Source organism: Podarcis melisellensis (assembly GCF_964234715.1).
Source record: "Podarcis melisellensis genome assembly, chromosome: 8".
Taxonomy (NCBI): Eukaryota; Metazoa; Chordata; class Lepidosauria; order Squamata; family Lacertidae; genus Podarcis; species Podarcis melisellensis.
Window position 1 is genome coordinate 34,974,225 of NC_138540.1, and position 235,054 is coordinate 35,209,278.

A 235,054-nucleotide genomic window follows, 5' to 3' on the forward strand; every position below is an offset into this window, starting at 1 on the left:
GAACGAGACTCGGCTGGCCTGTCTAGCTCAGCGTTGCCTACAGTGACTAGAAGCCCTACCTGGAGATGGCACCTTCTGTATGCAGAGCAGATGCACCGCCACTGAGCTATGGGCCTTGCCCTAAAGACTACACAATAGTGGTGGTAAAGTTGGGGCTGAGGGATGGCATGGAACAATCCCAGGAGTTGAGTGGCAGCCGATCCCCTGGGCGTGAGTCCTGAGACTGTGCAACACGGCACATACCTGCATTTACCCGTTCACTCCTCTGCTTGCATGAACGGCAAAACAATTGCAGCTTCCAGGTTTAACACAAGCCTTCCATTATGTACAAACTGGAAGATAACAGTTAATGGCTTCCAAAGGAGCCAGGGTTTGGAAGCAAGCTTTAAACCAGGGTGGGATCCTGGGTTTTTTGTCTCCCAAAATAGTTCTTCTCACATGGAACAGGAAGCTTGTTCGTGTGATTGCTTTGGTGCTCGTGAAAGGGGAAGAGTGAAGGAGCTAATGCTCCTGGGCTGATTGAGCCAGGATTTGATCTCTGAAACATGGCTGCTGTGCAAATCATCTACTGTAGCGTATGTGATGTTTCGTTTTGAATTTACTGAGACTGGCAACAGCACAGTACAAGAATGGCAGGTAGGTGTGTAGATCTTTTTATTATAGGGAAGCCCACATGCTTTTGAATTATCTGTATCCGCAAATGCTACAGCAACCCCATGGCCTTCAGGTTGCCTGCTTATTGTATAGTACATTTTATTTCCCACTCCATCTCCTACAAGGGCCTTTATATCCGTTGACAACCTACTTTGAGTGCAGTAACTGCAGAAAAGGGTCTATAAATAGACCTGATTTTATTTGTGCCTGAATCCAAGAGGCCAGGAAACATTTCATAGCCAAAGTGTCTCCTTCAGCCTTGCAGTTAATGGGTTGGCAAGGAAAGCAATTTTTGTGCATGTGTCACGCATGTGGCCCTGGTACAGCAGTTCCTTGTTGAACTCTATTGTGTGCAAAGGGCCACCTATTAAGTGTATTTTTGTTTTTGTTTTGTTTGTTTTTTGACGAAAGATGCATCTCTCTGTATGCAAGGAGAAGCCCCACCATAGGCAAGGAGGACTCTGTAAGCAGTGATATGTATATGGAGCAATAGATTGCAGTTGGGGTGGGGGCACTGTGTGTGATCACAGAATCACCTGCAGAAACAAGTAAGTCGCATTATAGTTTATGCTATTTCAGTTTTTATCAATGGGTTATGCAAGGAAACAATTCTCTCTAGCCCAAGATTGAATGCACACTATGTCTTTAAAGCACATTCAAAGCACATTTTCCCCCTCTAAAGAATTCTGGGTGCACTAGTTTTAAGGTGAGTGGGAGTTGTAGCACTGTCAAGGGGAAACGACAGTGCCCAGAATTCTTTGAAGGGGGGAAATGTGCTTAAAATGTGTTTTAAAGGTGTAGTGTGTACAGAGCCCAAATAGTTCATTAGGATTCCACAGAAGGAAAGTGATTTGTCTTTTACATGGAAGATGAGAGCTTGTTTTCTCTCTTCATTGTCTCTTGTAAAATGCTAAAACAGTAAGAGAGAAATAAAAAACATGTAAGCGACAAGAGCTAAACAACATGTGCATTAAAAATAGTCTCCTCTGGTCGACAGTGGCTTGTGGGCAGACTTAAAGTAAGGTAAAGGTACCCCTGCCCGTACGGGCCAGTCTTGACAGACTCTGGGGTTGTGCGCCCATCTCACTCAAGAGGCCAGGGGCCAGCGCTGTCCGAAGACACTTCCGGGTCACGTGGCCAGCGTGACATCACTGCTCTGGCGAGCCAGAGCTGCACACGGAAACGCCGTTTACCTTCCCGCTGGTAAGCGGTCCCTATTTATCTACTTGCACCCGGAGGTGCTTTCGAACTGCTAGGTTGGCAGGCGCTGGGACCGAGCAGCGGGAGCGCACCCCGCCGCAGGGATTCGAACCGCCGACCTTTCGATCAGCAAGTCCTAGGCACTGAGGCTTTAACCCACAGCGCCACCTGCGTCACTGTGGGCAGACTTACAGCTTGTTAAATCCTGGAAGAAAGTTGACGAAAACATTACATGAGGAGGTTGAGAGAGTGCATGAATCCCATGTTTGTTTTCCTACACTACAACGTAATACCAGAGCATGGTTTGGAATCATCTGAATCGTACCACAGACAAGTAGAGGCACAAAGCTTGCGGGTATAGGTTTGTGGTGTATTATAGAGCTTATAATAGATTTATAGGAGTTGGGAGGCACTCCAAGGGTCATCTAGTCCAACCCTCTGTAATGCAGGAATCACAGTTAAGTAATTCTTGACAGATGACTATCCAACCTCTGTTAAATCTCCAGTGGAGAGGCCACCACCCTGGAGGTAGTCTGTTCCACCGTTGAACAGTTTTTGATGTCAGAAAGTCATTCTTAATGTTTAATCATAATCTCCTATCTTGTAATCTGAACCCATTGGTTCAGGTCCTACCCTCTGGAGCAGTAAAAAATAGGCTGCAACAGCCCTTTAAATATTTGAAGATGGCTATCGTGCCCCCTCTTAACCTTCTCCAGGCTGCACATACCCAGTTCCCTCAACCAGTGTTCAGAACTCGCATTGTTCTAGGCACATTTTGTGAAAGGGAATTTCATTAGCGGGAGCAGCTTCTGAGCTCTGGGCGCAGTTCTGCACCTAAGATTTCAGATTAAAACTGCAGAGTGGAAGGAAAGAAGGAAAGTGCCTCCCCACTTCCAGCTACACTCTGAAGACTGGAGAAGAGACCCTCTGAAGAATATCAGGGGGCTGAGCAGGGGAAGGATTAGACATGTGAAAAATGAATAGAAGATTTTAGCTGCAGTTCATTCATTTTCAGCCTTGCATTCTTGTTATTAAAAAAGTGTGCCTAGACATTCCGTTGCTGCGCCCATAACCTAGGTTTAAGGTGCCATTTAGCTCCTAGCTTTCATATCTCAGTTTCTAACACTGCCCTCAACCCATCCTTCATAAGCCTTAGTTTCTAGACCCTTGATCATCTTGGTTCCCAACCCCCCTGCACACGTTCCAGTTTCCCAAAATCATGAAACAGGAGGCGGGGTGGGGAGAACTGGGCACATTACTCCAGGTGGAAATATTCTCTGAGGGTTGTCATTCACAAGGAACTGAGACAGTATATAGGGATGGTAACAGTCTCAAAACATGGTTATGTAAATGTTCATATCTAAGTGACTGCAGTGAGCCATGGAGGTGTTTCTGGTTAAAGAGATAAGTCCCTCTTTCTAGGAGCAGATCCCCTGCTTTACACTCATCTGAGTGTGCATACCATGATTAACAGAAGTTTTGGGAAATTCGTTTGACCTGGCATGAACAGAAGGTAGCTGTTTTGCCTCTGCTGAGGGCACTTCGCCTGCTGCTACTTAGATTAAGAAAGGAGGGAGGGAGTCTGTGTGTGTAAGCAGAACAAGTGCAAATGGCAACATCACTTCATGCTTTTTGTTTAGTCACTTGCACTGGCTCAGGATGCTGCGCTGTATACAGTGGTACCTCGGGTTACATACGCTTCAGGTTACAGACTCCGCTAACCCAGAAATAGTACCTCGGGTTAAGAACTTTGCTTCAGGATGAGAACAGAAATTGTGCTCCGACGGCGCGGCGGCAGCAGGAGGCCCCATTAGCTAAAGTGGTGCTTCAGGTTAAGAACAGTTTCAGGTTAAGAACGGACCTCCGGAACGAATTAAGTGCTTAACCCGAGGTACCACTGTATTGCCTTCTGAATCAAGTATTTATTTTATGTTCCCTGTAGTGGGGAGCCTGTGGCCCTCCATCTGCTGCTGGACTTTGACTCCCATCGGCGCCAGCACTTACAGCTAATGCCCACAGATGATGGAAGCTGTAGTCCAGCAACATCTGGAGGGCTGCAAGTTCCCTGCCCCTGTTTTACACATCACATTCATCCTAGATTAGCCTCCAAAACAGCTTGCAATTAAAATCCATACAAAAGAATCATCAAAATATGCATACATGGTAGCATTTTTTGCTATCATCTGTGGAAGATTGGCAAGTAAAGATGGTCGAATACATGGAGCTGGCGAAGCTGACGGGGAAGATTCGGAATCGCTGTGATGATTTGTTCCAAAAGGACTGGGGCAAATTTATACTTTATATGAAAGAAAATTGCAAACAGTTGAATACATTTGTAGGTTTAAGTTGAAATGTTTGGTAATGGGAAATTAAGGAGCTGATTTACTTATAAGTAGGTGATTGTTAAAAGATTGATTTAAAGTAAAAAAAGTGAATTTAGGAATGTGGAGAAATTGGTAATGAGATATGGAAGTCTGTTAGAGGGAAGAAAGGAGGTTGATGCTTTATTTAAGCAATGTCTTAAGTTATTTTTTGATACTGAAATGTTATAAAATATGGAAAACTTAATAAAAACTATATTAAAAAAAGAAAACAAAGTACGAAGGCATTTGCAAAAATGCAAGCAGACAATAAGGGATGTAAAAGAGAGAATCTGAGACATGTAGTAAGTTTTTAGCTTAGTATAAAATGGTGTGCTGTTCTGGTGACCTTGCCCCAAAAGAATATTGTACAGCTGGAAAAGGTTCAGAAAAGAGCATCCAAAAGGATCAAGGGGGTGGAGCAATTCACCTATAAGGAAAGGTTCCAACATGTTGGCAGAGACCCTGAGGGTCACCTAGTCCAACCCCTTGCAATGCAGGAATCTCAACTAATGCGTCCAAGACAGATTATCATCCAAGCTCTGTTTAAAAATCTCCAAACAAGGAGAGTCTACCACCTCTCATGGGAGTCCATTCTACTGTTGAATAGCTCTTACTGTCTGAAAGTTCTTCAGAACGTTTAGTCAGAATTTCCTTTCTTGCAACTTGAATCCATTGGTTTGGGTTTCAGCCGCTGGAGGAGAATACAAGCTTACTCCATGTGACAGCCCTTTAGATATTTGAAGGTGGCTATCCTATCTCCTCTCAGTCTCTGCTTTACTAGGCTAAACATACCCAAACGTTCCTCATAAAGCTCAGTTTCCAGACCCTCGATCGTTGCCCTCCTCTGTAGACATTGCAGATTGTCAATATCGTCCTTAAATTGTGATGCCCAGAACTGGACAGAGTATTCCAGGAGTGGTCTGACCGGGGCAGAGTAGAGCAGGACTATTACTTGCCTTGATTGAGACACTATACTTCTGTGGCTGCAGCCTAGAATAGCATTAGCTCCCCCCCCCCAACCCCCAGCATCACACTGTTGACTCATGTTAAGGTGTGGATCCTTTTCACTTGCACTATGGGCAGTCCAGGTGTCCCCCATCTTATATTTGCGCAGCTGGTTCTTTCTGCCTAAGTGCAGAACCTTAGATTTGTCCCTACTGAAATTCATTTTCTTCGTTTCTGCCTAGCTCTCCAATCTGTTAAGGTCATCTTGAATCCCAAATCCAGAAGTGGCTTTTACATCATGTGAAAGCTCAAATATAATGTGGAAATTAACCGTTCGGAAAATAAAATTAACTCCTTTGTGAATGCAGCTTTCGTTATTTGGGTAGAAAACATAAGTTTCTAAAAAAAAACCCTCCCACTCAGTGTCCTTTGGTTCTAAGAATTTTATTTGTGGTAAATGTAGTCTACCTATTCTGCATGAACTCCACTTGCGACCCTAACAGCCTCTCAGTATTCACCACCCCACCCCAATTTCCTGTGCTTTGTAATCTAATTTAGCCTAGTTTAAGTTTCTTGTGGGGGGGACTTCTAAAGGTTTTGGGGGGCAGAGGTAACTTCCTGGATTTCTTCCTTCCTTCCTCCCTTGCAGTCAGAATATAAGCAGGTGGTTTTTGTTCTTAGTAAAAGAGTGACACTTTGTGCTTAAATTGCTTTTTTCTTTTTCACTAATCTAAACAAGCTTCATATGAATAAGTGCTTTGTTGCTACACAGCCATGTCTTTATCACGGTAATTGCACTGGGAAACTGCAGCTGAGCTGGCACCAGAAAAACTCAGTGTGAAGATAAGAACCATAGTTTCTCGTGTCTCTGTCATTTTCTTGTTTTTGCATGCATGCATGCCCTCCGTGAACACTATATATCGCAACCCTCTCAGTGCTTTGTGTTACTTTGTCATTGTTTCACCCAATGAATCCTGGGAACTGTAGTTTGAGAAGTGCGTGGAAGCACAGAATTACAGAGCTGTATGGTTCAAGACCACTGGAGCAGGAGTGGCAAATGGCTGACCTGTGAGTGAAGTTTGGTCCGCAAAGCATTTTTATTTTTATTTTGCCCCCAGCAGTTTCTGCCTCTGTGCTGGTGATTTTAAAAACAACAAAAAAAAAAGCACCAGTTGTATGTATGCAGCACTCTTGCCGAAAGCTTACTGGTTGCTGTGGCTGCGCAGATGGAGAAGCCAGATAGCTTAGTGGTACAGCATCTGCTCTGAATGTGAAAGGTCCTAGATTCAATTATTGGCATGTTCAGATAGGTTACATTTCTTGCCCTATGAGAAACCTTGACGATCTACTGCCGAAGGTCATCAGATCCAGAATTTATTGGAGAAAAGAAGTACACCTAACCATAGGGGTTTTTTTTTAAAATACTGCTCTTATAACACTCAAATATACTTATTAATATTTGCATTTAAATAAACTAAAAAGGCCCAAATGCTGTGACCTTTCTTCACTGGGGGGGGGGGGTTTGCTCCATCCCCCTGATCATTTTGGTTGCCCTAAACTGGATAACATCATCCCCAGCAAAGGGAGAGGAGAAGGTAAGCAACTTTTCAGGAGTACTTTATTACAATAGCGCTTTACACTTAGCTGTGATTCTCAACAGCTGGTGTTCAGAGGCATACTGTCTCCAACAGGGTGGACATTACTAAGCTTAATGGACCAACGGTCTGACTCAGAAGAAAGCAGCTCCCAGTGTTCCTACAGATTTCTTAGCTAGATCACCAGAAGGGGGATGCTCTCCAAGCACTCTGGAAGCAGGAATTAGTGCTTTGATCTGCTCTCCGCCAGCACTTGGGAAACAGTGGAGCAGTTTCATGAGCACTCCAATTTGCTCTGATTTCGCATGTCTGATCCGCTCTGCTCTGTTAAATGGTTAGACTTGGGAATACAGCAGCGAGCTGGTCTCCTGAAATTGAAAAGCATGGTCTGGAAGTGGAGGCTGTATGTAGTCAAAGACTGTCAGAAGTTGCTGCTGCTAATCTTATCTGGGAAAGGAGGGAGGGGGTTTGATCCAATTTTTATTGGTATCTCTTGCCTTCCTAATGTAGAACTGCTGTCTCTTGCTTGATTGTTTTTTAAGAACCATGCCTGTTTGTGCATGCACATACACTGCCAGAACATGGGTGATCATGCCCAGTTTTTGGACATCAGAGCATCCTGTCCACCCTTCACAAAACTACAATAGCTTCCTAGGGTTGTCTGGGCAAAAGAAATGGCCGCTAAGCTACCTATGCCTTGCCCAAACACAGTCGGAAGTTGGCAAAAGTTCAGAGTGACAAGAGGGGGTGACGATGGTCACTAGCTTAGTTGGCATTATAGGGGGAAACAGACAAATCCATGAAGGATAGATCTATCAAAACTATTGCCCGTGAAAAGTTGAACATAACAGTTCCAGAGGCACTGTAACTCTGAACACCAGTTGCCAGGGAGTGACAACACAGGCTCTGCTGTTACCTTCAAACTGCTTGTGCGTTTCTGGAGGAATCTGGTTAGGCACTGTGGGAAGCTGCAGGCCAGACTAAACAGACCTTTGGTCTGACACAGCAGGACTTGTCTTATGTGTGGCTATCAATACCACCTGCCTTCTTACTAAAGGGCACCTCAGGCAGGAGCAGTAGGGCTCAAAGGCAGTTTTTGTCTTTTTGCTTGGAGAACAGCTGATGAATGTTCTTTGTATTCCTGCTTGTATTAATGAAATTCAGAAGGCACTCTAGAGAAGATGATGTGTCACCGGTATCCAGCAACCCAGCTGACTGCCACATGTCCAGTGGGTGTCATTCTAAGGTCACGATCACACCAAACATTTAGCGCAGCAGTATGATATCTCTTTGAACAGTCATGGCTTCTGTCAAATTATCCTGGTGCTAAAGTTTGTTATGGATGCTGAGAATTGGTAAGAGACCCTATTCCCAGCCCCCAGAGCTACCAGTTCCAGAGTTCCCTGGGAAGAGGGACTGATTATTAAACTACTCTGTGGATTGAACTCTTTGAGGGGAAAAGGGGGTCTCCAAGCAGCCCTCAGCATTCTTAATAAACTACAGCTCCCAGAATTCTTTGGGGGAAGCCACGAGCATTTAAAGTGGTATCACTGTACAGTGATACTTCAGGTTACATACGCTTCAGGTTACAGACTCCTAACCCAGAAATATTACCTCGGGTTAATAACTTTGCTTCAGGATGAGAACAGAAATTGCCCGGTGGCAGCACGGCAGCAGTGGGAGGTCCCATTAGCTAAAGTGGTGCTTCGGGTTAAGAACAGATTCAGGTTAAGAACGGACCTCCAGAATGAATTAAGTTCTTAACCCGAGGTACCACTGTACTTTAAATATATGGTGTGGATGTGGCCTAATCTAGGAGACCAGGGTCAGGGTTGGCTCGAGATGTTTTGCCACTGTAGGCAAAATGCCCCAATGCCGCCCCCACCGCCGCCACATATCAGTGTCCTTGCCCCCTCCCTGCCCATTCTGTTGTGCCTGTGCTGCTGCCAACCCTGTCACAGCAACTGTATCCTCACCTGTGGTTGTGCCTGCACTGCTGCCACAATAGTGGAGAGGGTAACTGTATCGGTGGTGTGGGAAGCCTCGGGGGAGGGGCTGGGGGCTGGCAGTGGTTCAACAGAAGGGGCCTAAAGCCATCTCCCCTGCCTGAAGCAAATGGCTTCACCTTGCCACCCCTCCTTGAAATAGGACACTCAATAAGTCATCGCTGCCTACCTCTCCTGCCACACATAAGAGTTCTGGCTTGAGAGATAAGGAAGGCATATGACCAGGCTCTCCAGAGAGCTGGGCTCTATTGATATCTAGAGCAAGAAAATTTCAGAGCAAGGTATTGGTTGGGTGTTTTTCTGTTTGTTTTGGGGTTTTTTGTTTTTTTAAAATGAAGCTGATCATGACTGGTTATCCTTTTCTGGGCATGGGAATGAATGTCTGCTACAGATATAAGAGCTCAATCAGGTTGTGAAGGCCAGCAGATAAAAGGATTCTTTGTTAAATAGACAGCAGCATTCAGGGGGACAAGGTTAACCTGGGGATGATATGAGCAGCTGGGTGGATGCATTTTCAGAGGAAACGAAACCAAGTCACAAAAGGCCTGTAAGGCCTGGACTTAAATAAGTAATAATTATATGTTTTGCAGGGTTGGACAACATTATTTAGAGGTGGTTTCACCAACTGGGTGCCCTTCAGATGTTTTGGACTACAATTTCATATAAATTGGCCAGAGATGGTCTTAGGCAACGCACTGCAGGTGCTGAGTACCAGTATGATCTAGGCTTAACCTCAAATGACATGCTAGGGCAGATGCAGAGGAGGGTGACTAAGATGATCAAAGGTCTGGAAACCAAGCCTTGTGAGGAAAGGTTGAGGAAGCTGGGTATGTTTAGCCTGGAGAAGGCAGTGAAGTGATAGGATAGGATACCTGTCTTGAAATACCTGAAGGGCTGTCACATGGAAGATGGAGCAAGCTTGTTTTCTGCTGCTCAAACCAATGCATTCTGGTTACAATAAAGGATATTCCAAATAAACATGAGGAGGAACTTTCTGAAGGCAAGAGCTGTTGGACAATGTAATGGACTACCTCAGAAAGTGGTGGACTATCCTTCATGGGAGGTTTTTTTAAAAACAGAGGTTGGGTGGCCATCGATCAGGGATTCTTTCCTTGTGATTTCTCTGCTGTAGGGGTTTGGAGTAGAGGTGCCTTGGGGTCCCTTCCAACCATGGGCGTAGCCAGGATTTTTGTTAGGTGGGGGTCAGAACCTCAGTTTGCTATGTATTTTTATTGGTTTTTTAACTGGGGGACAGCTGCCCCCTCCCTGGCTACGCCCACGCCTTCAACTCTACATTTCCAAGCTCTCTATAGCCCCGCTGCGCCCCGACCCTTGTGCTCCCACCTTATTCTGCAGCTCCACGTGGGCTTATAGAAAGGGGAAGGAACGGGCTGCCAATCGCCAGGCGCGCAAGGCGCAACTAGAGGCGGGCTTTCCCCAGGCCCCGCCCCTGAAGCACCTGCCTCGGTTCCCACCGCGGAGGCAGGCGAAGTGCGCCTTCCCTCGGCTCTGGCCCCGCTGCAGTCGTGCTTGGCGAGGCGGGAGAGTGGCCGCGCCGCCGGGGGAGCCGACGCCGCTAGAGGGCAGGGGCGGCACCCGCACGTCGGGCAGGCAGCGCCTTTCCGCTTTTGACTCACCCCTTCGGCTTGGGCTCTCCTCTCTTTCTCGCACACCCACCTACGCACGCAGGCAAAACCCCGAGCCGAGGACAGCGACGAAGCCTTGGCCGGAGAAGCGGCGGCAGAGGTGAGTTATGGGGCTGTTGGCTCCGTGCGCCCTGGGCGCGGCGGGCCCGGTACCTCAGACGCTTCGGACAAGTGCCCTTAACTCTCACAGCGCCAAAAAGGCGGGGGGGGGCGTGAGGGCTTTGCGCACGCGCCGACGCCCCCTCCCAACTTTTACGCGCGGACCTTTCTCCGCCGCAGGACCCCCCAGATATCTGGCCAGGTCGCTTGTTTGGTGGGTGTTCTTGCGCTCGGGGAAGAAAAAGAGGTTGCGCTGCGCTAGTTGGCTGGTTGGGGCTTCCAGGGCAAAAGAATAAGGGGCTTAGGGAAAGGTAGCGTTGTCCCTTCCTCTTCCCCCATCTCCTTTTTTTAAGTCAAGGATCTGAAGACAGAAAACAAGTGTGCCTCTGAGCATGCACGGTCTGCAGACACCTCTAGCCCTCGCTTTGTCCACGGCTCCTCAGAAAACTCTGCAGAGTAGGAGAGGAAGGCTTTGATCCTTGCATCTTTTAGTAGCCCAGGTGGATCTGCTTGGCAGCTGATGGAATGTAGCTGGGGAGATTTTTCTTTTTCTTTTCTTTTGTGAACTGTGGAAAACGTTTCGGACGTGTTGAGATTGTTTGTGTTATGAAATACACACAGAGACATATATGCATGTCTATGTGTTTATATATCTTTACACACACACACACACACAAATGTATAACACCCAGTAGAGTCCTACTCAGGAGAAAGGATCCCTGTGTCTTCAATGGAGCTTACAGCCAGCAAGCTGAGCATTAAGATTGCGATGAAATTTGTCTCCATACTAAATTCAGAATCTTGGCCATTATCTGATGCTATTATGGTAATTGCTCAAATCAAAGAAACATTAAGGTTGTTGGTTGAGTTTAAGAACTTGTTTGATGAAATCTGCATGCTCTTGCATAGGAGCAGAAGAACGGCCCTGGTCCTTCCGTAAGGGGGAAAAATGAACATTCTTGGTTGGTTCTTCCGTGGTGCATTTGAGGCATTCTCTCCTGCGTGAGAATGAAAGCAGAACCACCTTTCCTAAGATGGCACTGACTCTTCTTATAATTCACATTGAAAAATAATGTCTCTTTAAATAATGTGTTAACAAAGTCTCTCTTTAATTGACTTTAAAAAGAAGTTTTCAGTCAAACCAACTGATTAAAAATTTATAGCGCTTATGATGTTTCTTTGCCTCTGAGCATATCCAGAGTGTTCTTCCTCTCTAATGAGCAACCACCAAAGAATTCTGGGAACTGTAGTTTAATCATTACAGAGCTACAAAAGTCAGGACCCTTAACAAACTACAGTTCCCAGGGTGTGGGTGTGCACTTTAAATGTATGGTGGGTACAGCAGAAGCTCTGTTGGGAAGATATAGGGTAGGTTTCAGGCAGTCTTCAATCCTGGCATCTCCCTGTTCAATCTCTCCTCTGGGTCAATTGTATATGTAAACGTCCCTTATTTCAGAGTGCTTTATTTAAACAAAGATTTAGTCGATTGATCAAATGTTTGCATAAATAACTTTGAAGAAAAAAGCATGAAGTCTTTTTTTTAGATTTATGCCTTCAAATTTTTGCATGGCAGCACTTCTTTTTAACTGGTCAAAACTTAACACTACAGTCGTATGCAGTAGGGATAGGGAACCTGTGGCCCACCAGATGATGTTGGACTCCAGCTCCCATCAGCCCCAGCCAGTGGCAGGGATGATGGGAGTTGTAGTGCAGCAACATCTTGAAAGCTGCAACTTCCCCATCCGTGCTTTACAGCATATTCAGAAATCCCAGTAAGGAAGGGTGCTAGGGTTATAGCCTAAATCGACTGGGCATGTAACAGGTATCAAACATTGCAGGCATCCTACTCTGATATTAGGACAGACATTAATCGTATAGAGAGGGGGAGGGCTGAATCCAACTAAATTCTGCTTGACCTATTGAAATTAATAGATCTGTGGTTGAATTAGGTCTTCACCAAGTACATATAATGTTGAATACAACTCAGAGATGTCATAGCTGAAAACCCTTTATCTCAGTGGTGCAGAGATATGAACTCTGCACACCCTCAGAGGCACAGCTCAGCATTGTTTCATATGGCTAAATCATTTCCTGGACTGTCAATAAATCATGAGTGAGGGGAGGGACACTATGACTTAGTGGTAGAGCACTTCCTTTGCTTGCACTTGGTCCCAGGTTCAATCATTGGCATGGCCAGTTTTTTAAAAGGGCCTAGTGGCAAATGATAGGAAAGTCGTCTGCCTCAGATGAGATTAGACTAGAGAGTTTCTGGCAATACTGTATTAGGAAGAAAGGCAACCAGCCTTGCCTGCATTAAGGCAGCATCCTACATTATGCTATATCCATGAAAATCCTGGGATTACTTTTGGGTGTTAGTGAATCGCTTCTTCTTGCCTCTGGGTTGATGTCCAGAACTTTCAGGAAACTGTCGTTTATTAAGCAATGGGGCTTTGCAAATGCATTAACAGATGCATTAACAGATGAGCAGCTCATCGTTACCATTTCAGCGGCAACCCTGAGGTACAGGTGCTTCCCATTATTGGCAGCAGGGGAGGGCGGGAAAACCCCGAATGGTCACCGTGAAGCATATTCCATAATTCACAATTGATATGCCCTCTTGCTCTCTGTTTACATTTGGTTTTTCTAGGAGTGAAAGGGAGTGACTGTTCTGACGGGCTGCATCTGTTGACCAATCTGTGCTGTAATCTGTTCAATATGGCACTGTTCATTTCCCTTTTTAAACTTCATTTCCTTTCGGTGTTGCAGTCTCTGCCTTTCGTAAGCCTACAGATATTGAGCATGTCTCTAAACTACAGCGGAGAAAGGGTTTTTAATTTTTTTTTTGTAATGCTTTTGTTAAGAGAAGGTGGGAAATTAGCCAACTGCAGCCAAAGTGTTCATTTTCAGAATAAAGAACAGCGTTTCATGGAGGCTGCTGATTGTCTGAACAAAATGTGCTCCTAGCCTTTCAAGACCATAGTTCTTATTGCTGAAAACAAGTCTTTCTTTCCTGAATGGAAATGATTTCCAAGAGCTATTTCAAGTTTGACCATTTTTCTCTCTACACTGCTGGCATTGATTTATAAGGCTGTCACCCACTGGAAACAACAAGAATCAAAGAATCATAGAATTGGAAGGGACTACCAGGGTCATCTAGTCCAACCCCTTGCAAGGCAGAAATGCATGATTAAGAGTCTCATGCTTTTACCGACTAAGAGTCTTCTAGCACCTTTAAAGACTAACAGACTTACTATGCCATAAGCATTGGAGGACTACAGTCCACTTCATCAGATGCATGAAGTGGCAACCTTAGTTCCATTCAGATTTATATTTGTGCTTGTCCCCATTCAACAAGCCTTCTAGAACAGTGGTTCCCAATTAGCTAAGTACTGCTGGGGGGGTTTTGGAGTTCATCATTTACTCCGTTCCAAGAAATCTTCGTTATGAGCCTGTTTGGATCATAGAATTGTAGAGTTAGAAGAGGCCGCAAGGGTCCTCTAGTCAAATCCCTTGAAATGCAGGAATCTCAACTAAAACATGCATGACAGATGGCTATCCAACCTTTGCTTAAAACCCTCCAAGGAAGGAGAGTCCACAACCTCCCGGGGGAGTCTGTTGCACTGTCAAACAGCTCTTGCTGTCAGAAAGTTCTTCCTGATGTTTAGTGGGAATCTCCTTTCTTGTAACTTGAAGCCATTGGTTCGAGTCCTACCCTACCTTTCATGTGACAGCCCTTGAGCTATTTGAAGATGGCTACCATATCTCCTCTCAGTCTCCTCTTTTCTAGGCTTAACATATGGTTTCATCAGTCCATGCAACCTGTACAGTCAATAAAAGTGGTGCAGGTTCTCAGTGTTCTGCGATGAACTGCCTCATTTGAGTTTGTGCAGGCAAACCACATCTTTGCATATGTAGATTACACATGTGTTCATTTTGGAATTGTAGTTGTACAAACTTCATGTGATTCACAATCTATTTCGTACACATTTCATCTATGCAGGAAGAACTAGGTTTAAGCTTCCTCTTATAGCAATTGCTTTCTCCGAGGGTACTAACAAGAACCCTTCAGTGTGAAATGTGTCCTTTTAAAGAATTTGTAGCTTTTACAGTAAACCAGATGGACAGGTGGTGAGTGATTCACGATGATGTGATAAGCTTGTGAGAGTTCATGACAAATAACAGAACGAACTTCACCCAGGAAATCAGCATGGAGAGGATGTAATACTTGCTAGAACCTGTTTCCAAACGCAAGACTTGACCTCATGTTAGCCAATGTTAACGCAGTGGTTTGCGACTGGGGGCAAAAACTGGCCAAAGCTGTCTTGAGTTCATTGTGGTTCTGATGGTGATATGTTGCTCCCAAGGAACCTGAGATAGAGAATAAGATAGAGATGATAACTGGTTGAGGCAATTCCAGGTTGGTTTGCAAGGTGTTTACAGCAGCCATTGTGAGACTGGTAGATGAAACCCACCCACCCACAGCTACCTTCACCACCATAGTCTACAAAAAGGATCACATTCTACATCCCTCAGGTCATAGCAGCAGCTTCTGCTACTTCCCAATACCTTTTAAAGGTGGGTTAAGTTGCAAGACATGTGCTGAAGGATGAGGATGTACCAGGAGACCCTAGGGATTGAACCCATGACCTTCTGCAAGGAAAGCAGATGACCCGACCATTGAGCTTGTACTATAAAGTGGCTCTTCCCACCAAGCTGAAGGACCGGCGCCTACAGCTGTTAGAAGACCAGGCCAACACTAAGTTTCTCTAATTAAAACCAACCCTTTGATTGTGGTTAAGTTGCATCAGTTAAAGGATGGAGGATGTCAAAGGATGGAAGTGGTTTATCATTGGGTGTGCAGTATCTAGGCAAAGTAGAAACCTATCAGTATCTATGGGGGTGGGGGGAGGCCCCCCACCCATGTGCTTAAACACATCTTGCTGGAGTCTGCAGAGTTCTGAAGTGCACAGTTGTTGGCCTTTCTTCATGCCCACTTCAATATAAGATGATCCAAATTCTTGGGAAAACGTTGCAGGCAAAAAAGGACATGCCCTCTCCTTGCAGCAAGAACTCGCTTGTGGTTCAATATGGCCTTGTTGTCATTGTGCTGTGCAGTATAGTTTAGGGTTAAAGATGCACTCCAGTTGTGTAAAGGTTGACTGTGACGGTACTACATGTTATTGAGGAAATGTAGGCTGGTGCTAGCCATCCATGCTTGTAATGTCTGGTTGGACACAATGAGATGAGACTAGTCCATAACTAGTCACTAGATTCTAGTGTGAAATATCCTATTGGAGTGTGTTTGGTGTGCACAATGTAGGGATAATTGGGCAAAACGGCTTCTTCCCTGTTTTAGTATCCCTCCTTCAAATTTTAAATACCTCCCTTTTTAAAAAGCTGTAGTGTAATACGCAAGGTGATTAGAAATCCTTTTATAAAAGCTGAAGCAGGATTAATCATTAAACCACCTTTTTTTTAAAGTGGGATTTTTTTTTAAAAGAAAAGCAATTGCACAGCACAGTGTCACCTTGACAGCATCCTATTCAGTGTAGGATGGAGAATATGCAGATCTGGTTACAAAACTGCGTGCTTCATACTTGTGGGATAAGTTCCATAATTACTGGTACTTTTTTTTAAAAAAAAAGCAGAATAATATAAATCGGTGTTGGAATGTGATAGGGAGTATGTTTTCTTCCATCATGCTCTAGTTCATAAGCCTTTTTCTGTTATGCGAAGGTGGCTCTTCAGTTTTACTGAGTTAGGTTTGCAGTGGTAATATTGTGGTTAACAGCCTCTGCTTCAAGACAGGAAATTCTAAATAGAAATTTGCTGCCACTGTGAACCATTGCAGTGGTTAGAGTGTCAGCCTGGGACATGAGAGATCAGGGTTCAGATACCCACTTGGCCATGAAGCTCACTGAGTGACCTTAGGCCAGCCACTGCCTCTTAGCCTAACCTACCTCACAGGGTTGTTGTGGTGATTAGATGAGGAGGGGGAGAATACTGCCTTGAGCTCCTTGGAGACAAAAGTGGGATACAAATGAAATAAGTAACTAGCTAGTAAGGGGAGGTTTGGGAGAGGCCATGGGACCAAAAGTAAATGTTAAGTAATTAAATTCACGTTCCGCCTTATTCCAAGAGCTTAAGATGGCATAAATGGTTAAGTCTCTCCCCCCCCCACCAATTTATTGTAATAGCCCTTAAAGTGGGTTTGCCTGAGGCAGAGTAACTGGCTCAATGTCACTGGGGTGGCTTCAAGGCTGAGTGGGGATATGAACTTAGGTTTCTATAGTGAGATACTGATTCCCCAGTCTGCAGAAGAATTGTGTAAGGTCCCAAGATGGTAATCCTTAGTCAGTAAATAGCACCACCCCCAGCAGCCCCTCTCCACAAAAATTCCCAGTTTGCAGGTTATAATTCTACAGTGAAGAACCTCTGAGTGCAGCAATAGGAGGGAGAAGAGGAGACACATTTTTTGAGTTAAAGGATTGTGTCTCCCCTTCCAAAGTTTCCTGCCGCTGTCTGCCTCCAGCTCTTCTCCCTCTGATGGAGGTGGTGAAACATGAGCTACCACTAGCGTGGAATTTCTGAGAAGAATCTGTGAGTAATGTGTTTTGTGTTGCTGTGTGTGTGTGGTTGTGTTTTCCCACCCCCCAAGAGCCAGGATGCAATTCTGCAATTACATGGTTTTGAGGGTGTGTATGGGACCAGGGTCAACTGAAGTTGAGTGGATCCTCAAGCTGATAATGTTCAGGAATTCAGTTTAAAATGCTATAGCGTCATTGCTCCTCTCTTACCCTAAATGAGGGCCAGTTCTCACACAGCAGTGTTTGTGATGCAATAAGTTGCTTTATTCGAAAAAGGCTCTTGCAGATCAGATAAGCCCATCAGTGGGAGCACTGTAGCAATATCTGAAAGGAGGTGCCTGTGTCCCATCAATCTATTTGGGACTATAATCCAATGTGTCCTTTTCTGGGTTAGGCTATTTTGCAACCTTTCTCTCTCTCTCAATTGACATGTTAATCAGCTTTGACTCTGATATGACATCTTGAATCTTCAGATTGATGATGACAACATTTGCCATTGTTTCTGTGTTCCTAGTTGGGTTTCCACCTCCCCCCCCTTTTTTAAAGTAATGCTTTACCTCGCTCCCTGATTACTTGGTTTCTTCAGTAGCTAATTGTGAAGAGTTTGTCAAAGGCCCATTGAAAGCCTGAATAAATTACTCCAGCTGGTTCTCCTTTATCCTCTACTTCAACTGGCATTTTAGCAGCCTGAGATACTGTTTATCCTTTGTGCAAGACTCACAATGGGGACCTTAAGGGGATTTTTCATCTGTGCATGTTCACACAGAAGTGAGTCCCTCTGAATTCAGTGTGTTTTGCTCCCAAAAGAGCGTCCATAGGGTTGCAGCCGGACCAATTTAATGTGTGACTTTTTCCTCTCTCCTTTGAGAGAGTGTTATGGCCTTAATCCAGGTGGGGATGGGCGAAGGCCAAAATACCCCTTTCTCTTCCAAATTCTGCCATGTACTGATCACGAACAAGTAGGACAGCTTTGTTGAAGGCCTTGTTCAATTAACCCACTGTTGAGGATTCAAAGATGGCGAGGAAGAAGGAAGAGTTGGGGCAGGTAGAACTTCGTTGATCCTCGTGGGAAGAAGCAGAAATGTTTAAATAATGTCGTCTAAGGCTGTGTACTCACTATACCTTTCGAGTGCATTCGAAGCACGTTCTTTCCCTCAAAGAATTATGGGCTCCGTACTCTGCCTCTGACAGAGTTACTCTTCCCAGCAACCCATTAGAAACTACACTACCCATAATCCTTTGAGGGAACGAAGGTGCTTCAGATGTGCTTTGAAAGGATAGTGTGTGTGCAGCCATAGCGGAGTCACTGTCTGCTGCCTTTTCCATAGATGCTGAGCCTTTCATGGAATGTGCCCTTCCATTGTTAGCTCTGACAGTTCCAGACAGATGGGTTTGAATCCTTTTCTTTTTTTTTTAAAAAAAACCATCTTAAAGAGCTTCCAGAAAGGTAAGCATGTTTACAACACCAGAGAGCCTCATGGCACATTAATACTACTGTTTACTATAGCCTGAGCGTGCAAACGGATGGGGAGGCTAAGGCTGCTTCCCATCACCTTGCCAGAAATATTGGTCCTTGCTCATCAGTGAGCTGCCGTTTTAGTTCATCTACTGATTTGGAGCTTGCTTTTTCTTTCTTTCTTTCCATTTCAAAGTCTTCCAAAACTTGAAGGAACCAATTGATTAGATATTTCCTTTCCAGCTAGGTTGTGGTGGTCAGAGTACAGTATAATTTGTTACTTGCACAGTGCTTTTTTCATTGATGGGTAATATGGTGGAGAGAATAAGGCAGGGCACACTGTAATAAAGTGGCCTGACTAATGGTCAGGAATTGGATTTTCTGGAGGAAAAACCTGAGCAAGTGGTGGTGGGTGGGCTTCAGGTTCAACTTTCTTGTTGCCTCTCATGGCTCTGACTTGGAAACTAACAAGGACAGAATCCCACAGGTTAAATTTGCCCCAGAGGTTTCCACTTCCCAATTCCTACAATAATGCACTCATGACACCAAAGATACCCGCTTCCAGCATTTTTCACATACTAACTATGCCACAGTTATTTCAACAATGTCTAGACACTTAAAACCATCAACATGCCTTATAACCAGGAGAAGATTTGGTGAACTTCAGCAGTTGATTCCCCCCCCCCACCACCTTGGTTTGCATAGATTTCTGAGTACGCCAGGGAAGAAAAGAGTAATGGAGTACCTAGCACATTTTGCATGGATTCCAAAGAAACGTCTGAACCACAATGTCATGTTTTCAGAACCATTCATTGAGTTTTCCCATTACTGCAGACTCAAATCATTGAAAGAATTGCTAGGAAATTGGTGGGCGTTATAACCGTGGTTTTGTGTCTGTTAAATGTGGCGTATGGAAGCCTTATGGCATTGAGTCATTCATGATATGTTGGCTTATTTTGACATCCTGGAAAATTATATCTGATTTTTGGCCTTATTAGAATAAACCTAAAAGCATGAACTGTCTTATAAACTTGTTTTTCTTAGGGAGGTAAAACGTTTTACAGTGGTACCTCAGGTTAAGAACTTAATTCATTCTGGAGGTCTGTTCTTAACCTGAAACTGTTCTTAACCTGAGGTACCACTTGGCTATTGGGGCCTTCTGCTGCAGCCATGCCACTGCTGCATGATTTCTGTTCTCATCCTGAAGCAAAGTTCTTAATCCGAGGTACTATTTCTGTGTTAGCAGAGTCTGTAACCTGAAGTGTCTGTAACCCAAGGTACCACTGTAGTAGCAGCTCACTAAAATCAGTGGAAATGTTGCTGCAGATTAAATGCACTGCAGGTTGTAACCATGCAGTCCCAAACTTTGCATACTTATTGAGTTCAGTTGTGTTTAATCTCAAGTAAGAGTGTCTAACATTGTAGCCGTTTCCCTTCCAGTTTTGATTATGGAGAATGCATTGTGTACAAGGTCAACTTCTTCTAAAGGAGATGTATAACTGCAATGTTTAAGTGTTCCTTAGAAAAAACAGAACAATTAATTATGGAGGATCAAGGCAACAGGAAATATGGAAAATGTGTTTGTTCTTGTAATACACACCCAAACACCCACACACACTTCTTTGTTACTCACCTTGGGTTTATTTCTAAACAAGGAGAAATGGAAACAAAAATATCAATTACAAAAAAATACAGTAAAACAACCAAAGCAAAACAGTGGTCATGTTTGCCCATCATGGTAAATCATAGTTAATGGTTTACTATGAATGTGGAGATAGTTTCTACTTTGTTTCTCCCCTAGCATAAGGGGGAAACCCCATGACCCCCAGCTTAATGTTTTGTCCACGCCCTGGTATCATGGTTTGTTTCACTCCAAACAAACCACAGTTGGTAAGCCAATAGCAAAACGTGGCTTAACAATGTGGTTTGTTTGGAGTGAAACAAATCACACTGCCATCACAATGTTGGAAACAGATGGGAAATAACAGTCACCCAGCATCACAGAACGGCAACAGATGTCTCATAACAATCACAGCTAGTTCCTAAAAGCATAGGCCCCAAATATCTGAAATATAGCCTCCTTCCCTACAGACCCTCTTGGGTGTTAAGATCAATTGAAGGAGGATTGATGTAGTAGTTCTACCCTAGGATATTTGTGTGTGCGCGCCCCCCTGAATAATCCTGGCCCCATAGGGCACACCATGGTTTTTTTCCTCAGAGGGGTAGCCATGTTAATCTCTTGCAGCAAAAATAACCAAAGGTGCCTTGTGGCACCTGAAGGACTAGCAAGCTTATTTCATGTGCTGTAGGGCAGACTTCCTTTTTGTTTGCCTTGAATCTTCCAACATTCAGTTTCACTGGACGTCCTTGAGTTCCAGTGTTGCAAGAGAGGGAGGAAAAACTCCTCTGTTCACTTCACAATTTTATAAACTTCCATCCTGTCACTTCTTACTCTCCTTTTCTTTAAATAAACAGTCTCAAATGCTGCAACTGTTTTTCATAGTGCTGCACAGTTTTCAAACCATCTCCAGCCTGTCTCCCAGCTTTGGAGCTGGATTAATGGCAGGGGTTGCCATGAAGGAGCTGGGATAATGGTTGCTCTCAGCAGCTTCAAAGTTGGGGCGAAGGCTAGTTTGCTCATCATCCTTACCAGAGGTCAGCGTCATAATGAAGTATAATTTATACTTAGGAAGACTAAGAAAACATCAAAATGCATGTGCAGTGAAATGTGGATCGTTTAATTTATTTTCCCCAACAATTAGGCTCTTTAAGCTTAAAGCCCCAAAGAGTCTAAAGCATTAAAAATTAAGAAGAAGAAGAGAATGATCTTGAAGAACTAGAAAACATTCAGAGTTCTACCCCAAAACAAACTGAATTCACGTTCAGTTCAGCCAGCCGATATGCCTGGGAACCACTTACAGGAGTTGTTTGAACTAATTTGGTGAATTTTGTTAAACTGAACTAGTTTGTTCCAAGCACTGTATCTGCACAGCAACCCTGTGAGGCTGGTTAGGAGGAGAGTGACTGGCCCAAGGTCATGGCTGAGTGGGGATTTGAACCCTGGTCTCTCAGGTCCTAGCCCAGCACTCTAGCCACTACACCACACTGGCTGATTGGTAGAAAGAAAAGCTTCTTTTCCCTCTAGTGCCAGTTTTTCAAGCTTTTGGGAGTAATGGAAGGAAGAGAAAACAAAAGACCGTATCAAATTCCAGGCAGGTCAACTTTATGCTAACCTTGCCTTCATTTGCCACAGATTGTGCCTATAAACCAAATTTAAACAAAGTCCAAAGGTGGTTGAAGCTAAACAGCTTTATCTAACGAGCACCAAGCATTTCTTTTTAAACATAGGATTAAACCTATCTTGGCTGCCATCCATGTAGGTTAGGCAAACGTATTTTATAAGACGATTCTGCTGTTTGGCAACAAAAGATAAAAGCTTTTGCCAAGGTTACAGAACAGATAAAAGATTTGCCAAGACCTATCGGCAAGAGGAGAAAACGGAAACTACATTGCTTTTTATTTATTTAGCTGTTAACTACATTTCTTCACCGCTCACTCAGAGTGTTGTATGATCCAAAATAATTAGCTTAACAGTCCTGTTGACATGGTGCAAAAGGGAAAAGACAGGAGGAAGGCAGAGGAAAACTGACAAATGCAGGTACCAGCCCTGACAATTTAAAAATCAAAATGAAATCCGACAGGGTTGGGCATAATATTAGCCATGCTTGGGCTGGCATCTGTTCTGCATGCAGAAGGGCCCAGGGACAATCCCCAGGATCTCCATGTAGCATTGGGAAAGATCATGCCCAACATCATGAAGAGCTGCTGCCAGTCAGTGTTTATAATACTGATCTAGATGGACCAAGGGTCTGACTCAGTACAGGGCAAGTTTCTTCGCAGTATGCAACCTTTTCATTGATTTTATTGGGCCTGTTTCAAGTATGACTTAATCGGATGCCACCCTTACACCTCTATTTTGCAAAGAAGGCTTAATTTGTGTGCTATTGGCAGTCATGTCTTCCTTTTGATCAATTTGATTTCTCCCATCACCATGCTCTTGAGAGTCTAGATGGGGTGGCCACAAACCTCCTATTTAGTGGCAAACTCTTGTGTTGCTTCTTAAACATTTTCATAACTGCACACAATATAAACAGCAATAAAAACACTAATCTCTTATGTGCAAACATATAGCTTTCCCCATGAGCAAACAGGAAATAAATGACATGTCCATACTGAGGCAGAGCCCATTTCTCCCAATTGGCTTCACATGCAGAGTGAAGGCACAGAACAGGTGTGGGGAACCTGTGGCCCTCCAGAAGTTCCCAAACTACAACTCCCATCAGCCATGCTTTCTAAGGCTGATGGGAGTTGTAGTTCAGGGAGATCTGGAGGGCCACAAATTCCCCACACCTGGCATAAACCACAAGAGGAGCCTGCTAGATCAGTTCAAAGGCCCATCTAGTCCAGCATCCTGTTCTCGCAGTGGCCAACCAGATGCCTGCAGGAAAAATGCAAGCAGGATACAAGAGCAAGAGCACTTTTGCCTCCTATGGTTTCCAGCAACTGGCTTTTTGGGACTGCAGGTGAGGTGGAAAGAAAAAGAGACAGGGCACGCTGAGACACAATTCTTGATGCTTTGCTGTGGAGTGTGTGTTCCAGTTCGGGTCTGAGTGAGACCACCCCTGCCTCTCTTTCGGCTAAGAACCTGCTGTCTGGGACTGTGCTGGGTAGTTAAGTCCCTTTCCCAAAGACTCTATGTCGGCTGATGTCTGGCTGGTAGTCAGCAGCTGTTTCTGATACATTGCTTTCAAACTATTATGTGTTTGCCTTGAACAGTATGGATTGTTCATTGAGTTGTTTGGCTTTGCCTTACTTATATGCTGTTGTATGTTTCGATGTGGTTATATTGATTTATAGGCTATTTGCTAATTTTTGATGCTTTTGTGATCAGTGTGAGTCGCTTTGAGGTCAATGTTGTTGTAAAAGCATCACACGCAAGGCCAGACCGCACATTAGCCTCAGTGAGGCAGTTGCCTAAAGCGGCAGGCTGGGCACAGCTAGGAGGGGTAGCAGATCGAGGGCCCTGAGGAGCATGCCTGCCACTGCTTGCTCCTCTCTGGCCACCTTTTTCTTTTCCACCACCTTCAGCATACCCCCGGGGCTTCCTTGGGCCACATCCAGTCACCTCAGGTGGTGGCAAAGGAGAAGTTGAAGGGCAAAAGTGCACCATTTTGTTTTGCCTCGAGTGGCAATGTCTTGGGCCGAATGTGGCCATATGCATAGCAAATCAGATTTAGATATGCCAAATCACAAAACACCCCCTTTGATCCTCTTTCATCGTGTCAGAACGACGCCACCCCATGGAGTCTTTCCTTCACTGCCTGGGTCTGGATTAGGCCATCATGGCTGACACAGAGATGTCAGGACCCAAGGCCTACAAAAGATGCCTTATGCAGGCCCTGAGAGAACATGTTATCTCTGGTACGTGCTAGTTTGCATCTTAACAATGGCAGTTGAACTGTGTTGACAACATGCGTTGTATCATGCATGGAGATCTCTGGATGGCGGGGGTGGAATAATTATCTTCCATGCCTTGTGACAGATGGTGACAAAAGGTGGTTTTGCTTCTTCGCTCACTTAAGAAGGACCGCTCAGATCTATTTTTGGTATGCAATATCTGGCTGATCTTTTGAGATTTAATTTATAGGAACATGTAAGTTGCTGCCTCATACTGAGTCAGGTAAAGGTAAAGGGACCCCTGACTGTTAAGTCCAGTCACGAACGACTCTTGGGTTGCAGCACTCATCTCGCTTTACTGGCTGAGGGAGCCGGCGTTTGTCCGCAGACAGCTTCCGGGTCATGTGGCCAGCATGACTAAGCTGCTTCTGGCGAACCAGAGCAGCGCACGGAAACACCCTTTACCTTCCTGCCGCAGTGGTACCTGTTTATCTACTTGCACTTTGATGTGCTTTCGAACTGCTAGGTTGTCAGGAGCTGGGACCAAACAACGGGAGCTTACCCCATCACAGGTATTCGAACCGCCAACCTTCTGATCGGCAAGCCCTAGGCTCTGTGGTTTAGACCACAGCACCACCCATTGCAGACCACTAGTCTATCTAGCTTAGTATTGTCTACACTGACCGGTAGTGGCTCCTCAAGCTTTTAGATGAGAATCTTTCCTAGCACTGCCATCTTAACCAGTGAGCTATGATTTCTATTTGCTCGCCTTACCAGAATTGCAAACCAGGATCCAATTCTGGCCAGGGTCATGGCAAAACGAAATGCAAACCTCTGTGACTTCTTGTTATCTCTCCCCCTCCCTTTAAAAGCAACTTGAGTGTGTACATAAGCAGTCCAATATGCACTGCCTGGACTGTAATGATCAAACGTTAAAAGCCTGGGTGTTCAATTGTTAACCCCCCCCCCCCCGCCATTCATTCTTTCTAAGCATGACAACAGATATTCAATAGTAAGTCTAGCTAGGAATGTGGCTGTACTTGTTTCTGTGCAATGAGTTAAACAAATTTGAGTTGTTGCATGTTGCAGATGCAGGGTTCTTCTGCCCTTCCTCAGGAGGAATAGCTCCAAATTACTGTATTTTTCGCTCCATAGGGCGCACCTAGTTTTTAGGGGGGGAAATCAAGGAAACAAATCTTGGCTAAAGAAGCCATAGCCCCGTGCAGCCTCGCTGTTTTGCCTTCCTCTTTGGCCCCGCGCAGCCTCTCCCTGCCGGGAGAGGCTGCACAGGGCCAAAGAGGAAGCCATAGCCACGTGCAGCCTCCCCCTGCTGGAGGGGCTGCGCGCGGCTATTCCTGAAGCCTGGAGAGCAAGAGGGGTTGGTGCACACCGATCCCTCTCGCTCTCCAGGCTTCAGTGAAAGCAAAGCATAGCCTCTGGAGCATGGAGGGAGCTTTCCCTTTGTGCTTCAGAGGCTTTGCGTTGCTATCGCTGAAGCCAAGGAGCCTGCATTCGCTCCATAGGACGCACAATTTTTGGAGGGGGAAAAGTGCATCCTATAGAGTGAAAAATACAGTAGTTTTAAGGGAAGTAGGATGGGTAATGATTGTCACCATGTTAATTTTACCTGCTTCTCTGGAATGGGCTAGAGCAGAGGTAGACAACCTAAGGCCCGGGGGCCAGATGCGGCCCAATCGCCTTCTCAATCCGGTCTGCAGACGGTCTGGGAATCAGCATGTTTTTACATGAGTAGAATTTGTCCTTTTTATTTAAAATGCATCTCTGGGCTATTTGTGGGGCCTGTCTGCTGTTCTTACATGAGTAGAATATGTTGATTTTCTTTTCTTCCAAAATATAGTCCGGCCCACCACATGGTCTGAGGGAGAGTGGACCGGCCCATGGCTGAAAAAAGGTTGCTGACCCCTGGGTTAGAGAGACCTTCATAGTCAGAAGAACCACTTGATTGCAGAAGAGGACTCCTTCAGGAGTAGGGCCCTCTTCTGTCAAAACTTTTAGCAGAATACAGGTGAGTCTGTGTTAGGGGGAGGGCAGACGGCTGTTGCTTATGAGCTACGAGAGCTGCTGGAACAACATCTTATTAATTTATTTTTAAAAATTCTAGTTCATAAAGAAATATCAAAATGGTTCACAACAACTGTGCATAAAACTGTACAATTAAAAAATATATATAAAGAGTTGAAACTAGAAATCATGATAACCAAAGATGTATTATTGATTGCCTGCATAAGCCTGGCGAAACAGAAAAGTTTTCAGCAGGTGTTTAAAAAGTTGGCACTGAAGATGCCCATTGCTTCTCTATTTGCCCATCGTTACAGGGCTGAGCCAGTGACAGTAAAGGCTTGGTTTCTTGTTGTCAAATGAGCCTCGGTAAGGACCAAAGATGCTCCTGCAGATGATCTCAGTGATAGAGCTGGGATCTGAGGTTTCAGGTGGTCCCTGCGGTACCCTGGATGTAAGTTGTTCAGGGCTTTGTAAATTAATACAAGGAGCTTGAACCTGGCTGCCAGCTATTACGTTTTGTACCTGATCTTGGTTGTCTGCTGACCTGGACCTCAGACTGCCCCTTGCTTGAGCCTTTGTTGGGACCTCTGCTTGCGTGGAATTGAACCTTGGACTGGCTTTGGATGTTCCTGCTGTCTATGTCCACAATATCTTTCATTAAGTGAAAGATCTGCTGCAACATCTAGGACAAGACAGTGCATTTCTTACTCTCTGCAGACAAACTGCAGCTTGGAAACCTGCCTTAATGTTAAGTTTGGATCTCCTTGGTGCAACCTGGCCATTGTGCCCCCATCTCCATGGAAGCAGACAAATTGCCCTCTGCAATATTCATTTCAGCCCAAGAGTATATTATTTTCTTGCAACAGGAAGCAGCCCTGAGCAACTTCCTTGTAATGGTTCCTCTTTTCTTAACATGTGCCTCTCTTAATTCAGACCAAGCAGTTTGGTAGCTATGGTTCTTTGGAGAAAATTATGTCTAGATGCCCGTGGGCTCTTGGGTGTTTCCTCTTTCGATGTGTGCTGAATGGAAAGTTTGTCCTTAATTTCCTACCTTATCACTGAATCAACATCCATTTGTAACAGCTGGCACGGCTTCTGCCAATATGTCATAGTTAACGGAGGGGACAAGAAGAAAAGAAATAACCTCCTTTCCACATTTGCTTAAGCGACCTAATTGCTCTTTAGAAAAGCAATGAATTAGTGTTGCAATTCACAAGGAGGTGTGGTGAGAGAGAGCAGATCTCTACATAGATCTAGTAGCGGCTTCTGTTTTGAAAGGAAGCACTTTGAATTACACTTCCTCCTGTAACTTGGATGCAACCTCTCCTGCACTTTCCGCTAAGCAACATTTGTCTGTGTTTGCAATTGCGTGGCGAGTTCCCGCCCCCCACCAGATAAATAAACACACGAGACACCATAATTAAGGTTAAATGGGCGAATTAGGCCACAACTTTATTGAATTCAGGAATGAGAGGCATTGGCTTAGGCATTGGTCCTATCGACTACCCGGCTCCAGCCCATTTGCTGGAGACACGGGGAAGGGTTAACACTAATCGGGGGAGTCTCCCGCCGAGGCACGTCGGCTAAGAGCTCCCCCGGGTCACCGCTCTGGGGCGTGCCTTTGGCCCTCACCTCCATAGGCTTCGGACAGGGCCACGCCCCCCCGGAATCCTTTAACGGACCACCCTTCGTTCATTGGGGGGAGGTGATGGCGTTCCTCCCCCCCCACACATCCTCTTAACCCCATCTTACCAATGCCTACCGCCAATGCCGAAAGTTGTGACGAGTTGCTACGAGGTAGGCGAAAAACCAAAAGGCTGCAAATGGCCAATTGGGAAAAATTCCTACCATGCCCCTTGCGGCGACAGACCGAAGTCCATAGCAAAGTCAGACCTACCTAAAACCCCAACTAAAGGGCGGGAGGGTGGGAAAAAACCGGGTGGCTAGCCGGAGAAGAGAGGGCGAGCCCTCTCCGCTCCGGCCCTAAATAGGTCAGGCCACGCCCCCCCGGCCAGCCGATTGGCTGGCCGGGAGGCGTGGACGGCCGGGATTCCCCTGCTCTCGCGGGGGCTGGACGCAGCCCCCGCGCACGTGGGGAGGGCGTGATGCCCGCAACCCCACCTCCTGGGGCATGCCCGGAAGTGGCTTTGCGTGGCGAGTTCCCGCCCCCCACCAGATAAATAAACACACGAGACACCATAATTAAGGTTAAATGGGCGAATTAGGCCACAACTTTATTGAATTCAGGAATGAGAGGCATTGGCTTAGGCATTGGTCCTATCGACTACCCGGCTCCAGCCCATTTGCTGGAGACACGGGGAAGGGTTAACACTAATCGGGGGAGTCTCCCGCCGAGGCACGTCGGCTAAGAGCTCCCCCGGGTCACCGCTCTGGGGCGTGCCTTTGGCCCTCACCTCCATAGGCTTCGGACAGGGCCACGCCCCCCCGGAATCCTTTAACGGACCACCCTTCGTTCATTGGGGGGAGGTGATGGCGTTCCTCCCCCCCCACACATCCTCTTAACCCCATCTTACCAATGCCTACCGCCACCGAGCCGCAGCTCGCCGCCAATACTCTCATGCCTGAATCCACTCCATTATCTCTTTTGTAATATCCCTAATCCAAACATCATTACCAGCATCCGAAAGATGCACGCCATCATACCGGTAGAGGGCCTCAAGGTTGAACCGAATGCCCGGGTGGCCGATGACCTTCCCCCCCAGGCCTGCCACTCTACGCACCACCGCCCGATCCAAGGCTTTTCTAGCCCTATTCAAAGCTATCGGGCACCTGCCATCCCTCCAAGTCCGCCTCTCCATTAGCGAGGCCCAAATAATTGTGACATTCGGGAAAGCTGCCTTCAGCTCATCGAAGTCACCAAAAATGTGCCACTGCAGGTCCACTGCCTTCCTGTATGCAAGGTCGTTTTCACCCAATTGTATTAATAGAGCATCTGGGGGGCCCTCCACTGCCGCTCTGGCCTTAACTGCGGGCAGCAACTCGGCCCAGCGCATTCCCCTCCGGGAAACCCAGGAAATCGTGACATCAGATAGGCCCAAGTGCGGCCCGAGACCGGTAGTGATGGCACGGACCCTGGCCCAATGCACAATACTGTGCCCGATAATCCAGACGCGCACACCCATATCACCTGTAGGAGAGTGGAAAAACAGACCACGGTCAGTCACCGTCACAAGTTCTTTCTCAAGTAGCGTTTGTACGCGTCCGATTTCCAGCGCCCCAAGTCCCTGATCCTCTCAGCCGTTAGCCCCAGGTGCATTGCCGTGGTGGCTGCCCCTATCCTGAAAGAGTGTGAAGCAAAATCTGCTGCGGGGATGCCACATGCTGCCAGTGCTAGACGCATGACCCGAGTGAACTGGTGACGCGTCAAAGGTAAACCATCTGCGTGTATCAACAAAGGCCCTGCCGAATTGACCCTCATGGCTAAGAAGCGCCTCGTGTCTTTAACTGGACATGGACCGGGGCTATCGGTGGCCATAAGCTGAACCAGGGCCCCCCTCCCATATTGGTCTGTTTTAGAGCTGCGTATCCGTACCACCAGGTCCTCCCGTGACAGGGTAACATCACTTAACAGCAAGCCCCGGGAGAAACCGTGCTGACCAGCTTCGTAAACTAATTCCCCCACACGCAGGGCTCCAAAGAAGGCAATGGAGTAGGCTGCTGAAAATAATCTTGCCTCATATCTAGACCAGCATACTGTCCGCAATTTTTTATGGATCTGAGCGAGGATGTCGAATGTTATCGGCCTCCTCATATCGTGGCTTGGGGGCTGTAGCCTACGCCAACCCTCTAGCGTCCTTCGTATAACAAAATCGTCGCAAGGATCGGTGGAAAATACCGCCTTGCAAAAGAACGAAATTGCCGAGGCTTGAAGGTTGAGGGTTCTAGGGGCGCGGCCCAAGCGTCTCAGGTAAACTAGGTAAGCTAGCACCTCAGGTTTGACGGGAGGGGCATTGTTTCTGATGGCGTAAGTTTTGCTACGGAATTTTAAAAATTCGGACCAGGCCTTCTTATATGATCTCAAAGTGGAAGGTGCCACCGAGGCCATTACTCCCTGAATGACTTCTGGCTCCCAGGACTCGGGTCCCAACGCCTCTGGTCCCCGAGCTTCCACAGATGTTCCGGGAATGGCTGAGGCAGCAGCTCTGCATCCGGTGCCAACGAGCGGAAGCGGTCCATCTGAAAGCGAGATAAAGCATCCGCAATGTCGTTATTTACACCAGGGACAAATTTTGCTGAGAAGTGTATGTTGAGCTCTAAGCACCTGAGAACGAAAGAACGCAGGAGGCCCCCTACCCTTGGTGACCGTGCGACCTGCCTGGAAAGTACCGCCACCACAGCCTGGTTGTCGGTGTGGAAGCACACCCTATGATTACTAAATGTTTCAGGCCACAAGTGCACTGCCACTACAATCGGGAAGAATTCAAGGAAGGTTAAGTCTCTCGTGATGGGACCCCCTTGCCAGGCGGCGGGCCAGCGCTGGGCACACCATTGGCCCCGAAAGTAAACACCAAACCCCAGGGAGCCGGAAGCATCCGAATGGACCTGGAAGTCGACCTGCAGCGCAAGGCTGTCCTGCCACAGGGAAATACCATTATAGTTCTGCAGGAACTCCAACCAGACTTCCAGGTCTGCCTTCACTTCCTTGGATAACCGAACCCTATGATGAGGGGAACGCAGTCCTGCTGACAACTTTGCAAGGCGGCCGCAGAAAGGGCGGCCAGGGGAAACAACACGGCAAGCAAAATTTAAGTGTCCCAATAGTGACTGGATTTGCCTGAGTGTAACTTTCTTTAGGGGGAGTAGTTGCCTAATAAGATCACCCAGCGCAGTGAGTTTTTCCCTGGGAAGTTTTGAGGTTTGAGCGACAGTGTCCAGCTCAATCCCTAAGTACACCATTGTCGTTGCCGGGCCCTCCGTTTTATCGGCGGCTAGCGGCACCCCCAATTCTCCCGCTAACGATATGAATGCTTCAAGGAGCTCTGCGCATTTTGACCTGTTATCCCCCACGAGGATAAAGTCATCCAGGTAATGCGACACGCCCTCCGCGCCGGTTTTGAAGCGGAGTGCCCAGTCCAGGAAGGTGCTAAATGCCTCAAAGGCTGCGCAGGCCACCGAGCAGCCCATGGGCATTGCCTTGTCTACAAAATACGCCCCGTCAAATTTGAAGCCTAGCCACCGGAAATCCTCAGGATGAACTGGCAAGAGTCTAAAGGCTGACTCAATGTCACATTTAGCCAGCAGCGCCCCCTTACCGAACTTGCGTATGAGCTGTACGGCTTGATCGAAGGTGGCATATCTCACTGTGCAGAGCTCCTGCGGTATCGCATCATTGACCGACCCGCCCTTAGGGTAGGAAAGGTTGTGAATCATGCGATACTCACCGGGCGCTTTTTTAGGGACTATGCCTAGCGGGGATATATGGAGGCCTTCTATTGGAGGGACTAGGAAAGGGCCGGCCACCCTTCCCGCTTTGATTTCCTTACTAATTTTCTTTTGGGCAACCTCGGGCATCTCCCTCACCGATTTTTGATTTGGAGGATCTCCTGAATTAGGGGGAAAGGCAACTGGGATTCTAAAGCCGGTACTGAAACCCTCCCATAAGTACACTGCTGCATTCCTGTTGGGGTAATGGTCCAAAAGGTTTTTTAAGGGGGTCAATTTGATGGGGGACCAGGCCAGACCCAGACTAAGATTACTGCCTGCTTCCCTGGGGTCCAAATGGTGCTCCGTGGCCACCCCTAGGTCCTTGGTTGTATGCACCTCTCCCCCCTCGAAAGGGCTGCCTCCCTTTAACGCAGGCAGTGGCTGGATGGTTACCAAGACACTTATCGCATTCGTGGCTGTACTTACAAACAGCCCGTGCACAAACCCCCTTGTTGTACTCCCAGCACAGTCGCCTCTGCTTCGCAGCGGTCTTCCAAGGTTTTGAGGACTCCTGAGGCTTCTTCTCAACGAAGGGACCCACATGCTCTGACCAATAGTTTTGGTCCCTTATATCCCAGCGGGTGGATGACAACTGCGACGCATTTCTACGGAAGTCTTCATCATAATTAATGGCAGCAATATCTCCCGCTAAATCCCGCGCCCTCCTAACATGAGCCTGGTGCGCAATCAAATGCATCGCGCGCTTCGGATAAGCCGCGCTGACGACGCCCATGAACACCTGGAAGCCGTCCATCCAGTTGTCAAAAGTGCGTTCCGCCCTAGGTGTCCTGTACTTGCGTCTACCATGCTGGCGCCTCTTTTCCCCCCTACCCATAATCTTTGCTGGAGGTAGCAATCTGAATATATCTATATACTCCCCGTTGAGGATCTTATTCCTCTTTTTTTGAGATAAGTGAGCGCCTACGATAAAGTCCGTAGACAGATTGGTGGACGTTTTAACATCCTGTACCAAGGCGCCGTTTTTCCACTCAAGGGTCCCATTAAATGTCTTTCTATAGGAATTGGCCCTTCTCTCATGTACCCATAAAGGAAGGCCCACACAATCCTCTCCGTGACCCCAGTACTCCTCCCTGGGGACATCACTATCTGAATCGGAAGAAGAAGAGGTACCTGAGTCCTCCTCTGAGTCCGAATGCTTACTCTTCTTACTCTTCTTTGAGGTGTGTTTTCTCTTCTCCTTCCTCTTCCCCGGCTGGGCCTCGGGTATGGCTGGATCTGGCACGGTGGTCGCCTGCGCTGCTTGCGGCTCTGGGGCTTCTTCGTCGGTAGACGAACTTGATGCGTCTTCGACTGCTGCCGCCTGCGGTGGCGGGTTCTGAAAAAGACTTGGAACACCTGGATCCTTTTGCGGATTAGCCGCCCCTGGACAATGCACACAAGCCTTACCCTTTTTGCCCCCCTTCGGGGCCCCTTTTGCCTTGGACGGGGCGGCCGACTGTGCCCGGGTCTTCCTCTTGGGCCGAGGTGTTGTCTCCTTGGCCGCCTTCAGAGCTGCCACCGCGACCGCAGAGGTACCGGGAAGCTGCACCTCGTTGAGCTGTGTATCAGGAATGAAATCCTGTGTGAACACTCGCGATACTCCTGGCGCCGATACTGCCACCGCTGGAACCGCTGCCATTGGTGCTGCTGGCGGTAGCACTGGTGCCACTGGTGCACCTGCCACTGGTGCTGGCGGTGCTGCTGCCCCTTGTCCCGAAGACCTGTTCCTATAGAAATCCTGGAAAGCGGAGAAAAACTCTGCCAAGGCTTGAGGGTTGCTTGGGATTATAAAGGGTTGTGGTTCCTCCTGATTCCCATTCCCATTAGGACCCTGATTCCCATTAGGACCCCCAGATACAGTGGGATTTACTTGGTTTCCTTGGCCAGACATGATGTGAACTAGGCTGTAGCTTACCTTGGTCAATGAAGCGCCGGCCCCTTAGCTCAGCTAATGCGCGTAGTTCAGCACTGTCTGCACTGGCGAAACTTCAAGGGAAGACAATTAACTACACCCGAACCAATTCAGTATTACGTGCACCGGCACAACCCTGTAATTCTAGTATTAATTATCTCTACTGCGTTGCAGTGCTTTCTAAAAGGCAAGGGGGTCGCTGCAGTCAGGTAGCAGGAACTGTCCCAATGTGCCCTAAAGCCCCAAAGGAAACAAAGCAGTCCTGCTTTAAGGGCAGGAAGTAAATCAAACTAAGGTCTTAGGCCAGAATCAGCAGTAAGCAGAGTGTTCCCTGTTACGTGTGATTGTTTACTTAACAAATTATTTATTATTTATTTATTTATTATTTATTTATTTTATATATATTATTAAAATGTAATTATTTATTTAATTATATTTTTATTTATTTATTTATTTATTATCCCTATTGTTCCCTAATTACCCTATCCCCATACACCTCTAAACCAATTATAATATATTTAAGATGCAGCAGCCGCAAAGTAAAATAAAGTGAGGAAAAGAATATCAACAAGTAATACAAAGTAATGATGCAGAGGCAGCACTAGAACTGCGACCAGACGCTTTTGTTAAATTAATTAGAGCACCCTAACTTACTCAATTAGATTCAGCCCCTAATTAAATGCCAGCCCAAATGAGTTAACTAAATCCAGCACTTTGCTTAAAACAGTCAGTCAACTATATCCAATGAGTAAACACCAAAGAACGCTTAAGCCTTTATAAAACCAGGATCACAGTTGTCCCACGGGTGACTGCCTATCTTAAGATGGCGGCAGTAACAGAAGCCACGTGGCCAAACAAAATGGCGACCGGGACTAGCTGGTCACTAGGCGACCGTGCCGACCACTGTTGAACAAAAACCAGGCAACACCCACACAAAGAAAGCGCAGTTATTCAAATTCTAACTAACTGGTGGAGGGCTATTGAGGCTGTAAATTGAAACAATGAAGCCCTTAAATTAACTCCTTATGCTCGTTTAAATAGCGTGGTGAATTATAAGCGCAGCAGGCAATTTACCGAAGGATAACACAGGAAGCGTTCCCAGCGGTGGCTGCCTATCCTAAGATGGCGGCCGCGACGGAAGCCACGTGGCCCAATTAAAATGGCGTCCGGGACCAGCTGGTTGCTAGGCAACGGAGCCGCTGCTGAACAGAAATCTCGGAAAGTCCAGGCAAGCGCTGTTACCCAAGCCGCAACTGAGAAAGGGGGGCACTGAGAGCCGGAATATCTGGCTGAGACCGTGAGCTAAACTGACCCCCTCCCCCCACCGGCGTTTCAAGCCGCCCCGGAAGCAGCCGCAACGGTTTAATACTTTACCAACAAGAAGGGGGGGGCGCTGAACGTCGAGACACGCAGAAACCTGTCCCTCTCAGTCGCGCTGGCGGTCAGTCCTGCCGTCCGGAATGGTAATCACCGCCGAGCAGCGTGGCCGGGGAGAAGGAGAAGGTTGGAGGAAGGGAGCCCCTCAGGTAACCGTGCTGCAGCAATGCGTGATCCTTCCTCCAACTGCCGGCGACCTACGAGCATAAGCCCCCCCAAAGAACTCCTGGAGATTTCAGCTCTCTTTTAGGCTTGCGATGCAACGGAGCACGCAAGCGGGAAGGGGAAAAGAGTTCCCCCGGCGGTGATTTCAGCTCAAAAAGGCAAGCGGCAGTCACCGCTTCGCGGAGCACGCAAGCGGAAGGGGAAAAGAATTCCCCGGCGGTGATTTCAGCTCAAAAAGGCAAGCAGCTCAAGAAATAAGCGGCAGTAACCGCTTTGCGGAGGCTTGATTGCCGAGGTGGTTCTCCAAAAGGTGAACAACAGGCGCTCTGGATGATCCTGCGACGCTCCACGCGGCAACAAGAGCACTCCGAAGGCTTCCTGAGGCGATCGCAGGTAGGCAAAACCGGGTGGCTAGCCGGAGAAGAGAGGGCGAGCCCTCTCCGCTCCGGCCCTAAATAGGTCAGGCCACGCCCCCCCGGCCAGCCGATTGGCTGGCCGGGAGGCGTGGACGGCCGGGATTCCCCTGCTCTCGCGGGGGCTGGACGCAGCCCCCGCGCACGTGGGGAGGGCGTGATGCCCGCAACCCCACCTCCTGGGGCATGCCCGGAAGTGGCTTTGCAGAAAGGAAGGAAATGCTGCTATCTTTTTAATATGCAAAATGAACTTTGACAGAATGCTGGTTACTCTCTCCCGTCTCTTTGTGTCAAGTATTATTTCTTTGGATATTTGTATGCCAACTTTCAGGGTTATACAAACCCACCCCTTGGTTTGTATAATGAATTTTGCTTCAGTTCTAGATTTGTCAGATTTTAAAAAGGGTCTTGCAGCACTACTCGTGTGTGTGTTTCGAATGACATTGTGTTGTCACGTCAGGCCAATCCAAAAGGTTCCTTCCTTCCACCAGAGGAAGAAGTCTTCTGTTGGAGGACGGGAACTTTTAGACTAATATACTGCTTTGAAGATCTGCAAGAGCTGGTATAAAAACTTCAAGTTGTAGCCAACTAAGGTATACTCAGAGGAGTTGTTGCTGCTGGCATTTGTCTTTTTTGAAAGACAATGGAGTGCACCTTTGAGGGTGAAGTCAAACAACAGAGTGCACCTTCGGGGGTGAAGTCAAATTGCTGGAGAACCACGGCACCTTCTGTGGCTGTGGAGACCATTAACTTGTAACTGCTGCCTCCCATGTTGTTTTTGCTGTGTTAGCAGCACCAAAGTGTCCTGTCTGGGGTGCAAGCTTGGGCAGGACGTATGGAGGTCCTGGGCTGCCCAGACAACAATGCCCCCCTGTCTGCCTCACTTATGTGGTCCAAAGCAGAACAATACGTTTGGCACCAGCTTGGCTGCAGAAGTTTCCTGAAGGAGGGGTACAACACTCTCAGGGACTCTGGATTTGTGCAGGATTTACTCCTTAGCCCTTTCTTCTTCTGAAGATGTCTTGCAAGCCAGCAGGTATGGATTTTTCCTTGAGTTTTACTCCCCAAATCTATCTCATGAATATGCATAGCCTCAAGGCATCCAAGTTTTAGCACCAGAGTTTTCCTTCTCTTAGACAGGATACCTTCCCAGGTTGAGGAGCCACACCTGCCCCTCATTTCCCTGTGCAGCACATTCAAAAACCACCTTCTTGACCATTGGATCTACTCTTGGTACAGCCCATTGAAATTGGTAGACCTCGGGGAAAAATGTCTACACATTTCAGTGGGTTTTACTCTGAGTAGAATTAACGCTGGATACAGCCCCTTGTAAATAAATCCCAGTGGACCCAGCAAAAAAAGATAGAAGTCCACAGACACTGAAATAGGTCTATTCTCCTTCTCCCCTTCTTCCAACTTCTTCTGTGATGCTAGCACAGCAACAAAGAGACATGTGCCAGTAGCCTGGGGGCAGGATTGAGCTACTCATGTGTGGTCATGGAAGTATGCAAAGTGCTATTGTGTTTAGTTTGCCCTTGAAATGCAACCATTAAAAACATTTTTTAAAGTGAATGTGTGTGTGTGTGTGTGTGTGTGTGTGTGTATATATATATATATGCAGGTTTTGGTGTCCTCGGGTGTCTTCCCGTGTAAAAGTTGGGGTGTCTAGGCGACGTTTCGACGAGGTCTCACTCGTCATCTTCAGGCTTAGTTGCTAAAGTCTTTGTGTCTTGACCTCTTGAACTTTGTGAAGAGTTTTTCTGAGAAGATGGCTGTACTGCACTTAGTTGTGCTCTGGCTTGGCTTCGTGTATAGGGGCGAGCTGTGGTTTTGTGGCCTGTGTCAGCCAGATCTGTGTAGGGATTGCAGGGGGTGCAGCATCCGGAGGTGCCACCATGGTTTGGCTACTGGATGGTGTCTGTAATTTATCTGTGGAGAGGGTCTGGGTTTGGGTCTGGTGTGGTTGATTGGTGATGGCGTTCTGTGTGCCTCTGGATCTGGTGTCCGTTTTTGTGGGGAGGGCTAATTTCCAGATGTCTGGCAAGCGGGATGTGTCGTCACGCTTGTTCATATACACGAAGCCAAGCCAGAGCACAACTAAGTGCAGTACAGCCATCTTCTCAGAAAAACTCTTCACAAAGTTCAAGAGGTCAAGACACAAAGACTTTAGCAACTAATCCACACCTAATGACCCACCTAAGTGGTACTCAGGATATCACTCAAGAAATCACTCAAGATATCCCTCAAGTAATTAAGGAACAAAAGAAGAAAAGGCACACTAGCCTGGGAACTTCCTCTCTGCCCAGAACATTGGAGGCTATACACCACACCCCCTCAACAGTATTTATAGGAACTCAAACACTGAGATCCTGCTCTGTTCCAGTAACAAGAAGCCGAAAGCACCAGCCTGAAGATGACGAGTGAGACCTCGTCGAAACGTCGCCTAGACACCCCAACTTTTACACGGGAAGACACCCGAGGACACCAAAACCTGCATTCCTGTACCCGTGAAAATCTACGAAAGCAAATATATATATATATATATATATATATATATATATATATATATATATATATATATATATATGGGGAGAGAGTCCTAGTCCAATTCTTTGGATAGTTTCTCAAGCTCCTTAGTAACTAATTTATGTTGGCTATCCTTTGGCAGGTTTGTATTAATCTGTTGATAAAGCTTACCATCAGGGCATGACACTTGAGTAGGAAGCAAGAGGAACCTGAGACTGTGAAGGAGGGAATGCTGGTTGAAATAAGAGAAATTCCTACTAGTGCTGGTTCAAATAATACATAAGAACTTAAGAGGAGTTGGCTGGATCAGGCCAATGGCCCATTTGCAGACTTCAGGATTTGCTCTCAACATCTACAGCTGAGCATTTGCCACAGAACCTCCATGCTTTACATGTGTTCCTGGGTATATCTTCCACTGGCTAGACATACACTTGTTTACTCAGAGCACTAGACAAGTTTATTTAGGCTTCAGTAGGTAAACGGAAACCTTGTCATAAAACACTCCCAACACTACTCCGCAGCTAGCTGCTCATTGGAGGAGCAGGCATTAGCTCTGTGGGTGGAGCATATGTCTGGGATGCAGAAGGCCCCAGTTTTAATCCCTGGCATCTCTAGGTAGTGATGGGGAAGACTCTTGGCTCTGAAACCTGGGACAGCTGCTGCCAATCAGTGTAGGGAATATTAAGCTAGATCAGAGTTTCCCAGACTTGGGTCTCCAGCTGTTTTTGAACTCCAGTTCCCATCATACCTGACCACTGGCCTTGCTAGCTGGGGATGATGGGAGTTGTAGTCCAAAAACAGCTGGAGACCCAAGTTTGGGAAACCCTGAGCTAGATCAATAAATAGCTGCCTTATACAAGTATACAAGGCCAATATTCCTGTTGTTAGGTGCTCAAAAATAGCACTTTCTTGCTTTCTCCATCCTTCCAGTTGCTGTCCTGCACTCTGCTTGTGTTACTTTTGGTTGTTTGTTTCTTTAGCTTGCGTCATCCACAGGGGGCATATCTTCGTCTCAGCTGCCTCAGTTCAGAAAACACAAGGAGCTTTATTTTCAGCTATTTCCTGGCTTTTTTGAGCAATTTGCCATCAATTTTCCTAATGGAAGAGTTAAATTAACTTTTATCACATTATTGCTTAGACCACAGCAGCACAAAGCAAAGTTACGAAATTTAAACCAGATGGCAGCAATTACAAGGATTTACCTTAAAAAACAGAACAATACTCGCTATTTAAAATTGATAATTAGCGAAACGGTTCATTGGATTAAATAAAATTAAAAGCATATATTAAAGCATTTTAAAACACATTCTTAAAATAACAGGCATTACTTATGCAGTGCAAAACATTATAAACTTGTATCAAGGTGCATTTCTCAGGTTTGCAAATTCCCAGCAGTAGTACCGTACAGCAGTAGTACCGTACGGTACAGCAGTAGTACCGTAGCCACATACTTTCCTCTGCATATAGCAGGCTTCCTGCAAAGATTGCAACTGTTTGTTCCACATACCGATTAGTCGCTTTTAGCAAGAAACACAGCTTCCTTTTAGCTGACTACAACCAGCTGGCTGGCTTGACCAATAAGGAACTTTGAGCAATTCTTCCCTTAATTCCTTTCTACCGAAGCACCAAACTCCTTTGTTGCAGTCAGATAACAAGCATATAACACTTAATGCTCCTAATGTAAAGGTAAAGGTACCTCTGCCCGTACGGCCAAATCGTGACCGACTCTAGGGTTGCGCGCTCATCTCGCTCAAGAGGCCGGGAGCCGGCGCCGTCCGAAGACACTTCCGGGTCAGCGTGACAAAGCTGCAACTGGTGAGCCAGCACCAGTGCCGCACATGGAAACGCCGTTTACCTTCCCGCTGTAAAGCGGTACCTATTTATCTACTTGCACTTAGGGGTGCTTTCGAACTGCTAAGTGGGCAGGAGCTGGGACCGAACGGCGGGAGCTCACCCTGCCGCGGGGATTCGAACCGCCAATCTTACGATCAGCAAGTCCTAGGCACTGAGGTTTTACCCACAGCACCACCCACGTCCCTGCATGCTCCTAATGACAAGGAAGTTAATATCAAGCAAGCTTGGCAATGCCTACTTTCCAAGGAAACCTCATTCAGCTTCCAAGGGATCCAGGTGATTCCAGGAACACCTGTTTGAAAGCCACAGGACGGTAGATTCATTACAGTTTAATTTTACGTAGACAACCAGAGGAGTGGGTAAAAAAATCTTCATTTTATCGAAAGCTGTATTAAATGGACATATGGAAAGGTGAAAGGTAAATCAGGGGCTTATTATAAACTCCTAACGCCCACCACTTACTCGGCCAAGTTTTAATGTGAAATCTCATCTTATGCATATTTACCTGGAGGTTAGTTCCATTATGTTTAATGGAATGTACTTTCAGGTAATTCTGCACAGGATTGCAGCATTAATAAAAATGAATGCATTTTTGTGCCTGGCTGTTCCTACTGTACATATACCCATTATCTAATTTTGGCAGAATGTGAGTGCCATCAGGTCTCTATAAATGGTTTTGGTGAGTATGGAAAAAACCAACCTCTGGCTGTAGCAGCTAGTGGGTGTGGGCCTTTGTCGTGAGACTTGTCAACTGTTCTCCAGTCAGAATGAAATTGGCTGGGTAAACTGTTGCCACGGAAATAGATGCCTGTGGTTATTGCTGTGTGCAGGAGGGGTTGGTGTGCTTTTTAAAGTCGGAAAGTTGCTTTGAAAGCATGGGCCCTTTTTATATTGCTTCCCCACCCCTAACTCCTTTACAGTACTTGCAATCAGCAAGGGGCAGAGCATTAGCAAATTGGCTTTTCCTGCAAATGACACTTTGCTGTTACGGAACGCAGCTTCTACCACAGTGCGTTGGTACCATTTATAGCTGCTACCTTTTTCAGCTGCACAAGATTTCGATTCTGCAAAACACTTTGGATCCTTATCATTTGAGGGGAGGGGGATTAAAGCAATCTGGTAAAAGAGATTACTGTTGTCTCCATTTTACAGCTAGGGAAAGAAGGCTAAAGGCGACAGTGCCTTTCCCTAACACATAGTGGGGCTGTGGCAGGGACTGTCAGGAGTGTTATCATTTATGTTGCATTCATACTCCATCCAAGGAGCTCAGAGTGGTGTACATGGTCATGCCCTGCCTTATTTAATCCCCACAGCAACCCCGTGAGGTTGGCTGAGAGGCAGTTACTAGTCAGCAAGTGAGCTTCATGGCTGAGTGGAGATTTGAACTCTGGAATCCCAGGTCCTAGTCCAACCACTCTTAACCACTACACTAAACTGTGTGGGGTGGGGCAACACAGGCTCAAATGCCCACAGCCATGATATTCACTGGGTGATGTGTCTCTTGGCCTGACCTCGTTGTGAGGGGCGGGGTGGGAGAGCAACTGTGTTCGCTGCCCTGATGGAGTAAGGGTGGAATAAACAATGTCATAAATATAATATGCGGGATAGTGGAATTTAACTTGCAGGGCGAGTGTTGGGCATACAGATTTGCTGGCGATAGTACTTTCAGGGAGAAATGTTTCTTGTGAGGGTGGGGTAATGGGACAGAGGAGCACCCTGTCAGCAAGCATCAAACTGCTTGCTGTTTCTGTTTTGCTTGAGTTCACAGAAACTTCCACATCTCTTTCAGCTATGTCTAAAAAGGGGAGGCTTTCTAAACTTCTGTTCCGTAAAAGGAGTCCTCAGATCTCTTATCCGTCATCCATATTAAGGTAGATCTACTATAAATGCCCCCAGATGCTAGTGTTTAAAGCAAATAAGCCAGTGTTTGCTGAACATTCAGCAAGTATTGACCTGGTGTCAGCTAACAGATATAATCTTATAGGAAGGTGGCAATCTTAAGTCATTTTAGCACCCGGGGCAGAATGTGCAAAAGGTTACTCCTCACAATAGCATGCTGGTTAAAGTCAGGAACCTCAGAGGCAGTGTCGGGAGGGTGTTTATGTGCTGTGGAAGCCTGGCCCCTTTCAGACCCCCCCCCCGAGTTAAAATCCTCTTTCTCATAGATGGGCAAGGAAAAGCATGTAAGCAATTCTCTTCTTTCAGGGGGTGCCAGTTGTTGTTATTATTATTATTACACTTTATTAATTTATATGCTTCTTAACTGGCTTGACACCAGTTTATGTAATTTCCTTAAGTTATATTTCTCTGTGTTGCAGATTACTGGGGAAAAATTGCATCCCTCAGGATTGGCAGTCCCTAATGTAGCTCCATGCAACTGCCTGACATGTCACTTGCCTGTGTTGTTAAACATCTTGATTCAGGGGCTAATTTTCAGGGGGCAACTTTTCTTCTTCATCGTACAATAAGCTTTTTGGTATCCTTATATGCTTCCTGTATTCTAGAATATGAGAGGTAATGAAAGGCTACCTCACTTTTGAGGACACTGTTTGCAAAGAAGTATAATTTTAAAATAGGTCACTGGAAACTTAAAAAGGATAATTGGGGTTATTGATTTAAACAGTTGTTAAGATCAGTTGCAAGTTAGCTTTGGCTGGAGAAAAAAAAAATCTATCCATGGGGCATAATGAGGAACCTGGTGATCATGAACAAATTGTGTATCTTAAGCTTGGAAAGGCACAAATTATATTTGACTCCCACACTGGTCCGATAGCCTTCAGTGCACCCTGGGGCTAGCTTGCTTATGAAAATCGTTGTTATGAAAGTAATGTTCTTGCCTGGAACAAATTGTGAAGTTAGTAGGTTGAACAGTTTTTCCGTTTGAGGTGCGAAGCTTACGTCCAACAACCTTGGCTGCGTGTTGATCGATAGAACCTTGATAGTTTGGTTTTTGATGGGGTACTCCCCGGGTCATTGCAGGCCAACAATGGCCAGTGATCACAAGAATCATGAGAAGAGCCCTGCTGGATCAGGCCAAAGGCTCATCTAGTCTAGCATCCTGTTCTCACAGTGGCCAAGCAAGCCTACAAGCAGGACATGAGTGCAACAGTGCTCTCCCTACCTGCAATGCCCAGCAATGGGTGTTCAGGAACATGCTGCTTTGGAGATAGAATGGTTCCTGGGCCATTTGAACCTGGAGCATGCTGCTGTGAGCTGCACTCTGCCACAACACTGATGGATACTGCCTACTCCTGCTTCCTCCATGCTTGGGTGTCTTGACAGCAATAAGCTGTATGAGTTAAATCCAATCAAAAAGCCAGGATGATGGCTGCTTATGAAATATACAACACATTTAGTTGTGTGCTCTCTAATTTTTTGTTGTTGTTCTTTGTGCTTGCTTTTTTGTGTGGAAATATATCTCTAATTTGTAATGTATCTCTAATGGACCATAAAGAAGGCTGATCGCCGAAGAATTGATGCTTTTGAATTATGGTGCTGGAGGAGACTCTTGAGAGTCCCATGGACTGCAAGAAGATCAAACCACTCCATTCTGAAGGAAATCAGCCCTGAGTGCTCACTGGAAGGACAGATCCTGAAGCTGAGACTCCAATACTTTGGCCAGACCCTAATGTTGGGAAAGATGGAGGGCACAAGGAGAAGGGGACGACAGAGGACGAGATGGTTGGATAGTGTTCTCGAAGCTACCAGCATGAGTTTGACGAAACTGCGGGAGGCAGTGGAAGACAGAAGTGCCTGGCGTACTCTCGTACTCTGGTCCATGGGGTCACGATGAGTCAGACACGACTAAACGACTAAACAACAACAACAACAACAACATCTCTCTAATTTGTAGTTAGGTGTGTGATTATGGATTCCCAAAGTTACTGGTTACCAATAAAGTGGCAGACAATGTGAAATGTTGCATGGAGAATCATCATCTCGGGTTAATTTTTCTGTAGTAGTTACACATCTTTTCCTCCCCCTTTCCCACCTGGGAATGCGGGTGGGGATCCCCAATCCATTAAAACAAAACAAAACCCTTTATGATGATATAATGCTGAGGTTCATGCACAAAACAAATCCATGGTTTTAAACCATGGCTTGGTGTTATTTGTGAATCCTGCCCATCAGTTTAACTATGGGTTGTTTACTGCTTACAAACCTTGGTTTTCTTTAGCTATGGTTTTTCATTACATACAAACCCAGCACCTATCTTCAACCATGGCTTGCTTAGCGATCCCACACCAGACATTCACAGAGCTGAAAAGGTTTGAGGTAACCAGTAGTTGAAAAATTAAATAGAAATTTTGGAGAAACAAGCCATGGTTTGTTTGTGGGGTAACCCATGGTTTTTTAACAAACCATGGATTAGCTTTAGAGTGAACCCAACCAGTATTTAATTTCTGAGATTTTCAGCTGACGGAACAAAAAGGATATTTTATATAAATACATACATACATTCTTTACAGTAAATTTAATGGCTAGCCAAAAAAACTGAAGGAAGACCATGTATTTGTGGACATCTCTTCATTTGACTGATGTGTTTCCTTTTGATCTCCTCTTATGAGAATTTTATGGTCCGCATTAACCTTTGCCTATAAACAAGTAGAACCACTGCTTTGCCAGTCCTGTGAAAACCTACAGTGCATTTGAAGAATACAAAAAGGCATAAAGTGTGATGACCTGCTGTCTACTCCACAGACTGCAAAGATGAGCTGTTAGCTTCTGCTTTTCTGAGAATGATTAAGCTTAGCAAAGTACAATTCCTTTTCTTTGTTTTACTTTCAGTTAAATTTGGATTGGCTTTTCTCTGCTACTGTGTCTGCACTAACACTTCATTTATTTATTTTTAGTCCTCAACATCCCATAGCAATCTTTGCATATTTCCTGTATGTGCCCATTGTGTAAACGAAAATCTGTTTCTTCATTCAGTCCTTCCTTATTGGATCAGGAGAGATTCTGTGTTTTTTGTGGGTTCCAGAGACTTGCAGTCAAAAGCCAGCTGTGCCTAAAGCAATCATTGGGCACTTGCAAAGGGAAAAGTTATTGCCCAAGACACTGATGAGGTTCCACAGTTAAACTGTGGAACTCACTCTCACAAGAGTAGCGATGGCCACCAACTTGGATGGAGGATAAAGCTCACAGTGGCTTCTAGCCACAATAGCTGTGTTCAACCTCCACTATCGGAAGCATTGTGCCTCTGAATACCAGTTGCAGGGAATCACAGTGGGGAGAGCATTGTTTCTTGTGACCTTCCCATTGGGGCATCTGCTTGGCCTCTGTGAGAATAGAATGCTGGACTAGATGGGCCTTTGGCCTGATGCTACAGAGCTCATCTTGTGTCCTTATGTGCCTTGTATTTTAAACTGAGTCAAAGTTTTCCCCCCCTGGTGTTGAAGATACAGGTTCTGTGTGTGACAAACAGGTGATTCCGCAAGGGGGCACTCTGCAAGGGTTATGTAAGAGGGCCACAGAGGGTCAAATTCAGCGTGAGTCATGTAGAAGCTGGTTATGTCGATCGGGGAAAATATTTGGTGTGATAAATGGATTCAAATGTGGGCTGGAAATCAAATTAAAACTTGTGGAGTATTGTATTTTGTCTGACAAATATACGAGGCATGTGGGGGCGAATTGTCTTGAGAAGGCCAGTGGCATACTGAAATATGACAGCTCCCTGTGGTGCAAGAATAGCTGTATATTTAATTGCAAGAAAATCGATTGATTGGTTTTACTGAGGGTTTTGTCCCCTGGGTTAAGAAAAAGTACAACCCCGAGTCCAAGGTTTGTTCTTTCTTTCTGGTCATGGCTCATTAGGGAGAAACTCAAAGCCACAGCCTTGGTTCAGGTGTTACACTAAGCCAAGCTTCATGGCAGCCTGTTCCTTCTTCACTTTATTTATTATTTGTTTACTGCGTTTACATCTCACGTCTTCTCCAGTAAGCTCAAGGTAGTGCATGTGCTCTTCCGTTTCCCATCTTACCCTCACACAGCTGCCTTGTGATGCAGCTTAGGCTGAGAGATGAACAGCCCCAGGTTACTCAGTGGGCTTCATGGCTGAGTGGGGACTTGAACCCTGGGCTCCCAGGTCCTGGTCCAGTGCTCCCAACCGCTACACCCACCTCAGTGGTTCTCATGGTCAGCTGCTAATCATGGTTTACTGTAATGTGTGAACTCCACCTCTGAGACTTCCCTTGAGAAGCTCAGCTGATGGGTAGGAGTTCAATCCTGCTTGGCCACTGTCTCCCCCTGCACCCAACTGGCCAACTGTGAGGTGGGACCACCCACTTGTCATTTGCCTGATGGGAAGAAGATAAAGATCTCTCCCACCAGGGCCCAAAAAGGTTCCCCACCCCTGTTTTCAAGTTTGAAACCAGTCTGCTTAATTATCTGTCCTTGCCTATTGTAGGACTGCTTATTTGAGTGCCCAGGTGCACGAGTCAAGAGTGAAGGGGGTCGGAGGAGGCTTTTCCCAGAGACAGAGGCAAAGGAGGCCTCTTACTTTCATCTTTTCAATTTAGTGTTGATAAATGAGCCTTTGGGTAACTAAAAACAAGGCATTGTAAGAAGATCAAGGCTTTTTTTTTATTGCTGAAGGTCAGTAAGGCTTTGCTTTAATCAAATGTCAAAACATTTCACCAAGTCGGGTGACTCCCTCCCTGTACAGTCTGCTTCATCCTTGCTTCGTTATAAATAGCTGTTGTGTGGGCTCCTATAGTCTGAGGTCAAGAAGCTCCGAACGGCAGGAAGTGCTTCTGCCTGCAACAGCTTCATTTGTCTCAGAGGAGGAAGTAGACACATGCATGTGTGGGACTCCTCTCTCCAGACATGCCAGGATTAATGCCGAGACCACACACACATCCCGGGTGTATGGCCACATCCACACCATCCCACTTTGAAAAGCGCTATGATACCGCTTTAGGCAGTCATGGCTTCCCCCAAAGAAGCTGTAGTCTACTAAGGGTGCTGAGAGTTTTTAAGGGACCCTTATTGCCTTCACAGATCTACAGTTCTCAGAGTTCCCTGTGAAGGAAGGATGGATTGTTAAACCATTCTGGGAGGGGGAACAGGGCTCCCATCACACACCATTGACCATTCTAGGTAGGGCCGATGAGAGTTGAAATCCAGCCACATCTGAAGGGCACTCCTGGATGAGAGTTCATTATTCAGAGAGGAAGAGGGAGCCAAAACCCCCACTCTCCAAATCTTTGTGTGCACATAGACTAGGTTTCTGGGTCCTGACCAAGATCTTTTGTTTTCAGTTAAACCTCAAAACAATTGGTTCATCATTTAGGACTTTCCCTGTTGGGTACCATTGCTAACATCAGCAGGACTCATTGTGTACTCCTGTATATTTTAAGTAACCATTTTATCACTGGCAGATAACTGGCCTACATCTGGTTTTGCTTACCCATTTTCTTCTGGGGCTCTCTTCCTATTGAATTGGAGCCAAGGGATGCCATGGAGATGGAGGCTTTGTACCAAAGCAGCTGCAGTTACAATACCAAGTCCTCAAGTTCTTCCCAAGCCGTGCTTAGCCCTCTTTTTTCCCTTGCCCCCTCCCTATAGTTCACTTACTTCCTATAGGAAGTCTTTCCTGATACTGGATTTCATATATTGACCCACTTTTGAAAGCCATTGGTTATTACTAGATAACCGTAATTTGTTCATTGTCCATTGTTCATGTAATGCTGCTGTTGCCATGGAAGTAATTTTGCTCCCAGTGTTTGCATCCGTCAGCTTCAGGTTTTATATTTTGGGTTTTTTTAAGTCTGGCTATTCATGTCTGGTACAGCTGTGTTGGGGGGGAAACCCCACCCATCCTGGTTTTAGGCTTGTGAGTCAACTGCACATGTATGTTAATTCTGGAGAGAATTACAATCAGAATAGAATACTGTTAGTGGACTAGGAACTGGGTTCAATATTTTAATGTGCTGTAGGCTACATGCACATGTGTATGCTTTCTTGGGAGTAAGACCCAGTGGACCAGCCTCTCTCTTTTGTGTACAGGAATGGTTTGTTACAAACTGCGGGGTAACTTTAGGAAAACCTCAGTTCGCTCACTATGTAAATGGAAATAATACTAGAAATATCCTCTCAGATGTCTCATTATTATTACTATTAATTACCCAGGCTTTACTCTAAGGTTCCAGGGTTGATTACACCAATTAAAACACAATGTTAGAAACTGTTTAAATCAACCTGCAATCACATAAATGAGGTGGGTCCTAAATATCTCGGATGTGTCCCTGTATTGGGAAGTTTTTAATGTTTGATGTTTTATTATGTTTTTATATGTGTTGGAAGCCACCCAGAGTAGCTGGGGCAGCTCAGCCAGATGGACGGGGGTATAAATAATAAAATTATTACTATTATTTATTTCAAAAGAAGTGTGTTTTCTGTATTCGCTGAAATTTGTATAATGAAGGTACCAGACCAACCTTTGTGAGGAGAGAATTCCACAACTTTGGGGCCACCAGAGAATTCCCCCTCCCAGGCTGCCATCATCTGACCTCTGAGGGTAGAGGAACTAGCAAGGGGGCTCCCTCTACCAGTCTTAGCACCTGAGGACATCTGTAGGGAAGGAGGTGGTTTTTCAAGTATTTGCAGTCTGATTCATTTAGGGCTATAAACACTAACATGGATACTTTGAATTGGGCCCTAGAACTAAATGCTAATCCCATAGAAGAGAGTCCGTCCATCCCCTAAATTTCTAGTACAGAACTAGATGGTTAAAGTATGAAATTGTGAACTGTTGTGAGGACACAGTTGGCTGGACAGTATAGAAATGTCAGAACAAAATAAATGTACTTTCTAGGGCTTCAACGATTATTTAAGTTTAGTTAAAATGCATATTAGTTTTCTCTATCAAATACTAATACCTAAAAACAGCACACTAGAAAAACTGCAGATGGAAAGCCCCTTCTCAGAAGAGGCATCCTCCCCTCTCTTGAACACAGGATAAATGCCTTTTTGTTGATTATGTCTGCTATGACACACCATCCAAAATAATTATTTCATTGATTCGAAACTATTGTTTCAACACACAAAGAGACATTAATGGATAGACTTAAAACCACATGATTCATCAGCCAAAATTTCTTTAACCAGGTGACATCTCTAATGCAGCCTTGGAACTCACCACAAAGTTTTCCCCCTTCTTCATTTTGGCTTCTGAGGAAGAAAAGAAGCATGTTCCACAGCTAGCATGGGCATGTAGGCTACAAGCTTCTTAAGTTGGCTAGTGAAAACATTTCCCTTCAGTCAAGCAAATTGGTGGAGGGCATTCCTCTTCCACCAATTTGCTTGTCATGGTTGATCCTTCTCCTTGGCCAGCAGTCACCAAGTGGAGGAGGGATGGAATGATCAGTTTCTTCCTCCACTTACCTACTTGCTTACCTACTTACCTACTTGCCTTGGTCCAACTTTCCTCTGACTACCAGTTGCTGGAAACCACAGGAGGGGAGAGAGCTCTTGTGCTTGGGTCCTGCTTATGGGTTTCCCATGGGCATCTGGTTGGCCACTGTGAGAACAGGATGCTGGACTAGATGGGCCACTGGCCTGATCCAGTTGGGCTCTTCTTGTGTCCTTAATCCCTTGCCTGCATGGAATTGCTGGTTGCCTGTGACTACTGGGTGACTTGTTAAATACAAGGCTGCTCTAATATTTCCCACGAACCTTTTAACAATGTTCTTGGAGCGGGTGGGGGTGGATAATGGCAGGATGAATGAAAAGGACTACAACACTGAATATTGCAGGAGAAAAACGGTTGAGTAATAATCATTCGCTGACAACAATGTTACAGTATTTTGTTACCATAAGACGAGCATCATGTTTAAAGGGATCATTGTTGTGACTCATTCATCCTGAGAGGAGGAAAGGTGTGTGTATTTTGCCCTTGTTGTTAAATAATATTTACTTTATTGGGGCTGAGGAACATGCACTCTTCTTAGACAAAGACGCACCTGCTCTACTTGAAACATTTTTTAAAATGCACAAAACCCTATCTCTCTCTGTCTTTCCTCTGCAGTTTGCCCCACAAAGCAGTAATCTGAGGGAATAACTGACAGCTTGTGCAAGATGTTTGAATGAACACGGCGAAATAGAAGAAGCCTCCCATCCGCAGCACAAATAGCAATCAAGTCTGGAAGAAGAAGGGGGGGGTGGACACCATGTGTGGAACTGTTGATGAGTAGCACATGGCTTGGGAGCGGAGGAGGAGGAGGGTGCTTCTCTTCCAATTTATGCTGAGATCTGGAGGACTTAATGCTTATAAGAAGAGATGCGAGCACAGAGCGCGAGTCTGCTGATGTGGCCAAACAAGGCAGACCCAGCAGCTACTTGACCGGAGGTGGCTACTTGGAGCAGTGCAGACCTGCCTTGCCTATCGCGAGGGGGAGAGGCACCACCGTGGCCCAGCCAGAATTAAGATGCCAGCGAAAGGCAAATACTTCTTCAACGAGAATGAAGGCTGCAAGATAACAGACCCTTTGTACGAGAAGTACCGCTACTCAAGCCAACAGCATCCCCTCCTCTTCTTCCTGCTCTTCATCGTCATTGCCTATTGTGCGACCCTCATCGTCGTTCTCCTCACCCAGCATGTGAGTAGATATAGATGCCTCTGTTCTTGCTCTTCGGGCTCTGGAATGAAGTCCCGAAGTAATTTGCTCTAGGTTATAAAAGGGATCTGTAGCAAGAGGGGCACCAGATGCTTCATTTTCCAGTTGTGCTGGTTCAGGTCAGTGTGCATTCATTCGTAGCAGCCAAAAACACCTATAAAAACTGAGATCAGTACACAGGGGGAGAGGGAGGATTGGCTAAGGTGCTGCACATTTCTAAGGAGCTTTAGAGTCCAATACCGGGCTTAAATCTAATTGTTACCAGAATACAATACTATCAGCAGGGATTGCTTCTGAATACCAAGTTATGAATACTTGAAGTATTTATACAATGTGAGGTTTTGTTGCTGTAGTAGGAGTTATACTTTTATCCTGGCAGTGGGGGATAGGTTCTGAGCTGCACTAACAGAACCAGTGGGATTTCCAGTTTAAAAGTTGCAAAGCAGAAATGGAAGGATCTCCCAGTTTCTCATTTTTTCAATAGTCAATTCAGTTCTCCACATTTTGAAGCAATTTGCAATTTTTCTATTAAAAAAAAAATCCATATGAAAATTCAACAGCCGTTAAATGTGTACTATTCCCTAATAGACACATTTTTATATGCAATTTTGACTAAAGTGCAAATTTTTGAAAGCAATTTTCTATAAAATAGTGCAGTTTTGTACATTATTTGCACTGATACCTTCATTTTCTCATGCTTTCCCATTATATATGCATATATTTGTAAACACTGGTTGGCTGGATAACAGCATCACAGAATTTGGATAGGTATGGATTTCAGAGGATAACTATGTTTTGATTCACATATTTTTTTGAAAAGTTCAAATTTCATAGTCTCGAACTGAAACAAATTCCTTCCCTTGTGACCAGGAATGATGGGAATTGTAGTCCCAACAACATACAGAGAGGGTTCTCTGCTTCTAGGGTAGATGATCAAATATACCAGGTCACACAAAGGGAGCTTCTTGTGTTGCTAGTGTGCTTTAGTTTATGAAGTTCTGATGCCTTTAAAAGTTTAGATTGTTGGGAGATTGTGCTATGGAAGAATGAGAACACGCATACAGTCTGTGGTGTGTGTTTTGGTGACTTTTGTTTTATTTTTTAGCCACCGGGAGATCATCTTGCCTACCTTATTACAGTCGGCACAGCACTCATAATTTTCATAGTCATGTATGTTCTGGTTTACTTCGAATACTTCTTTTGGTGTCGGCTGAAATTGTTTGCCGTTGTGATTTGGATCTGCTTGCTGGCCATAGGATATGTCTCCATTTTTGCCGCAGGGAAGACTCCTCAACTTGCTGCATGGGAACAGGTATTTTAATTTTTATCTATTGATCTGTCACCTGCTCCTTCCTCCAAGCTGCTCACGGCATTGAATAGGGTCAGGCTTCCTCCAAAATCTTGGGCTGCATGCACCCCATATCTTTAAAGAACATTCCCCCCCCAAAGAGTCCTGGAAACTGTAGTTCGTTAAGGGTGCTGAGAAATGTAACTCTCTGAAGGGGGTACATTACAGTCTCCAGGATTCTGCTTGGGGTGGGGACTGTATTTAGAATGTGCTTTTTAAAGATATGGCATGTCTTCATATAACCTCTCCCATGAGCCATTGATGAAAGGTCACCCAGTGAGCCTCATGGGTGAGCAAGGATTGCAACCTGGGTTTCTCTAGTCTTAAGTCCAAATATTCTGCCCACTGGCTCTGGGAAGGGATGTGTTTCTGCTGTGTTTATATACACTCATTTAAAAATGCATGCTTTTAAACAAAACACAACTGCCTTCAAATCTGGGGCTGTCTGAATATCCCCAGACACTGCTCATTATGCAAATGGGCATGGCTAATCACCTGCAGTGGGGGGGGGGAATCATTTAATTATGACATCAATTTGCAAAATTAATGCTGCTTTGATTATGAGCAATTAGGGGCACCATTGAGAGTTACAGATGTGGGTGTGCCTTGGAGAAATGTTTCATCAAACTGGAGATAGAAAGGGAGGGGAAAGAGCAGGCAGGAAGATTTGATTGGTTGACTGAAATGGACATATACAAAACATTCCTGTATATGCCTGGGTGTGGTAAAAGTAGACATCTATCTGGATCTTTGGAGAGCAGATGGGAGGGTGGGGTAAGAGGGGAGGCAAGCCCCCCCCCATGCAGTGAGATACTTTGGCCTCTAATACACTGCCCATTAGATCAGAAGAATAACTGGATGGAATGCAAACCCTATCCAGAATGCTAACTCCTCAGATAGATGAAGTACCCTTCATCTGTACCTCTGTCTTGCTGGGGCTTTGTCCCAGTTTATTGATTGTTGCCCTGTATGTGGGTGGCGCTGTGGTCTAAACCACTGAGCCTAGGGCTTGCTGGTCAGAAGATTGCAGTTTGAATTCCCACAACTGAGTGAGCTCCTGTTGCTCGGTCCCTGCTCCTGCCAACCTAGCAGTTCGAAAGAACGTCAAAGTGCAAGTAGATAAATAGGTACCACTGGTGGGAAGGTAAACGGCGTTTTCGTGCGCTGCTCTGGTTCGCCAAAAGCAGCTTAGTCATGCTGGCCACATGCCCCTTATGTTGTACGCCGGCTCCCTCGGCCGATAAAGCGAGATGAGCGCCGCAACCCCAGAGTCGGCCACAACTGGACCTATTGGTCAGGGGTCCCTTTACCTTTTTTACCAGCCCTTTACCTATGTTTCTGATTAATACAGTGGTTTCCCTAACCCATTTATAGAAGTGGAAGTTGTGCTGTTCTTACCCAGTTCCCTGAAAGTGTTTTTGAGTACTGGTTCCTTCACAGCTTCCGTCATTCTCTTGAAACCTATCATTTGTTCCGTAAATTTTGACAGGTGCTTGGAAAACATCAAGGATCTCATTTCTTTTTAACAGGTGCCATTCTTTCTGTTCATCATCTTCACGGCTTATACCATGTTTCCCTTGGGAATGAGAGATGCTGTGATTGTCAGCAGTGTTTCAGCGCTCTCCCATATTGTAGTCCTGAGCATCGCTGTAGCGCAAAACAAGCAGGACCACCCGACTCTTCCACATCAGGTAAGGCAAAGGTTTGTATATGTGATTGCAACACGTGCATTTTGATCAGGCAGACGCCGTGGACACCCAGTGGAGCTCAACACTGGAAGATTCAAGACAGGGAAACTGAAGTATACTTATCTATGCAGCACATAGTTAAACTATGGAACTCATTCCTGTGTGCGGCAGTGATGGCCACTGTTATGTACTGAAGTTCTCACCCTGGGCCAGCAGGGGGATACTGTAGATAGTTCAGGTCCACATATCAAAAGTGACATTCAGTGATTGGATAGTTATAGAAAATGGTTACTGTTGCGTTCTAGTGGAGCTCTGTATAAGCAGGCTGGCTGAACCCTTCAGTTCTGTTCTGTTCTGGCCTGTGAATAAACAAGAGCTGTTTGAAGAATCGCTGTGTTGTCTGATATGTTCACCCACAACTTAACAGCCACCAACCTTGATGACTTTAAAAGAGGATTAGAGAAATTCATGGAGAGGTCTCTTGATTCCCTTAATGGCTACTAGTCATGATGGCTATGCTTTGCCTCCACAGTTGGGAGGCAGCAATACTGCTGAATGTCAATTGCTGGAAGCCACAGGAAGGGAGAGTGCTGTGTTGCTAATTCCCTGCTTGTCCTTTTCCCACTGGCATCTAGTGGTGCACCGTGAGAACAGGACGCTGGATTAGAAGTTAACAAATGCTGCAGCTGGCTGAAAAGTCATTGTGGCCCATTACCCGTGTGGTGGAATGATTAGAATGCTGGACTAGGACCTGCGAGACCAGGCTTCAAATTCCCACTCAGCCTTGAAGCTCACTGGGTGACCTTGGGCCAGTCGCTCCCTCTCAACCTAACCTACCTCAAAGTGTTTCTTTGAGGATTAAATGAGAAGGGAGAGAGAACCATTGAGCTCCTTGAAGGATGTAGATAAATACAGTTGCTGAGGCTCTCAGCAATTTTCATGTGTGCCGTAGGGGTTAAAACTTGGATTTAGCTAAACATATGGACAAAAAAGAAAATTTCAGAAGCTAGAAGAATACTTTGTTATTAATGCACATGTGTGTCATAGCCCATATAATCTTAGAAGAGGTTTCATAAGGACTTTCCCAGTTTAACCGGGCTGCCTTTTAAGTCGATCAAAATGTTTTTAGTCAGTTTAGTTAAGCAGTTAAAATGCAACTTTATATTCACATTTGGTCTTGTATGTTAGAAGAATAAGTGGTAGTTAGAAATAGCTGTGTTGTGCTTTTCTGTTGTCTTGGGATATAGTGTGTTGTTTTCTGGGTGTATATTTATTCTTTGTTGTTCTTCCATGTGGATATTGGCTGTTTCCCATTTGTTGGCTTCATAAAGCTGGTGGCATTCTTTCCAGGAGCCAGAAAGAATCTTGGACAAATTTATCAAGCAGTAAAACCAATATCAGTCTAGGAAGTCAGGCTGTAAAACTCTTTTTTCTTTCTTTCTTCTGGTGTGTGTGTGTCTGTCAGAGTTATAGAATTAGGACACAGAGTACAGAAAGTTTAATCATGCACCTGCTGAATTGAATCGCACCCAGTGAATTTTTTTACCTGAAGTGACAGTAAAATTGTTTTGGGAAGCAGATTGTGAAGTGTAGAAAGTGTTCACAAGTCCTGCATTTGTATCTCATTTTTTTTAATTATTATTTTTCAGCTAAAGCAAAATGTTTCCTGCTGGGCAATCCAGAATCCTCTTCACAATGTTATAATTCATGATAAATACCAAGAGGGAATGTTTGGCTTTTCATGAAGAGGGTTGGGTGTGTTCCTAAATTACTTGGAAAAGGGAAAGAGAAATTCTCATGGCTTTGTAACACTGGTCTGTGCGCCAGTTGCACCCTGCCAGTGAATTTTCACAATTGCTTGGCAAGCACCAGGGGTCTAGTCATGAAGCTTTTGAAATCTGATAAACAGCTTGGTGTAAAGGGGCAAAGCCTCTCTGATTCAGGATCCACATAGTTGAGGTGTGTGCGTCATGTCTCGAAGGGTGAGGTAACCCATTTCCTTCCCCAAATGATTGCTACTTAGTGGAATGATGCAAGCCCTTCTTTTTAACACTTTGCTCTCCTTTCTTCTCTTTAACAAATCTCTTAACAATTTTTTTGGGAATAATTTTCCTTTGAATTTTGATTACTTGCACATTTTGAGGCGTCTCCTTTATATTAAATGCTCATTTGACACCCTGAATCACACTTGATTGACTTCAGTCTTTCCAAGAAATGGGTTCTAACAACAATTTCTTCCTCATTTCAAGATATTTGTTCCTCAGAGATCCATTCAGCGGGGGGGGGGGGTATGTGTATGTATGTGTGTGTGTCAGAATTCCAGGAAGATACATTGGGGGCTGATATTTGGAGAATGTTGGGGCTAAGTTGCACATTATGTAAGAGTTCTAAGATGGGATCTCCTGCCATATTCTGTTTTCCTTTCCTTATTTAATTTTCATTTCAGTGCATGTGTACAGTGTTTGACCTCCAAATTTGGCCAGGAGTGTGAGGAGGAGGCTGAGGGTGTGTACAGTTCATTTAAGCATCCTGTCTTGTTCTGAAACTTGTAGCAGATCCAAACCATACATTTAAAGCAGATGGCTTCCTCCAGAGAATTGTGGAAACTGGAGTTTGCTAAGGTTGCTGGGAATTGTAGCTCTGGGGGGAGGTAAACTACAGTTCCCATGATTATTGGAGGGAAGCTATGTGCTTTAAATGTATAACATGGACCAAAAGTTCTTGATTAAGATGCCATGAGAAGCTATGGTACATTGAATTCTTCTGCATTGTATTCAGGCACATCATGTAGGGCAGGTATGGGGAACATTTGGCCCATGAGGTGTTGCTGAACAATAACTTCCACCACCCCTGGTCATCAGCCATGTCTACTAGCACTGATGGAGAGTTTTAGTTCAGCATAGTCTGGAGGGCCAAAGGTTCCCCACTCCTAATGTAGGGAGAAAGTGCTTGCATGTGACCAAAAAGCTCATTCATACCTCTTCTTGCTTGCTTGTCTTAACTGGGCCAGTGCATGGTTATTTATAAGCCTGGGGTGGTTTTATTTGTGTTGAATGTCTGTATATATTCCACTAGAGAGTGGAATGTGGTAGGAAGAACTGGTTACTGCTACATGTATTCATACAGAGTTCATATGTGAGAAATTCACATATTGCTTAATGTGGCCTGGATCGGCAACTGTGGACTAGTTGAGCTTTGAATGCTTTCTATAAGCTTTCTTTAAGTTCCCTGGTCATAATTTTGGCTGGATTTCAAACCTGGAGAATGATGTGATTTTTCTTCTAAAACCAAATACATCACCGAACCACTAAATGCATGTACTCATTTGTTTAAAAGTTTTCTCCAGCCCATTCATTGTATAGTCATTCTGGGATTTAGAGGAAACATAACATCAAATAAAATAAAACATTTTCCTTTATAGTTGTTAGTAACCACAAATTGACTCAGTCTTAAGTCTACCAACATCACCCCTGCAGAGTTAAAGGGGCAGAAAGCACTTAGAATAAGCCGACATCTGAATGGCTGTAAGAATTGTTTAACTGTTAAAATGTTGTGGTTACAAAGTGGAGTGGGATTTTTGCTTGACTACACTAATATATTGATCCTTCTTGTTTTGCTGTCAGAGTTGCCTCTTTGATTTGCTAACAACAGGCCAGAGCCAGTCATGCTGGTTTTCCAGGGGTGGGGGGAAAGGAAAACATTCCTTTGAAAATTTGGGTAATTTGCACAGAGCAATTCACAACATAGGGTGATCTAATTCAACATGTTTATTTTAGTAAGCAAAGTAACAACATTTTGAAATTGACAAGCTTACCAAATTTTGTATTTGCCATTGACATCCATTCATTGTTACTGTTAATCTTAAGCAATGGAACACTTTCCATGGTAAAAAGAAAGCACTGGGGGGAAATTCCACCCCACACCAATGGCCAGATCTTGCATAGTCTTATGCTCAGGATTGGTTCAGAAATCATTACAAGCCATAGTTAATGACATTAAACTATGGATTACAGTGATGTCAGAATTGCCAAACCATGCTCTTCAGTTGGCTAACAAGAATTGGAATCCATGGCTGACTAACCAACAAAGTTTTGGCATGATGTGTGGATTGACAAACCATGGTTGTGACCACCACTCTGCCTTCAGAGGCTACAGAAGGCACAGTGAACTTGTGAAGAGTAAACAAGTGAAGTAGAGTGCTGAGAGAGAGACAAAACAAAGCAAGCAGTTTTAAATGTATTTATCCACTGAAGATTTCTCACTAGACCTTCATCACAAGTGATCCCAGTGACAACAGGGTACAATCAACGTAATCACAGTAAAACAATGGGCAGGTAAAGCAAGCCAATTGATCAACACTGCCAAACTACAACTTAGCACTCAGTCTAGATGCTAACATCCTGTAAATGCCTATGTAAACAACCATGTTTTCAGCTCCTGTTGAAAAGCAAAAAGAGATGGCACCACAGATGAGCTTCCAAAAGCATAATTTCCAAAGGTTTAAGGGGAAAAAACCCACAGGGGAAGCTATACATTGCTACTCATCATGATGGCTATATGCCTCCTTCAGCATCAGAGGCAGCATGTATCTGAACCTCATTTGCTGGGGAACACCAGTGGGAGAGAGTTATTCCCCTCATTGTCTGGTACTTGGCTTTTCAAAGGCACCTGACTTGTTGCTGTCAAAAGCAGGATGCTGGACTAAATTAGCCTTTGGCTTGATCCAGAAGGGTTATTTTTAAACCATGTTTTGAACTTCGCAGCACTATTCGTGCAAACCATGGTTGGACATGATGTTTGAACTGAGCCAAAGTGACAGTGATGGAAATGCTTGGGTTTTTAAAAATGCTTTTAGGGGATTTAAAATTAGCCCCATCATAGTTCTGTAAACTGGAGAGGAAGAGGAGAATTAAAACCTGTAGCATGTTCTCCCTACGAAACTGTAAATCACAAATGATGAATGTTATTTGACAACTTAATCTATTATCTAGATTAATAACAATTGGCACATGTTGCTAATTCCTGCCTGCTTGAGTGCTACAAAGTCAACTCCCTCTTGCCAACTCTTTGACTGAAGGCAGGAACTGTCCGTTTCACAGCCCCTCCAGTCAACCTACGTGAATTAGGCAACGTGTACCACCAGCAAAGAAGGCAGGTTCAAACCAGAAAGCTTAGCATGACTTGTGAAAGAGAGCCAAGACTCACATGCATGCACACACACACACACACTTAAAACAACAACAAAACCAACCCTCCACTTGAGTTGCTAGCCAGTTTGACTTGCCTGGAGGAAAATTCATTCCTGGTCTTGTAATTAGTTACTGGGTGCTAGCAAAACCCATAAATGAGAAATCCTATGTGTAACTCCATCATCCTCCCCCCCCTAGCTATTCTAGGGGGTATTCTGAAGCCTTCACATTCAAAATTCTGTAGCTACCATTGCTGAGCAACCTGCAGTCTGGATATGCAAAATAGACCCAGCTATTAGTAGCCTGCCCTCCTCCTTTATGCCAAGGGCGCTTTTACAGTTTATGGTTTCTTCTGGGTTGCAAAAAGAGAAAAAGTTGTTCAAAAGATGGAAGAAGGAGGCAATGGTGGCCACCAGCTTGGATGACTTTGAAAAGAGGATTATACAGATTGGAGGATAAGGCTATTGATGGCTACTGGCCACAATGACTCTGCTTTGCTCACGCAGTTGGAGGCAGCAATGCTACCAGCTGCTGGAAACTGCAGGAGGGGAGAGGGCTGTTGTGTTCTGCTTCTGCTTGTGGATTTCCTACATGCATCTGGTTGGCCAATGCAAGAACAAGATGCTGGACTAGATGCGCCATTGGCCAAATCCAGCAGGCTCTTCTTAGGTTATTAAACCTTCCTTTGTAACATTTGCTATGTCTTTTGTTTCTTTGTTGGTTAATTTCCCCCTTTGCTAACAGCATAAAAAGAGGGTGGGGAGAGAACCTGCCTAAGTTATTAAAATATGCAATTTCCTTTTTGTCTCAGTTACAGTGTATATATTGGAGCTTCATCAGAATACCGTAGTAGATGATTTAATTTCCTTAGGCTTGGATGTTGCTTCAGTTTGCTAATATTGGCTATTAAATCATGGTCCTTCTCAAAGCAATGTTCTTGCTGCCTGACTGTTCACCATCACAAGTGCTTGCCTTTATACACTCATTAATTTTCTCCCCAATTACCTTTCAACTGAACAAGTACAATCTCTTTCACAATTTCTAAATGAGTGTTGCGTTCGTACCTGAGTTCAAGAGGAAGCACACCTTTTCTACAAAGGGCTTATTAAAAGGAAATAAACTTTGCCTATTATAGCCAGTCAACGAAGAGAGTAGAAGTTTTTTTTGTTTCAGGTTCAAATGGGGTGAAAAAATTACGTCACCCTACAGATATTGAAAGATTAAAGTTTGGCACATGGAGCAGATAGTTCTGATTGCAATATATCACAGAAGTAAGACAGAAAAACCCTAAAATGCAAAATTGTGGAGAGACAGTCCTGATTTTTTTTTTTTTTTTGCAAGCCTACCTGTTGGAATACTATATGTCACTATCCACACTCAAAACTTTTCAGGATCTTTGTTTGATGGGTAGCAGCATTATTGAGTCCATTGATCTTCCCTGATTCCTTCATATTCCAAGATCAACGCCTCTCCTGTGTGTGTGTGTGTGTGTGTGTGTGTGTGTGTTTGTGTGTGTTTGTAGCGGGGGAGACTTATCTAGGAAGCAACTCATGAAGTTTCTTTATATCAGATCAGACTGTGTGTCTACCTAGCCAGTATTGTCTACTTTGCTTGGCTGCAGCTCTCCAGGGTCTTAGGCAAATGGTCTTTTTTCTCCATCACATGCTACCTCTTCTTCCTCTCAGCACTGCTCCTTGAACCTGTGAAAACTAGAGGCTTCAAAGAGCAGTGCAGGAATGTTTGCAAAAGGGTTTTCAAACAGTTCATGCTACACTTTGAAGTCCCAGCAATGGGACTTCAAAGTGCAGCATCGCCTGATTCCACAGTGATATCAGATGAGGGACGGCTCCACCCACCTGTTAGATTTGGCCCAGCTGGGATGGGGATGTAAGGATCTGGCTTGCTAGCAAGAGAAGGGTCCCCACCCCTGATTTTGAAGGATCACTTCCTTTATGAACTAGCTTTTCATATGGTACCAGATTATCTGAATAACGGACTGTACCAGTATTAGCCTGCTCGAACATTGAGATCAGCATTTGAGGCCATGTTCTCTGGTCCACTGAAGCAAACCATGACTGGTAAACCGAGATCAAACCTTGACTTTACATCATAGTTTGTTTGGAGCAAAACGAATCATGACTCCTCCTGGTTAGGACATACCACTAAGCCAGGAACCATGGTTTGTTGCTCCTCCTTGTGCTAGGGAAGGAGCAAAGCTAGAGCCCTTAAGGATATTCACAGTTCACTATTAGCACCACGTAGCACCACGTAGATGCATCCAAGTAAAACAAAATAACCCCATGATATCTAGCTAACTTTGGGGGAAACAGCAGCTGGTGCAGGAATATGGAAACTTACATATAATGTGCAGTTGTATTGACTGGGTAATGAAACTTGGGCCAGGAGTCTCTTGTCAAGTGCTGGGCAAGAGAACAGAAAACGAGCTGATTTAGCCTTAATAAACTTCGCAGATTATTTCGCTTATAAAATTTTGAGTTTGTGATGTTGGGGCATTTATTTATTTCCTCAGGTGCTTGCCAATGCTTTCATTTTTCTCTGTGGTAACCTGATGGGTGCGTTCCACAAGCATCAGATGCAGGATGCCTCGTGGGATCTGTACAGATATACTTTAAAGTGCATCCAAGTCCAAATGAAGCTGAAGATTGAAAAGAGGCAGCAAGTGAGTGAATCAGTGCTTTAAATATGTACACACTTTCTAGCTCTTTTAACATCATCATTCAGCCATACCAGGAGATCATCGCTTTGTCAGCAAGTTCTGTAATGGGTCATACTTAGAGGTATTCGGTTGTTCACGCTCACCAAAGGACACCCATACATGTGCAAAAGGAGTCGGCAAAACAGCTGGAGTAAAACCACCGTAATTGAACACATTCCAAAATTTCCATTGTAAGAGAACATTGGACCATGTTTTTGGCTGAATTAATGAGCACCTTTCCGGCACATCAATTTATTCTTTCCATTTCTATGACCCTCACCACCACTAACGCTGATGTTTTTAGTTTTTAGTTTTTTAAAAAATATTAGTGTTACTTTGCATTTCTCAGAACTTTATGAGGTAGGCAATGTTTTTGTGGCTTTTGACTGCGGACATTGACTCTTTGTCATTCTGATTCCTCCTTTTGTTAATGGAATTGTAAGGTGGACATATTGTAAGGAGCCCCTTAAGTGGGCATAACATTTATAAACCACTTGATTCTTAAAAAGCAACAATCCTGTAAGCAGTTTACAATAATAATAATAATAATAAAACAATGAAATTATCAGTAAAAACAACTATTTGAAACATTTTTTAAAAAAATTAAATAAAAAATAAGCTAAAACCAGATTAAAACTCGTGCCACCATTCTGCACGTGACTTTAAGAAAAAGTTTTTTTTAGCAGGCGCCTGATATCAATAGGCAAGGAGTTCCAAAGTGTGGGTGCAGCCACACTAAGATACCATTTTCTTACAAGTACTTGTAACACTGCTAGCTGCACAGATTGAAGTGCTTTAGAGGATGTATTTGAGGCACGGCGCTCTTGCAGGTATTTACTCTTAAAAGGTGTGGCATAAGTGCTAATAAAGCAAAATGAATAAGACCTGCTCTTCCCTCTTAGGAAAGCTTGCTTTTATCGATACTGCCGGCTCATATCTCTATGGGAATGAAACTAGCCATCATAGAACGCCTGAAGGAAACCAATGACAGGAAGAAGCACGACAACAACTTCCACAGCCTGTATGTGAAACGGCACCAGAATGTTAGGTGAGCGGTGTAAATAAATCGTTCTGGTTCTGTTAATAGTTCTTTCTGTTGCCCCAGTATACTAGAAACACAATGCAGTTCTTGCCATTTATTTGTTTTGCAACAAATTCTGTGCCACTAGCATTAAGCAAAACATGGCAGAGAACAGGATAAAATCGATAAAATTTCATGCATAAAACAAATGGAAAATATAATACCAAAGTTATATTTGGGCCAAAAAACAAACCAACCACCACTTCCGATATGGGCTGCCATATACCAGGTTTTCCCAGACATTTTTGCCGCTTTCCAAAAAATCCATCCGGATGCTATTTTTGACAGACGAATCCTGGCTGTGTCCAGGATATTCCAGACATATGGCAGCCCTATATTGGATCAACACACTTGGATCACACCTCAAGGGAAAGCCTGGGTGAACAGGTCAGCGTCAGTACCGTAGGTGCCTGCCTGATGTCTATTAGAGGAACATTCCAGTGGGCAGATGCTGCCACACTAAAAGCCCTAGTCTTAGTGGAATATGTGAAACTTCAGAGCATATATCACTTTTAAAGGCTGTATATCCCAACGATCAAAATGATGGACAGTTGATCTTGCAGGGGGGGGGGGGAGCAAATGAGTTTTGCATGTGAATCAATTGCTGTCAGAAACCAGGGAGTCATTTCAGTGAGGAGTAGAGTAGATGATTAAAGGGTCAATGTTAGTTTTGCCTAAGTTGGTCATCTATTAATTTCAGTGGGCTTGCTCTTGAGTGGAACTAACATTGGATGTAACCCATAGTTTGGTGCATATGTGTGCAGTTCTTAGCTAATGTCCACGAAGTTTAAATATCTACATCGCTGATGTAGAAAATGAAAAACAATTTAATTGTTTTTGGCTTCCTTGCATAGCATCTTGTATGCAGACATTGTAGGATTCACTCGTCTGGCAAGTGATTGCTCTCCCAAAGAGCTTGTGGTGATGTTGAATGAACTCTTTGGGAAATTCGATCAAATAGCAAAGGTAAGCAACTTCTTGATAGATAGAGAAGCCTCTTGTCATTTTAAATATTATTATGTTTTGAACACCATCTTTACTTGAATCTTAGTGTGCCATCGAATCTAATGTGCACTTTAATTTTTGCAACATAATTTGGCCGAAAAAGGTGAGCATTAGATTTGAGTAAGTACAGTAATTATAGATAAATCCTTCCAACTATTATTACACCAAGACTAATAAGGTGTGGTAACGGTCACTGGTGAAGGAAGAGGAGTCCGGGGGGAGTGCACTGCCCCCGGCAGCGTGATCCCCAGGGTGCCATCGCGGCTGCCCCCCCGCACCTGGTGCCCCACCCCCGCAGGCGACCCCCTGCGGGCGACACTCCATGCCCCCACCTGCTCTCTGCACCCCAGTGCCAGAGCGTGAAGCTCCACCACTGGTAACGGTGTGGTGGTCTGGTTCACATGTAAGCTAAATTGTGGTTTAGCACCATGGGAACAAGCTATAGCGAGCCTTGAGCTTGCATGCTCCTCCTCCTCTCCTTCTCCTGTATGGCCAAGAGGACTTCATAAGATTCTCTTTCATGTTAACAGCAGCTTCCTGCATTATCCAAACCAGGAACTTTAGCTAACCATTGCTAATGTTATTTTCAACTAGCCAGCTTCAAAAGTTGAAGTTGACATGTATGAAAATAACCTCCGTTAAGGTAATGCATTAACCCCAGTTTGTTAGTCTGGATAAAGTACAAGCTGTAGTTAAAAGTGAAAGCGAAAGTTCCCAAACCCAACTTTCCTTGCTGCACAGGCAGAGGGAGGGGGCATACAAGCTCATTCCTGCGTGTCCTGAAACATGGTTTAACAGAATGTGTAAGCACAGCCATTATTTACTATTTGCACCCAGATTCGCAAACTATGGTTTTCTCCAAATCTGACTGGTAAACTGATTTCATGCATTGGTTCCAGTTCTGGTTCGGAGGACAAAGGCAGAACCTAAGCTTGACAATTTTGATGCCATGACAATGATGCAACCTTGGTTTGGCTGTTTCATCTGAACCTTGTGTAAATTACTACAGTACTTACTCTGTTCTGTATTTTGCAAATGAAGAGAAGTTAAATTTAACAAGTTTTAAATCTCCCAAACTCTTACATTTATAAGAGTTAATAGCAGTTGATAGGTTGAACATGCCATTTTAGCACAAAGGAGTTTTCTGTGTCTGCAGAATCTCTGGCCTCAATCTTTATTATATTATATTCTTATTATATTATATTACTTAGTAATGTTCACTGTACTGAGCATGTGGGATTTATGGGTATGAGCATCTGTCTCTATTTATGGAAGGTTCTATTTCCAACCATTTCCAATCTATTAATATTATAAATGCTCATGATTAGGGAGTTATGGTCTAAAAGTGTTCTGTCGCTGAACTATCTCTCATTAAAGGCAAAGAAGCAATTGGGATGTTAACTTAATTAAGCCTTAATGGATGTGGTAGAATTGAATCACTAAACGTACTGAAACAACTTGTGTGCTAAAATGGCATAAATGCATAATTACGATGTTTAAAGTTCTGTCTTCCTTTTTCAATTTTTTCTTGTTTCTCATACAATTCCTTGCATGTTAGTTGTTAAACGTTTGCGGAGACTGGAGAAGGATGAGGAGGTGGCCTTGCTAAACTTCTGAAAAGATTTATATTGAGGCTAACCAACTATCCAGACCGTTATGGGGAGGGATGTAAGGAGTCCTCATTTTCCATTCTGCCCTGCGTGTTCATCACACACAGCATTGCTTACGTTATCAGTATTTGTGGTTGCTGCTGCTTTCAGTTTGCGAACAATACAGGTGTCTTCCCATGTACACACGTGATCAACTTGTGCACAACCATGTATATGTGTGGTGCCTGGAAATAAATAAATCAATTATAAACTGTGAAAGACGCGAAAACTGCAAATATAACTTTTTAAAAAGCAAGAAAACGACTAGTGCAACCCCAGGATCCTTTGCAACTGCAATCTCATGGGGTTTTCAAGGGTTTAGAGGGTGTTTATAGGCTTTTTAGGTGGTGTTTTCCTCAATACGTGATTTCACGTATACGTGCTACGCAGGAACATAACCCCCATGTAAGTGGGGAGATGCCTGTAATTAAGTGATGGTGTTTTCCCACCTGATCTGTGGGTAGGGGTAAATAACAAGGTGACAACATAATTTATATAATTTGTTCGTTGCAGCAGCTAGCGAGACGGATAATGTTAGTTTTGGCAGAAGACGAACTGCAGCAGAATATTCAGATTTGTTTCCCTTCCAGACATGGGCCTAATAAGCACACATTGGCAATTTCCACTGTCATTTCTGTTTTTGCTGGAATTCTCCAACATCCCTAATTATGTGTTGATTTTCAAGACCCATTTCCGTATGCACAACAGGACTTCCTTCTGGCTGAGCTTCGTAGGGGAAAACTGGTGATGGTTGACAACTTATATTTCAAAGAAGCTTGTCCACCATTACTGATTAGCTGTGATTCCTGCATTGCTGAGGGTTAGACTACATGGGCATTTGGGACCCTTCCAACTCTGTAATTTTATGATTTCTCATAGTCCCTGAAAAAAAACAACTCCTGAGGAGCCCCAGAGTTCCTCAGAACAGATATAGTAAAACAGCAGCTCCAGATAAGGTCAGATTTGTTTGTTCTGCAAAGTAAAGCCTATAATTTGTGTTCCTTAAGATAGATACTTGCTAATTCATATTTGCAGTGTTTCTGATGACTCACATGTTGTTATTGTTTTGCAGGAAAATGAATGCATGAGGATAAAAATTCTGGGAGACTGTTATTACTGTGTCTCGGGATTACCTGTTTCCTTGCCAGTACATGCCAAGAACTGTGTGAAAATGGGCCTCGACATGTGCGAAGCTATAAAGTATGTACTTTAAAAAAATGAGTTTAAATAATATTACGTCCCCAACATGGGGACAGAAAAAAGTGTTCCAGTCAACCACCTGGTTTGTACATCGCACTAAGCCAAACCATGGCTTAGCATTAATGGACAAGTGTGGACTCTGGGAGAGGAGATTGTGGCCTCTTTACTCCTCTCCAGTAGTTTTGCTGCTGCATCGTAGTTTAGTTAAGCATAGCATCCAAACCTGGGCTCATGGTTTACCTATGCTGACAAAGCACAAGCTGTAAACCACAGGACAAACCTAGGTTACAGCTCATAGCTAGTCTGTAGAGAATGAGGCCATAGTAATTGGCCCAAAGTTGGGAAGGATCCATAGCTTAGTGGTGAAGCATACGGTTTGAATGGAGAACGTATTGAGTTCATTCTCCATACATAGCTGGTAAATGCTTTTGCCTGAAACTCTGAAAAGCCTTAACAGTGAATGTAGACAGCACCAAGCTAGATGGATCAATGGTCTGGCAGTTCCCTGCATTCCTAAAATGACAGTAGGCATTCCCTGCATTCCTAAAATGACAGTAGGCAAGCAGTTCTAAAGCATTATTTGAGTCTGTGTTTGGAAGTTCAGGCTATGGCTTTGGTTCTAAATGATGGTTACTGCAAACCATTGAGCCACTGCATTTAATGTGTATGATAAAACAAGGGCAAGTATTTAAAGAAACATGTGAAAGCATCAGAGGTGATGGTTCGTTTCTCTCTGTATTCCATGCTCCTTTGCTCATGAGCATAGACTAAATTGGCTGATGGTCTGGCTCAGTATAAGTCATTTTCCTATATTCCACTGTCCTCCAGTGCTTGTATAGATGAAGGTTACTCCAATTTGTTTAAAATACTCAATCCATCCCACTTCTTCTCTCATTCTGGATGTTGACTTGAGCACAGGGTGGACCACATCCCTAAATTTCACATTGGTGTTTGCAGTAATTAAGAGAGAATTAAAGCACCAGCATAAATTTGTAGGCATTAAGATGGGGGAAGAGTAGGCACCTCTTCCAATCCTCTTCTGATCTGTTTTGCAGACAAGTGAGAGAAGCCACAGGAGTGGACATCAATATGCGAGTCGGCATTCACTCTGGGAACGTGCTCTGCGGTGTAATAGGGCTTCGGAAATGGCAGTACGACGTTTGGTCTCACGATGTCTCCTTAGCTAACCGAATGGAATCTGCGGGAGTTCCTGGGTAAGGATTCCCCAACCTTAAGGTGTAATTCACTTGGGAAAGAAGCCTGGTGAAATTATGCCCTTTTTGTTGTGGTGCTGGAGACGTGTGGAATCTTCACAACGCTATGAGCAAAACTTGAGTAATGTGCATTGTACCACGCTATTCAGAGGAAGAGCTGTTTATTGCCTCTGAAGTCTATGGATGTTCTTTGCTGGTTGATTTTCTTCCTTTCATGCATTTATCATTTGATGTCTTGTCGTGGTTGCTCGCCATATAAGCCACAAAGGCCACATCCAGACCATACATGTAAAGCACATGGCATGGATTTGACCATGGTTTTGATAGTTTGCATGGTTCCATATCATGCCTACCCAACCCATCATTGAAATGGCTCAGAACCATCAGGTTAATTCTCTTTTATATATGAGCATAGAGGCTCTTCTGTCATTGGATAATCCCCTGCCCCTCCCCCCAGATCCTGAGTTTTGGCATTGCTGAAGCTTTTCCCAGTGCATAAATAATAACAATTAACTGGCTGGAAGCTAGCAAGCAACAAATGAAACAGTTTAAGTAAACAAATGATCACATTAAGCAGTATAAGATGTTGATTTACATAATTAAAACAGTGTTGGCAACTCCCCCCGCACTGAAGCTCAACTCTGCCCATGGACAAATTTATTAAAGAGTTTTATCAATCGCTTGATCAAAGAGCTCTCCAAGTGGTGTCCAAATAAGACCTGTAGGTAAATCCACCAACCAATTAAAAAAAAACACACAAATGCATATAAAACTTTTGTAATTAAAACACAGATAAAAATCAATACAGCTTTTAAAAACAAATATAGCATGCTGATTATATATCTGGGTAGCTGGTTCCCTTTTGGAGAACAACCCCAACGATAGGAATGTGCAGGGAAGAAACTATTTAACCGAAAGAAGGTGTGTGTATATGTATTTGGAGCTTAGTGCATTACAGCTTGGATTGTTTCAGAACGCTGCCTGAGAAACTGTGACGCTAGCCAGCTGAGTAAACTCTTGGATGTTTCTGCGTTGTGTAATATATCTAGATGTTGCCCTCGAGAGCTTCCAGCCCTTTTTGAGAGCCATTCAGCAACTTGTTCAGAGAGGGGTGGTGGAGGGAAGAGTGTTTTTTGGTATAAATTTGAATTAATGTTGATGGCCTCCCCAAGCACACGCAAGCTGTCCTTGAAAATGAGATTAGCAGTTTGCACAAGTATTGAGAGTGTGTATGTTTTATAATGATCCCTAGGGCTACAGCTAATCCATGTGTGAGTCACTGTGCATATAATTAACGTTTGCTTGCATTAAATTCATGTGCGGTGCTGAATGCTGCTGCATGATGGCATCTATCAATAATAATAGTAATCATATCGCCATGAATATGCATAGTGCTTTGCAGACAAACACAAGGGAGGGGGAGACAGATCGGTGCCTTAACAGGTTTACAGCCTAAATTTTGCTTGCCTCATCTCCCACACTGCTGAAAGAAAGGGTGCTACGTAACGTTTGTTCCACACTTGCAAGGAATCATTCCTGCAGCAAGGCAACATCTGCACTTTGGTACTCCCTGCCCACTGATACTAGGCAGGTGCTTTCTCTGTACAGTACTATACTGCTGAAACCTTTTTGTTGTCATTGCTGAAGGAAGCCTATCCAGACATGCAAACTGGGACATGCATTTTAATGTGCAACTTTTATTTTATAATGTGCGCTTTGAAAACTGCTCGTTCATTTTGAAAATTTTAGGTTAACTTGCTTTTAATGTCTGATATTATTGGTGTTTTTAATGCGTAATTTATTTAAACCACTTGGAGGTTTTGAAAATTAAGCAGTAGATAAATCCTACATACCTTCCTTAATAAAAGAAAATAAAACTGAAGGCCCAGTGAGAAATGCATGAACAATTGTGCTATGATGGATTGCAAATAAGCAAAGCTGTTAAACAGCAATGCTGCCAGGATCCTGGATTTGGCTTCCAAGGCGTGAAGCTGTTGAGAAGCACAGGCTTGTCAACAGCAGCCATTGATATGGAAATGAATAACTTACAGTGACCTTTCTGCAAATGTTTCAAGTCTTTTGTGCTCCTGTCTCTTTCCTCTCTCCAGCCGTGTACACATCACAGAAGCAACCCTCAGTCACCTAGGCAAAGCTTATGAAGTGGAAGATGGGAATGGACACCTCAGAGACCCTTACCTTGAAGCCATGAATATCAAAACTTATTTGGTGATAGACCCGAGGGTAGGTGTGCTTTTACCCTAAGATACACGTGCATATCGCTTACAAATGTGTGCACACATTTGTCTTCCTGGCTTATTATTATTTTTAGCAAGTTATAAATGGAATGTTGCCTGGGATCTCCCTCCCCATTGGCTGAAGTGCTGTGATGTCATCACGTTCTCTGATTGTTTGGGAAGTAGATGCCCATGCTAAAATGTTTGCAAATGATGTTGCATCTGTGAATGAAGTGGAATTTATTTATTTATTTATTTATTTAAAAAGTTTGGCTATGAAGAATTTCATACTGGAATTGAGGGTGTGATAACTGTGAGCTGTCCCCCCCCCCCCCAGGAAGGAAGGAGGGGCAGAGTTAGAAATTCTGGGCAGACAAGGATAGCAAATGGAATGCAGGTGGTGGCAAAGCTAGATTGGGCAACCCGGAAGCAGAGTGGTTGAGTAAGCCCATGGGTGTGGGAGACAAAAGGACAGAGTAGTGGTGGGGGAGGGGAGAGGGGCTAGGGAGAACCTTGCATAGGGTAGGAATAGCCAATGTGGAGGCTTCTAGATGGTCTTGGCTACAACTCCCACTTAATAGGGTTAATGGGAGCTCCCAGGGTTAATGGGAGCTGTTGCCCATGAACATGGTTGGCTTATCTCTGGGGAGAAAAGGGATGGAAAATAAGAGCGAAACTCAGAACTGGGGACCAGTGAACCGTGCACAGTGTTGATATGAGTGAGCCTGTATTTTCACATTGATTTGAACAAGCCTAATCTGCCTGCAGGTTTCTGGGGCACATTTGGGTTTCTGTGTGCATGTGAGCCTGCGCATAATATACATCTGACAAAAATTTTGTTGTGTGTGAGGGGGAGTCAAATAATTCGCTTTTTTAGTTCTGCGGTCTGCAAAAAACAAAACCCCACACCTTGTATTTTGTATCTGAAATAAGTTGAGCAAGTCTGCATGCTTAATCTTGCTCAAGCAACCCCTCAATTTATTTTGCATGGCTGTGCTTATGTTTGTTAGTTGTTGTTGTTTTGCTTTGAGTTTCTCAAGCTAGGGAAAGGAGTTGCGGGGTGTGTAGGGGGGTGGGAATTGGGACACCGAAGGCAATAAACCACAAAGAAAGATAGCGACCGTGGACTGAGAACTGGGAGCACAGACGGTGGGGAGGCAGGGCTGCAATTGCATAACGAGGCTGAAATAAGTATTAGACATTCAGTTGCCAGGGTCCATGGATCCATGAAACAATGGCTTATAGAGTTCGGTCTCCAAGGAACACTTCAAGTATCCAGAAAAGGCTGCTCTTTAACTGTGTGTAATTAAAAGAATACGCTTCAAGCCTCCCACGTTCTGCCTTTAAGTGCAGCTCCACTGGCATTCTGAGAAAAAGCGATGAGAAAATAAAAGGTACTCCAGGGTGATCCAGTTTGTTCTGCTCAGCTCACAAATGAAACTGTGTGCTGCAGTGGAGGCCAGCATCCTCTTAAGCTGGTTCCCAAGATTAAACGTGTGTTGAGTATATAGCGTGGATGTGGCATGAGACCTGTTGGACACACTCATCAGCTACCTCTGGATTGGGAGGAAAGGTGTGTAGATCAACGGTCTCCAGAGTGGGACGTCCTGTCCCCTAGGGGGCACTGGGGTTACCTAGGGTGGCTCTAAGAGGCAAGCGGCTGATGGGGAGGGGGGGCACTGGAGGTGTAAATGAGTATCAGTGGCATCAATGGCTCAGGTTAATCAAATCAGTTGAATCAGTTAAACTAAACAGTTTAAATTGGATTTTGAATAAACGTGCAATTAATTGTTGCTGTTCAGAATTTCATTGTGTTGGTAGCTCAATTGTCGTATTGTGGAGTTGGAAGGAACCACATTTAGTCCCACCTCCTTCAATGCAGGAATCCTGTGATTTAAGAGCTTCATGCTCTACCAACTGCGCTATCCCTCAGTGGATTGTGCAAACCACTATTCTGAAGAATGCTTTCCATGGGGTGAGGCACAGGGCACTGGGGTGAAGTTAATGGAACTGAGGGGGAGATGGCTCGAAAATGTTTGGGAACCACGGGTGTAGAGCATACGCTTTGACTGCAGAAGTTTCCCTTATTCATTCACCTACATCTCCAGATGAAAGAGTCAAGTGATAAATGATGGGACAGTCCCCTGCCTGCCATAAGGCACTAGAGAAGCCTTGCAGGTCAGAGCAGGCAAAAGCGGTCTGAAGTCAGTGTTGGCTAACCTGTTGCCCTCCCAGATGTTCACGGACTCTGGCTCCCTTCAGCCTCCGCGTCAGCCAACATGGCCAGTAGCCAGGGTTGACAGGAGTTGCAGTCATAGGAAGAGCCCAGCTGGGCTGAAGGCTGACCTAGTCCAGCGTCCTCCTGCTTTCTCAGTGGCCAAGCTGACCCTTGAGCAAGATCTGAGTCCAGCAACATATGGAGGGACCACAGGCTCCACATCTCTGGGCTGGGTAGTCATAGCTTATAAGGCTTCCTGTATCATTTCCTGTACAATTTTGTTTCACCATGTTTATTGTACCTGGCACCTGTTAAGATTTTTCTGTAAGACTGTTCAGATGTGTAATCTTAGCATATAAGTTTGTTTTAATGTGTATATTTCTTCAATAACTTTTACTGATAAATTACACTGTTCGCTTGCTTTTAATGTTCAGTTTTTAACCAGTATTTTTTAACAAATGTCTCATGTTTTATGGTCGCCGCTTAGAACAGCCTTCACCAACTTGGCACCCTCCAGATGTTTCAAAACTCATTTTGGCTGAAGCTGGTGGAAGTTGTAGCTTCGAACATCTTAAGTATCATAGAATCCCTCTACTGCAATGCAGGAATATTCATTCAGCTGTCCTTTACGGGCATCAAACCGGCATCCTTGGCGTTATCGGCAGCACGCTCGAACCAACTGAGCCATCTAGCTATCCAAACTGGAGAGTGCCAGTTTGGCTTAGAGGTTACCGATGAGTCAGCAGTACAGTGGTACCTCAGGTTAAGAACTTAATTCGATCTGGAGGTCTGTTCTTAACCTGAAGCACCACTTTAGCTAATGGGGCCTCCCGCTGCCGCTGCACCACCGCTGCACAATTTATATTCTCATCCTGAAGCAAAGTTCTTAACCCGAGGTAATATTTCTTGGTTAGCGGAGTCTGTAACCTGAAGCATATGTAACCCGAGGTACCACTGCATATAAATTCTGCCAAATAATTTCATTTGTTCATTATATCCAGTTTTCCAAAATGTACACTTGGCTGTCTTGTTTCTCCCCTGGTTCAGTCTAAGCAGCGCACATCCAACAACCACCTCCCACAAACCACCAGAGTGCACGATGGCTTGAAGATGAGGGCCTCTGTCCGGATGTCGAGGTTCTTGGAGACCTGGGGGGCCGCCCGGCCTTTTGCTCACCTAAACCACAGAGAGAGTGTGAGCAGCGAGACAACTGCACCAAACAGAAGGCATAGGAGGGTGAGGCTCCATTGCTCTTTCTTTCCAAAACCCTCAGTTTGGACTTGGTTGGCTTTTGGTTGCTGTTGCTGCTGCAAGGAGTCAGAAGTAAATATTGGAAACAAAGGGTAGAAAAAGGGAGAGAAGTCCTGTCCTGTCCCATTCCCCCCCCTTTACTTATGGGAAGTGGAGTTTGTGGCCCAGTGTGGCTATGGAGTGGGCAGGTACAGCCATTTCCCAGCTTCAGCACGGCAGTGGAAGGTGTTTTCCTGCATGGCTAGCTGGGAAATCCCATGAGACATTGGGGGCCAACTTGATGGGCGGGATGTCAGAACGGACCTGGGGAAGACTTCACCCACCCAGGTTCTCTCTGAGGTGATTTAAAGGGCTGGGGTCGTATGTATTACATACATATCAGTTCTTCTTTTGACACCAGTCTCAGTCATAGGGTGTACAGATGGTCAACAAAAAGTAAAAAATAAATAAATCCAGAAACACAGTCCTTTTTTAAACACCTTTCCACTTGTGGCTTATTTATTTTATTTTTTTACGTTTTATTTTATTTATTTTATTGCAACAAAATCCTGTGTTAAGATGTTAAGGATGTTAAGAGAAAATATCACAGTGAAGAGCAGCATAAGAGCAACCATAAAATTACATTTAGAAAGCAAATATAAAATAGATATTTTCATAGCAAAAGTGAATAAAGCTATAAATGTCAGGTTACGTAGGGCATCTGCTTCCCTACCTAGGCAGTCTTGCAAATGACACGAATCTTAGGCTTGTTCCCTCTTCATGCCACTTCCTGAGAGGAAGCCAGCCCCTTACGTTACAGATGCAGAAACTCAGCCAGCCGTTTAATAGACTTTCTATGTTATGGGAAACTCACAGGCCAGGGGCTCCTCTGTGCAGCACTGAACATATTTCACTTGTTGAATTCATTAAATTATATTTACATGCTTTAAGAGGGAGGGTTGGGAATGCATTAATCCCCTACCTTTTCTCTCTTGCTTAGGAGATAGCTCTGCAGTTGGTGAGCCGCCAGAGGACTACAGAGAGGCAAGTCATGCATGGTTATAACACATGCTAGATCCTGCTGTGTTGTGGTGTTTTGTGTGTGTGTGTGTGTGTGTGTGTGTGTGTGTGTGTACACACACACACACACACACACACACACACCACCTTCCAGAACTGTGATTAACAAGGCAGCTAGAAAGTTACTATTACTACTACTAAGCCAGCACAACCGACATAATATAAGATGTTTACAGTAATAAAAAGCTCTGGGAGCTCCCTGGAAGAGAAGGCCTTTTGCTAAGCATCTGAAAGGTCAGTGACGATGGAGTTGTACAACTTGGGTGCCCCTGTCAAGAAGGCCCTGTCTTGTGTAGCACATAAATTGGTTTGCAGATCTTACTGAAGGCTCAGTAACTCCACTGCATATGGTCTCTGAATCATTTTCTTTGGGATGTTCTTCTTATTCTGCGCAATATTCCTCTGTGACTTTAGCAGAAGTAGGCTGCATATGATTGTCTTGATTTTTGCATTAGATTTGGCTGATTCTTCTCTCTGAACTGTTTGACTTCAGATTTACTATTTTTAGCAGAGGACTGCCCTCGTGAAGGTTTTCATGCGAGAAATGTTTTGGTGTTGTTGTTTTTTAAATCACCCAATACTAGGGTTGCCACCTTTAGAATTTCCTCCCTAGACATTATCCTGCAAAATAAAACAAAGTTGTCAGGCGGACAGTGAGCGGCTTAGAGGGAAAGGAGTTACAGTGAGTTGTGGAGGGGTTAAGCACACCTCTCCTTAGCTGATTCTCCACTGAAAATCCACCCCGCTCCTAAAATAGCAAGCAATCAGTGTTTACTTCCATTACATTGCATAGTTAGGCTCAGAGATGGCTTTTAAAATGGTTAGAAAAATTCCTGGAAGATGAGGTCTATCCAATTTAGCTCTAATAGCTAAATGGAACCAAGCCCAAAGGCAGTATAACCCTGAAAATCCGGTGCTGTTAACAGGCAACAGGGGAGCGCACACAAGTCTGCATTTACCTGGCAAACTGTGGCAAACAAACTGCTGGACTAAATGTTATGTTATGTGCAGCTAGCTCTGGCAGAAGCAGACAAATGTGTCTGAGGAAGTGACTTGGGCGGTGTTTTCCTCCTGTGCTCTTTCTTTTGTCACTTTATTTACCCAGTGTTCAGGCAGCTGTGGTTCTTCTCACTTTCTCACCCCCAACTCCACATACAGTCCCTGAATTTAGTCTCTCAAGCAGAGCGGTATCACTTTGAGGTCTGGGTGAGCCAAGGCAAGTGAAGAGAAGAAATCCACAACACTTAGCAAGCTGCTCCCTTCTTTTCCATCTGTATCTGTATCTCTCTATCTATCTCTATCTCTATCTCTATCATCTCTATCTCTATCTCTATCTCTATCTCTATCTCTATCTCTATCTCTATCTCTATCTCTATCTCTATCTCATACTCTAGACTCCTCAGCAGAGCCAGGCAGCAGAAGCATGAGTAAGGATGGAATTTTCTGAAAATCTCAATATCTAGCTTATCTGCACAGATTTTTTCTAATCACATACTGCTCATTAATTTTGATTGGAAGCCTTCCCCCCCCAACCGAACGTCAGCTATAAATCTTAACAGTGCTCTCATAACCATTATTGTATATATACTATTATATGTGCATGTACTCCAGGTTTCCTGAAGTAACTGGCACATAGACAAGTACATGCAAAAATGTGTATGTATTAGGTAATATATTTGTAAAATTATGCATGAGCCTTGACTTTTATGTAATAGTTGTATTTTGTTTATATAGTGTCACATATATTTAGGGTTTGGGGGAGCAATGCCCCCAAGATTGCAGAAATGGCTCTGATATAACCACAGGCTCAATACAAGAGGCAATTTGATGTGAGCAAAGCTCAATCAGGCTGGAACCACCAAGTTCTGTGTATAAATTGGTTTAAAATGCATTCCTCCTTCATCCCTTAGCATGAAATTATCTGTGAACGAATCAAGTGACATCAGACAAGGGCTGGGCAAAGAGGGGGAAACAGTGTCCTAGATCCTTCAGCTCTTTCTCCCAGCCATTCCTAGATCATGCACCACCTCTGGGTCAAAGGTTGCTCTGCAACATCAGATGTAGGTAGAGCTTCCAACTGCTGTATCATCTCAGGTGAGAAACAGGCAGGTTTACTCCATGCACATTAGTTATTTTGTTCACAACAAACAAATCAAATTTTCGCTTTAAAAACACGCTCTTGCACATTACTTTAGGATTCCACACTTTTTCAAGACGCAACACAGAGATTTCCCCTCCAAAAAACAAACTTGAGATGTTTGCTTTTATTTTGTCCACCTTATGAAGACAGGCTGCTATAACATTAATCTTTTCACAGGTGATTAATCTGATCATTTCTAATCAATGCATGACATCAAAGTTCTCTCTCCTTTCTCTTTCCCTGTGTGTGTGTTAGTCTGGATAGGTCTAGACAAGAACCGTTGTGTCCTCCTTCGGTTGTAAGCTATAAGTGAGTTTCTCTTTCTTCTGCTTTCTGTGTATGCCTTGTGCCATAGAACAACTGGATTCTCCCTTGCTACTTTCTCCTCTCTCTGCACTATATTTATATCTAAGCAATACTTGAGATACCTTGGGCCCCCTTTATTTAAAATTGGCCAGCTTGCATTTTCAGCTTTTGCTTCTGCAAAATGTAATTAAAAGGTACGTAATGATTACTCAGTGCACCTGTTCTCCTGCATTTTGGGAAAACATTTCATCTGGATGATGTTTCTCTGCCTGTCCTTAGGAATACCTCTCAGAAAGGAAGGATGGAAGAAGAAATTAATGACAAAATGATGTCAACCATCGAGGGCCTCAGTTCAGCCAAGTAAAGGCACCACTCTTTTCTTCCTGTCCTTGAGAGAATTGCCTCATCTGCAGAAGGGGAGCGGCAGAGAAGACCGGGGATTTTCCCCATGCTTATTTTCTATAGTATGGGAGTGCAGGCCTACTTAGAAATATCGCCCCTTCATCATAAATGCGTGTGGAGAAAACAGATTGTGTTTTCTTCAGTGATAAGCAAACACACTCCTCTGCTGCTGCCTTTTCAGTGAACTGTAACATGGAAAACAGGTTATGGGGTTAAGCGTAAAGAACGCTGCACTTCTGCATAGGTTTCAGGTTCCCAGAATTGTAGTCCAAAAACACTGGTTTAAATAATCAGAATTACCCTGTGTTGAAAACACAGCTCACAGCTGTCTGACTGCTACAAAACCCTCGGTTGGCTCAGTTTTGAGAAGAACAAAAAAGTAGAAAACCAGAAGTGGGCTTGACAAAACAGGAAATTGAGAAATGTCCTCTTATGACATGACTATTAATTAGGAGGTTTATTACTCCGGCTCCTTAAGAGCACTTGTGAAATCAGGAAGCTTTTTGAGTTCAGAGTAAGAGTCTTCAGGTTAACACAATACAGATGTCAAGGGATTCACATGACACCCTGCTGCTTATTGTCTCTGGCAATACTAGATAATCCTAAGAAATGCAGCTTTTTGAAAAATTGTACAGTACAAACTTCAGATCAGAAGTACACAAATGGAATTCCAGAGTTCTCTGCAAATTTCTGCAAGGTCTCCTCCCACCTCTGCAGGCCTGGCCTGAATTCAGGGTTCTTCTGTGAGTTCAAGGGGGTGGGGTGCAAAGAACCCCACTTTCAAGCAGGGATTGGCTCCAGTCGAAAACTCCTGAGTAGAGCCAATCCCAGCAGGGCTTGCTTTTGGTGCCAAATTAAGTACATGCTGAAGGCAAACTCCACTTGCAGAGGAACAACCAGCAGCCCTTTCTAGGGCTCTCGATTGCTTCTCCACAGATGTGTGTGGCCAGGGGTAGCGATGCAGAAAATCACATTGAGGGCCAAATTAGGAGGCTGGAGGTTCCCCATCCCTGACTTAGAATAACAGTGGTCTTGGTGCCTTAGAGCGCTGGTCTTCCACTGAAGAATTGAGGCCCACTACTGGGTAACAGCCACACAGATGCATGCCAGGAGATTAAGAAATGGTCCCCGGGTGCATGTTTGGCTTAAAAGTGGGTCCTGGGTTTGTAAAGCTGGGAGATACCTACTCTAGGGTATTCATAGTGCTTTAGTTATCTTAGTTATTTTCACAACAACCATCTTGTAAGATAGTCCGTATAGCATAGATGTGGGGTGAGTCTTAGTCTGGAGTGAGGACCACATCCCTAAGCCTGCCTCCTGAGTTGATGGCAGTGGTGAGGTCTTATTTATGGGTCTTCTCAGTCGGTTGTGCTTTGGGGAGTCCAAGTTCCCTCCCCACACATACCTATTTGTGGTTCCATCTTGCTCTGCATCGTTTTATCCTGCTCCCATGCATATGTTTTCAACAAGCATTTCTTCTTCAATGCAGGCCGTGGTGTGGTAAAAAAGACGACTTCCGTGGGCTGTGTGGCTTCTTGTTATGTTTCGTAGAAATGGAGCTTGAGAAAGAGGTTAGTAAACGAAGCTTTGTGGCCTTCCTGTTTGTAGAATCTCGGGGGTGGAAGGTGGTCCAGCCCCCCTGAGGCAGGAATTTCCATGTATCCATCCTCCATTGGCACCACAGAGAAGCAACCTAATTCTTCCTTGGGGCATCACCTTGTTACTTGAGTCGTTGGGTCCTCCTCATCGTACCCTTTGAAAGGTTGAGCACCACCAGAAACTCCTTTTGGGAAAATCTGAAGAACTACTTTTCTGATAAGGCTGCTCAGAGGATATGATTGCTAATTTTAAATATCTGAAGGTCTGTCAAATGGAAGAGGGAGCAAGCTTGTTTTCTGTTGCTCCAGAGGGTAGTGCCAGAACAAATGGACTCAAATTACAAGAAAGGAGATTCCAGCTAAACATTAGGAAGACCTTACTAACAGTAAGAACTGTTTATTGGTGGAACGAACTCCCTCAGAAGGTGGTGGACTTCCTTCATTGGAGGTTTATAAACAGAGCTTGGATGGCCCAGGGATCCTTTAGCTGTGGTTTTTGCATTGCAAGCAGTTGGACTAGAATGGTGATCCCAAGGGATCCCTTCCAGCTCTTCAGTTCTTTGATTCTGGATTGAGGAAAAACTACATTTTTTGTGTGCTATAAACAGGCTAGTGTGTACACTCCCAGCCTTGACCTAGGGAGGACTTAATTCATCAAAGTATTCACAATGCCTACTCTCCGGCTCAATAAATCTGTCCTTTCTTTCGCTCTGTAATCTCCCCAGAAAGCAAAGCTCACTTAGGTCTTCATCATTTCTTGCAACTTCCACTCTTCACTGCCTCTGCCCCACTCCCACACTTGTTTGACTTTCCCGCCTTTCTTGTTCAAGTACCCGTTGTGTCTTGGGTGCGCTGCTTGTCCACAGGGATAGTACAACAAACTGGGAGACAACATAGATTTTATTTTTGATCTTCCTCCTTTCTCTTCCTCATCATGCCCTTAGAGAGGAGGAATAAGAACTATTCATTTAATTTGCCTTTTTTAAGTTGTCAGGTTCTAACATTCGTGTCTTCTTGTGGCTGTGGCAACGAACTTGTTTGATATAAGGCTCTTTTTTGTCTAGAAGTTGCATGTAGCCCCCAAGAAAGCTAGTCCTTATGAGCTGAGCAAAATTATGTAAATCCGAGCTAACGTCTTTGTTTTGTTTCCCCATCTCCAGTATCGCACAATCCCGATCCCCAAACTGAGGGGTTATTTTGCCTGTGCCAGCATTGTGTTGCTGTCTATGTTCCTTGTACAGATTTCCATAATGCAAGGGTAAGTCATCCCCCCCCCTTTCCTTTTTAAATACGTTGCATACAAATCTGCTATAGGGGCAGTTTAATGTAATCCAAAGATTGAAGTAGTTAATGCTGCCCCCTGGCCCCAGATTGCAGAATTGGCACTGTTACGGCTGCTACGTAATAGATGTCCTCCATTTGTAAGAACTTGGATCATATATTGAGGCATCACCCACAACTTTGGAACTCCCTGCCTATTGATATCAGCCAGGCTCCTCCACTGTATTCTTTTCAGCCCCTGCTAAAAACATTTACGCAAGCCAAGGCAGTTGTTCCATATGCTCCAAAGCTAAGCACGCAGGAACACCGAAGATGCCAGGTGCTTCGGTTTCAAGAGACTGGTGTGCAAGTTCTGTTCCATACAGCGGAACTTCAAGGAAAACACAACTAAAATTCACTCCGACAGAAGGTACTCCAGATGGTTTGCTCATGTACGTGCACAGAAAATAGATCTAGCTGAAAGGAGATTTACATTGATCGCTGCAATGCATCCCTATTGATTGTTATTGCATTTTTAAACCATATCTTATTGATTTTCAGATATACCAGGACCAAGGAAACAACAATAATATTATTATTGTATAAGCTTGGAAGGTTGCATGATCTTAGAAGGGTGTGTGGCTGTGGGGGGGGCATGGCTGTGAGAATCATGAAGAGACCCTGCGCTTGTGATTATTTTTATTTTTATTTAATGAAAATTGCACACTGCTTCATTGTTTAAAAAAAACCCCACACCCTCAAAGCAGTTTACAAAAAGATAAAAACCCTACCTTTAAAAGATAACAAAAGTTAAAATACTAAAACGAATTAAAATCACCTCAACTTTTAAAACAGCTAAACAGTAATGTGTTTAGCAGGCACTGAAAAGGGTATAGCAAAAGTGCTTGCTTGATCTCAACAGGCAGAGAGTTCCACAGTGCAAATCCTGCTTCACTATATGATCGAGTTCTTACAAAGGTGGGACAGGTAATGGGGGGCCTCCTGCAGTAGTTCCACTTCCACCAACTGAAGTGGTCGAGTGAGCCCAGGCCACTGCATTACACTACTGTTTGCCACTGCACTACTGTTACTGATTCAGTGCTGCCTCCTCTGGCCAGCAGTTAGCTCTTGAAGGTTTCAGACAGAGGTCCTTTATATCACTTCCACCTGAGAGATCCTTTTAACAGCAGCCGCAAGGGATTGAACCTGGCATCGTCTGCTTGCAAAGCATGTACTGTTCCACCAGATTATGGTTCTGTGCCTAAGATGGGAGTCCAGATGGCCCCGATTAGCAGCCCATGTTCCCGCTCTAGATGACAGGAATGAATAGAGAGATGGTATGTAATTGGAGATGCGGAACCAAGGAAATTTGCCTCCTTATCTTTTTGGTGCTAGGGTGTTATTGCCTTGGGTAATATCCTGAACCAACAGCCTTGCTAATTGCAGGCAAATGTAATGCTTTAAACAGAGAGTGTTGGAGAGATTCTAACATTTCAGATTTGGGGGGGAAGTGCTGCTCAGTTAGCTTTGAAAGTCAGAAACAAAACCTGCAAGCAACTTGGCTATCAAAGGGATTATATATTCCCCCAGGAACTCACGACTATCGAAGCATGAATAACGTTTTTCTTTAGCTCTGCATCATCTGTTTCCACCCACCCCTTCCTCTCTTTCAGAACGTCAAAATTAGGGATTCCATTTGGGGTCGTAGCTATCATAATGGGGCTAATTTTGTGTGTGTGCTTTGCTGATGACTGTTGGGTAAGTAAAAAAGAAAAAGAAAATAAAATGTCCAAAGCATTAAAAAAAAGAAAAAGAAAATTGTACTGCCAGATAGTATGTGTTTGCCTTAAATGCATTTGCATTGAAATTTGTTTATATCACTGGGGTAAATGTAATACCAGCTGTGCTTGTAAAAATCTCCACATATTATTTCTACCCGGGGCTGTTGATCCTAAGAACTGCTTAGTCCATGGTTGTGGAACTCGCTTTTTTTAACATAAGGGCCACATTTACAGTTACTAATTTCAAGGTTGCCATGGCCAATATCTATCAGCCATTGTCTGCCCGGCTTAAGTGGGAATGAGTTTAGATTTCTCCTGAACATCAGTAGTGGGGAAGGCAGGCACACCTCACCAGGTGAGGCGTTCCACAAACAGGGAGGCACCACCGAGAAGGCCCTGCAGTTGGGCAGTGCAGTTGGGCAGCTGCTGGAGGAGACACCACCACCAAGAGGGCATGCCCTGCCTGCCAATCACAGGGCCCATTGTGGTTGGTATTGGGGAAGTCGCTCCTTCCCCAGGATCTGCCTTCCCATTCATCTTGCAGTGGAAAGCCACACGACCCCCTTCTGCTGTACAAAACCACGTTGCTAGTAAACAATGGCCTTGCGGCATTGGCAGCTGCTGGAGGGAGAGAAGTATGGTCAAAGCTCTTCTATTTTAATAACTATGTAAGGAATCGCCTCCTGTAAACAGCAGAAAATGTCAAACATTTGTTGCTGTAGCATGATTGTGGGGAAGGAGGTAAGAGCTGGTATGTTTATGTGTCATCCTGTGCCTCTGTCGTCTGTTTGCAGAGACCCTGTTCAAAGCAGTGGCCCCCAGCTCGTTATCTCCGCACGCTTTCAGAGAAAATGGAGACGATGCCAGCCGTGAGGCTCCCGCTGGCCACTATTGCAATCGGCTCTCTGTTAATCCTAGCTGTTTCTAACTTGGTAATTCCTTTCACTAGTCTTTTTTTTCTTTATTATTTCATAAAATTTACACACCGCTTGACTCTAAAGCAAACCCCCCCCCAAAAAAGCAGTTTGCAAAGAGAATAAAAAAATGAATAGACTTCCTCAGCATTCTCTGCCTGCTAGCAGAAGGTCTCTTGCACTAGCAGACAGGTGAGTTTTAATATTATGCAACAGAGGAATTGCACAATCTGTTGTGCAGCAGAACTACCAGCAACCTGCCTATGCATTCTCTTGCACAACAATGTTCTGCTTCTGCAGAATTTTAAACTATGCAGCACATACTTAAACTGTGGAACTCACTCCCACAGAAGGCAGCGATGATCATCAACCTAGAAGGCTTAAAAGAGCCTTAGACAAATTCATGGAGGAAAGGGCTCTCAACAGCTACCAACCATGATGGCTATTCTCTGCTTCCACGGTTGGAGGCAGTAATGCTCTTGAAAAGCAGTTTCTGGAAAGGGAGAGGGGAGAGTGATCTTGTGCTCCAATCCTGCTTGCTGGTTTCCCACCTGCCTCTGGCTGGCCACTGATTCAGCAAGCTCTTACGTTCTTAATGTTTCAAGTAAGACTAAGGGACTAAGTGATTTCAAGAGCTTAATTCATTGCCACAAGCTGTGATAATGACTAGTAGCTTCAACAACCTTAAATATGGATTGTACAAAAGGTGGGTAGATCTATCAACTGGCATCAGCCAGTTCATTTGTTCACCATAAAGGGCAGGATTGCAGATTGTTTTAGCTAAGACTCTTATCCATTGGATTGTGTCCTACGTAGCACTAACCTGTCCCATCAGTGCAAGGATTTACAGTAGTGCAATATAATTCCCCCCTTCCTCTCCCAACCTGCCACCTAAATCTTTATAGGCATTTTCACAGTTCTCCGAAGCAGATTTGGGGAAGGATGTGGGGCACACATGACAGGAGGAGAGGGGGGAGGAGAAGTCCCACGGCACAAGTGGAAATCCTTTCACTGACTGGCCACGTTGGTGATAACTGCCATTGTATTGTAATAAAGCTATGTATTTTAATTCCTAACTAGTTTCTAATTTTTTAATCAGCACACAGACCAGACTATTGGAAACTGTACTACACCAAACCTGGTGAGTTTTAAAAAGCAAGTTTTGTTTGCTATATTAATAACCTTTGGTTTAGTAGTCCAAGATTGGAGATCTGTTTCTTATTTAAAATGCAAAGTTTTAAAAAATTATTGGTGCTCTAAAGCTTTTCTATTACCTTTCTCTTTGCATTTCACTGTTACATTTTAATTCTCCTTTCATGTTACAATAAAACAAAACAAGAGGGGTTTTTTTATTTAAAAAATTACCCTAATGATCTATTCAGCTTCTCAGTCTTGGAATCCTTTGGTTGTATTTTAAATTACTCATGGCAGAACCCTTGGCCAAAAAAAAGTGTGGTGGTGGCAGCGGTCAAAAATAAATGAATGAAATTGACACTTGAGAGATAGAGAGAGCCCGCCTCACAATCAAGGCATGGAGAAGGGCCATTGCTTAGCAGTGTTTCCCAACCTTGTGCCTCCAGCTGTTTTTGAACTACAACTCCCATCATCCCTGACTAGCAAGACCAGTGGCAAGGGATGATGGGAATTGTAGTCCAAAAACAGCTGGAGGCACAAGGTTGGGAAACACTGGCTTAGTGAGCGGTTCTCAACCTGTGGGTCCCCAGATGTTGTTGGACTACAACTCCTATCATCCCTGAGCTCTGGCCTTTCTAGCTAGGGATGATGGGAGTTGTAGTCCAACAACATCTGGAGACCCACAGGTTGAGAAAGGCTGGCTTAGATGGAAAGCATCTGCTTTGCATGCAGAAGGGCCCAGGTTCAATCCCTGGCATCTCCAGGTAGGGAGAGACCCCAGCCTGAAACCATGGAGAGCTGCTGCTCATCAGTGTAGGCACTACTGAGCAAGACAGATCAATGGTTTGACTCAGTATAAGGTAGCTTCTCGTATCCCTATGTTCATCCCTGAGCTGCTCCATTCTGAAATATTCATTATGGTTCAAGTCACAACAGCTCCATGTTTTCTTTAGCCAACCACCAGACAGTCCTGTCGATTAATCATTTTGCTCTGCATGTTAATGGAGCCTGGCCTGACATAGACAACAAACAATAGTTTTTTTCTCTCTCTCTTTCTCTTTCTCTCCTGCTCTAACAAAGCAGCAGGTGGGCAACAGTTCTTCTGAAAACAACAACATGCTGAGAATTGAAGCTGAGACCTACTCAGTGAGTAAATTTGAACTTAAAATATGGGTTTAGATACATGCTGGAGAGAATTGCTCAAAAAAAATACCAACACTTGTTCAAAAGCTATTGGCTTCTGGCCATAACAGAAAAGTGAGATTGCCTTGCTTTTCCAATGCCAACATTCCATTGTGCTCCAGCACGATCAAGAAACAACTCAAGTTAGGGCAATGCAGAGAATGGGCTGGCTTGATTTCTAATGGATGTAGCCACTGGGTAGGGGTGGGGTGGGGGATAAAATTTCATGTAAATATGTATGAATTTTCATGAGGACTTTGCAATTAAAAAAAAACAGATATGAAAATGTGGAGAACAGAATTTAGGATTGGAGAAATGAGAAACTGAGAGAAGCCAAAATTGACAAATTTGCCCTTACCTAGGACATGACTACACAGGCAATCAGTGTGCCATGATATTATTTACACACACACACACACACACACACACACATATATATATATATTTAAATATATACATATTTTTTTTAAGCCGCTCCTCTTCTGTTCCAGTATTATACCTACTGCTGCCTTCTGGGTTTCATCGCCTGCTCTGTGTTCCTTCGAATGAGCTTTGAACTGAAGCTTATCCTTTTGTCAGGAGCTGTCGTTGGGTATTTCATTGTATTTAATAGCAACCTGCTTTTGTGCTCCAGCCGCAGCAACGTCAGTGACTCCACCACAAGGTACGGTATCTTGCTTCTCAATGGTAACAACACTCTGTAAGCTGATGGTGAGCTTAGTGGAATTGCAAACTGCTGCTCCAGGAAGTGATCTCGTAGATTACAGTTTCTTAAGAAGCTAGGAACCGACCCAAAGTATGCTGCAGCATGGTGACATTAGCTGCATTAGGAACCCTTTTCCACCAGTGAAAAAGTTGAGTTATTGGGTATTGTGTGGATAATGATTACGCTAGTGTCACAGTGCGTTTGCTGTCACTGCAACATGTCGCACAAGACCTTCTTCCTCCTACCTGAAGCATTTTCAGATGTTTAAACCACTCTGCCATTTTCATGCAAACACAGGAAATTGCCTTGTGCCAAATCAGACTAGAGAAGACCCTAAATGGCCTCCTTACATTGTGTTAATCGGTGATGAACTTGGGAGGTCACCTCGTTGCTTTTCTCTCTTGGCCCACCTGCATCATACAGTTAAAGTGCTACAATATGACTTTAAATAGCCATGGCTTCCTGCAAGGAATCCTGGGTGCTTAGAGCATTAGGAGACCCCTATTTTCTCTCACAGAGCTACAATTTACAGAGTGGTTTAACAACCAATTCCTCTTTACAGGGAGCTCTGGGAATTGTAGTGCTATGAGGGTAATGGGGGATCCACTATTTTATGTTTACAAACTTATTCTCTCTCCGACACCCGTTCAAGATGGTGCATAATGTGGAATTTGCCCAATCAAATCTCAAACTGGAAAAAAGCCCCATCAAATAATTTTTGTTTCATAAGCTGGAAATACTGCAAGCCTGTCTTCCATTTTGACCTCTTGCCCTTGAGAGTAGTATTTATCCGAGTATCAAACTCAGAAGTGGATGGCAGTGGCGTTTACTTAACCCTACAAACCCAGGGGTGTTCCTCCCCTTGCAGGAGACAATATTTGACAGTAATTTAATTTCTTATCTACTGTGGATGGGTGTCTTGTGAATGGCAAACTCTTGTTTGTAGACCTCTGTATCGCTTGAAACTTTGAACGTTTTAGAGATGCATTTCCAAACATTTAAGCATGGGTGTTTCACACACAGTTCCAAACGCTTTTAAAATGAATGTTTTTGTTTTGTTTGCTTTTTGTTTTAGGTTTTTTATGAAAGAACCAAGAATAATGACAAATTTATACCTGGCTCTGTTTTACATAACCTTGGTTCTACTGTCAAAACAGGTAGGCAACTCAGTCCTCATAGGTGTGTGATTTGCCCAGAGCTTTCTGTCTTCAGTTTATTTGCGATGTGACATTCCGAAATTTTTCTTCTTCTTACTGTGGTATGTGGGAAGATTGATTAAATAAATAAGAATAAGATTGAATAAATAAATAGTTCTCAAGTGGTAGAATGGATGGTACCATTTTAGTCTGCAGCTGGGGAGAGTTTGTGGGGTTTTTTATAAAAAAAATACTCCACTATGGGTATCCCTGCAAAATTATTTTGCGGTGTTTTCCAGATCTGCTGCATTTTGTAACAAATCAGACACTATAGGATTTGTTCTGAAGTCTCTTTATGCCTGTGAGTTGTGCTTACTCAGTTTGGCAGTTGGTTTTGAACGGTGGAAAGTCCCACTTGCACAGAGATCAAATCTGTGAGGCTATTACTAGTGATGATGATGTCTTAATGACAGCTGAGGCAGGTCTGGGAAACACAGCGCAATGATTTGGGATAAATAATTAGTTACGATTTAAAATAGAAATGTGGCTTGTGGGAGCATGTTAGACAGTTAATGAATGCTGCACGTGTACAGGAGTATGGGCATTTGTTTGTGGCTTAGTACACTTGGCTTGCATGGGGAAGAAAATGTGTGGGGTGCAATTTGGGGCATCAGGGGTTAAATACTTGGCTTATTGGTCAAGTCTCTCATTTTAAAAGATTTCAAGCTTTTGAAGGAGGAACAGCTGATTTCATGGACATTAAAAATGTCATGGAGCCCCTGAACCCACAAGGCATTAAATAAGTTTTCTGCAAATACACAAAGCTGTTTCTAGTATTTTCAGCTTGCTGATATTAAGGCTGGGTTTCATAATTCCTTGGTTTATTTGTTTTTTGCAGATAGACTATTACTGTCGTCTGGACTGCCTACAAAAGAATAAATTTAAACAGGAACACGAGTCGTTTGAAACTATGGAAAACGTGAACCGGCTGCTGCTGGAGAATGTGCTCCCAGCTCACGTTGCTGCCCATTTTATTGGGGACAAATTAAATGAGGTATAGAACAATAAGATTTACATTGCTCCATTGTGCTTTCATTCACTCCTCTGCTAATCTTTAAGAGATCGCATGCTGAAAACAGCACGAGGACAAAGCAGTAGAAGCCCCATGGTCTAAAGAGCAAAATGAATCTTAAGTCTCATTCACAATATACGCCTGAAGTGCTCAACCACTTTAAAGTCATGGCTTACCCCAAAGACTTCTGGGAGCTGTCGTTTGTTAAGAGTGTCGTTAAGAGCGACAAATTTCCGTCAAAATCTACAATTCTTAAAATTCCCTGGGAAGAAGGAGTGGTTGCTAAACCACTCTGGAAATTGTAGATCTGAGATTTCTGACACCTAGCGTGCATTTACGTCTTTGAATTTACATGTGCTTAGACTGTGTTGCTTTAGTTGTATGGGGAGATGGAAGTGACTGGTAGCGAACAATGATATTGTTGAAACTGTTGTTGCATTTCCTGCAGGATTGGTACCATCAATCCTATGACTGTGTCTGTGTCATGTTTGCCTCAGTACCCGACTTCAAGGTGTTCTACACAGAATGTGATGTCAACAAGGAAGGGCTGGAGTGCCTTCGACTCCTCAATGAAATAATTGCCGATTTTGACGAGGTACCTCTTGCAGCTTGTGTGGACCTCTTGGTGTTGGGAATGGTTTTCTCTCTGCCCGCCCCGCCCCCCTGCCCGATGTTAAATAGCCAGAAATGAGTATTCTCCCCTCAAGACTTCAGTGTAGTAAAGAGAGATTTTCTTCTCCACAGAGGAGAGAATTAGCTTCTTGAGTCATGTTAGGAAGGTCCTTGGAGCCTGCTTGGCAGCACTTAAAAAAATGTGACTGGTTGGATATGCAGCAGAAAGGTGTATCATAATTCAGTGGGAGAACACATGCTTTGAATGCAGAAGGTTCCTGGTTCAGGCCCTGAAATCTCCAGGTACGGATGGGAATCCCTTCTGAAACCCTGGAGAGCCACTGCCTGTCAGCATTGAGCAAAATGGACCCAATGTTCTGCCTCGGTAGGAAACGGCTTCCTATGTTTCAAGGATGGGGGAAACTGTGGTCCTCCCATCTCCCATCAGCTCCACCATGTTCAGTGGACAGAGAGGATGGGATTTGTGGTCCAGCAGCAATTGTAGAAGGCCACAAGTTCCTGACCCCTGAGTAAGAAGGATCTACGGGGGACCTCTGCCTTGCAACCTTGGAGAGTCATTGCCAGTCAGAGAACTTAATGGAGCCTGAGAGTTCTTACATACTGAGAGCCCTGCTGGATCAGACCATCAGTCCAACTAGCCCCGCATTGCCTTCCCCACAGGGGCCAATCAGGGAAGCTTACATTCAGGACAGGAGGACAGTAGCCCTCCCTCACTCTTGTTCCCCATCAAGAGGCATGCTGGTTCTGATCCTGGATCTGATACTTCATAGTCAACCTGACTAGCAGCTATTGAGAGCCTTGTTTTCCTTCCAATTGACCTGGGTATAAGGCAGCTTCCTATGTTCCAGGGGGTTGGGTGGAGTGTGTCATATGAAGAAAAGTATCCTTGAACCAGAGAACCATGGTTTGATTTGCATGCTTGAGCAGGATGGTGCACCTACTTCTACAACCTTATCTTGAAAGGGTTGCCATCAAGGGTCAAAACACGATGAAAGGGGTGTGGGTGGGTGTCTTCATGCAGGCATATTAATCAACCTATTGGGGAAGTCAGAAACACACAACCAAATCTTAAAACCCACACATCCTTCCCATGTATTTTGTACTTGGTGATCGGTATGAAGTAAAAAAAAAAATAGCAGGAAAACCAGCCCTATCTTGAGCAGTATAGCCTCTTCCCCTTTTCTAGCTTATTCCACTGGAAACTCTGGCCTGTGAGAAGACTGTAACAGGACAAAGAATCATCCAGGTCCTGGATTTTAATCGTTTTCTCATTTTTTCTCCAAACAGCTGTTGCTGAAACCTAAATTCAGTGGTGTTGAAAAAATCAAAACTATTGGGAGTACATACATGGCAGCATCAGGACTCTGTGTTACCCCAGGCCAAGAGAATAATGTGGTAAGTCACCTGCTGAAATACAAGCCACTTTGATAGTGTGTGTGTGTGTGTGTGTGTGTGTGTGTGAGAGAGAGAGAGAGAGAGAGAGAGAGAGAGAGAGAGATGCAGGGTTCTAAGCCCCACTCAATCATGAAGCTCCCTGGGTGACCTTGAGCCAGTCACTGCCTCCCAGCTTGGCCTACCTCACAGGGCTGTTGTGGGGATTAAAGAAGGAGGGAGAGAACCATGTGTTCCTTGAACCATGTGAACCTTGAACCATATGAACCTTGAATTCCTTGGAGAAAAATGTGGGATATAAATGCAATAAAGAAAATGAAATAAATAAATGTGGGTCTTGTTACCAGCTACTTTAAGCAGAAAAGGGACGCAGGTGGTGCTGTGGTCTAAACCACAGAGCCTAGGGCTTGCTGATCAGAAGATCAGTGGTTCGAATCCCCGTGATGGGGTGAGCTCCCGTTGCTCGGTCCCTGCTCCTGCCAACCTAGCAGTTTGATAGCACAAAGTGCAATTAGATAAACAGGTACCGCTCTGGCGGGAAGGTAAACAGCGTTTACGTGCACTGCTCTGGTTCACCAGAAGGGGCTTAGTCTTGCTGGCCACATGACCTGGAAGCTGTATGCCAGCTCTCTCGGCCAGTAAAACGAGATGAGAGTTGCAGCCCCAGAGTCATCCGTGACTGGACCTAACGGTCAGGGTCCCTTTACCTTACTTTCAGCAGAGAGAGGGATGTAGGTGTCCACTGGCTTTACCTGCAGTTCTAGGATACGCCTATAATATATCTGCACTCCATTAGTGGAGGGGTAGCTACCTCTAGCCATCAAGATGTCATTGGATTAAAAAACTCATTCTGGCTGGGGCTGATGGGAGTTGTGAGTCCCGAAACAACCTGGAGGGCCACAGGTTCCCTACCCCTGCACTAATAACATAAAGCAAAGATCCTCTTAACACTCTCCCCCCTGCCCCAAAATATTGCTTAGGACCAGGAAAGACAGCATGCTCAAATTGGCATCATGGTGGAATTTGCGATGGCTTTGATGACTAAGCTGGATGGCATCAACAGGCACTCATTCAACAATTTCCGTCTCAGAGTTGGTAAGTTCAATCCACTGCCCCCACCATAAAGCGGTGGGGCAGGCTGAATTATCTTGGGGACACCACTGTATTTCTTCCATATTCATTGATTTTTTAAATCACTACATCTTAGAAGAACATCTAATCCAGCATTCCGTTCTGATAGCAGCAAACCAAATATCTTTGGGAAGCCCACAAGAAAGATCTGAGCACAAGGGTGCTCACCTTTACGTTGTTTTCCAGCAAGTGGTATTTAGAAACATTACTACCTCCAGAGCTAGCGTGATTTACACTATTGCTTAAGAACCACAACCAAAGAACATAAAAAGAGAATTACTGGATCAGACCCAAGGGTCCATCTGGTCCAGAATCCTCTTTAATAATAATAATAATAATAATAATAATAATAATAATAATAATAATAATAATTTATTATTTATACCCCGCCCATCTGGCTGGGCTTCCCCAGCCACTCTAGTTGATCAAATGCTTGTAGGAGGCCCGCAAGCAGAGTACAGAAACACGAGGCGCTGTGTTGTTCTCACTCAGACCACTGGTCCACCTAGCTGATCCACCTAGCCTCAACTGACCAGCTGGGTTTCAGGCAGGAGTCTCTCCCAGCTGGGAGTGGTTGGACTCCAGTTTCTTACAGCCCCAACCAGCATGACCATTGCTCTGAGTATTCACTACTGAATGGCTCTCCAGGGTTTCAGACAAGAGTCTTTCCCAATTTTACCTGGAGATTCCAGGGACTGAACCTGGGACCTCCTCCACTGTCCGGTTAGCTAATGGAACCCAGATAGTGTTGCCATGACCAGTTATTGATCAGCTTACAATAACATAGAGGTGGACTTCTTCACGGGGTAGTAGCAGTGTTCCATGCTGAGATACAAGAAGCCCCATCAGTGTTGGCATCCCACTGGATTCTGAAGACATGCCTTTGTTTAGGCACACATTCCATTGAATAGAACTTGTGATTAAATTTTCCCGTGCTGGCATACAGCAAGAAGCCACAGGGGCAGAAAGCAAAATTTCATCTTAACCTTCCCTTTCCTGTTCTTGTAGGCATAAACCATGGTCCTGTGGTAGCTGGTGTGATTGGTGCTCGCAAACCGCAGTATGACATCTGGGGAAACACAGTCAACGTTGCCAGTAGAATGGAGAGTACAGGAGAACTTGGGAAAATCCAGGTAAAAAAAAAAAAGTGGGCAGAGGGGTGAAGGAAACCTGTACAATGATTAGAACATAAGAAGAGTCCCTCTCCAAACCCAGAACTAAGGAGGTCATTGTGACTGTTTCCATTGCCTTTTAATCTCATCTCACCTACCCTGCCTGCTTCTTGAGTCCCTTCACCCCAGGAGCAGCCCAGATCTTTCACTGTCCAGCAAGAAAGAGGTTGGGGGAAAGCTGTATAGTTTATTCCTGTTGTGGAGGTTTCCTTGTTTCTCTTTCTGATGTTTGTGGTTATTTGTTTATTTTGCATGCTCAGGAGTAGTAGCTGGGCCTGAAAGGGATGAAATGCTCACTTTGAATTGTGAATGGACTCATGTGTTTTCTGTGCACAGGTTACAGAAGAGACTTGCAAAATACTGGAGAACCTGGGATATGCCTGCGAGTGCCGAGGACTTATTAACGTCAAGGGGAAAGGAGAACTGGTGACTTACTTTGTGTGCACGGATACAGCCAAATCCCAAGCGCTTTGATTCGAGCAAGAAACTGCTGAGAAGTTCGGTCAAAATTTGTGTCTTGCTGGGCTTGGTTGTTTTTAAAATAACTTCCCTTCCGGAAAGCCTGGAAACTCCGCCTCCTTATGGAAAGGAGCTTATGACAAAAACGAGTGCGGACTAGAAGTGTTAGTACTTGTATCTCAAGAGGAAAAGATTGTGGAAAAGCTCTTTACAGCTGTGCCTGTCAAAAGAGTTTGCAGGTGTCCATGTTGCAGATTATTCTCTCGTTTCCCTGCCATGCAGCCACAGGACAGAGCTCCACTTCTGCACCTTTTTCATGGATTCGCAGTTGAACGAATTGCCTCGTTAAAACATTCCACTGCCTCATCCTTTCAGACCCGGTTTAACAGTATTGCACTTGTCTATGGACACAGCACCGCCTTGAGTTTGCAGCAGTCTTATTACATAAGGCAATGGGACCGAAGACTCCTCTGCCTGAGAACTTTTTAACTGGAGATGTCAGGGGTTGACTCTGGGATCAGCTGTACACAAAGCCTGTGCTCATATCATTTGGTTGTGCTTCCCCCACCCTCCCACCTGACTTTGAGCTGCAGCTCTGCTCTAGAACTGGATTTCAGTACCAGGAACTGTTGCACTGCCAGTATTCTTCTCTACAACCACAACCCGGTCCTTATAAACATTTCTGTGGTGGTAGTCCTGTTCTGCTGCTAAACCATACCCGGATATATCATACACACGTTTTGCTTATGCCTGTGCTATTCTCTACTGGAGCAGAAGACAAGTGATGTGAGGAACTTGCTTATGTTTTGCTCACATGGCTTATTTTTTCTGGATTCTATTACCTGGGTCTGGAAACATTCTTGGCCTTGGTTCTTGAATGTGCTTTCCACTCTGGGTGGAAACGTGTGGGAGGCTTCTCCTCATACACCTTTTGCTTGTGCTGTAATGTCTTTTGCACTTCACTAGGTGCTTTTTATTTCAGCAGCTATTAGTGCCCTACAGCAACATGCTTAACATCAGCAGTGTGAGTGTGTGTGTGTGTGTGTAAAAATCCAGATTCTTGCACTTGGTAACCCTGCTCATATAATTGTGAGTAGCTTCAAATAGTTTTCACTGCTGGCATGGCAGTGCTGTATGGCAGGCAGAATTGGGTGATACCCACTCTTAAAATATGGCACAGAGAAACTTCCAGTGTCTTCCTTAATTCGTCTGATAAAAAGAAGTATAGTTTCTGGGGATACAGATCTCTTTCTTGTGGGTGTAACAAACCATGGGGCAGCCACAGTGCAAATTTTGTACAGTTAGTGAACCCCTCCCTCCCTCCCAAACTATTGTATTGCTAGATTTCATCATTGGCAAGAGGCTTCCATCTGTTTTCACATTTTTATGATAAAAATGAACAGAGAGGGCACAACCAAATATAATGTCCACCCTGAGCCGGACTTGAACTTTGTATATCTACCACCTTTTGCTATGCCATGAGTTTTGCTCCAGTCCCATTAGACAATTTGAGAGGGGGGGATCTATTTGTTAATTATTATCCTTTCTCCAGTTGTCTGTAGAGTATTCATTTCTTTCTAGCTTCAGTGACATTTAGCACAAACTAAGTCAGTATAAGGTAACTCCAAAATTGACTAGCTGAATACCAACCTATATAACTAACTAGGTGAAGGAGAAATACTATGGGTTTCAGAACTCATTCTGGAAACACCTCACAGTGTTGTTACCAGCCATCATGCAAGATCTGTGTGAGGCATGCTAATTGGGAGTAGGGAAAGCACAGAAAGCTGGCTTCTGAACAAAATAATTTTTCAGGTAGAACTCATTTAGTTTGCTTAAATGATATGGGATTGAATCAAAAGATGCAGAAGGTACAGGTTGCAGTAGAGCCTTGTACAAGAAGAAACTAAATTGCAAAAGATGGAGATCTGCTTTTCCAGCTTGTTGCAGGAGCTTAAGAACGGCTCTAGAATCTACCTGTTTTATTAATGGGTAAACTCCTGAGTTGTTTGCAAATCAGGGCCATCGGCTTATGCTCAATATTTTTGGGGATCCAATCCACTGTACCTGCCATTAGCTGTATTCACAGGGGCTAACCTTGAAACTTTTTAATTTTATAAAAATTACTTCTGTCTGACAGGCTTTTCACACGAGAACCAGAAACAAACCACTAAGTCTTACGGGCAAGGGGAAAATGGGTAAATTGTTTACAATGTGAAAAGAAGAGTTGTTTATGTGCCCCATGGGGGGGGGGAATGCTTAGCAGCGCAGTGCTATGCATGTGTACTCAGAAATAAGTCATACTGGGGCAGTGGTTTTACTCTCAGGTAAGTGCACATAGGATTGCAGTCTGACTTTATGTGGAGCACAACTGAACTGTGTTGACTAGTACCTGGGCATATCCTAGGAAAGCAAAATGAATGGCTTTGCATTGAAGGGTTCTATAAATTTAAATGTGAATACCATGAAACATTTTGAAATTGTATGTTTTTCCCTGTGATTGAGATTTTGTAGAATGCCTTTGGCTCTGCTCCAATTTGCAAGTCACTCTCTGGAGTAACTTAACTGAAATCCGACTGAAGTTTATGGAAATCATTCCAAGACTTGAGGACTGTGACTCTAGTATTTTTTAAAAGGTTTTCAGAGTAGAATGTGACTAACTGTGCAAAGATTTCTGGCATTCTTTGCCCTGGATGCAGCCCTGTTGTGTTCATTATAATTACTGTGTAATTAACTTATGCGGAGGTTGAAGTGCCTATGTTTCATGACAGGAACAAAACTCTTCTAGTCAAGTCCTACTGTGGCTTTTAGGACTTTTGGAAAGTCTTAGCTGTCTAGAGTAGGTCACACTGGAAAGTAGCAAGATAGGGTAGTCCTAGGTAGGATAAAAAGGAAACTTACGCGATTGTATTTTGTTATAGCAGCAAGTTAATGTGAAATATGATAACACTGCTTTCAGTTCTTACTTTATTGTGCATTTGTTAGAATGCTTGAGTTCAAAAGATCCACCTTTAATCTTTGCAACTATTTGTCATTGTTTGGCATCAGTTATCAAACGTCATATGCCAACAGCAGAAACTCAAGTGTGAAATGCAAGTATTAATGTTTAATTGTTTCTGTTCACATTCTACTGCAAGTCAAGGTAACTTGTCTACCTTCTGTTTTAATTCTAAATTTCCCAGATTAAAAATTTAGGATGCGTTTGTTGCCTAATTGCTCTTCTTTTGTATCATTTCAAATTCTTTAAGAAATGCGTTTCATAAAAGTAAATATTTCATTCTTGCTTTGCGTGATCACTTTCCCCAGGCTGTTATAATGAAAGAGCAACGTTACATGAAGCACCTCTTGCCCTCCATTTGACTATCGTCAAAGGAAAGACACTGTGCTGCCTGAGGGGGAAAAAACAAACCCCAAAGCAGGCCTCTTTGCTAGTTTCTTTTCTTATGTTGCCAGTTTGCTTTTGGAGTATGTTCAAGGGAAAGCAGTCAGCTGTTCAAGTCTAAGGCTGCTGCCCTGTGTACATCTCTAGATGGATTCTGCTGAATGTGAGTAAACTCAATAAGGCACCGTTATATCTGATGTGAAAACTTGTCTAGGGCGACTCAATTTAAATTGAACATTGTTGCCCACAGCAGCCATTTCCAGTGGCCATGATAAGCTTTCCTTTTGCTTCGTCATGTGACTTCCTGTAATAATAAATGCACCATTTTAAATGTCAAATTTAAGGCTTTCTAGCCCATTGTCACCTCGGTCCTGTATGACTCAAGTAATGCCTGCAGAATAGAGGCAGCATCTAACGTAAAAATATTTGTGTGAATGTAAAACTCTGCAACTTGCTTCATTCTGCACTGCATTCAAGAAGCATCTCTTAGATCTGTCAGGAAAATAGAACTGGTTTGGTTTTAAAGTTTTTATTAAGAATTCAAATATAACACAAGTATACAAAGTGCCCATGCATGCACTGGGACAAATCTTTAAAAAAGGAAAGACTTAAAACCATTTAAATATGAAGCATCATGTACCACCAACTGGTTCACATCCATTTCCAATGAGAACAGGAGCTTTTGGAGGTTCCTCTGCTTCTGGAGGGAAAAAAAGCATTAACAGCCTATTACTTGGCTTGTTTTGGCTAAGGAAACAGGTGGAGGTATATTAGCTTCTCTTTATTTAGACAGACAACGGTGTGAATATGCTTCAGAATTAACAAGCAGCTCACTGCAGGGAAGGGGAAATGTCAAGCCAAAAATGTGCCAAAGTCAGATTTAGGCACATCTTCCAGCACTAACTAGTCCAACGTGATAGGGTCAACACAGAAGTCAGGCTTTCTCACTGTTTATTTCTTCTGTGGGTTAAGTACCTCTTAAGTGCTAGTTTACAGAATATGGTTACTGTAGTTACTCCATGTGGTGAGCAACTCATGAACCACATCCAGGACAACCGATCTATGGGGACCTGCTGAAATGCACTGTGGTTACTCACCATCTGTTAAGTCAACAAAGCTGTCCATGGCATCTGGTAAAGGAACTGAAATCCCCATCGCTTTACGGATGCCATATGTGCTCACAATATCTCCCGGAGCCACTTGTTGTGCAAGCTCTTTTAGATTACTTGTCACTCTCTCCGCTGGAAAAGTTAACAGTAAAACATTGATATGACTTTATAAGGTTTATCTAAAGTCTGTTAATTGCCCCCCAACAGCCTAAAAATGCAGGGTTTTGTCATATAAAACTAGTTTGCACACATTGGTTTTCCATGACATGTAAAGCGGGGCAGAGTTAATGATTTACGATGAATCACTCACCTATCTGGGCCATTTTCTCTACTGGTGCATGGGAACAAACCATGGTCACTGGCTTAGTACTATATCCTAGTCAAAGGTCATCATCATAATTTTTTATATGCCACTCATATGACTAGGTTGCCCCAGCCACTCTGGGTGGCTCCCAACAAAATATTAAAAACACAATAAAACATCAACCATTAAAAGTTTCCCTGAACAGGGTTGGCATCAGATGGGAGAGCGTTCTACTGAGAAGGTCCTAATTTGCTTCACTCCATACAAACCACAATCCCTGGTTTTGACATATCACTAAGCCCCCAGGAATTGTGGTTAGGGGGCCAGTGCTCTAGCACAGCAAAGCAGGCACAATCACCTCATGCACAGTAACCCATGCAGCCCTCCAGACAGTATAACAATAAGGAAGTGAAATGCACTACCTTGTTTCCCATTGCTGCATTTCTAAGAACGCAATACAAGATGTATTCTACTTATGTTGTGGCTACTGTATCTAACCTGCTCTGTGCACTAGCTGCAGTCTTTGCTGGCCCTGCCCTGTCCATCATGACTTCAGATAGTGGGGGAAGGGGAAGATTACATTCATCTAGCTTTCCAGGCTGCCTGCAGCAGCCAGCCAGGCACAAAGGAATCCCCTTCAGCTTGCAGTAACTAGCATTTCAATCCCCGCCAGCAACCACACATCTTCCACTCTTCTATGACATCCAGGAAGGTGATGTCCCTATATTGTTGTGGCAATGCTGCTCCATTTGATAAATGTGGTTGCAAAGACAACCAGCATCCATTTTAAAGAAGTTACTAGCAGGGCAGAGGTTAGACTAAAGAACCAGGACATGCCTAAAATTTAAAGGTTTCATGTGCCAGGAGCACCACACTCACCCAAGTGCATCTCTTTGTAAGATGGGCCCAAAAGGCAGATCATGTTCGGAGGTGGCTTCGTACTTAGTCGTTCATTCTGAGCGTCTTGAAGCTCCCGAAGCAATTTTGTGGTTTCGTCAAGTTTTTTCTGGAAGACCTCTGCTTCTGTTCAATTGAAAGTGAAGTTTTGGGCAGATGTCAGCTGGGCTGGCATGTGCCAAGAGGCCTTGCACAGGAACAACTGCACAGCTCATGCCACTCACCTTCTGAGTCAAACTCCTCCACAGGCATTCCAAAATTGGTTACTGCTCTCAGTGCTGTCAGCCTCTCCTTACTAAGAGAGGAGTCAAACCTACTGGGTAGAGCTGTTTCCAGAATCTGTAGATGGCAAACAAATGCAGGTTCTTAAAAATCAAGCAAAACCCAAATTTATATAAAATATTCGAACCAAACAGTGCATTTCTGGTGACTCTCAGCCTTTTCTTCAGATCAAAAATAGGCATCAGGAATGGGGAATGTGTGGCACTCCAGATGTCCATTGGGCATGCTGGCTGGGGCTGTTGTGGCCCAACAGCTGGAGGGCCACATATTCCCCATCCCTGCTATATACTAAATGGGATGGTTTAAACCACTATAATTGGTACTCTATTCCCTCAAGCACAGAGTTAGAACTACTGCAATATCAGCTGGTCAAGTATAATATCTGGGACTATGTTCCATCTTCAACATTTACAACAAAAGAGAGGCAATTAAACCATTCTGCAGAATCTCATCCATTTGCCAATGAGTCAGATGAGAATACCTTAGTAATACATTTATACCTGAACACCTCCTTCATCAAACAGTTATGTTGAACAGGCAGCAGCAACTATCTTGCACAACAGCATGAAGTTGTGAGGGCTTAGCTTTCAAAGTAATAAGGAGTTAAAACAGGTTTCTTTATATTGTACAAGCTGTGGCTGGAGAATACAGATGACTGCAATTAAAATCTGACCATGGCACAACAATAAGGTGAACTTTACATAACTTTTTAATGCTATGAATGAAAGGTCACAACACAGAGTTGGAAGTTTATCTCCAATGCTGCACAGTAAAGAGCAACTCAGCTGTTCCGGTTTTATGTAGAAGTACATAAAATTTGGTACTTGAAACAAACTATTCTAACTGGCTTGTATGAGAACCTTTCACTGCCTAGAGGCTCAATCAAATTCAGAAGAGTATCACCTCCACATCCTTGCTTGTAGCAGACTTTTCACACAGACATTCAACTGCTTCTGCTGGCTGCGACTGGAAAAGAAGGATAAAGTTTTCAAGCTGCTCAACCCCTTCAACTGGTTGCCTCTAATTTAAAACACTCCATGGTGGGTGCCTTCCAGATGTTGTTATATTTGCTTGAGGTGGACAGTGAGGGCTTCTCCTGTAATCCCAGGCTTTTAATATTACCACAGTGATACAGGAAGGAGTAACACTGCTGTGGGTCCCATGTCACTGAAGGGACGTAAGAATCTGACCTAAAGCTGATGGGTTTTAAGCAGCCTGTGCACATGATTGCAGGCTTAGCTTATAACACACACACATCTTATCAAGCTAGTTTTCTGCTAATTAACCCCATTACAGGGAATGAATTTCTCAATGAAAACTTCACAGTGGGATCCAGGTGAATTAAATGCTCTTATATAAAAACATAGTTTGAAATATTTCTAAAGGTATGCCTTTCCTCCAACATGCTTTCTCAAGGAGAACTAGTACCTGGTCTCATAAGTAATATCTGTCATGTAGATTCTTTTTGCAGTCCAGGGCAATTGTCCCCATGTCTATGGACTCCTTAATGCCATGATTTCCACTCTACCATTTACACTTTGGGAGTAGCCAAAGTGTAGTTCAACAACATTGGGAGGGCAACTCCCATCAGCCTCAGCTTGTAGGGTGAACAGTTAAGGATAATGAGAGTTGTAGTGTGGAGGACACTACATATTGCTTCTCCCTGATACACACAAGCAGTCTCACCTTTTCAAGTTCTCTGAGTGAGAGAGAATGCCTTCCTTGGGTCAAAACATCCAACAAACTGTCTGCCATTACATATGGGTAGTCTTGAGATTTAGCCAGGAACTCATTTATGCTGAAGATAAAAGCAACAAAATTGCATTGCCAATTAGTTTACAAGAAACAATCTTACAAATAAAAATAAAATCACTACTTACCTTTGAGGTTTTGTTTTGTTGTCTCTTTTTAAAAAAGTTTTATAATATCAGAACCACTAGGGATGTTAACTGGTGATTTCTCTTAAGTTTATAGATTTTCCCTTTCTTGGATATGTTTTTAAATTCACATCTGTACTGGGATGCAGACATGCATTATTATCCACAGGCTCTTAACTCGTGTAAATTTGCAGTGCTAGTTATCACTGACATTTCCTAGAAATTGTAAAAACTGGAGCTATGTATGTTCAGTGCAAAAGGTGGTATTCTAATCAGTCTGTGTAACCTGCGCTTCATTTGGTGGGTGCAGGAGGGAGGCACATTATAACCTAATGTATGCCAACTTGAATTTGTCTTGGAAAAGCCAAGGTGCAACCAGGATAACTTAACACTGAGCAAGCTTTCTACAAATATGGGGTTCAGGGGTGCCAACTTGAATAAAATATTGAGGGAGAGCCAGGTAAGTGCAGCCCCACATAATTGATCACATGTTGTTGTGCAGACACACAAGTTGAATGGCAATGCCCATCAACTTTGGGGGAACCCAGCCGCCTCAAATATTTCATTGAGGGGGGAGCAAAGCCCCTTTGGTCCTTAGGAGTTGGTTCCTATGACGTGGTTACACCTAACATGCCAAATACCACTCCAGCAGGTGCCCAACCCCAGTGCTCATTCCTCCATCTCTCACAAAAAACCTGGGGAACTCAGTTGGTTAGAGAATGACAGTGATGATGCCATGCTTGCAGGTTTGATTCCTGTATGGGACAGCTGCATATTCCTGCATTGCATGGGGTTGGACTAGATGATCCTCAGGGTCCCTTCCAACTCTATGAATCTATGAACCAGTCAGGAAAGCTGAGACACAAGAAGAGATCCATCCAACTGAGACCCCCAAGGGAAACTTATGTGCGTAGAAAAAGCATCTCTCAGAATCATACAATTTAGATTTTTATTTGTATTAGGACAAAGGTTGTAATGGATGGGATGTAAAAATCGAAATACTAAGAACTCATTAGCTTCCCTTTTGAGTTAGTGTTATTCCAGGAAAACCCGCACATCAACTAGTCAAAAATAAAGAATACAAAAGCTGCAGTCAAGTTCCATTCTCTTGCTAGTGCCAATGCCAGGAGAAGGAAAAGAAGCACTCCCCCCCACCTGCCAATATGTGAACATTCCTAAAAGAGGTTTTTAATTCAAAGTCATCAGGATAAAGACAAAAATAAGCCTACTTACTTAAAATTCCCTTGATTAGAATCTTCCCCATAGGTGGAATAGATTAAATCAGAATCATCCTTGCTGATATTTGCAAATGTGGAGTCATAAGCTGGAGCATAAGAGCTAAAGGGCCCATAGTTCAAGTACATCACTAATGAAAAATAAGATCCGGAATTAATATTCTCACATGTGTTAGGCTGAATGTCCCTTTTAACAACAGATTTGCTCTTCACAGGTGTTTACTGTTTGTTGGAAGAAGAGGTACAGCTTCTCGATTTAAAGCTAACAGCACTTTAAATCTATTGCACCTGGTCTGGCCAGAGTAAAGAAAGCCTCTTTGGGCTCTGAGAACCCAGTTCCACGAGTGCCAAGAAATTACTGTTGCTTCAATTACACCTGTCCTAGTGCCAGGCAACCAGAGATGTTAATACTTGGGCTGGGGGTGCCTCCTCTCCCCACTGCCAGTCACCATTTCTTCCAACAGAAAATTGTAAATGCTGGGGAAACACTGAAAGAACTAAATATTTCTTTCAGAATGAATGAAATGCTTTTTCAGAGGTGGTTTTATTCATTCAAAGGTCATGTTCACAAGGATTTTGACTTAATAAACTATACTGTGCAAGAGCTGGAGGCTGGCAGAATTGCTGCTTCATTCCCACCTTTACACAAGTTGCTAATCAAACCAGGAAGGGGATAGTTTCACACGGCATCTGAATCCGAGACTATGCTTTGATTCTCCCTAGCAACCCAGGCTCACTAGCCAGCCTTAAGCTAGAGTTTGCTGTTTGCTTATTAAACCTGGCTTGTTAGGGAGAAGCAAAGCCCTAACAAACACAACAAACTAAGAGCACAGAATGCATAATTCAGGGGTAGCCAATGAGGTGTCCTCCAGATACTACAACTCCTACCAGCCCCAGTCAACATGTTCAGAGATGATGGGATCTGTAGTCCAACAGTATCCTGACATGGGTAAAGAATATGCCTAGTATTGCCATAATTCTGACCAATCCCCTCCAACTAGGTTGTGCAAGTCTTGTGTCTGAACCTATCCACTTTTACCTTGCACAACTAGGTTGCTGAATTCATACCACACCAGAGCTACATTCCATAACCACTGGTTTATTAAAATTGGCATTTCTATTAATTGCTTGTCAACCCAGATTCAGCCAGCATGCATGCCCAAAGAAACCTGCTTTTGCAAATCCAAATTGGTTTAACGGGTACATATGTGGCTATATGCAGTGCCCCAATATTGAAATAAGAGTCTGAAAATATTATTATGCCACACAGTGTAGATATCTTAAAAGCCTCAAGTCATATGTTTCAACTCTTGAATGAATCAAGTGGTGTGAATTTCTGGGATTCAGTTTGTGTTTTGTCTCAAGAATGAATACATCAGCAAAGAGAAAAGACTGTGGATACAGAGTGAGATCCAACATTGCATCAGCAGATGTGAGGGGACTTCCCCTTCTTCTTCCCCCCATGAAGCTCCCCATCTTGCTCCAGAGGGTCCCCCAACATCCTGCAAATCCCTGATTTGCAGGGAGTTGCAAAGGGGAGGAGAGAGAGCTGCATTTGGACAAGTGGGATACCGCAACTGGGTATCACCCAGATTCAGCTTTGATCTATGTTAGCTGATCAGATTAGCTGAGTTTTAAGGACTAAACTAATAATGTGAAAAGCTTTTAATTGTTCTGATGATGGATACAAATCCCATATATTTTCAGGGATCAAACAGTCTAGTGCATATACTGTTAAAAGCTTTTGAGCTTTTCTAGCAGCTGCCAAAGCATATGATGTGATCGTTCAACAAAACTTCTGTTTCGGCAAGCTAGCAACAATTCGGTTTTCTGCTGACTGGACCGACAACTCTTGCCAAGTAGTAAATGAGCAAAATATTTAGCTCTAATCTCTTTTGTTTTTTATAGCCCAAATCATACAATAGATTCTCCTCTACTTATGCAAAATCTCCTTTTTATATGGGGTTTTTAGTACATCAACCACAAACAACTGCAGAAGGCACTAGGTGATATAAAGAGATCTGATATATAGCCTTCAATATTTATGAGAGGAAAAACCACCTAGAAGCTAAGTTCAGATTGGTTGTCTCTTACACAAATCATGTTGCACAATTACGCCGTTCACGCTGTTTAAACAGCTCAACAACTTTGACCTGAACCCCTAAAAATGGGGCTTTCCTCTTCCCTAAAAAAAGCTGAACAACTTTGACCTGAACCCTCCAAAAGGGGGTAGATCACTGCAGTACAGGAACGAAACTGCTAAAATTGCTCAGGCTGCCAACGCCATAAATTCTGCTTCGAATCTCTTAGGCAGGCTGGTATCCTCTACAGACCAAATTACAACAACAAAAACTAATAATTGTTAAAAGCATAAACCTGTTCTTAGTTGCCCCATAGAATTGAAACAATCTGTAGCTTAAACGAGGGCCTGCTATTTTAGGACTAGGTTGTACTATATGTGACTATACTTGCAAACATGTTGGTATGTAATATTATTTATTCATTTCATAAAATTTATACACTGCCTGATTTTAAAAGAAACCTTGAAGCAGTTTGCAAAAAGATAAAATAAAATTAAGAAAACCACAGCCATACTTAAAAACATCCAAAAGCTAAAACGCTAAAACAGATTAAATTTACCTCAACTTTCGAAGCATCTAGGTAGGCTTGTCTGAACAATAACGTTTTAAGCAGGCGCAAAAAGAGAGCATAGTAAAGGCGCCTGCTTGATTTCAAGAGGCAGGGAGTTCCAAAGTGCAGGTGCAGTCACACTAAATATAAGAGTTCTTACAAATGTGGAACGGGTATTATGTGTCACCTATAGTAATTGGGCCACCTTTTAGAAAAATTCTCAAAAGGCTGTTTACAATAGTGCACAGTTAAGCAAACCTCTAACTTTCATACTTTATTTCAGCTTTAATTCCCAGTGCTCATTTCCTCTAGGAAAGAAGAAGGGTGTGCCTGGGTAGAGGCAGCTGCAGCCTGTTGAGGAGAGTGCTGGCTGTTTCCACCTGTGGCTACTCAAAGAGGTTATCTGTCTGCTCCACCCTTCCAGATAACATATAAGTATGCCTAGACATAGTTAAAAGTGGCAAGGGCTACAGGGCACTCAGTCAGTGGTTCATAGCTGACCGGAGTAATTTCTGCCAGCCTTGTTGCATTCAAGGGCACCACTAAGCATAAATTAGAAGTCAAACTTACCAGGAGTAACTTTGTTTCTTTTGTCTTCTTTGAACCCTTGTAACGTATTTACGCCTGACTGCAGTCTTCCAGCTGTGACACCCAACTTTGCAGAGCCATGTCCGATTTCTACCACTCAAGAGACGAACAAAAAGAAAGTTATAGGACTTAAGTTAGCCACATGCACACAACATCTCCCTTCTGAGTATTTACTAGGTTTTTCTAAAGCCTTTGAGCATAAACACTGAAAAATAGTCCCTTGAAAACACCTTTGTCCTGGATTCAACTATATGTCATAAAAATGCACTAAGAAAAAGGTAGTTGTAATAACGACCCTAAAACAGAAATGTCCATGCTAATCTATTTTTATTTACTTAATTGAGCAGGTGAAGGCAGGGAACTGAATTTGGGACCTTATACATAGAAATTATTAAGCTATATTGCAAGGATGGGAAACCTGAGACCCTCCAGATGGCTCAAGACTACAATTCCATTCATCCCTGAGCTCTGGACATACTGGATGGGAACTAAAACAACATCTGGGCAGGCACAGGTCCCCCATCTTTGCTAGATAAGGAATCATGGTTCTGGAAGGCATTCGTTTAAAAGTGCCATGGAATATTGCAAGATGTTAGGTCATTATTCCCTAAATCAAACAGCATTCTCATGAGGTTCATCCCATTCTGACTGTCTCTGGGCTAACTGTTCAAACAGGGACCATTTAAGCAGGGACCAGAAGCAGCCAGATGCTCAGTGGGAATTCTAAGGAAAGCTAGCACGGGAGGAATGTGGGACAGCCTCAAGAGACTTCCTCTGCACCTCTACTAAATGTAGAAATCCATCAGTAATACACACCACCAAGGGGAAAGGTTGTTAAAATTACTCAGTGCAAGCATTACCCCCTGTGTTATTTTCTGCTGGATTAAGAAGTCCCAGGGTGGTTGTGCCATCAGGTTTTCTTCTTTCAAACTCACACTGAAATAAAGATCAAGCCATTAAAATGTGTCTTTTGTGCACAGCCTACAAAGCTAGGATGACAGAGTCAAACATAATTTAGCAGGCTGTTTTGTTTATTGCTTCAATGATTGGATATTATGAGACTTTAGATTTGTAATCACATCAATCATTGAAACATCAAATGAAAGGGACTGAAACGTATTTAACTTATGTTATGGTGTTCTAGATAATGAGCATCATCCATATCCTTTTCTCCGTTTACCTGAGCATTAGCAGGTCTTTTTGTTAACTTTCCTCCTGATTCTCTGATGATATGTTCAATCAGTTCCTGTTCCCTCTCTAAATTACTATTCCTTATTTTTTCTTCAAGTAGCTCTTTCTCTTTCCTAGAAAACAAACATACATTAAAAAGAGACAAAAAACCCCAAAACTATATACATTACCGTACCCCGTCATAGTATATGATAGCAAAAAAAAAGGGTTTAATACCACCAAGTCTAAAACTTTGTTTTAGAATGTGTGCAGTAAATTCCAAGAAGTTCTTTATCAGTTTAAAATAAAGTGGCACATTTGGCAGTGAAGGTGGAGTTCATTTGCCAGTAACTTGCTTCCTTCGTTGTGCATGTCATCATTATTGAGTCTGAAAGTATGATTTCAAGCAGAAGGGACTGTATCCAATGTTGTTTGTTTTCTAAATAGTCCCACTGAACTTACAGGACATGACTAATATAGGTCCATTAATTTCAATGGCTTTGTTTTGAGTAAAACTTAGCTGGATACAACCCAATGTTTCTGAAATTTGTCTTATACAACAGGACAACGTAATCTGAACCTGAGGTTTTACCGGAGTGCAAATAAGTACCAAAAAAGAAGAAGAAACAAGTCAATTCTGTAATAGGATAGTTTTCATTATATTAAATTGCATCTCGCTATTGTGTTTACTATTGTAATTTCTACTATAAATGTTGCCCACTGGCAGTTCTAGCAAACACTTGCTGCCTCTCCAGCTCCAGGATTGGCTGAGGATTGATTGGCAGTTGTGTGGTAAAGGCACCCAAACATGGTCAATCTAGCAACTCCTACCAACTGGCCTTTTCCCTGCTCTGAAGCTGGAAAAGCAAGTGGGTGAGTGCCACTGCCAGAAGATTCTGTGCACCTTTTCCTTCAGAAAAAAAATGCGGGTGGTGGTGGAATAGGACTGGTGACTATGATCTTTGGCTAAGGCTACCCAAAAATGGGAGATCCCTATAGATGCCTCTGTACAGAGGTGTTCCATGTAACCATCATGCCTAAGTGCTACTGACAGACCAGTCTTCTTCCATGTATTTGTTTAATCCCTATTCAGAGCTACTGGAGATAGTTGCTTTCAATGCAGCCTGGGGCTGCCTGCTCCTAATTTTGCTGAAATGAAAGAAATATGTAAGCCCTTTGCAGAGTAATTACTTCTTGAGTTCTTTGCTAGGTGTTTTAAAGGCTCTGAGATCTATGTCCATGGAGTCTGCATCTTTCCCAAAGCCATCATCATCTTCACCTGACTGGAGACCTGTTTTATCTTTATGCTTCCTGCTCTTCTGAAGGTCTGCCATGAAGTCAATGCTTTGTTTCAAGCTCTGGATTCTTTCCTAGGGAAACAAACCATGCAGGTTTAAAACTTCATACTGTATGTGAGTCCCCCATTTTAAAACTGCCTAATCATTAAGTGCTTTTCTTTCAGTTACAAGGGGTCTTCAAAGGGGGAAAGAGGGCTGCAAAGCTGTCATAGAACCCTTGCAGAGTCTGCAGTCTTTTTCCTCAAACTGAAGGTCCACGTTCTGCGCTAATAAAATATTGTAAAAGCAGTTGTACTAGCAGTGCTTTTCCCCCAGGAAGAACTCACAGGAACTCAGTTCCAGCACCTCTCAGGTGGGCACCATTGCCATTATAAAAGAATGAAGGGGGTGTTCATGGTGAGTTCTGGCATCTCTTTTTCTAGAATAGCAGCACTGTGTGGAAGCAGATCGGGAGAAAAGCCTACCACAAGCTATCAGTTCAGATTCCTGTTGAGTGTGCTCCTTTCTTCCCCCATCTGCCTACTGGGTAGGTAAGAGGTGAGGAGAAAAAATGGGGTGTAGGGAAGTAAGTCCCACTGAGTTCAAAAGACTTAGTCCCTAATACATGTGTTTAAGATTGCAGCCGTAGTGATTCTTGGAAAAAAGATCAAGCAAGTAGGTAGGGTTCCAATACATATAAATTACAAACAATCTAATTTTAAGTTATAACTATTATTGGAGAGATAAAGAAGAAAGAACTACTTACTGAATTAACCCAATGACAGCCTTTAGCTAGAAAAGAATGACCTCTTCTCTATTAAACACAAATGGAAATATGATGAAACCGTACACAAGCCAACAAAACTCCAATACCTCTTGAATTATTTCCTTAATTCAGTTACCTGGCTGAGTATTTTCATTCCTGAATGCAAGAGTTTTTTAGCAGCCTTGTAATAAATGGTCTCTGGTTTGTTATAGACCATGGCGTTAGTACACATCAGTTTGAAGTTCTCCTGTATCAACAGAAGAAGTAAGACACATAAGTAGGAACTTACAGGAATGTTTCCTAGAAAATATATCTGCCCCTTTATGTATGGAAATTTGTACTGTGGACAAGATGGCAGGTGCTAGTAATTGAGAACATAAGCACTGTTTGTTCTGCCTGGCTAAAAAAAGTATCCTCATAATATGGAGGATAAAGGAATAATGCATCATAATACAGGTGCAAGTTAGTCTATACAGTTTATTAGTAGGCTTTCCAAGTTCCAACCTAGCAACAACGCTTGTGTGTACACACATGCGTAGACAGCACTGCTGTGTGCACACATGCAGATAGGAAGCATTGCTACTCCATGGTTCTATCTTACTCCACTGTTGTAATAGTCTCTCTCCTGACCCACCTCTAACTACAGTACTACTGCAGATAGAAGAAAAGGACAGGCTAAGAAATCATTGCACTAGCTGGCAGAAAAGGCACCAGGCCTGCATTCTCTGCCACCTCGAAGCTCTTAAGAGTGACAGGCTGAGTCTCTGGTTGGGATTTGTTATCCTTTTACTTAGATATTAGTTTGCAAAACACTAGGCCAGCAGTTGATGTGTGTTAAAGATGACAGATTTGATCTGAGACCAAAGATGCTTATGACAGACATCTGACTTTACACTTTTCATATTAATGTGCTGATAAAGGCAATGCTCAATGCAGACAGTACTCCCAAGAGATCAGAGGGCTCTTTTTGTCAGGATGACAACAGTAATAAGGGAATCACACGTGTTTTTCTTTAAAATGTGCAAATAAAAGGATAAAAGGTTGGGGCAGGCATTTTAAAATATAGTGCTATATAAGGCAGGAAAGAGGCAAGTTGCATTTTTTAAAACTTTTTTTTGGGGGGGGTGAGAGTCAATATACACAATATTTCTTTCAGTAATGCAATTGTATTACATTCTGGAAGAATGCAAGGGATTCTTACTACTGTCCTGTGTGCTAAAGCTTCTTTCCTACATTTCTCAAGAAAACAACAACACAAACATATTTACATGCTTCTGTGATTTAAGTAGTTCTCTTAAACACAGAAAAACCTCAACCTTATTAGTACAATGGTGAAGAGTCACTTAATTATGGCTATAAGTATTTATTACTCTGATGCACTAATGACCAGGTTCATTTCACATCCTTGTTTTAAAAGATCAAGTACTTCTGCTGGTCAGTCTTTTCTCCTTCACACACACACACAAAATTTCCAACACCCTGGAACATGAAAAATGTCTCTTGAAAACATTCACAAAGACTTTCTCTAAAGAAAGCAAATGAACAACTCTGAAAGCCAGATGCGCCAATTTTTTATTCTATGTGTTCATAAACTATGAAAGTGCAGCCCCAAAATGAATAAAATATTGAAAAAACCTGCACAATGCAATTGCTAGTACCAGCAAGTGTCAACGTCTAATCCCCCCTCTGCAGTTAAAATATAAATTAAAAGCACCTTTAGTTCTTCTATGGACTGGTAACCATTGTTCTTGATCTTCTCTTTCATGGTACTAAAATCCATTGGGCGTTTAATGATCATGGAGTAGCCAGGAGCAATAAAGTCAGTCACAGGAAATGAAAAGAAAGCATTTGGATCCTTTCTGTTAAGAAATGAAAAGAAGAGCCCTTTATGTTTCATTTCTATAACAAAGAACAGACAGAGCTTAGTATTAAATAGGAGAGAAGACTCCAACTTGAAAGAAACCACAGAACTGAACTGAAACAAGAGAGCTTTTGCCCTAATAATACAATCTTGCATTTCTTTAAAGTTGTAGAGGTGCTGCCTGGAAGCAGTCTCACCCTCCCTTTTTATTTTATTTTATTTTTTTACAATTGATGGGATTTTATTTTTAAAGCATGTTTGACATTTCTAAACCAAACCACAGGTGCCACATTCTGTCTCTCCTTAGAACACCAAAATGGATTATAATATCAATGGCAGGGAAAGCAATTCTATTTTACAAGGCCGTTGAATGCTTGCAAAATCTTACTCTCACCTTCAATTGAAGGGTCCTGTTTAAGACTGGCAGCATTCCCAAAACCCCAAGCAGTGTTAATACATAGAGCAAAGCCTTCAAACATCAATAGTCCAAGCCTCACCAAGTGTAAGTTAAAACTAAGAGAGAAATCATCAAATCCTCATTCTGGTTCACATGGGTATGCAAAATACCTAAAAGCTACAAAAGATGAGTTGTCCAAGCCAGTCACGAATCATACATATAACAACTGCACTGACTGAGAAGACTGCCACTAGCTTTTGGCTAAATCCACAAGCAAGAATAGGCCTGGAATCGTCAAAATTAATTTGACCTTCCTCGAGTAACTACTGCTTACTTCCACCCTTTCCCTGATAAACTCCTGTTTAAAAAAATGTTTTTGCCCTCATGGAGCAATGCTTCATATAATCTGTAGTCAAGTTACATGAACAATTCCCTAAGTTCAGATGGGTTAAGCAACAGTATACTTCAGACAGATTTCTCCTATTAGGAGAACCTAATGCCCTCTGAAGAAAGAAAAACTTAGACCACAAACCAAGATCCTAAAAAAGCTAGAGGATATTCCATGACTACTCCAGAGTAAGCAATTTTTGAAACACAACCCATTTATCAGTAACTTTCTACAACCACTTCAATAAAGATTTAACGATTAAAAGTGAAAACCATTATTAAAGGAAGATGATGCAGGAACTATGCATTATCAACACTAAAAGAACTTGGGTTCAACATGCATTAGCTTGGCAGATTTTACAGTTGTTGACAGCAATAGCAACACAAATGCATGTAGAAAGAAAGAAAGAAAGATCCAGCTCAGAAAAATTAACACATTGGTTAGACAGCATTTTCTAATCTTTAGCAATTTCTCCTAGCAGTATCAGAAATGCTCAGAGTCTTGACAAGAACTTACCTTTGCAGTTGCCTCACAAGTTGGTTCAATGCTTCTTGAAGTGGCGTCTGTTCTACTTCTAGGAGAAAAAGATAAAAAAAAAATATTACCTAGAGTGCATGCGTGCACACACACAACACCTAAGAAATGCTAAATAGAAAATGCTATATTTTCAAATGAAGTACTGCTGTGCAAGGTAATAAACACATCAAGAGTTGCTTTCTCCTGTTAACAACACTTTTTCTGTGCATGAGGTTCCATAAGCTGGTTAGCTCTCTCAATTGCTCTGACAGGAAGGACTATGCACACTACAAAGAAATTAGACCTTTTCCATAGGTGGTGGTGCGCTCCCCAATTCTAGTTCTGCCTATGCCATAGCAAGGGGGTTGTTTCAGAGCTGCTGCTTCAATCACCTTTGGAACTTCTGCCTTTCTCCCTTCTTCAGCTTAGCTAGCTGAGGTGGAAAGTGAGCCAGTCTTTTTAACTCTGGCCATACCTGCTCAGCAGGGAGGCTCAATGGCCAAAGACAGGTGTGTGCCTCACTATCACCCTGTCATCAAGAGAATAAGGCCACAGAAGTGTCCCATCCAGCCATGGGATGCACTTGCCATAACTCTTTGGACCATGTTTGTGGGGCATTCCTGACTGTTTCAAGTTTTACATCTCATAGTTTCAAACATACATTTATTTTAATTTTAGAAACAGTGGTGCATGAAGCATTTCAGCCTATTAAGAAACCTCCCACAATTTGAAAGCAAACTTCAGTTTTGCAGATTTTGACCAATTACATGTTAGTAATGGAGAGAACTAATAGCTACAGTGTTGCTGCTATTTCAGATTTATTTTGAGACTGATCTTAATTTTTTAAAAACTTTCAGGATTCATATTGCAGCTTTTCTCTTCAACAACAAAGCACTTAAGGTGGCCAACGTCATAAATTGAGAAGCAAGGCAGAACAAATCAACTTACCTAACAGCGTAAAAAGAAACAACAAAACAGCTTTTTCTTACCTTCTTGTTTTGCCAAACTGCTTGCCAATGGTTTTTCAGGTGGCAAGTCTAGCCTTAGAGGAGTCTGACATTTCAGTTCTCTTTCTCCTTCACTTTCACCCCGGTCCCTATCTCGCTTCTTTTTATCATCCTGTGGACATAAAATATAAGCAAAACTGTTGAGAAGAAGTATCCATACCAGTGGCTGGAAATCTGATTACAATTTGTTTACTCAGTGAGGAAATTCATTGTAAGTATACTAAAGGTACACAACGAACATTACAAATATGTTCTTTATGTGCTGTCTCCACCTACTGGAAGACACACTAAGTCAGGACAAGCTTATTAACATTTAAAGGATGTGTTCCATAGGAAGCTGCCTTATACCACATCACCCTGTTGCCCATCTAGCCCAGTATTGTCTAGCTTGACCAGCAGTGGTTCTCCAGGGTCTTGGGCATACAGTCTTTCCCATTACCTGGTCCTTTTAAAATTGAATACTGAACAGGGGGCCTTCTGCATGCAAAGGAGGTGATTTATCTTTGAGGTATGGGCTACATTTGCACAAGTGGAAAGCTGCACATGCAATTCTGCTTGTGCAAGGTGCCTTTACCCATTGTTTTAATTCCACAGTCCCAACTCAGCCCTTTATGCCGCATCCCAAGTCTTTCCAAAGGATTGAGGAGGACTATCCTGAAGACCAACCTTCACCAACCTGGTGCCCACCATAGGTTTTGGACTACAACTCGCATCAGCTCCAGCCCAAACATTTGGAGGACACCAGGTTGGAGAAGCCTGCCAAAGACAATCTATCACAAGGAAAAGATTCAAGTTAAAAAACAAAACAACTGCTCTGAAAGCTACCTTTCCTTTTCTCTTTCTTTTTTCCTTTTCTTCTCCAGGAACTTGCTTTTCTGCTTTTTTCCTCTTCTTCCTTTTCTTGTCTTTGTGTTTTTCATGGTCATTTTTGTCTTCGTATAGGGCTGAATCATGTACTGAGCTCTGAGTGGAAAGTTCCGTGACTTCATTTCCTCCCACCTTTAAAACCAGCTTTAAGGGCTTTTCTACATATTCTAGGAAAAGCACAGGAAATAGACATGGTTTAAGTATTACAAATAAACTTGCACTACATACCCTAATAGGCTAGCCAACTTCAGGTTACAAAAGTTTTTAACAATTAAACTGATGAATATGTAGCCAAGAATATATAGCTAAGATATATATAGAACCCAAAATATTGACCTAAGGGTTATTTTAATGGTGTCAGTTAGTAACTAGAAAAAATGTATCTTTCTTTGTATAGCCAGCCAATTTACATGAAACCACTGAGCTTCATGTAGACCTTAGCTCCATTAATATCTGAATGCCACGGAGCAGCTTTGTACTTGGTTTTTGCAATGCTACAATGAACAAAGTAGTCAGAGACAGAAAGGATATAACATAGCATTTAAGAAGATACTGTAGTGCTAAGTCTTGAAGCTTTTGTTCAGCATTCATACAGAACATGGATGAGAGCCTTTGGGCCCCCCAATGTTATTCGGACTCCAAGCGCCCATCAGCTCTAGATGATGGGAGATTTAATCTAGAAAAATTTGGAAGGCTGTAGGTTCCTCATCCCTGATACAAAGTATTTCAAGTGCTCAAATCACTTCACAAAACAATGGTCCAGTTCACATATAAAAAGATAAAGGTACTCTTAACCGTTGGGTCCAGTTGTGGACGACTCTCGGGTTGCGCGCTCATCTCGCTCTATAGGTCAAGGGAGCCGGCGTTTGTCCACAGACAGCTTCCAGGTCATGTGGCCAGCATGACTAAGCCGCTTCTGGTGAACCAGAGCAGCGCATGGAAACGTCATTTACCTTCCCGTCGGAGCAGTACCTATTTATCTACTTGCACTGGCATGCTTTCGAACTGCTAGGTTGGCAGGAGCAGGGACCGAGCAATGGGAGCTCACCCTGTCGCAGGCATTCGAACCGCCAACCTTCTGATCGGCAAGCCCTAGGCTCTGTGGTGGTCTAGTTCACATATAGCAACAAGCTAAACCATGGCTTTGTATGAATGAGCAATTGTGCGAGTTCCTTGAGAGATTGCTGAGGTTCCTTTGCAGCTCCTCTGGTCCTGTGCTGCTGCACTGCTGTGAGCTAAGTCATGATATGACTTTGTGTTATGCCAGAACCCAGGCTTGTGGTTGTGTGCCCCAGGCATACCACAGATATTAAGCCACAGGAAAAACTTCAGCCACAACTCGTGGTTTTCTCTGAGGTGAAATAAATCTTGAACACAGTTCAGACACACAAAATCAAACCACCGCTGACCTTACAGCAGCAGGTGGACCAGAGAAGGAGCAAAATGGCTGCAATCCTTTCTCTGTGAAACAGGGTATTTGCTTGTTTGTATTAAACCATGGTTAGCCCTGATGTTTTACATGCAACCAAGGTCATTATCTCAGCAACTTAAAAAAAGGATAAAATATTAATATTCCCACACCACAGAACTGCCACCCTAGCCAAGAAAAACATTTTGGAGTGATCAACATTTCCCTCCATGCCAAGATTTTTTCCTAGAAAGTGAAGATAGAAATTGTCTTTAAAATTAGGGAAATTTCATAGGAAAGAAGAAGTACTGGTAGGTTGTAGCCTAGTTCATGGTTCTGCCTATTCTTACAGTGACATAATGGCATTCCCAGCAAATTTGGGAATGAACTGAGATCATTTCATGCATTGGCTGTGTTCACATATCACACTAAACTATGGTCCAGCATGATGCATGTGAGAAGGAACAAGTCACAATCAGTCTCTCTCTTCATCCCATGTGGCCAAAGGGAATTAAAACTTTTTTTCTTTATCTGAACCACGGCTTGTCACTGTGTCTGTAATGACAATCTGCAGTAATATTTTTAAAATTATTTTTGATACAATCAGCAAAATTTAAAATCAAATACTAAATTATACATTTGGGTAGGCTTGTTGCAACAACATTTTTAGTAGGCATCAAGGAGGGTAGCAAGGGTGCCTGCTTAATGTTAATAGGCAATACATTTCAAAGCATAGATGCTGTTGTGCTGAAAGACAAACTCCTAACAGATGGAGAACAATTATTATATGGCACTTGTAGAAGTGCAAGCTCTGCAGATTGAAGCAGTCAAGTAAGCACATATGGGGCAAGGTGATCCTTCAAGTTAAATGGCCCCTTAACTATAGCTAGTTTAAAACAAGACAACTTCAAAAGGTTTCTGGAGCTGGCTTAAAATATATATATATATCCATAGTTAATTGTAAGTGCAGTTCCCAGTTCAACTGACAGATGAGCTAGGACAGTCTGTCATTTTCTATGGGTGGCCAGGAATAACAGCTATCTTTGAGAGAAGGTATTGCACTTTTTCACTGTCTTTGTATTTTAGATATCCTGCTGGTTGCTCCTCCCTTTTTATGCTGTCACTGTTATGAGAATCTGTATTTTATTATGTAATTCTAAAGTTTTATAACTGTATTTATAGAATCACTTCAATTTTAATATTGCATAAATATCATATTATGTACTGTGTCATAAGCTCAAAACCAGATCAAAATACATGGTCAACATTCTACATATCCAGGTAGGCCGAATGTTTCTTCCTTTTATAAAAATTATGCACCCCTTGATTGCAAAAACAAGCCAATCCTCAAAGCTGTTTACAAAGAAAGGTGCGCCGCTTGATGTCAACAGGCAGGGAGTTCCAATGGGCAGGGCACCACCCACACTTGAAAATAATGATTTCCTACAAGTGGGACATTATGTGGCACCGGCAGTGGCGCCAGACCCACAGATTGAAACGGTGGGAGTGGGCATATATTGGGGCAAAATTAATTCAATTAATTAACTGTTTGATTAATTAATACTTGCAGGAACAGGTACAGGGTGCGGGGGACCCTCAGTTGCCCATGAGAGTCTCCACAGCACATACCTTTCTTCTACCTGACCTACCTCACAGGGTTGTTGTGTGGCTTTAATGAGGAAGGCGAGAGAACCATGTATACGCCACCTTGAGCTCATGGGAAGGGGGGATACAAATGCAATAAAATAGATATAGATATCCCACACCAACCCACAGGAGGAAGCCCCTTCCCCCTAAAAATCCCCCTCAGAATCCGGTTCCCTCACAGAACGACTCCCGCCCCGATCTATGGCTTCGAAGTGGACGGTGGAGGACCATATATATACACACCACACAACAGCACCACACAACCCACCGCCCCCTCATTATCAACCTATTTAGCAGCCCCGGGAGGAAGGAGGGGCGGCACCTTCATACGGGTACTTCTCCCCCCTGTGCTTCTTGTGCTTCTTGCCCATGGCCCGAACGCAGACGCCGCCGCCGCAGAGACGCTCCTTCCCTCTTTCCGCCAAGTCTCGCCCTCCTCCCGCCGCGCTTCGTTTATTCTCGTGAGAGGAAGGAAGGCCGAGCACAAAGCGGAGGGAGAGGGGAGCACAGATATAGAAATAAATGGGAGAGCGGCCTAACGCCTTGTCCGGGTGAGCAGCTTCCGCGCTCGCTTTGGCAGCCGTCTCTCTTCTCCCCGCATCCCGACCCCTGCGGAGGAAGAGATAGGAAGCGAGGCTTTGGGCGGAGCTCCGTTTAAAAAGCCGCGTGTCCCTGCCTCGCTCTTCCTTTTATCCGCCACCCCAGCTCCCCCGCGCAACGGTAGCAGTAGCCAGCTCTCGCCCTACTCACAGTAGATCCGCTGAAGTTAAGGGGCATGACTTAGTTCATTAATTTCAGTGGGTCTGCTCAAAGTAGCCACAGAGACCAGTTGTGCTTTGACAACGTGACATATAACAGTTCAGATAAAGCCAAAGGGGAAAAAATGGTAACAGAACTCGGAAGCCGAAGTTGTGCGCCCTTCTAATACTCTATCTCATGGGCCCGAATCGAAGGGGAGGGGGGAGAGGAGGAAGAAAAAGGACAAGGAAGAGACTGGGGCAGAGAGCGGCACTAGTAAGGTGCCTGAGAAGATGAATGGTGACCCCTGGCGGCTCCAGGGCGCTACTACAGCGGCGCAGTCGCCGGTTGAGCCTTGTTCTTCCCCGCTTCCCTGTTCTAAGGTGAGACTCAATTATATATAAAATAGACGGCTAAAATTATATTTATATAACATATAAAATTATATCTAATCAGTTGTCTTGCATGGATATGTGCCTGTCCATATTGATAAGAGCTTTAATTTGTAGGGTTGCCATACTTCAAGGAGGTTCTTTAATGGTATATTAAGATCTTATTTTCTGAATGCTAGGTTATGATCATATCAGACTGCAACTGAGAGGGAGCTTGATTTGGGGATAGGAGTTAAGCTCTAGGGTTTCCAAAAGGGGGTGTGGGGATTTATATGGTGCATTCATGCTTTCATATATTTACTTCAAATTTATATACAGTACTTAATTTTATGCCATTTGATTGTAATAAAACTTCTAAGTGCCTTACAGTGGCGTAGCGTGGGTTGTCAGCACCCGGGGCAAGGCAAGTAATTTGCGCCCCCTAACCCGTGAGAGAGAGTGAGTGAGCCAGGAGGGGCAGAGAGCTGCGAGTGCGAGCGCGCCCCCAGATGTTGCGCCCGGTGCGGCCGGCCCCCCCTGCACCCCCCACGCTACGCCACTGGTGCCTTATGAGCAGTTTTCTTGAATTAAGTGCATTGTAAATTTCTTTGAGAATTCTTTTTTAAGTGTAAAGCAATATACAAATCTTACCAAATCAATTCTGTGGGAAATAGATAAGATTTCAGGGTGGGTTTTTGCTTGCTTGCTTGCTCTTTTGTCTGGATAAGAACAGATTATTTTAAAGTTTTTAGGTTAAAGTCTTTAAATCATAAGTCGCCTTGGAGGCTCTTTTTGAGCTGATAGGCAACTCATAAATACTTTTATAAATTGACCCTAGTGTACAGTTCACTTTTCATGAACTTTCTGCATCCCACCCCCCTTTAAGCCCATTCATCCTTGCTCACCTGTGTGCCTTCGTTACATATCTTTAGGCACCTGGCAAAAGCATTCCTCTTCTCCCAGGCCTTTGGCTAATTGAGCAATTTATGTCCTTTTAAACTGTGGGGAGCAGGTTATTTTTGTTTGTTTGTTAGTATGTCGTGTATTTTTATATTGTAAACCACTCTATGATCTTGGGGTGAAGGGTGGTATAGAAATTTAATTAATATTAATCATACCACATTGCCCCAGAATTTTGGTGACTATCATACTGAGTGCCTTGGCGCATACCCCGAAGTGCCTTGTGATGAAAAGGCCTATGTCTCAGGGGTAGTGCACGTAGTCTGCATGCAGAGGACTCAAGGCAGCAGTGCCAACTTGAATAAAATATTGGGGGGGGGCTCTCCTGCATAATCGATCACATGACATGGTGCATGCCGACCATTTGAATGGCAATGCAGTATTTTATTGGGGGAAGGCGAAGCCCCCTCGGCCCTTAGGAATTGGCTCCTATGCCCTAGGCTCAGTCTCTGGCAACTCCACATAAAATGTTCCAAGCTAGTAGGGCAGGTGGGAGACCCCATATCTGCTCAAAGCAGGGGTAGAGAACCTTTGGACTTCCAATGGGTTTTATTCAGTGTAAGGCAGTTTCCTATGTTCCCCGTTGCATGTTATAGAGAAGGGCTGTAACTCAGAGGCAGAGCATCTGCCTTGCATGCAAAAAGTCTCTAGTTCAATCCCGGCATCTTCTGGTAAGGCTGGGAAAGGCTCCCTCTATGAAACCCTGGAGAACCTTTCCTGGGCCGTGTAGGCAATGCTGAGCTAGATGGATCAGTGGTCTGACTCACTATCAGGCAGCTTCCTATTTTCCCAGGAGGGCACTGTTGCTGGATGTGCTCAGCTGGTTGAAACCTTAAGCAGAAGCTCTTCACGCAGCAACATTGCAGATCCAACCTGTAGTAGTAAATGCGGGTTGCTTGGCAGCAGCAGAAAAAGAGGAATATTGCCTCCACGATCTGCTTCTAGACTTCCTGAAGGCATCTGATTGGCCACTGTAGGAAACAAAATACACTGGGCTAGATGGACTTTTGGTTTGATCCACCAGGGCCCCACTTCTTCCCCGCCATCTTCACTGGTCTACTTGAACATAATGTACATAATGTATTAAGTAATGCCACAAATGTAAACATGAGAATGCTGGAATACTTATCCAGACCGAAATCCCCTTTCCCCTCCTTTTTGTATACGGTGGTTTCCTTTCAACAGCAACAAAACCTGAATCCACTGTAGCAGAAATCTATACATTTTAAATATCTGTAGGTGACAACTAGCATAATGCCTTCCAGGTTTTGGATTTCATCGGACAGCAGCATAACAAGAAATTGTGTGCTGAAAAGCAGGAGCGCTTTCTCTCTCTCTCTCATCCCTCCCCCTTTTGTCAAACTTAGCTTTACGCGAGAGGTAGCTAAGATCACACATTGATTTTTATTTAGAACAAGGACTTACTGATCTGTACAGGACTTGTAATGAAACTGGCAAATCTCTGAGCAACTAAAGGTTCTTCAAGGCACACGATAAACGCTTGGTGGTCCTGTTTTGTCGCAGATGTGACATGCATTTGATGAAGACTGTCGTTGCCTGTGACAGCTTATGCCACAATGAACTGGATAGACACTTGCAAAGTGATGTGTTCAGGAGGCAGGAAGGAACAGACTGCACACACATCTAGAGGTTTGTGACATTTCTATAGGAGATGCCTACGTAGCTAAGCAGGCAAGTTGCTTTTCAGCTCTGCAGGCCTGGGTGGGTGCACTGTGTAATGTACAGTTACGACCTGAATCAGGGATGGCGGAGAAATTAGTTTAAGTTTGCGTTTAAAGGAGAAGCTACCTGTTTCACATTTCTCAACACAATGCATGAACTGAAAAGTAGCTGTCCTTCAACATTTGCACCTCTCCAAATTTTGCAATGCTTTTCTCCATTCAAGTGATGTGTACAAAAAATGTATATACCAGGGTAAAGTGTTCATAAAGATGTATATATTAGTGAAAATATCAAAGAAAAGTGCATTGTTTTTGGAGATACTGCTTTGCCAAAAAAAAAAAAAAGAGTGTATATTAGGCAACATTACACACAAAAAATGTGTTTATTAGGATAAATTCACACTGAAATAGTGCTGAGGGTTTTTCCCCCAAGTGAAAACTGATATGGGAATGTGGAGAACTGGAGACTGGAATAATGAGAAACTGAGTGAAACCAAAGTTGACACGTTGTTCTTCCACCCGTAGGCCTGATACATTCCTACATCATGCAGATGACCTGTAAAGAGTGAGTGAACATAGTGTGGCTGTTGGACAATAAATGCCCAGTGCTGAAGCACCTGTAGCATTTGGAAATGTATTCTTAGCCATTCATTCTGAAGGTGTTCTGCAGGTGCGCATTTTTAACTACGAATGTTGGGGAAACTCTTTTCTAATAATAGCATTAAGCGTACCTAGCAAAGCACAGGCTGGTTTGTTTCCACCAGTGGCTGCTGTGAGAGAGAGCGAGAGGCTTCCTTTTTCCATACACTTCTTCTCCAGCGTTTCCCCCCATCCTCATTGTTCGCATTTTAGGTTGGAGTACCATGGAGTTTCAAATCCCATTTGCAAACAAACGGCGAGTCATTAGCCATGAAGAAACGGAGATTATTGTGAAGGGTGGGAGAGGTGGGGTGCGTGGAATGTAATCCTGCTTCATTCTCTCGCAGCCATGAATAACCGATACACATGTCTTTCCACCGTGGAAGTTATGCGATTAACGGAAGCCATTCTGTCGGTTGAGTTGCCACTTTCAGGGGATGCTTACCATCAATCTGCATCTTGTATAATCGACTTCCTCTTTTTTCTTTTTTTGCAAAAAAAAAAAAGAGAATCAAAATCAGAGCTTGCCTTAGGAATTAGGGTCTCCTGAATTGGGCCCATAGAGTCACAATGTTAGTAGGACCTCGAAGATCGGCTAATTCAGTAACCCAACCAGTACAAGATCTAGCACACCTCCCCTCAGCCCTAGCAAGCATGGCCAGTGGCGATGGGAGTTGTAGTTCAGCAAACTCTGGAAGGCCAAAGATCCCCCAATCCCTGCTTTATGATATTAAGCACCTGTTTGGAAACAGTCTAAAATACACTTGCAAAACAAATGGAGGAAGGAAACCCATATGAAGCATTATATTCATGACTGGTGAGATGTTATGAGATGGCCGACCAAACATATGTTGTGCCTCAGTGGGAGTCTTGTTTATCTTTATTTTTTAAGAACCCACTTTCTTCACTGTACAGCTCCTCTGTCTCATTCGTGTCTCTAGAGGATGCCGGTGAATGGCCTATCTCCTTAATTCTTCCATCCACTTGGTGGTGTAATATGCAAAGGAAAAATGGACCCGTCGCATTCAGCATTTCCGCATTAATGAAATGTGGATTTCTATTTCAGATAATGTAACTTGCTGGATTATTTAATAACCCTGGAACTTGTTAAGAGCTCGGCTAAGCTGCTGAGTTATTAAAGTGGGAAGAAATAGTCTTTCAAACAGTTGTTTTATGAGGAGTCTCTGTAGTCGTTGGCTTTGAGTTTATCCAATGATAAAGCTATTTGCTAAGGTTGCCATTTTACTTCATTATGGCAAAATCACTTATTTGGGAAATAATGGAGAAATCAAAACTTTTTATATTTAAAAAGTTAGAGGAGATTAAAACCCCCCCCCACATTTTGCCTATTTATTTCTCAGCGTTCATAAGCTGTGCTAAGAGGAGAGGGTTTGAGATTCAAAGGTGGAAGCCACACCTTCTGCTCAGGAAACACTAAACCAGTTCAGAGGTGCACCTAGGCTCCCTGGGACCCCTGGCAAGGAGCAGTATCTGCATCCCAATCCCTTGCACCCATGGCAATCGCCAGCTTGTCCTTCACAATTTTTGTGCCTGCTTGGACCTGCATCCTTGGCAGGGGCCAACCTGACCAACCCCCAGGTACATCCCTGCCAGTTTGACAGGTAGTTCAGGTGTTCAGGGCATGATGCTAATAACATCAACGTGGCAGGCTCAATCTCCAAGTGGGTGGGGATATGCAGGCTCTCCTTCCAAGGGAGACAAAGGAGACTACAGGCTACATAACGCCATCAAACCATTGCTCCATCTTGCTTAGTATTGTCTCCATCAGGGGTAGCCAACATTGCACCCTCCAGATGTTGTTGGACACCAACACCCAGCATCTCCAATTGATATTACCAAGGGTCAGGGATGGTGGTAGTTGGAGTCCAACAGCAACTGGAGGGCACCCTGGTCTACACCTACAGGCAATGGCTTTCCAGGGTCTCAGACAGGTGTCTTTCCCGGTCCCACCTGGGGAGGACAGAGATTAAACTTAGAACCTTCTTCACAGAAAGAATGTGCTATGAACTGTGAGTCTTCTCCAGAGAGGCATAGTTCAGTGGTGGATAACACTGCCAGATTCAAAAGCAGAACAGCTTTACACCTTTTACTCTCTAGGTCAGTGGAATATTTTTTCATGCCCAGGGCAGTTTTCTTTTTTTTAATTCTAATATGGGGAAGCTTTCAGACATGTGGTCTCTCAACTGCAGTCTCAAATGTAAAACTCAGAAAAAGCTAAACCATATGACTCTCTTGATCACCAGCAACACAACCTCTTCCGTTCACTCTCAGAAACAATGACCTGTCACGTGCAGCTGCTCTACATTTTGTGCAAATTAATTTATTGAGTTATTTGATAGCTATTTGAAATCTTTCCTGGAAATTGGACTACACATTTACCCCATTTAACAACAACAGCAACAGCATATTAGACACTGGTATGGTTATCATCTCTCTCTCTCTCTCTCTCTCTCACACACACACACACACACACACACACTCATGGCAAAGCTGCTTGGCACCCCTAAAAAACCCCACACCTGTGTGCCTGGTAAACACATAATGCTAAACCATTGTTTATGGGTTATTAAACCATGGCTTAGCATTCTGTGTGAACCTTGCAGCTTAACTATGGTTTGTTTGCTGGTGACAATGTATTGTTGTTGGTTTGTGAACTTTGGTTTGTTTTAACTATAGCTTGATGTTATGTGTGAACCCAGCATGCTTCCTTAACCATGGTTTGTTTGACCACCCTCTCCCAGACTCTCATCAAATCACAGTCTTCATAAGGCAAGAACAGCTGCAAAACAAGACAAACTTTGGAGAAACAAGCCATAGTCTTAAACAAACCATAGCTTACATGACAGCTAAGCCTCGTGGTCTGGATATTGTACACATTTTCAGGGCACTTGTTATGTGAAATTTCAGTTATCCAAGCACAAATAATTATTCCCAAACCTTTCTACACAAATGGCTGATTCAGATATCCAAACAGCTGGAGTTTGCCCATTTCCTTACTTGCTGTGCTGGTCAATGGCAGCCATTTCAGGCAGAAACCAGGGAGGGAGGGAAATCAGCCAAATCAGGGAATAGGAGAAATAGGGCAAATTGGTTTTTCCTTTGTTTGTCTTTTGCCTGTTGGCTGCAGCAGTTTGGGACAGAAACCATGCAGACAGGGAGTGAAAAATCAGGCAGATCACGGATTAGAAATGTTTCCATAGGAAATAATAGAAATTGTCAGCTCACCTAATGAATGATTTTCTGGGAACACATTGTATTGAGAAAGCAGGACCTGCATTTACTATAGATTTTCAATGGGGGCCTGGCAGACTTTTGCATGCAGGCTAAAATAGGGTTAAACATACATTCACTAATGGTATGTAGAAGCCCAAAGAGATAATCTGTCAAAAACTTAGACGCATCATCATTGCACTGGTGTGGAAGACAGTCATGCAGTCTTTGGTTGGTTTACATACCAGAAAGCAGCAAAGAATCTGAGCTTTGGGAATTCATAGTTGACATTGTAACATGTGTAAGACTTCACCGCAGTGTGAATTCCTTTGAGCGTCAGTTTCTTTTAGAGGGGATTAATTGCCACAGATGCTCCAGGCCCTGGAAATAGCTCTGAACACACCACACAGATTAATTTCAACTGTTGACTCTGTGTGTGTGTGTGTGTGTGTGTGTGTGTGTGTGTGTGTGGAGACCCATGCAGTTTTATGGAGGGCGTTGTTTTGTCTGTAATGCCTTCTTTGCTGTACAGTAATTTCTTTCGTTTATGCAGCATGATGAAATTGCATGGCACTCTTCCAAAGTAAAGGAAAATAGGTCTCTGCCCCAAAGGACTTACAATCTGGGATGGGACACATGTTGGGAAAGGTTGTGGGTCAGTGGTAGAGCACACACTTTGCATGCAGAAGGTTCAATCCCCAGCATCCCCAGGAAGGGGTGGGAGAGATGGGTGCTGAAATCCCGGAGAGCTGCTGCCAGTCAGTGTAGACTATACTGAGCTAGATGGTGCCGTGGTCTCAGTGGGTGTTCTTGGGCCCATGTCTTGCATGCAACTCTGCCCCCCATTTCAGCCATTTGGTTGGCATGTTTGGGGCGTTCTGCAGCATATTCCCCACTGCACGGGTGTATCTGCTCTTCTGCCTATGCAATGGGGCAGAATCCTAAAGCCCCTCAGCTGTCAGGTCTTCATTCCAGGATTACATAGGAAGCTGCCTTGCACCAATTCAGAGCGTCGGTCCATCTAAGCCCAGTACTATTTGCGCTGACTAGCAGTGGCTCTCTAAAGCAGGGGTAGGCAACCTAAGACCTGGGGGCCGGATGCGGCCCAATCGCCTTCTAAATCTGGCCCACGGACGGTCCGGGAATCAGCGTGTTTTTACATGAGTAGAATGTGTCCTTTTATTTAAAATGCATCTCTGGGTTATTTGTGGGGCCTGCCTGGTGTTTTTACATGAGCAGAATGTGTGCTTTTATTTAAAATGCATCTATGGGTTATTTGTGGGGCATAGGAATTCATTCATACTTTTTTTCAAAATATAGTCCAGCCCACCATGGCTGCAAAAGATTGCTGACCCCTGCTCTAGAGTTTGAGACGGAGGTCTCTCAGAGCCCAGCCTGAAGATGGAAATTGGGACCTTCTGCTTGCAAAGCAGATATAGTGGAACCTCGGGTTACATACACTTCAAGTTACATACCCTTCAGGTTACAGACTCCGCTAACCCAGAAATAGTGCTTCAGGTTAAGAACTTTGCTTCAGGATGAGAACAGAAATCGTCCTCCCACGGCGCAGCAGCAACAGGAGGCCCCATTAACTAAAGTGGTGCTTCAGGTTAAGAACAGTTTCAGGTTAAGTACAGACCTCCAGAACGAATTAAGTACTTAACCCGAGATTCCCAATGACACCTTGGATCCTCTATAAATTCTACAAGCAATCTCTGCAGTCCGCCCAGAAATCTCTTCTTCTCTGTTCCTAATTGTTACCCCTCCTCATTGTTTGTAGATCCTCAAATAATTGTTAACCTTTGGGGGCTTTAAGTTTGTTACTTATCATGACCCTTAAGCCATTTCTGAAATAATTATTTTCAGGGATGAAGCTCCTCCCCACTGTAGGAATGGCATGCATCTGTTTACCTCCTGACACATACTACCTGGAACCGAGCTTTTAAAATGTCTCGCAGAGTGATTTCACCTTCTTAATCATCTCAGATAGCACTCTGTCACCATGCCGCTTCCCATCTTGGTATAGAGTTTATTTTATATACAGCTGATGGCCATTTTGAGTGGGGCTTCCGTTTCCAGCCCCTGTATGTGTTGGTGGAGCGCTTATAAGTGTTCCCCACGCTGTTACGCCCTTTTAGTGATGTGTTGTTTTATCGTTTCAGGTCACTTCTGAGTTCGCGCCATGTGTGCGCGCGCAGTCTCACACCTTACAGGCACACATTAATCGGTTGTTGCCTGTAATACCAATATACAATGCACAACTGCAAATAATTGCAATGCATATTTAGAACAGAGGTGCCCTGTTTTCCATTCACCGGAAGCTTTCTGATACCTGGATCTTTCTGACCTCACATCAGGGAGTTCCCTGTAAAGAGGGATTAACCATTAAACCTCTCTGGGAATTGTAGCTCTGTGAGAGAAGGGTCTTAACAAACTACAGCTCCCAGGATTCTTTGCGGGGAGCCATGACTGCTTAAGGTGGCATAATGCTGCTTTAAGCATGTGGTGTGAATGTGGCCTTACTCTGACTCTTGACTTGACTCTTCAGCATTGCTCCCTAGAGCAACTTGTGGATCCCGGCGGTCCCCCAGCAGCTGCAGTTGGCAGGCATATTAGCCCAAGTTGCCCAGCATGGAACTGGGCACACATAACACAGCACAGCACAGTAAGCTGTGATAAACAGACTGTGCATTGCAGCTATTTTGCAAGAAGGAAGTACGGGGCAATGGCTGTTGTTGTTTTTAAGAAGAATTTGCTTTCCTCCCTCAAGTTGCCTCTTTTGATCAGCTTCTGCTGTGCCTATTTCCATGCCCACCAGAGAGACAGAAGGCAGTTTCTCCAGTTTTCATGACAAAGGTCTTGCTATAACAAGGTATTTTGCAGGCTGGGGAGGGCGGGTGGCGGAGGTGGAGGAAGGATGGGTAAGAGCACTGCTCTCTAGCAAAGGACTCTCTGACAATCTCTCAGCTTAGTTGTGTTGATTTGCAGGACTAGGAGGGCAGTCCAGAGCAGGAAAGGGCAGGGAGAGAGGCGGCTTTGCTAGTGATATCAAGATCAGAGGAGTGCAAGGAATGAAAGCAACGGGGAGAGAGGAAATGAGAGAGGAAACCTCTCCAGCACCTCATCATAATGATCGCAACTCCACGCTTAATATTTCTCCCCTCGCTTTGACACGGAAAGCGACAGAACATTTTCTCCCCTCCTCCCTTAGCGCATTGCAACTGTGTTCTGTTGTAGGAGGGGAAAGGTTCAAACTAAAGATTTCTCACCCACAGAATTATATTATCGCCGTTACGTGGCAAGTCCTAACCGTGTCCTTTATTATTTATTTGAAAGTATTTCTGGACTTCTTTATATTTCAAAAATCTCAGAGTGGCGTACACAATGTACAATATGAAAACAAGCTGCAGTGAAGCAACCCACAGCATTCGCAACACACGTCTGCGCACGCACGGGTTGCAATTTGGCACTTCTGTGCATGCGCAAAGCATGATTTAGTGCTTCTGCGCATGCGCGACTGCCGAAACCCGGAAGTAACCCGTTCCAGTAACTCCGGGTTTTGGTGGCCTGTAACCCGAAAAAACGCAACCTGAAGCGTCTGTAACCCGAGGTATGACTGTAATAAACAGTATAAAACAACAGTATAAAAGCATATATAAGCATGGAAAGGCAAATAAAAGAGATCAAGGGGATTCAGACACCAAAAAAAGGGTCTGATCTCTTGGGTCAAAACAACAACAACAACAACAAAACAAGTCTTCACAAGATGTCTGAAGCAACAGATGTCTGTGATTGTACAGGTTTATTGCCTTTTACTAGGTGCAGTCCCATGAAATTTCATACATCAGTGTAGCTATTTGTCATGAGCCCCATGGAAACCTCTTGGCAAGATTGGTCGGAGGAGGTGGAGAATTGGGATGAGACTACTGAGACTGTCAAGCGACATCCTTACCACAACACAGCCTGACGTCCCAATGGTGGAGAGAATTGATGGAGTTAGCCCCAGCTCTGCCCTCTGAGGGTGTGGTAGACCTGACAACTGAGGAGGCATGCAAGCTTGAGTTGGCCAGTGAATCGGCCTGGCAGGCGTAATTCCCAAGGATGCTCCAGCAGACCTGCCGGTGTGAGTAACCTCAGTCTATTCGCAGGAGTGCCTCTTTCTTGCCCAGTACCGTTGCTTTGGACTAGAACTGCACCAATAATTTTGTCCACCATGCCTTCCGAACAGAGAGCCAAGAGGGCACGTTAGGCGTTGAGGCAATTACCACATTCACACCATACATTTAAAGCACTATGATACCATTTGAAACAGGCATGGCTTCCCCCAAAGAATTCTGGGAGCTGAAATTTATTAAAGGAGCTGAGAGTTGTTAGGAGACCCCCCCATTCGCCTCACAGAGCTACCATTGCCAGAGTTCCCTGGGAAGAGGGATTGATTGCTAAACCCAGGTGCTTAGAGAGAGTCTTCACACTGAAGATGAGCTGTTTCTTTTCACAAGCTTTGAGGCTTTATTGGGGGTGGGGGTGGCACCACTGGTCTAGAAAGACCTCAGCATAATGCAGCTCCCTATCTTCCTATCTGGCCAGAGTGGTCTGTCTCTCTCCTGGCAGGTTTCTGGGTGGGAAAGAAGAGGACCACAGAGATAAAAAGGGAGTGGCAGAATATGCAAACCAAAACACAGAAATCCTTTGAAATTTGCACTTCTCTAGATTTTGCAATGCAGTTCTGCGGCCGAAACTATACGAAAGGACACCGGGTGGTATGCAGCTAAGTTTTACTCAGAGTAGACCCACTGAGATTAACAGATTTAACTTTCTCATGTTCATTATTTTAAAGGGGACTACTCTGAGTAAATCTTAACTGCACACCGCCCAATATACTAAAGCATGCGGATAAATCCAGATGCTAGTGAAAATAACATACACGACTTAGGGGGTTTGCTTTGCAAAAATGTGCATGTTGGGAGAAATTCGCACTAAAATACTGACGAATTTTCATTTTTTAAAAAAGCAAACCGATGTGGAAATGTGGAGACATGAGTTTAAGACTGGAGAAATAAGAAACTGAAATGGACAGATTCAACCATCCCTGGGCTTCACCTGCCACTCCAAAAGGTGACCTCAGGAGCACAGCAAAATGGTTACACCTGCTATAAACTGTTCATCGTATAGATTACTATAGCAGCCGTGGCCAGGATTACTGGGGTAGTTGGGTGAATGGGTTGACGTTTGTTTTTCCTGGCTTCATAAGACTGCAGTTTTGGAGATTTGCAAGAGTTCAGGGAAGCTTCCACTGCAAGCCACATCTGATCGGGTGGAAATCTGGCTGAGTTCAACTGTCCTCCCAAATCTGCCATCTCTGTGGTGCTTCCCCAGTGGCATAGACACGTCTCGTTTACATCTCTCACTCCCTGTTACTAGCGCATTAGAGCCCAGTAACAAAGATTGACAGTATCAATAATATGTAAATTCGTCTTTTTAATATCTTTTCTCTCCCTAGGAATGTTTGACATCACCCAGGGAAAAACAACAAACGCGTTTCATGTAGTCACAGATCAGAGCATCTCTCCCTCTCTCCCCCTCTCCCTCCTTTCTTCTCCTTCTTCTTTAAACGTATCAATCATTGTATTCTGACATTGCGAGGAAATGTTCTGATTGGAGATATTTATGTCGCCAGTTATTAAAACGAGACAATTGCAATTAGGCGCACAGTGACGGCTTCTTATCTTCCAAATCATTTTGTCCTTAGATGAAACAACTTCCCTTTCTGCCCCCCCTGTACATGTCCCCCCTTCCTCTGTGTGTGTGTGTGTGTGTGCGTGCCAGCTTAAGCTGTCAAAACCAGATTCGGTAAATAGGAAGTGCTGTTCTTCCCTGCAAAAGCTTTAGAAATTCCAAATGAAGTGTTTAATTATATAATTACCAAACAGACCGCCTCAGGTTAAATTCATTAGTGTTTCACCGGATTGCTTTCAGTGACTTCCCCGAGTACCCTCTTTTGCTTCTGGTAATAGAAACTTGTGGAAGCAGATTGCGCCAATCGTTTCTCTCTCTCTCTCTCTCTCTCTCTCTCTCTCTCTCTCTCTCCGATTGCCTAGGTGTTCTTGCAACTTTTTTATTTTTTGAGGGTGACACATAAAAGACAAAAAAAACCCCAAATCAACAAACCTGCCAGCCGGCCATTGTCGCTTTGAAGAAACTGTTTCAATCACTTTGCGTCGTCTTTATGTCAGTTTGCCAGATGGCTTGGGTCTTTCTGAGGTCCTGTACCAACGGGGCTTACAGAGTGCTGTTAAAGCTTCAAAGCCGCTTTTTAATCTTCCCGAACATCACAGGGGCTGCGAAAGTGACTTGGGCTCCCTGAAGTCTCTCCTACAAAAGAGGCCAAGCGAGCCTGGAAATGAAAGCCAGATAAAGGGATTGCGGGAATAAGAAACAGAGGGAAAAGAGCAGTGGTTAGTCTTTCTTGTAGCGTTTCAAAAGGAATTCTAAGACAAATTATGGCTCTGGGTGTTTCCAGCCCCCACTCTTCCCCAACATCCCCACCCCACCCCGGAAAGAAAAAGGACTGATGCAGCGAAGAGATGCTGAGGCAGAATATTTTGACCCAAAGAACCCTTAACCTTGTATGAAGCGAAAAACAATGAAAGCACCTCTTTTTAAAATCATCTTAAGACAGTGTCCCTTGCATAATTACCAGTGTGCATGTAAAGGAAAGAAGGAAGAGGTTGTGTTCTCCACTCACCTTGCCAGCGGCAATGTTAATAATGAGGTCTTGGTTTTTATTTTAGGGGTTGTTATGGGCTGTTTTGGGTTGTTGTTGTTTTTGTTTTTTTAAGAACCTCTTTCCTTAGTCTGTCTGCATTGCCACACTGAATGATGTTGTCCTCAGATGTTCATGACATTTGACGGCAGTTGTGTTTATTCGATGTGGCACTCGATCTGAAGAAGTACACCTTTCTTCTACAGATAAAGGGCTGGCTGATATTGCGGTTGTTTGGGGGGTTTTGCCTCCTTAAAATGCTTAAGTTCATCCTCCTTGCACAAATAAATACCGTACTTGCAATGTGTTTTGAGCAGTGAACACGAGCTGAAATGAGAAACTGGAGACTGGTTGACCTTTAGAACCGCATTTAATGGCACACTAAATACTGGTTGCCCCCATGTGAGCTTAACATTTTGGTTGTGTCTGGTTGAGCTAAGAGCTTGATGGCTGTTTGGAAGCTTCCGGAACCCAGCAGCCCATTGTAGGCATTCAGGAGTACAAGATACCAGTTGTCTTGGTGCCTGCAATGGTCCTCTTCACTTGACTTAGGGTTGGCAGAGGAAGCTGTCATCTCTTCAAGGGGTGCAGAGTTGGAAGGGACCCTAAGGGGCATTTGGTCCAACTCCCCACCATGCAGTAATCACAGCTAAATAATCCCTGACAGATGGCCACCCAAACTCCAACGAAGGATAGAACACCACCTTCTGAGGGAGTCTGTTTCACTGCCAAACAGCTCTTACCATCAGATAGTTCTTCCTCATGTTAAGTTGGAATATCCTTCCTTGTTCCATTAGTTCAGCTCCTACCTCTGGTGCAGCAGAATACAAGCTTGCTCCATCTTCAATAGGCCAGCCCTTTAGATATTTGAAGTCAGCCAAGATCCAGGGTCAGGAATGTGCTGAGGGGGCCACAACCCTCCAGGGGGGCTGTTGACAAGAGCCCCTGCTCTTCAATGTTGCACCCTGCTTGCTTGACTCTCATTCTGGTCCAGGGCAACAGTTCCGGAGAGATGGAGGAGGCACAATAGATGCCACTGCTTGCTTGTTCATTGAGTGCCTGCCTGGCAAGGGAGCAGGTGGAAATAGTGAGAAAAATGAAGATGGTAATTATGGTGGTGAGGAAGCAAATTCCTCAAGAGAGCGGGATCAGGCCATGGGTAGGCAAACTAAGGCCCGGGGGCCGGATCCAGCCCAATCACCTTCTAAATCTGGCCTGTGGACGTTCCAGGAATCAGCATGTTTTTACAAGAGTAGAATGTATCCTTTTATTTAAAATGCACCTCTGGGTTATTTGTGGGGCATAGGAATTTGTTCATGTCCCCCCCCCCCCCAATATAGTCCGACCCACCACAAGATCTGAGGGACAGTAGACCAGCCCCCTGCTGAAAAAGTTTGCTGACCCCTGGGTCAGGCTGTGTGACTTCCCTGGAGGCCCCCCCCCAAAAAAAAAACCCTGGTTCTGGCACTGTATGGCTATTAAGATGCTTTGCTCTGGTGATAACAAGAGGCCATGATAAATAATCTTTGGAATGTTCATCTTATATTTTGAATCCTTTTCATATCACTTGAGGGAGGGAGAATGTATCTTTTCGCAAATGTCTTTGGCTGCAGGAGATAAAAAAGTGGCTGACTGACTATAGCAGGAGCCGTAGTGATTCCATCACAACCTGCAAGATTGGTTTGGGGTATGGGGCAGCCCCTCTGATTGGTGCTGAATGGCTGGCATTTTAAATTTCCCACAATGCCCTGGAGCAGCTGACATAGCGTTGCTCCAGGGCAAAGGGGATAATTTAAACTGCTTTCCACACCTCAGCCTGGGGTAGGCATCAGCATCGTTGGGCTCTGTCGGACTGCGCAGGTCCTGTCGCCTTCCCTGCTGCCTGCTCTTCAGGATCTGAAGGGGAGGCTATCCTTCACTTCCTGATAGAAACACAATTGGGGAAAGGTTGTGTCTCAGTGGTAGAGCATCTCAGGTTCAATCCCTGGCGTCTCCATATAAGAGACCTTATGGGGTGGCACAAAGCACGGCCGGTGAGGGGCATGGCCTGGGAAATAGGAATGTGAAACAAGGAGATTCCCTAGGATCAAATAGAAAGGTTTGTAAGGCCCCATTTGACCCTCAGGCCTGAGGTTCCCAACCTTTGTAGTATGGGATAGCATAGTAGGTATCTTTCTGGAGCTGCTTTTAAAATTTGCTCTGTTCCTAGGTGTAACACATGGATAAGTGAGCTGGATCTTGGAATGGGTAGGGTGTTCTGTCCTTCCAGTTGTGCAGGATGAGGTGACTGGCAGCCAGTTTTGCACAAAGAAGCCATTTTCCACACCCCAGGGCTATATCCTGGATGTGGCTAGCACATTGCCAAGGTTCAGCCAGAGGCCCTGAGTTGAGCCAGGGGCGTTGGAGCTGACAAAATATAGCCAGATTCTGGTTTTAAAGCCCCCCCCCCCGAGTCTTCCGAGACAAAGGATGACAATGGAACATCCTTGATCCAGAGGAGCACTCATCTTGCAGACATACCTCTGGGGCTGGTCCTGGATTCAGCTCTTCTCCTGACTCCTCAGTCTCATCCCCTGGAGAAGACAAATATGAGCCCAGGGTCATGGCTGGTCTGAGCCACCACCGGCAGTCACTCCAGCACTGTGGCGACAAGTTAATCTTGTTGTATATAAAAATGAAGTGTTTTCTGCATTTTAATTCATAGGTGTGCTTCAGCTACCAAGAAGTTGGAACAAAAACATGTACTGGCACTGTCTTTGGGCAAGGACCACATAAACCAATGTCACTGGTTCCTGGAACCAATCAATTAAGCCCTCATTGGTAAATTCACCTGGAAACTCTGTTATCTTTCATCTCAAGTATCTCCTTGAAGATAAAAAATAATAATAACCCTAGCCATGGCAAAATTTTCTCTTGGAGGTAGTAAGAATTAAAAATCCACATGTCTTGCATAAAACACAGTGACTGCCTAGTAATGTCTTTTCCGTATTCTGTACTTTGCTTTCGAAATTGTTTTTTCGGGTCTTGGGGCCTTAATAAAGAATGTGTGTGGTGTCACTGGAGCTCACTTAAAAATAATGATTAACATCCAAACTGGGCCATTATGGATAAATCACCAAACCATGGTTTGACCAAAAGGAGCAGGTCTTGGGCTCACACAGTCTCCTTCCCTTGCATGCTACAACAGCCTATCTATCAGACCTGGTTCACAGCAAACCATAGGGTTTTCTAACACTTAGTTTGGGGGGAAATATTGTTTGCTACAAAGTAGAATTGGTCTGTACTTCACAGTTCTTCAAACAAACAGTAGCTTGCCTGAGAAACAGAGCATTCTCAGCTGAGATGTAATGCCAAACTATTGCTGAGATGTAATGCCAAACTCAGCTGAGATGTAATGCCAAACTATTGCTCTACCCAGGCACTTGTCTTTTGTGTCAAATCAACATGCTGGGAGAGAGAGAATATGGACAAACCTGCTTCCTCAAGCTGGGACAGTTGACTTTCATGAACTGGAGGTCAACTTTCTACAACTCTCTGTATTTGTGTTGACCAGCCTTCCTCAAACTGGAGCCCTCCATCTGTCTTGGACGATACAACTCCCATCATCCCTGACCAGTGGCCAGGCTACCTGATACTGCTATGAGCTTGCTTCTTGAGAGCCAGTGTGGTGTAGTGGTTAAGAGCGGTAGACTCATAATCTGGGGAACCGGGTTCATGTCTCCGCTCCTCCACATTCAGCTGCTGGGTGACCTTGGGCCAGTCACACTTCTCTGAAGTTTCTCAGCCTCACTCACCTCACGGAGTGTTTGTTGTGGGGGAGGAAGGGAAAGGAGAATGTTAGACGCTTTGAGACTCCTTAGGGTAGTGATAAAGTGGGATATCAAATCCAAATCCAAACTCTTCTCTGAGGCAAAACATCTGTCACAGCAGCTTACAAAATCAGTTGTAGGCCAAAACATCTGCAGGGCAACATTGAGAAAAGCCGGTGTAGGCTCTCTGTTCCAATATAAGGATGTCCATGGCTGCTAGCCACAATGACAATGTTCTACCTGCATCTTTGGAGGCGGCATGCTTCTGAATACCAGTTGCTGGAAACCACAGGAGAGGAGAGGGCTCTTGGGCTTGGGTCCTGCTTTCTCCCTACTGTGTTGGCAACTGTGGGAACAGGACGCTGGGCTAGATGGGCCTTTGGTGTGGCCCAGCAGGGCTCTTCATAAGTTCCACAGGGCTCCAAGATGGTTGATGGGTGGGAGCTAACATGCTCCTCTCCCCTGCCTCAAGCGTTAGCACAGAGGAGAAATGCCTGAAGAGGGCTTATGGTTTGTTGCAAACCAGGGTGTCAGGAGCAGGTCAGCAATAAAACACCCATTGTGTCTGTGAAGTCAACTCTTTATTCAAAGAAAACAAAATAATGCAGGCTTAGCGATCACAGTAATTCTTCCCAATAGATCTTGCATCAGTGAAGGAGTTTCAAGGACTGGAGGTCCCTGCCCTCCTCACTGCTCTCTAAGGTTCCTTCTGCGGTTGCTTTCCCAGCAGCCTAAGGCTGCTTTGTTTTGTCTCTCTCTGCTCCGCCCTCTTCATTTCTCTGTGTGTTCTGGGAGACCAAGGGGTAGGGGAGCTAGTCACAGCAAGAGGTTCCCCAGCCTCCCACCAGTCTTCTACATCCAGGCAACCCATGACACAGGAAGTCCAGGGAACAGTCAGAACACTCTTGGAAGGAGAGGGAGGTTTGAGAATGGGAGCATGAGGAAAGGGCCCAGGTGGTCAAACAATGGTTTGGCTTCCCATTGCTTCAGCAGTATGTTTCAGGGGAAAGGGATGGGCTATGGACTTCTACATTTCAGAACGTATACTCCCCTGTTCTCTTTTTCCTCTCTCTTTTTTAATCATCTCATTCTTCATAAGGATGTAATTTGCAGTCCTCTTTTTTTCTTTTTAACAATTAACACCTTCCCAGCCTGCCCCCAGCCCCCCCCCCAGTTATTATACCCACAAAAGAAGCCAGCGTCTCTTTGCTTCCATGCACAGATCCCAAATGTAGGTCATACAATCTAATAACTTTCAGCCCCTCACTGACAAAGTTTCATGCGAAAGAAAAGAGAGGAGAAGAAGAAGAAGTAGGGGGAAAAACCTGGAAAAAGAAACACACAATAACTTGGCTTTGACCTTGCACTCTTCAAAAAGGAAGTTACTTCTGAGCCACAAACATCAAAAAGAATAAATAATTGTTTTTCTTTTTTGTTGTTATGATATGGATCATCTGAGCAGTTAGTGGTAAGCAAGCCGCCTTTGATATGGTTTAGATGCCCTGGTGCTCGGCCCTCTATTTATGTCAGCGTGTTCCTGTTCCCACACCAGGAACGTAGAATCCCTTGATTAAATTCATATTTGTTTTAATCTTTCCCTGTGTCTGATCTCAAGCTCAAAGATTCTAATGAAAAAGTAACACGTCCTGCTGGGTTTAGTGCTGATGTCAGGCATTCATGTGTTTGTCCTGTTCTAACCTGATAATGCCAGAAAAAGCTCAGAACCCCAAACGGCTCAAAACTCCAGCCGGTTCGAAAGACAAAAGGTATTTGGGTATTTCATGCGGGGTATTTCCCCCACCTCCATACAAGCCACAGGCCTCTTTTTGGTGGTGGTCTCTCTTTTTATAGATATAAAAAAATGTTTTGTTTGTAGAAGTAGCAAGAAAGGAGGAAGAAAGAGAACCCCGATAAACAACAATTTATAAAATATCAACTGGCCACAACAGGGAGTTTAATTAATCTGACCCAGGATGTAATTTTGTATGCAGGGGACATTCATGTGTAATCTGTAGGAGTAAGAAGAAAAGAAAATCGATGGGCATAAGAAGGAATGATAAGGAAGAGAGAGGTTGTTTAATTAGGCTGGCCCTCTTTTGGAATATTTATGTAAATGTTTGAGACTTTTCCAGGAGCGTTTGAGCTGCTTGAGTACTCAGTTTTGTTGCTCTTTGCAATTACCAAACCAACTTACACAACTTAGGCCACATTCACACCATCGATTTAAAGTACTTTAATACTACTTTGAACAGTCATGGCTTCCCCCAAAGGATTCTGGGAGATGTCATTCATCAAAGGTACTGAGAGTTGCTAGGTGTCTTTGAGCAACCCTCAGAACCCTTAAAAAACTACAGCTCCCAGAATTCTTTGGAGGATGCCACAACTGTTCAAAGTGGTATCATAGCGCTTTAAATAGATGGTGTGAATGTGGCTGGGGTCTCTCCAACCCCTCCTGAAGACATTGAGAAATTGAAACTGGGACTTTTGGCATGCAAAGCGGATTCTCTACCGATGAGCTACAGCCCTTCCTCTCTCATACTGAACCAAAACATGCACAGGAAGCTTTACCATCTTATTAATTCTGCAGACTATAATAACGTGCTGCCTGTCTCCTTTTTATAACCTTTTTGTTTACTCTTTCTTCTTTTGATTCCTTTTACTCTGTTGTTGCTTTTGTTCTGGGACCCACAAGATCCAAGGGTGGGTTATGGATATATTAAAAGTGCAATATTCACATCATTTTTAAACAAATGCAATCAAAGGAATGGGGTGAGCTGCTTACAGCTGTTCATTTAACTATTATGAGATCCTGTAAAGATTTAAAGGGCGCAGCATTCAGCTACAGCTATGAGAGAGTTTGGAGGGTACCTTGAGTGGAAAAAACTTAAATATAAATTGAAAGTAATTAGGGAGCAAGCAAAGAATGATTACTTTGTAGTAGAGTGGGATGATTTTATCTCCTTTGTTAATGATAAAACTAATGACCTATCTCCACATTATATGAGGCCTTGGACGTTTTAAAGTAAACGACTCTTTTGGCAGACTTAATATATTTTCGTATGTATTATGTTTTGCATTTAAGCTGCTCTTGCTTTGCTACAGTTACCTGCTGAGGCGTAATGGGACATTCTCATTCTTAACGACACTTGGAACCAAAAAGTCATTTGGTTGAGGGGGGAGGATTTAGTTTTGCTTGAATTAAATTATTTGTCACGGTGGTTCTGCCTATGATGTTTCTTTGCTGAGTGAGGGAAGTGTAATGCAATTGTTTCGACATACGCTATTGAAGAGATAACTTCCTTGGCTAATGTGTTTACTTATTGAAAGCACAATAAAATAATTTCAAAAGAAATGGGGGGGGGTGAGTGAGCTCTAATGTAGAGAGAGCGGGAGAGAGTCAAAGGCCAGGGTAAAGAGGTGTGTCTTCAGCATGCAACAGATACTTCATAATAAAGGTTTCACGGGCACCTCTGTGTGCGGAGGGAAAAACCACCACTTAGGGTTTGCCACAAAGAAAATGCTCTCCAGCATGGCCACTCCTCAAACTTCTGAGGCCAGTGAAGCTACCAAGAAAGGACTCTCTGCTGGTCTTAACACCTGTAGGGAAGGAGGCACTATTTCAGATAATTGGGTCCCAAATCTTAAATGCTGATGTGAGCACCTTGAGTTGGGACTGAGGGGAGGGGGGACGACTGGCAACTAACCCAGCTGCTTTTAAAACAAGGGTGACACAAGTTCTAAATGGAACACCATCCAGTAATCTGGCTGCTGCATTGGTTGTTCCTGCCACTGTCCTTGGGGAGGTGACCATTTTGAGAGCAGCGAGAAAGAACTGCAGCTATTAAAGAAGTTTCCTTAAACGATTTTCCAGACGTCCTCGTCGTTATCCTTGCACGGAGACACACATTCGCTTTAGAAATCAGACCGGGATATGTAGGAGTAGCTCGTCTCTTGACAAGCAGAACTACCCAGCAGACCCAAACATAATCCTGCCAGGGAAGAGAGGAGGAGAAAGCAGTGGCAGGGAAACTGAAACACAGGCCTCTAATGTTTTTGGCAGACGTGTCTGCTCCTACAAGTGGGCGCGTAGGCAAGTTGAGATTACGGCCTGTGTTTCCAAAGGCGTGTGCAGTGGGGGTGATGTTGAGCACGCCTGATAGCAAATAATAGGATTTATACTTGTATCTCTTACTCGCCGCTTTGAAAATGCATCTCTGCAAGCGGGAAAATGCTGAGCTGTACAGAATTTAATCGGATGATGCCAACATAAACGGCTTCTCCTCATCCCCCACATTAAGCTGGAGGTCAGAGCAGTCATTTCTGCTACTTTGACACCACCCAAAAAAATCGTACACAAGGTGTTTTCCTTTCCGAACAGGCCAGTACAGTCATACCTCGGGTTACAGCCACTTCAGGTTGTGTTTTTTTGGGTTATGGACCACCGAAACCCGGAAGTACCGGAACGGGTTACTTCTGGGTTTCAGCGCTCACGCATGCGCAGAAGCGCCGAATCACAACTCGCGCATGCGCAGACGCGAGTTGCGAACGTGCATCCAACACAGATCACGTTCGCAGCCCGAGCGTCCACTGTACTCAATAGGGCTAGGGACAGAGGGTAAGAATTTGATTCAGTTCATACTAAAAGGTGAACCAACCCAGTTGACATTACGTTTGGATGAATATGTCAATTTTGGGTTCTCATTTTTTCAGTCGTAAGTTCAGTGTTGTATGTTTCCACATCAGCTTGAGATTTATTTATTTTTAGTATTCATAAGCATTTTTGTGTGAATTTCTTCTACTACACACATTTTTATTGCAGGTTTGTCCAGTGCATACATTTTTGCAAAGCAATTTTCCCTAATGTAATGCATTTCTGTATGTTATTTTCACCAATAAATGCATTTATGTGCACATTTTATCCTATTACATAGATGTTTAAGGGGAGCCACATTGAAAAGTACATTTGATGTTTTGTGGAACTTATATGGCCCATATGTTCAGATTCAGGGTCAGATTCTTCTACCTGCTTCTCAACAACCAGTGTTGATCCTGCCTCCATCTCCTAGGACTCGGAAACACCAGCACAAACCCACCTTGCAAGCTCAACCCACCCTGAGGATTGCCCAGTCTCATGACTACAGCCATTTGCTATGCTAAGTGTTGTGCCTGTCCTGTCCTTTGAAGCAAGGTGCAAGGGACATGTTGCTTGTTGGACTAGCTCCTTAGCTTGCACCTAGCTATGTATCTCATCCTTTTGCACACCTGCTGTACCTTGTAACTGTGCCTTGCCTATGTACCACTCTTATTTAAGCATTAAAGTCTTTGGCAGAAGCCGAGCTGGGAGCTGGAGTTCCTCTTCTGGCAGTGAAGGCCAGGATACTTGGAAACCTGTTTGCTCACATGTACTAAGCACGGCAGAAGAAATTAGTATGCGCACCAATTTCAGCAAGTGATTATGTGTACCATATCTCCATAGATCTCAAAAATCTTTGCCAGTCTCCTGCCTGTTATTGGTGCAATCCTACTGAAACTACCATCATCATTTGGAGCTGTTTATCTGTCTCATGGATGAAAGCCAGTGTTGAAAGTTTGCTTCAAGCAAGGATTTTACAATGCTCCATCGCCAATGGGCATCACCAGCAGTAAACCTGAAAGCTTGAAAGGAAACCACACTGTCCTTCTTAGCAAAGCTTGTTAGTTACAAAGCATGCAGGGCAAAGGGATGGAGCGTTATTGCATATGAGTGACTACAGGCTACATCTCTCTATCTCTCTCCTGATACTTTCTCCAGATGAGCAGCTTGGGATAACATCACTAGAGTTATAAGATCATAGGAACGCTGCTGGATCATGCCAAAGGACTGACTAATCATAAGAACATAGGAAGTTGCATTATACAAATTCAGACCATTGGCCCATCTAGCGCAGTATTGTCTCCTCTGACAGTGGGGGACATACACCCTTGCGCAAATTAATTGAAACAAAGCATGTTTTCTATCTTACTCGTAATCCTGTACTCAAAACAAACACGAAAAGTCAGTTGATCATTATGGTGTCGGAAGCCTGCAGCCAATAGAAATAATGATGCGCTCGCCACAATATATTGAGGTTCTACGAAAGAGAGTTATTCCAGAGTTGGAAAAGAGGTATTCTGATGGTACTGGGATATTGACCTAGCCCTCTGTCACACATTGAAAGTGGTAAAGAAATTCATGACAGAGCAGCAAATACAGGTACTTGATTGGCCAGGGAATTCCCCGGACGTAAATCCCATTGAGAATTTGTGGGCTATATTCAATACTCACCTCTGTGCTGTAGACTGTATGACTATGGAGAAGCTCATTCAGGCACCAATTCAAGTGTGGTACAGGGATCCAAAAATCAACAGTGACTGTTCAAAACTACTAGACTTCATGCCAAACCGTGTTCAAATGCTGCTTAAAAATAGCGGAGGTCATATACGTTACTAATGTATATATATGTGAGTTTTGTACATGTATATGTGAGTTTTGTACAATAAACTACATTGTTTGTTTCAGTTAATTTGCACAAGGGTGTAGTCATCTTGGCTAGTAATCACTGATATCCTGATCCTCTATGGGTGGCATCGTGGCAACAGACTTTGTCTCCTATCTATGCACATTCCTTAAAATATTTGTAGAGAGTCCCTGCACTTATAGCTGGAGGGCCTTCTCCATATGATTGGGAACCAAACCTGTATAGTTTGGTGGTAGAGCCTTCTACTGCAGTGCCATGCTTATGGTACCCTGTTGAATGTCTATAAGAGGATAATAGTCATTCAGTGCGCATATACATATATATATATATGTATGTGTGTGTGTGTGTGTGTGTGTGTGTGTGAGAGAGAGAGAGAGAGAGAGAGAGAGAGAGAGAGAGAGAGAGAGAGAGAGAGATCTGGCCAGACTGTGTGTGTGTCCCTGAGAAATAAACATACAATTTCTGAAACTCAGAAAATGGGTATGGAGACAAACGCAACCATATTCCTCGAAACTGGATTAATAAGAATTGAGGCAAGAGTGTGGCTCGCCACTCTTAATTACTGGCTGAGACTAGCCTTCCTTCTGAGCAGCCTTGCTTCCCTGACTATTATAGACAAATTTCAGTCCACATGGAAAGAAGCAGTGGAAAATATAATAGCAACTTTAGGATTCAATCCACAAATCCAACTCAACATGGGGCACGAACAAGCAAAAAACAATATTTAACAGCGTGTGGTAGATATAGAACAACAGGTAGACCTAGCCAGGTCCACCAAATTTTTAATTAGCGAAACTATAAGATATTTGACTTCCCAAATGCCATACATAGCTAATCTCGAAATACCAAAATAATGAAGGGCTTTCACTTTGGCCCGTTGTCAGGCCCTCCCTTCAGCAATGTAGAAAGGCCATTATAGGAGATGCCTTACGAGGAGAGGAAATGCCCGTGTGGCTCTGGGCAGCAGGAAACGAACGAGCATGCCCTTCTTCATTGCCAGTAGACATCTGAACTAGGCTTATCCAGCCCATTTTATATATGTTTCCTGGGCGTTCAGAAGAACATACATCTCCCTATTACTACAGGACGAGAGCCCAGAAGTCACATATTCAGTCACCAGATTTTGTGCTGCCATGATAGATATTCAACGAAGAATGGCCTATGCTACAATTCAGTCCTAAACTGTTAGATCCACACTTCTGAAACCCACCCCATATAGCTGTGTTAACCGATCTTTTAATTTTTCTTATAAACTTTTACTCACCCATTGTCTATGCTTAATTAAGTATTCTAGGTATATGTTTAAATCTATGTTTGGTTCTTTCTCCTATTTATTTAATAATTATTAGCTTAGATTTATACTGTTATGCTATTTATTAAGATGTTTTGCTTATGCTGGTCTATGACCGTAATAAAGTACTTGACTTGACTTGACTGGGTATGGAGACTATTCCCCTTCCGAAACAGTGCCCTGGCCCTATATATTGCCAAGGCTTCTGACTCAGTCCCGATTCTAAGAACGCAACCCTTTTGATCCTAATTTGGCCAATCCTGCCCATACCCTGGTATCTGTCAGTATGATACTCCAAGCATATAGGTCTTCGTTTCAAGAGTTTTGTATGTTATCAAGTATTTCTGGACTTTGGACCAGACACAATTAATGCTTGTGTTGTTCAATAAATCTAGCTATATCTGTTGATCTTAAGCATCAAGAGCATATGTCACACATAAAAAGATCCAGCTGCTGGCACACAATTGGATAGATTTATGGTGCACTGCAGATAGCTCTCTCCTCTGCTTTCTCTTTGCCCAAGACTTTGAGCATGCTTTCCCATTTTATACGCACATAAAAGTTTGTTCTTTAAAAAAGAAATCTGTCTTTAAAATCTTTTCAAAGTGTGTGTAGATATATACATGCACGTAAAATCTTGCAAAATCTTGAAAGTTGGTTTCTGAAACCAGATCAAATAGTTCTGACATTTGCTATCTAGCCTTTAAAAGATGTACTATAGATGGCGGTAGTTTCTTCCCCTGGTTGATTTGCTGTAGATAAAGAGCTAACCTGCACCTGTCGCTATAAACACAAGGAGACCAGATTGTGGGAGCCAATGTCCCGGAGAGAAACACATTCCTTTAAATGTTAATCCATTTGGCTTAACTTTTTGTGACTCTTTATTCTTTTAGGAAACCGGGACCTGGCATAAATTGAATTCCTCTGCCACAATCTTTGGAGAGGGAAGCGTAGAGAAACATGCATGTTCCTGGCCTGATCTCTTTACTCAGGCGTTTGTCATGGTATTCTAGCCAGAGAAGAGGCCTGTAGCCGAATATCTGACTAGATGTTTGAAATCAACATGTCAACATCAGCCCCCCATCAGTGCCAGCACATTGGATGTCCATACCCACATCTAAGCCCAGGGAGTGGGTCCATGAGGTCATTATTTTCATCTGGAACAAATGAAACAAGAAAGTTGTCACAGTTCCCAGAGTTCCCTGTGAATAGCAATTAATTTCTAAACCACCCTTAAATATCATAGCACTTGTTTTATTTTATCTGCTTATTTTATTCATTTCATAAAATCCATCCACTGTTTGATTGTAAAACAGAAAGAAAAAACGCAAAGCAGTTCACAAAAACTGTGAGGGGAATTGGGGGGGGGTGTCTCGAAACAACTCTCAGCAGGCAGCACCTTTAACAAACTACAGCACCCATAATTATTTGGGGGAAGCCATGACTGTTTAAAACGGTATCATAGTGCTTTAAATGTCTGGTGTGGATGTGGCCTTAAAATCCTCACTGGAGTTAGAAGTCTGCTGTGAAGCCAGACGCAGGATGGAGGAATGGCCACTAATTTAGATGACTTTAAAGGAGGAGTCATAGAGAGGATAGGTCTGTCAGAGGCTATTAGCCACAATGGCTAAATGAACCACTAGGCTTAAGAGGCCGTATGTCACTCAATACCAGATGCTTGTTGGAAGTTTGGTAAATCTATTGCAATGGTGTGGAGAAATAAAATTGACTGGTAAGACTGCCAGTTGAAGGGATAAAGAAAACTTTTATTACGTGTGCCAAACAAAAAGAACCTTAAGTATAGGTTTTTGTTGTTGTTTAGTCGTGTCCGACTCTTTGTGACCCCATGGACCAGAGCACACCAGGCACTCCTGTCTTCCACTGCCTCCCACAGTTTGGTCAAACTCATGTTGGTAGCTTTGAGAACACTGTCCAACCATCTCATCCTCTGTCGTCCCCTTCTCCTTGTGCCCTCAATCTTTCCCAACATCAGGGTCTTTTCCAGGGAGTCTTCTCTTCTCATGAGGTGGCCAAAGTATTGGAGCCTCAGCTTCACGATCTGTCCTTCCAGTGAGCACTCAGGGCTGATTTCCTTAAGAATGGATAGGTTTGATCTTCTTGCAGTCCATGGGACTCTCAAGAGTCTCCTCCAGCACCATAATTCAAAAGCATCAATTCCTCGGCGATCAGCCTTCTTTAATGGTCCAGCTCTCACTTCCATACATCACTACTGGGAAAACCATAGTTTTAATTATATGGACCTTGCCAAGTATAGGTTTTACATGTGGCCAAAATAGAGTCAATACACACACATGCTTGCTCATACTGATGTTGACTGAACTTGGAGAAGAAGCAGGAAGTAAAGGCTAGGAGGAAGCCTGTACAGTGGTACCTCGGGTTAAGAACTTAATTCGTTCTGGAGGTCTGTTCTTAACCTGAAACTGTTCTTAGCCTGAAGCACCACTTTAGCTAATGGGGCCTCCTGCTGCTGCTGCGCTGCCGCTGCACGATTTCTGTTCTCATCCTGAAGCAAAGTTCTTAACCCGAGGTAATATTTCTGAGTTAGCAGAGTCTGTAACCTGAAGCGTATGTAACCCGAGGTACCACTGTAGTTGCTAAAAGAGAAGTGGGGGGGGACATTAGCTTTCTGTCTGCCACACCCCACTGGTTCAGGTAGTTTATTGCAAGCATCGTCGTTTCAGTTCCAGTGTTGCTGAGGAGTAATATTGCCTTCATGCCCAGCTAATGAACTTCCTTCCTAGAGGCATTTGGTTGGCTACCATGGAAAACAGGATACCACACTAGGCTTCCAAGGAACCATGAGGTTGTCCCCAGCACGTAGTTCTTCTACCCCCAGAAAAACTCACCCTGTACCACAGTCTATGCCTGCGAAAGGGAAGGTTTTTGTGACTGTGAGGGTCTTGACTCCTTGTGCCAAAGCAACCCGGTGGAAGCTCCCCACCCCCCACCCCTACATTTTTATTGTCCTGGAGATGAACATGATGAAGAGTTAACCACATGTGAGACAGGGATGGCTTGAAAGGGCAGGTAATTAATATCATCTGTCGCAACCTTCTTATCTTGATGGACTGATGTTTAGAGTCGTGACCTGAGGACTGGCGGGAGGCGTGACCCCCACCCCTATAAAACCAAAGGAAGGCCACTGACTCTTGAGCTTCACAAGACAGCTTTGCTCCTTCTGTTGTCACACAAAACAGCTTGATTTGTGCGTGAGCATGAGAGTGAATGATGTTTTGCACCTCCATCTGCTCCAACGTTAAGTTCCTTTCAAGTTTCTTTCGGCAAATGGAGTGGGAGAATATGTTTGTGGCACATTTCTTGTCTTAGACTTAGAGGCTTTATTGTCCAAAAATAATAATAATATTCCTGTCAGGTGATAGAGATTTTTTTTGGAGGGAGGTCCTCACAAACAGACCATTGATTCCAAATAGCTTCCCCCCCCCTTCTATGTTTAATTATTCCTGACATTTTGCCCATCATGTTGTAATGAGCTTCTTCAGAGGAAATTAAAACAGCTTGTCCCTTTGAAAGCGGAGACGGAGCTATTTTTCTGTGTCTTTGTTATCACAACACAAGCTGGTTCCCTACACACCCCCTTCCTCAAAGCATACCTTGCTGTACAATGGAAGCAACATCAAGAATTTGGTTAGACAGCATCAATCTCACATTAAAAGAAGTATCTCTTTAAACACATTTGTTCATTTTTAGAGAGAGAAAAAAAGCAGGAGATGTGGAAATTTTAAGGATTTAGAAATCTTCACCTCCCCCCCCCCCCATTCTCCAACACCCGTGAGGGTCTGTTTTTGAGCGCAGATGTGATGGTGAGGAACTGAACTGCAGATTTTAAGATAATGGCCTAATTGTGAACAAGGAGGCTTGAATTAACTCAATTCATTTGGGAGGTCTTTTGATAATTCCCTATATTAGCTGGGTCTCGAGCATTCTATGGTCCCCTGCTCATTTCAAAATATGTATCCGCCTTTGATCGTTCGACGATGTTAAGGATAAATCACAGATTAATTACTGGCTGCTTTGAGAGGCTCTTTATATAAGTCTAAGGCGGTTTTCTGGAAGCAGTAGTAGAATTTATATTTTAAGTCTGAGCAAATAAAGCCATTTTTAGTTTCAGTGATTATCATAATATCCCTAAACATGGCAGGATGAGAGATCTGGCTGTGTAAGGATACAGGGCGAGGAGCTGGGCAGCTCATTCACTACTGCTTCTATTAAAGGCTTGTTGAGATGACCCCATCAAGAGAACTCAAAGGGTTGGTTTTGCAATATACCACCAACCCAGAAGTAGAGGGGAGAGAGCTACCACTAAAAAGTGAGGAATTATCAAAGAGCCCTCTGGTTTCTGCTGGTTCCCAGAGCCGATCTAGATGTTTACATATTCTGTACTATAAGTTCCTGCAATGTGTTTGTGTGTGTTTAAATGAAGGCAATCTTTGGAGGCTGCAGTTGGGAGTGGGAAAGGACCAATTGGGAAGGAGATGCTTAGCTTTTTCCTTGACCACAGTTTTTCCTCTCTGAATTTTTGGCACTCCCCCCACCCTGCGCTCGGGAGCTCCTTTCCCCCAATCTGTCCCCGAGGGGGTGTGATTATGAGAGAGGGGAGCAATGGCCAGCATGTAAAGGGTTAAGTATCCCTCCCCACCAGCAATTTCCTATCCCTAAATTGCAGACTTCAGGGGCTGCATGAAAAATGCTATGATCAGCGTGCCAGACGCATTTTGCACCTGTCTATCGGGGACTTGCAACCAAGTAAAAATGCCCGGACCTCAGGTCTCCACCATCTGGAGGTGCATGCCTGGTGATCCTTGGATCTTGACTGTTTTCACACACTAGCAACACATCCTGTAGAATTCTATCCACTATATTTTATCTGCACCATCGGAATAATTTTCAGGACCGCAAACGTTGTATTGAAAAATACAACTTTCTGTCCGCCTGGCCCCAAAATGGCAAGTAGGCATTCCATTTTGATGACTCTACCCTGGTTTAAGGAACCATTTTGCACCTAGCTTATATATGTGAGTTTCTAATGTTTGCTTTGATCTCTTTCCACTCTTGGAAGCAATGTGTGTCTGAATACCGGTTGCTAGGAATTGCAGGGAGAGTGTTGTTGTGCTCAGATTCTGCTTGCATGTTTCTCACAGGCATCTGGTTAGTCACTTTGAGAACAGGGTGCCGGACTAGATGGGCCTTGGGCCTGATCCAGCAGGCTTTTGCCTTCACTGGAACACTGCTACTGTCGCCGCCAGTGAATTTCAAGAGCTTAATGGGGAGGGAGTGTAAGAGGAGCCCACCAGAGGGCACTATGCTGAGGGCCTGCTAAAACATGGAGCTAATCCTGCCATACAGCTTTACGGGAAGAGGTGTATGTAGGATGGCTAACATGGTGCCCTTCTGATGGAGATGGAGGTTAATTGGGAGAAAGGGGCAAAGGAGGGCAGATCTCCCAGAGCGTCTGTGCTATAATTTGCAGTCAACTCCTGCTGGGCTGAAGCTTGCAAGTGCGCTCTCTCTCTCAAATTAAAGGCACTATTTCTCACCTGGAGATTCAAGCCTGCCACCTGCCACCTGGAGGGGGCCAGTCAACCTGGAGACTTTGGGTCAGAACTGGAGGTCTGGCAACCCTAAGTGGTACTTATTCTTTAAGTGCTGTTGTCCTTTTCCTGGCGACTTCTCATCAGCTTTTAAACTGAATGACCCTGTACTGTTGGGGCTGAAGAACCCAGCTCCTCCTTACCTCTCCTGAACAAAATAGCTTTCTTTTCACTTGAAGTGACCAATGTGTTGACAAAAGAGCCTACTTATCTCAGGGTGGCCTAGATAATTTGAGTGTTTGCTAAATCAGCTTGGGCATTCCAACCCCCCCCCTTTGTGTTTGATTGTTTGTTTGTTTTTGCGTAAAACTGCATGAATTGAACAAATTTGAGCTCCACTCCACATTGTGCATGTGCATTGTGGTTCACCAGAGGCATTGTGAAAAGCGTTTGTAGTTAATATCTCTACAGAAAGCATCTATTGAAGGGGAGGGTAATTTGCAAACAAAAATGTAAACCTCATTTTTGTGGGATTTGGGAGTTGCTTATTCAGTGAAATGCTATGGAATTACCTTACTGCATCTCGAGAAATCGTGCTTGCCAGAAAGCATCGCAATGGAGCATCTCAGTCAGCGCTGCAGAAGGGAGCTATGGCTAAAAGGCTAGCAACTAAGGGCGGGAGATAAATTTGGCCTAATTCACATTTCTCCGAAGCAATATGCAAACTTTGACGCAGCTGTCATTCAAAATAATAATTTTATTTCAATTTTGCACTGCTCCCCCCACAAATGTATAAAAATGCATATATTTAGGAGCAAGTGTGCATAAATATGGATCACTGAAAATAACACTTGTATTGGGCAAAATTGCTTGTGACAATATGTATATTATGAGAAATGCACAGTAAAAATGCCAATGAATTTTTGTGCGGGCGGTTTTTCCACACAAACTTTTGGAGAAATGTGGAAAACTGATCTTCAGTAGAAAAAAAGGAGATACCAAAATCATTTATTAATTAAGATATTTATTTATTGCATCTATATCCTCCCTCTCCCCTCCAAGGAGCTCAATATTATGGCTTATACACATTTCTCCCTATCCTCATTCAGTGCTCACAACAACCCTGTGAGGTAGGTTAGGTTGAGAGACAGTGACTGGCCCAAGGTCACCCAGGGAAACGCATGACTTGATGGGCACTAGAATCCTGCTTTCCATCCAGTTCCTAGTCTGATACTCTAACCACTAGCTGGAGATGCCAGGGACAAACAGATGCTGTACCATGGAGCTTTGCAACTCTGTGAGCTCTCGGAGTCAAGGGCGCCTTCTTTCAAGCCTAAATTCAGCTAGAAGAGAAGGTACTGTGGTTATCAGGGAAACTTTTTGGGTGAATGTGTGCCCATGGGCACTGTGTTAATGACTCCGGCTGTACAAATAAGAAGCCAAGAATATAATAAAAACACAGCAAACAGCAACAGAAAATATCTATAAAACAATACAAGTCAAGTGCATAGACAGAGACATCTTGAACCTTCGTTTGAAGATGTCTATTGGCACAGGCTCAGTGTCACCTGGAAGGAAGTTCTGTTGCAAAGGATCACTACCCAAATCCATGGGTTTGAAATAGGTGGCTTTAGGATTATTACTGGCCCTTGCTAATTCCAAGAGGACAATCCCCTCCCCAACCTGCGAAAGTCTTGTAAAGGAGCTAAGTTAATTTTATCTTGTATAAGCATCGCAAGCTGTAAAATGCAAGCTATGCACAACTAAAAATAGAAAACAGCTGGTGATTGTGAAAGGGTCTGTAAGCACCAAGACAGCTGTAATTACACACAGACACCCACCCACACACCCAACTCTTCACCAGTAAGTGTGGAGAATGTGTATGCCTTTTGCCACCATTTTTATGTGTTTATACAAGACTTTGCAATATGTACGTACTGAGTCCAAGGTATGAAACTATAGCAGTAGAGCTTTTAAAAAGGATGCCGTTTCACACAATTTACTAATAAGCCAGATAATGTCATTTAGTAGATGGAGCTATTTCCCCCCACACTTCCAAGATGAAACTTTTGGAGCATCTTTGTGGATAAAGAAGCTGCAAACAGAAAAACAAATAAAAATAAAGCAATTGTAACATGTACACTGGGACTTTATAGGCTCAGATTCCCCAGTGCTGCTTCCCCTATCACGAGAGGACCACTCACAATAGCTCTGGCACAGTAGCAGCATACACACCATATGTTCAAAGCACTTGACTTCTCCCAAAGAATCCTGGGAACTGTAGAGCTAGCACCCTTAACAAACTGCAGTTTGCAACCAAACACACTCCAATAGATGCACACCAGTAACACTCCATTTTTTATAGCTATGATGACTGTCCACAGCCTCCACCCTTTTCTCTGTTACACACTGCTGATCGGTTTTTAAAAACTAAAGAGTAGGGGGTCAGTGCCAACCAGATCCAGCTTCCGTGGAGGGCATTTTGCACTCATTGGCCTCCTCTGCTGTGCACTTCATAAAACCTGGTGGCTGGGGGGGGGGGCAGACAACTGGGGGGGAGGTTGCACAGAGGAGGAGAGGCCATTTTCTGCTTTGCCTCTACAGTGGTACCTTGGTTTACGAACTTAATCTGTTCCAGTAGTCCGAAACCATTCTTAAACCGAGGCGCACTTTCCCTAATGAGGCCTCCCACCGCCGGTGCCCTTCCACCGTTCGGATTCCGTTCTTAGACCGAGGTAAAGTTCGCAAACCAGGACACTACTTCCAGTTTTGTGGAGTTCATAAATCGAATCGTTCGTAAACAGGGCTGTTCTTAAAGCGAGGTACCACTTTATTGGCAAAATGTCCTGGGCCGGCCCTGGGTCCCACCCCACCTCACCCCCACCAAATCTACACTGAGATCCTGATGGGTAGGGGAGGAGGGCTTTAACCCTTTGGCCTCACTGATTCCAGTACCAGAATATGGAGGGCCTCCTCTACCACTAGGTAAAGAACCAGCCATACGTGCATGAATGATGGTCACCTAGTTTGGCCCTGAGTGATTCTATTTAGAATCGAGAGCATCTTAGGCTTCCTCTGTACTGTGCATTTAAAGCGATACCAGGGCACCATCTCTAGGGGGCCCTAGGAGCCCAAGGGCCCCCGACACAACTTCCAGTGCTTCGCAGAGCACTGGAAGTCACGTCCGAGACATCACAAAGTCAGGTTCTGAGGCTGCAGGGTGCGTGACGTGATGACATCATGGCATGCACGCTGGGCACCCATAACCTGGGGCCCAAGTCAGGGCCCCTGAACCATATCAAACAGTTGTAAATTGGGAATTCTAGTTAAGGATGCTGAGAGTTGTTATAAGATCCGCATTCCCCTGTGAGAGCTGCAATTCCCCGAGTGGTTTAACAATCAGTTATGATCCTGCCCACGGGGCCCTAATGAGGAAATCAACTGGGCAACGTACAGAGTGGGCTTGACGGGCGTTATTGATTGATTCTTGTTTCTTGTCCAGCCAGTGACATGTTTTGGCCAGAGACTGTTTTCGTGGGTTTGTGTGGTGCCTCCAGTAGAAAAACCGCCTTGGAATTTAGGTCTCTGCCGTTTCTCTGTCTGGTTCGCGTTCCCCCAGTGTTGAATTCCTAATCCCCACAAAAGTAAAGCTGCTGCCTGCTGTAGCTTTCCTTCTCCTTTGTTTTTGTTTCCTAGGGTTACTTTATTATTATTATTAAATGTCATTACTTTTCAAATACATTCATGCTTCTTAAATCACTTCACAGAGGAGCCTTTAAAAAATACAGAAAGAAAGAAAGAAAAGGAACTAGTTGTCTGCTGACACATTTTTCTTTGCTATTAATGCTGGCTTTTGGGGGGATCCAAATCCTCTGACACAAGGACTTTTTCCAGAACATGGCATTAAAATATGAAGCCAGCAGTTCATGCACACACCTACATGTGCGTGTGCGTGTGCGTGTACACACTCACAGAGTCTAAAAAAGGCTAAAGCTACATTATTTATTAGCAGAACCAAGAAACACTGTAAAGCATTCCCTGTGTTCAGCAAATTGCATCGACTAATGCCATATCCAGTTACCTGCGTGCTGGAGGTACGTCTTGTTGCATTGCCAAGAAAAGCAACCAGTAATACTTCTTAGAATTTTAACTGTAGGATATAAAATCTGTGGTGTGCGCTTGTTCTTGGCACTGACATGAGAGGGAAAACCAGATATAAAGTAAATAGAGGGAGCTTATTCTGTGGACGCGGCTGTTGTCGTTCACCACAGGCCGGCCATTGTTTTTCGCTGTGATGAAAGTTGAAAAGCAGCATCATTAAGTAACAAGGCGTTGCATAATGATTCTGTACGCTGTTTCCCCAAAAGGAAGATAGAAGGCCAAATCTTACACAGCGAAGTTTTGAACTGTTGCATGGGGGGGCCTGTGCTACTTCAGTGTGTAAAATCAGACCCCTGAAAAATGTGTTTGTAATAACAGAAGGACCTGAGTGGAGGGGAGAAGGCTGGATGAGGTGGATGAAGATCCTCTTCATGCTGCCTCTGATCTCAGCTTCCTTTGTTCCTAAATAGGCCAGTGATCTGGTGGAATGTGGTGTGCCACTTTTGTCACCTCCCCCTACTCTGCATTATTTTTGGACTATATTTAAGCTTCTCAACAGGTCCCATTTAGAATTCAGAATGAAAAAACATACCCTCCAACATTTCTCTGATGAAAATAGGGCCGTCCCATTCCACAACAACAACAACAACAACAACTGTACTATTTACACTTCATCCACAGCCACACTAGGCAGCTTCCGACATATATAAAAACATAATAAAACATTAAACATTACAACACCTCCCTTTACAGGGCTGCCTTCAGATGGCTCAGGGGTCGGATAACTCCATACCCTCCAACATTTCTCTGATGAAAATAGGGATGTCCTAAGGAAAAGTGAGATATTCCAGGATCAGATCAGAAACTGAGACAGCTTCTGTAAATCTGGCACTATCCCTGGAAAATAGGGACACTTGCAGAGTCTGAAAACCCCCCAGTTAAAACAGAATACTGTACAGTCATGGGAATAGGGTGGACCTGAAAACACACCTCTCAGGTGTCAAAGGCTGGAGTAAAATGGCGCATCTTCAGCATTTACCAAAAGTGCACCTCTGTGGGGAGGGAGTTCCTCAACTTTGGGGCTGCCACAGACAGTGCCCTCTCCCAAGACACACCCTACCCAAACTTCAGAGGTGGGGCGGCGGTAAGAGCTAACAAGAGGGCCCCCTCTCCTGATCTTAACATTCATGGAGCTCTATAGAGAAGGAGGTGACCTTTTAGATATTTGGGGCCTAAGTCGTTTAGCATGAATGTGAGCACCTTGAATTGAGCCCAGAAGCAAGCTGGCAGGCAATGTCTTTGCTCATGACCTGCCTTCCGAGCTTCCCACAGGCATCTGAATTACCACAGGATACTAGACAACTTTCCTCCAATCTAGCAGGGCTCTCCTTCAGGATAGGTGGTGAAGCCTCTGGAAACCCTGCCCTCTCCTTGCGTTGAACGTCACATGGCAGCTCGGTTTTTCCAGTCCATGTCTGCCCCAGGGGAAAGGGGGCTGATGACTCAGCATTTCTCAAAATGTCTGGTATGAGAGTTTGTTTTATTAACGCGGGTGAAATAATGCTAATACAGAGGAAAGGCAAAGATGCTTGCCGAAAGGCCCGAAAGTGTCTGTGAGGCTAAGCAAGCGTTCGCCGGGTGAAGAAACGCCGCTAGCTGCTTATGAAAGCAAACTGTTCTTTTGATTTTAAACCTTTCACCTTGCGCCTTTCTTTGAATGATGCCATTCAGAGAATGAAACCTAATCCTCACATAGTTTATCCACGCTCAGTTGCCTGCCAACAAGGCTGCTAACAAAGAGGAAACTACTTCTATATTTGCAGACTCTCACCATCCAGCACAAGTGCATCTCTCTCTCTTTTGCAATATGGGTTTTGTCATCATTCCACGGGTGAATCCCTGAAGCCCAGGGGACAACAATCCCACCAGCCAGTTCTGAATTATCAACTTACAAAATGAAGAGCAGGGCCTGATGCTGGAAGACAGTATTAACTTGGGGTTCTTCCAAATGACCAGTTTCTCAAGCATTCAACCCAATTTTGTGTGCGTGTGTGTGTGCTCGCACAAAATTTGTGTGGAAGATATGCAATGTCTCTGTCAGGGTTGAATAAAGACCTTTAGAGGCCCTAAGCACTGAAAGGGTGATGGTGTTCCCCAAATCTACCGGTAATTCCAAACAAAACACCACTAAACCATAAAATCATAATTTAAAAAGAAAGGAAAACATATATTTGTTGCAACACATGACAGTATCTGATTTCCTCAAACTATTTTGATCTATGATAGTAGGATCCTCCTTCATCACTGGTTTAGGTGGGAATAAGTAATAAAAACAGAACAGAAAAATGTGGCAACAGGGTGGAGTGAAGGAAGTTTAACCAAGTTATGATTTGCCCCCCACGATGATTACTTTGTTGCTTATTTAAAAATACATCAAATGTAAAATTATTTTTTAAATAAAATAAAAATCTTTTTCTTTCTTTCTGCTGCCCTTGCTTTGCTGGTGCCCTAAGTATGTGCTTAATGATACTAATAATTTTATTATTTTTATGCCACCTGTCTGACTGGGTTGCCCCAGCCACTCTGTGCAGCTTCCAGTCTGCTGATTGGGTAATCCAGCGCTGGTCACGGACTGTTCATTGGCCATTCTATGGCTCAGTTTGAATGTCACAGCAAGCCAGTGTATGGATTTACTGTGACTGTCCAAACTAGTTCCCAGAGAGGGTAAACCTTGGGTACAGATGCCAGGGGCTGAACCTGTGACTTGGCTCCCAAACCCCTTCTGTGAACAGGAAGTGCTTAGATCCAGTGGAGGTTTCCATGAACGGAAGTGAGGAGGAGACCATTCTGAACCATTCACTCTTCTCCCTGCAAACCTGCACCCCACCATGCCACTTGAATATCATAAAGACAAGTGAAACCTGCAACAAAATGTTGCAGTACATTCTGCCTCCTAAAGGGACTGCTCCTCCTAGCCAGTCATTCTTTCCAAACAGGGAATTCCACTCCCCCTCTGATATGTCAGCATTGTGTTTGCGCTCTTAATTCTTATTATATATTTTAAAAAAACCCTTTTGTTCCCCCTGTGCATACTGATAGCTCCTGCTTGCTTCTCGTTTGATCCGTTTTCACTACAATTCAAGCGGCACTCACTACCTGAGTTTTCTGGGAGAAGGAATGATGCTCCTTTAACATCCTCCAACCTCAATTCTTGCACCCAGTCACAGCAACTCATCTTAAGGAGCACAGGTGGTTGGCCTAGCCTGACTTTTGAAGCAGCAGTCAGCATTTATGTGACCTTTTTAGGCTTGTGGAAACATAGGGGGAGTTTTAGCCAGGCTGTCCAATAAATGTGACAGCCATGAACCCTAAAGGTCATGCGAAAGTGGAATGAAACACAAGCTAGGTTTTTAAAAAGAAAGAAAAGGTGTTTAAACATGTTGTGAAGGCATTTGTTTATCTGTGGCTACTGACCAAGCAGCTAAGAACGGAGCCTTTGACTAGAGTTTCCAATTTTCAAAAAGTGAAAATCTGAAATCTGGACACAAAAGTTGTTGAGCTCTTTTTGTAATTTCTAAAAAGAAGTTTTTGAGATATTTTTAAGGAATTCGTCAAAATCTAGACGTGGGCTACCATATGTCTGGATTTTCCCAAACATTTCAGCAATTTCCGCCTGGACACTGCTTCCAACTGCTGTACTCTGGCTATGTCTGGGAAATTCTGGACTTACGGCAACCCTACATTTAAAGAACATGGCTTTCCCCCAAAGCATCCTGGGAACTGTAGTTTGGCCATCACAGAGCTACAATTCCTCACTCCCTTAACAGACTACAGTTTCCAGGGTTGTTTAGGGGAAAGCCATGTGCTTTAAATACATGGTGTAAACATGACAGCTTTCTTGGGGTATCTGCTTAGCTGTTGTCAGAGACAGATAACTAACTAGATGGGCCCCTGACATGATCCATCAATACATATTACATGTTTTTATGGTGGTCCAAAATGCACATCCAGTGTACATTCCCATTTAAACCTTCACGTTCATCTTAATTTTCCTCCTGTGTTTTGCAGCCCTACTAAAGCAATGAAGAATTGCTAAGGATGGGCAAATTCCTGATGCATGTCAGGATCTAACAATACCCTTGGGACTCCAGAAGCAAGCTTGTGGCTTTGGTAATGTGATATACGAGATCACGATGGCAATTAAACCCCCTCCTATTACTGCAGACTCTAGAGTTTTTCCTTTTGGTTCCCATGATGAGGCCATAAATATTGCTCATATACCGCTAGTCAAGCCCTCCCTTCTAATACCTGTTGCTGTTTAAATTTTGCACGTTAAGTGTATTGTACGACACAACTGAAACACACATAAATAATTAAGAAGCGCACCAGCTTGGAAAAAAGAACGGCAAAACCTACCCCGTTTATTCTCCCAATTGCTTGAGCTCATTTGATCATGAGGGACAGAGAGGGAGAGACCAGGCTGCTCTAAAAGATCTCACATTTTCCATCAGCTGAACCAAATCCTCCTTTGATCTGTTAATCCCAAATTTATAAGGTTAGGAGATAAGCAAGCGTAACCAAATTCCTTTTTCTTTTTTGTATACCTAATAGTCTATGAATCAAGGCAAACATAATGAGCTTCTTTGCTATGTTCCCCACCCCCCTTTTAACCTCTTCTTGCTGAATAATTCAAGGTCTGCATTTCAGGGTCTTTTTTTTTTACTAAAAAAAGAAAGAAACTCCAACTGTACATGCAGAGCACTTTTCCATGTGAGGAGCTTTCTCTCTCCCCCCCCCCCCATTTTTTTTTTCATTTCTTAAATTTGCATTCATAATATTTTGATTTTGTATTTCTGACACAGTGGCTGACTAGTTTACTCTCCTTTGTGGGGGGGGGGGGTAGAGCAGGAGTTCCCTAGTTTCTTTGAAGTCCTGTGGAGGAGAAGGCCTCTTTTGTCCAGGAAAGCCTCAAGGCAGATCTTAGGTTAGTGAGGAAGCCAGAGGTTTGAGGCTAGTTAAATGTCACCCAAATGGCTCTCTTTATGTATTGAAATATCAGTCTTCTCTTCTTAGAGGAAAATGAATCGCATTACCACTGAAGGAGGCATGTCTTTGTTGGAGGAGACTGCTTGTCTGCTGCTTAACAAGAAGCTTTTAATTCTCCCTCCACACACACTTTTATAGGCTTCTGGTCAACCCAACCGTGGTTGCGCCATGTTAGAACTCCAAGACAAGAGTGTTGTTTGGGTGAGGTAACAGAGCACAGACTCATAGCATTGTAGAGTTGGAAGGAACTACAAGGGTCATTTAGTCCAACCCCATGCAATGCAGGAATCCTTTGCCCAAGGTGGAGCTTGAACCCATGGCCCTGAGATTAAGAATCTTATGCTCTATCAACTGAGCTAAGAAGTGCCAGGCGTTAGCTATTGGGGTCATTCCCAGACCATTTATTTATTGAGTATTCATCCTGAGCATTTGCAGAACATTTGCAGGGAGGTTAGATGGTGTTAGCTATGTATTGATTGTTCCTTCTGATTCTGTGTGTGGAGGTTATATGACCGTTGCATCAAGCAGTCATTATCCCACACTTTCCAGTGCATTTCTCTGTCACTGCAAAATGTCCAGTTCTTGTTTTCTCATTTGGAGCAGGGCTTCTCAAACAGAGGGGTACGGCCCTCCCAAGGAAATTGTGTAGCAATTTTAACCCACCCCACCCCCAAAAATAAATAAATCTCAAAGCCACATGCTTTCCTATCGCACACACATTTTGTACTTGGTTTAACTCAAAGAACTTTTCTGTCTATGCTTCTCTGGCCATAGCAGTTTCTGCAGCACTCGGCCAATCCTTTTTTTTTTTAATGATTTTTTATTAATTTTCCAAATTTTAAGACCAGACAACAACAACATACAAACATCAAAAAGAAAAAGAAAAAACAAACAAACACACAAATATAATTTCTTAAGCTCATTTTCATAAACCTCTTTTCTCAGACTTCCCCATACCTCACCCTTTTTGCATCCTTATTTTACATTTTTTCAGCAACCCTTTTTGCCAATTAAATTTAAACTTATTCTCTTTCTCAGTTTCACCTTAAATCATCAAACAATTTCAGCTGTAATTCTACATCTTCCTTCCCCTTGACATTTTAACACTCCTCAATTTTGTAACAGTTCTTAAGATATGCTTTGAATTTCTTCCAGTCTTCCTCCGCCGTCTCTTTCTCTTGGTCACGGATTCTGCCAGTCATCTCTGCCAGTCCCATAAAGTCAATCACTTTCGTCTGCCATTCTTCCAATGTGGGTAGTTCTTGTGTCTTCCAATACTTTGCTAGAAGAATCCTTGCTGCTGTAGTGGCGTACATAAAAAAGGTCTTGTCCTTCCTTGACACCAACTGGCCGACCATGCCATGCTTCTCTGGCCATAGAGGTTTCTGCAGCACTCGGCCAATCCTAATCCAAAAGTATTGCTATGGCAAAGAGCCCCGCCCCTCCTGTGTGTCTCTAATCAGAAAAAATAATTTGAATGATCAGGCTGCCTGAAAGTCAGCCCTACTATGAAGGCTTCTACTACATCTCTTGTTATGAGGCTAACCAGCAGCCACAGTATTGACCTAATAGGGCTTCCTTGAAGGGGCAATCTGAGCATGCTCTGAGCTGTTTCCTACAGCCGTACCTCCAAGTATGTTCTTTGTAGCTCAGCAGGAGAAGCTGTGCTGACAGCATGTGACATCTTTGCTGAAACATCTGCACTGGCTGCCCATATGCCACCAGGCCAAATTCAAGGCTCTTCTGTTAACACACAAAGCCCTGAAGAATTTCAGTCCAGGGTATCTTCAGGAAGGGTCTGAGCCATTCCATCCCTGCTCAGTCACAGAGGTTATCCAGAGGAGCGTTGTTAGTTGTCCTCTGTGTCACAGAGGCCCAACTGGCCTCAACTAGACATCAGTCACTGATTGTTGCCAGCCCCATGCTGTGAGACTTCTGGCAGAGATTCTGCAGGCACCCTCACTTTTGACTTTCATCTGTCTCTTGAAGACCTCTTCATGTCAACAGGCCTATGCAACTATTTAAATTTTCCCGATTAGCCAGTCTTATAGTATGTTTCATTGTACTTATATACATTGTTGTATACTGCCACGGCTTTTTTCAGCCAGATCTCACCAGAACCCAGTTCCAGAACCTCTCAGGTGGGCGCTGTTGTCATTATAAGAGAACAAGGGAGGCGTACACGGTGAGTTCCAACACCTCTTTCTCTAGAAAAATAACGCTGTATACCACCTTGATATTTTATGTGAGTTGGTTGCAAGTACATTATTTTTTATAAATAAATAAAACTATTTTTCCCTAGTTGCATTTGCCTGCCCTGTTACATGTGATGCTAAAGGTTTTGACTCCTTGGCAGAAGGATGGTATAAAATGTAATAAATAATCAGTTAATCAAGAAGCAAATTAATTAAAGCAGCAGAATCAAACTGTCCAGACAAACCAAAACCATTTTAATGGGCAGAGACAGGACGATGTCATCTCCCCCTGAAACAGGATGATGATCTTCCCTTTGCTCTTAGAAGGGACATTTTCAATGTGATCTTATACATGCTTGTACTCAGATCACACCCATATGGTACATCTAAAACACATTTAAAGCTTCCCAGAAATTGTGGTTTGTTAAGGGTTCCAGGAACTGTATCTTTGTGAGAGGTAAACTACAGTTCCCGTATGCTATAAATGTGCTTTTAAATGGTGTGGATGTGACTTCAGAAGTAATTCCCATTGAATTCAGTGGGGCTCATTCACAGGAAAGTGGAAATAGGATTGCAGTGTTATATGTAAATCAACCTCCCCACCTTTTCCTCTGAGGTACCTTGGCATGGGGAGAAGAATCATGTGCCATTATGGGATACCAGTTCTAGGGTCTTTGTTATTCGTATGAAAAACAAAATATTTGATTTGAAGTAGAAAGTGAAATCTCAGAAGGAGTGTGTGCGTGTGTAGCTTTGATGGTGTCCCTTTAATTGTGTGCCGGAGAATATGAAGGCAAAGCTAAGGTAGCCTTCTGTTGGTCAATCAATAACAGGAGTAATATAATAGAAAACAAAAATACTTTCATCTCTAGAAACCAGCTTCAAATCTATTCTGGATCAAAGTAACAAGAGTATCTAGTGTCTGTTAAAATGTCCCAAGAAAGAACAGTCAGGCAGCTTCTTTCTTTGGTTTTTTGCATATCACACAAATCTATTCTTGGCATGCTTTAATTCCATAGAAAATACACATGCCTTAGTTAACAGTCAGGCCACCAAGAAAAGAAAGGAAAAGACTCTAACATTGTCACATGTCTTTGCTTTATGCTGGGCTCAAAAGCTTTTAAAGAGCAATTTTAGAACAGCACACACAGTGTATGGAATAAATTTGCTTTTGCTCTCATTAGAAGTTAAATTTATCCTCCAAGAAACTGGCCTTTGTGCTGGGTGCAGATGACAGCTGGTGGAGTGGGAGCTTCCTTCAAGCTAGACACATAAGGAAATTTGAACAAGAATGAGAAGACTAATTGTCCTACTTAGCCAGAATCAGCATTTGTCATTGAGAGAGCCTTTGCAGAACACCAGTGTTTCAAAAGTACCACATCCTCCTCTGTGAACCTGTCCCACCAGTTGACATCTAAATCCCTGAACAATTGGCCTTCAAAGCCATGTGTGGTGCGTGGTCAGGAGATCAGAGGGGCAGCTTCTACCCATCTAAGCCAGCTGAGAGTCAGCCCTACCATTAGACTGTCATGATCCACAGGGATTTCCACCACTGAGGAAGGGTGATGGCGTGAGCAAAGGGAAGTCAGTAGTTCCTGATTCTCAGGGCAAGACAAGGCAAGAGTCAGCACCTGGGAAGGAGATTAAAACTGTGCTCCTGAACCAAGGCTAAACATCAAGGTGTCTCAGCAAGTTCTTGGAGAAACTGGCTGAGTTTGCATGTCAAAGTGCAAGTAGATAAATAGGTACCGCTCCGGCGGGAAGGTAAACGGCATTTCCGTGCGCTGCTCTGGTTCGCCAGAAGGGGCTTAGTCATGCTGACCACATGACCTGGAAGCTGTACGCTGGCTCCCTTGGCCAGTAAAGCGAGATGAGCGCCGCAACCCCGGAGTCGGTCACGACTGGACCTAATGGTCAGGGGTCCCTTTACCTTTAGGTAGTTCTTGAGAACACAAGAGTCCTGCTTCATGAGGCCAAAGGTACATCTAGTCCAGCATTCTGTTCCCACAGTGGCCAATCAGATATCTAGGGCACACCCACAAGTGGGACATGAGCACAATAGTCATCTCTGACTCATGAATCCTAAGCAACAGGTATTCAGAGGCACACAACTTCTGATAGTGGAGGCAATATATTGACCAGTTTGTTGTTGTTGTTGTTGTTTAGTCGTTTAGTCGTGTCCGACTCTTCGTGACCCCATGGACCAGAGAACGCCAGGCACCTCTGTCCTCTACTGCCTCCCGCAGTTTGGTCAAACTCATGCTGGTAGCCTCGAAAACACTATCCAACCATCTCGTCCTCTGTCGCCCCCTTCTCCTTGTGCCCTCCATCTTTCCCAACATCAGGGTCTTCTCCAGGGAGTCTTCTCTTCTCATGAGGTGGCCAAAGTACTGGAGCCTCAGCTTCACAATCTGTCCTTCCAGTGAGCACTCAGGGTTGATTTCCTTCAGTATGGAGAGGTTTGATCTTCTTGCAGTCCATGGGACTCTCAAGAGTCTTCTCCAGCACCATAATTCAAAAGCATCAATTCTTCGGCGATCAGCCTTCTTTATGGTCCAGCTCTCACTTCCATACATCACTACTGGGAAAACCATAGCTTTAACTATACGAACCTTTGTTGGCAAGGTGATGTCTCTACTTCTCAAGATGCTGTCTAGGCCTGTCATTGCCCTTCTCCCAAGAAGCAGGCGTCTTTTAATTTCGTGGCTGCTGTCACCATCTGCAGTGATCATTGAGCCCAAGAAAGTAAAATCTCTCACTACCTCCATTTCTTCCCCTTCTATTTGCCAGGAGGTGATGGGACCAGTGGCCATGATCTTCGTTTTTTTGATGTTGAGCTTCAGACCATATTTTGCGCTCTCCTCTTTCACCCTCATTAAAAGGTTCTTTATTTCCTCCTCACTTTCTGCCATCAAGGTTGTGTCATCTGCATATCTGAGGTTGTTGATATTTCTTCCGGCAATCTTAATTCCGGCTAGGGATTCATCCAGCCCGGCCTTTCGCATGATGAATTCTGCATATAAGTTAAATAAGCAGGGAGACAAAATACAGCCTTGTCATACTCCTTTCCCAATTTTGAACCAATCAGTTGTTCCATATCCAGTTCTAACTGTAGCTTCTTGTCCCACATAGAGATTTCTCAGGAGACAGATGAGGTGATCTGGCACTCCCATTTCTTTAAGAACTTGCCATAGTTTGCCGTGGTCGACACAGTCAAAGGCTTTTGCATAGTCAATGAAGCAGAAGTAGATGTCTTTCTGGAACTCTCTAGCTTTCTCCATAATCCAGCGCATGTTTGCAATTTGGTCTCTGGTTCCTCTGCCTCTTCTAAATCCAGCTTGCAGTTCTGGGAGTTCTCGGTCCACATACTGCTTGAGCCTTCCTTGTAGAATTTTAAGCATAACCTTGCTAGCGTGTGAAATGAGTGCAATTGTGCGGTAGTTGGAGCATTCTTTGGCGCTGCCCTTCTTTGGGATTGGGATGTAGACTGATCTTCTCCAATCTTCTGGCCACTGCTGAGTTTTCCAAACTTGCTGGCATATTGAGTGTAGCACCTTAACAGCATCATCTTTTAAAATTTTAAATAGTTCAGCTGGAATACCGTCACTTCCACTGGCCTTGTTATTTGCAGTGCTTTCTAAGGCCCATTTGACTTCACTCTCCAGGATGTCTGGCTCAAGGTCAGCAACCACACTACTTGGGGTATACGGGACATCCATTTCTTTCTGGTATAATTCCTCTGTGTATTCTTGCCACCTCTTCTTGATGTCTTCTGCTTCTGTTAGGTCCTTTCCACTTTTGTCCTTTATTATGGAAATCTTTGTACGAAATGTTCCTTTCATATCTCCAATTTTCTTGAACAGATCTCTGGTTCTTCCCATTCTATTGCTTTCCTCTATTTCTTTGCATTGCTCGTTTAAGAAGGTCTTCTTGTCTCTCCTTGCAATTCTTTGGAAATCTGCATTCAATTTCCTGTATCTTTCACCATCTCCCTCACATTTTGCTTGCCTTCTCTCCCCCGCTATTTGTAAGGCCTCATTGGACAGCCACTTTGCTTTCTTGCATTTCCTTTTCATTGGGATGGTTTTCGTTGCTGCCTCCCGTATAATGTTACGAGCCTCCATCCATAGTTCTTCAGGCACTCTGTCCACCAAATCTAAATCCTTAAACCTGTTCCTCACTTCCACTGTGTATTCATAAGGGATTTGACTTAGATTGTATCTTACCGGCCCAGTGGTTTTTCCTACTTTCTTCAGTTCAAGCTTGAATTTTGCTATAAGAAGCTGATGATCTGAGCCACAGTCAGCTCCAGGTCTTGTTTTTGCTGACTGTATAGAGCTTCTCCATCTTTGGCTGCAGAGAATATAATCAATCTGATTTCGATGCTGCCCATCTGGTGATGTCCATGTGTAGAGTCGTCTCTTGTGTTGTTGGAAAAGCGTGTTTGTGATGACCAGCTTGTTCTCTTGACAGAACTCTATTAGCCTTTGCCCTGCTTCGTTTTGATCTCCAAGGCCAAACTTGCCAGTTGTTCCTTTTATCTCTTGACTCCCTACTTTAGCATTCCAATCCCCTATGATGAGAAGAACATCCTTCTTTGGTGTCACTTCTATAAGGTGTTGTAAGTCTTCATAGAATTGGTCAATTTCAGTTTCTTCAGCACCAGTAGTTGGTGCATAAACTTGGATTACTGTGATGTTAAAAGGTCTGCCTTGGATTCGTATCGAGATCATTCTATCTTTTTTTTTTTTTTGAGATTGCATCCCAGTACAGCCTTCGCCACTCTTTTGTTGACTATGAGGGCCACTCCATTTCTTTTACGGGTTTCTTGCCCACAGTAGTAGATATGATGGTCATCCGAACTGAATTCACCCATTCCCGTCCATTTTAGTTCACTGATGCCCAGGATGTCAATATTTATTCTTGCCATCTCATTTTTGACCACCTCCAACTTACCCAGGTTCATGGTTCTTACATTCCAGATTCCTATGCAATATTTTTCTTTACAGCATTGGACTTTCCTTTCGCTTCCAGGCATATCCGCAACTGAGCGTCCTTTCGGCTTTGGCCCAGCCGCTTCATCAGCTCTGGATCTACTTGTACTTGCCCTCCGCTCTTCCCCAGTAGCATGTTGGACGCCTTCCGACCTGAGGGGCTCATCTTCCAGTGTCATAACTTTTATATGCCTGTTGTCTTTGTCCATGGAGTTTTCTTGGCAGGGATACTGGAGTGGCTTGCCGGTTCCTCCTCCAGGTGGATCACGTTTGGTCAAAACTCTCCACTATGACCTGTTCATCTTGGGTGCCCTGCTCGGCATAGTTCATAGCTTCTCTGAGTTCTTCAAGCCCCTTCGCCACGGCAAGGCAGTGATCCATGAAGGGGATATTGACCAGTAGCCACTGGCTACTGGTTTGCTTCAAGCTTTGTTTCGAGAGAAGGAATGGTTGTGTGTAAAGGGAGGAATGAGCATGTGAACGCAAGGTCCTTTGTCACTCATTTATGTAAAGGAAAAGCATGGTTTGACATAACAACTAAACTGCTCCACTGTGTTGATCCAGGAACATAGGCTGTGTAGACGTTACTGCTTTCTCTGGCTCCAGCGCACTTCCTACCACTGGTGTTTAAAGTCAAGTACACATGACATTAGCCACAATCCATTTGTATCCCGAGCTACTCCCCTATAAGGAAAGGTTACAGCGGTTGGGGAATTTTTCGTTTAGAGAAAAGGCGAGCAAGAGGTGACCCATAGGAGTTTATAAAATTATGCATGGCGTGGAGAGAGTGGAGAGATAAATTCCCCACCACCCCATAATACTAGAATTCATGGACATCCAAAGAAGTTGAATGTTGGGAGATTCAGGGGAGATGAAAGAAAGGACTTCTTCCCACCCACTGCCCCAGGAGGCAGTGATGACTTTGAAAGGATTAGACAAGTTGATAAGACAGTTGGAGGCAGCAATGCTTCTGAATACTAGTTGCTAGAAACTGCAGGAGAGGAAAGTGCTCTTGTGTTCAGGTCCTGCCCATTGGTTTCTCACAGGCATCTGGTTGACCGATGGGAGAACAGGATGCTGGACTAGATGGGCCATTGGTCTGATCCAACAGGCTCTTCTTATATCCTCATGGTGCAAAAAACACTGTAGTCACTGTCATGGACCACCTGAAAGAAGCTTGTAGACCCTGTGGAAGGCAGTCCATTAGGGCAAGTGGGACACTTCCTCACCATCCTCAGTCTTGGTTCCTCCAAGCCCAGCTGCCTTCTTATTTACAACAAGTCCAATGAGGTGGCACTGCCTGTCAACTTCCTCCTCCATAGTCTCTGCCTCGCTCCTACAGAGCTCAACAGGAAGGAGGAGGATGGGACAAAAGTAGAATTAGGTGGCTCCACCAGTCATTGACTCTCTGGTTCCACCTACTGTTGGCCTCTGCACCTTCTGCCCCACCAGTTCCAATGGGCACCAGCCACCACTGCCAGTTGACCATACTTGGGGAATCTCTGGTCTATGGTTTTTCCCATTGTCTTGTTCCTAACCTTTTAACTGGATAAGCTGCATTTGAAGCTGGAGGGAGATCTGCTGTTTGCAAAACCTCCTATGTATCCTAGGTATTCTTTGCCTGTGAGTGCCTAGTGAATAAGGGTATAGACTAAGGTTACCAGATTTTTTTCAATGAATCCGGGGACACTTTTCAACTTCAGTAGGAATGATAGGATTTTGTATGGGGACTGATTTGTAAATCCGGGGACTGTTCCCGGGAAACGGGGACATCTGGTAACCTTAGTATAGACTATGGGAGAAAATCACTTCCATACCACTTTACTGAAGTGTTATTTGGATTCAGGAAGAGCTTGCTGAAAGATAAGTCGCCCTTTGGTATGTAGCAATGTATTGCTCCCCCCCCCCCATTTGCTGACTATTTCCCCTGCGTTTGCATTATGCAAATTGTCCCTGTCCCCCTCTTCTTCCTCCACACAGCGTGAGATAGGATTGGTTCTCTCTATTCAACAAAAGTGGCTGGGAATAGATGCTTCTATCTATATCGGATGCCTGTGCCTTGGCACTCAAACGCAGAAAGAAAACAATATCGGTCTGCCCGTAGGAGGCTGAATTTGTAAATATACATTAGTTTGGAAGTAGAATGAGAGATGATAAAATATTCAGAAAGTAGCTTGCACAGCCAGGGAGCAGATTAATGATTCTGCACAGGGGATATAAGTATATGTGATACGCACCATAAAATATAGATTTGGAACTGGTAACTGGGAAGACGCGGCACTGAAAGGCTGATCAGCTGCTGTCTGTAAAACACACACACGACTTTCTGTGAGGTTTGTGAGCAGCAGATTTCCCCCTCCCCCTGATGATGCAAACTTAAGAGCCACACTGCATGGGGGCGGGTCATAGCTCAGTGGTCCAAGGTTCAATCCGTGGCTTTTCCAGGTAGGTTGGAAATATTCCTTGTCTGAAACCCTGGACAGCTGCTGGCAGTAAGTGTAGACCAGGGATACCCAGTGTGGTGCCCTCCAGACGTTATTGGATGCCAACTTCCATCAGCCCAAGCCACCATGGCCAATGGTCAGGGTTAATGGGAGCTATACCACAGTGACATCTGGAGGATGCTGCATTGTCTACCCCTGAGATACAAACTTCTGAGTTAGATAGACCAATGGTCTAACCAGGAGAAGACAACTTCGTGTGTGTGTGTGTGTGTGTGTGTGTGTGTGTGTGTTTGCTTGCTTGCTTTTAAAACTGCATGGGCAAGTGCGCCCCTTGATCAGATTGTTATTATACAATTGCACTGAAATGCAATGTTCAGCATCTATTTTTTATTATCCTTAATTTTAAAAATGTGGGGGAAAGCACATGATTAAATACTGAACCATATCAATATTATTTTCATTATGCTGCTGAACCTTCAGTACTGGGAATATGCAGCATGAAATTTAACCGAGACGCTGTCAGCATTTGACATCAGTAATGAAATGTCATGTATTTCTCTATAGATAACTAAATAAAAAGTGAGCCCCCCCCCCAATTTTGAGGTGTTCAGTTTTAAGCACTTTTGTTCTCTATATTCTGTGATTTTGCTGTGAAATAATGTTGTTGTTGTTTAGTCGTTTAGTTGTGTCCGACTCTTTGTGACCCCATGGACCAGAGCACGCCAGGCACTGCTGTCTTCCACTGCCTCCTGCAGTTTGGTAAACTCATGCTGGTAGCTTTGAGAACACTGTACAACTATCTCGTCCTCTGTCGTCCCCTTCTCCTTGTGCCCTCAATCTTTCCCAACATCAGGGTCTTTTCCAGGGAGTCTTCCTCAGTTTCAGGATCTGTCCTTCCAGTGAGCACTCAGGGCTGATTTCCTTAAGAATGGATAGGTTTGATCTTCTTGCAGTCCATGGGACTCTCAAGAGTCTCATGGAGTCTACTAATTAGTTCCAGAATTAGGCATTGTGATGGTTTTATTATCATTTTCCTTTTCTCGCTTTTTTTTTTTAAATGTGTTTCTAATACTAGTACTCAGGCTCATAGATAATAGCTTAGAAACTTGGAGGTAGAATTTGGTTCGGAAAACATAGGGTAGTTAAGATTGTGTTCAAAATGAGCCTTGATTGCTCCAAAAGTTCTTTCGGAAGAAAATAAATTCAAATTAATTTAATTTGCCCAGTTTATCCCGTGTGTATGGATAATGGCTGAATGTCTCCCTGCTATGTACAAGGCCAGAAGAAAGAAAGAGAAAACTTCCCTATGCCTTTCTCCTCAAATTACCGGTATACACTGTTTCTGTTCATCTTTCCTCAATAAAGCATTATCAGGTTTTCTTTGCTCTCTGAACTCCACCTGCATAATTTAAGTCACTTTGCTAACAACACTGACACAGATCATTGGTATCTTAATTATCTGTTGGTATCCTATGTATAATCATGCATTATCATGGTAGCCATGATAATATGACAGCAACAATCGCAGATAACAATGGCTCTCAAAGTGAACCATTCACAGTGGGATCAGGTGTTAAACAGGGTTGTGTCATTGCCCCAACTCTATTCATTATTTTCATTGCCATGATCTTACACTTGGTTGAAGGGAAACTCCCCACTGGAGTAGAAATCATATATCAAACAGATGGAAAGCTCTTCAATCTGAACAGGTTGAAAGCAAAGAGTAAGGTTACCGTAACTTCCGTCATAGAGCTTCAGTATGCTGATGACAACGTAGTGTGTGCATGCTCTGAGGATGACCTCCAAACCATCCTAAATATCTTTGCAGAAGCTTACGAAAAGCTTGGACTATCACTCAACATCCAAAAAACCAAAGTGCTGCACCAATAAGTACAAAGTAACCCCTCTGCAGTGCCACAAATCCAACTCAATGGTGTAATGTTGGAAAATGTCGATCACTTCTCCTACCTACCTCTTTCCATAAGGACCAACATTTATGCCGAAATCCAGCATTGCCTGACTTCTGCAAGTGCGGCTTTCTCCCGACTGAAGTGCAGAGTGTTTGAGGACCCAGGACATTTGCAGCGAAACCAAAATGCTTGTTTACAAAGCTATTGTACTACCAACCTTAATATATGCTTGTGAAACATGGACCACTTATAAACTTCATCTCCAACTCCTCAAAAGATTCCATCAACAGTGTCTCCAAAAAATTTTACACATCACTTGGGAAGACAGGCAAACTAATATCAGTGTACTGGAAGAAGCAAAGATCACCAGTGTTGAAGCAATGATTCTTCAACATCAACTTCGCTGGACTGGTCATGTTGTGCTGATGCCTGATGATCGTCTTGCAAGCAACTGCTCTATTCCGAACTTCAAAATGGAAAGCTTAATGCTGGTGGTCAACAAAAGAGGTTTAAAGACTGTCTCAAAGCAAATCTTTAAAAATGTAGTATAAACACTGACAACTGGGAAACACTGGCTTGCAAGCACTCCAGTTGAAGAACAGCCTTTACCAAAGGTGTCATGGGCTTTGAAGACACTCAAACTCAGGACGCAAGGGAGAAACATGCTAAGAGAAAGCCACGCTTGGCAAATCCACACCGTAATCAGCTCCCACCCGGAAACCAATGTCCCCACTGTGGAAGGACATGTGGATCCAGAATTGGCCTCCACAGTCACTTACGGACTCATGGTTAAAACCGTGTTTATGGAAGACAATCTTACTCAGCTACGAGTGATCGCCGAAGAAGAAGAAGATGTAGGAAATGGTCAGGAAGAGCAACTTTCTATATGTGATGGCCTGGGACTCGGGCTTGGACTCGGAACCAGAGGAGTCTCAGTCTGCACCGGATCCTTTGCCTCAGGCATCATCAGAACCAAGTCTGGGGCTTGATCCTGAAGAGTCCCAGTCTGCACAGGTTCCCCCTGCAACAAACACCAGCTGGGCCGAGTCAGAGGTCTGAGCCTGCCCTGGCTCCAGATGCTGGGATTACCTCGTTGCCTTCAGCTGGGCCATCACTTACAGCTGCTCCACTACCGGTTGGGTCAGGGGAGGCTGAGGCAGCCCCTGGGTCTAATAACCCACCGACGTCTCCCGAGCTGCAGAGACTAAGGTCTGAGAGAAGGAGAGACCTGAGTACTCGCTGGGGGAGTGCTCGCCTTCGGGCCAAACAGGGAGGAGAGTTGCCGGGGGATCAGGACCTGCCGTTACCCCAACAAAGATAAAAGGCTGACAGACCCTGCCCCAGGTTGCGGGAGCAACATTGCTGTATGCCAGATCCTGCCTGTACCTGTCTTTGCCTGGTTTCCTGCCTCGGCCCTGTCGGACTGACTCTTAGCAGAACCTCCGGATTCTGGACTGGTCCTGGACTGTGTTTCAAAGGTTACCCCCGGACCCAGCACACTATATTGTTGATTGAGTTCTATGAATTTAGTTCTGCTAGCTCTTTCGCTGCCATAAATTTATGCTGGTAAGGGAGGGGAGAAATAAACTGGTTACCAAATTGATGCTCCTGCACCAGATCCCCAGAATTGCACAGTTATCGTCATCACCACCAGTGCTGCCTTAGCTAAAACAGCATAAGAGTTTTCACTTCCCCAAAGATATGTGATCGTAACTTCCTTCCAGCAGAATAACGTGGGAGTTAATGGTGGTGTAAGGGGTTTAGTAGCATTTCTAACTTCATCCAGCTGGCGTAACACAAAGACAGGACGGCGTTGTAAATCTGATTTCAAAGTTATTCTTTCTCCACTAAGAATTTTAGGAGCTGCAGTTCTTTGGGAGGAAGCTAGGGATTTATAACAGAGAAATCTCAGCTCTCTTCAAAATGGAAATATTACAAAAATACCATGATAGTTAAATTGGATACAAGCCCCTGAGGGTTTGCAGTGTAGCGATGCCCTCGGTTTGGTGGGGGCGGGGGGGATAAGAAGCTACATGACCCAAATCCCCCATATGTGTTTGCAGGTGGCAACGTTGCCTTGAAACGCATCACCAGGTTTTCTCTTTCTCGCTACTCTCTTTGAGATTTGAGCGCTCCACTCCTCCAAAGCCAGACCATAGCTCAGTGGTAGAGCACATACATACTTTGAGTGCAGATGGACCCAGGTTCAATCCCAAACATCATCTCTATGTGAGGAGAGGGGCAGACAATCCTTTGAAACCCTGGAGGCTGTGGACAGCCCTCAGGTAGATGGACCAGGAATCAGTAGAAAGAAGTCAGTTTTCTATGTGGGCCAGCCTCTCCCCGCCCAAAATAATCCATGCAAATCTGAATTACTGGATTCACACTAAGTAAGGGACAGTGTTCTGTTAGAAGGAGGAGAAATCAAATTTCCAAGAATATTAGATGTTCCCGAATAAAAGCCCTGCTGAGTAACATACACATTTTTAATGGCTTCTTATCAATCTCCTTCATTCCGTATACAAACAGCAAAAAACGAAGACAGGATTAAAAGATTAGATTTGTCAAGTTGTGTTTTTTTTTAATGTCTTTCAGATTCTGCGTTATTAAACCCAAGCCACTGACCACATAGCTGGGCTTCTCTTCATTTGACAAGAAAGGAGGATTTCTTCATGCCTGCAATTGATTTCCACACTTCAAATTAAAGATTATTCAATCTTCCTCTAGAAATCTGATGTATGTTTTACAGGCTTTTCTTTTTCTTTAAAAAAGAAAAAGTCCTTTACCCTAATTATGCCATTGCATGTCACAATTATCACTTGACTTCAGCAAAACCCTTCGGCAGGGGGAGTATATTGAGGCCCGAAGGTCAAATATAAACATTTTAATAAGGAAAGAAATAAGAATGTGAGGGGCGGTAATTATAAATTAGTGCTTTTAAGGGGGGGGGCAGGCTTATCACTTTAAAAAAAAAAAACAAAAAAACTATGCTGATGCACATGTAAGAAAAGTTGGGGGGGGGGGACTCCATGTACCAGGATTATAAAGTTCAGTGCAAGCTTCTTAATACCACATGATTTTCTGATTTTCTCTTTCATAGTCCCAGGTTAGTTAACATCTTCACATTTTTTTCTCTTTCTTTAACTCTCCCCATGCCAGCTAGTGCAAAACAAATTTCTCTTTCACTCCACCTCCCTTTGTCTCCTGCATTTTTTAAGATGGTGAGTCTGCGGTGGGAATGGGCAAACACAACATTTTCACTTTTTCTCAGTTTTTCATTTTGCCAACCTTAAATTAAGTTCTCTATATTTCCACATCAGTCTGTGATTAAAAAAAAACAACTAATGAAAGGTACGGTAATCATCATTTTAGCAAAATGTCTCCTAATATACACATATGTACTATATGCAGTTTTTTCTAATATACACATGACATGTTTGAAAAGCAACTTTCCCAAACATAATACATTATTTTTACATTTATATGCACACTCCTCCCCGATACACTTTTTTTTGGTACACATCACTTGGCTGGGGAACTGCATTGCAATATGTTTCGGTTCATATATTGCTTTGCAAAATGTGAATTAAGTGATTTTGCATTTAAATGAGAACTGAATCAAATTTCTCCTCCCATCCTAACAATAATTGTTGACTTTAAAAAAAAAAAATAAGTATTGACGTCCAGACATATTCAGACATTTATGGATCTAATTTCACTACTTTCTAAATGCCAGGATAGCGGACTCCCTTGTGGTCTTAAGGCAGTGTTGGCATTAATGACACTGTCTGCAGCCGCCCATTTCTCCTTCATTCCATCATCTCTTGTGTCTGTTTCAACAAAGTCATCCTTTGCCTGCACCCCCAGTCGCAGTAGGAAACACTAGAAACTGAGACCTCAAACAACCCATTTGAATTTATGCTCTAAAAGCTTCCCAGACTTTGACGTGCAGATGCCATCAAAGGCGATTCTTATCAGCATCCTGAATGCTCAGGTATGATGTCTGTTGGCGGCTTAGCTGGGGGTATTTTAGCAGTGATGGCAAAAACGGCATTTCATTCTCCCACATCTGAGGCTTGGGAATGACTTTGCAAAGTTTCGTTAATTAAGCCTGGCAGCCCCCTTGTGAGTCAGACAAGGAATATCTAAACGTGCGACATTATCCGCAACTCTAATGCAGCCACCTGTGGGATGGAGCGTGACAGTCCTCCTACAAGGCAAGCCCACACAGCTTGCACCCTAATTAAGCAATTAGGAGCCGTGGAAGGCTTTATTCAAAGAGCATGTAATTCCAGGCAATGTGCAGGTTGAGAAATGCATCTGTATCTGTATCTGTAACCTGCATTCTTTGACTTCGCCGGCGAGTTTTGAGCGGCGCAAGTTACATTGCCACGCTTCATCCCAGCAACAGCAGCAGCAACGGGATTTGGTAATATGGCACCCAGGACAAGGACAAAAGTTGGCGCTCCCTGTATACTTCTTGTTTTCACAATAGTTCCTTATTTATTATTAATTTGCACACACCCCTTGGCTTGGTGCCCTGTGCAGGGGAACCGCCCGCACCACCCTAAATCTGGCATTGGTCACAGCAAAGCTTTGTCTAGCTTAGTACTCTGTCTGTGACAGTAACCGGCCCTGCAGTGGAGACTGGGAAGTGGGACTTTTTGAAAACTAAGTGTCGTGCGGTTGCATGACAGCAACACTATTAGATGGATTTCCTTTGGATGAGGAGCTAAACAGTATCTTTCTGTGTGCGGGCGAAATTATGAACATACAAAGCAGGGATGGTCCAAAGATAAATCTACTGATAGCTGATTTGCAGCAGATCTGCAAGGGTTTATGATTTTGAATTGTTTCAACAATATCGACAAAAGGATGCCTCTTCAGCCTTCCAAATTAAGTTGTTTGAATCCCTGAACAACTCAAGGTTCACACTTACATTTATCTATTTGTTATGTTTATATCCCATCTCTCCCCGAATGAGCTCAATGTGGCATACATGGTTTCCCCTCTCCTCATTTTCCCCTCACAAAAACCCTGTGAGGTAGGTTAGGCTGAGAGACAGTGACAGGCCCAAGGTCACCCAGTGATCTTCATGACTTAGTGGAGACTAGAACCCCCGTCTCCCAGGTCTTAGTCCATTACTCTAACCACTACACTACACTGGCTGTTACTGGAATTCATACTGGTGTATGACTCATGAGGTGGTGTTGGGGCTCTCCTTTCTGAGCCACCATTTTACCCCCGGTTCCGCCCATCTCCCATCTACTATTTTGTACCTAGCTCCATTTGGTAGAGCTCATGGCTCTCATAATCCTGAAGGGCCGTAACTCAGTGGTAGGGCATCTGCTTTGCAAGCAGGAGGTCGCAGGTTCAATCCCTGGCATCTCTAGGTAGGGTTAGGAATGGACTAATGGCAGCTTTTTATGTTCCTAAAAAACCCCTCTTAAGTAGATTCTGATGTGAATGAAATTTAAAGCAACATGCCAGAATCTTGGTCAAAAAGCCTCAGCTTCATAATGCAACAAGTATTGCAGTGTGAGAGGAACATTAGAAAATGGGACAAAAGTGCCAGAATTCTAATCAGGAAATCTAATGCAATCGTCTCCACATCTGAATGCACCCTGAGGTTGGTTGGGGAGCACCCTATTCACCCTTACAGGCCAGCCTCCATGGGCCTACCCCTCAGTTTCACAAGGCCAACCTTATGCCATGAACTAAACAAAATTGTTGGTAGGGATGGCGCATTAGAAAATCAGTGCCTGCATTTTCCCTGCACACAAGGACAATGACATAATGATTGCCTTATTATGTTACTATTCTCATAGCCATTGTAGGCTTTCTGCCTTCAGAATGTGTAGGAATTGTTTTCGGCCGCTGCCAATGGGGAAAAGGCTGCTATATTTATAAAACTATCGTCTCTGTTCTGGGGGGGAGGGGGGAGGAGATTGGAATCACATCATAATTTTTCATGACTGAGATGCTCCATTTTACAATGCAGAATTGTTGTGGGGTTTTTTTTTAAGGTGCTTAAATTAGCACGGAAGAGATTCAGATCAGCTTCTGGCTTGGATACAGATAGGAGATGCTCCATTCTATTTTTAATTATCCTGGTAATGGCTTGCTTTTCTATATGTTGGCCACATATAAGATAAGCATAATGCCACACTGACATGTGAATAGCTTATTCATTACGAGAGCCTGCTAAGAATCCACATCCGGCATTCCTCTAACGAAATGCAGCTGGAGCTTTCGGATACAGGACTAAGCATCTCTTGAACAGCTTGTATTCTGCAAGGTTCAATCGGCTATTATCTGTTGCATTGTGGATTATCTTCTCCTCTACTGTGAATAGGAACCTCGCCCTGCAACATTAACCATGCTGCTGCAAACGCTGGAATTTACATAATGGAATTGCATTAGGGTGAGGACAGATGTGAAAAATTGAGAGCAGCTGGGCCATTTTAAAACATCTGCATACCTGAATTCATAAAAAATGCATCTCTCTCTGCCCCCCGCCCCATCCCCCACACTTCTGGGGCAAACTCAGAAAACCCTGTGGTATATTAGGTTTAGCCTCAAGGGTCCATCATTACAGTTCTGCTACATAAGATAAGTAGCATTATCCTCCATAAATTTGTCGAATCCCCTTTTAAAGCCATCTAAGTTGGTGGTCATCCTTCCCTCCTCTGGGGGCAACCATAGTTTAACCGTTCATTCCTTTATTCATTCATTCAGCCTTTATTGGCATAATATAGTTTAACTATGTGCTGCATGAAGAAGTACTTCATTTTGTCTGTCCTGAATCTTCCAACATTCAGCATACTCGGATGTCCAGAAATTCCAGCATTATGAGAAATTGTGGGTGATCTTTTTCTGCACTTCCTCCTCGCTGCTCGCCATGTGTCAGGGTTCAGAACATGACCCTCCAGCAAATCTCCCCCTTGCCAATGACCTGGAGGAGCCATCAGATCTGGACATCACATCCCTACAAGGAAATTATCTCAAAATCTCCATTTACAGAACATAAATATATAAGGAGCACCCTCCTGGTTCAGGTCCATGGCTCATCTGGTCCAGTATCCTCACAGTGGCCAACCAGATGCCTATGGGAAGTGCACAAATAGGACTTGAGTGTGACAGCACTCTCCTCACTTAGAGCAGAGACATTTTGACTAGTCTCTGTTGATTGTCTGATCCTCTTTTAAAGCTATCCTGCTGTTCAATCCAGTCCCACCCATCTCAGTCTGACTAGAGGATTCAGCCAGATTCACTTTATAGTTAAGGTAAAGGACCCCTGACAGTTAAGTCCAGTTGCAGCGCTCATCTCGCTTTACAAGCCGAGGGAGCCGGTGTTTGTCCGTAGACAGTTTTTCCGGGTCATGTGCCAGCATAACTAAACCGCTTCTGGTGCAATGGAACATCGAAACCAGAGCAGCGCACAGAAACGCCATTTACCTTCCCACCAGAGCAGTATCTGTTTATCTACTTGCACTTTTTTGGGGCGTGCTTTCGAACTGCTAGGTTGGCAGGCGCTGGGACTGAGCAACAAGAGCTCACCCCATCACAGGGATTCAAACTGCCAACCTTCTGATTGGCAAGCCCAAGAGGCTCAGTGGTTTAGACCACAGCACCACCCGCATCCCTTGTACTTAAGCTAGGTGTGGACATTTGAGACAACCATTGCACTTGAGTAGATGAACATTCATGCGGAGATAACAACTTTGTGTACATGCATTCTGATCATGGGGTGTATATGTTGCATGGGCAGGGAAACCAAAAAGGTATGTTGGGTGAAGATATCCCCACCTCCTCTCTGATGTGTACAACACTATGCAGCCAAATTGATCTGCAGATCTGGCACAGTTACAGGTGCCACATAATACTCGTTCTGCATTTGTAATAAATCAATATTTTGATGTGGCAGCACCTACACTTTGGAACTTCCTTCCTATGGACATTAGGCAAGCACTTTCACTATACTCTTTTCGGCGCCTGCTAAGAAACATTTTTGTTTAGTCCTGAGAACATAAAGGTAAAGGGTAAAGGTACCCCTGCCCGTACGGGCCAGTCTTGACAGACTCTGGGGTTGTGCGCCCATCTCACTTAAGAGGCCAGGGGCCAGCGCTGTCCGGAGACACTTCCGGGTCACGTGGCCAGCGTGACAAAGCTGCATCTGGCGAGCCAGAGCCGCACACGGAAACGCTGTTTACCTTCCCGCTGGTAAGCGGTCCCTATTTATCTACTTGCACCCGGAGGTGCTTTCGAACTGCTAGGTTGGCAGGCGCTGGGACCGAGCAGCGGGAGCGCACCCCGCCGCAGGGATTCGAACCGCCGACCTTTCGATCGGCAATGAGAACATAAGAACCTGCTGAATCTGGCCCAAGGCAAACCTACCCAGGTATGTACAATGTTCACATGTGTTTTGATGTTTTTAGTTCATTACTGATTTTAATTATTATTTGAATGTTTTAAACTATTTTAAACTATTCTAACTGATAATTTTATTGTTTTATTCTTTTTGTAAACTGCTTTCAGGGTGTGTATGTATGTATATATATATATATATATATATATATATATATATATATATGCAGGTTTTGGTGTCCTCGGGTGTCTTCCCGTGTAAAAGTTGGGGTGTCTAGGCGACGTTTCGACGAGGTCTCACTCGTCATCTTCAGGCTGGTGCTTTCGGCTTCTTGTTACTGGAACAGAGCAGGATCTCAGTGTTTGAGTTCCTATAAATACTGTTGAGGGGGTGTGGTGTATAGCCTCCAATGTTCTGGGCAGAGAGGAAGTTCCCAGGCTAGTGTGCCTTTTCTTCTTTTGTTCCTTAATTACTTGAGGGATATCTTGAGTGATTTCTTGAGTGATATCCTGAGTACCACTTAGGTGGGTCATTAGGTGTGGATTAGTTGCTAAAGTCTTTGTGTCTTGACCTCTTGAACTTTGTGAAGAGTTTTTCTGAGAAGATGGCTGTACTGCACTTAGTTGTGCTCTGGCTTGGCTTCGTGTATAGGGGCGAGCTGTGGTTTTGTGGCCTGTGTCAGCCAGATCTGTGTAGGGATTGCAGGGGGGTGCAGCATCCGGAGGTGCCACCATGGTTTGGCTACTGGATGGTGTCTGTAATTTATCTGTGGAGAGGGTCTGGGTTTGGGTCTGGTGTGGTTGATTGGTGATAGCGTTCTGTGTGCTATATATTTGCTTTCGTAGATTTTCACGGGTACAGGAATGCAGGTTTTGGTGTCCTCGGGTGTCTTCCCGTGTAAAAGTTGGGGTGTCTAGGCGACGTTTCGACGAGGTCTCACTCGTCATCTTCAGGCTGGTGCTTTCGGCTTCTTGTTACTGGAACAAGAAGCCGAAAGCACCAGCCTGAAGATGACGAGTGAGACCTCGTCGAAACGTCGCCTAGACACCCCAACTTTTACACGGGAAGACACCCGAGGACACCAAAACCTGCATATATATATATATATATATATATATATATATATATATATATATTTATATGAATATATATATGAATATGAATATATATATATGAAATAATAAATAAATAAATAAATAAATATCCAAAATCATGGTTTCATAAACCATGGTATACCATTATGAACCAGGCCAATACATTTCCTGTAATATCCCCCCACCCCCCTATTATTAAACCAAATGTTTGTAGACAAAAACTGATGGTGAAGCCACCTGTTCAGAATGCTGGAGCAGCTATTTTCTTGCAGCTGGTTCCTCATATGTTAATGCTTTAATGTATTTTTTTATATAAAAAGTAATCCTTAGAAGTTCTCTTATTCAATCAGATCAAGGCCAATGGCCTGAGCAATATCATAATGGGAATTAAAATGATTATTTTTATATAGTTATACTTTAAAAAAGAAAGAAAGAAGAAAAACCAATTCTCTCTCATTGATATCTGAAGTAAAAAGGGTCCTTTTTAGGTTTTTATTTTCTCCATCCAAAGATCCAGCCTTTATTGTCATTCCTGAACATTAGCCTCAAGGTTTAATTCAAGTTGAATGTAGGAGAATACTTTTGTAGTCCTTCATTTACATGTATGCCAACAAGCTTAAATGCACTGCAACCTTGGAAGACTTTCAAAGGAAGTAATAATTCCTCTGAAATAGGTCTTTTGAAAGCGTTATCTTGTTCCTTCTCTTTCTGTTAATCTTGGGAACCCCTTAGCATGTCAAAGCAATTTTTCTAATGTCACATCGTCTCAACATTACCATGAAAGCGCTTTAAAAAGATGATTTGAGAAAGAATAAATGTTGAATGAGCATTTACTAAAGGGCCATTTATGCCCCATTTGCATTTTGACTATGTTTTTTGAAATGTTTGAAAAGCCAGCTAATTTGAAAGTCAATCTCCTCTCCAAACAAACTTCGGGACACAAGTGTGTTTACACCAATCTCCTTCCTTTGTGCCTTCATTAAAAATAAAATCGTTAGATTGAAGCTGGTTTTTCTTTTTTTAAACAGGGCTGAGATTAGACAAGTAAGACCTAATGCTGAAATGGTATTCTGTTCAGGGATGTTAGCTGTGAAGAAATGCCTCCTCTCTGCTATTTGAAAGAATATAAGGGCATCTCCAGCTAGACCACAGTGATGGAAGGGCTGAGGTGGTGTTCACCACTCACTGTATGGTGAAGATGTGGCAGGAGTCTCCCTCACTGCCATCACCACCAGCTTCTGCCATTTCCCCACAACATTGGTACCCTCTTCTTGATTGCCTGGTGGAAACCCAATGAGCAACTGGGCAGTGACATCTATTTCTCCTCATCTTCTTTCAACTTACAACCGTCAGGTTTGATGCCTCAACGCCTTCCACATGCACTGCATCAGAAGGATTTTAGGTATCACATGAGAGGACAGAATTCCAAACAAAGATGTGCTCTCCAAAGCCCACATTCCCAGCATGTTCACACTCCTGTCTTGGCGACGTCTACACTGGCTTGGTCATGTCCAGAGAAAGAAAAATGGCAGGATCCCCAGGGGTGTGCTCTGGGGATTCTGGCACCAGGCCAATTGGCAGACCAACTCTGCATTACAAAGATGTCTGCAAACCTGACATGAAGACTGGCAACATCGTGTCTCCACAGAAGTGATTCTCCAAGGTTTGGGACTGGGAAGATTCCCAGCCAGTAGTGGCTTGGGACTGGCAAGGCAGGAGGCCAACAGTAGATGGAGCCAAAGAGCCAATCACAGGCAGAGCCAACAAATTCTAGTTTGTCCCCATCCTCCTCCTCCTGTCTGAATTCTACAAGAGGCAGCACTAAGATTAAAGAAAAGGAAGTGGGCAGATTGTGCCTCCCTCTGGGCTGGTTGCATAAGGAAGGAAGTTGGGGACTGACTGAGGGTGGAGTGAAGTTGGTGGAGCAGAGCTCTACTCGCCCAAATGGACCAGCCTCCACTGTTCCCATCCTTACCTGGAGATGCTGGGGATTGAACCTGGGACCTTCTGCACACAGAGTAGATGCCCTTTCCCCAAACTTTGTGAGAAAGTTCAATTGCAATTCCTATCTGAGCCAAGAGCAGATATCCACCATTGGAGAAACTATTTCCATGAAAGCAGGATGTTTTAAAAGACACAGCGTTTACAGGCCTAATTGTGTCAAGTGCCCTTAAGTCCAGGTCCAGATGTTAAAAGCTGAGCGAGTTAAGAGGAAGTAGTACGCCAGAGGTTATTCACCCGGTATTTGATTATAGAAACATTTTCCATTTTTTGAGTAGGTACTTCCTGACCTTTCCAGCATTGTGATCATATCCAAGTTCCTGAGCAGGAGTCTGAATAAGGAGTTGCTTACAAGGGATGGTGTATTTGGTTCATAACAAGGCAACTCTCTGTTCAGATCATCCTTTACGCACTTCTGACACTATTGGTCAGGCAGAGCAACACTTCAAGAATAAATGGAAAATTTTTACTCATAGATCTCCCTTTGTGAACTTTTGGCACTATGACAAAAGAGGATTTTCAAAATGTAACAGCTGAAAGTGTCTCAAGAATGCAACTTTTATACAGATTCTCTCTATCTACCTTTTCTTCTTCTTTTTGGTATGAATAAAAGTTCAGCCTTTAACCTTAGCTCACTCTAGTGCAATTGCTTTGCATGCAGAAATCCCAGGTTCAATCCCTGGCATCTCCAGGTGGAGCCTTAAATCCTAGAGAGCTGCTGCCAGTCAGTGTACAGAGGTACCTCTGGATGCGAACGGGATCCATTCTGGAGCCCCGTTCACATCCTGAGCAGAACGCAACCTATGTCTGCGTGGGTCACCACTTCTGCGCATGACAAAACCCGGAGGTAACCCGTTCCGTTACTTCCGGGTCACCACGGAACGCAACCTGAAAGCGCTCAACCTGAAGCATATTTAACCCGAGGTATGACTGGACGCAGGTGGCGCTGTGGGTTAAAGCCTCAGTGCCTAGGACTTGTCAATCGAAAGGTCGGCGGTTCGAATCCCTGCGGCGGGGTGCGCTCCTGCTGCTCGGTCCCAGCGCCTGCCAACCTAGCAGTTCGAAAGCACCTCCGGGTGCAAGTAGATAAATAGGGACCGCTTACCAGCGGGAAGGTAAACGGCGTTTCCGTGTGCGGCTCTGGCTCACCAGAGCAGCGATGTCACGCTGGCCACGTGACCCGGATGTGTCTCCGGACAGCGCTGGCCCCTGGCCTCTTAAGTGAGATGGGCGCACAACCCCAGAGTCTGTTAAGACTGGCCCGTACGGGCAGGGGTACCTTTACCTTTACCTTATGACTGTATGCAAGATGGAGCTAGATAGACCCATGGACTGGCTTCATTTAGGGCAGCTTTTTTACATTCCTATTCTTCCGAGCAGATTTTTACATGTAAAATGTATTTTTCTGTCTTGCCACTTGCCACTGACAGATGATTACGTTAAGAGCAAAAGGCTCTCTTTCCTAATATGCCAGATTTCAGCATCTGTCAAATCATATTAAATGCACAATTAAAGCACACTATATCCCCAAAGAATCCTGAGAAGTATAGTTTCTCCTCACAGGGCTACAATTCCCAGTGCCCTTAGCAAACCATAGTTCCCATGACTCATTGGAGGAAGTCACGTGTTGTGTGGACCTGCTCATAGTTAAAAGGTTGTTCTCGATGGTAGATAAGAAAAGCAACTTTGTTGTGTTCCTTCAGATGGTGGACCAGGGACGGGGATTCTGAGGCACTCCAGATGTTTAAGACTCCCATTTCCCATCAGTTCCAGCTGAGATGGCCAGTGGTCAGGAATGATGGGAGATGTAATCTAACAATATCTAGAGGGCCGTAGGTCCCCCAGCCCTGCAGTAGGCAGTTCTGGAACCCATTTTGAGCAAGGCATGACAATGTGTTTTTAAATCTGGCCAATATGCAGGAGACCTTTTGCAGTTTGTTTTTGGTTGGGAACCTTTGCAGCCATTATTACCTTGAATTCGGTCGATTCAGTGCGGGAACAAAGGAAGCTGCCTTACACTGAGTTGAATCATCATAGGTCAATATTGTCCACAAGGAATGATCCTTGCTCTCTAGGATTTCAGACTAGGGGGAAGGTCTCTCCCAGACCTTCCTGGAGATGCTGTGGATTGAACCCAAGGCCTTCTGCAGATGCTCTACAACTGACCTATGGTGTTGCACTGGTGTCCAGTTTCCAGGCTTCCCACAGGCATCTGGTTGGCCACTGTGAGAACAGAATGCTGGACTAGATAGGCCATTGGCTTGATCTTAGTTCTTATGAAAAGGCAGCCTCACTAGGTCTGAGGCAGCTTCCTAAGGCTACACCTTCTTCATCACCTACTTAAAGCCCTCTTGCACAACCTTAGCAGTTGTGGAGTATCCTGGGAACTTTAGTATGTTAAAGGTTGCTGGGAAATGCTGCAACCCCAGAGTCTTCCGCGACTGGACCCAATGGTCAGGGGTCCCATTATCTTTACCTTTATGGCTGTTAAAGTGGTATGAGCGTGCTTTAAATGTCTGGTGTGGATGCAACCTATGTACCAAACAGAAGGAGGAGGAACATTCTCAAGAATTCTCTCATTCAGAACTGAAGATATGCTTCTTATTTTCCTTTCTCAGCTCTGGAACAGAAGTCTTTCCCTGCTTGTTTTTGTGGAGACTATTGGGAGACCAGAGCCAAAGCCAACTTTGATGGAGGGTGTGTGTGTGTGTGTGTGTGTGTGTGTGTGTGTGTGTACTTGAGTAAAGATCCCCAGCTTGCCTGTAGGGACCCTATGAAAGTGGGTAAAGTTACATAGCCCTGTTCTCTTACCCCGAGTTTCTTTCTAATGCAAGACTGTTGGCGACCCCAAACTCTGTTCCCTAAAGCCTTATTGAATTTTTGACCTTGGAAACCCCAAATCTTTCTCCCTCGAACAGATGGGAGGCACTGCTTAAGCGAACGCTTCCGTTCCTTTGTGGATATGAAATCGCACTGCCTCCCTGTGAAATAAGTAACGCACATTCCACAAATCATGGAGTGTTAGCAATCTTATACATTACAAGTTCCTCGGGGGCAGAAAAGGCTTGTGTTTTATATACTTGTAAATGGCTGTGTTCACTTAAAGGAACTAGGGAACAAAAATAATTAATGGAGGGAAAACCATTATTTATAGAGTACCATAAATATACAGCATAACACGTAACATTCCTGCCCTGAAGAGATTGCAGTGTAAAAAAAACCCAAAAATCCTTTCAGTTGCAGGATTCCAAGCGAGATGACGATGACACAACCGCTCCAGATGTGTCTGTGGCTTTTAGGTGTGGGAGCGAGGCCAAGGGAAGTACCACTTTGGATTTCTTTCAGCAGCAAATCTTTTAAGAAATCCCCAGACCTCTGGTAAGTGGTATTTCTTTTCTAGTGTTCGGCAGAAAGAATCACATGACACAGAGCTTTCCCCAGGCAGTACGACCTCAGGCTTCCAGCAAGAGAGCACAGTTTAAGATACTTCCCCACATAGCAATCTCTGGGCACATCCACACTATATATTGAAAGCACTATGATACCATTATAAGAGACATAGTTTCCCCCGCCAAAGTATCCTGGGAACTGTAGTTTGTTAAGGGTGCTAAGAGTTCTTAGGAGACTGTTTCCTTCACAGACCCACAATTCCCAGAGCAGTTTAACAGCTAACCCCTCTTCCCAGGGAACTCTGGGAATTGTAGCTCTATGGCAGTAATAGGGGGACTTAACATTGGGATAAATTACTCCAGTTTAACTTACATCAGCTGAGCTGGGAAAGCCCAAGATCTTCTGAATTCAAGCTCTCTCATCCCTGTGGATCTTGGGTTCAGATAGTATTCTAAGGCTGCAATCCTAACTACTTCTACTCAGAAGTAAGTTCCAATGAATTCGATTGAGCTTACTCCCTGGTAAGTGGGGTCAGGATTCCAGGCTAACTTGATTCAGGTTAGCAGCCCTGATAAAAATAAAATAATTTTGGACATTTATGCTACATGAATGACTTTATATCAGGTCAACTTCAATGCCAGGGAAACAATTATTTGGTATCTTTTTAATCTATTCATTTCCTCTACCTGGCATCTCGGTGCCTTTTAGATTAGTTCTCTGTAGATCGTCGCCTTTGTTTCTGTGCAGGCATTCAGTGTTTCCAATTTCATGTTACTGTACTGAATTCTCTTTTCACAGCAAAGCGTCTTTCAATATGCTTGTATTTGGGATAATGAAGTTCGTCGCCTCCGTGTGTTAAATAATTCACTTCCTTTTTCCGCCTCTGTGAAGTTCTCTTATTGTGGCGTGGCTTCCAAAACATTTTCACACACACACGCACAAAAAGCGTAATCCATAAAATATGAAGAACTAACAATGAACACTGACATTTTAATTCTTCACTTACGAGCACAAAAGGGATGACAATTGGAAATTGCTGTTGTTGCCATAATAAAGAGAGATTTGCATTCCTCTGAAATTGATAGTTTAGTATTTGAGCATAATGTCAGTAACGGCAAATAACAATGCCTAGGTTCTGCGGATTATAAGTAATAGCTGTTTTCCGTTGCGCCCTGTTGAATAGCGCCATTTCCCCCCACCCCTTGCTGTAAACAAATGAGAGGTTGCTGGCAGTAATAATGCAGGTTTGCACAGAATCAGAATTATTTCTGAATAAGCAGATAACAGCTTTGAGGTGTAATGACTATGTGGGGTGGGGAACCTTTCTCAGCCAGAGAGCATAAGGCAACTGCCATCATTTATGTTAAGCTCAACGCTCAGTCCTATATGTGAACAAACATGGCCTGGATTATCTTTCCCTTCTCCTTTGAGGCAGAAGCTCCTGTATCTGACAAGTCAGGTGTAAGCTCATATGAGAACTAGAGGAACATAGGAAGACGCCTTATAACACGTCAGGTCATTGGTCCATTTAGCTCAATAGTGGCCACAGTGGCCACATTCACACCGTACATTTAAAGCAGTTTCATGCCACTTTAAACAGTTCTGGCTTTCTCCAAAGAATTCTGGAAGCTGTAGTTTGTTAGCAGTGCTGAGAGCTGTTACAAGGCTCTTATTCAACTCAGAGCTACAATACTCAGAGTGGTTAACAGTCAATCCCTGTTCACAGGGTGAGAATTGTATCTCTTGGAGAGGAATAGAGGCCTCCTAATAACTCTCAGCACCCTTTGCAAACAACAGCTCCCAGAATTCTTTGGGGAAAGCCCTACCCATTTAAAGCCATATCAGGGAGTTTTGCTTGTACACTGTGAACGTAGCCAACGACTGGCAGCAGACCTCCAAGGATTGACCCTGGGACCTCTGCATGCACCATGAATTATCTACCACTCAGCAATGACTCTTCCACAACTGCCACGTGGAGTGTCTGGGTCACATGTTCTCTTGTACACATGCTTGCTTTTCCTTCTACCATATGTAAATCCTTGAATGGGTGAAAAATTCCAGAGGGGTAGCCCTATTAGTCAGTTGTAGTCCATCGGTGTTAGGTCCTGTGGCACTTTAAAGACTATCAGATTTTGTGAAGGACATGGACAGAAGTGGACTCCAGCTATGGGGCATTTGTGGTCCTCTAGATGTTGCTGGAGCCTAGATTACCCTCCACAAGAAACAGGCCTTTCTTTCCTGTAGCCCCCTAACCTTGGAACGGCTTTTCTTGGGAGACTGAGATGGCCCTCTTGTGGCTTTTCTCCCAAAGCCAAATTAACACTTCTCTTTAATGTTTCACCAGTTGATTTCTTTGGCCCCTCTTTTTGTTTGTTGGCTTCTAGTGGAGGCATGTGGTTACATTCATTCCCCCACCCTTAAACTGTAGTTTTTTTAATCTGAAAAAGTTCATTTCAAAAAATGGCTAGTAGCCACGATGGCTATGTTCCACTTCTGCTCTCGGGGGAAATATGCCTCTGAATACCAGTTATTTTGGGGGGTGGGGATCACAGGTGGGCAGAGTGCTGTTCCACTCATGTACTGCTTGCAGGCTTCCTGTAGGCATCTGATTGGCCAATGTGAGAACAGGATCCTGGACTAGATGTGCCATTGCCCTCATTTAGCAGGCCATATGCTTCACTCAGTTGAGAAAGCGCTCCTCACTTCTCTGAGTGGTGAGAAGTTCTATGGACGGCAGTACCAGCTGAAGTTTCCTTCCTATGAAATAAAATGCAGCCTTACACTGCCTTTGTAATACTTGCTTTGTTGAAAGTTATGAAACTCCTGTGAGGCAGACCTGCCTGACAGCAACTTGGACAATGCCCCCCCCCCCCCGACCGCCACCATGACTGCACCTCCCATGCCCAGGTAAGTCCAACTAGAAACTCTACTCTCTTTCCTTCTGCCTAATTTCTGTTTCTTTGCCCCTTCCCTCAGCTAGAGTTGGGTTACCTTATTCCAAAACACAAACCCTGATGGGTATCTTATTCCAAAACACAGAGAGATTCCTAACTATCAAGAGATGGTTTCTTATCTGTTGGCTCTTGTTGATGAGGCATCACCCAACTGTCTTGGACTATTAACAATCTTCCTGACAAAGTGCTGGTCAGTTAGCAGCCGGAACAATATAGTAGTCAACGTTGAGTGATATCTAAAGTACAATTCTTGGGAATATATATATATACAGTATATAGATAGATAGATAGATAGATAGATAGATATATAGATATATAGATATATAGATATATAGATATATAGATATATAGATATATAGATATATAGATATATAGATATATAGATATATAGATATATAGATATATAGATATATAGATATATAGATATATATATGGAGGGGAGAGAGCAAGAAAATTTCCACCAGGGCAATGGAACATATTCCTTAACAATTGCCAGGCTACTAAAGTCAAAGGTTCACTCTCACACCGTACCTGCCAAGATCAAGGTGACTTTGGGGTCTCTCTTTGTGGGAAGCTCATTCGGCCAGAGCTAGTCATCAGAAGACTCTTTCCAATTAAGTAATTAGACAAGGTGCTAAATATAAAGGAGGACTGGTAATGATCCTGTTATTACAGCATTATAATATTTTGTAGCTTAAGAGCATTAAGAAGGCCTCACTGGCGATTTGAAATTAGGATCCTCTTTTTTTTTTTTTTAAAGCCCATCAAATAAAAGAGAGAGAGGAAAGAAGAAGAGAACTTCAAAGCTGCTTTTTTCCCACTTGGAAACCTGCCTGTGTTAGGATGAAATGAATAGAAAAAAGAGCAAGGTTTGCCTTCTAATAAAGCATCTGTTGCCCACTTTGAACATTTCTTACTTCTTTGTGAGCATGTCTCTCCAGTTATGGGGACTACTGACAATGAAGAACAGAGGCCTTGAAATAGACAATACCTGTTATCTACCCAATATTTCTGATTTTCATGTCACTTTGAACTGGATCTTCATTTGACCGCATGCTGAGTCCAAAAAGAATTTCTTTGTCGGCTGATCCAAAGATGCCAGAAGATGCTCGGAAAAAAAGTAAACTGCGGGAATCTGCTCAATAAAGACAAGATGAAAAACAAGCCTTTGCCATTCACTCCACGCACGGACAGTGCTTTTAACTTCTGCCTATTTTGGTGCTGCAAAGAAGCCCCCTAAATGCAAATTTTGTGTGTGTGTGTGTTGTTCCAAGGCTAGATTATAGCTTTCTCTGTGCAGAAAATAACAAAAAACAAGCATAAGCCCCGAGAAGAACGGTGAGTATGGAGAAGTAGCCAGATTACTTAAAGTAGACCCCTGGCTTTCGGAAGCCCAATTCAAGGAGACTTTTGCTGCTACTGAGCCAGTGCTGCTCTTGAGCAAATGTCAAGAGGCCTATTCCCAACAAAAGATTGGCAGCCTTTCACTGGGAGTTGTGGGGGGGGGGGTCAGATTTGGCAGCTCTGCTTAGCAGAGTGATTCAGCTAAAATTTGGCTGGGCTTCAGTAAGCTTTTTTTGTGTGTGTGTGTGTGTGTGTGCATGTGTGGTTGCTGAATGCTAGAAAACTCCTGGCCAGAACAGGCAGAGAGACAGGATTCCAAGGCACATATTCATCTCCATCCAGCAGGCTCTCGTCCTGATTGGGCAAGGATAAAGCTGGGCCCAGTGAATTGATCAATGAAGAATGTTCAATGGAAACCAGCCAACGAAATCATCAAAAAGAGCCGGGGTTGGGGAACTGGATGGCTCAGAATGATATGTGATGGTGGGAGGGGGAGAGAAAAAACAAAAGCAAGGGGGGGAGGAAAAAAAACCTCCTTTGACTTAAATGGGGATGAATTAGACTAGCCTTGCCTGATTAAAAGAAGTTTGAGCCAACAGAACTTTTTTGGGTGTCTTCTATTAATGGCATACATAGTTCCAGAATTGCGGGATACCTTAGGTGGGAAACTCCTTTCTGGCTGAGGGCCACATTCCCTTCTGGGGGCTGGTGATAAAAGTGGACAGAGCAATATATGTAAAATATTTACATTGTTCGCTAGACTGGTTTCTGCACGCACCCCTGTTTGCGTTCCATCCAGGGAAGAAAGTGGCATGATCAGAATTCAAGGACAGATTTCAGCTAGGTAAAAAAAATCTTGGGGCGAATCAGTGAGGGTGTGTTGCCTGGGGAGGGTTCCAAGGCCAGATGAATTGAAAGCATGTGGTTTCCCTCAATCCTGGGAATGGTCATATACTACTCCCCGTGCTACAGTTCCCAACACCCCCAATGAACTACAGTTCCCAGAGTGGCTTAACCATCAATCCCTCTTCACAAGGAACTTTGGGAGCTGTAAGTCTGTGAGGGGAATAGGGGTCTCCTAACGATTCTCAGTCTGCTTAAGAAACTACACCTCCTAGAATACTTTGAGGAAAGTCATGAGTGTTTAAAGTGGTATGATAGTGCTTTAAATGTTCTGTCTGTATGGTAGTGGGGTTTCTGAGTAAGGATGCATGGAGCCCAGCTGCAACTGGAGACCAATAGGCCCCCTGCTTTTCCCTCTCAGTGACCACACGAAGGCCAGTTGCAATTACTCTTGCCCCACTAATTCCCTCTCCGTCCCACAGCCACCTGCTCGCCCTCCCTCTGCAGCCGTACTTTGTAGTGCACATTCTTTCTACCAAGTCATCAGGAACGTCAGCTGGAGCAGATGTCTGTTCTGTAATTGATTAGGTATCTTTCTGCGGCAAAACCGTTTTGAGTTGTGATCAAATGAGCAGTTGGTAGGGCCCAGGCTCTGAGCATCAGAATCTGATTATGTCCTCAGAAAAAACACAGCCTTTGAAGTGGGCCAGAGAACACTTGGGTAATTCCAGTTTATCTGTCTTCTGCAAAATTCATCTCGAAGGGAGGGATTTTTGCCCAGGTGTGTGTGTGGGGGGGGCAACGAGCTTGTTTCCATTATGACCCATCTGTTGACTTCAAAGTTCAGACATTGGCAAGAGATTGATTTAAAAACCTGGCAAGCTGGTTTTGCTTGCTTCTATATACTTGGGGCAACTGGTGGATTCAGACAACCAGTGTTCTTCCCCCCCTCCCAGTCCTAGCCCAATTTATTTTTTTCCTAATTTCTATTTACTTTTGAAGTCATTAGGTGTGGGGATCATGTGCTTAAGAGGGCTGAAGGAGGCTCCGAAGAATTCAGCACTGTTGAGGGACCTCCAGAAATGATCTGGCTCAATGATTTTTGAACTGTAAGTCTGTTGTGTTTTTTTTTTTTAAAAAAAAATCAAGTTGCTTTACAATACAGTGGTACTTCAGGTTATATACGCTTCAGGTTACATACGCCTCAGGTTACACACTCCGCTAACCCAGAAATAATGCTTCAAGTTAAGAACTTTGCTTCAGGATAAGAACAAAAATCGGGCTCCGGTGGCGTGGCAGCAGCAGGAAGCCCCATTCAGGTTAAGAATAGTTTCAGGTTAAGAACGGACCTCCGGAACGAATTAAGTACTTAACCCGAGGTACCACTGTACTGTTGTAGGGGGACAGCAGATATACTGCCTCGTTCCGTCCTACGAAACTTCTTGGATGCTAAGATCACAGAAAAGGCCCTCTTGGTAGTTGCTCCACCCGAGAGGGGGTTTCTCTGTGGCAGCCCCTAAGTAGTGGGACCCTCTCCCCACAGAGGTGCGTCTGTCACCTTCGTTGTATAGCTTTTGTCAAATACTGAAGACACACCTCCTTACCCTGGCTTTCGACAATTGAGATCCACCTTATTTCTATGATTGTAAGTTGTTTTGAACTTCTTCGTTTTTTTTAAAGTGCATTAACAGTTGTAACCTGTTCTGGAGCCCTGGGGCAAAGGGCAAGTAAATTGTGACAACAACAACAACAAGAGGATTTCCTGAGGGTGGGGGATCAAAAATCCATAGAATCAGAGTTGGAATGGACCCCCAAGGGTCATCTAGTCCAACCCTCTGAGCAGTAGTCTAGGAGATGACCACAAAGAGAATAATCTCAAACCAGAAGAGTCTTGACTATAAGCACCTGTATTAGTATGCGTGTAAGAGCAGCAGATGTCAAATTTGTGCTCTATGGAACACTGTGATATTTACTTAGAAAAGGGTTAGGGAACCTCAGCGCCAGGGACCAAAAGTAGCCCTCCAGGGACTCTTCCCAGGCTCCACTTCCTCTTCAGTCAGGCCCCCTGTCCCTAGGCCACACCCCTCATTGAGCCTTCTTTGCACCCTCCAGCGCTCAAACCCAGCATTCTGTTTGGCAGAGCAGAGCAAATACATCAGGCAGGATTAAGGCTTTGTACTATGGCACCAAGTAAGCCAGATAAGGTATCTGCTTCCATGAGGTCCGGTGGCTTGCCTGCTTAAATAATATTTAAAAGTTTGAACTTGCAACATGTCAGCTTTCTTATATACCAGAAAGCACTTCTCCAACATCTCACTTTCCAAGCTTAAAATCAATAAAAGCACAGCTGCACTAGTCATTTCCTAAGGAAAACATTTCAGTGTTTCGCCCTCCGCAGTTCCTGAACTGGAAGGATGTTCTAGGAGTCAGCTTTTTACCAAAGTTGAGTGTGGGGGAGCACCTAGGCACACAGATAGGCAAGGCAGCATCAGCCACCCACAAGCAAGTAGCAGCCATTAGATGAAAATCTAGTGCAAACAGCCCACTTGCAAGCTTAGTAATAAACCTGATGCAATGCCTATTAGGAAATCAGTACAGGTGTGATGAAGTGATGGGAAGATTTCAACTCTATATCCCCATACCACACAAGATACTTCCTGTCCCCATAATCCTATGTCTTCTTCCATTCCATAAGAACGGAAAGCCCAGCAAAACATCTTGGCTCTTATTTGAAAGGAGCTTGGATGGCAGTGCATGTTTCAAGAACAGGGAGAAGAAGAGAAGAAGAAGAGTTTGGATTTGATATCCCGCCTTTCACTCCCCTTCAGGAGTCTCAAAGCAGTTAACATTCTCCTTTCCCTTCCTCCCCCACAATAAACACTCTGTGAGGTGAGTGGGGCTGAGAGACTTGAAAGAAGTATGACTGGCCCAAGGTCACCCAGCAGCTCCATGTGGAGAAGCGGAGACGCGAACCCGGTTCCCCAGATTACGAGACTACTGCTCTTAACCACTACACCACACTGGCTCTCCCCAGTTTGCAGTGCCCATTCAGTTAAAGTTGCCAACTCAGGAGCACCTCAGATCCTGAAATTTCAAGACCAAAACCTGAGAGCGATCCCTGTTGATTCTTCTTCTGCTTTCCCTGCTACCACTGAGCCCTGGAGATGGAGGTTAATTGGGAGAGGAGGGAGCAAAGGAAGGCAGCCCCCCTCCCCCCACTGAGAGCCTATGTAATAATTCACAGACAGATCCTGTGGGGCTGAAGTTTACACACATAGTCTTAATTTAGTTTCAAAACAAAACAATGCACTCTTACCCACCTGGAGGGGACCAGGCAAACATGGAGGCTTCAGGTCAGCCTGGAGGTCCGGCAGCCCTATACCTAACACATTTTACATGGGAATTTCCGTTCTCTGCAAGAAGGAACGCAGATCAACATAGGCCCAGGATCTCCAGCCAGAGTTAATTCTGTGTGAGTAATAAAATGGCTTCCAAGCCTGGATGTGTTTTTGGCACAACTGTTTTCCTTTTGTGTGTGTTTCCCCATTACTGGGACCTCCCAGAATGTAGGAAGGCTTTTTACTGGCAGCTGGAAATTCTAATGAATTCTTCTAACTTGACAAGAAAGCCACGAGGCCTACACACACACACACACACACACACACACACACACACACACAGAGAGAGAGAGAGAGAGAGCCCCTTCAAATCATACACATGACAGTAATTATCTCCTTTGCTGATGTCGAAAAAAAGCCAAAGTTTGCGTCATGCTGGATACCTCCAATAATCATTTGCATGGAGATGTGGTGTCTGTGGCATCAGGACATCCCAGCGCCAGCACTGGGGCACATGCTGGCACAAAGGCTCAATTAACAGCAACGAAGCTGTAAGAGAACAGCTCAGGTGACGGAATGAAACCAGAATCTGAGTGTCAAGAAATGAGATGGCACACTAGCCTGTGTTCTGGGATGGTTGTTTTGTTTCTGTTTTCTGGGATTGAGTGCTGGGGGAAATTACATCCATACTTGGTTAAGATTCCTGGGAACTAAGGCTGCTGCTAGTTGTTAGGAGGCCTCTGTTGCCCTCACAGAGCTACAGTTCCCTGTGAAGAGGGATTGATTGTTAACCCACCCTGGGAATTGTGAGGGGACAGGGACACGTTTAGGAAACCTTACTTGGGTTCAGAAGTACCCAAACAAGCAAAATAATCCCATGTCCACATACTGATCTATGTAAGCAGCTTTCATGCTATGTTCCAGAAATTCCTGAGGCTCCTCAGGTAGATCGTTGTTTATTGGAGGATTGGCAATAGCAGCTGTCAAGGCCCCAGCCCCAACCTCTCTGTGGTATAGTGGTTAGAGTGCTGGAGTAAGACCTAGGAAACCAGAGTTCAAATCCCCACTCAGCTATGAAGCTTGGGCCAATCACTGTAGAGTCAGTCTACCTCAAAGGGTTGTTTTCAAGATAAAAAAAAAAGGGGGGGAGAGAACTGCATACACTACCTTGATTTCCATGGTGAAAAGGTGGGATAGAAATGTGTAAATAATAAAAAAGGGGGTTGGGTCTTGGGGCCACCATTTAAATTTCCCACAAATCCCCTGGAGTGATGGTTTGGGGGCATTGTGGAAATTAAAATGGCAACTACCAGCCGTGCAGGGCTGATCCAGAGTGCTGCTTCTTCCACCACTGTTGCTGCTGTTACTAGGTAAGCAGGCATATATGGGCCTGAGCCTTAAACCGAGTGGCTAAACTTACCCAGAATCCTTTGCACCATGCAAGGGTTCTGTGGCAAACAGCCAGTGTGGAAAGGAGCTCCATAAAGGTGCAGGGAGAGGGGAGGAGAAATTGATTTGGCTAATCCATTTCAAATACTTTATAAAGAAATGCATGCATGCATGCTTTTCTGAGAGCAAAATCTGGGTTTCTCTTTGGCCCCAAAGCTTGCACTTTGTGTGAGCTGCAAAGTATGAGGAGCCACTGAGTCTCCTTTCATTGTCCTGAATTCCTTTTCTGCAATTCTTGACAATACCAAGGGGAGCTCTGTGGAATTCCGCCACCAGGGTGCGTTGGTAATGAAAGAGGAAAGACCAATGTGTTGTGGCAATGTGATGTCTTGTCCGGACTCAAGTGGAAGGGGGAGCAAGGGGGAACAACATGTCACTTTTGATCCTGATTCTTCTGAGGAGGGACAGGATCAGGACCTCAAACTTACTTCTGAGAGCAAAAGGGAGGGAAACCAGCCCAGACAGTTTTACAGAGGGAACCTTTTCTCGAGGAGAGACAAAACTAACAAGACACCTTAAACTTGTGTGGCAGCCATTGAAAAAAATGAAGAGTTCAAAAGGATGAAGCTTTCTAAATTCACAAGAAAGATGAAAAAGGAGCTGGAAGGCAAAGAACAAGAGGTACCCCTCCTCCGCCAACCTTGCTCTGGCCAAGCTGAATAAGTGCATGGTCTTATAACAGATGGAAGGAAGATGCTTGAATTGCACAGCTATAGGTGGGTGGGGGGAGAAATATGATTCCGTCTGCTTTTAAAGCCAAAAGTATCAGCTTTGCACTTTCTAAAACAATACGTGAACCAAATCGCAGCCATCCGTCAAAATTTGCAATTACAGTGGTACCTCGGGTTAAGTACTTAATTCGTTCCGGAGGTCCGTTCTTAACCTGAAACTGTTCTTAACCTGAAGCACCACTTTAGCCAATGGGGCCTCCTGCTGCCGCCGTGCCGCCGGAGCACGATTTCTGTTCTCATCCTGAACAAACTTCTAACCTGAGGTACTATTTCTGGGTTAGTGGAGTCTGTAACCTGAAGCGTATGTAACCCGAGGTACCACTGTATCTGACTTTTGCAATGCAGTTCTCAAACCAAAGTGTTTACTACTGTTGTTGCTGTTGTTGTTGTTGTAACCCTGTTTCCCTCCCAGAGCTACAGTTTCCACAGTGGTTTAACAATCAGTCCGTCTTCACAGGGACTGATTCACAACTGGAAATTGTAGCCCTGTGTGGGGAATAGGGGTCTTCTAACAACTATCAGAAACCTTAACAAACCACTGCTCCCAGAATTTTATGGGGGAAGCCATGACAGTTTAAGTGGTATCATAGTGCTCTAAATGGATGGTGCGAATTTGGCCTAAGTATGGTGAAAGTGGTTTTGAAACAGATTCTCTGCCATCAAAGCAAATGCTGCAGGATACAATTCTAATTCACTTCAACTGCGCTCTCCTTAGCAGCAAATTCTATATATGCCCATTGCATGTTGAGTGGCACCCATCGATCGGAATCCGGCTTGCCAGGTGCCAACACAGACAACCCAGATACCACCCTTTAACCCAGAGATTTTGGCAGTTGAGAAAAGCAGCCTAGATTCCAGGTTTTATATTCCATTCTGTTCAGAAGGAGAGCTGTGTTTTGGTTCATGTTAAAATGAAAACCAAACTTAATTTCTTCCCCACCCATAGCCTTAATCCTTGATTAATTCCTATCTTTCCTCTCCTTCAGCAAATCATCAGCTATTTCCTCAGCCATTCCCCCCTCTCTTTTAATTGTATTGTTATTTTAAAACAAAAACAGGGTGGGGGGGGGGCAATTACAGGCAATTGCAAGAGTAAGAACATTGCTGGGAAGGAGCGTGCTACATCATAAATTCATCTGGGATGCAAATTAATACCCAGATGTCTCTCCACATGTGACCATGTGTCTTGATTTTTTCTTAGGCTAAGAGACATTTTGAGGGCACATCTAGATTTGTGTGTGTAAGGTGTGTGTATCAAAAATGAGCCTCTGATTTTAGGTGGGGCTGAGCATCTGAGTTCATTTACTCATGGTCTCGGGGCAGATAGCACACAGGACTGCAGAGATGTAAGCCCCAAAGCATATTGCCCCATTTTGCCATCAGACCCTTTAGAATGTTTGTAGAATGAGAAACATTACGAAATATGTTCCCTGGTAGTCTCTAGGGTTGGCCAAAGTGATTCATGCTTTCTCAAACAGGCTTAATGGTCCACATGTGTTTAGACTTCTTGAAACTGCTGTTTGGGGGCAGAGGGAAGGCTTAGCTGGATGGGTTTAACAGCAAGACCAAATCTTGTCAAAAACAACAACCTAACTTCCAGTTCAGATTGGGAATTTAACATCCTCTTTTTATGTATTTTTATTATTTTCTCAAAGGCTTCCCATTTCAATTACAAAACTGATTTGAAACTTCTTTTTTATTGTGCCACAGCTGCCTCTGAGATTCTTCACTGGATACTGAATTACAACTGATGATCTTTTAGTGCAATCCTATGTAGATTTACCCAGAAGTGAGTAAGTGCCTGAAGTGGAAGAGGGAAAAGAATGGGGGGTGTTAGGCCCACTGTGGCCGATCAGAGAATCATAGAGTTGTAGAGTCTGAGGGTCACCTGGTCTAAACTCCTGCAATGCAAGAATCTCAACTAGATCATACATGACAGATAACCATCCAGCCTCTGCTTAAACATGAAGAGAAGTGGTATCCCATCCCATCTCACTTCACTTCGAACATTGCACTTAGTTTATTAGCGCTTAGACCCAGGTAAGAGTTCATAGGATCGTAGCCATAAAAAGATTTGCAGGAATTCTCTTTTCACAATCACCTGGCATTCAGAGGCATGCTTCTTCTCACAGTGAAGGTAGACTATAGCTGTCATGGATAGTAGCAACTGATAGATTTACCCTCTGTGAAATAGACCCTTGATAAGGGTCTTGGTGCCCTACTCAAGACTTAAGGAAGCTGTGGTGGACTTTGGGCTCTCAAATTCCAGCAAATTTCAGTGCCCTCTGCCGCTCCATTCTACATCATTGTTGCAGCCCTGGCACCCAGTGCAGCCCAACTGACCATGCTACCCTAAAACCACCTCTGAAGGAAAGACATCAGCTCAGTGGTGGAGCATCTGCTTTAATGCAGAAGGTCTCAGGTTCAATCCTTGGGGTCTCCAGGTAAGACTGTGAATGTTCCCTCTCTGAAACCTTGCTGCCAGTCCGTGTAGAGAATATTGAGCTGAATGTCCTAACTCAGTAAGGCACTAGGCAGTTTCTTACATTACTGTAAGACGAGGGGGAGATGTCTTGTGGTATTACTAAGCAGCACCTTTTTTCTTCTCTTCTCTTTTTCTTCTGTCAATGGCGTTTGGCTTCAGAGAGTTTTTTCCCTTTCTGGGTTGCATCAAAGCACGTCCTGCCTCATCGCACCTTAGAGCATCCTCAGAGCGCAGTGACATGATCTGTGCCAGCCCACCTGGAAACACAACCGTTACAAAGCAGCAGCATCACCGATTCTCTTTCTACTTCTGCCATCAATGAACTGGAGAAAACAAGAGGCAGGAGCAGGCCAAACAGTGGGGATGCAGGCAGGGTAAGAATCGCTTTCTTTGTAAGGATAGAGGATGTAAGCCAAAATTCACCCCCCTGTCTTGTCAGCGAAGTTCCAGGCGTCAGCAGAGGATGCTGGCTGAACTTTGCTACTTTCTTCATAACATACTACATCTCACGTGGCAGAACCCTCATCTTACCTCCATGATAGAGGTGACATGATAGATGTTTATAAAACCATGCACGGCGTGGAGAAAGTGGAGAGAGAAAAGTTTTTCTCTCTCATAACACTAGAACTCATGGACATCCGATGAAGCTGAACGTTGGAAGATTCAGGACAGGGAAAATAAAGTACTTATTCATGCAGTGTGCAGATCAACGATCACACTCGCTTCCATAGGAGGCAGCTATGGCCACCAACTTGGACGGCTGTAAAATGACAAATTCATGCAGGAGAGGGCTATCAGTAGCTGCTAGCCATGATGGCTCTGCTCTGTCTCCATGTTTGGAGGCAGTATCTTTGAGTACCAGTTGCTGGAAACCACAGGCGGGGAGAGGGCTCTTGAGCTTGGATCCTACTTGCCTGTTTCCCAACGGCATGTGGTTGGCCACTGTGAGAACAGGATGCTGGACCAGATGGGCCATTGGCCTGATCCAGAAGGTTCTCATATGTTCTTATGATTGCTGCATTCTCGCCTCAGTATCCAGAGACATTCATAGGAGCTTCCTCAGGCCAGGTCAGAATCTTTTATTTTGCTCACAGCAGCAGTTGATTTAATCCTGTATTTCATACTTTGTGTTCTCTTTTAATATGTGTTATTGTAGGCAACCAATTAATCATTGTTTCTTTTATTAGTTTGCCAGATTGCATCACTGCAGTTAGATTCATTATTTCCAATTGTTCCCAAAAGTTCCTAACTGTTTCCAATTTCCTTGGCTCTCTTTGCTCTTTCCATGCTTTGGCGTAGAGTGTCCTGGCTATGGCCATTATATACAAAATCCGTTCTTGATTTTGTTTTATACTGTCTTGGCCTTGCTTGGCCTTGGCATGCTTAAGATTCTTTTTTCCAAGAAATACTTGGGTCCAAACTAGACACAATGGGAGCTCCGTCAGGATGCAGATCAAGGAGACCCATGGCTGAGGCTGGGCTACGCAGGTGTAACTCCCCATCCTCAGCTCAGATATGGGACCCAGCTGCCTGAGCCAAGCCTAGCAGATTGTAAACCCTAAAAAGGGAGTGTTCTGGCAGCAGGACCAGAGACAGGGGTCTTAGGTGGGATTCAAAGATCGTTTAGCTTGGTCACTTGTGGTGACAACCTGTCATAGGTTAAGCCAGCAAAAAGGGTGATATATCTCAAAGACTATTTTAAGGGCTTGTTTTCCCTCTGCCAGGCTTAGGCCAGCTCAGCCAGCAGCAGCCTTGCTCCTAAACAAATTTTGGAACTGGGTGCCCCTATTTTTATCAAAGAAACCTTGGAGGGTATGGAGTTATGTGACCCTCCCAAGCCAAGGAGATAAGTACTGTAACTATACAACCTTTAGAAGACACCTGAAAGCAGCCCTGTATAGGGAAGTTTTTAAATGTTTAATGTTTTTTTATATGTTGGAAGCTGCCCAGAGTGGCTGGGGCAACCCAGTCAGGTGGGCGGGGTATAAATAATAAAATTATTATTATTATAGAATAGGACATCCCTATTTTTACTGGAGAAATGTTGGAAGGCATGGTGAATTGTTTGTCTGCTGGGTGTTGTTCCTTCTCAGGTCTAGCTCATGAAGAGGCTTATTTACTGGCAATGCAGCAGCGTAGATTTATGTTTGCACCGTTTACGATCACACCGTGCTCACATTTGTTCTTGTCAGTCAAGTAGTGATCTATTAATCAAACAGGACGCCTGGGGTGTTCATTACCAAAAAAAAAAAGGTATGAAGACTGAATATGAATGGTAATTTTAGTGCTTTTGACAAACAAGGCTTGTTAAGGCCCCCCCATGCACTATCAATTCATTATTAAGGGCTTGCTTGTAGTTAAGTGACAAGAACCCCAAATCTCTTATTCAGTCACTGACATGGCAGTTTATTCCTGCTCACCCCACCCAGCCCCAGTTCTGTTCATTCAGTGCCTAAGAATCCCCGCTGCTCTTCCCAGCATGCACTGCTGTGTGACCCTTGACCTCTGGCAGTGATTAATTGTCTTAGTGTCATAGCAATCACCTTGCTCTATCTGATCCGCGCTCACTTTGTTCTCTCTGATCCTCGCTCACTTTTTCTCTCCAGATCTCTCCTCCCTCCGCCCCCCATTTAAAAAAAAAATCTCTCTAGTATCCTGGTTACTGTAAAACAAATTAAGAGAAATGGCCTGTTGCTGGACCCCAAATCTCTTAATTCTTGATTCTGAGGCAGCTTTCTGCTCATATTCTTTTTTCCTTTTTCTTTTACCTTGAATCTGATGAACCTGGAGGAGGTGATCTGCATCTGTGTCTGGACTCTAGCATACCCTCCAAGTGTCCTGATTTTCCAGGGACAGTCCCAGAACTATGAAAGTCATCCCAGCTTCTGATTTGATAACAGAATGTCCCTATTTCCCCTGCCAGGGCCGCCAGAACTGAGCTGACGGAGGAGGAGGAGACTGTGCTTGTCCTGAGCAGCAGCGGAAGCTGCGAGAGAGCACCCGGCCTCCCCATGGCCGCTGCTGCCAGGCTCCTCCATTGGACAGTTCGTGGCGGCTGGAGAGTAGGCAAGAAGGAGAGGCTGCAGCTGCTGCAGCAGGAAAGGGGGAGGAAAGCAGAGCAAAAGGAGTCTTGATTTTTTTAAAAAATACGCTTTATGTGTCCGCATCTAATCTTGCCCCTTTCTAAAATTTATTTATTGATGCGTGCTTTACTTTTTGTAAATCTACCAAATAATAAAATAAAATTGGGATTAAGGGGTTTTCTCTGGACGGCGGAAGGTGTGTGTCCCTTGTGTGAAGTGGCGGCGGCACTTGCCCTACTTCTGATAGGAAATGCTGTGGGGGGAGGGATGGAGACAAAAATGGGGTCTGTTTGAGGAGGGTCAGTTTGGGGTGTGGGGAATGTCCCTATTTTCATCTGAGGAATGTTGGAGGGTATGCTCTAGGCTGGTCAGAAAGGCAGGTCTGTGGCAAGACTCCTGCCTGGCACCCTGCAGAGTTGCTGCCAGTCGGTGTAGTCAGTATTGAGCAAGATTGGACAATGATCTGCCTCCAGACTTGCCACTGTTTTCAAGGTTCAATTTATAAGGGAGGTCTTGTGCAATGAACTCATTTCCCTTAAAGAACAAACTTTCTGCCAGAAGGAAAGTGGTGGGGGAAATCCACTAGAAAGTGTGGACGAACATTTGCTTTGGCACAATGGCCACATGTACAGTTACAGATAGGTAGCCGTGTTGGTCTGCCATAGTCAAAACAAAAAAATTTCCTTCCAGTAGCACCTTAAAGACCAACTAAGTTAGTTCTTGGTATGAGCTTTTGTGTGCATGCACACTTCTTCAGATACACTGAAACAGAAGTTTCCAGACCCTTCTATATAGTAAGAAGGGGGGGAGGGGTATTATCCTGGGAGGAAGACCTTTCATTGCCTACAGACAGCCACCCAATCTCAAACAACTCCTAACCCACAATAATACTACAACCAGACCTAACACGGACACTGGCACCAGAGCCTGCAATAAACCCAGATGCCAACTTTGCTGCCACATACACCCAGACAACACCATTACTGGCCCCAACAACATCACACATACCATCTCAGGACTATTTAATTGCTAATCGTCTAACATTGTATATGCCATCAAATGCCAACAGTGTCCTTCAGCTCTCTATATTGGACAAACAGGCCAGACCTTACGCCAAAGAATAAACGGACATAAATCGGACATCAGGAATCACAAAACAGAGAAACCAGTAGGAGAACACTTCAATCTCCCAGGACATTCTATACAAGATCTCAAAGTAGCTGTTTTACTACAAAGGAATTTCAGAAATAGACTGGAAAGAGAAGCTGCTGAATTGCAACTTATCACCAAACTTAAAACCATGGAGAAACCTGGCCTGAACAAAGACATTGGATTCTTATCTCATTATACATGACAAAGCCACTTTTCACCTTCTCACCCCTTGCTTTTTCTTGTAAGACCTATTGCAGTCGTTAAGAGTCGTCAACAGGCTCATCACAGCTATCTGCCAATCACCCATTCGCACCACCCTTCTGAGTAATACCCTTCCCCACCTTCTCACTATATAGAAGGGTCTGGAAACTTCTGTTTCAGTGTATCTGAAGAAGTGTGCATGCACACGAAAGCTCATACCAAGAACTAACTTAGTTGGTCTTTAAGGTGCTACTGGAAGGAATTTTTTTTGTTTTCACATGTACAGTATACATGTAAAGCACACAGCTGTCCTAAAATAAAAATAAAAAATCATGGGAGCTGTAGTTTACCTCTCAAAGAGCTACAATTCCCAATACCCTTAATGTGCTTTACATGATGGTGTGGATGTAGCCGAGGACATCTAACCCCCATGCAAACAAATCAGAATGAACTCTCATTAAATATCCAGCATGACTACGGTAATTTCCTTGAAAACAAACAGGGTGACTGGTCAATAAACAGCCCACCAGAAAGCACCCAAAGGCAGCCTCAAATGCTCTCTTCTCTTTGGTTAGGGCAAAAGGGAGACCCAAGGCTCTGTCCACAAGCCAATGCTCACTGTTCATCTGTGTCCATTGTGTCTGCATTGAACAAGAGCTTGTTATCTCTGGTGACATAAGGGTGAAAAGAGGAGGTAAATATCCTCCTCTTAGGCTCACTCATATTGCACAAGGAACCTTTCGCCTGTGAGTGAAGATTGCTGTGTTTAGGACGTTTTAGTTTAGAGAAAAGACGAGCAAAAGGTGGCATGATAGAAGTTTATAAAATTATTCATGGCATGGAGAAAGTGGATAGAGAGAAGGCCCTCCCCCCTCTTATAACACTCAAACTCATGGACATCCAATGAAGATTCAGGACAGATAAAAGAAAGAACTTCTTCAGGCAGCACTGAGTTAAACTATGGAACTCTCTTCCATAGGAGGCAATGATGACCACCAGTTTAGATGGCTTTTGAAGAGGATTAGACAAATTAATGGAGGAGAAGGCTATGGATGGCCACTAGCCATGATGACTGTGCTCAGCCCACAGTCAGAGACAGCAATGTTTCTGAATATCAGTTGCTGGAAACCACAGTCAAAACAAAAAAAATTCCTTCCAGTAACACCTTAAAGACCAACTAAGTTAGTTCTTGGTATGAGCTTTCGTGTGCATGCACACTTCTTCAGATACTGGAAACCACATTTATTTCTGCCAAATCCTGCTAAAACAGAATTAGCAGAAACAATATCAATCCACTTTGGGGTTGTTGTTTTTTATAAAAAAAACAAACAATAAAAAAACCAGAAGTGAGGGCAAACACTTAGCAGTTTTACATTATTGATTCTGCTACTGAGAATGGATGCGTTAGCTGTGTGGTATCTTTGTGACACTTGTTCAAGCATGGTGTGATTGTTAATTATTTCCCTCCAACGCTTTAATGTTGATTTGACAGGTTGTCAGGTTGTTTCTCTCTCTCTCCCCCCCAGCATTGCCTTGTCTATTTTGCAAACGTATTGCACATGGTTGTGGTTGAAGAAATGTAAGCAAATGCCTCTCTGTGTGTGTGTGTGTGTGTGTGTGTGTGTGTGTGTTTAAATCGTGCAATGAAATTAAATGGTGTATGACAAGAGTGTTCTTTAAATAAGCCTTTAATGTGTGTGACACCTTTTGGAGGAAATAATGGAAGCTGGTTTTGTATTTACAGCTGCAGTTTCTACAACCAGTCCTGTATTGATTCTGCAAACCCCTTATTAACACCTGGCTGCGCTTTTGCAGTTTGCTGTTTGCCTGTGAGATTAACTTGCTTAAGTGAGTACAACTGCTCCCATGGTCCTGAGGTGATAGAAACGCCCCCCCCCCCCATCTGCAGTCTATCTGAAGGAGATAATAAGTTTCAACAGAAGGCTGTGTAGTGGTGCTGCATCTTTGGAACTGCCTCCTAGCTTTTAAGTGTACCTTGAAAATGTATTTGTTTGAAACAGCAATCAATTAAATGGCTTTAAAATGTTTTTAAGTGCTTTGACTTGGCTTTTAAACGGCTTTAGACCTGTTTTAGGTTTTGTGATTAGATTGTCTCCTTGGTATTTTAAAGATTGTTTTATGCAGTTAATTATCTTCTGTAAGATGCCTAAGAAGCGCAAATCCCTGAAAAATGGCATACATTTTTAAACAAAACAGTTCGTGGATCTTGACTACTGGTGAAATTCCAAAGGCGTGCCACTTGATTGTTTCTACAGATACTCTGCTCCAGTCTTCTCTGAGCACCTAAAAGTTCTGCTCTTCCATAGAGCTATGCCGAACCTCTCTGCATTACAGATAGGTAGCCGTGTTGGTCTGCCATAGTCAAAACAAAAAATTCCTTCCAGTAGCACCTTAAAGACCAACTAAGTTAGTTCTTGGTATGAGCTTTCGTGTGCATGCACACTTCTTCAGATTACTCATTGCTGTGGATGTGTTTCCTTTTAATCACACCCTATCTGCACTAAACATTAAAGTGGCATGATACGGCCATAGCTTCCCCTGTAGAGCTTTAAACAGTCATAGATTTCACCCCAGGGAATCCTAGGAACTGTAGCTTGTTAAAGGTGCTGAGAGTTGTTAGGAGATTCCTATTCGCCTCCCAGAGCTATGTTGCTTTGCCATTTGAATTAATGGCCCCAGATTCTTCCAGGCAGATCTTCCTCGGCAAAGTCATGTTAAATGGGCAGAACTGGAAATTTCCCAAACAGCAGTGCATTGATAAAATTTGGGAGATCTGAATTACGTACCAACTCCCTATACAAGTGCAGTGAGCAGCAGTCCAATTTCTTTAAAGATGTTATGACTGCCATGGCTTCCATTTTATCTCCTTGGTGGAAGCTCTTCAAGATTCTGACCACATTCCAATCAAATGCAGATGTAGGTATATATTTTTCTGACTGCGATTCCGTTATATAACTTATGTGCTGAAGCTGTCTTAGGGCAGATGAACGCATCTGGTTGTGCTGATGCAGGTGTACCATGATGTTTTTTCTTCCTAAGCTCCTCCCAGTGGCCATCAGTCTCCCATTAGATCATGCATTTTTCAAAAATTCTGTTTTCAATGCCATGTGCATTTTCATGCACACTTTATCCCAGTACATGCATTTTTGTATGCATTGCTCAGCTGGAGAACTGCATTGCAAAATCTGGAGTAGTATAGATTACAAAGGATGGCTGCATTTCAGTTTGCATGTTGTTTTGAAAGTTGGTAAGGTTCCCCTTTCCAACTGAACTGAACCTAATTTCTGCCCCTGCCAACCCTCTCAAACTCTATGGGGCTTAAGTTAGCCATGGATCAAGTCCCATTGATTTCAATGGGAGCTCAATCCAGCTACCTGAAGCTTGGATCCAACCTGTTGTCTTGACAGATGATTGACAGAGGTGCAGTATATCCTGTGGCTTCTTTGGACTAGGCAAGTCATCTTAGATTTCTTTGACATGTTAGAGAGTTGAGAAGCTGCTCCATTTCAAAGCACACAGATAGGATGTCGGTATGTGCCCGGCGCACCAACGTCTTCAGATGTTTGCTAAGGTTGGATACATGATCTTGTTTGGCTTAACAAGCAAACAGTACGATCGCCTTGTCCCTTGGCATTCTTAGAAACCAGGGTGAATCATTGAGGAAACCCCCCCCCCTTTACGTTCCTTCCATGTGAGCAAAGAGAAATCTCCCTCCCTCTCCTCTCTCCCTTCTCTTTGGCTGGAGTTCCTTGTGTACTTGGAACATTCTGCTGAGCTCGTGAGCTCTTGACAAGTGCGTGAGGATCAGAGACACCGAATACCTGGGCTGCGGCCGCAACAATTATATTTTCCAAACGTTTTAGGGTGTTTAACAGCTAGGAATGCTAATTCCGTGCACTTTTACCGCTTGGTGGCTACTGGTAGCTTGTCAACATGTGGAGCTGCTTTGCCTCAGCTTCTCTCTAGGCTTGCATGCTGTGGAGTGCAAGTAATATGTTTAGCGTGCGGTTATTGCAAACGAAAGGAAAGCCAGTGTGGCTTAGTGGTCAGTGTTGAACTAGGAACAGAAAGATTCCCGTTCAAGTCCTCCTCACTTGCCCACAAAGCTTCTTGAGTGAATTTTTGGCCAACTATTCTCTCTTAGCATGTCCCCCCTCCTAGGGTTGTTGTGAGGATAAAAAGGCTGGGGGAGATGAACTTTCCTGTGATGCAAATAGCAGGTTGTATCTAATGTTAGGCCTACTCAGAGTAGACAAATTGCAATTAATAGGGATTGCTAGCTTAGGTCCATAAATATTGTTGGTAAAACTTGGTTGATTGCAACAAGGGTTGTTAACAGACCAGAGAAAATTTGGCTTGATGGGGGCGGAGGGAGCAGTTTTCATCTCCTCCTTCAACCTTTTCTTAACTATTTTTTTAAAAAAGGAAGAAGTTGTGTCTCTTTGCTGCATAGACAGCTTTTAGTTTGTCTGTGCCCAGGACCCACAGCCAATAGGTGGTTCTGCCCCTACTCTCTGTTCTTAGACTCATTCTGGGTTCCACCCCTTGGCATCCCTTATTTAAAGAGTTGGTGACCTTAAACATAAATAGTTGATAGACAGCATTGCCGTGTGGTTAGAGTGCTGGGCTAAGACCCAGGCTGCAAAGCTTACTAGGTGACATTGGTAAGTCACTATCACTCAGCCTGACTATCTTCCAACCTTGCAGGGTTGTTGTGATAATAAAAGGAAGTTGGGGTGTGGGGACTGTGCTCCCTGAACAAGGAGTGTTGTTGTTGTTTAGTCGTTTAGTTGTGTCCGACTCTTCGTGACCCCACGGACCAGAGTACGCCAGTCACTCCTGTCTTCCACTGCCTCCCGCAGTTTGATCAAACTCATGCTGGTAGCTTCGCGAACACTATCCAACCATCTCGTCCTCTGCCGTCCCCTTCTTCTTGTGCCCTCCATCTTTCCCAACATCAAGGTCTTTTCCAGGGAGTCTTCTCTTCTCATGAGGTGGCCAAAGTATTGGAGCCTCAGCTTCACGATCTGTCCTTCCAGTGAGCACTGATTTCCTTCAGAATGGATAGGTTTGATATTCTTGCAGTCCATGGGACTCTCAAGAGTCTCCTCCAGCGCCATAATTCAAAAGTATCAATTCTTCGGCAATGGGCCTTCTTTATGGTCCAGCTCTCACTTCCATATATCACTACTGGGAAAACCATAGCTTTAACTATACGGACCGTTGTCGGCAAGGTGATGTCTCTGCTTTTTAAGATGCTGTCTAGGTTTGCCATCACTTTTCTCCCAAGAAGCAGGCGTCTTTTAATTTCGTGGCTGCTGTCACCATTAAAATGCAATGAGTAAATTAATTAGGTCCATGTTCCGGCCTAAAATACATATTTCTCTCTGTGTGTGTTTTGGGGGCCAGAAAGAGAAGAGCTACATCTCACTTTTCACACATTGCAGCCTTGCTCCAAATTATAAGGATATATGAGGAGAGTCCTGCTGGATAGGAGCAAAGGCTTAGCTTAGTCAGTCTCCTGGGGTGCAACAAGATAAGGGCTTAATACTGTAAACAAGTGGTGGTGGTGGTGATTATTATTATTATTATTAATTACTTGCCTTTCACCCTAAAGTCCCAGGGCAGATTGCAGCATTTCAAACACATTATTAAAAGCCATTTAAAACAACTTAAAACCACAGAACTAAGGTGGCACTTAAAAATACATCTCTACATTGTCAAAAGCCAAAGTAAAGAAGGCTGTATAATGAAAGTGCCAGACTCACCCATGTGGGGAGGGCATTCCACAACTTAGGGGCTGCCACAGAGAATGCCTTCTCCCAGGCTACCCCACTCCCCAAGCTGCTGAGGGTGGAGGAAATACCCAAAGGGCCCCCGCCGCCAATCATAACGCCCAAGAGGGTGTGCAGGGAAGGAGATGGCCTTTCAGGTATTTGGGAGCTGCCTCATTGTTCAGACATAATAAGTGCATTGTTGGTAACAGTTTTTAAACTTATCAGACCTTATCTGGGAAGCAGCAATCAAGAGTAAATGTGGAGTGCTGGGGGGAGATATTTGGGCTGTCATTCGGATGCCAGCAATGCAATGTAGGCATTAGGGATTTAATGGCAAATATACCTAATCTGTACTTTCCAAAACAATCCAGGAACCAAAATGCAGCCATTCACAAGCCATTCACTCCAAAATTTTCAGTGCAGTTCCCCTGCTGGGTAATGTCTATGAAAAACTGCACATATCAAAGCATGCATACAACAAATGCATTTGTTATTAAACATAACATACAAAAATGCATTACATTGGAGAAAACTGGCTTTGCAGAAATGTGTGGGACCTCTCTGTACAAAAACAAGCCCTTCATCCCATTGTAGTCAGGAGGTGTTATCTACTGTGGAGCTATCTTCATGCATAAGAACAAAGGACAATGATGGTTGAAGGGGACATTCTCTTGCTTGGTGGCTTGTGAGTCATAGCCAATGTCTGACATGGGAAAAATAACTTGAGACAAGTTTTACTGGGTGACCTTGGAGGGATGTGTGGTCTGCTGGCTCCCAAGGTTATGGCTCTTTGGAGATGAGAGGCAGGTTTTGTTGTCCTGGGATCGGCAAGTGTTTGAATGTAATAATAAATACTTCAGGAATGATAGTTTTCAAGGGAACAGATAAAGTTAAGTAGGAAGAAAGGACACATACCATGATGTTTATAACCACTACGTTATCTTGCCAGTCAGCAAGAATAAAAACGGTGGAGTCCTAAAAGAGATTTGGGGAGGGGGGCAGAAATCCCATAGCGATGAGTCCATCTGCACGCCTTAATCTTAAGCAATCCATCCTTTATTCTCTCTCTTTTTTTAGTTTCACTAGGCATTCAGTACTGTATCAGTGTTACAGCCTGGGATGGCGGCAGCAGCTGCCTGGAGGATTCCCAAGGAGAGGGAGAGGAAGCTGAGGGACCACTCCACAAGGGAAGGTGTTTGAAAAAGGGTGAGATGCTGCCAGCTCTGCAAGCAAAGGCTGATATAACTGGGCTCCTGAGCCCCACAGGGGTGCTGCAGAAAGAATATAGTTGGTCAAGGGAGCTGTGACTCAAAAAGGTTGAAAACCTCTGTTCTAGGGAGTTTCAGGCACTTACCTAGGGTCTCTGTGTCTTTTTGGAAAATAAGGCACAGCGGTGACTGTGGCATCTTTTATTTACACATATATACAACCTGAGCCTATCAGATAGCATCTTAAAAAGCAGACACATCACCTTGCCAACAAAGGCCCCTATAGTTAAAGCTATGGTTTTCCCAGTAGTGATGTATGGAAGTGAGAGCTGGACCATAAAGAAGGCTGATTGCCGAAGAATTGATGATTTTGAATTATGGTGCTGGAGGAGACTCTTGAGAGTCCCATGGACTGCAAGAAGATCAAACCGATCCATTCTGAAGGAAATCAGTGCTCACTGGAAGGACAGATCGTGAAGCTGAGGCTCCAATACTTTGGCCACCTCATGAGAAGAGAAGACTCCCTAGAAAAGACCCTGATGCTGGGAATATGGAGGGCACAAGGAGAAGGGGACGGCAGAGGACGAGATGGTTGGACAGTGTTCTCGAAGCTACCAGCATGAGTTTGACCAAACTGCGGGAGGCAGTGGAGGACAGGAGTGCCTGGTGTGCTCTGGTCCATGGGGTCTGGTCCATGGGGACACGACTAAACAACTAAACAACAACACAACCTGAGCCTATGATGGAGGGGTCCCCAGCATTACACTCAAAGAGGGCCTTGCCCCTTCCAGAAGCACAGCATTGGGTTCAGACATCAGCTATTTTTCTCTGCCTCTTGCTCTCTGCTTGTCACATAACATGTTCCTCCCAGCTTCTAAACCACAGTTGCTTTTCCTGAGGTGTGAAAGGAGCCCCACCCCATAGTTGCCTCACAGAGATTCCTGGTGATCCATTGTTGTGCTAATGGCTCATTGCCCCACAGGCTAACACCTCCAAGGAAATTAGTCTGAGTTATTCCATGGGATTAATTAGGTGTCAAATACACAGTTTAAGAAGTTTGCCTAGCTAAATTAATACTTTCACATATGTTAATTCCAGAGAATTAAAAGCATCCAACACACATCTTAACACAAATGGGTCTGGCAACAGACCAGCCTTAATTAAATTCTAACACTAACTTGATCCGGAATTTAGGGTGACTTGCACCCACAGATTCATAACAATACAAAGCAGTGGAGCTTTCCAAGCAATTCAGATAATATGCAGGATTGTATCTTGTTTTTTGCTTCTTCAGAATCAAATTGGATAATTCTTAATAGATGGCAGTCATTATTCCCCTTTATCAACTCAAATTTTCTTTCAGGAATATGTCGTTCCTGTTGATCTTAATTTTTTAAAATACAATATACTGCCTCCCGTTTGATAATTTTAGATTATAGGAGTGAAGCCGCAATATATGTATTAATTGTCACTTAGGAAGATATTCAGCTACATTTTATGCAGAGGTCAATTGTAATTAATGGAGCTAACTTAGGGCTCACCCAGATTTTTGTTTATCCAGCACCTAGAAAGCATGGATCCAAGCAATTTTCCGTTGGTCTTGCAATTTCTTGGCACAGGTCTGAGTGATTTTGCCCTCGCCCCACTGCTTTTATTAGTGATAAATTGGAGCAAACATCAATCTGGAGAAAACCCAATTTCTCTTCTTTGCCTCCAAATTTCACTTTGATCTAAATTGGCTGTATAAACAAAAATTGGGCAGTTAAGATTCCATAGGCCAGTTTAAAAAATAATATAAAATCCAAACTACTGTGTGTGTGTGTGTCTTTCGGGGGTGTTTTCCATTCCAAATAAGAGCATTTGCCTAGAATGGAACCAGAGATCTTGTTCCGAGGAGCGCAAAACAATTTTAATGCCAACAATATTTTACACAGTAGAATACTTCCCTTACCCGCTGACTCTTCCATATAGGAGCAAGCCCAAAGGAACATTTCATGTGGAATTATTTAATTTTGATTAACAGAATGCTACTTTTAGCTGGGAAAAATGTTCCCATAGACTGGTAGGCAACAGAAAGGCTGTATAAAGCCAGATTACATCACTACTTTCTCAGAGCAACAAAAGACCAATGGCAGCCCCTCTTGCTGAGAGAAAATTAGCAGCAACTTTGGATCCAGGGCAAATACTTCAGAAATTAGGGGGTTACTGGCTCCTTCTTGGACCTGACACCTATTTTGCAAAGCACATCCAGAATTTCCTTTTGGTTCTTAAGTCCATTTCCGTACTTTTAAATATTTTTACTATACCAAACTGTAGGTTTCTGAACGGAAAACATCTAATGAGTGCAACTGGGAATGCAAAATGGTCAGTTTAAATTTGGGAAACAGTGACTGGGAAATTTGGAAGGTGAGAGAAGCCAAAATGGATAGATTTGGCCATTTCTAATTGCCAGATTCCATTTCTGAATTAAATATAGGAAGAGAAAAAATAATTAAATATGGTTAAGGAGGAGGAGTGTAGTCACATCCACAGCATACATCCAAAGCACACAACGTCCCCCAAACACACCCTGAGAACTGTCGTTTCACCCTCACACAGAGCTATGATTCCCAGCACCCTTAATAAACTACAGATGCAGATTTGATCTGTGTATTTATGTGTGTATAAAGGATTTTTTTTGGGGGGGGGGAAATCCCCACGAGGTGGGGAAAGAGGGGAAATATTTACCTTCTGGTTTTTGTAAAGCTTGTTCAGGATTTAATGTCTGGCTTTAAGATCATTCACCTTTCTGTCTTCAAAGCAACCTGAAGAAAGAAGGGAACGGGAGACGTCAAAGATGTTCATAAATCACCGAAAAGGAGAAGAAGCCGCAGACCATCAAATGTGCAACAGAGCAAGGCATTTTACGGTTATATCTGAAGGAAAGGGGTAGGGGTGGGAATCTGTTCTGGGTTTTCGGTTTCCAAGTGCGTAATGCTGTCCTGCTAGCCAAGTATCTCAGGAGTGGAAGACTCTTCAGCACACAGTTGGTATGTGACTCTTGCAGCACCTGAGAAAATATACAGGCAGTGTGCCGGCCACAGGAATTTCATCCAGAATGCGTGCTGCTGTTACAACCAGTAAACTCCACACATCATGTGCAGATGTTCATAGGAAGCTGCCCTATATAAAAGCAGGCTATTGGCCCATCTAGCTCAGTATTGTGACTTAGGCCTCCTCCAGATGACCGATTTATTGAGCTTTGCTTGCACAAAGCTTATGTGAGGTTAGACCGGTGGTTTCCAAACTTAAGTCACCACCCCCCTTTTGTTCCATAAACTTATTCTCAGTGCCTCCACCCTATAAAAAGCTCTACTCAGAATAGCAGTTTGCATGGCCAACTGAGGAATATAACAACACAATAAAATTCAAAACAGTAGCAATTAATTGTCCATTTATCCAAAATACAATTGAAACTATTTAGTTTAATTAATTCAACAAAATCATAGAGTTGGAAGGGACCCAAGGGTCATCTCGTCCAACCCCCCACAATGCAGGCATCTCAGCTAAAGCACCCATGACAGATGGCCACCCAACCTCTGCTTAAAAACCAAGGAAGGAGAGTTCACAACCTCCCGAGGGAGACTTCCACGGTCAAGCAACTCTTCCTAATATTTAGTTGGAATCTGCTTTCTTGTAACTTGAAACCATTGGTTTGAGTCCTACCTTCCAGAGCAGGAGAAAACAAGCTTGTTCCCTCTTCCATGTGACAGCCCTTGAGATATTTGAAGATGGCTAAAATGGATGACCTTGATCCAGTGATACCAGCTTTTCAAATTATGATAGACATTTACAATTCCAGCAATCCCTTGCCACCCCCACTTGCCTCTTAACACCCCCCATGGTAATCCCACTGCCCCCAGTGGGTGGTACCACCCACCTTGGAAACCACTGGGTTAAACTATAGCCTGAGCACACACTATACATTTCAAGCACAATGACTTCCCCCGAAGAATTCTGGGCACTGTAGTTTGTTAAGGGTGCTGGGAATTACAGCTCCAGGAGGGTTAGACTGCAGTTCCCAGGATTCTTTGGGTGAAAATGTATGCATTAAATATATGGCGTGTCTACAGTTTCTGTTCAGAATCTATTAAGCAGCCACCTTTTTTATTTGCAGGGCATTTGTCCTTGTTTGCTTGTGGTGAGTTTATACGTCTGCTCATTCATCATTTGCAGGTTAGTATTAAAGGTGTTCAACAGGTAAAAATTCTCCAGGTCAATCCTTTAAAAGCTGGCATTCATGGTTTAATTTCTTTTCTTGCTGTGATGACTCTGCTGCAGCAGAAGGCATCTGTAGGAAAGGGCAGTATCTCAGTGGTGGATCATCTGCTTTGCATGCAGAAGGTCCCCAGTTCAATTCCTGGTATCTCCAGGTGGCACTAGGAGAGAACCCTGCCTGATCCCTGGAGAGCCCCTGCCAGTCTGTGTAGGCAATACTGAGCTAGATAGACCAATGGCTTGACTCTGTCAGAGGCAACTTCCCATGCTCCTATTGGCCACTGTGAGAAAAGGATGCTGGACTAGGTGGGCTTTGGCTTGATCCAATAGGGCTTTTCTTATCTTCTTCTGCAGCACAACTTAGAGCAGAGGTAGCCAATGTGGTGTCCACCAAACATTGTGGACTACAGGTCCCATCATCCACGACCCTGCTAGCTAGGGCTGATGGGAGTTGAACAATATCTGAAGGGCACAACATTGCATACCCCAGTCAGAACCAGTGCCAAATAATCTGCAGATGAGGCATCAATACACAAACCACAAAGTGCATCTCATTCAGGATAATTAAATGAAGTCAGAGCGGCCTCAAAATAGGCCAGGGGACCTACAAGCAAACATAGGGTAGTATTCAACACTAGTGCTACTCAGAGTAGACCCACTAAACTATCATACGTTCTTTAATTTCAGTGGGTCTACTCTGAGTAGGACTTGGATGAATGCCACCCATAATTAAGGCTTTATATGAAATCTACATGGGGAATGTGTAATCTGCTGAGGAACGTTAACACGATGTGTTAAAATCTCTTTTTAAACGCACATCTTCGCTAATCCTTAAATGCGCTTTGTTTTCAGCTATGTTCATCCTGAACATTTTAGTTCAGTTGCTGTTATTATTTTAATCCTGTACATTTTATGAAATTGGCTGGTCCTCTTAGTAGTTGAAGACTTCAATCCTAAACACACCTACTAAGAAACACATCCCATGAAACTGTGTAAACCGCCATAAGATTGCCCTGTGAGCAAACGTTCAACTTTTGTACATTTAGAATATTGTTGTTGTCATCTTCATTATTCTTTATCATTATTTTAAGCATGTATGTGTTACGAAATTACCTCGTCTCCTTGGCAGCTGACGATTATAATCCTAAATACGTCTACTAAGAAATAATCCCATGGTGGAGCGGAGTATTCCACTGTTGTACATACAGAATAAAAGTTGTGCCTATATAAGGTATACAACAAGCAACTCCTTCCCTCCCTATACAGCATTAGCAGGAATGCCTCAAAGGACAAAATCATGACCAGACCCTGGCAGAAGAATGCACATATGGTTAAAGGTAGGAGACAACCACATATGCACACAGCAAGCTCTGCTCACATCTGTTGTTTGTTTAACCAGCCTTTTCCTTCTTCATAGTTGTTGAAGGAAAGAGGGGAGGGTATGTTTGGAAGGGGGGAATGATCAGAGAGGCTTTGTTTTCTAAAAGAGAGAGAGGGAGAGAGGGGGGAAAGTGGTACAACTCAAACACAGATCAGTTTTGTACTGCTTTAACCATAATGGTTTTCTCTCTCCAGGACAAGAATCCTGGGAATTATAGTTTGGCAACATGCAAAAAATTATCTGTGTAGGTTGCTTAAGCCCCCCCTCCCCCTAAATAATCACACAGCTAGAGTTCCCAGGGGAGAGGAAATTACATTTAAACCAGTAAGGCCATAGTGTAGGTTTTTCTCCCACAATAAAAAAGTTCAATTTTAGCAGGGAACGAGGTTAGCAAATGCCTTGTAAGACAGTAAAAGGCTTTTTGATTTTGCCTCTCCAGTCATTTTCGGTTTTATTTAGAAGCAATGTATTAAAGGAGGTGAAAGTATCTGATTATTGCTCCATCTACTTTGCTCCAGTCCCAGTGTTGTTCATGGTTGCTGTTGTTTTTTAAAAAAGATACACAGGTCTGAGGATTGGCTTGCCTGTGGGAGCAGACAAGGCTACTGTCTAGTGAGTCAGGCTGTGTCCATCATAGGCACACCCTGGCAGGGACAAAAGCAAAGCCCTGATGCCTGTCCTGGACCATCCTTTAAAAAAGTGAATAAATTCTGAACAACAGAACCTGGAAGCCAGTTTTAAACCCATGCAATGATGCCAATGTTGCAGTGTTTCAGGGCTTCGTAAGGAATTCAAACGACATTTCCCAGCTGCCTGCCACAGTAGCCAACTAAGTCTTACTCAGAGTAGATCCATTGAAATTAAAGAACTGAAGTCTGTCGTGATCATTTACTTTAATGGGTCTACCCTGAACAGGACTAGTGTTGAATACCACCCATAGTAAAGGGCTCTCAAAATGAGCCTGCTCAGAGTTAGATCACTGGTCTGTCTAGTTCAGTACTATCTAATCCAGTGGCCTTCCAGTGTCTTGGGCAGGGGTCTTTTCCATCATTCACTATCAGATCCTTTTAACTTGAGATTGCTCTAAACAAACTCGAAATAGAGAAATAAAAATGAGTAAAACTCTTTCATGTACATTTTGTTGTTGTCATCTGTGAGCGACCTTGCAAGGTAGGTCAAGATTATTATCCCCATGCTGCAAGTAGAGTTCTGGCGCCCTGAGCTGCATTTTGAATGCTCTCCCCAGAGACCTTTGCCTGGCACTGAATATGATGTCCTTTCAGCACTAGATGAAAACCCTTTCCTTTGCCCCAAGCATATTAGATTTAAGTTTTTATTCATTTTAATTAGGCTTGTAGAATGTGTGTCCCCCTGCACTGCTCCTGTTTATATTATATTTTTATTTGATTGCTATTTCTATTGTGTTATCGGTGCATTTTATTGTTTTAGCTGCTCTGAGAGCTCTTGCTGGAAAATTTCTAAACAAATTTTCAAAACAAACAAACAATAGCATCTGCCTTGCAGAGATGAAATTAACTACAACACCGCAGCAGTTCCTGTTGCTTTCAGTTCCATTTCTGGTCACACTAGATCATGACAAAGAAACAGCGGTTGACATGTAGGTTTTAGATAGCAAAATGCCCACCATATTTGGTGTGCAAGGGAGGAGAGATTGAGAACTCCAGCCCCTTCCTAAACACACACCCCTCCCCGGTTTGGCATTGCAAAATGTTTACTTAAAAAATAACCAAATAAATACATATAGGTAACATTTCACCAGAAAGAGGTTACAACCTGAAAATCTCTTATGCAATATTTCTTATCTCTTGGTGGACTCCTTGATATAACTTAATTCTGTTCCAACATAAGACAAAAGGTCTCCAAACTTCCATGAGTATGATTGCTCCATTTCCCCATCACTGACGTTTGCCAACTGTTTTGGAATCAATCGTCAAGCATTGCTAGATTTTTGCCCCACCCCCAGGAACACAGGAATCTGCCTTGTACTGAATGAAACCATTGGTCCACCTGGCTCAGCTTTGCCTACACTGACTGGCAGAGGCTCTCCAGCACTTCAGACCAGATGTCTCTCTCAGCACAACCTGCAGATGCCAGTGATTGAAACCTGGGTTCTTTTGCATGCAAAGCAGATGCTCTACCACAGAGCTATGGCCATCCCCATAAAGTGTTTAGCAACTAAATTATGAGTTGCAATCTACGTATTGTTTACTTAGGCATTTGTATTCTGCTTTCATAGATTGTCCAAACAGAGCAAGAACAAAATTTCAGGTTTTAGAGACATCATTTCCTCTCCAGTCTCTTTGATAGTTCTTATGATAAGTTTGCTGAAGTATATTACATACTTACAGGACCACCACACTTGCCTGAAGCCTGTGTTTTGTTCCATACGCTGCCAGCAACATGAATTAGCTAAGCCAAGTACAGCTGCCACCAGCCCTGCACACTTGCCACGCTGGCTGAAATTGTTGGGATTTGTAATCCAACATCTGGTGTTTGCCACCCTGAGCTAAACCATATAGGTGACAATACCCATCATTAGTCACACTAGGGAGACCCACTGAGTTATGTTCATACTTAGAATAGACCCACTGAAATTGAAGTACTCAAGTGAGTCATGCCCATGAATTTCAGTGGGTAAACTCTAAACAGAACTAATATTAGCTACAATCCATTGAACTCCATGGGTTTAATGCCATGAATTTCAGTGGGTCTACTCAATTTTGTTGGCCTTGTATTTCTTGCAAGTATGGGGAATCTGACACTACATGCAGATCATTTTAATGAAAGTTTATTTAGATCTAGTAGCTGCTTTGTTCTTTCTTCTCTGCTTTATGCCCTCTTAATGTAGTTTCAGAATTAGGGTTTTCATCCCATTATTCAACCCAAGATGTGAAGAGAATCTGCAACCCTTCCTTTTTTGTGTGGTGGTGGAACAGTGTCCCTGATAGTAACAGCCAATTGAAATACCAGAGCAAGTAGATGCATAACACAAAACAGCTGTCAGGGTTTTCCCCCACCTCCTCTTGGCAAATATAAGCTTTCAGATCTATAGTTCAACCCACCGTTTGAGTGGAAGTCAGAGAAGCCATCCCTGAAACATCTGTGGTAAGGGTTGTAAGGCTTTTAAGAAATGGAGAAGAGGAAGTAAAGCAATACTAAGGGCATATTCACACTACACGTTTAAAGCACTGTTATACCACTTTAAACAGTCATGGCTTTCCCCAGAGAATTATGGGAGCTGTAGTTTGTTAAGGCTGCCAAGAGCTGTTCAGAGACCCCTGACCTCCTCACCGAGCTACAATTCCAGGAGTGGTTTATCAATCAATTCTTCTTCACAAGGACCTATCAAAATCGTAGTTCTGTGAGAGGAATAGGGGTTTCCTAACCGCTCTCCACACCCTTAAACTACTGCTCCCAGAATTCTTCAGCATACTCGTCTACATGGAAAGAAGTCCCATTTCACTGCTCGCTGGGTTAGAGGGGGCAAGGGCAAAGGCCAGAAGCGGCTCACTAGGTGAGATGGATCCACTACGCTTGTGTCCTTCAGTGACCCATCTGCTGGGAAGCTGGCAGAGCAACTCTGCCCCACCCAAAAAACCTGTTTCTGGCAAGAATTGTGAGGATGAGGAGCACCAGGAGGCTCTGGGGATGAGCCAGGGGTGCCATTTGGGGGAGCTGAGCAGCTGAGGGCTCTTCTTAAATCTTCAAGCAGGGGGCCACCTAGGCTCCCTCAATATTCTACAGCCTGAAACGGGCCTTGCTGGTCCTTCCCACAGCTGTGATGGGCCCCGTTGGGCCTTCCCATGGCTGCAGCAGGCCTCGCAGCCTCCTCCTGCCACGTGACATCACATGTGCACATCATGTACGTGACATCACACACACACACCAGGCACCCCCAAAGTTGGGCAGAACCCACTGGGATGGGCAGTGGGTCCCTTCCTAAAACATGGCCTTTGGCAAGTGCCCGATGGTGCTGACCTCCGGCGTTAACCCTGTAACTTCTTGCTGGCTGTGTGTATCCAGGTTTTGACACCATTTATCCATGATGAAACCTTGTTGGGTTACAAAACCCCCTTAATCACTACTGCGAGGAAGCAAATTGTATGCGGATGGGGTTTTCTTGGGCTCGTCAAAGAAGTGTGGTAAAAAAACACTGCTAGTTGAAGAATAGGCCGTTTCCTTTTTGCCTTTGCAAAAGGAAACAAAAAAGCCAAAAGTGAATTGGCTCTTAATCTCCAAAGGAAGCTGATATGAGATGGATTTCTCCCTTCATCTCTCCCTGGACTGTTTTTTTCTTCCTGCTGTGAGAAAACTATGGTCACAGCACACCTGTGTTTCACAGGAATATAAAGGTTTTTGCAGCAGAAACCTCTGAAGCCCCCAGGAATTCCTTTGACGCTGGGATATGAGCAGCAGCTGTGGGTCTTAATAGCTGCAGTCTCCTTTTGGGGGGACTTTAATAAACATCCCCTTCCTTGAAAAGAAGCTCCAGTTAAAAAAATACATTCTCAAGTTGTGTATTGCACTGTTAAATAAATAAATTTGTTAGCCTTAAAGGTGCTTTCTGCAGGATTCTTCACTGTTGTTAACGCGAAGATGGTGACCCTAAAGAACAGTGTCACAAATGATCTGGACAGCCTTCTGTTAAAGGTTCTGTCTCTCCATTTGGCTGCATGCACACTAACCCATTTCTAGATGTAGAAAATGTAGTTTTTCTCAATCTGGAATTGTTGATACTTATCCTCAACATTAAGGGACGCGGGTGGCGCTGTGGGTTAAACCACAGAGCCTGGGACTTGCCAATCAGAAGGTCGGCGGTTTGAATCCCCTAGACGGGGTGAGCTCCCGTTGCTCAGTCTCTGCTCCTGCCAACCTAGCAGTTCGAAAGCATGTCAAAGTGCAAGTAGATAAATAGGTACCGCTCCGGCGGGAAGGTAAACGGCATTTCCGTGTGCTGTTCTGGTTCACCAGAAGTGGCTTTGTCATGCTGGCCACATGACCCGGAAGCTGTACACTGGCTCCCTTGGCCAATAAAGCGAGATGAGCGCCGCAACCCCAGAGTCGGCCACGACTGGACCTAATGGTCAGGGGTCCCTTTACCTTTACCTTTATCCTCAAAATTAGGGTTGCCATATTTCAAAAAGTAATAACCAGGACACCCTGAAAATTTCAACAGGCCTTTCGGAAATTTCCCGGATGTATGGCAGCCTTACTGAACATACCACTTTCAATCTAGATTGATCCTAGGTCCTGCCATCCATAAGTTGGGGTCTGTTTACTTGATAAACATTTGAAAATCTTTTCCTTTACATTATTCACACCTTTTTCTTCCCTGCACATACCCCAAGTGAATGAAGAAGGAAGTAGTGATCCCACCCACAGCATCATTGGGCAGCTATGGATCTCCCACCACCAGCCAATTGCCGGGCCCACTTCTATCTGTTTTCAAACAGGCACACTGTGGGATAATACAGAATCAATATGCAATAACACCTCCCCCCCCCCGAACGAAACTAGTTTCTCAAGAGGCGCTTCTTAGGGGCAACAAATTTGCACTCTATTTCCATTGTGTGCAGACTACGTAGAAAAGACAAGTACTCAGCCTCCATAGATTCTAGAAATGTGTGCATACAGCCTTATTTCCATCACTGAATAAGGTTTATTCTGTTCCCACCATCTTTCGTTGGTACCAACACTCAGTCTGACAGCTTCCTGGTGCTTTTTGTCATCCTCTGTAATGAAGAAACCCAATTTGTATTGTGTTTTGTTTTTGTTTTCAGGTGTTTTTTTTTTTTTAATTCAAAAATTATCCTTGTTAGAATACTACTTTAAGGGACTTCGAAGGAAGGGAGTTTTTTTTTTGTTCTGTTTTATTTTAAGATATAATGAGAACTTTGTGTGAGCCGCCTGCAGCATCCCTGTTAAAACTGTGATTAATGTCACTGTATAATTCTGACAAGCCGAAGCTCTCTCATGGCATCCATTCATCTCAAGAGTTCCTCTCTAGCTCTTATTTATTTATTGAACAACATGTAAGCAACGTTCCCTTTTTTTTGTCTAAATGTATCAGTGTTTCAGCACAGAGACTTCAAGGTTTCAGTCTTGTTGACAATAATGAGATCATTCAGACAATTACCGCTGTTCCCCTCCTCGTATGTTTTTTATTTCTTTTAAAAAAACCCTCCACTAGTGAAGAAGATTAAAGCAAAGTTAAGGAGCTTTGTCTGTTTCCTGTTATCCATTTGCTAAGCTGGAGGGGGAAAGCAGTGTGTTTGTGTGTGGGACACACACACACAAAAACAACAACCCTTTAACATTCCAATTGTATAAAATCAGGGTAAAGACAGCTGTAATGTTTGCAGATCACTAGGGCTTCTTTGGAAGTCCTGCACCATCATCCTGCACCAACATACCCTTTGCTATCCAGGGTCAAACTCTGAGGGTGGAAATAGTTCCAGAAAAACCCAGCTGCGGGTGGCACTGATTGGCTAGCTCTAATGCCATCACCAAGACACCTCCCACTCCCCATATCGCCGAGGCATTTTCCTGTTGTTTTACAACTTACCTTACCCTGTGCACTTGTACTTTTGTACTTTTCATTTTTCAATACAGAATATAAAATTTAAAAAACCTTGATTTGAAAACAAGACAAGGGATAAATGTAGAAAGTGCTAGGTATGCATGTGCTTGCAGATTTGTTTTGTTCTAAAGTGGACAGACCACATAAAGCAAGGGCCCAGACGGATCAGGTTGTTTGGGATAATGCAGAGTTGTCACTGATGTCTGTGCCTGAAACCTTAAGATCTTCCTCATCCAGCTTGCAAGTTGACTTTGTTTTCCTCAAGTCACTTCATTAGTCTAGGATTCTGTTTCAAACTTAAGCTGACCTGAAGCACCTCAGACTCATTGCCCAGCCCTGACATCCTAAACCCACCCACCTAAACCCATCACCCAACTCCTGAAGACTTTCCCTCAAATTTTCTGGGGATTTTTGCCCATGATAAGATGGGCCTGAGGTTGTCTAACAGCTCGTAAGGACAGAAATTTGCTGGGAAGCCAGCAACATTAAGCCAAGGCACCCTGTCACAGCATTTGCTTGCTCAGTTATACTTGTAGCAGAAACAAATCTCATTAGGAGCCTGTGACTGTCCTGCTAATAACAACTGCTTTATTCATGCAAAAGAAGAAGAAAAGAGAGGGGTGGAAGAAGAAACCCTCAATGTACAAATGGGAACAGGGCAGTGGGGTGACAGAGAAGAAAAGTCCCGTCAAAACTAGATTAAAATAACATCAAAGAATGAAAATAAGTGAATTCAGAGTTTAACTATGAAACTCTCTTTCCTGCTGTGTATCTAGATACCGCAGGAGCCTCAAAGCCATGATTAGCTTAGACACCAAAGGCCGAACGGTACAGTAGATCAGCTCACACAGTTATAGATGACATCAAAGCAAATTCCACATGAAGGACAAGGGCAGGTGGTACACAGCGCTACATGCGCCTCAATCAACATGGTCAATGGGGTGTCCTAGGAGCTGTTGCTAAACACACACACACACACACAATATCCACAGTACTTGCTTAAGTTTTCAGGATCTGCACCATCCTGCCAAGCCATGGGGTGCTGCTCAGATATGCCGCTGATAAGAACAGCCCTGCTGGATCAGGCCAATCTAGTCCAGCATCCTGTCCTCACAGTGGCCACCAGATACCAATGGGAACCCGTAGTAAGCAGAACCCGAATACAAGAGCACTCTGCCTCCCCTCCTGTCGTAGCCACGCAATACTTTTAAAGCAGGTGGCTCCTCCCAATCCTGGAAATTGTAGTCTGACCCTCACTGAGCTACAATTCCCATGATTCTTTAGAGGAGGCCTCGCACTTTAGATGGTTCTCTTCCCTATTTCTATACCAATAGCCCACTGTCCCCAGTTAAAACACAGAGGTTTTGTTGAGAACTTAACCCAAAGCCTTCAATCTGGTCAGGGACTCACTGCTCATTGTGGGCAACTACTAAACAGCTGTCACTCTGGCTTCAGCTCTTCTGGAGTACTGCTGCAGGAGTTTTGCTCTTTGCAGACCTTCTTTAGATGTTCTTACTTTATCTGTAAGCCGCCTTGAGTCCCTGTCAGGGGGGGGGGGAGGCGATGTGTAAATAAATATAATAATTCAGACTTCTGTGATATCAGCTTTGGTGGCCTAACATCTTCCTCTTTGGACAGCTGCTGCTTCCTACTGCTAGGACCTCTCAACCCTAGTCTGGGTTCTTCTATGTCCTTGTCTTGGTGCAGACTCTTAATCAGTAATCAATCAAATGTTGCACTCTGTCAACCCATCCATTCAAGGGCCAATGAGTACAAATGGAATGCCCACTAAAAACCTATCTGATGTTTCTTTGTTACTAGTGTGTTGCCAAAGGTTCTTGTGGCTTTTATGGGGTTTGTTGTGTTCTGCTTCAATATATTCATATTTATATTTTAAATGTGTTGCAAATTGCTTGGAGACCTTCAGGTAACAAAAGGCTTAAAAGTCTAAACAACAACAGCAGCACCAATAATAATTGTGTTAATGAGCAGTTAGGTAAAATACTGACTGCCCACTTTTTATTGCATTGTCCACAAAAACAAGGAAGAATAACTCTTTTCATATATACAAAAGCTGACCGTTCCAGTAAGAGCCTGTAATATCTCCAATAGGAAGCTAACCATTCCCAGTCCAGGCTGGAGCAGAGCTTGTGACAGACTTCCATGGAGTCTAGCATACGACAAAGGCATGTGAATCAGAGGCATAGCCATGAACAAAGGTCAGCGACCAGTCAGCCATACAGGAGGCCAGAGGCAGGAAATGCTATAGACCACATACCCAACTGAAAAATCTAGATTACTATTCATTGTAAGAAGTTGCTCAGGCTAGTGTAGAAGGAAGGTTTTATATGGCCTTGCCTGTCTCCATTGGGTGGAGAGGTCAGCTGATCACCTTCAGATTCCAGGGTCAGCTGACAGCACTCAAACCAGTGCTGCATCCTAGAGGGAGCCCTAGCCCAGAGTACTGGTGACTCAAAGAAGGTAAGGCTCTGAATACTGGCTTCTGGAGGCCCCAGCTTGAGACCTCCCTCCCACCCCTGGTAAAACATGAGTATTTTTTAGCAAACCAGCATATCCTGTAGCCTATCAGACTCAATGCAGCCTGGGCATACCAGGTGTTCTGACAAGCCCCTAGCTTTGCATTCCATAATAGCCAAAAAACAAACAATTAAATGAGCCCCTGGTGGGTCACCATATGTGGTTGGTGGGCTGCGTTACCTTGGTCACCAGATCTGTTGCCTGATCTCAGCAGGGTAACTGGATGGTATTGATCAAGGATATTGCAAGTGCAAAGGAAAGGAAAACCACACAGTTATCTGACTGAATGACCAGGTTTAGCAGGAGCAACAATGAGAAAAATTAGCAGCTGGGATGAAATCCCCCCCCCCCCCAGCCAGCAGGGAGGTTGGAGAGTGATGTACTGAAAACAAATTTCTGAAGCATCAGAAACTAAAGAGGAAATCATTTTCCAGGTGGTCAACGTAGACTTTGGAATGTTCATAAAATGAGATCTAGCTGAAAATAACACCTGTTTTTCATTTGGCAAAGCATCCCAAATGAAGTAAGCTTTCACCCCACACCCATTATCCTTCCAGTGCTTATTGTCCATGATCATTCACTTCATCTTTCTCAAGAGGCACATGTAATAACGAGAGAACCTGTACATATTTTTTAAATGTCCCACAACCCCTGACCTATAGTGGTATGATAAGTCAGCTGTGCCTTTCTTTGGAACCCACCTGGCTGCAGAAGCAGGACTTGTTTTGCCTGCATTTTAGAACAAACTGAACCACTTCACAGCTCCTGAACTAAGTTGTAGGTAATAATCAAAATTTGGCAATTTTGGTTCAAAGTGTCCAAAAATGTGCATTGATGTACCTATTTTAAGGAAATTTAATTAGATTTGTGTGTTGGTTTCACTGGCATGTGCTATTTTACTATTTACACTGCTTACCTAACCTTTAAAGGAAAATATTTTAGAACATAGACCCAAAGGCAGGCTACAAATTAATAAAGCAGTTTTTGACGCTCTTAATATGCTTTGATCTGTTTCCAGGCACTCTTTGAGATGCTGACTTTCATCTGTAAAACAGAACATCACTTGCAACCCAGTTCTTCAAGGCCGAAGTGGAGAAGGGTTCCATGTGAACAGCAGTTGAACATGGGTCAGTTGTTCCTAAGAGGTAGGGGAGCACCATTCCAAAAGGGCAGGCAGTGGTCTCTGTTGCCCTCGGCCAATCAAACAGGAGTTGGGTTCAGATCCCTGAATCTGGAGTGGTGTAAATGGGTGCCAAGATGTGTCCAGGGCTGTAACGCAACTGATCCTGGAGAAGCTGGTGGGAGCCCTGGAGGGGGGAGTTCTCTTTTATTTGTGAAGGCCAGGGCGCCCTGGCGTGGGTTTGCCTTGAGAGAAGGTCCTGAGCCTTGGAAAGCACTGGAGTTCCAGCAGTGATTCTGAATAAACACCGGGAAGAACTTTCTGACGGTAAGAGCTATTTGACCGTGGAACAGAGTCCCATGAGAGGTGGTGGGAGATGGCTGGCCAGCTGTCATAGATGCCCTGGTTGAAATTCCTGCATTGCAGGGGGTTGGACTAGATGACCCTTGTGATCCCTTCCAACTCTACAATTCTGTGGTTTAGTGATTCTATGAGCTTCCAAAGACCTCAAGGACTCCCAGCAGGTGAGATCCTGGGATCCATGAGCCTTGTGTTTAGAAGTTGGAAATCAAGATTGTTAGTTATTTATGCCTCAGCAGAGTGTTTAGGGCAGCCTTTCTCAACCATGGATCCCCAGATATTCTTGGACTACAGCTCCCACCATAACTAACCACCGATCATGCTGGCTAGGAATGATGGGATTTGTAGTCCAACAGTCTAGGGACCCACAGTTGAGAAAGGCTGGGTTAGAGTGTTGGACCAGGGTTCAAATCCCCACTTGACCATGAAACTCACTGAGTGAACTTGGGCCAGTCATTGCCTCTCAGCCTAACCTACCTTACAGGTTTGTTGTGGGGATTAAACAAGGAGGAGGACAACTTTGAATTCCTTAGAGAAAAGGGTGGGATATAAATGAATTAACAACAACAAAACCTGTGGCCCTCCAAATGTTGCTGGGCTCCGATTCCCATCATCCCTGACCACTAACCACTCTTCCTGGGGTAGTTGGGTGTCGGAATCCAACAACATCTGGAAGGTTAAAGGCTCTACAGCAGTCATATTTGGTCCAAAATATGGGAGGAGGGAACTGTACTCCTGAAACAGTACTGCTGCATAGGTTTTAAAAGAATCCCTGTACCTGACCTTCACCCTTTATTTTTGAGCATATAATTCTGGACTTCCTACACAAACACAGAGTTGCAGTAGACAACCAGACAGGATGAGAGATGTGTGCAGAACGTTCTTGCGCTCGCCTCCAAACCCAGTGCTCAAAGGCCAGTGTGGACTTTGTATTATTCCTTTTGTACGGACATTAATCTGCAGTGTAGAATTTTTCTCTATGAACGCCAAGCCAAGCCATTTCCTTCCCAGAACATGCTTTTGGCAATGCCGGCTGCTTGCTATTCACTGGACTTGACTGCAGGCCAAACCTTAACATCTTTACATATTTCTGACTCAGGCAAACCTCCAATAGCGATTGATGGAAGTTTTGCCTGAGCAAACACACCAGAATTAGTCCAAAATGTGTAGATCAGACTCTGCAAGGGTACGCACATGCACACACCTATGGCTGTGTAAACACCATGCATTTAAAGTGCACGGCTTCCCCCAAAGAACCATGGGAACTGTAGTTTACCTCCATAGAACTATGGTTCCCAGCACCCTTAATAAATCACAGTCTACAGGATTCTTTGGGGGGAAGCAATGTGCTTTAAATGCAGGCCTGTCTTAAGCATATGTGGCGCCGGGGTGCAAAGATCCGCCCAGGGCCCCACCCCCAGGTTGCCCAGTCCCAGGCACTCAGGAGGGAAGAGCCAGCCAGCCACCTCAGCTTCTCACTGGCTCGATCGCCCCAGAACTCGCAGCACAAGCCACCTGCAGCAGAAGAGCCTGCTGCGGTGCTCCAACCGAAGGGTGGGCTCTTCCCCGGAGACAACTCGGCCTGGCGCCCCTGATAGCCCAGCGCCCAGGTGCCCTGCACCCCTAGCACCTATGTGTAAGATGGCCCTGTTTAAATGTTTGGTTTGTACACAGCCCTAGTTCTGGACCTGAAAATTAGAGCCCCATCACATGTCACTACTGACACCCACTATAAGACCAACCCTCACACCACTGAGGCTGTAGTGACTTTTCTCCTTATACAAGGTTGGGTCACTGAGCGTGCATTACAGTAGATTTCTAATATCTACACTGGCTTTCCTTCATTGGGCTCATCCACACTGTCATTTTAATGTGGACGGTAAGCTTCCTGTTATCTGTACCTCCATTTATTCTCCGTTGCCCATATGACGTTTTCCTCCTAATCACTGCCTTCCCACACTGTCCCCTCCTGCAATCCAGATTTTCTCAAACTGTCCCGTTTCCGGAGTATCTCTGGCATAAGAAAATCCTGACTGAGGGAGGGGGGAAAGTGTGGGAAGGCTGTGATTTGGAGGAAAACATCATACAGACAATGGAGAATTAATGAAGTTACAGGAAGTTTGCTATCCACATAAAACAACATTATGGATGTGTGGCCCATTGTTCCCTTGGCACAGTTTAAGGCACCAATTTTGACCCATATTCTCTTAAACTACTTTCCACTCAAGGACTGCATTCCCTTCTGAGCAAGCTTTCTAGGAACATATATCCCAGTGGTGGGTGGGGCCAGAGGCAAAAGCGGGTGGGACAATGGGTGTCAATTATCCCTTTGCATAGTAGGCTAGTTTCTATGTACACTCACACACCCCTCTTCATCATTTATCCATGAAAGCAAGAGGCACAGCTGTACTGGGCTGGGGCTGATGGAAGTTTTAGTCCCAAAACATCTGGAGGGCACCAGGTTGGCAAAGGCAGCTCCATGCAATGTAAGATAATGGTGGTATTGCTGGGTCCTTTGATGCTCTTGGGAGGGGGCTCCTCCTGCTAGCCGTGTACAAAGAAGTGGCTTGTAGAATGGGGGAGTGTGACCCGAACCAACACTGGTGATAAAATGACATTCACCGTAGCCACTCAGAATAGAAATCAAGGCAAAGCGAATTCCGAATAGGTCCTTCTGTCTCTGTTTGTGTTTTGTCTGGCACTCATATCGCCGCCCAAGCTCAAATAATAATGCAAAACATTCATGTTCTCTTCTGAATCTCAGCCAAAGGGGAAATCGTATCCAGGCAAACTTTACACAAAATCCAATCATCAGGCGTAATGGTAATCAAATGAACAGGATGATTGGATGCTTAAAAAACAAAAAACAAAAAAGACACACAGAGAGAAAAGCAAAGAAAGAAAGAAAGAAAGAAAGAAAGAAAGAAAGAAAGAAAGAAAGAAAGAAAGAAAGAAAGAAAGAGAAAGAAAGCAATGGAAAGAGGGGACGGCCAAACAGAGAGAAGAAAAAGGTCTGTTCTTGAATGGAACTTGACCAATAAGGATCAGCCAAATCATCTGGAAAACATACATTGGATTTGCTGTGCTAAGTTGACGATTAGGCTGGCAAGGTATAAGAAACATCTTAATGGAATCCTGATTACTCAAAGTGTTGCCATTCTGATTGTGTTGATAGTTTAAATGCTTGTTTGCGAAGGAATCAGAGTTGTGGCATTCTGGGCAAATGTTGTTTCTCTCTCTCTCTCTCTCTCTTTCTTTCTTTCTTTCTTTCTTTCTTTCTTTCTTTCTTTCTTTCTTTCTTTCTGGCTTTCTGGCTTTCTTGCTTTCTGGTTAAAGAAAGCATTTTGGGCTCATGTACAAGCTGGGTGGTTTTCAAACTACAGGAAGATGCTCATGAAGGATCCCAGTGATTCCATACATGTAGGAGTGTGATGAACGGACTTCTCCAAATCTGGGTTGCCAAGCAGTCCTTGTGTGACAAGGCCTTCCTACCACAAACCAACACAGAAGTAACCACTGGAGGGATATGCGGCCCTCCATACCCTCCTCTCTGGCCCTTGGAATTCTCCTAGGTCACATCCTTTACTGACTGTGCTTCACGCCCCAAGTGTTTTTTACTTAACTGGATGATATCCGTGGACTGTGGATTGCCTGGGTGAGCAATTCAGTGGAGCATGTTTAGAAATTACTAGCCTACTGTACAAAGGTGACATTTACATTCATTGCTCCTCCCACATTTGCCTCTGGCCCCACCCACCACTGGCATGTGGTCCCTGAAAGGTTGTCCAGAAGGAAATGCTTCATGCTAATATCTTAAACCTGTGCAGGACCATCCTCTTACAGATTCTGCAATATTACACAGCATTTCCTTCTATTTGCCCTCTATTTCAACCACAATTTAAAATTCCAAAAAACCTTGGGATGTTAAAGTTGAATAACCATGGGTGATCCCAAACTATAAATGCATCTGAAATCCAAAAAAGGAGGGAGGTTTCCTTATTACTCTAGCATACACATAATATAAGCTCATTATAGAGGCATTTGGCTTTAAAGGCACATGTAATTTAAATGTAATCTAAAGTTCAGAGCTTTCTTTATTGCACCCACAGCTCAGCTTGCCTTTTTGAGCTTCATTTAAACATCTGAGCAAACTCTAGTTCATCATGTTTTTGTTCCCCTGTGCCATTGATCTCAAAAAAGCCCACGGTCGCCTTGTGCATTATCCATCTTTAACTTTTTACATCTGTTTTGGTTCCTCTTCCTCCTCCCACCCCATCCCACAAGTTTCTGGTTGATTTAATACTTTACCAGATGAGCAATTGATCCTTTTGTCTCATCTTTTCAGCCATCCCCCCACCAAGTGAAAAGCATTGGCCCTAATACTGTCCCACCCCCACCCCATGTTTCAAGAGGCAGACTTCAAGGAACCTCATGCCTGCTCCTTGCATCTCTCTCCACCCTGAGGCTTATTAGTGTTGGCCTTGACCAGGAAATCGTTTCGTAAACACACAGCTAGCTTTCTGAGATGATACTGGTGTGTGGTGTTTGGGACTGGAGCTGAGGTTGTTGGGATCCCCCTCCACCCCAAACCTCTCCCCCCCACACCTCTGATAGCTGTACCTCACTCTTAATTTTCCTTTTTTCCTGCCATTGTTTCTACACATCAGCCATGAGTGATTTATTTTTCTTTAGTGGAGGGAATGAGAAGGCAGTGAGATAATGACATGAAAACGGCTCAAGTGCTATTTATATAGGGGTTTTTTTTTTATCTCCCTCCATCAGTTCACACAGGGAGAACTTGAAGCTTGATATGTTCTTGCTCTTTTCTCTCCCTCCTTCCACCCTTCTTGCTTGTACAAATGCGAAAGGCGCAAGGAGGGCTTTTGATTTGAAGTGCCTCTTCCGCATATCTAATTATTTCTCTATGATATTCATCTTGAGGTTTCGAGAGGAAGGTTAAAATTGCAACCTTGTTTTATGGCTGGTTTTATAGTTACTCCGCTCCTTTCCTTTTCCTTTTTTTTTTTAATCGACCTTCCCTGTGAAGCTATTTCTGAGCTGCTCCACTATAATATCAGCAAGGAGGCCAAGCTGTAATTTCTTTCCCCCCTACTCTTTCCTTTTTCTGATCTCCTTGCCAGAGAACTCTAGAATTTCTACCTTTCTCCCCCTCCATTTTGTTCCCTTTTGAAATATGACACGTAGAAGAGACTCCATGGTTGCTGGCTGAAGAAAGGATTGGGAGCCTGGCCATTGGGTAAGGCTTACATCCCAGGTCTAGTTTAGGTCAGCATGGACATTACTTAGTAGGGATCTAAAGAATGATTCTGACATTTCCTTAGCAATGATTAAGTCCATGGGTGGTTTATTTTGGGGGAAGGGAGGAGATTATGTGTTGCCTTTCATGCATATCAAGACCGCATGGTCTTGCATGCCTAAAACCACCCTACATAATTATCATGGTTCCATAGCCAAATGGAGATTGGTGTCTGGAGAAACGGTTTGTAGCACGTTTCTGGATTGTGACATATTCATTCCAGGAGTGTCACTAGTAGTCCAGAGCACCACGTTTGCTTTTGTTTTGCTACTGGAAAGATTTTTACTCCTCCCGCCATCTCGCTCTTTCCATCAAATTGAAGTTTGAGGCAGTTTGCATAATTTTAAAAAGGATAGTTTGTTTTGTAAAATGCATTATAGATACATATAAAAAATGGTAGCGTTAGATGACTGGTGGAGAACCTGTTGTTGGACTGCAACTCCCATCATTCCTGCTCAATAACCACCCTGTCTGAGGCTGATGGGAGCTGGAGTCCAGCATCATTGGGTGTGGGTGGGTGTGGATACAGGTTCCCCACTTCTGCACTGGATAGTGCAAATGGCTCACTGTCTACTCAGAAATGTTCCCTTAAGTTCAATCAGACCTACTCCTAGGTGTGTTAAACCACCAGCAGCCCGTCATTAAACCCCACCAAAGCATATAATAAATAAAGCAGTTTTTACCTGGCATCTAAAAAGATATCAGATAAGGTGACAGGTAAATCAGGGTGAGGACCTGTAGTCGGGGAGCTACAATGGTAAATACCTAGCAGCTACCAGCTTAATATCTAATGATGGTGCATCTGGATCAAAGTCTCAGAAGTTACGGGCTTGGGCATTCTCTACTTTATTCATTCATTCATTTAATGTATTATGTGCTCTTCACCCTAAGGTCCAAGTGCAGGTTACAACATTAAAACACAACAGCACAATATTAAAAACAGTTTAACTCAAGTGGCCCAACTAAAAAAATTTCCATGACCTAAATTCATTTCTTAATTTTTTGAAAAGCTGGTCATAATTTCTATGGACAGCTGATTAATTTCAGCAGTAACTTTTAAACCTAAGTATTTAAACTCACCACACAATAACTTGAAGCCTGAATACAGCCAAACACACTCTTGATGTGGGACAATGATGGGCAATATAACCAATTTATTGTAATTTATTTTCAAGCCTGCTATTTTTGAAAAGGAATTTAAACTCTTGCATTCTGAAGCATTAAAAACATATCATCTGCAAAAAGATTAAGTTGATGCTCCTTCAACCATAATATCCTCAATACCTTTTGAGACCTCAAATTTATTGCTAGAACCTCTATTGCCACTGCAAAAAGGAGTGATAGAAGGCAGCCCTGTTTAGTTCCTCTATTAATAACAATACTATCTGCACGCTCTCCTTTAATTGTTATTCTTGTTGATGATGGTTAAATTAGATTTATCAGATGGAGGAATTTATCACTGAAATGCATCTTAGAAGTTTTTGGAGGTACCTCCATTCCACACCGTCAAATGCTTTAAAAGCAGCCAAAGAAAGTAAAAATAATAGTTGAATTAGTATGATGGGCAATAGATTATATTAAGAACTCTACATGCTGTCATTGGCTATGTTTCTGTTAGGGATATACTCTGTCTGATCTGGGGCTATATAATTGCCTATATAAGTACAGCCTTGCCTTAGAAGCCGAACGCCTTGCGAGTCAAACGTTTTGGTTCCCGAACACTGCAAACCTGGAAGTGAGTGTTCCAGTTTGCAAATGTTCTTTAGAAGCCAAACGTCCAATGTGGCTTCCACAGCTTCCGATTGGCTACAAGTCTCTGAACAATTACCAAGGAAAGTAATTTAGCATCTACATTAATTAGAGCTATAGGGCAGTATGACCCAACCTCCATCAAATCAGTACTGGGTTTTCGCAGTAGCACAGTTCTTGAAGATTTCCCCAACCAGAATATTGTTAAATGCAGGCGACACCCCACTTACATAGGGGTTACATTCCAGGCCTCTGTGCCCGTAAGTGAAATCATGTGAAGTAGGGAGCGCCCTCTAAACACCCTTTAAATGCCACTCTCTCTTCAATCCACATAAAAAATACTGTATCCAAAAATATCTACAGCTAGAATTGAAGCTCTGGGGCCACCAGGAGGCTGGAAGACACACAAGAAGGCAGCTCTTGCTGCTGCGCTACCCCACACATCCGCTGTTGGGTGGGAAGGCTGAGCAGCATAAGCAAATCCCTGCTGTGCCTCTGATCTCTTTGAGGCTTTGTCTGCCCTCACTGACATGCCCTTCAGGCTCCGGGGAGGGTGTCCTTGTAAGCCACAAGGACTCTCCAGCTCTCTCCCATTTCCGGGTTTGAATTATTTCCTGGTGGTGCACATATACATGGGAGCCCAGAAATAGAATGTGCATAAGGGGGGGGGATGCTTGTAGTAAAGTCAATTAGGGTAGTAAATAATCACAAAAGGCCTTATAAAAATCCATAGAAAACCCACAGCCCTAGAGAGTTACCCTTTGAAAGTCTGTTGATAGCATTGCACACTTCCTCCTCAGAGACAGCCCTGTTCAAAAAGTTCTTCCATTGAGATTAGAAGAGCAGTCTGAGTAAGATATGAGTCGATGGCCTCTGCAGATGATGAATTAAAGGAATATCGTTGTTTGAAAAGTTATATAAATTATTTGCTAATTGAAGGATTACTGTATAACAAAACACCTTGAGATGATTGAATACAATGAATTAAATTCATGGATCTCCGTTTCTTCAAGGAATGACCTAGCAATCCAGATGCCTTATTGCCAGACTCATAGTATAAACTTCTTGTTTAAATCACTAGAAACGAAAAGACAGTCCAAATGATCCAGATATGCAAATAAGTATGAATGAAAAGAATATTGCCTAGTAGTAGGATGGCAAAGGTGCCAGGTGTCATACAGATTGAAGTCATTAATAAGTTGTGAAACAGCATTGGAGTGTTTATATCTTTTTGTAGAGTTATTTCGATCTAGATGAGGATTTAGACATTCATTTAGGTCTCCTCCTAATATAATGCTTCCTTCCTGAAATGCCTGTAAGGTTTACAGTTAATCATTAAAAAAAACAAAAACCCTTTTAATTGGAATTAGGAGCAAAAAATATGCTAATTCTAAGTTTTTACAGTGAATTCTTCTTGAGCTGTGATTGTTGCATTGCAGGGGATGTACCAGATGAACCCTGGGGTTCCTTCAAACTCAATGATGATGATGATTTACCCACCATTTACCATAAGTTCCCAGGGCAGGTATCAGCAATTTAAAAATACAATATAAAAATCAATTTAAAAAAATCAAAGTCAAGAGAATAGAATGAGTTCCTAGATCGATGGATAGATAGATCACACTGAAAGAATCAAACAGCACTTCAGACACGTTAGTGCTGGTTCCTAGTCGGATATAGTTCGTCACTAAAACTATTTATTATAGTGACTAACAAAATAGAAATTTCAGATTCTTTAAAATAGATATAGATAGATAGATAGATAGATAGATAGATAGATAGATAGATAGATAGATAGATGATAGATAGATAGATAGATAGATAGATAGATGATAGATAGATAGATAGATAGATAGATAGATGATAGATAGATAGATATAGATAGATAGATGATAGATAGATAGATAGATAGATAGATAGATAGATAGATATAGAGAGATATAGATAGATAGATGATAGATAGATAGATGATAGATAGATAGATAGATGTGCTCGTGCAGATTAGTGATCAACTCACATCATTCTTTTTTTTAATCAGATGAATGTCCAGATGACTAATATATATAAAAAATTCTTTAGCTGTTTTTATTTTGTTTTGTTTTCTCCAAAGGCAGAGTGCAATGGCCCCAGGGAACAAAACCTTGCTTTCCCCCCTAAATAACTATATTGAATACTGCTTGTACACCTGACTCCTCCAGCAGGCATTTTCAGCCTTTCCTCCACCATTGTAAAAAGGCTGAAGTCCTCCGGATCCTGGAGGGGGATCCAGCTGACATGTGGTGTGGGATGTGTGCAGAATATCACTTAGCACGAGGGTCTTTTGATTTACCGTGGGGCTTTGTCTGCTGCCCATAGCTACTTCTCCCTGTGTTAATATTATCTTTACAGTCCTAAGAAGAGATTAGCTGTTCTGACCCTCGAGCGGATCATTAGAAAGATAGATCTTCTTAACAGCTATTATGTGGTTTGAAAAAAGAAGAAGAAGCAAGCCTGCTTTCTATTTTATGTTAACATTAGGATTATTTTCTGTGTACAAACAGCCTTGATGCCTGAGAGCATTAAGGAGCGAAAGAAGTCAGACAGGGTGTGGGTGTGTGAAAAACACAAACAGCACAATTAAAAACAGAGAAACGTTGTTCAAAGTACAGTGGGGATATTGGGAAATAATCGCCCACAAGGCTTTCTTTCCTTAATAGTGTTACTCTTCGTTCTTACCTGCATTCATTTGGAACTCTGCTATTTATATTTTTAAGCAGATAGATAACTCTAGATAAATACATAATTTCCAGATTCCAAAGAAACTCAAGGCTGCATACACAATCCAAAAGGACAATAAAATGTTGTCTTTAAATTATCATCCTGTCCTTCCCATAGGAGCCCAGGATGGCTAACTGTAAATTTAAAAACCCAGTGCAGCAGGCAGCAAGCAGTACTTGCACCATTTACTTTCGCTTCAGCTATGTATCAAAGGCCCGACCTAAGTGACATCAGCTAGGAGACAAATGGATCCCCACAAGGAGGGATTTCCGCAACTAAGGTGTCACCACCAAGAAGGCACTGCCCCACGGGTCATATACTTCGGAGGGACCACAAGCAGAGCTTTCTTCACCATTTAATGTATGAGCCAGTAGGAACTGGGGAGGCAATTCTTTAAGTCCTTGGGTCCCAAGCAATTCAGGGACCCTAGCACCAACACTGTGAACTGAGCCCAGTAGCTCACAGGCAGCCAATGTAGTGTTTTAAGGGTTGATAACAAATGATGCCATCTTGCTTCTTCACATAACAATCTGGCAGCAGCATTCTGCACCACTTGCAGCATTTCCTGGACTGCTGGGCCCCTCCCTAGGATCCAATTCTGCACTCTCATCCTATTCCCCCTCTCCCTCTGACTAGCCTTATCAAACCTCCATAGGGCTCATGACAGGGAGGGGGGGAGTTCCATTGCACAAGTGTACATTCTTGCACTGATGGAAGAGTTAGGGCTCATCCACATGTACCCTTTGCCCTGCATTTTCTAGGAGCACAGAACTATGCTCTTGAAGCACCATGTCTGGGTGTCCCCCTCCCTTTTCCTCAGGAAAACCCGCTCCTTAAAGCTGTATTGGAACAAACGGCAATTTGAGTCTTCCGTGGATTGCTGTTTGCTCTGGTTCAGCAGTAAAGAGCAGGTCATGCAGGGAAAGCGCCAGGTGCTGGCTTTTTCAAACATTGGGAGCTAGAGGTTTTGGCGGGTTCTGCAATTCCCATGTGGCAGGAATTTCTCTGAGGGAAAAGTTTCCCTGAGGGAACTTCTCTCATAGATCTCTTATTCCTGTGGCAAAGGAGGAAGAGGGC

General features: G+C 43.9%; 3 protein-coding genes and 2 long non-coding RNA genes across 19 annotated transcripts; 2 read left to right on the plus strand and 3 right to left on the minus strand.

The window, feature by feature from the left end:
* Positions 1-10,255: 10,255 nt before the first annotated feature.
* ADCY7 (adenylate cyclase 7) lies at positions 10,256-95,821 on the plus strand. 4 transcript variants are annotated; one of them, XM_081923994.1, is made up of 28 exons: positions 10,265-10,509; positions 49,750-50,320; positions 51,444-51,650; positions 53,216-53,377; positions 61,094-61,243; positions 62,182-62,327; positions 63,215-63,326; positions 66,087-66,214; positions 67,270-67,428; positions 69,537-69,669; positions 72,928-73,116; positions 74,111-74,154; positions 76,586-76,639; positions 76,916-76,996; positions 78,528-78,609; positions 79,797-79,894; positions 81,570-81,654; positions 82,472-82,609; positions 83,691-83,732; positions 84,806-84,871; positions 85,399-85,571; positions 86,689-86,770; positions 87,648-87,803; positions 88,270-88,416; positions 89,742-89,849; positions 90,827-90,941; positions 91,986-92,110; positions 92,486-95,821. In XM_081923994.1, the coding sequence occupies exons 2-28, from the start codon at positions 50,150-50,152 to the stop codon at positions 92,621-92,623; spliced, it is 3,291 nt and encodes a 1,096-aa protein (XP_081780120.1). In that variant the 5' UTR covers positions 10,265-10,509; positions 49,750-50,149; the 3' UTR covers positions 92,624-95,821. The 4 variants fall into 4 exon arrangements, with proteins under 4 accessions (XP_081780123.1, XP_081780120.1, XP_081780121.1 ...); XM_081923995.1 differs by having other exon boundaries at positions 84,809-84,871; XM_081923996.1 differs by lacking the exon at positions 76,586-76,639 and having other exon boundaries at positions 10,266-10,509.
* Positions 95,822-96,503: 682 nt separating this feature from the next.
* On the minus strand, positions 96,504-116,705 carry BRD7 (bromodomain containing 7). 3 transcript variants are annotated; one of them, XM_081924052.1, is made up of 17 exons: positions 116,540-116,705; positions 113,121-113,329; positions 112,278-112,407; positions 111,289-111,346; positions 109,841-109,985; positions 108,263-108,373; positions 107,275-107,453; positions 106,094-106,217; positions 105,774-105,849; positions 104,896-105,003; positions 101,693-101,825; positions 100,269-100,380; positions 99,486-99,548; positions 98,525-98,639; positions 98,283-98,426; positions 97,088-97,231; positions 96,504-96,690 (listed from the first exon to the last, which is right to left on the minus strand). In XM_081924052.1, the coding sequence occupies exons 1-17, from the start codon at positions 116,586-116,588 to the stop codon at positions 96,623-96,625; spliced, it is 1,968 nt and encodes a 655-aa protein (XP_081780178.1). In that variant the 5' UTR covers positions 116,589-116,705; the 3' UTR covers positions 96,504-96,622. The 3 variants fall into 3 exon arrangements, with proteins under 3 accessions (XP_081780178.1, XP_081780177.1, XP_081780176.1); XM_081924051.1 differs by having other exon boundaries at positions 96,504-96,687; positions 104,896-105,009; XM_081924050.1 differs by having other exon boundaries at positions 104,896-105,009.
* A 152-nt stretch (positions 116,706-116,857) lies between these two features.
* LOC309377150 (uncharacterized protein) lies at positions 116,858-211,497 on the plus strand. 9 transcript variants are annotated; one of them, XM_081924149.1, is made up of 8 exons: positions 116,858-117,338; positions 159,020-159,100; positions 170,582-170,743; positions 171,054-171,194; positions 183,159-183,299; positions 195,681-195,759; positions 196,615-196,829; positions 210,698-211,497. In XM_081924149.1, exons 1-4 carry the CDS (start codon positions 117,253-117,255, stop codon positions 171,088-171,090), a joined length of 366 nt encoding a protein of 121 aa, XP_081780275.1. In that variant the 5' UTR covers positions 116,858-117,252; the 3' UTR covers positions 171,091-171,194; positions 183,159-183,299; positions 195,681-195,759; positions 196,615-196,829; positions 210,698-211,497. The 9 variants fall into 9 exon arrangements, 3 of the variants coding, with proteins under 3 accessions (XP_081780275.1, XP_081780274.1, XP_081780276.1); XM_081924148.1 differs by lacking the exon at positions 210,698-211,497 and adding an exon at positions 202,636-202,880; XR_014171433.1 differs by lacking the exon at positions 210,698-211,497 and adding an exon at positions 202,636-202,880 and having other exon boundaries at positions 116,862-117,338; positions 159,024-159,100.
* LOC309377173 lies at positions 120,061-131,489 on the minus strand. 2 transcript variants are annotated; one of them, XR_014171464.1, is made up of 4 exons: positions 130,584-131,489; positions 130,007-130,232; positions 124,084-124,231; positions 120,061-121,082 (listed from the first exon to the last, which is right to left on the minus strand). It is a non-coding gene; the product is annotated as an uncharacterized lncRNA (long non-coding RNA). The 2 variants fall into 2 exon arrangements; XR_014171463.1 differs by lacking the exon at positions 124,084-124,231.
* On the minus strand, positions 131,493-191,952 carry LOC309377188. The gene is made up of 3 exons (XR_014171480.1): positions 191,773-191,952; positions 133,122-133,174; positions 131,493-131,660 (listed from the first exon to the last, which is right to left on the minus strand). It is a non-coding gene; the product is annotated as an uncharacterized lncRNA (long non-coding RNA).
* Positions 211,498-235,054: the final 23,557 nt, after the last annotated feature.

Coding starts and splice junctions, on each gene's coding strand:
- ADCY7 (XM_081923994.1), top strand. CDS start 50,150: ATGCCAGCGAAAGGCAAATACTTCTTCAACGAGAATGAAGGCTGCAAG. Junction 66,215..67,269: donor GACATGTGCGAAGCTATAAA/GTATGTACTTTA, acceptor TCTGTTTTGCAG/ACAAGTGAGAGAAGCCACAG. Junction 87,804..88,269: donor TTGGGGACAAATTAAATGAG/GTATAGAACAAT, acceptor CATTTCCTGCAG/GATTGGTACCATCAATCCTA.
- BRD7 (XM_081924050.1), bottom strand. CDS start 116,588: ATGGGCAAGAAGCACAAGAAGCACAGGGGGGAGAAGTACCCGTATGAA. Junction 99,549..100,268: donor CACTCAGAGAACTTGAAAAG/GTGAGACTGCTT, acceptor CTTCTTTTCCAG/TCGCAGCCAGCAGAAGCAGT. Junction 98,640..99,485: donor CTACAAGCAAGGATGTGGAG/GTGATACTCTTC, acceptor TGCCATCTACAG/ATTCTGGAAACAGCTCTACC.
- LOC309377150 (XM_081924149.1), top strand. CDS start 117,253: ATGGTGACCCCTGGCGGCTCCAGGGCGCTACTACAGCGGCGCAGTCGC. Junction 159,101..170,581: donor GAACAAGGGAGGCGTACACG/GTGAGTTCCAAC, acceptor ACTCTCTTTGAG/ATTTGAGCGCTCCACTCCTC. Junction 170,744..171,053: donor AGGCTGTGGACAGCCCTCAG/GTAGATGGACCA, acceptor AATGTCTTTCAG/ATTCTGCGTTATTAAACCCA.